Below are 263,169 nucleotides of genomic sequence, written 5' to 3'. Positions count from 1 at the left end.
GGTGGGGAGCAGAGGGACAGTTGAGAAGACATGTGTCAAGACTTGCCCATGGAAGCAGGAATCCAAGGAACCCAATACAGGAGCATGCTCCTGACATTTACTGCTAGATGTCAGTGCCCCCTCCTCGTTCTCCTTCACGGGTGATTGAGCCTCAGGGAAAGGCTTGAGCATTCACATTGGCTCCCTGTGCCTGACACGGCACAAGTGGTGGTTGCATGAATGAATGAATGAATGAATGAATGAATGAATGGTGTACTACTAGGGACACTTAGTACATGTGTAATACGCAGCTGTCACCACCCTCTAGCTCCAGAACATTTTCGTCACCCCAGAAGGAAGCCCCATATTCCCTGGCAACCACCGATCGGCTTTCTGTCTCTAGGGATTTGCCTCTTCTGGACATTTCATGTAAATGAAACCATACAATATGTAACCTTCTGTGTCTGGCTTCTTTTGCTGAGCATCGTGTTTCCAAGGTTCGCCCATGTAGGATGTATCAGAACTTCATTCCTTTTTAAGGCTAAATACTATTCCATTGTATGGATGGACCCCGGTTTATTTACCCATTCACCCGTTGATGGCCCTTTAGGTCCTTCCTATCTGTTGGCAACAGTTTTGTTTACTAAACATTTCCTGCACACCTCCTGTGACCCAGGCCCCATGCTGGGCACTTGCTCACTATCTCTCTTGAACCCGCAGAACTGCTCTCAGCTGGGTGGAAATTATCTCCCCATTCCACAGATAAAGGCTCTGAGGCTCAGCACAGTTTAAGGAACTTGCTGAGATAGAAAGTAATAGAAATAGTTGAGCCCAACAAACGTTGGCTGTGTGCCTGCCATGTGCCAGACCCCATGCAGAGCTGCAGGGGAGAGAATTGCAAGCACAGTCCCCGTCTGCGTGGGGACAGACATCCCATGTCAGACTTTTCAGGGCAGGCTCAGCATTACTCATTTTTATACTTTCCAATACCCAATACAAGAAATTCATTGACGATTCTGATGCGACTTACTTTGTAACCATCTGTACCTAAAAATTCGCAATCAGGGAAAAATAAAACCCACCATCAATACCCTGTGTCTGTGTCAGTCCCTCCCTGCCTATGACGGATGGGAATGTTCAGATTCCCAAGTGGCTGGGGCCTCCCTGGCTCAAGTGTAACTCACCAGTTCCTTTCCGCCCTTGACAGTGCTAAGTTGTTCAGTCTGCATCTGCAGCAACAGCTTCCCCGAGGGAGCTTTATAGGTCTCCTCGTGAGGTCCAGGACCGACCCTGCCGTGCACTTTATCTCAGACACAGAAGCAGAGGGACCAGACCACAGGCCTGTGGTGGGCTCAATGATTTCTCAGCATTGCCCCTAGAGAGGCCTATGGTCATGTGGCTGTGGGAACAGTGTGGAGTCCTGAGGACATGAGCAGGAGAGGGCTCATGCAGGGCCCTGCCAACACTTTAGTCACTGAACCTCCCGGGCAGGATCCAGCAGAGAGGCATAAAGTGGTAGGACCTGGAGGGCTCAGAGCCCATCCCCTTGTGTCTTTTCTCAGATGCTTCAGGAGGTTCAGTGCCTGTCCTGGGAGCTGCCCACAGAGTCCTGGCGGTGACCTCCTGGAGTGTACACTGAAGTGGAATTTAAGTGAGATTGGGCATTTTTTTCCCAAATAGACAGAGGTGCCACCATCTTTGCAAACATCAGCATCTGTGTGTAGCCTGGAGGACAAGAGTGTGTAATCTGGAGCCAGCCTGCCTGTTCTCAAGTCCTGGCTCCTCCCACATCCATGCTGTGTGACCTTGGGCAAGGCATTGAACCTAACTGTGCCGCAGCTTCCTCATCTGTAAAATGGAGATAGAGATGGTATCTACCTCAGGGGGTTACTGTAAGGATTAAGTCAAGTAATATATGTAAGAGGCCAGGCACATGGTAAGTGCTCATAAATGTTAGCTATTATGTTAGGAGCCTGGTCAGAGGTGGTAATAAAGAGAATAAAATAGACTTCTGATGAATTTTCTTTCCAAAGATGACGAGAGTGTGTCCATGAACATTTCAAGCAAGTGAACATTCGTATTGTTTCTCACTCAAAATACCTCCCTTGAAGCCCTCCAGATACAACTGAGTGAGAATCGTAATGATGAAGATCTGTTGAGCACATACTCTCTGCTAGTCCTGTGCCCAGTGCCTCTCATGCATGATCTCACTGGATGGTCCTCCCAATGTGTGACACAGGCACATGGTTATCACCCGTTTTACCACTGAGGGAACTGAGACTTGCAGAGGTGAAACGAGAACACATCCAGGTTGCAGACCCAGGTCTTGCTGCCTCCAGAGTTCGACCTCAGAATAGCTGTGCCAGACCACTGTGGGGACATCTGTGAGCTCCGGGACTTTGGCACCCTCGTCCCTCTCCTTGGTGACAGGACAAACAAAAGGCACTTATTCATTGGCCTGGTGGTCTGGGATCTTGGGCAATAGCTGCAGATGTTGTCTGCCTCTGCGAACAGTGCTCCTGGGATCCTGACCCAGACAAGAAAGAGGCAGTGGGACCAGAGACTCTCTTTAGAACTTGGCTTTCGATGACAGTGGTGTGGAGCTAAGGCAGGGAAACATCACGCGCAGGGCTCCTGGAGGAAAGGTCACCTGTTGCCCTCAAGACACGTACCCATAATGAACATAGGAATAAAGCTCAAACTCAGCAGAGAGCCAAGAAATGTGAACCAAAACAACAAAGACCTCTTAAATTGGCAACAAAGTTTTTTAAAATAGTAAACCCCCCTGCTGGCGAAGGTGTGGAGAAACATCCTTTCATCTTATGGGCGAACCAAGGTGGAAAGTTTTGTGGTATGTATCAAACACTAACATTTTTTTTCATACATTTTCACCCAGCAAACCCAGTACAGGAGTTTATCCTAAGGAAATAACTGTGGCTGATGCTAAGATTTAATGTTGATGAACTTGAATGTTGCTTATAATAGTGAAAAAGCAGAAAACCACTTAAGTGTTGAATAATAGAGAACTGGGAACATAAATTGTGGTTACACATATAATGGGATTCTCTGAAGCCATTAAAATGATCATGCAGAAGACTTTTTTAATGACAAAGATGTTTAGGACAATTACATGACAAAAGTAATCTATAAAACAGCAAGTACCATATGACTTGGTTTACAGAAAATATTCTCTGTACTGTGAATACATTTGCAAAGAGAAATGATTGGAAACACATAAGCCAAACTGTTGACAGTAAATTACTTATCTGAGCCTTCAACAATTTCTTTAACAAATATGTATTCCTTGCATCTGTCACTTGGCATTTAAGAGTGTAGCCTGTGGAGTCAGGCTCCCTGAGTTCAAATCCTAATTTTTTTTTTAAGATCTATTTATTTATTTTAGAGAGAGAGTGAACAGGGAGAGGGGCAGAGAATCTCAAGCAGACTCCCTGCTGAGCAGGGAGCTGACTCGGGACTTGATCCCATGACCCTGAGACCATGACTTCAGCCGAAATCTAGAGTGAGACGCTTAACCGACAGAGCTACCCACGCACCCCATCAAATCCCAGTTCTACCTCTGGTTCATGGAGACATCTCTGAGTTTCCATATTCAAGTACAAGTGGGGATAATAATAGTCATGCCAAAGCACCTGCTCAGGGGGTGTTGGGAAGCTCTAAGTGAGACGGTATGTGTGAAGTCCCTAGGACAACGTCTCGCAGTGATTTGTCATCACCATTACTATGATTACCATGACTAATTACTGTTCTAATTATCAGTATAACTCTTGCAATTAGGAAGGAGAAAAGCCTGAGTGTTTGCCTGCTTCCTCTGCCCACCTAGCCAGAAAGCCATCCCCACCAGCTCATCCCCACCCCCCTAAGGCTGGCCGTTGCTCTCTGACCTCCCGCTAGGCCTTCCGCTCATACTCTCCAGGACAGGACTCCAATGTTCCATCCTCCTTGCCCCTGGCCACAGAGAGGGCTTGGAAGAAACAGCCCAACAAACATTGCTCTGCTAGTCCCAGAGTGAGACGTGGAAGCTTACAAAAATGCATAAGCAAATGTTTGATTTGGGAGGAGAGAAGGAGCAAGAAAGGAGAGTTTTCAGTAAGGCCTAGGAAGAGACTGTCATCCATCGCTGGAGGCTCCTTGTTTGTCCTGCTTGTTTCTTCACTCCATCCTGACCACATCATTTGCTGGGAAGCATCTGGCTCCAATATGGGGCTGATTTTAATAAACCCAAGACATCTCCCCTAGCCCAGCAGACTTGGAAGAAGCCACAGAGAAACCCCACCGTGTTGCCAGCAGGAGCCCTGAAAGGGGAGATGGATAGGAATGAGGAGGATGGTTCACAGCCTCAGCGAGGACCAGGATGCTTCTGGAGGGAGGCATACCCACGTGACCGGTGTATTTAGAAATCAGGAGGGACAGGCCAAAGAGAGACATGCGCACTGGAGCCGACAGCGGCCTGTGGCAAGCCTCCACCTGCCCTTGGTTTCTATCCGCTTCTGTGGCCCCTCACGAGGCAGCAGCTGGCTCATATGGTCACAGATTTCTCCAGACATGAGAGAAGAATAGGATCATGGGACATTTGTAGTTGTTCCCCAACACACACACACACACACACACACACACACACACACACACACACACACACCTCCTTCTTGATGGGGTAGGCAAAAAGGTTATGGGGTTTTCCAGCCAGATTCCATCTTCCAGTTGGCTTAACCTGGAAGGATGCTGCAGTGTTCCGCGTTTAACCTGGAAGGACGCGGGTGCTCATTCTGTTGGGCCAGGACAAAGCAGAGTACCTGTCGTTGCTGGGTACAGCATCGGGAAGGGCGAACAGAAGCATTAGGTTGAAAATGAGAGAAAGTGCATTAAAAAAGCTGTGATTCCTAGAAATTCCCACTCCACCCACTTCCCACAACTATTCTATTACTCCAAAATGAGAAATTAATTCCTCCAGGATTAGGATTGTGAAGGATGTGCCAAAACACAAGAAAAAGGCCTTATGTTCACAGGGCATAAAGTTGGCTCAATGGAGCTCATGCAGAAGCAGCTAAGGGAGCCAGTGCTTGACTTCTTTGCATATCAGTAAAGTCTCAAAATACTGTTGGTCAAGGATGTCCTGAACAGGTTTGGGGCCTGTTAGTAATAAGACGATTGGGCAGGAATATTAATTGTGACAGTAAGTTTTGCCTTGTTCGCCCTCGTGTGTAGAAGATGTTCAAAGAATGGGCAGGTCACCTTCCCTTCCCCGTCTGGGGAGTAGAGACCAGATGCCTTCATCCTGAACTCTAGGGCTCAGCAGGGAAGAGATAAGCCACTGTCGGAAGAAGCCACTCAAATCAACACTCACCCTTTTACTACTTTTTAACAACAAGAAAAATAGAGCTCCCTAAACTAACCCAGTGGTTTTCAACGCTGGACACACATTAAAATCACCCACTGGTTCTCAGGGCGCCTAGGTGGCTCAGTCAGTTAAGTGTCCGACTCTCAATTTCAGCTCAGTTCATGGTCTCAAGGTTGTGAGATGGAGCCCTGTGTCAGGCTCCACCCTGGGCATGGAGCCTGCTTAAGATTCTCTCTCCTCTGTCCCTCCCCCACGTTCTCTCTCTCTCTTTAAAAAAAAAAACAAAACACCCACTTGTTCTCAAACTTTCCTATGCATCAGAATCTCCTGGAGGACCTGCTAAAACACAGATTTCTGGCCCTAACCTCAGAGTTTCTGACTCAGTGGGTCAGGGTGTGCCGACTGAAAAAAAAAAAAAAGCCAACCTTAAAATAAGTTAGTAATGCCTTATCTGTGGTCTTACTGAGGTTCTATGTGCTTGCAAGCAATTCTCCAGGTGTCATTGTGCATCACAAGGTATAATTTGTTCAGGTGTAAAAACTAAGTTTTACTGATTTCCATATAGTCACATAGATTTTCCATATATATCTTAATACGTTATGTTTCTATCATACCTGATTGTTAAAACATGTTGCCTGCATGCCTCTGCTAAAGTGGTTTTCTGGCTCTTCTTGGCCTGCCTTCTCCTTGAGGTCACCTGAGACGGTCACAGAAGGTTGACATCAGTCGCCTGTCTTAATACACTGCAGTTTTAGTGCACAGGTAGGGCCTGAGAAGGGCTGCTAGTCCCTGGGCCACACTTTGAGAACAACTGCCCTCCCGCTGTCCTCAGAGACTGATGCAACTGGTCTGGAGCGGGGTCTGGACATGTGTTATTTAAAAGTGCCTGGAGTGGGGCACCTGGCTGGCTCAGTCGGTAGAGCATGCAACTCTTGATCTCGGGGTAGTGAGCTTGAGCCCCACACTGGGTATAGGATTTACTTAAAAATAAATAAATAAATAAATAAATAAATAAATAAATAAATAAATAAATTAAATAATAAAAGTGCCCAGAGGATCCCAAGAGAACCTCCTTCACCTCCAGGGCCAATTAAGGTGAGCTGTACTACAAGAGCACATTATAAAAATAAGTACAAACATCCAGTTATCAGTTAAGGACTAATGACAATCCAGCGGTTCTCAATCATGGCCTTATCTCACTCCTGTTCCTTTTTTTTTTTTTTACATCAAAGAGAAATCTTGCCATCTTTCTCTGACTTGGCCCTTCTGCAGCTTCCCAGAGGCCATTTCTGCCTTGTCTCTGATTTGCTCCGGATTCTGGCTGAGTGCTGGCATCAGCACTTGCAAACTTTGCTCTCAGTTTGCAGGTTCCTTGGTGTCTTCATGCTCTCCCTCTTTGCTTCGTTCCAAGAGAAACGTTCCTCTCTTTGCATCTGGTGCAGAGATCCCCTTCTGATAAGGAAAGCTGACTTGCCTTGATCAGTGGAAGAGCCTAGGTTCCATGAGCCCACATCCTCGGCCTGGGAGGCCCAGCTGTGGGAAGGCAGCAGCTGAGCATGCAGCTGACAGTCTGATCCCTGGTCTGGAAGGGCATAAATCCCCATCTGAGGCCAGGTAGGAGGGGAGCTGTGGGTCTCCAGCCCCGCTGTGGGAAGATTTACAAAACAAAGAGCAGATGCTTTGAACAATGACTTCACTGAAGAATGGAGCCCAGTAATCCTCACATCAGGAAGGGAAGGGTCAGTGGATGCTGGCCTATTCCTGCTCTAGGAGCCTCAAAGAGATACAGCCAGGCCAGCAGATTGACCCAGGCAGCCCGGAAGAACAGAGGGAGGAGAATGAACACACTCCGCTTCCCCTGGGCTAAGCGCTTACAAGGAGTATCTTATTTAATCTTACCACTATCCCCACGGAAGATGCTGTCATTGCTCCTATTTCGGAGATGAGGAAACAGAGGCTCAGGGATGTCAAGCATCTGCCTAAAGTCACACAGCTAGTGTGCTGGCTAACATTTATTGAGTCATTACTGTATGCCAGCCACTGCTTTACACAGTTGTCTTACACATATTGACCTATTCAATCCCCTCAGCGATCCTAGAGGTAGGCAGCACAGGCTAGGTGGTGCTGTGGCAGTCCCCAGAGTCTCAGGGACTGACACGACAGAGGCTTATTTCCCACTTCCACAAAGCCTGCTATGAGTCCACGTGACTCTCCAGGGCAACTTTCCTTCACTCGGTGACCAAGCAGGCCAGGTAGTCTTGATCTTGTGGCTTGGCCAACTGAATAGGAGTCCACCTTGGTGCTGAGGCAGAGGAAAAGAGGGTGGGAGGGTCACGTGTTGGCCTTGCTGTGACTCTTGTCACTTCAGCTCACAGGCCATTGGCAAGTGCTAGTCACATGGCACCTACCAGATTGCAGGGGGCTTGGAAATGCAGGGGAACACATACAATGTGTAGTGACCGTCTCTATCGCTGCCACAGGGAGGTATCATCATCATCATCATCATCATTGTTATTATTCCCATTTTACTGACAAGAAAAGGAAGATGAAGAGGTGAGGTCACTTGCTGTATTAGTTTGCTGGGTCTGCCACAACAAAGCCTCACTGACTGGAAGGTTCAAACGACAGAAGCTTGTTGTCCCATGGTTTTGGAGGCCAGAAGCCTGAGGTCAAGGTGTCGGCAGGGCTGGTTCCTTCCGCAGACTCTGAGGGAGAATCTGTTCCCTGCCTCTCTCCTCGGTTCTGGCAGTTTGCCGGCATCCTTGGTGTTCTTTGGCTGGTAGAATTATCACCCCACTCTCTGCCTTCATCTTTACACGGCCTTTTTCCTGTATGTGTCTGCCTCCAAATGTCTCCTGTTTATAAGGACACCAGTCCATATTGCATTACAGGCCCACCCTACTCCAGTATTCATTCATTTCATCTGCGACAACCCAACTTCCAAATAAGATCTCAATTCATTTCATCTGTAACAACCCAACTTCCAGATAAGATCTCATGCTGACGTCCTGGAAGTTAGGAGTTACACATGTGAATTTTTGGGGACACGAGTCAACCCACACTCCTTGCTCAAGATCACATGTGGCCAATAAGTGAAATCATGCGAATCCCCGTCTGCCTCATTTAACTCTCCATCCGAGGTAATAATGACTTCCTTTGAGGTGGAAGGCTGTAAAACGTTTGGAGCCACGTTGGTGATGAGAATGAATCATGTTATTCTTGTCAGTCCCCAGAGGCAGGGATCAGACCTCATAAAACCACTCTTACACTTGTCCTGACTCTATAAACACGAAATCCATTTAAACTCTTCAACAGGGATGTTGAAAACCTCCAAGAAATTAAAATTCCTCTCCCTTCTTACTCCCTCCGCACAAATGAGGCGCGGTGTTCTCCTTAGGACAAACAGCTGTAGGGGCTCTTTTTTTTTTTTTTTTAAAGATTTTATCCATTTATTCATGAGAGACAGAGGGAGAGAGAGAGAGAGAGAGAGAAGCAGAGGGAGAAGCAGGCTCCCAAGGAGCAGGGAGCCCGATGCGGGACTCGATCCCAGGACCCTGGGATCATGACCCGAGCCGAAGGCAGACGCCCAACTATCTGAGCCACCCAGGCGCCCCTGTAGGGGCTCTTTCGCCGCCCCACCCACAGGCCTGGTCTAGAGGGTGCCCTCTGCCTTTCCCATCTTTACCAACCGGGATGGTGATGTGGCCCGGACAGAACGCCTGGGCGTCACAGCCCACCTAATTTACGTAACTTCCTGCGCACTCTCCTGGGTTCCGAACCATTATTCCTCCCGGGCCCACAGCACACAGACCCCATCTTTACTTTTGTAAGTCTCCATCTTTGCCCATAGCCGTCCTCAGGGGGGTCTCCTGTTGGATTGATGAAGGATTCACCTTAGCCCAGATGGGAAGGAAACAATCCAAAGGTTCTACAGTTTGGGTGTCCATAGTCATATGTGTCATTTAATAACCAGGCCCTTAGAGCCCCCTCCCCCCTTGCCTCTCTGAATCTCAGTTTTACCATATATAAAATGCAGGCAGTGAGGGCGGCGTGAAGTCTTCTTCTGGTCAAGTTAGCTGTACATTCATGCTTTGAGGCCCCATGGTTCCAGAAATATAGTAATAATAAGCAAAATAGATTTGTAAAGATTAAAAGGCTCCCCCTCCCCCCAAAAGACAAAGTCACAGTCAAAAACATGATAAACATTTTTGTGGTGCATAAATGAAAACCTCAAGCTGTGAGAGAGGCAGAAGCCAGCAAAGCTGGTGAGAAGCTGCCCCTTGGGGACAGCATGCAGCAGGACACAGGTATGGGTTCCCCACCGAGACTCACAGCTGGCCCCTCTCTGCTCAGGAACCCGCGTCTGATCTCCCCAGTATGAATGCATAGCGGGCCCCCCAAGATGCCCAGGTCCATTCCAGACTGTGGGCTCTGAGAACAAAGCCTGAGACAGGCGCGGGGAACAGGAAAAAGACAGAAAACAAAAACAGGAACCAACTTTCCACTTGCCATTGACCTCGAAACTAACATTCCAAATCACACGGAGAAATTTAATGCTAAGAAAACGGACAGACTCAACAATAAGAAGTAAACTCATTGCAGATGAATTTGAAAAGGTCCTTTAGAAGAAGTAGCTTTGAGCTCCTTAGAGATCAATGCAGGAATCAACTCTTAAAAAAGAATGAGCCATTATGAAGCCTAAGTAGGAAGAAATGAAATAAGAACAGTGAATGTAAAAATATTTATTTGTAAAAAATCAACAAGTAGAATTACATCAAACTAAAAATCTGCACAGCAAGGAAAAAAAATCAACAAAATGAAAAGGCGACCTATGAAATGGGAGACAATATTTGCACACCATATATCGGGTAAGGGGTTAACATTCAAAATATGTAAAGAACTCCTACAACTCAATAGTAAAAACTCAAACAATCCAATTAAAAAGTGGACAGAAGAAGTAAATAGATACTTCTCCAAAGAAGACATTCAGATGGCCAACAGGTACAGGAAAAGGCGCTCGCTGTCACGGATCAGTCAGTGCTCAGTGAGGTAAGTCTGACAGAGAGAGACAAATCTGTATGATATCACTTATATGTGGAATGTAAAAAAGCCAAAATTATAAAAACAGAGAGTAGAATGGTAGTTGCCAGGGGCTGGAGGGTGGGAATTGGTGAGTTATTGGTTAAGGGCACAAACTTGCAACCTGTAGATAAATAAGTCCTAGAGATCTAATGAACACCATAGTGATGGTAGTCAATAACACATTATAAACTTCAAAGTTGCTAAGAGACTAGATCAGAATTGTTCTCACCACAGAAAAGAAATGATAATTATGTGACATGAGAGAAGTGTTAGCTAACACTGCAGTGGTAGGGGCGCCTGGGTGGCTCAGTTGGTTAAGCAGCTGGCTCTTGATCTCAGTGTTGTGAGTTCAAGCCCTGCACTGCGTTCCACACTGAGCATAGAGCCTACTTAAAAAAATAAAAAAAATTAAAAAAATAAAAACACTATAGTGGTAATCATATGCAGTATATAAATATATCACATCAGCACATTGTAAACCTTAAGCTTATATGTTATATGTCAATTATATCTCAATAAATTCTTAAAATATCTTTAAAGTAAAAAATATGTCATTGAACTCAATGGATACACTCCTTTGGGACGCAGCTGTTTAGCTCAGAGAAATTCACACTGAATGGAGCAGAGAGATAGGTAATATAAACATCAACTTAATGGCTGCATAATATTCCATCACATGTGAGTTCAGCGAGTTTGTGGGATATAAGATCAACCTACAAAAATCAATAACATTTCTATGTACTAACAATAAACACGCAGGAACTGAAATTTTAAAAATCCAATACAATTCACAGGAGCTTTGAGAAAATAAAATACTTAGGTTTTCACTTAACAAAACATATGTAGGATTTTTATTAAAAATTACAAAATCCTGGGGCATCTGGGTGGCTCAGTCGTCAAGCATCTGCCTTTGGCTCAGGTCATGATCCCAGGCTCCTGGGTTCCAGCCCCATGTCAGGATCCCTGCTCAGTGGGGAGCCTGCTTCTCCCTCTCCCTCTGCTGCTCCCCCTGCTTGTGCTCTCTCTCTCTGTCTCTCTGTGTCAAATAAATAAATAAATAATCTCTCTAAAAAAAAAAAGGAAAGAAAATTACAAAATCCTGATGAAAGAAACAAAAGATCTAAGTAAATGAAGAAACATACCATGTTCATGAATTGGAAGACTCACATAGTGAAAATGTCAATTCTCCCCAAACTGACCTATAGGTTTACATTTCCTATCAAAATCCCAAATAAGATCTTTATAGACATAGACAAACTTATTCTAAAGTTTATATGCAAAGACACAGGTCCCAGAATAACTAAAACAATCTTGACAAAGAAAAATTAAGTGGAAAGAATTACTCTCTCCAATATTCGGTCTTCCTCTATAGCTTCAGCAATAAAGACTATATGGTATTGGTGGAGGGAGAGATTCACAGATCAGTGGAACAGAATAGACGACCCAGAAACAGACCTACACAGATACATCCAACTGATTTTTTTCACAAAGGCATGGAAGCAATTTGATGGAGGAAAGAAACTTTTCAACAAGCAGTGCTGGAGCAGTTGGACATCCATATAGGAAAAATTTGAACATTGAACTAAACCTTGTACCTTACACAAAAATTAACTCAAAATGGATCATAAACTTCAATTTAAAACATAAAACTCTAAAACTCTTGGAAAAACTTCAGGATCTATAAGTAAGCAAGAAGTTCTTAATCTTGACACCAAAATCATGAGCCATAAAAGGAACAATTGATAAATTGGACCTCATCAAAATGAACTGTATGGACCTCAGTTGGCTCTTGATTTGAACTAACAGTCAACGATTATGAGAGAATGGAGAAATTTGAACACTGGTTTGATATTCGATGATATTAAGACATAGTTAAAAGGATATTCAGGATTTAGTTAAAATTCTAGGTGGGATATTGGTATTACGATTTTTTGAAAAAGAGTTCTGATCTTTTCAAGATACATGATAAAATACTTGCAGATGAAATGATGTAAAGTCTGGGATTTTCTTCTAAATAATTGGGGGAATGGAAGGGGGGCAAATTGAATGAGATTGGTCATGAGTTGATAATTTTTGAGACTGAGTAATAGGTAGAAGGTAGTTCTGTATATCATTCATATATACATTAGTAATTTTCCATATTAAAAAGCTGAAATATATTTATTTTTTTAAAAGATTTTATTTATTTATTTGACAGAGAGAGACAGAGCAAGAAAGGGAACACAAGCAGGGGGAGAGGGAGAGGGAGAAGCAGGCTTCCCGCTGAGCGGCGAGCCTGATGTGGGGCTCGATCCCAGGACCCTGGGATCATGACCTGAGCTGAAGGCAGACGCTTAATGCCTGAGCCACCCAGGGCACCCCAAGCTGAACTATATTTAAAAAGCCATTATATAAATGTTGTGGTGATAACCTTTCTCCCCCGCTTTCCTTGTAGCATAATTCCAAAGTTTTTAAGGGACACATGGCGTCCCAGAGATAAAGATTTCTCTTGTCTTTCTGGGAATCTCTTATAGCTGGGAATAGCTATATGGTTAAGCTCTAGCCAATGGAAGGTAAGTGGAAATGTCAGGTGTAAATTCACAGTGCACCTTTTTTGCTTCTTCTTCCTTCGTGGTAGCTAAAATGCAGACATGATGGCTAGGGTCGAGCAGCCATATTGGAGCATGAGGTGAAAGCTACTCACTGAGGATAGCAGAATTGGATAAAAGTAGCCTGAATTCCTGCTAATCACAGAGGTGTCACACTAGCCTAGACAATTTGCCTCTGGACTTTTATTATTATTATTATTATTAATTATTATTATTTTAGAGGGGGAGGGGGGAAGGGGCAGAGGAAGAGGGAGAGAGAGAGGATCTTAAGCAGGCTCCATGCCCAGTGCAGAGCCCCATGCGGGGCTCAGCGTGGGGCTGGATCTCACATCCCTGAAATCATGACCTGAGCCAAAATCAAGAGACTGGCGCTTAACCAACTGAGCCACCCAGGCGCCCCACCCTGGACTTTATATGGAGTTTAAGTCTAAATCTTCTATCTTGTTGATAGCAGATAATTTTTGTTTCTGTCACTCAAGGTTGAATCCGATCCTAACTGAATCAGAGGTGTCACATCTACTTAACTATTCATGAAGCTGGGACATTCAGATTAACTTTCAAGTTTTTGTTAGGCGAAATAGTGTAATGTGAACCTCTTTCTGCAAAAAAAATCCATCTAAATCTCTGTGTGTGGGGGGGCGTGCTCATATATTTTATTATTTTCCTGGGATAGATTTCTGGTGTTGGAATTGCAGGGTCAAAGCATAATCAACATTTTAATATCCCTCAATACACCCTGCCAAGTCACTTTCTGAAATTTTATTCCTGCCAGTTGAGTATATGAATGCCCATTTCATGGTCTCTGCATTTTCTCCAAAGCCCTCAAACAGGTGAGGTATGGCAGGGAGTTAATGCTTCAAGGTGGTGGGAGATGGTGAAATATGTCTGGATTTTTTTTTAAGGCACTTTATTTATTTATTTTTAAAGATTTTATTTATTTATTTGTCAGAGAGAGAGAGCACAAGCAGGGGGAGCAGCAGAGGGAGAGGGAGAAGCAGGCTCCCCGCTGGGCAGGGAGCCTGATGCAAACTCCATCCCCGGGACCCTGGGGTCATGACCTGAGCTGAAGGCGGATGCTTCACCGACTGAGCCACCCAGGCGTCCCTGGATGTTTTTTATTTGTTTATTGTTTAGGGTAAGAATTTATAAAAGAAGAAAAACTGAGTCAACAGGAGAACATTTTTTTTGAGGATAGGGATGAGAGCCAAATAATGATACTAGCCATCATTTATTTAACACCTACTAGGTACCAGGTCCTGTTTGGGCCTTGGCATAAAACAATCTCAAATCAGCTGTGCAAGGCAGAGATTTATTATTCCCATTTCACAGATGAAGCAACCGAGGCTTGGAGCACTTGATCAAGGTCTTGCAGCTATTAAGCAGAAGGGCAGGATTTGAACAAAGCCTGTGCCCTGCCTCCTCCAAGGCACCAGGGTGTGGCAGATGAGGCTCTGGTCTCAGGAGCGAGGGAAGGGCTGAGGTTCAGAAGCTAAGCCCAGTTGCCCTCTGCAAAATATGAGAACCACCGGAGCACAACCCTGTTCCGGCCGGTTCTCCTTGTCCCGCCCACCCCAACGCGCCTGCGCACCCCCCTCTCCCACGCTATCCCCTGCCATGACTCTCCCGGGGCGAGGAGGGCAGGGGTAAGGGGTTGAGGTGTCGCAGGAACCAAGCGAGTGAGTGGCGTTAAGCAAATTACCCAGGCTCTCTCAGCCTGGCCTTGTCGCAGGAGGATTGAGCCGCTGTCCTTGGAGGGGGTTGGGAAGTGCGTTTGCATCCGGAAGCTCAGGGTACCAGCTGACAGTTATTCAGCACTTAGCAAGTGCCTGGCACTTCAGCTAACCGCAGATTTTTTGCCTGAAAGGCCAGCAAAGGTGCAGAGAACTCCCTCTGTCACCAAGGTGCATGGGCCACCTGGGACGACCCCAATTAAGAACATAGTTTTGACCTCCCCTGAGCTGCACCCCAAGTGCACCCCATAGTTCACTGGTTGGGCCACCTGGGCTGGTGACTGTCCCTGTCTTAGCCTCAATGTCCTCATCTGTCACGAGGCTTGGGGCTGCGCGGATGCTGTGACAGTTAATGACAGTTAATGAGATAGTGCGGGCAAAGGACCGGGGAGAGAGCTGGGCACATAGAAAGCCTGAAAAGGGCTGGCTGGGGTGCACAGAGACAACTAGATGACACCCCTGCCCCCAAGTCCCATAGGTCCCCAGGCCCGAGCTCCCAGGCAGATGGAGTCTCTGAGCCCGTGGGGGACCCCAGTGTGGGACCCTCATTCCAGGCCCCACCGCCAGCCTTGTCTGGCCCCTGGACACCGTGCCCTGTGGTGAGGCAGGAGGCTGCCCACCCTGAACAGCCTCAGTGTGACCTGACCCAGAGAGAGGCTGGAGGTGGGGGGCTGGGGGGGTGGGAAGGCCAGGAACCCAGGCACCTGTCACCCTCAAAGACATAGAAACAACTCCTCGCTGTTTTGATTGAAAAGAAAAAAAATTCCTCCTTGTCCAAAGCCACCCGCAGAGGGCACCAGCCACAGACCCAGGGCCGGTCACTTCCCTCCGGGGCTCTTGAGAACCTGTCCTGAGGAATGACCCTTGCCCCAGCCCTACATCTCCCTTGAGGGCACTTTCCATCCCTCCCTTCCTTCTGCAGTGATGGCCCCCCACCCCCACCCCAGGCTTTAACCGACTGAAAAAACAGCAAAAATAAACCCAAAACTAAAAGCACAACTGTTATGCTTTTAGCCTTATGCTCTGATCTAGCTTCACATAATAGTAATATCATTTATTGTGCTTGCTTGGAAGGACATTCGACTAAATTCAATACTCACAACCTCGGGGGTTGGTCATATCATTACCCCCACTTCACGGATGGAAAAGCTGAGTCACAGAGAAGTGAAGCCACTTGCCCAAGGTGACAGATCCGAGTGAGGATTGTATAAAGTCCTCTCTCCCCCACCCCCAGCAGATCCCTCAGGATTTCTGAGGTTCTCTGTGCTCTCTGTCCTCAGGGACTTGTGAGGCCACCTTCGTGCCCACCCCTTGCCGAGGTGTCTCCAATCTCTGGAGTGGGCTCTGGGAACCTTCCAGCTGGCAAGAGGAAGCGGCGTTCTGAGGGCAATGCCGTGCCTGACTTAGAAAACCCTGCCCCGCCTTTCAAATACACATGGTGTATATTGTTCTTCTGGGACTATTTCAGCGGTGTAAATAATAAATACTTTTCCTTAAAACAGACACACACACACACACACACACACGCACACACACACGCACACACACACAAAGAAAATCCTGGCCAGACAGTGAGCCTGAGCATCTGCCGCTGGTTGCCTTCCTGTATTTACTGTGAGGCCTCCATATCCAGCAAAGGCTCCTTATGTGGGTCTGGAGGTGGCAGGTTTTTAAGGACACGGTTAGCACCAGGGCTGTGTATCCCAGCACCGGGCTTCCTCTCCCGGAGGTGAACGAGTTGCTCTCACAGACCGTGGGGAAACAGCCACCGTCCCCACGGTCTCTTCCTCTGCTCGCTGGCCCCGCTCCCCACCGGCCACCCAGTTACACCTGACCAACTTGCCACACACACACACTCATGCACACACACACCTGCAAATACACACACAGACGCATGCACAGCCTTCCAAAAAGCAGAGGAATCTTTGAAGAGCCTCATGGGATTCCTGCACATCTTGTCGTTTGCAAAATTGTAGTGTGTGTGTACGGGGCGGGCACAATCAAGGCATAATTTGTGGGGCCCAGTGCAAAAGGAAAATGTAGGACTCTGTTCAAAATGTTTTAAGAATTTCATGATGGCAACAGCAAAACGTTCAACCAAGCACAGTTCCTTCTGAACCCAGGCCCCGTGTCACTACACAGGCCACACACCCAGGAAATGGGCCCTGTGCACATGGGGGCGGGAGTTGCCTGTTTATACTGCAGGCACTTTTGTCCATCGACAGATAAATGGATAAAGAAGATGTGGTATATATACACAATGGAATATTAGGCAGCCATCAAAAGGAATGAGATCTTGCCATTTGCAACGACGTGGCTGGAACTGGAGGGTGTTATGCTGAGTGAAATAAGTCAATCAGAGAAAGACATGTATCATATGACCTCACTGATATGAGGAATTCTTAATCTCAGGAAACAAACTGAGGGTTGCTGGAGTGGTGGGGGGTGGGAGGGATGGGGTGGCTGGGTGATAGACATTGGGGAGGGTATGTGCTATGGTGAGCGCTGTGAATTGTGCAAGACTGTTGAATCACAGATCTGTACTTCTGAAACAAATAATGCAATATATGTTAAGAAAAAAAAAGAGGAAGAAGATAGCAGAAGGGGAAGAATGAAGGGGGATAAGTCGGAGGGGGAGACGAACCATGAGAGACGATGGACTCTGAAAAACAAACTGAGGGTTCTAGAGGGGAGGGGGGTGGGGGGATGGGTTAGCCTGGTGATGGGTATTAAAGAGGGCACGTTCTGCGTGGAGCACTGGGTGTTACGCACAAACAATGAATCATGGAACACTACATCCAAAACTAATGATGTCATGTATGGTGATTAACATAACAATAAAAAATTATTTAATAAAATAAAATAAAATTATACTGCAGGCACTTTTCTGATTAGAAAGCTCAGGGCTTTCATTAGAATCTCGAAGGGGTCCGTGACTCTGTAACGGTGAAGAACCATTTGGTAGCAGAATGCGAGTTAGGCAGGCCCGGGTTTGAGTCCCGGGTGCCTCATTTACTAGCTGTGGGACCTGGACCAAGTTTCTTACCCTCTCTGGGCCTGTTTCCCCATCTGTAAAAAAAGGAATCTTCACAGGTTCCTGGGTGCACAGGGTTATTGGGAGGCTAGGAGAAAACAGGACAAAGAAATTGGGATAGAGCCTGGCAGGTTAGCACCCGGGACATGGTTGATGAACCGCTAATTCATTCTACTCTGGTTGTGTTCAATGTCACGTCCTTCTGCCGGCCTGACCTTAGTAGGCTGCGCCTTCCTGGGAAATAAATGGCGGTCAGTCATATTATGAACGCTGTCCAACTGTTCTCAAAAGCTAAGTGGGTTGACAATGATAGGTGTGCGGGATGTATTTTTAAGTGAAAAATGTACATCGCAAGATAATACATACAGTGTAAATCATTTATGTGAACAGAAAGTATACATTCTCTAAACATATGTATGTACAGGGGAAGGTCTAGAAAGATAGACTTCAAATGATTCATAAAGGCTGTCTTTGAAGAGAGAGGCAATTGAAGGGGTGCTCAAGAAGGACTTACACTCCACCCCGCTGGAACCCTGGCCCCCTCGTTCCGGCAAGCCTGTTCCCGCGGCCAGCCTTCCCCAGATAGGATGGAATTTCGACTCCCGGGGCCAAGGCCATGCTGCGCTGCTGGCATCCTGGGTGGGAATTCTGAGTAGCTGGTGAGTAACCAACTTCCCACCATTGTTTCAACCACCGTTTATTAACTCGCCACCAAGGGCCAGGCACAGCCTGCACCCACCCCCCAGCAACTGGGTGGGCATCAGAGCCAGGCAACGGACTGCCAAGAACCGTGATGGGTCTGAGATTTGACTCTGCTTGCAAGCTAGCAGTCTGCCTGCCAGTTCCATGAATGCTGGCGGAAGACACAAGACTTCCAGGACCAAGACAAAGGACTTAAAACTGCAGACAAAACGGGTGACAGGAGCTCTGTTCCCGTTGGTTCGCTTTGCACTCTTGTGTCAAGGGTCAACTGGGAGGTGAGCCCAGGTGGATGCTGCACCCACAGTGGGGTTGGGTCGCAGTGGAGGAACCCTGAGTTAGGAAACCCCCAATCTTAGAAGGGGGCTTCTAGCAAAACCACCCAATCTTTGCCCTGGAGGGAGATGTGGTTTTTATTATCCTGGACAACAAACCAATCTACCCTCTGCCCTAGAGGGAGACACGATGTTTATCTTCCCAAGCTACTTGCTAAAAAAATATCCTTGAAAAGATAGTCTAGGACATATGCCATCACAGGACCCCCAGAAGTTGCAGAGGCCCTCTGGAGAACTGGCTCCCAACATGGACAGATGGGGGAAGAGAGGCTCAGAGAAGGTGAGTTGCTCCCCCAGGGTCACACAGCTAGGAGGTAGCAGAGTGTGGGTTACACCAGGTAAACTGACTCCAAAGCCCTTGCTTTTTTCCTCCCTGCCTCCAAAATGGGCTGCTGGTCTAGGCTGGGAACCAAAGAACCACAGACAATGTTGCTTCAGAGGGAAAATCCACTCTGAGCTCCCAACAAATATCTCTAGGAGAATTGTGGGAACAGAGCCTGTCTGTGGCTTGGGGACCAAGCATTGCCCAAAGGCGCCCGACCTGACTCCCCCAGGGGATGAGAAGAGAAAATTCCTCCCATGCTGCCCCTGGGTGATGTCAGAGAGGAGCTGGAAATAAGGAATGAGCTTCTGGAGACGGGATAAATGCTCTTTTCTTTTGCAGAAGGGAAAAAATGTCATGTCATTACCATTTACTTAAATGCGAAATTTATTTATGGAGCAAAAAGCGTTGCTGTTGGCTTTCAGTGCCCAATCAGGAAATGGCCTGGGCTTGTTTTTGTCTCCTCCAGCACCCTGTCCCCCCATGACCCAGTCTGATTTTCAGAATTGAAGGCTGGTCCTGTTCCTGGTTCTCAGGCCTCCCCTGACCCACCTTCGAGTCTCTGGAGCCCGCTCTTCCCTGCCAGGAGAATGGGCAGAGAGAAGCCGTTTGTCGCTGCGTTCCAATATCGCCTATGTTCCTCATCTGTAAAATGGGGACATGGATGCCTGCCCACATCTTCCCCATCCATAAAAAGGAACTAATAGTAATAATTAATAATAGTTTCTGGAGGTACCCGGGTGGTGCAGCCAGTTAGGCATCTGACTTGGTTTCAGCTCAGATCATGATTTCGGGGTGGTGAGATCGAGCCCCACATCAGGCTCTGCGCTCAGCACCTGAGACTGCTTGGGTTTCTCTCTCCCTCTGCCCCTCCCACCCTCCACCATGTGCGCACACGCTCTCTCTCTTTCTCAAATAAGTAAATAAATCTTTAAAAATAATAATAATAATCATTTCTAACTTGGTGAGTTTCTCTTACGCGCATCTCTGAGGTATTGGGATTCTCATTTACAGATAGGGAAACTGGGGTTCAAGGACATTGGCAAAGCCAGCCACCGTCACACAAACACCCTTGAAGAATGTCTGCCTCCTTTCACATTGCCCCTCCTGAATTCCCCCTGGCCACCAAGAAAGACACATGTCCAACATCTGCTCCTTCAAGTTCTGTCTGAAGTTGCATGGGGTTTGTAAAGTGAGGGGCTTGGACAGGGCTGAGGTTGGGGTCTCGTCCTACAGATAGCAAACCCCCTTCCCCAGGAGCTGCTCTATATGAGGCCCTTTATCTCTGTTTACCTCATTTTAAGCTCATGGTACCCATGAGGGAACAAGAGCTTTGTCTCCGTTTTATAGCTGGGGACACTGAGGTGTAGAGTCATGCATAGCAGGGCCTCGTGGCTGGTGGGAGTCAGAGATGGCCCTAGGAGACAGGTTCCACTCTAGGCCTGGTTTCTTGTCCCCACACCATAAAGCCTCTGACCCAGCACATTGTGATTCGGCCTCCATTTCCCCCTCTGCAGCAGCAGGACAATACCAGGCTCCTTGTCATCCGAGATTCTTACGGGTTTCTAAGTTCCCTTCAATGGAACTCTGTGCTATTGGTTTGGAAAGGCCCAGAGAGGACCAATGATGTGTTGGGGTCACCAGGGAGCTTCCGAAGGCCAGTGCTCTGTCACCAACCCCTTACGGCACCGGCCTCTGCAGGGAGATGGTAGTGGTGGGTAGGCTGAGGCCCTGTTCTCAGGGAGGGGGCTGAGGACCGTGTTCTCCACCTGAGCAAAACCAGTCCCCAGTAAGTCCCAAAAAAGCTCCTATGGCAGACAGGGTAATTACAGGGTGGGGTGGTGGTGGGGAGGTCAGGGCGGGGCTGGAGGGCAGAAGAACAGGGAGGAGCAGGCCTGACACCCACCCTTTCCTGCTTGGGGACAGCTGGAGCTACAGAGACAAAGACGGGCCAGCAAGGTGTGTCTGGGGGACCTCAGGGAGGGCAGGGCCCCCACCCCAGGAAAATTCTACCTCAGCTGAGGCTGGTGAGCAGTGAGATGAGATGCCCCTCGCCGCCCCCCACCCCCACCAGGCAGGGTGATGAGCCGTTGTCTCCTCTTTCTACAACTCTTCCTGCCCCTTTACCCTTTGGGTCTCGTGGAGAGTCACCTTCCCAGGAAGGCCTCCTCGACCTGCCTGTGTAAAGCAGCCCCCTCCCCTCCTGTCTGCTGGGTGTTCCTCATGCCCAGTGACTAGAGGTTATCTGCTTTGTTTCGGATTCATCGTCCCGAAACACCAACCCGTGAGCCCCATAGAGTCTAGGCCCTGCCTGGTTCTGCTCCAGGTCTGCCCCCCAGCACACAGCTCAGGTTGGCACGCAGCAGGTGCTCGGTCTCTGTTGAGTGGGGCCCGGAATCATCATCAGGGTTCGCTTGCTCATTCAGTGACATAACAGGTAGGTGGGGCTTTGTTTTGTGTTTCCAAAAGGCCACAGAGAAGCAAAGCACAGTACCTCCAAACTGGGATCCAGGTCTTAAGAGAGCCCAGCTGGGACCAGACACCTCCCCTCCAGAGGCCACCAGGCTGGCCAAGCCAAGCCTACCCCAGCAGCCGCCCCCCCATCAATCACATGCAGAGCATGGAGAGAGTCCCCTGTGGGGAAAGCACGCGGTGAGGAGCAGCTAGTCCCATCTCCTGGTAGGAAGTGGCTCACCCTGGCCCCGGCCCCAGCCCCAGCCAAGTGTTGGGGGACTCTCGGAATCCCACCTGGAGACTGGGGGTTCCTGTGAGGAGGAGGGGCTGCCATCTGGTGACCCAGGAGCCTAGGCAGAGTGCTCGGGAGAGCTTGGACCGTGTCCCTCTCAGTCTGAGGTGCTGGAGAATGGAGAAGCTGATTCCTGAAGGCAGGTCCTGAAGGATGCGCCTGTTAGAGGCAGGGCCCGGTGCCACATGAAAACGCCTTCTTCAGAGATTACTAAGGAGGTTAGCATCAACAGGGCTGAGTCGTGTTACCATGTCCCCTTGATAGGGTGTGATGGGAAGGGTATTTCCTGCTACAGGCTGTCCCCACTCCACGCGGGACAGCCTCCCCGGAGGCATCTGTGAGGCAGGAATTGGGAAGAGAGAAGCCAGTGGCCCATAGAAATTGGAAAAGATGCTCGGCTTCATCAGAGTTCAGAATAATGCAAATTAAAACAATCATGAGAGCACTATTTTTTGCCCACAAATGGAGCAGGATTTAAAACAAAGCCACAAGAGCAGTGGTACTGGGGTGTCTGGGACTCGGCAGCAGGACTTCATCATGAGTGTGCTGTGTCACCTTTTTGGGAAATAATCTGCCATTTTCTTCTAAAATAGGAAAAACACACATATTTTAGCCCAGCAGTGCCAACAATGACAGGTTTCCTCTGGGAATAAAAGCACTCACCAAGGGCGCCTGGGTGCCTCAGTCGGTTAAGCGTCTGCCTTCGGCTCAGGTCATGATCTCAGGGTCCTGGGATTGAGCCCCGCATCGGGCTCCCTGCTCCGTGGGGAGCCTGCTTCTTCCTCTGTCTGCCGCTCCCCCTGCTTGTGCTCTCTCTCTCTGACAAATAAATAAATAAAATATTTAAAAAAAATTTTTTAAAGAAAGCACTCACAAAAAGGACACATAAGAATGAGTGGGTTTTACAATATTGTTTGAAACTGTGAAACCACCCCCACCCCAGGTGTCCGAGGTAGAGTCCTCCTATGGCGGATGACGCAGGTGTTACAGACAGCGGATTGCTTCAGCTCTATCTGAAGGCCTGGGTGCCTATTGCTAAATTTAGAAAGCATGTTGCAAAGCTGGGATACTGGGCCCTGCAGGCAGGACAATTCAATGTGCACAACTGTCCCACACATTCTGGATATGTGGCATCCCTGGTCCCTTCGTGACGCACCAAGATTGCTGCCTCTGTGTTAATAGAACAAAAAAGCCTTAACATAGTTCCCAATACTCCAAGCTGTGCAATGGGGAGGTCTGGTATGGTTTTGTCTTGTGGGTGTTTTTGTTTTTGTTTTTTTAACAAACAATAGCAAGGCCCTCGCTGTGTAGATGTAAGGTCCTGGGGAGGTGTGGGAGGGCCCTGGGGTTAAGTGTGGGAATTGGGGGTGGGGGGTAGGGAGATTCTTATGCTCTTTTTCCATCTTTGCATGGATTCACCACATAAATGAGCATATCACTCTTGTAATGACCAAAATTAATAAAGAGAGAAATCTTTTAACAGAAGAATGATTTTAAAAAAAGAAGAAGAAGGGAGGAAGACTCTGGAGACCCACCCCGCCCGGTGCCACATATCAGGCAAGCTGGGAGCAGCACCTGCCGGCCACCTCCGCGGGCCACACAGCGCTGGCCTCCTCCCTCCAGCCCGGCAGCCATTGCCCGCTAGCCACAAAGGCCCCTTTCTCTCCTGGCTGTTTGTGTTGGTCCCTGCCCGCCCCCGTGGGCAGCCTCTGGCCGGGGCTGGCCCACAGCTGAAGGCTTGCTTTATGGACATGAAGAGCCGCCGGCCTGTGTACCAGGCCCCTGGAAGCCAGCTACTGCCACCCTCCCGCCACATTCCCGCCGCGTCCCCACACCCCGCCCCGCCCCGACTCCAGGAGGGAACACACGGCCCCTGTTCTTCCTTGGCCAGTGACATAAATCACCGCTCCACAGGCTGGGCAAACGAGGCCAGGTCCCCAGCAGCCTGCAGCACAGGAGTCCCTGACACTCTGCTCGCTGGCAACCACACCCGCACCTCCCCTCCACTTGGCCCTCTGCGCCCCGAGTGAGGTTGGGCTGCACCCCAGGCCAACTCATGGATTTCTCCTTTTGCAGACACTGCATGTTTACACATGCCCGGCCTTGTCCCAGAGAAGGTATAAAATAGCCACAAAAATGCCTGAGACACATCCAGCATAAATTAAGACTGGCAAGATGCTCCTCATTCTTTTGCTACAGAGATTTTCAGAGTAGTTTAGAACATGAGAAGACACCTACACATCCAACAATAGGGGGTTAGTTAAATAAATTATAACCACACAGCTATAATTTAAAATTTTAAATTACAGCTATAAAACCTAATTTACTTATAAATAGTTTATTTATCTATAGAACCTAATGCCAAATTCGTAAGTATCTGCCCAATGGTATTTTTTTAGGAAGGGGACTAGAAGTCTCATGAGCTTCTTGAAATGACTGTGGGCCCCAAGAAATGAAGAGTCCCTGTCCTACAGAAGGTATATAATGCCATGACGAGATATTTCTGTTGTATATAAACTGTACGTTAGTGATAAAGTTCCACTTTTATGTTTGTGTGTAGTGTGGGAAACTATCCCACAAAAGCCAGTTTCCTTATCCCTGGGTAATAGAGTTGTAACCAACTTTTTTTCTCCTTTGTTTTTTCACCAGCCTGATCTATACACTTGTCATGGTGAACCACAGCTTTGACCATCACATTTTCTAACAACCAAAGCAAAAACAGCAACGTGGCCAGTTACTAATTGCTAGTGTCCATAGAAGAAAGTTAAGTGAGTGCTTTTGGCCTTATAAAGGGTAGCGAGTTCTCTGGAGAGGTGGGGTGGGTATGGGAGGGACGTTGCTTTATAAAGAGTGTGTGATGTGTCCCCTCCTGCCCCCTGAGAACAGGGTGCAGGTCAGCCTTGACATGGGGCTACGGGTCTGCAGGCACCAGATGGTCTGTCCAGGAAAACGCCCTGCAGCCCTGCTCTGTTGCGCTCCCCCCCCACCTCAGGAAGGGAGCCGATTCTTTCCTTCACAGAGCAAGATGGTGAGATGGGGTCAGAAGATCTCTCTGTTCACCTCTCACAAGGAGAGCCAGTGACCCATCCCAAAGAGTCAGTGTTGGCAAACTTTCTGGCACAGAATGCGTAGGGGTTGCTGAGATCAGAATGCATGGAAAGCTCTTCCATCCACCCAAGTCTAGGTCTTACTACCCACCCCGGGGGAGCAGGGGGTGCGCTGCCAAGGGGAGCAGGTATCACTAACAGACAGCTGTTTAACATCCAGCTGTTGATGTTAAATAAATATTTTAACAGTGAGTAGTTCCTGACAGGCACTCTGAGGTTCCCAGCACATCCAGAGGTGGCGTCTGGCAGAGAGAGGGAGACAGGCAAGTGGCCAGCTCCCACTGAGGTTCTCCAGCAGGCAAGTGATAATAATGAATAACAACAGCAACAACACAACAGTAACAAAAATAATATGCTATGACAATCGTCACAAAACCAACAACATGGTTGTCTGTTGCTGAGTAACAAATCACCCCAGAACTGGGTGGCCTAAAGCAACAACAACCATTGTATTATCTGTCACGATTTCTGTGGGCCAGAAAATCAAGGAAGGCTCAGCTGGGTGGTGCTGGCTCAGGCTCTTAGGAGGCTGTGGTCAGATGGAGGCCAGTATTGGAACAGCGTGAGACCGCAACAGCCCAGGGATGGCCAAGCAGCTCTGGTCATGTGGTCTTGGGCATCTCCACGCCATCTCTTCGAGTGCGATAGCTTGAGCTTCCTAACGGCATGGCAGCCTCAGGATGGTGAGCCTCCTTACCTGGCAGCTCAGGGCTTCTTGCCCGAGTGTTCTGGCTAGCCAGGTGGAAGCTGTATCTTTTGTTGTTGGTTTTATGGGCCAACGTTGGAACTCATTGGTATTACTTCTATGGCATTCTATTGGTTTTGAGCAAGTCAGACGCCCATTGGATTCAAGGGGAGAGAACACAGACTTTATCTCTCAATGGGGGCAATGTCAATGTCACTCAATAGTGTGTAGATTGGGAGATGTTGTTACAACTATCTTGGGAAGATATAATCTTTCATACAGAGCCGTCACCAGTTTCTGGGGCAGGCAAGGACAAACTGAGGCAGATGGAAGCCCGGTGACTTTTGACCTTGATACATTTGACATTGATACTCCTAGACTACATTTCATCTACACAAAGTTCAGCCACTTCAGGCCTCAATTGACACACAAGCACTTTTAGTTGTGATGGCACAGGGCACTGAATGTCTGCCAAGAGATGGGTAATTATTTGAATACACTGTTGAGTTTTACACATACCTGATTTTTAAAAAATGAGTGGAAAACAGAAAAGGGAACCTGCCAATGGGAATGATGAAAAATGTGTGGGGTTCCACATTAGGACAGTTGAATCTTAGGGATGGAGTCAATAGGAGCTATCTATCATAGGCCTGAGTTGGATGGTGATCGGTCTTGAGCCAGCTGGCCCTGAGTTCTCTTGTGAAGAAAAAGAACAACAGAGGGGCGCCTGGGTGGCTCTGTAGGTTAAGCGTCTGCCTTCAGCCCAGGTCCTGATCCCAGGGTCCTGGGATTGAGCCCCTGCATCGGGCTCCCTGCTCAGTGCAGAGCCTGCTTATCTCTCTCCCTCTGCCCTTCCCTCCACTTATGCTCTCTGGCTCTCTCTATCTCTCTGTCAAATAAATAAAATAAATAAAATCTTAAAAAAAAAAGAACAACAGAAACAGAAGAACAAAATAAAAGAACGTGTAGTACTAAAGTGTTTTTGGATGGAATGACACAATGTCTGAGATTTGCTTTGAAATACTGCCGCAAACAAACAAAAAGTACATATGGCGATTGGGGGAAGATCAATCACGAGTTGCTAATTGTTGAAGCATGGAGGCTCATTATACCATTCCCTCCATTTTTGTGAATATTTGAACATTTCCATAATAGAAAGTAAAAATAAATGTATATTAAATATTGGAAATCTGTCATTACGTATTGCATCTAAAAGTCAAACTCTGATTCGGCGTAATTAAATTCCTGGAAATGCCCCTCCCCATAACTGTTATACAGTCACCTTGTGATTTTTATAAGGATTATCAGGGTCATATTTATAGACAAGTCAGTAGCCGTCTGGACTGATATACTTAATTCCATTGTGCCAACAATGCAGAATTGTCCTTTCAAGAAAAGTGTATTATATGTGTACAACCACAGAAGAAATCCTCGCACCTGAATTCAGAGCTCTGGAAGCAATGAGAAAGTGTTAACAGAGAGACAGCAGGGGTTGGCAGTGGGAGCAGGAATATTTTCTATGGTTTCGGATTTTTTTGTCGTGTGAATGTGTCAATTTTTTAAAGTTAATTGGTTTATTTAGAATAAAGAACAGCTGTTGAACATGTATTATTGGCTGTTTCTGTCTTCTTCCTAGAGTATATCTTTGCTCCCTTCGAACTTGTTTCGTCTGCCCAGAGAGCAAGGATCACTAACAAGCAAGAGGTAGCAGGCATCAAAGATTGAGATAATGACGGAAGAGTACGTTTGAAATGCAGGGAACTCCAATAGCCAAACTATGGAAAGAGCCCAGATGTCCATCAACAGATGACCAGATAAAGGGGCATTTATATTACAAAGGAATACTACCCAGCCATCAAAAAAATCTTGCCACTTGCGATGAAGTGGATGGAACTAGAGGGTATTATGCTAAGCAAAATAAGTCAATCAGAAAAAGACAATTACTGTATCACCTCACTCATATGTGAAATCTAAGAAACAAAACAGAGGATCATAGGGGAAGAGAGGAAAAAATAAAACAAGATGAAACCAGAGAGGGAGACAAACCATAAGAGACTCTTAATCATAGGAAACAAACTGAGGGTTGCTGGAGGGGAGGGGTGTGGAGGGACGGGGTAACTGGGTGATGGACATTAAGAAGGCCATGTGATGTACTGAGCACTGGGTATTATGTAAGACTGATGAATCACTGACCTCTAACTCTGAAACTAATAATACATTATATGTTAATTAACTGGATTTAAATTTTAAAAATATATTTTAAAAAAATGAAATGCAGTGAACTGGGGCCATTGGATTAATCTCACTCTCTCCCCTCAACCTCACCTCTCCCTCCCTCTACCACTCAATAAAGCCCCATTGTTGCATTTCAGCCCCTGGACGGCTCCCAGGCCTGGTTGGAAGAGGCCGGCCTAACGCAATGACTGGCGCGCCATCTGGTGGCTTCGGCAAGAAGTGCACTAGGCCCTCTTCGAGCTAGCTCACAGAAGCCAGGTTTGCGTTTCCACCAGAGGTCACAAACCGAGCCTGCAAAGACGGAACCTGACTTACAGATATGCTATCAATGTATAGATACACGGGTCACAATGCTTAAAGATGTTTTGAATATGTTGCCATCATTTTAAAATATGGATATTTTACATAAAAACCCAGATCTCCGGCTTCTTTTGAAAACTGGATCTGCCGATGGTTGGGGCTACAGCCCATGCTCTCCAGTCACCTGCCCAGCCTCTGCAGCAGCCACTTTGGTTTGTGTCCAGTTTGTCCTACACAGGACCCCTGTGTATGTTGAGTAGTGCCTCCCAAACATTCAGGACCTCAGCAAATGACCTTATTTGGAAATAGGCTCTTTGCGGAGGTCATGAGTTAGGGATCTTGAGATAAAATCACATTCTGGATTTAGAGTGGGCCCTAAATCTAATGATGGGTATCCTTATAAGAAGAAGAGAGGACACAGAGAGACCCAGAGGAGAATTCCATGTGAAGGCAGAGGTGGGGATTGGAGTGGAGTTGGGATAGCAGCTACCAACAGAAACTAGGAGAGAGGCATGGGCCAGATTCTCTGAGCTTCCAGAAGTAACTAACCCCACCAACACTTTCATTTTGGACTTCTGGTCTCCAGGACTGTAGGAGAATACATTTCTGTTGTTTTAAGCTACCCAGTTTATGGTAAGTTGTTACAGCAGCCCTCGGAGACTAATATACCACCCCCCCAAGTCCTCATCTTTGTCCAGGGTCCCCCCCAAACAGGCCTGTGCTCTAAAACTCCAGGATGGAGAGCTCACGACGTCCCATCTGTGTGATGGACTAGTTGTTGGAAACTTCTTTCTGCTAAACCAATAATACAAATAACACAAAATCAGGATACAGTTTATAAAGGGTGAGGGGAAACCAAGGCTTAAAAAGAAACAAATCCCTGCCACTTGTGGGATCGGGGAGGGCTTCATGGAAGTGGCAGCACCTGAACTGGGCCTTGAAGGGTGAAAGTGATCAAAACAAGGAAAAACAGGTATGGGGCACATGTTCCGGATGACAGGGCAGCGGAAGGCCATGTACAGAAACATTTATTCACCCCTTCTATGAATGTTTATTTGCTAAGCAGTGAGTAGTGGAATGAGGGTGTGTGGCTGGGCAGGGTCAGTAGGCTGGAATTAACAGTGAAGGATTAAAATCTTTAAAACTCCTGACTTCCCAAGCATGCTAAGTAGGGGACGGGGCATTTATCCACATCCCTGGGTTTTTCCTTCAAGCTAAACTACTCTTCTCTTGTGTAAATGACTAATGGATTTTGCATCTTTTCAGGAAGCTTCCTTGCGTCGCTTCCTCTGGTCACCGCCCCCCCCCCCCCATGAGCCAGCCACAGGGGCGGTCATGTGATCCAGGCCTGGCCAATCACAGCACTCCAGCCACCTGGCCGCCGTAATGGATCCAGTAGAAGTCCTTCGCTGGGACTGATACTGACTCCGGGAACCAGCTGCTCTCTCTCTGCTGGAGCAGCATGCTTCCTGCCACATGGAGAATGCCTATCAGGGCCCAGAGAGAATGAGGCCAACAGGCGAAAACAAACAGTAAAGTGGAGATGACAGATGGCCAGAGTCCGGCGGGCATTAACCTCACAGTTGCCATGCCGAGACCCTGGTTCCTACCTTTGTGCCTCCATTTCCAAGAGCTGTCCCGATAGCCACCCCCTTCACGAGGACCAATAAATTCCTTCTCTAAGTTAATCTGAGTTGGGTCTCTGTCCCTTGCAACCAAACAGTCCTGGGTGATACGGTCCTGTTTCCCAAACCCTCCCCCTGATGACCAAGCAGCCAATGAGAGCAAAGGAGGGCGAGGAAGCAGCCAATGAGAGCAAAGGAGGATGGTGCCTGGGCAGAGCGGCAGCCCCCACTGCCCTTCCGAGAGGTTGTCCCTGTGTGCTTTCTGGTGAGCCCGCGAGCAGTTGGTGCTGTTACAGTGAAACTGAAAAAGCACAGGGGGTGTGGATCCAAGTGAAATGCAGCTAAGGAATGGGAGCGTCTCTGATATTTCTGCCCTGAACACACGCACATTTGCCCCCTTAGAGATTCAATCCTTTGGTTTAGGGCTCCTTTGGAAATATAAGTATGAGCTGGGAGAGAAGTTTAGGAGGCAGAAAGTAGGCCAATTTGCCAAAAACTCGATATGCACCAAATTTACTAAATTAACAAAATCACCCCAAACTTGTTTCTTTTAACAATATAAAGTTTTCAGCAATTCATATAAAATGTTGACATTCTGGTTTCCAACAAGAAACAGTTGGGATACGTTGGTGTGGAATCAGTCTGCAGAAAGGTTCTACAGGAAAGGGTAAAATTGTTCAAGCAACCAAAGAGAAGTGAGTCTCTGATGGTGATAAGCAGCACCAGGAGTGATGATAACTATTATGGACAAGGGTGATGTCGGGGTTGAATGGGGACAAGATAATTCATCTCCGCATTCATTTATTTAACATATACATCCTAGTTACCTGCCCTGTGCCAGACCCAGGACTCAGGATACAGCTGTGACAAGAAATGATCTGTGCCCTCAAGGGAATCAGAAGGGGAAAACCTAGGGCATCATTAACAAGATGCAGCCCCATGATTCTAAGTCAAGATATAGACCTGCACAGGGCCACTGAGGAACAGAGGTGGCTTGGTCCTCTCTGCCTGAGGAGGTAGGAGGGAGACATGATGTTTGATCTGGGTTTTGAAGGATGTGTAGGGGTTTGCCAGGTAAAGAAGAGAACAGGGAACGTTTTCAGGCTGGAGTAAAGTCCACTCTAAGGTTCTGAGGCACAGGAGAGGGGGAGGAAGGAGAAGAAGATGCTAGTGAGGAGTGTGGAGGCCAAATCGCCAGGCTTCCAAAGAGCCAAAGAGAACTTTACTTTTACCCTGTGGCTAATCGGAAACCGCTGGGGGTTTTATCAGAGGAGGGAAGTGCCTGTCTCCATGGCAGCTCTGACAAAGATGGACCAGGAATGCTGGAAAGGAGGGGGCTAGAAGACAAGGTCAGAGGCTACAGGTGTCCAAGTGACAGGTGAACCGGGTGGAGTAGGAATTCACTCATTCAAAGATATTTATTGACCGCCACTGACTAGATATAGGCGCGAGCCCAGATGATCCCTGCCGGGGATTCAGTGGTGGGAAGAAAGTTGGGTGAACAAGAGCGAGGCGGGAGAAGAGCCTTCCAGACAGAGTGGACAGAATGTGGGGGTCCCGAAGTGGGAAAGATTTAAGCTCTTTTCAGGCATAGAAGGAAGACCAGCATGGCTAGGGCCTCAGGACTGTGAGGCTGGGAGAAGCTGAAACGGAGGCTGCAGTGGAGCTAGGGCCAGTCCTTCAAGGCCTGGTGGAAATGCCACCTCCACCAGGAAGCCTCTCCAGATCACTGCAGTCAGATTCGTCTCTCCGTCTCCCAGCTCCTTGCCACTTTTATGAGGACAATGCTGGATCATTTTCTGGCCCAATGTAGACACTCCATAAATGTTTGTTGAGTGAATGACTGTTTGGAAGCGGGGGAAAAGAGTGGTAGGAGGCAGGTGGTGCTGGGGGCGGGGTGGAGGGAGGCAGAGAAGCGGGAAAGCAGGTTGCTAAGGGGAGCAGGTCAGCCAGGACAATTGTCAGGATGGTGTTTTTTCAGACGTCCAGTCACAACGATTTAGTGAACACATACACAGCATTTTAAAGAAATGAAACAGACCTAAAACATGAGAATGCCAAGTGCAGAGTAAGGGTTCGTACCCCTTCATGAAGTCTTGTTCTAGTCACACACATGCCACAAGATGTGCTTCTTTCTGTGGTCATGGCAAAAAAGTTTGAAACCCTCAAAACTCAGATATAGATTTGGCTTTTGTATCAGAGACTAAAAATAACACTGGCTTCAACCAAATAAACAGTTTTGTCTCTCTCCGTAATGGTCAGGCCCTGGCAGTCCCAGGCTGGAATGTGACTCCAAGAGCCGGGGGGGGGGGGGGGGGGCGGGGGGGGCGGAAGGCCCAGGCTCCTTCCTCGTGGGTGCTGCACGGACAAGATGGGGCCACTGTGTCCATGCTCCAGCCAGCAGGGAAAGGCAGCAGGAGAGGGGAGGGCATGGCCTCTTCTCTTGAAGGCCACAACCAGGCTGGGGCTCCAATCACTTCTGCTCACACCCTGCTATTCACCATGGAGTCACACGGCCTTGTGGAGCTGCAGGGGAGCTGGGAAGTGTGGTCTTTGTCTGACAGCAGGGTGCCCAGCTAGAAGTGGAGGTTTCTGTTACTATAGAAGGGGAGAGTGGGCATGGGGTCATCTAGCAGCCTCTGCTCCAGCCTGGGTTTGAGGAACTGCTAAGGGTCGGTGGGGTTTGGGGTATGTTGCCTGGCCAGGGAGGCCCTCTTCCACTGGATCTCCATGCTCTTCAGACTGAATGAGAGGCCCTGACTTGGTGCCGAGCAAGCCCTGGGGGAACGAAGCCATCTGCATTATCATTTCCTCTCCAGACCTGCTCTTTCTCCCCGCTTAGCCCCGTTAACAGTGGCTCCAGCCCCAGGAGCCCAGGCTAGGAGTTCCTGCCACACGGTTTATAAATACTCTTCACCTAGCCCCCAAGGGACCTCTCTCTTCTGCAGGATCCTGAGAACGAAGACATCAAATGACACCGACTGTCCCAAGGAAGCCCCTGCGTCAGGGTCCCCAAGACCATTCCCAGTTCGGATGATTTGCTAGGACTCCCAGGAGCCCACAGTGAGCCACACTCAGGGCTAAGACCTGTGACAGTGCAAGGGTGAGCAAAGTCGGTGCGGGGGAAGGCTAGAGGAAACCAAGCAAAAGCTTCCAAGAGTCCTCACCCTGTAGAGTCACACAGGATACGCTTCACTCCAGCAATGTGTGGTGATGGTGCACGTGCAACGTTTTCTGCTAGAGAAGCTCATTAGAGATCCAGCGCCCCGAGTATTTACTGCAGGCAGGTCACATAGTTACCCTCGGCCTAGACGCACCAAAACTCCAGACTCCCCATAGGAGAGCAGGGCTTCAGCATAAGCCGTACTGTTGGCACAAATGATTTAGGCATCATGAGCCCTTCTTGGAAAATCATGGCAGAGCTCCCAAAATCCAAGTTCCCAGACTCCAGCCAAGGGCCAGGCTTGTGAGCAGGCCTCTCAAAGGTCGGCAGTCTCCGGCCTGCTGTGCTAACTCTGTTCTGCACTGTTGCCAAAGAAGGTGGCATTTGACATGGGAAAGTGAGGAACAATACCGACAGGATGAAACCCTGCCAGGTTGACCCCCAACTACCGCTCCAGCCTTCATCTGAAGCTTTTCCTGAGTCCCACTCATTATACACCCAGATCCGGGCAGTGGCGACCCCAATTGCACAGGGCACACCCCTGCCACAGTGTCGCAGAACCCAGTCCTTGGGCCCTGTCACCCTCTCACACTGAGTTTGCAACCCTGGGAGGGCATCTTCCTGCACCGCAAGAATCGCATCTGGACTGTGTTCTTCTGCACAAGACTGTCTTCTTGGTTGGTCTTTGGGGGTCCCCAAGGCAGGCTGGATCTTATTTCTCTCCGTTTCTTCCTTCCGCCACCACGCCCTCCATGCTCTGATAAACAGAGAGCTTTGCATACAACAGAGACACCATAAACTCAGCTGTGTGGAACTTCCTATCTCCATGGGTCAAGGATGGTGTGGCTCTGGGGAAGGAGTAGACCAGATGAGCTCCCACGTCCCTGGGATTGATGATTCCAGGATTTTCAGAGTTGGAGAAACTCAAATTCAACATGACTGCCTGAATCCTGAGCAAGGCAGGCTCTGGAGCCTGGCGTGTGGGCAGAGAGAACAGAAAAGGAGCAAAACCAAAGAGACCCAGTCAGGCGGAGTCTCGACCCTGCAGGGCGTCAGGCGCCAGGAGACGGCGAGGAAGGAGCCCAGCACCTTCCTGGGTGTCTGCTCACTGCTGAGGGGCAGGACCTCAGCTGGTCTGCACGTGAACAGGAGGAGCCCTGGCCCAGCAGTCTTGCCTCGGCTGATGCGGGGCCCCTCCTGGATGGTTCCGGGAGTTCTTGGGGAGACATACTTCATTGAGCAGATGCTCATGTAGATGCTGTCAGGCCCTGGGCTCCCCCCTCCCCTTACCCAGGGCAAGGTAAATGTTGGAGGGCCCGGCTGGGGCTGGCTGCCTGGCAAAGGTTAGGATTAGTGGGGAGCCAGGAGTGAGGGAAGGCTGCCCTGCTTGGGGCAGAGTTTCCGCTGGCGTCTCTCATTGACTATAAATGTGTTTGAGAGGAGTCAGTGGTCTCTTCCCCCACAGGGCCAGGGAAGCAAATGTTGAGGGAAGTCTGGAAGGAAGCCGCCCACCCTCTCGTTGCAAGGCAGGAATCAGGAAGGGATGGGAGGAGGGAGCAGAAGCCTGACTCCTTGGGTCAGTCCCGTCTTCTCTAGAGGCCAACCCTCTCAGAGGGAGAGTCATTGGGGCTGCCCAGCCTTCTAGAGAAGCTGCACAAAGAGTCACACCAGGTGGCGGCCTGGAGCATGGCCGGTGGTGCCAGGTGGCCCCAACTTGGTCACTCACTCGGCCACGTGTCCTTTGCTGCCTTTGCCTCAGCCGCACCATTCGTAAGGGGAGGGGGCAGTGAGAGGACTTGTCACAGATGGTTGTGTGACTGGTTTCCTCACCTATAAGATGATGAGGGATGTTGTAGGCTCAGATGAAATCACGTGTGTGGAGACTCTGGCCCAGGCAGGCCTGAGGTCAAGGTCTGCACCGGCCACCTGCTGGGGCAGTGTCAGCGACGGAACCCTGGCCTCAGCCTCCTGGGCTGTCTCAGGGCAGTGTGCTCAGGCTAAAGGGGACGGTGCTTGCCTTTTCCAGTTTGTTTCCCCAACTAGAGTAAATGCCATGGCCCAGAGTCTGGCCACCGCCTCCAAAAATTCCAAGCAGCATCCCCCTGCCTGGATATCAAGCACCTCCAAATATCACCAAGAGAAACACTAAGTCATTTGCGCCTCCAAAAAGATGGCTGCTATGACTTATATTCCGTCTGTAGCTTTCTTTTTAAAGCACAGTTAATTCTGCTTTGCAAACGTGTGAGCCCTTGGGATTAATTAGATCAACTGTGGAATGTTCCAGAGAGAGAGAAAGATAATCCTGAACCTTACAAGATACTGATTTCTGTATTCATTCCTTTGCATTCTTCCACAGAATCACAAAACTGGGCGATGGAGTCATCTTACAGATGGGGAAGCTGAGGCTCAAGGGAAGGTGCTGGGAGGCAGAGCCAGGCAACATCCAAGCATCCTCACTTCTTCGGGACTTCTTCCCCGACACTCATGCTGACACCCATATTCACCCAGGACTTGTCTAGGAAAACGCAGGGCTCCCTGCAAAACTCGTTACCTCCCTGTGAGGTATCACCAGGGGTGGCGATGCAGGAATGTAGGGGCTTGACCTTGGAGTTCAGCCAGGCCTGGGGTGACATCGTGGCCCCATGTGTATGACTACATACACCAAGGTCGGCCCCCAGAGGCACAGCTGTCTCCTGCATGAAACGGGGCTGGGTGCGTAATATCTGCCTCTCGGGAGTTGTGGGCAGGATTAGACATGACAGAAAAAGCACGTTGATGGGAACATAGAAACATTCGTGCTTGCCTCCTCTCCTTCACCTGTTTGGCTCTAAAAGAAAAATTTTTTAAAGATTTTATTTATTTATTTGAGAGAGAGAGAGAGAGAAACAGCATGAGAGGGGAGAGGGTCAGAGGGAGAGGCAGGCTCCCCGCCGAGCCGGGAGCCCGATGTGGGACTCGATCCCAGGACTCCGGGACCATGACCTGAGCTGAAGGCAGTCGCTTAACCAACTGAGCCACCCAGGCGCCCTCAAGAAGAAATTTTTAAAAATTGTTTTTTTTAAGGTTTTGGGGGGTTATTTTTTTTAAAGATTTTATTTATTTGACAGAGAGAGAGAAAGAGAGCACAAGCAGGGGGAGCGGGAGAGGGAGAAGCAGACTTCCCGCTGAGCAGGGAGCCCGATGCAGGGCTCGATCCCAGCACCCTGGGATCATGACCTGAGCCAAAGGCAGACACTTAACCGACTGAGCCACCCAGGCACCCCCCAAAAACTGTTTTTTCAAGGTTAGTTGTTTTTTTTTTTTTTAATTGTGTTTGTTTGCTCATTTGTTCTTGGTCTCCGAGCCCCCACAATGGTGTGAGACCAGCCACTGGCACGGGACCCGGGAGGCAGATGGGGGAGGTTTGTGTGCGGTTTGTCTTTCCTCTTTTAGATTTGTTCTCAGGCCCCGGTTATTCACCGGGGTTATTCACCAGAGAGCAGTAAATATACAGTCCCTGTCACCAGGAGGCTAAATACGAAGAAAAACAAGGTGCCAGAACGAGGCAGTGCCCACAGTTCAGGGAGAGGGTGGGAGGGCCAGTGCCGAGGACGGACCCCATCCAGGAGGAGTAGGGGGCAGTGGGCGCTTCCCGAGTGGCCATCCGCACTGGGGCCTGTCCCTGGCAGTACTGTCTGGGCCGCCTACCCTGGGAATCCAGGCTGCTGGGACATGGTTACGATGGATGTCAGAAGCTAGGGCGGGGCCTGGCCTCTCTTGCCCCATTGCCTGAACAAATGTGATCAGTGAGCGCAAACACCAATATTTCCCTGCAGGCTGAGGAGGCTCACTTGGAGGGTTCCCACGGGACGGATGCACTGAGCTGTTACCAAGGCGTGGCTTGGGGATTCACAAGATGTCAAAGAAAAACAATAAAACACAAGCTCTTCTGCCCTTGACCGGCCCATAGGCCTCACGCTGCCCCTACGCAGAGATGGGGGCGCCCGCGTCCTGGCTCCTCGCAGGCTTTTTTCTGCCCTGGCTGCCTGCACATCCTGTCTTCACCCAAGGGACTTGCTTCTGTCTGCTTAGCCATCTGGTTACACATCAGCATCACCTGGGACCCTTCTCAAATATACTGACACCCACACCCCAACACAGAACAACGACACCAGAATCTTTGCAGGTGGGATCTGGGAGCCTAGACTTCTCCAAATGATTCTGAAGTGCAGCCAGGAGTAAGCCACTAGACCATCGCTACCCGGGTAGGGGGCCAAGCTGAAGTCCCATTCCTCCAGGAAGTCTTCCTGAACTTACCCCGTGCAGGTGACTCTCCTTCTTTGAGCACCTTTGAGCCACGTGAGGAGCAGTCACCAGGCCCTGGTGGCAGCCTGCTTTGTGTCAGATGGTAGATGGCAAGAGGAATCCCAGCTTTGCCCCTCACTAGCTGTACATAACTTTGTTGCTACCAAACCTCTGAGACTTAGCTTCCCCGTCTACAAAATGGGCATTAACAACAGTATCTACGTCACAGGCTGATATAAGACACTCCCACTGATTGAGTCCACCCTCTAGCCCTCCCGCAGCCCATGAGTCCTCTGTTTCTAAAACTACAGGTTCCCACAAGCCCAGCAAGTGACCCAGTTCCCAGAGACCTCTGTCCCTGTCTCCACCCACGTTCTCCATCCTGCATGCTGGGAGCAGCCCCTTGGCGAGACACATCTTTCCTCATTCATCCTTCCAAGGGGACTCCTGAGCCTCCAAGTCTGCCCTTGCAGGTGGCTGTGGGAAACAAGGAGGGGCAGAAAGCCACCCCAGAAGGTAGGGATCCCTTTCCTTAGGATATGTTCTAGCCAGACGGGCAGAGCCGGCCCTGGCTATGAGCTGGCAAGGGCGGAGGGGGCGAACTTGACATCACACAGGGCTTTCACTATCTAGAAAGCACTTCCACAGGTTATAAAAAGTAATCCTTGTGAGGTGAGTTCTTCTCTCTCTCTGCCAGATGATTTGCCGAAGGTCATGATTCGCAAGTCCTAGGGCTAAAGTTGAGAGTGCTAAGAAATTGAGAGCAATATAAATGTCCAAAAACAGGAAAATTATTAAATTCACTAAGTACATCCACATCATGGAATACCATGCACCTATTAAAGTCATGTCTTCCAGTGATTTTAATAACGTGGGGAAAGGTTCATAGTAAGTTAAATGGGAAAAGCAGGACATAAACTGATCTCCGCTCCGCAGTATAGGTGTGTTCACTGGCGTATATACAAATACAGACTGCACGTAGATTGGTAATAATACCAAAAATCCTTCTAAGTTGCTCTTGGTTCTCCCCTCAGATCAGCCCCCCCAACCCCCCCCCGGGGCTCTCACATAAGAAGGTGCATAGGGGGAGAATGCTGACCATGTGTCTGTAGCTGGGAGCACATCTGAGGATGTCATTTTTGTAAAAGATGACACCAAGGGAAAGAGTATTCAGAACATCGCCAGGGGCTGGTGTTTATAAAGTTTTTATTTTCTGTTTTCTTAAAAATAACATTTGACTTCCTTTATGCATGTGTGGAGTGTACTTGTTTCCTTAGGCTGAGTAATAGGCAGATAAAGACAACACGAGGCAGGGTCCCCAAGTGGAGGGGGGGCTGGGGTGAGGGGCTGGGGGCACAAGGGAAAGGGAGAGGGTGGGGTGACTCACAGGACGCTTGAGTGCCCATCAATGCACATACACGGTCTAACACTTTGTTTTTCGATTTTTTTAAGACATCTAAAATTACTGAAAGATACGATTTCAGCACTGAAATATACAGACGGAAATCCAAGCACTTGAACACAATTCTTAACTCTAAGCTCAGTTATTGCACATCACACAATTTAAGTAGGCTTCAGGCTATAAAGCAGTTTGCTCTGCTTGGGACTTCCTCGGGATGTCTCGAGTCTCCTTTTGTACCCCCAGTGTCTCTTCCCTTTGACCCCCGCCAGCCCACAGCCTCACAATGATGGCGCCAGGTGTCAGCAGAATAGCCATTTGTCCTCCCCAAGGGCTGCGGTGAGGCTTTGGTGAAATGGAGGGTTCCCATGTGGGTCCCACCCACTCAGAGGTGAAGTTGGAAGCAGACAGAGCTCATGAAAGGCGCACAGGTGGCCACCAACCCCAGGTGGGCCGGTGTGGGGAAGGAAGTGTGACCACTGACCACCTGCAGTCACAGCACCAGTTGGACAAGAGGGGGCCGTCATGATGCCCCCTGATGCCCTCATCAACTTCACCTTCCTCTTCCTCCTTCCTGAGCTCGAATGCCGTGCCTCCTTCCCCATCACCCTGAACCCTCTGAGTGGTCTCTCAAGGCACATTTGTTCTCTCCAACTCCAACTCCGCCATCTTAGACATACCCATCTCTCCCAGCACCCGTGGGTGAGGAGGCCTGGCAGCTCCAGAGCCAGGCAAGAAACTGCTCTTCAAATTTGGTTGAGCTCTTTTCAACAGAGCCCTAATTCCACTGCCTGCCTAAACCAGGGGAGAGAGGATATCCATGTAGAGGGACATGGCAGGAGCTGGGTGGCAGGCAGCTTGGTCAAGGGCATGAATCCGATGAGCCAAGGAAGGCCCACCCTGCAACCCTGCTCACGAGAAAGCCTGCAGCTTGTCTGACAAGAAGTCACTTAGAGGCTGTCAGCCCCCTGGGAACAAGATGCTTTGTCCTAGCTCTGGGGGCGGGGGGCTCAGTCTCAGAGAGTGGGGTGAAAAGCAGGGTGGGGGCTTCAGAGACAGGGCAAGGCTGGACCCCTGAGTCCCACCAGGGTCTAATTCAACGCCTTTTGCTTTCTTTCTACAACATATTTACAAGGTCATAAGAAACGTGCACAACCAGAAGACCCAGAGACACAGAGAGAGCTTGTGCCCCCAGGAGGGGAGGGCAACGGTGAGAGAGGGGTGCCCCTTCCTCCCTGCCCCCTCCCCACCCTGGAACGCCCCAGCCTCCTCAACAGCTGCTCCCAGTGACAGTTCTAGAAGCCTCAGCTGGGGCAGAGGGAAGAGACAGACAGACTCCAATCCTAGCGAGAGCGGGAAGCTTCAAGTAGCTCAGAGGGGCGGCTGTTCAGGGAGCAGAGGGCGGTTCCCTGAACTGAGCCAGGGCCAGAGGGAGGAGGTGGGAGGGCAGGGAGGGCCGTGGGGGGGGGGGCGGGGAGACATGAGTGGGGGGTCTGGGACAGCGCGACACCCTAACCTGTGCTGCGGGATGAAAAGCAACACCCTAACCTGTGCTGCGGGATGAGAAGTGGCTCATGGGGCTAGCTGCGGTTTCGCTGTTTTCCCCAGGACAGGACTGGGAAGATGTTGACTCCGGGGTGCAGTCAAAGGGGCAGACAGGGTGAGGTTCTTCCATAAGGTCCAACAGACTTAGCGGATGCTGCAGAAGCCGGGGAGGGACAGGCTGGAGCCTTGTCCAGGGAGCCTCGCCCCGGGGGCCCCCACACAGCCACACTCCTCACACCCCAGGCCCCCGGGGCGGGGGGGTGGCCCCCAGGCTCTCACACACATTCACACACATACTGCCGCTCACACACACACACACACTGCACTCACCACACACAGAAGGGCAGCAGAGGCCCAGGTCCAGGTTAGAAATTCTTCACCCAAAGTGTTAAGGAATTTGCTTCAACAGGGAGAATGGGACAGATTAGGAAAGAAAACAAAAAGAAACCCAAAACATGTGGCCCGGTCTCATCCATCCTGGCTCCCAGCTGGTAAGGAGATTTGGGGGAACGGGGAGGTGTGGCCCCAGTCCTGTCTCCTCTGACTTCACAACTCCTGAACACTTCGGAGCCTGCAGAAGCCCCTCCACTAGAGCAGCCTCAGGGGACCCTCCGAGGGGTCAGAGGGAAGGTCCTGGCGCTGGCAGGGGAGGGGGATGGAAATGGGCCTGGTGTCGCCCTCTGGAAGAGAGATGGAGAAAGATCACGGGAGGTGGAGCTTTTCACTGCTTCTCCCTCCCCACATCTCAGGGACAAGCTTCCCATTGGTCTGGATGGGAGAGGAGGTGGATGCACACCCCCACCCCCACCCCCACCCACACCCACACCCACACACCTGGCTAAGACCCAGTGTCTTCACCTGCTGCCTCATCCTCAGGCTCCCAGGAGGGCCCGGGGGACAAGCGCAGTGCAGGAGCCCCACAAGGCCAGGCAGAACCCACCTGCATAACCACCGCCCACTGCCTCCAAGGGAACAGCTCAGACCAGGCCCCCACCTGAGGCCCACAGGAAGGGGACAGGCTGTTCAAGGGTCTGGCACTCTAGGGCTACCCAGCCTCCACTCCCAAGAGCTCCTGCCAGATCGGCACTCTTCTTCCTCCTCCCTCTGCTCCACCCCAGCAGCTTGGCGGCCAGGCCTTCCCCTCCCCCAGCCTCTCAGCTTCTGCCACCCTTGCTCACACGGGCTTGGGTTAGGAAAGCAGAGTTTCTCTGGTGCTGGGCAGTCCAGCACAGGGAAAGGGCTCACTGCAGTGGGTGTCCCAGCCCATGTCATCAGAGGCTGGTGAAGGTGTCCCAGCCACACTGGCCCGGCTCCAGGAGGACCCCAGCCAGCAGGCAGCTCCCTGCCTTCCCTCCTCTCTGCAATGGGGACACCTAAAAAGGGGGGTGGGAGAGGGCAGACAAAGGCAGTAGGAAGCAGGGCTGGAAGCAAGGAGGAGCAATCAAGACAAGAAACCCCAGTCAGGGCAACCCAAGGGTGTCGGGACAGGCTTGGAAGGGGCTTGGGGACATGGCGGGGGGCATCTCATTCCGTCAGTTTTGACCTTGTGGTGGGTGTATGTGTGTGGATGTGTGCACTTTAAAACCAACAATAAATGGAAAGCAAACAACAAGGAGGTCTTTGGAGCAGTGTGGACCAAGGACACATTTGTCAGCGCATGCCACACGCACACACGTTCACACGTCCTGGCCGTGGAGGCCGCACGCGTGCCACGCACACTCACACACCCAGTCCTCCCCGCTGGAGCCGGGGTCCTTCCAGCTGTATTTTCCGGACCCATGCGTAAGTTGGCTGCTTCTGTCCCGGTCTCTGCCGGCCCGTCCCCCCCGGCCACCGGCACCCTGGCCTGCCACGCCTCCCCGAGGGCCATCTACCAGATATAGCCTCCGTCGTCCGCCTCGCCTGCCTCGCCCTCCTCCTCCTCAGCCTCCTCGCCTGCTTCCTCTGTCTCCTTCTCCTCCTCATCCTCCCAGCCGACACCACTCCCAAAGTCCCCCGAGAAGCCCACGAGGTCGTCTGTGAGGGGAACAAGCCGAGGGGCAGGTTAGGACCCCGGGGGCTGCCTCTCCCCCCTGCCAGCAGGGAGCACCCAGCCAGGCCCCCCCCCACGAGCCCTCCCAGGGCTGGTCACGGGGTTGGGGGGGGGGGGCGCCCATGCTGCCGCCGGGCCCTTACCGCAGTCGGGGCTGCCGTGCGTGCGGGTGCCTGTCAGCTCCAGGCCCAGCTGGTCCACGCACCAGCAGTCACCCCGGCTCTGGTCACACTGCATCTTCCGGTAGTAGCCGTCCTCATCACAGCTCGGGATGAAGCTTCCTGAATGCGACAGGAACCAGCAGGGTCAAAGCAGGCGCCTTGCGGCGTGAGCTCTTCGGAGAGGTGGCCCTGGAGCCTGGGGCACGAGCAAGGGTCCAGACCCCACCAGAGCGCAGCCAGCCCAGGTACCAGCCACCCGACAAGCGCAGATGTCCAGGGCTGGGCGTGAGCATCTCCTCTGGCTCGACCGACTGGAGCCGGGAAAAGCCACCTCCCTGATGTCACAGTGCTCAACACCCTCGCTCCTGCAGCTGATCCTGTGGCCGGGCTGTTGGCTCTCAGCAATGCCCGGGCCTCTCCTCTCAGCCTCAGGGCCCGCCCGCTCTCCCTCAGGCCCTGGAACTGCGGCCCCTCTGCCCACCCGACAGACTTCTTCGGAGAGCAGACAGAGACTCTGCCCCTGCAGGGAGGCGGGTGAGACACACATCGAAATTGATAGTTCCGGGCACTACAGGATGGGCACCCTGAGGCCCAGTGAGCACGCTCAGGGAACACAGACCTGAGAGGACTGCCTCCAGGAGGGACGAGTGTGGCTTCCTGGTGGAAGGAGCACTAACACCCATCCCCGAAGGTCACCGGGCTCTCAGTCAACAAGGCTCTGTGGGGTGGTTCCGGCATTGTGTGGGCCCAGTTAAATACCAAGCTGTTCTCAAGTCACCACGAGGCCCCATGGGATCTGCCTTGTGGCCCTCTGCCCCCTCAGCCACCATGACCCAGCCATGTGGGCCCTTCCTTTCTGTTTCCCAAGAACCTTGAGCTTCCTCCCGCCCTTGGCGGGCTCCTTCTCATCTCTCAGGTCTTCCTTTGAACACCAGGTCCCCCAAGAGGCCTTCGCACACGTGCAGGCTAACTTCTACCCACGGTGTTCTCCCTCAGCACTATACGGACACAAGCCACCGTGGGTGGTTCTGTCTTTTTGGTGTGTCAACCTCTGTGTTGTGTTTTCCCAAGTAGCCTGTGTGCTTTCTGAGACCAGGGACCAGTCTGCCTTGCCCATCAGTTCCGACCTGGGCCGGGTCTACAGTTCCCTCTGGGGCTGACGCTCAAGTATTTACTGCAGACATGAACATCTGCTACGGAGGGCACTCACCTGACTTTTGCACGTACCTCCCTACTGAAGTGAATTGAATGGACGGTTCTAGGAACCTTCCGTTATCCCCTCCTCCAGCCGCAGAGTGGATGAGCACTTGAAACACACTTATTAAGCGGCTGCTTGGGAGATCCTGTCTTACCATGAGGATAAGAGCAGGAAGGGAGTTCCCTTTCCCGTCTTCCTAGGCCACAGCCCCCTCTGGGTTCAGCGTCTTCCATAATGCCCCGGGGTTGGAGTCTCCAGGCCTCAGGGGGACCCTGTGGCACCCCTCCCCTGCCTCCTCCAAGCCCAGCCCAGCCAGCCCCCTCACCTGGCTTCTTCTTGGAAGCCTCCTGGATCTGGATGCGCTCCAACTCCACCAGGCAGGGAGGCTCTGCGGGGAGAGAAGCAGCCTCTGATGGGGGCCATCCCATAGTGCTGGTCAGACTCACAGAGTGGCCCCCAAGGCTTGGAAGCCCAGGCAGGAGGCTCTGCAAGATGAAACACCCAGGCTTTGATTTGGGGAAGCCCCACAGTGGTAGTGGGATGCACGGATCCCTCCGAGTTCCCAAAAATTGACACAGGGGCTCTGCAAGATAAAAAAAAAAAAAAGCTCCAACTGGGGGAGGCCTTTCCATGGCTGTGGCATGGGCTGGGGTGCCCCAAGAAGCCCAGGGCTCCCTGAGATGTTGGGGATTCATGGGATGAGGGCCCAGGATCCAGAAGAGGAGGTGGAGTGCACAGATTCCCCAGCGGAGAGACCCAAGGGGAAACATAAGACCAGAGGGAAGGATAGACAGAAGCTCAAAAAGAGGGGCGCCTGGGTGGCTCCGCCGGTTAAACATCCAACTCTTGGTCTCAGCTCAGGTCTTGGTCTCAGGGTCATGAGTTCGCGCCCTGTGTTGGGCTCCACGCTGGGCATGGAGCCTACTTAAAAAAAAGAAAAAAAAAAAAGAAGCAGCCGCCCAGATGTAATTACAGTCAAATCTAACTAGCCTGTCGCCGTGAGAAGTCCCTAGCCCTTCCCAGCGAGAGGCCTGGCTGACGGTAAAATGAGATCAGTCCCCAGCCTCCTGCCCAAGTTGGCTGCTGTACAGAATGGACAGAATGAGCTCCAAAGACCTGGAAGGTGAAAGTGCCAGAAGGCGGGGCAGGCGGGGTCCCTAAAAGTGACCTAGACCCCACACACCGGCAGATGGATTTGTGGTTGACATGGTGCTCTGCACCCAGATTTTCTCCGTTCACCCTCACAACAGTCTCCCACACAGGTGGTATCTCCCAAATGGGATGAAGAAACCAAACTTGGAAAGATTCAGCGCCTTGCCCCATGTCCCGAACCAGCCTCTGGTGGAGGCCTTGTGGAAGGCTGGGCCTCAGGCCGCGGAGGCTGTGCCGCCTCCACCACACGACGGCGGCAGGAACCAGGCAGGACCCTACCTCCAGGCCGGCTGGCCAGCTGACCCCCGGGAACCTCAGTTTCCCCACTGACGATGGTTGCCGCCCGGCCCGGATGGTCTCCGAGCACGTACCCAGCTCTGGTTCAGGATATAGAAAGCTAGCAAATGATGTCCTATCTCTAAGGCTGATGATCACAGATTTGGGGTAAATCATGTGAGATGTGCCCAGAAGTGGAATCCTTGAGAAGCCAAGAGAGCTTCAGAGCTGTAGGACCCAGCAGCCCTCTCCAAGGCCCCAAGGGGCCCTAGAAATGTCACATGTATAGTTTTAACTTTCCCAACGTGCATATGCTTCAGGACCCACAAAATCTGGATCACTGAGGAGCTTGCCAAGGAATGGAGTTAAAGTGCTGGTTTTCCTAGGCTCCAACAGATGAAGCACTGGAGAGGGCAGGAAGCAGGTGAGCTGGGGGCGGGGGGGGGGGGGGCAAAGAGGGGGCGGGGCCGGTGATGGGTTGGGGCCAGCAAGGAGCAGGTGGTCTGCAGTGGGACCAGGGGCCAGCCAGGGGCCACACTCACTCTCCCTCCAGAAGCAGAAGCACCACTCAGCAGTGGAGACACGGCCGTCCTTGTAGGTGTCGCAGGAATTGAAGAAAGGGCGGATGCAGACCTCATATTTGTCCAGGTTGATGGCAGCCAGCTCGGTCTGGTCCAGGAAGAGGTCAGCACTGGTGTCCAGCTTGGAGAACATCCAGCCAATGGAGTCCTTGCAGCTGGCCCCCAGGCTCTTGTCCAGCCCTGAGGAGAAGGCCAGGTTCAGGCACACTCAAGGTAAACCACTCCATCCATCTGTCCACCCATCCCTCCACCTCTCTGTCTGTTCAGGGTCAGGGTCAGGGCAGCTCAGAATGTAACTCAAGAATGGCCGAAGGTTGGTCCCTCTGCCTCTACACAGGACTGCACCTAAGCCATTCAAAACCCTGTTTGGAAAGCCCTTTAGGGAAAATAATTTCTTGCCTTCTCTTGGCTACCCATTTTAGGGTTTAAGCTCCTTCCACCCACTTGTAGAAGTTCTTCCAATAGCTAACCCAAACCCCTCCTGTCTAGTTGAAGCCTTCTTGTTGTTCCAGGGTTTAGGCCCTTTTTGAGGCCCTGGATTCCTGGAGAGAGGGGAGGGAAATGAGACCTGCCAGGGTGTGGCAGGAGGGAACACAAGGCAGGCTGGCTCAGGGCACACCTGTCGCCCCATTGCCCTCCCTCCACCCAGGCAGAGCAAGCAGCTTCTGTACCACTGGCCAGGTTGGCCCCACCGCCGGCCGAGCCATTTTGCTTGGCGTTCTCATGAAGGAGTTGGAACCAGTCCCGCAGCCGGTCCCCCAGGTCAGCCAGGTCTTGACCTGTGCAGGTCTCTACAGTCGGCAGAATGGGGAGAAAGGGGTGTGGGTGAAGGTGGGGTTAAGCACAGCATGGTCTCAGCTTGGGATGCTGCCCTACAGGCCAGACCCTGGGCAGTGGTCAGGAGGGAAGGGGAATGAGAAATCAAAGGCCCCCTCCCATCCTCTCCCATCTTCCTCCCCCCGCAGTCCCTAGCACTAAAACCACACAGCGCATGCTCCCTATACCCCACGGGTCCTCAGGCCCGTCCTTATTTTTGCCACTTCTCCCTTCCTGCTCTGTGAACCTCTCTTAGCATCCCAGAGCCCTGAAGGAGGCACTCCAGGAGATGTTGGCAGGGAGGGCTCCCCCAGCCTGGCTGGGGCCCAGCACCAGCATTACCTGGCTTGCTGTCGGTGGTGGAGGGGGAGGCCTGCTCTGTGGGGCAGGGGCAGGGGCCCTCACATCTCACGGTCAGCTGCTTGCTGCTCAGGCAGGCCTGCTGCTCCAGCTTGCACTGCATGAGGAGAAAGTTTGGGTTGTGTGATTGGGGTGGGGCTCACCCATGGCTACTTGTAGCTGGGGTACTTCGAGCCTACCAGGCAGCCACATCTGACAGGAGGGACAGCAGGTACCTCTGGGGGGCCGAAGGTACATAGTGTTGGGGGGACAGCAGGCCTGGAAAGGGGTTCCCAGGGATACAGGGGCTCCCATGAACCCTGGTCTGCACCAGCTTAACATCTCTGCACATTTATCTTGCCCGGGACACCAGGCTCCCCCATGCCTTTACCCCCACCCACCCACCTCCCTATTGAGCTGCCTCCTGGCCCTCTGGCCTATCTTCCTTCTTACCACAGTCCCTCGGTCCCCAGGGAACTGGCTGCGGGCCCCTCCCTCCGTGGTCTTTCCACGGTTACCTCCAACGGGCTTCGCCCAGCTCTCTGGACAACAGCCGCTGGCTCTCTGCTCACGCCTGCTAACTCCCTGCCTTTACTAAAAACCCTCTGCCACAGCTGTTTGCAACAGCCGGCCTCGGAGAGGGTCTCATCCACTCCTTGCCCTTAAAGTGTCTTCCCTGGTCCTGTCTGGTTCATCCCCGTGGGATGACAGCTAATGAGAAGGGGTCGTAGTGTTTAATAGTATCTCCCTTGGTCCCCGGCAGCTCAGCAGAGAACACGGAAGCTCAGAGAGGCCCAGGGACTTGCCCAAGGCCAAGGGGCTGGGATGGAAGCCAGACCTCCTGATGACCTCTACCTCCCCGAAGGACAGCTCTGTGACCCTCAGAACACAGCTTCCTGCCCAAATCTTGCTCTGCCCTGGGGCTGTGTGACAGCCCTCTTCTCCTCCTCCCTCTCCCTCCTGCCTCCCCAGTGCAGCTGCTGCTGCTTCTTCTTCTTTTTTTTTTTTTAAAGATTTTATTTATTTATTTGACAGAGAAAGACAGAACGAGAGAGGGAACACAAGCAGGGGGAGTGGGAGAGCGAGAAGCAGACTCCCCACTGAGCAGGGAACCTGATGTGGGACTCGATCCCAGGACCCGGGGATCATGACCCGAGCCGAAGGCAGACTAACGACCGAGCCACACTGCGCCTCTGGCGCAGTCTCTCTCCCCTCCCGGTGAACTTTCCCCTTGCCCACAGCCTGTGAATCTGTGACTCATAAATCTGCATGTCACCCCGAAAGGGTTCCTAAGCCCTAGAAGCCAACCCTAGCTAACAGTGCCCTCCAAAAACCAAGCAACTCCCAACCCCTGGTGGCTAGCAGAAGCATTCACAATTAGCACCTGCATTTCTATGGTCCTTTAGAGTTTATAAAATGCTTTCCCGAATGTCTCACTTAACTTTCATAACAAGCCTATAAGGTAGGGATTCACTCCCCCGCCAACCACCATTCCCTCCCACATGGTTGTCTCATGAAGGATTATTTTCTCCTGCCCCAGAATGCCTGGTGCTTGCTGGTAAACACCATCCCCTCTGGGTGGAAATCTGCCTGTGGAAAGCTCCATCCATCAACCCCCAACCCCGACAACTGGATGACATGGCTCCTTCCTTCCAGAGCCCTGGGTACTTTCTTGACTTACCTCACTTGCTCTGACTCGCAGTTACCTGCCAACCTGTATCTTTCAAGACCCACTGCCCACCTGCACCTGTATCAGGCCAGGGGCAGGGTCTGGCTCCGACTCTCAGACAGCCCCAGCCCAGGGCTCAGGTATCCCTTCTATGGTCGGCCACACCGCATGCACTGACCGAGGACACCTGGCCTGTGTCAGCACTGGGAGACCCCTGGAGGCCCTGGTTCGTTGTCCTCTCTCCCCCGCCTGGCTTCGGGTGTCAACCCAGCCCCCCATCCCACCCCCCACCTGGGGCCAGAGCTCCTCACCACCGAGCTGTAAGTGTGGCCATCGGAGCCACAGACTGAGGCGAGCGGGGCCATGTGACAGGGCTTGCAGATGGTCTCTTTGTTTCCAGGGAGTTTCGGGGCAGGCTGCTTGATCCTACAGGAAGACAGGGATGGGGAGGGCATGGGGGGTGGAGGCAAAAATGAGAGAGGGAAACACAAAGGGAAGGTTCAAGAGACTGGCTCCAACAGGAAGCTGGCCCTGGTGATCTATAGCACCGGCAGCCTCCTCCCTGCCCCTGCCCACCCTCCCCATCAGCCCTAGCCAGACCCTCCTCCGGCTCCTAAGGGCGGATGGAGCCAACTGGGCAGGGTGCAGACCCCAGCTACCCCTCTCCTGTGGTTACCGAGTCCAGCAGGGCCTTCAGGCAGCAACTCCGGGTCTGACTGCAAGACTTAAAAAGGAGCCGCACCTTGCATAAGGGGTCACACCAAATCAGAGGTTGCAAACTGACGGCCCATGGGCTGTATCTGGCCCAGAGACTCATTCTGTTTGGCGGCCAAAGGTGTTTGGCTTTGAGTTATTCACCAAGAGTTCACATAGAAACCTGGATTCCTGGAGAGAGGGGAGGGAAATGAGACCTTTTCCAGGGGTCTGGATCCTGGCAGGTCTTGTCCTTTCCCTCCTCTGCAAGCCTCAGGAGCTACAACCTTAAATATTTCATTAAGTCGTTGCATGTCAGAGCTGGAGAGAATCTCAAACTATCTGGGCCAACCTATTTGACTTACGGATATGGACACTGAGTCCCAGAGAGGAGAGATGCCTTTCCCTGCGTCCCACACTGCTTGGTGATGGATCTCACATAGTGTGGTGGTCTTAGAATATGTCTACAGATTCTTTGACACTCCTCCCTTCAACAGATGGAGTGTAATTCCCTTCCCCTAGAGACTCGCTCCTAACAAAGAGAAGTGGCAGAAGTAATAACGTATGATTTCTGAGACTAGATCATAAGTGACATTGTGGCTTCCTCCTTGTTCTCTCTCTCCTTTGGATGCCTCACTGAGGGGAGGCCAGCTACCATGTTGTGAGGACACTCAAGCATCCCTATGGAGCGAGGTCTATGACTAGAACCAACAGCAATCCAGCCTTCAGGTGACGCAGCCCCGGACAGCACCTTGACTGTAACCTCATGGCAGACCCTGAGCCAGAACCATCCAACAGAACCACTTCTAGATTCCTGACCCTCAGAAACTGAGTGAGATAATACATCTGTTGTCTTAAGCACAAAGTTTCAGGGTAGGTCATTTTGCAGCAACAGGTCACTGCCACATAGGAGACGATCAGGCAAGCCCTTGCTATTTAAGCAATGCCCCCAGAACCCCCCACTCCCCAAGGCCCTCACCTGTGCTCCAGCTTCTTGCGGCTGATGCACATGGCCCGCTGGTAGCCCTGGGCGATGCACACCTTGTGACGGCTGCACTTCACCTTCTGGCAGGGGTCCTTGGTGGTGTCCAGGGCTGCTGGGACACAGGGCCAGAACACAGGTCACCTGAAAATCAGTGCCAGAGAGCCCAGGAAGCCCCCAGCCCCCCTTCTGAGCCGAGAAGCTCCTCTCTGCAGTAGCCCTGAGAACCAAAGCTCCTCGGCTCCAGAAGCCCCACTCCCATCAGGGCCCGGCTCCCACAGAGCCCCCAAGGCCATGGTTGGCACGTGCCCTTGGCGGGTCTCAAGGGTTCACGGGTGTCAGTCATAGTCCCTCACCTGGGAGGGGCACGTTACCTTCGTCTCCTTGCTGATTGTCCTCCCAGCTCTTGATGTAGTCATCCTAAGGAAGGACAGGGCGGCGAGGAAGAAGGGAAGGGCTGAGAGTTAGATCCTGGAGCCGAGGCTCAGCTCCAGGGCCAGGAGGGAGGAGGGCTGGACCTGCTCCCACGTGCTAACTGCCATCACCCCAGCCGCTGCCCAGATGACCCCTGGCCCCCCAAGCTCTGCCAGCAGCCCCCCCAGAACTCTATCCCCCTAAATCCTTATTCCAGCCTTGCCCACATGTTCCTTACCCCTCCATCCCATACTGAGTGCTGCAGGGAAGAAGTCAGGGAGAAGGAGAAGAGAGGAGGGTGGGGTGTGGGGCCCCCCCGGCAGTACTCACCTCCACCTCCTGAGGATCAGGCAGCAGCAGCAGGCCACAGGAAATGGAGCAGGAGGGGAGAAGGAGATGGGGATTTTAGTGTGACGCCCACCCTCAGCCCATGTGGTCCCAGCGCTCCGCAGGCCCCATCACGTGACCACAGGCACTGGGCAATGCTCTGTGATTGCTGTGGTCCTCTAAGCTCTATGGCCTCCCACTGGACGACAGTACTCCTGTGTCTTCACTACAGGGAGCTTAAGGCCTAGGCCCACTCAGGGCTGGCTCTAGGAGCACGGGAGGTGAGGCACATGACTTTGAGAGGGCGAGGTCCCATCTCTCCATTGCCCTGGCCCGACCATTAGGACAGATGTCTAAGGGACCCATGCTGCCTGGGAACAGTGGTTCTCACGCCTGGGCCTTAAGTGTCCCAGAAACGCCCCTCCCCCTCTGCCAGGGTGCCTCTCTTGGCAGTCCCCTCCCCCACCACCGGCCACCCTGTGAGTGCAGCGAGGGCGGGGGGCTCTCTTCCACTGGGGGAATGTCGTTCACTCAAGGTCTGACTTTGCTGTAGGGGCCGGACAGTGCACTGAGAGAAAGGGGGGCCGCGGTTCCTCCCAATGTCGCTGGTTTCCGCGGCTCCCATGGTCCAGCTGCAAATCCTCAGATTCAGAGGATCCCAGGAAAGCCCTCAGAGATCATCTGGCCCAGCCCCCTGTGTGTGCGGGAGAGGTCAGACAGCCCAGAGGCAGGAGGTGACCCACCCCAGATCCCAGTGTCTCAGAACCCCGGTCTCCAGACGCCCAGCACAGACCTCCCTTTTGGCCACAACACACAGTCTCCGAGACCTAAGTCACCCGGAGACACCTGCTTGCCCTGCTCCAGCCACAGGGGCCTCCCCGGGGCCCACGACCCCGCCGTCGCCAGAGGCAGAGCAGCTCACACCCAGCCTAGCTCCCTGGCACCAAATCCCCAGCCCCCTCTGGTTTCCCCACTAGCCCTCATGGGGCAGAGGCGGCTGCTGACAACCAGCATACAGCTCCCAGGGCGCTCCAGGTGGAAGCTCCACCAGGCAGGCTGGGGGATGGCCTCTCGGGACTGCAATCTGGCCGTGCCAAGGAGCCAGCTGCCGGCCTCCTCTGCATGGGGCTCCAGGAGCCGGGGGGTCAAGGGCCATGAGGAGCCCCGTGCAGCTGCGCCCTTCATCCTAAGTCCCAGCCACCCAAGGATCAGGGCTGTGCAAGGAAGGGAGGCAGAGGCCACACTGTGGAGTGGGGGTGGGAGTGGGAGGGGGCCAGACACAAAGGAGGGCATCGACAAGTGCTTTGAAAGCCCAAGGGCTACAGGGCCACTGACATCTCCCCTGGAAGTTGACAAGCATCAGAGGAACAGGCAGGGACAAGGGCCTTTATCAACACGGCCTCCTGGGCAAAGGCCAGGAAGGGGCCAGGAACAAGCAGGCAGTGGGCATCACACCCAGGTAGAGCACGCCGTGGCCACGAGTGTACCCTTGTGTGTGCATTCGTGAGGGCCCCAGGTGCACACATGCACACCCATGGGCACATGTTCTAAGGCACGTAGATGTGCAGGTGTGCAAGTCCCATCTGTGAGCACGTGTCCATATGCATGCACGTGTGTGAGGAACTGTACACACTGGGTGTGCGTAGGAAACAAGGACACTCGAGGCAGCTCACCCAATGCCAGATGGTTTTTATCCAGAAATGAGGTTAACAAAGCCCACTTCTGTGAGCAGCCCCCAGTTTTCACACTTGGGGGCCAAGGCCCTCCCTCAGGCTTGGTCTTCTTGTCTCTTCCACAGAGAGAGAGAGGGTGAGGCAGGGCTGGGGTGGAAGAGGAGGGCAGACAGAGCAGCAGACCTCTCCCCACAAGGGGCTCGCTGCACCAGCTCTGCCCTCCCTGTCTTGCTTTCGTGTGTGTTTCTGTGCATCTCTTCGTCCATCTCCTCTTTCTCTCTCTGCTAACCCTTCACTCTGCCCGGGCCTTCCCCCACCACCACCCCAGCCCCTGACGTGTCCGAGCAGCCCTTGCTCCCAGGAGAGTGGGAACAGCCAGCCAGAGAGGAGGGTAAGGAAAAGAGAGGGCCCGGGGTCACACAGTGCCCACACTCCCCTTCCCAGCACACCTTGGGCAAGCACCTTGACCTTTAGGAACTCAGCACCTATCTCCTGAAACTCCTCGGAGATTAAAGGTGCTGTCTCAGGGGTGCCTGGTGTCCAGAAAGCCCTCACCTAATAAAAGCTGTTATAGCAGAAGAAGAGACCAAGGACTCTTGGTGGAGGAGTAGGAAATGGGCAGGGAGAGGCCCCATGCAAAGCCCCTGCATGTGGAAAGGCAGAGCTCCCCGCTCCCCGCCCCAGGGACAGCAGAGACCAGCGCGGTGTGAGGAGAACCGCCCTTGAGGTGTCCCTCGGAGAAGGGTGACGAGGTCCTGTGGGCAGCATGGGGGCAGAGCCCAGGGACACATTTAGGAGCCCCTGAGGTCGGGTGTGGGCAGGCACCACCTATAAGCTGAAAAGGAGGTGTTCGTTGGCAAGTGTGAATAATGCCTTTCAATGCAATGGTGTCTATTTATGGCACCCGAGTGGGCTTATTAGCAGTTGTGACAAATGGTCCCATAAAGGCACTAGGGTCTTCTCAGGAAACAGGGGGCCTGGTTCTGTCCGCGCCCTGCTGGCCATCGATCATGTCCTCCCCTGAGAAACAAGGATTCGGAAAAGCCCACGTCCAGTGCTCTGGAGCGAGGGCCAGGCCAGAGGGAAGGTGGGTCCTGGGCTGAGAGCTACATTTCTGGGCAAAGAAAGAGCACATCTATTTTACCTGGTTGGTTTCAGCCGCCATGACCACCTCCTGTGCCCAGCGGTGCTCCACACAGTGGTCCTGCAGTGAAGCAGGCAGGACCAGTAGGATCAACCCCATAGAAAAGGAGGAAACTGAGGCCCAGAAAGGCAGAGCACCTGGCCAAGGGTCAGAAGACAGATGAAGAGCTGAGCCAGGATTCCTTGGCTGACCTGGCCTGCATAGCAGAGGACTCTCTCACTCAGAGAGGAACAGTGTTGCACTGAGAAGGGGGTGCAGAAGGGGTGGGGAGCAATCTGCACCCAGAGACCACTCTCAGCCTGGCTCACTCTGCATCCTCGGGCTGGAGAGCCCTCCTCTGTGCCATGTGGATCTCAGCAATCGCTGCACAGTAGAATCACCTGCAGAGCGTTTCAACTGCCTGTTGCCCAGAGCCACCTGAGCCCAATGGCACCTTCCGGGGATAGAGCTGCCAGAGCTCCCATGGGCCCCGGCCTGCTCTCAGGGGCGGGGTCCTGCCGGCTCTGCATCTTAGGTCTCAAATGCTCTCATCTCTTCTGGCATCGTCACCTCTACCATGGGGCCTCGGGGAGGAAAAAGAGCAGCTACTCCCTCCCTCTCACACAAAGCAGATGCTCAGTGTGCAAGCCACAGGCTGACTCACTGGAACCCGGGCTCCCGGCCTTCTCCCCTGGAGAGCTCATCACAGCACCCTCTCCAAGCTGACAAGAGTGAGGCCAAGGCTGCCCTTATCATCCCCACATCCTGTCCACCCCACCCGGCTCTCCCCGACCGGCCCTCCCCCCATCAGGTCCCCTCCCCCTCCCGCCTTACCAGCGAGGGCCTCAAGTCTGTGATGTCCCCGGGGGTCTCCCTGTCTTTTGTCCTCCACACCGCTGCAGCTGCAGGGATCCTTCCAGACACAATCCCGACCTTAAAACCCTTCACTGAATATACTTCACTCTCATTTTTGAAAAAAATCTTAAAGGTTAGTAGGTACAAAGGATTCATACCAAAATGTTAATGGTGATTTCCTCCGGGGGATAGAAACACAGAGAATTTTTACATCTTTCTGCCTTTTTCCAATTCTCCAAATTTTCTAAAGTGTGAACATGTTTTACTTTCTATTTTTTTTAAGATTTTATTTACTTATTTGAGAGAAAGAATGAGAGAGAGAGAGAGCCCATGAGAGGGGGGAGGGTCAGAGGGAGAGGCAGACTCCCTGCTGAGCAGGGAGCCCGATGCGGGACTCGATCCCGGGACTCCAGGATCATGACCTGAGCCGAAGGCAGTCGCTTAACCAACTGAGCCACTCAGGCACCCTACTTTCTTTTTTTTTTAATTTTTATATTTTTAAAAAAAATTTTAAGTAAGCTCTAGGCCCAACGCGGGGCTTGAACTCTCAACTCCAAGATCAAGAGTCACATGCTCTACCGACCAAGCCAGCCAGGTGCCCCAGTGAACACATTTTACTTTCTAATGAAGGGGAAAAACTACAATAAATGTTATATTTAAAAACCCTCACTGGCGCACCTGGGTGGCTCAATCGGTTAAGTGTCTGCCTTCAGCTCAGGTCATGATCCCAGGGTCCTGGGATTGAGTCCCGCATCGGGCTCCCTGCTCGGCGGGGAGCCTGCTTTTTCCTCTGTCTGCTGCTCCCCCTGCTTGTGCTCTCTATCTCTCTCTCTGTCAAATAAATAAATAAAATCTTAAAAAAAAAAAAAAACCCTCACTGGTACCCTGTCACCTACAGAAGAAAGTCCATCTTCTCCCGATCTGTTCCTGGCTATGCCAGCCCCATGTCCTTCCAGTAGAGGCTTCAGCATGGCCAGACCTCAGCACAGCCTTCTTCCTCATGCGGGATGTGTATCTGCATCCAGCTCCAGGACTTCTATTCATCTTTCAAAACCCAGCTCGGGCGTCATCTTCCCTAACGCAGCCCCAAGCCCAGCTTTCCTTCAGGCCGATTGTCCCACTTACGTCACGCAATGCTGCTGCTTCGCCCGATTGAGACAGCCAGTTCCTGGAGGGCAGACACCCTATAAAATTCATCCGTCTATTCCCAGCACCTAGGCCACAGTAAAAATACTGCTGATAACAGCCAACATCTTTTCAGCAATTACCATGTGGCAGGCATTGTGCTGAGCACTTTATATTCATTGGCTCCAGTACTCTCTACAACAAGCCCAAGAGAAAATTACTATTGTTATCCCCACTTCTCAGATGATAACACCGAGGCTTGGAGACGTGAAGTGACTTACGCAGGATCACATGTCATTTGCACAGCAGAAGAGTATCAGCACCCCCAGAACTGTGATTCCAGAATCTGTGTCCCTAACCAGGGCTCCGGGCTACTCCACAAACCCATAAACTTTAGTGGATGAGGAAAATCCCAGGCCAGGGGCTGGACCCAGAGGTCTGATCCCAGCTTGGGGTGGTTCTGCCCACCACACCAGCTCTGCTCCAAGCCCTTAGCAGGGTGTCCTGGAGCCAGAGGAGGGGCTGGCTATGGGGGGGGAAAGACACCTGGACACTGCCTTCTCCAGGCGCTTCCCAGAAACCCCTTCCTAAGCCCCTGGTTTGGCTGGTTTGGAGCTCACCCATCTCCTGCTTTGATCTCTGTGGCTCAGCACGGTTGCCATGGAGACGGGGCCCACTGTGCCAAGCTGGGGGAGAGATGGTGGCAAGTGCGCAGGCCTAGCAGGGCTTAGGGGGCACATGCTGGGTGTTTCCAAGCGCTGTTTACTTCCTGTCATTTTAATTAGCACCCAAATCACCGGCTCACTTCACAGCTTGAATTAACCCAATCTCTCCCAGCCTCTCCATCTGCTGAGGAGGATGGGACCCTGCAGTGATTGTAGCCAAAGAAGAGCAGCCCCTCAAGGCTCTGATTGATTGGACTAAGAGCACCTGGGCAAATCCCGCTGCCTCTTTGCATCACAGTGTGATGGGGAGACTCACTGTCCGGAATCAGGGCATGGGGTCCCCGTTTGGCTTTGCCTCTGCCAGCAAGTCTGCAGGCTCCAGTACTGCCCTGGCCGGACCCCCGGGCCCCACTTCCTCATCTATGAAACGGGCTGACTCCCTTGCCTTCCTCCCTGAGCTGTGGAGGTACCCAGCGCAATGTCTCAGAGGACTGGATGAACTATGAAGCTCTAGACTTTCAAAAGCCACAAAACTGGACCACTGAAGCCTGGGTTCTTTGGCACACACGGTGGGAGCCTCAGGGAGGGATGGGCCAGAGGCACTCTGGGGTCTCAGGGTCATCAGGGCCCTCCAGTATAGACTTCTGACATTGTCACCAAATGAGACAGAGGCACACCAACAGGACTAGATGTTCATCATGAGACTTTCAACAGAGCACAACTTTTGCAATCTTGCTATGGCATTTCTTCCTTTTTTACTAGATCAAGAACCTCTAACAATGGAAATGGGCCAGGCCTCTCTCAACCTCTGAAAGGCCCTGTGCCCGGCATTATTTTTGCCTCATTTCTCAGGCGAGGGAGCCTCCGATGGAGCCCAGGCCCCTGGAGAAGGACCAGGAGTGGGGGCACTTGTGGCTGGGGCCTCTCTCGTCCCTCCCTGCAAACAGCCAGAGGAGCATGGAGTGAGGAGCCCAGAAAGGAATGGGGAGGGGCCAAATGGGGGCCATCTAGGCTCCTTCTCCGCTGAGGACTGACACCTCCGTCACACACCCAGGCGGAAGGCACCTTGAGGAGGCAGTGGCTGCCGTGTGGAGGACGTGAAAACAGGGGCAGTCGTTAAATATTTGTCCCCCTCTGGGAGGGGGTGGCAGACGCTCTGGGTTAGGCCTGCACAAACAGAAGGAGACAGGCATCTGGGAGACTCTCAGTCTCCCCCCCCCCCACCCCTTGGAGGAATTTCCTTGGAGGGCAAAAATGTGCTTATCACTCCCAGCATGCCATTGGCTCCCCCTGGCCTCAGGTATGCAAGCAGCAATGCCCCCATTCCACGGGCTTGACTTCTCCACTACTCGGGGCATCTCAGCCACCCTCCTCCCCACCCTCCTTGGGTTTCTGGTTCTAAGCAGCAACCTCAGGGGGCCATAAAGGGCAGAGAACAGGGAGATGGGGCCTGAAATTCTATTCTGAGTTGCCTTAAGACCTTGTTTTCCCTTCTGGAACATGAGTGGGGAGGCAGGATTTAAAGCCCAGATTAAGGATTTAAACCTCTGCGGAAACACAGGCATGGTGCGGGGAAAGAATCCTGGGCTGAGAAGGGAGAAGGGTTCTCGGGTGCCTGCACTTCTCTGGGTCTGCATCTCCATCTGGAAAAGGTAGGGGCTTAGTGCTGCTGAGGCTGCACGGTTCTACTCCCCCAGCTCTTGCAAATCGAGAACTCTGAGGATAGGGGGGAAAGAACCTGAGTAAGTTCAGACTCTTCTATGTGCTCCAGCCTGTGCAAGGGAACACGAGCCAGGGGGTTGCATTCGGGCAGGGGTAAGACACTGGCCACGCCTGGCTTGGCCTTCCAGCTGAGTGAAGCCTTGACCTCTTTTCTGATGATGAAGGGAGTTGGAGGGGCAGGATGCCCTGCCTTGGGGAATCCGTTCTCCACCTGCGGGAGTCCTGTGCTTACCTATTCCCAGGCCTGATGGGTGGATGGATTGCTCCATAGGCACATTGAGGATGAGTGGGAGGCAGAAAGGGGGAAGCTGGCTGCAGCCAGGCCCAGGCCCACAGACACAGGGGCAGAAGGACAGCGAGGGGACAACCTTCCTTCAAGATGTCATTCACTCCCTTATCCTACAAATGAATCACTGGAGAGTCAGGGTGCCAGGGTTCTAGTTTGACTGTCTCCACATTTCAGCGTCCAGAAAGAGGAAGAGATCTCCCCAGATCACAGGACGAGTTAGTTGAGATCCCTTCTGGCACATTCCATAATGCATGCATTTTATCTTGAGTGCCTACAGTGTGCACACACAGCCTGTGCAATGCTCCAAGGACAGGGAGGTAAGGTACACAAGTAGTCTCTCCCCAGGTCCTGCCCTCAGGGGCTTAACTATGGGAGGAAAGTGATAAGCACACATTAAAATACCAGTCAGAGCACTCTTCAGATACAAGTACAAGTGTAAGTGAGGCCACGAGGCAGCACTAACGTGTGCCAAATGACTTTCTGACCAATATATACCGCAGGAACCCTGGGGAGGGGGTTATACCTGCAAATGAATGCTGGTTGAGCCCTTAGGAGCTAAGAGGCTGTCCCATTTCCAGAACCACATCACCCTACCTCCCGCAGCTGGGCCTAGTGAGCTACAGTGGTGCATCCACGCCCACAGAAGACCATGTTATACCTGCAGGGAAACCTATGCAGGGTAGGATAACGATCTCCTGGTGTTTGCCCCAAGATGCCATTGGACCCATTCCTCAGCATTCCCTGTCTCCGGCTAATATATACCCTATCCTGATTTGGTGCTGCCCGCTGCCCAGCTTGTGGAAGGGGTGGGGGGGGTATATCTGCGGGTGAAGAGGCTGTGGACCGGCTCTAGTACCATCTTCCTGCAGTCATAGAACGCTAAGGGCTCTGTAGAGGCTTCTGTTTAGCCAGCCGATTAAGCCCCTGGGTCAATCAAGGGCCAGAAACGTGAAGTGGCTCTCACAAGGTCACACAGCTAGTTCTGTCCTCTCATGAGGAAGACAAGCTGAGTGTTCTCCCAGGGCCCCTGGGGCATGGGGTAGGCTAGAGCTCTTGCAGTCTTCCAGGCAGCCTCTGACCTTCTGGAGAATGGGAGGGGGTGGTGTTGATCTTCCACCCTCTTCAGCCTGCCTGGAAGGTGAGAGGACCACACAACAGCCTCTCCAGGGAAAGAGTGCTCTTCCCTCCCTCTCTTCCCAAGGCTGGAGCCCTGCTGGGTGTTCAAGAGTCCCTCACCATGCTGACACGGCTCTGGGAGATGCCAGACCCTCCAAATGGGAGAGGATTCAAAATCAGAATGGAGGAGGATGCCAGGGGAGGACTCACCTTCCCATCCCCAAGCCCCAATTATGGAATTCATTCTGACCCAGTTTGGGGTTCTTCTCACGCATCCACACTTATAAACATCTGTGCTGCTCATTCCCACACTTGCGTTGGTTTGGGTGTGTGGTATGGGGACAGGGGAGGGGCAGGGAGAAGGGAGCCCCTTTGTGGCTAAACCTTGTTACTGGCTTACTTGGTGATCATAAAAATCTGAGAGTCATGAGTAGCCAGCAGGCACTACTCTCCCCGGCCAGCCCCCAGGATCAAGGTGAAGACCCTCGTGCAGGGGAGGTGCTCAAACCTGCAGGGAATGAGTGAACACACATCAATGTCTTTCTCATGGAGACTGAGGCGCAGTGGGGGCTAGCCCCAGAGATGATGGTCCATCGGGTAGCTTTCTGTGGGGGCTTGGGGCTGGGGAGTCCTGCCTGAAACGGATGCCCTCCAGCCCTGTGACAAAAGGCCTCCCATGCTGATGCATCGGTTTTGGTCTCCTTGCCCACCGGAGAGGGAAGGCGACGTACCTGGCATCATGTGGCCAGCCAGTGGCAGGGCCCAAACCCGCACCCAGGCCTTCCAGCTCCCAGGCCAGGGCTCTCCCAGCACACTGCACTCTTGCCTCTCCTGGGTAGAGAACTGCCTTCGGGGTGTCGCTAGGGCAAGGGGTGGGGAGCAGCCTGGTGGCGGGCTGCTGAAGACACTGAGGGCTTTGGCCCACCTTCCTAAGAGGTACTGCTCCAGCCCAGGGCAACCTTGAGGCTCCAAGGGCACAAGCTGGGGTAGACTTTGTTCTTCAGGGTAGACTCTTCCTTCCCATTTGTCCCTAAGGGTTAGGCCTCGAGTGCCCTGAAAAGCAGAGTTGAACCAGATGACCTGGATTCAAACCCCAGTTTGGCCACTTTCTAGCTATTCGGCCCTGCAGTATGTTACTTAACTTCCTTGTGCCTTCGTTTCTTCAACCGCAGAATGCATGGATCATGACAAAATGATAAATAGGGTGGTTGAGGGGCATGAGAGACGATGCATGTCACGTGTTTACTGCAGGGACCAGCAGCTGTAAGCCAGCGCTCACTGCAATCAGTGATTCAACGTACGTTAACTGCGTGCCTCCTGGGGGCCAGGCACCATGCGAGACGCCCGTCAATCTCATGAAAGTTTAATGGAAGTGGAGTACAAAGTAGGGAAGAAGAGCCAAGAAGAAAAAGAACATTCACTGCTGCCTCGCCCGGCTCTTTGGAGCCTGCCCGGAAGAATGCTGTGTAATGGGCCTGGCTCCTCTCACATGCCCGTCTTTATCTACGAGGCCCTGGATGCTCTGTTCTGAAGACCTGCAGTCAAGTCCCACCCGGTTCTGCAGGGAGTGAAGCCAGAGATAATAGCGCCGGGGAGCAGGCCTCTGAAAGGCCCAGGCCTGCCCAGGGGAGGGCACAGCTAGATCACAACCTCCCCCTCTCCTCTGGCATGAAATTCTCTCCTCCCTGGCATGAGGCACTGGCATTAGAGGAAATCTACCCCGGCACAGGATGCACAACCCTGCACCCACTGGAGGGGAGGATTACTCTGCTGGTAAATCCTGCCTCCCTATAATCCTAGTGCTCAGAGAAAGAATGCTAAACTCAACACCCCCTAACCAGCTCAGACCAATTCCAGGTTGGAGCACCTGCCCACGGTTTCTTCCTCTTCTTCGTCCTCCTGACTTCTTCCACATGATGCCCTCAATCTCCCCCCCTCAATTCAGTCTGCACCATTTAATGAGACATGCCCCTAACCTACAGTAGTGACTCCTCCATCCTATGCCCCAAGAACATTCCACTCCTCTTGCCTCCCTTCTACTCAGGCAAACTGGGGGCCTGTGCCATTTTGTGGTTATGAACAATGTTCTGGTGCAACCTGGCAGCACCTTAGAGGTTCAAAAGAACGTCCATCTCCCCTTTGAGGATCCAAGGAACATATTTTCAAGAAAGCTAGCCTGATGAAATGTATATAAAGCCCTATGCTACTGTGCCCAACTAGAGGGCCTTCGGGCTTTAGAGTAGTGAGTGGGGCGTCTACTAACAGAGGAGGGATGAGAAGTATTGGCAGAGTCCCTGTAGACAGTGTGAGCACCGCACAACTCCAGGGGGCACCATCACATTGTGGCACCTCTAGAGTTGTGCAATGCAGTGGCTCTGAGGTAGCAGCCTCCTGCCCTTCTGCCAAAGCTGCCAATGGATCCCCAGAGCCAGACCCTCCTGCCCAGCCTTCCCTGGCCTCCTCTCTCCCTGACTCTGTCTTCCTGCAGCCAAAGCTACCTTAAATGGGGTTTTAGAGGACATCTGCCCTATAAAAGCCTGAGGCCACCCAAATTAATACATGCCCTAAAGCTTTCCATGAATCCTGTGGGGTCAGGCCCTGCAGAATTTATAATCTGGTGCCTTTCTTCTGATAAACAATGGGAGGAAGGAGGAAATGACTGGCACCAATGCAGGGAGACAGGTGGGCAGCCTTGTTTGTGCCAGGGGGTCAAGCAGTCAGTTATTTATCCTCACCTACAGAGTTGGCTATTGGAAGCAGGTGGAGAAAGGGAGATGGGGAGGCATCTTTATTTTTAAACCTTTACCGTTCTGATAAGCATTTCTTTTCCCCCTGACCTTCACCAGTCTCACTTTGGAAGATCAAACAGCCAGTTAGTCAGAGGGAGGCCTGGACCGGTGACACATGGATTTGGGATGGACCAGCCTGCTGCCGCCCCCTCGCTGCTCTGGTCGGGCTGCTTCCCAGGCAGCGGCAGGAGACTGCAGCTAATCTGTGCTGGGCCTGCAGGGGCCTCGGAAAAGGCCTTACAGGGACTCCTGCCTCCCTCGGTGGACCAGCCGTGGGTGGGGCAAACTGCCTACTCTGGGGCCCAGGCCCCTCTGCCCCAGATGACTTGGCTGCATGCGATCCTTTCTGATGAATTACCACCTACCGGTTAGACTTTGAAGAGAAACTGTCACTTGTCTCACGATAACAAAAAGATCCATATCTCTGCCTTTTCCCATCATTTGGCTGGAGAGCATATGAAGTATGTGTGTTTTAAACACATTTCTAAGGAACTTCTGGATGCACACAATTTAGGACGTTCTTTTGAACCTCTAAGGTCACGGTGTGGCCAGTGTTGTACCAGGTGGGCCTGATGAGGGAACTTGGCAAATGAAAAGTGAGAACTGGAGTCCTATTAGAGGCTTTCTGGGAACTGGCAGGCATCTGAAAGCACTAGGTGGCCAGGACCAGCATTCTTCTCCTCCAGTGCATCCGCATCCGGGCCCATCCTCCACCTCACACCCGGCCCCCTTCTCTGGGTTCCAGCCACGCCCTCTGCTACCCGCCCCCCCGCCCCCAGCTCCTACTTCTCCCTTCTGGGAACGCAGCCTCCGGTTTCCCCTCTGATCTACAGGTGCTCGTAAACAAAGTGCTGCAGCAAGCCCGGCTAGTCCGCAGCCGCCTCCCCAACCCCCACTAGGCTAGGTTCGGCCCAAGGTTACGCCAGGGTTCGGGCAGGCGTCCCTGTCCCCAAAGGGACCGCAGACCCAGCTCCTGGGCTTTCCCTTCTGCTTTTCAAGCCCACCGGGCTGCGGAGTCTTTCCTCTGGATCGGAGCTTCTGCCTTCTCTGGGCCCGGCTCCCCGACGAAAGGTTGCTCTTGGAAAACCAACCTCCATGAGCTCGTGCCACTCTGCACGGGGACCCCAGATCTGGCTCTAGTGGACACCCGGAGGTGGCCTCGGCTATTTTCACTGCCGTCGCCTGCCCCCAATCATGGACACGCCTTTCACCATGTCGCCTAATGAGGACTGCTAGGACACCTCCCCCCATCCCCAACTCAAAGCTCCAGCCAAGGGCTCTGTCCCCTTCTGTCCTCCCTCCCCCAAAGCCCAAGGTGGGAATAGAGGGCACTCGCTCAAGACGATGCTACCTACCCGCGGGCCGCACCCAGACCTGCCCGTTCTGCAGTGCCCCGTATGTGGAGCCTGCAGCATCCACCCAGCTGGGGGCAGGCCTGGGGCCTCTTTTTTTTTTTCCACCAAAAAGGAGGGGAGCCGGTCGGGGGTTCAGCCGCAGCCAGGGCCCCCACCCCTCCCGCCCTGCACCCCCACTTGCATCCCGCGCCCCTCTCCGCGCCCGACCTGCAGTGGAGACCGCGTCTGGAGCGCGCGCCCCCGGAGCAACTCCTTGCCCGGGACTCGCCCGGGGCGGCTGTAGGGCTTGGGGTCCCGGGCCTGGGGGGGTGGTCTCGAGGAGGGGGCGCCGAGCTGGGCCGGCGACGGCAGGCGGGAGCGGGTAGGTGCGCGTTGTTTACTCTCGGTGCGGTCAGCCGGCTGGGCTGCGGGGCGGGTGGCTGCGACGTGCCGCCACCAGTCCCGGCGCCCGGGGCTCCGCTCCGAGCCTTCCTCCCCAAACCCGCGCCCCTGGCCCTCGCGGCCCTGCAGACTCACGTCTCGAAAGCGGTTCCAGTGCTTGATCTTGCCGCTGTACTGCGAGATGGACGACAGCCATTGCTCGTCCTCCATGAAATTGCCGGGGGTCTCGCCCTCCTTGAGCCCTTTGGCGTCGCCTTCGGCCAGGGCGGCCGCGGCGAAGAGCAGCAGGGGCAGCACCAGCCGCCCGCAGCCCGGGGCGCGCATCATGGTCAGGGTCCGACCTGGAGGTGGGTGGGGGGTGGTCTTGACTTCTGCAGGATTTTAATGTCCTTCTTCCCACCCCGCGGTTGGCGAAGCAAACGCCGTCGTCTTCCTCCGCCCTCCTGCGGTCTGACTCCGGTGACAGACGGATAGTGGGTCGCGGCTGAAATGTGACCTGGTTAGGAGATGCACTTGTCTGAAAAAGCCCAGCGCTGGACGCGGAGAGGGAGAGAGAATCAGAGAGGCTGCGCCAGCAGGGGCCGTGTCTGTAACTGTAGCATCAGCATCACGTTTGACATCATCATACCTGGTTTAAAAAAAAAAAAAAAAAGAAAAGAAAAGAAAAGGGGGGGGAGGAGGGGGCAGATTTCAAAGGGAAGCGCTAGATGAGAGCGCCAAACGCCAGCCAACCGCAGCAGAACCCAACCCAGCCTCGCACTTAGGGAGTTGCAAACCAAGGAATCCAAATCCTGAGATGTCCCTGCTGTCTCTACAAGGGTGGAGAGCCAGAGAAAGGGCCGGGGGTGTCTCCCCAGGGAAGATGGGAGTGGGGCGGACACAAATCTCTCCAGTTACAAAGCCAGTAGGCTCAGGTGTCTAAAAGGGAATTTGGCCACAGATACTCTGTCTCCCCTTGCCGGCCACCCAGAGGGGCCTGTGCCACAGCCCTGACAGCTGGCTTGCTGCGGGTTATGGCTCTGACAGTCACCGGCAGCTTCGTTAAGACAAAAGCCATAGTACAACTGGCTGCCTCCGAGAACTATTGCTTCCCAGCCCCACATGCTTTTTTCCAGGCAAGGCCACAGCACTGAATGGAGGGTGAGAGGGGCAGATGTCCTCCTTCCCAAGCAGCTGTTTCAGGGCTCACCCCTTTTGTTAACCCTTTCTAGGGGAACCCTAAAGGCAAACGTCTGACCATTTCATCTGCCTTGAAGCTGCACATTTGAAAAAGGCGCGTTTGTTCGTGCTTTTGACTTCAACTTGTTTCTAATAAGCCACTGGGGAAGGGGGTTGGAGGGGAGGCTGGTTTTGTCTGAGGTGTTTAGGTTTTTGTTAAAACTGTGACCCTTATCGGTGCCTGTAAAAATGTGTTGCCATCCCAGCTGGGAAGGCTGGAGGATGGGCAGTCCCAGGATCAGAGCAGAAACGGGGTGAGGTTTACATTACTAATAAATGGAAGAGGAAACATGGAGAATCTGACAGGACAAACATAATGAACTTTTGGGACCCAAGCCTTAGATTGTGTTTTAATAAAAAGACTTGGCTGCTGTGGTCTTAAAAAAAAAAAAAAATCAAATCAAAGGCAATGAGAAACATGATCTTAATCGGTAGGAAATAACACAGGTTACCCTGAATCTGGCCTGCCTGAGAATTCTGACTGCATTAATGGCTTGGGCTGGGGTACCCTTGGGAAAACAGAAAACAATAGCTCCTTTTCCATGTTTTCTTTTTCCTTTGCGGTTGGATTTAGAGGTGGTGCTGCAGGGCGGCTGTGGCTGTTAATGTCTCCCAGTAAATACAGCAGCCTTGCCGGGCTGTAAAACAAGACTGTATAGTGGGAGAACAGTTTGTCAGACTGGGGGTGGAAACCCACTTACTAGCTGTGTTAGTGGGCAGGTTCCCTAATCTATTTTCTATCTGTAATGATAATACCATCTATCTCAGAAGAATTCTGGGAAACTCGTGCAAAACTACATACTAAGTAGGACAGCGGATGTTTAAAAAATGTTACTTCTTTTCTCAGGTGGAGAAGAGAAGGCTCTGAGGCCCCATAGTTCTGAAGATGTCCTAAAATTTGCCATCTTTTTCCACCATCTCAATCCTAGTCTTAGCAAAGCTCACTGTGTTATCGCCAAGGCATTGAGGAAGATTCTAGACATAGTCCTCCGGTTCCAGTCCTATCTTATGAAGTCCCTGATCTTCTAAAATTACCGAAGTTGCAGGCGCCTGGGTGGCTCAGATGGTTAAGCGTCTGCCTTCGGCTCAGGTCATGATCCCAGGGTCCTGGGATCGAGTCCCGCATTGGGCTCCCTGCTCCTTGGGAGCCTGCTTCTCCCTCTGCTTCTCTCTCTCTCTCTGTCTCTCATGAATAAATAAATAAAATCTTTAAAAAAAAAAAAAGAAAAAAAAATAAAATTACCAAAGTTGCCCAATATGCCCAATCGTTTGGACAGGCACTGACAAGATGCCCATCAATAAAACAAGAGATGTTTCTAGACTTTTGAAGGTCAAAATGTTTCCCACACTCCTGGGCAGCCCCTTCAGTGGGACTGGTCTTCTGCAACACCTTCAAGCTGGGTCAGCTGATTGGCGCTGAAGGCAAATCAACAGGAGTCCAGGACTGTCATTAAGCCAACAGCAGAGCTAATTTAGGGGAGAGAATCCAATTTTCCAGATGACAGGTAAAAGAGTTGTAGAAAATGGACAATTATAATTTATAAAGAAGAAAAGGTTTTACTAACCTTTGAGAGAATTACTAGATTGGCCTTTTCAAACGAATGGGCCCAAAAGCTGCTGGGTGTATTTGTTAAATGGTACATGTTTTATGCATTTTTGTTTGTATTTAGCACCCAGCAATACAAAATGGAGGAACTTTAGTTTCTAAATAAGAAACTTACACTTAACCATATCTTTAAAACCATGTAATCTCATTTCTGGATGACCTCACAAGCATTAAAAAAATGCACAAAGATATTCAATCCAGAATTGGGTATAATAGCCAAACCTGGAAACCAGCTCATTGTCCATTAGTCAGGGACCAACTAGCTAAAGTATAAAACATACACACAATGAACTATTGCAAAGACATTAAAAATCATGTAGATCTGTATCTGTTGACAACTAAGGTGACCCACTACATATTGCTGGATGAGAAAAGCTTGTTAGAGAAGATCATGTGTAATATAATCCCATTTGGAAGAAGTATAGCATGGTATAGCAGCTGTCAAACTTTCTGGTTTCGGGGGTCCTTTATGCTAAAAAATTCTTGAGGACTCCTACAAAAGTTTGTTTATATGAGATATATAGACATAGATATTATCTATTGTACTTGAAAATAAAACTAAGCCTGCCTCTAAATTTTGCTGTGAACCTAAAACTGCTCTTAAATCTTTAAAGAAACTCCTAAGAAGTGAAAAAATGTTTATTTAAAAATAACAATAAGGAACCCATTACATATTAACAAAATCATGTATTTTATGAAACACAACTATATTCCGCCCCCCCCAAAAAAAACTAGCAAGAAGGGGGCATTGATTTACATTTAATGTCTGGTTCAAAAGAAGACTGGTAGATTAGCTTCTGCATTATAACAAGTATATTAGTTTGTTCGGACTGTCATAACAAAATACCACAAACTGGGGGTGGCTTCAACAACAGAAATTTATTTTCTCCAAGTCCTGGAGACTAGAAGTCCAAGATTAAAGTGTTGCTAGGTTTAGTTTCTCCTGAGGCCTTTCTCCCTGGCTTGCAGATGGCTGCCTTCTTGCTGGGTCGTACATGGTCATTCCTCTATGCACGCACATGTCTGAAGGTTTTTTTTTCCTTTGGTTATCGTAACAACCCTTTATTGAAGTATTTTCCTTTCTAGTCCTTAACTGGACATTTCACCACACCACTGTTGATGTCATGAAGGTAGCAGCCAGCCACACTGCAGCCCACGGATCAGGGCAGAGGCAGAAGGATCTAAATCTGTGCTTGTCTGTCCTGGATGGTCAGTTTCACCATAATCCTTAGACCCTTCCAATCACCATTTGGCTTGGTGATGTCATCACCAACCTTTTTTGAAGAAAGACCCAGGGGGGCTGATCTCGGAAGCCAGGGGTCTGATGTACCTATATTTCCTCTTCTTATAAAGACATCAGTCAGAATGGATTAGGGCCTACCCTAAAGGCCTCAGCCTTATTTTTACTTGATCACCCCTTTAAAGGCCCTGTCTCCAAATACAGTCACATTCTGAGCTGCTGGAGGGTTAGGGCTTCAACATATGAATTCCTAGGGATGTAATTCAGCCTGTAACAGCAGATAAAACTGAAAAGAGCTAGTAAAAGTACAGTAGAAATACTGAGAGCAAACTGAGTTAATGTCTAAAAACATATTACATTGGAGCACCTGGGTGGCTCAGTCGTTGAGAGTCTGCCTTCGGCTCAGGTCATGATCCCAGGGTCCTGGGATTGAGCCCCGCATTGGGCTCCCTGCTCAGCAGGAAGCCGGCTTCTCCCTCTCCCACTCCCCCTGCCTGTGTTCCCTCTCTCGCTGTGTCTCTGTCAAATAAACAAAATCTTTTAAAAAATAAATAACTAACATATTACATTATATATAAACCTGCCAACTTACAAAATTCTAGAAAACACAAAAACATATGAGCACATATTCCATTAACCATCAGAGTGATAATGTCACCATGTCACATAGCCTCTGGAAAACTCCACGGTATACTCACGAGAGAATGAGAGTGAAAAAAACAAGTAATATTTTTAAGAAAATAGTGTGGACCTCACACACAGCCCTAAAAGGTTCCCAGGGATTCCCAGGGGTCCAGAGACCACATTTTAAGAACTGGTGGTATAAGCTGTTACGACCTCAGGCAAATCTCTTAACCTCGTTAAGCCTCAGTCTGTAAAATGAGGGTAATAATAATACCAACTGAAGTAGGCTGTTGTAAAGATTAATGAGTTAATACTCGGGGCGCCTGGGTGGCTCAGTTGGTTAAGCAGCTGACTTCAGCTCAGATTATGATCTCAGAGTCCTGGGATTGAGCCCTGCATCAGGCCTGCTTGAGATTCTCTCTTTCCCTCTGCGCCCCCCCCTCCCCGCGCCACTTGTGTGTGAAATCTTTAAAAAAAAAAAGTTAATACGCAAATGAGAAATGTGAGCATCCCGCAAATATTAGCTGTTATTTGTGAAACATTATTTAACAATTTGATAATGATATGTGCTTAAAAGCATAGGGAGTAGTAACCTCTGGATGATGAAATTTGTTTTTAAATCAACATTTAGGGGTGCCCGGGTGGCTCAGTCATTGAGCGTCTGCCTTCGGCTCAGGTCATGATCCCGGGGTCCTGGGATCAAGCCCTGCATACAGGCTCCCTGCTCCGCGGGGAGCCTGCTTCTCCCTCTGCCTCTCCCTCTGCTTGTGTTCCTGCTCTCGCTGTCTCTCTGTCAAATAAATAAATAAAATCTTAAAAAAAATTTTTTTAAATAAATAAATCAACATTTAAACTGAAGTATAAAATACATGTTGAAAAGAGCATAAAGGCTACAGCTGGATGACTTGCCACAAGGTGAATGTATTTGATCTTTTGTTTAAAAGAGCATTTTAGGGGCCCCTGGGTGGCTCAGTGGGTTAAGCGTCTGCCTTCAGCTCGGGTCATGATCCCAGGGTCCTGGGACCGAGCCCCGCATCGGGCTCCTTGCTCCGCAGGGAGCCTGCTTCTCCCTCTCCCTCTGCCTGCCTGCTGCTCCCCATTCTTGTGCTCTCTCACTCTCTCTCTCTCTGTGTCAAATAAATAAATAATCTTAAAAAAAATAAAAAAATAAAAGAGCATTTTATTAACAACAACAAGAAAGCTATTAATAAAAACAGCCCCGATGGCAGCCCTTTCTCTCGCCTGTAGTGTCTTGGCACATCCATGTTCCCTGGAGGCATCAAGGGAGAATCTGAGAGGTCTTCCTCACTCAGTACACACCCCTGGTGCCATGGGGTTCCCTTCAGCTCCAGGGAGAGAGCGCGGCGCAGGAGTGAACCCGAACGAGCTTTGGGTCCTTACGAAGCTGGATTCTCAAGTGTCCACGGTAGTAAATTCTGAAGCTCACTTAAACATAACCACGACAAGAAGGGGCTTTTATCACGTTTCTACCATGGGTACGGAGTTTGTCTGGGACTAACTCCTTGTGTCCCCTCCCCAAAAATCAAGATGATTCTCCCGTGACGAAGTTTCTCATGTAACAACACAGATCTTGTGTGATAACTGCAGGGAGAGACCGTTTTTCCTCTTCCTCTGAGAGGAGCTGACGGTGAAGTCAGTGCCTCAAAAACCGGCTGGAGGGACGGGAGCTGCGATTTAACTCTATTCCTGGGCAGAATGAATTACTAAGTGATAACATTAAAGGAGATTTGATTATAATCACAAGTAGCAAATCTTCCAACATGTACCCCATTACAATTAGGTGGGAGGGGATCCCGAATCTTGGAAAATTCTTACAAATTTCTACAACTGACAAGGTTCTAGGAAACACAAAAACACACAAGTACATGCTCCATTAACCAACGGAGTGAAGTTGTCACTATGTCATGTAGCCTCTGGAAAAATCCACTGTAGAATCGTGAAAAGGAGAGTGAAAAAGGTAAATTACTTGTGAAAAATTACTTAATAATACAATAGGTCCTTAAATGCACAGTTACCTCTAAATTTTAAATAACAGCATCTCCAATTCTATTAAGAATTTAGGACTTGGGGGCGCCTGGCTGGTTCAGTTGGTAGAGCACGCAGCTCTTTTTTTTTTTTTTTAAGATTTTATTTATTTATTTGAGAGCAAGAGACAGAGATAGCGAGTGAGAATACTGAGCAGGGAGGAGAGGGAGAAGCAGGCTCCCCACTGAGCAGGGAGCCCGATGCAGGGCTCAATCCCAGGACCCTGGGATCATGACCCGAGCCGAAGGCAGACGCTCAACCGACTGAGCCACCCAGGTGCCCCGAGCACGCAGCTCTTGATCTCAGAGTTGTGAGTTCAAGTCCCACGTTGGGTGTAGAGATACTTAAAAAAAAAAAAATCTTTATGTTAAAAAAAAAAGAGGGGCGCCTGGGTGGCTCAGTCGTGAAGCGTCTGCCTTCGGCTCAGGTCATGATCCCGGGGTCCTGGGATCCAGCCCCGCTTCGGGCTCCCTGCTCCGCAGGAAGCCTGCTTCTCCCTCTCCCACTCCCCCTGCTTGTGTTCCCTCTCTCGCTGTCTCTCTCTCTCTGTCAAATAAATAAAAATCTTCCAAAAAAAAAAAAGAATTTAGGATTTGATAAAGTTACACTTTCCAAAGATAAAACTTAAAAAAAAAATTTACTGGAAACACAGGTCATAAATCTCTGACATTGAAAACAAGACATCTTTACTTCCTGGCCAAGGCTGCCGGGCGGCAGGTGTCAGAAAGAAACCAGTAAGAGAGAAGCGCTGGGATGAGATGAGGACACTGACCTCCGCTGCCAGCTCCGCTATTCAGTACGATCCCTTGGAGCACCCCTTCCCACGTGCCATCTAACCACTGATGGTAAACGAAGTAAAACCTCAACTTAAATAAATTAAAAAAAAAAAAATGAATGTTCCTAGTAGAAGGCATCTGGAGAAAAAACCACCTGCAGGCACTCATGTGTAAGTTCTGGATGAATGATACAGCTATGCTAGGGAGTCAGTGAGGGCAACACCATATCCCAACACACCCCGACGAAGGGGGTCAAGCTAAAACCGTACGATAATACTAGAGAAAAACACAGTGACTTTGGAAATTCATTTATTCACAGATGATCTGTGCAGTCACACTGATGAACCAATCTGAGTGGTACACACGGCCCTTACTGTGTAGCAGCATTAACGCACAGGGTTCAGAATGAGACTTTTCAAACAGAAAGAATCAAAATAAGAGTAAGGAATGAAGGGAAGAGAAAGAGGTGACATGGAGGGAGAGGGCTGTGAACAGAGGAGGTGAGGGTGAGGCTGGAGCTCGCCAGCAGAGCATGTGGCGGGGCGGATGGGTCGGGGAAGCCATGCCGGGAGCCCCCTCCGTCCACTGGTCTGTGGCAAGGAAGGAGCTTCCGCAGCTGCCCCTGCCCCAGGGAACTCTGCATCCTCCTGACAATATTGTCACTGTTTCCACTGCTGTCACCCTGAGGAGTAAATATAAAAGAGTTATGATGCCATAACTCCATCAGTGGCCTGGAAAGGCTGGAGGGAGGGTAAGGTAAGGAACGGTAACCTAACAAATACAAAAGAGTTCCAGCTTCAGAAGAAAGAGGACAGACCAAAGTAAAAGATAAAAACTTTAAGTTATTTTGCTAAAGATAAAATTCTGAGTAGTGAAGGAACTGAAAGCAGGATCGCGAAGAAATCCCTATACACCCATGTTCGTAGACCACTATATTCACAACAACCAAGAGGTCAAGGAACCCAAGTGTCCAGTGGTGGCTGAATGGATAAACAAAACGTGGTGTACAGGTACAAGGGAATATTATTCAGCCTTTTTTACAGGAAGGTAATTTTGACCAATGCTACAACATGGATGAACCCTGAGGATGTTTTGCTAAGTGCCAATAGGCCAGTCACAAAAAGACAAATACTGTATGATCCCACTTATATGAGGAATCTAAAGTAGACAAATTCACAGAAAGAAAGTAGAAGGGTGGTTGCCAGGGACCTGGGGGAGAGGGAAATGGAGAGTTGTTTACAGGTATAGTTTCAGATTTGCAAGAAGTTCTGGAGATGTTTCAGAACAATGTGAGTACACTTAACAATGCTGAACCGTACACTAACAAATGGTTAAACCTTCTGGGTAGTGATTAAAAGTTAAGGTACAGGGGCACCTGGGTGGCCCAATTGGTTGAGCATCTGCCTTCGGCTCAGTCGTGATCCCAGAGTCCTGGGATGGAGCCCTGCATCCAGCTCCTTGCTCAGCAGGGAGTCTGCTTCTCCCTCTCCCTCTGCCCTTCCTCTCAGCTCATGTGCTTTCTTGCCCGTGTGCTCTAGCTCTCTCTCACTCTCAAATAAATAAAATCTTAAAAAAAAAAAAAAGTTAAAGTACAGGGGCACCTGGGTAGCTCAGTGGGTTAAGCACCCGACTTCTGATTTCGGCTCAGGTCATGATCTCAGGGTCGTGAGACTGGGCTCCATGCTCAGCGCACAGCCTGCTCGAGCTTCTCTCTCTCCCTCTCCCTCTGCCCTCTCCCTGCTCTTTCTCTCTTTAAAATAAATAAATCTTCAAAAAAAAAAAAGGTTAAGGTATAAAGCGAAGTAAAAATCAAACCTTCTAAAAACTGTAGACATTTGATTTAGGTGGAGAGAGTAACAAAACCACATCTTTAATTCTCTTTTAAAGTATTAATATGAAACTTTAATGGCTGGAGCAAAATCAGTAGGTGTATAAGAAATAACGTGAATCTCAGCTCCAATGGGCTTGAGACGTACATTTCCAGAGAAGAACTTCAGCAAGAAAGGTAGACCCTGTGAAAGATGAACAAGCCAAGGGTTACACAACCACCCGGTGCCCACAACTCCCTTGGACGACAGACAGTTTGAGGACTGTGAACAACCATTAGAGACCATGGTTCGTGTGGGGAACCTCCCAGGAAAGTCACCATTCAAATTTCTACATCCCTCTTCAGTAATTCAAATGAGGATACTTTCCCTCTGCACCTTGTGAGGATGTTCAACTTCTAGCGCTTCCCAAGATCCACCTCAGGAGAAGTCAATTTGCCCACAGGAGGCGTAGTTTCCAAAGCTGTCTACTGTGAACCTCTGAGAGATGTGAATTGAATTAAGCTTCAGGGTACCAAAGGAGAAGTTCTCAAACAGCTGAAAAGAAAGAATACAAACCCAGAATGAATATCCAAAGATGAAAAGAGCAAACGTCAGATTCTCTTGTAAAAACACTACAACAATCCCAACAAACCTCTCATGCTTTTCCTTTTCAGTATTTATTCTGAAAAACGATCCCGGAGAGAAGGAATGGGAGTGGGAGTGAGAAGAGAACAGAAGCTCTTCTCTCTGTGAATTTTAAAGCCTCCTCTGATAAAAGACACTAAGGAAAGAGGGCTGAAAATTCAGTTCCAAAATTTATCTACTAAGCACACATGACCTAGAACTTCTAACAAACATCTGGGGCCACACTCTGACTCACAGCACCTAACAAAGCTGCTTGATAACTTTCAGTTCCTGACTCTATAGGACTGTCATTTTCTTACAGCCAGGATAAAATATGAGACAGTGCATTCCTCTACCTAGTCAACAACATTTAGTAGAAGCACCCACTAAAATAAATAGAAGATAAGGCTCCTAACCCACCAGTGATTCTGCCAACCCCGTGAGGAATACAGAACACTTAGGCATACCAAACAGCCTTCTACTGGATGATATCACACGTGCAAATGATATTTATCAAAAATCTTTTATTCAACTTGGATTGAAGCCAGCATCCCAAAGTAAACGCTCTTTACCACAATTCTTTACTATAAAACCTTTCAAGTGTGTCAGAGGGAGGGATGAGCTATACTCTGAGAGGGACCTGCCCCTGTGATTAGCACATTTATAAGGCAGAATCCAAAATGACATCAGAACTCATCTCAGATGGGCGCCTGGGTGGCTCAGTCGGTTAGGCGTCTGCCTTTGGCTTGGGTCATGGTCCCAGGGTCCTGGGATGGAGTCCTGCAGGGAGCCTGCATCTCCCTCTCCCTCTGCCTGCCGCTCCCCCTGCTTGTGCTCTCTATCAAATACATAAATAAAATCTTAAAAAAAAAAAAAACCTCATCTCAGAAAACTGCTTAGATAACGGTGTCAAAGTGTAAAGGGCTTACCTTCTTCTGTTAGGATGCAAAAGTTGCCTTTTCTTAAAATGTCAGTAAAATCTCAAGAAAGCCAGCCTTTCCAAACACATACCCAACAAATGCTTGGGTAGAACCTAGGGTGGGCCCCTTGCACGTAAGCAAGTGACTGTCTCTTCACTTATTTTTATACAACCTCCATAGCCATGGACTTCAGCCACTGTCGCCTTTCCTCTTCCTGCAATTAGCGGCCTAGCAAAATGCCTGGGGTTCATTAAGGCTAACTTCATAAAGCCCCGTAAATATTGATTCTTCCACATGACATCAACTTGACCCCAAAGATCTATTTAGAGGTTGTATGCTGCATTGTCTTGTCTTTCAGAAAGGTGATCAGCTCTTGCCTGCATTGATTTACACAATTAACTTCTCTTCCTGGCTTTGGCAGCCTGTTCAAACCATATCCACCCTTTTGTGTAAAGAAATACAGCCTGAAACTGTTATGCGCTAATCCCTTTGCTGAACCTTAATTCAAAGTGAAAGCCACGTCAACAAGACTGGCAGATTTATAGCTTTGCAAACCGAAGCCTTGTAGGTACAAAAAAAGATATTACCGAAGGGGCAATAAAAGACAAGACCAAACAAAACTGAAAGGGAACTCATAATACTTTCAACAAGTGACTTTTTCAGGATTAGCAGCCTAGGGGTCCTCCACCTTCCATCCCCTGTGCCTACGTTTCCCAGCAATATAGCCACAGCTAGGAGCTGGCAAGCGATCTGCCTGACTGCTCTTTGCCTTATGTGGATAACCTCTGGCTAGCGCGATTTGCCAGGGAGCTCCTCATGCTTCAGGTTTCAAGTAAACAGTAAATATGGTGATAAGGGCAGCCTGGGGAAGAGTACTGAAGTCAGTCTACACTCACACCAAGCACACGGGAGCTGCGTGACTATGCTTACGTGATACTGCCCTGTACGCACAGTCTGTGCAAGATCAGAGTGGCCAAGATCCGGGAGGATGAACAAGTCAAAGTCCCTTCCTTGTAAACTGGAAGGCACTGCTGAAAATTAAGTGTTTCCTATGATGTTTTTGACATCTCTCTGCTCTCCTTAAGCCTGGACTTATTTTACCCTTTTGAGTTGCCACCCCTTCTTTCGTACCTTTGATAATGCCACAAACGGATTTCTGACCCAGAAGTCCCTAGTGCAGGGCTGATCTTCCTTTAGCCCTTATCTCCATGCTCTTATTCTCTCTGTATGTTGATGAGGATTTCGGAACAATTTTTCACCATTCTCGTATTATTTAGGCCTTGTTGTGTATCTTTAGTCTTAAGCCTTTCTTTCAGTTCTATCAATTATTTCTAGTGACTCATTAAAATACAAGCTCTAGGGGCACCTGGGCGGCTCAGTCCTTAAGTGTCTGCCTCCGGCTCAGATCATGATCCCAGAGTCCTGGGATCGAGCCCCGCGTTGGGCTCCTGCTCGGCGGGAAGCCTGCTTCTTCCTCTCCCACTCCCCCTGCTTGTGTTCCCTCTCTTCGCTGTGTCTCTCTGCCAAATAAATAAATAAAATCTTTAAAAATAAATAAATAAATAAATAAATAAATAAATAAATAAATAAATAAATAAAATATAAGCTCTATAGAGGAAGGATCTTTTATGTTACTCACAGCGGAATACTACCATATGCTGGAACCGTACCTAGTAGACTGTATATGATCAATAAATATTTGCTGGAGAGAATGACAAGAAAAACTAATGTTATACATGTCTGCATGCCTTATCTGAAAAGAGAAAGCTTTGATATGGCCTTGTTCAGACTGGATTTAAAGGTCTTACTTACAGGTCACCACCTAGAAACCCTTGAACAGGACTCACCAAAATTATATTACCTCTAATCATATCTCAACTGTAACCAGTTGTCAAGAAAGAATTTGTAGTTAGTAATGGAAATTTCACACATTCCTTTAAATTTCTGTGTTTCTTATTTGTCAAAGCCTAGACCCCTTTCTTAGCTCAAATTCCTGATCCGGAATGTCACTGAGCACCTGATGTGATGCACTTGCACGTGAAGGCATACAATGTGGTTCTGTCTCTCAAGTGCTTACCAGCTAGTCAGGGAGATAGGGTATGAACCAGAAGACAGGCATGTCGGTGACATGGGTGTGTTCACCTTGTGAAAAGTTACTGATTTACTTTGTGATCTGTGCACCTCTGGATTACGTTCTACTTCAATGAGAAAGTTTACCTAAAACAACATAGGTGGCAAAGGTGAAACGTGAGAGGGGAGGTCCAGACAACCCATACATGCAGCGAGGTAAGAAAACAATGGGCGGCCATTGGGATGGAGGAGATGGAAGCAGAGCTGGGCAGCGTGAAGGCGGAAATGCGCACAGTGGGCCAGGCCAAGCCCGTCAGGTTAGGTGTTTAGAGGGTCCCGGAAGAGTCATAGTGAGAAAGACTAAGTAAGGCTAGAAGACATAAGGACAGTGAATCATATGAAGGGACCCTGAGGGTCGGGTTCAGAAGGCAGACTCCATTCTAGATCGTAGGGAACCACTGAAGGTTTCTGAGCAGGTTGGTGGCCCGACATGAAAACCCTGTTTTGGGGAAACTCATCTGGGCGTGGTATACCGTGGTGCCTGGAGGAGGGAACGAGAGAAAGTAAGGGAAACCAGGGCAGCAGTTCAGTCAGATATTGAGTGTCTTTTTGACTAAAATAGTAGTTGCAGGCCTGGAAAGATTGGAGCAGATGTGAACTACTCTGAATGAAAACCAGAAAAGACTCCGTGACTTTCTGGGTACGGGGGAACCAGGAAAAGGAAATGAGAAAATCATGGGTGACAGGGTAAATATGAGGGTACCGCTGACAGTAACAGAACATTTCTGAGAGGGAGCTACTTTATGGGGAAAAACAAAAGTTTCAGGTCTGTTTACACACTCATGGACATTTCTTTGGCTCTATGTGTCCCAAGCCCCCCTCCAACCTAGGGTTTTCCTGTTTTGCTCCGAGTATATGTATTCACATGATGGAAGAGTATCACCATAAAAAGGCTTACGAATGCCCATTTTTTTTATTGAGTAGTTCTTTATATATTAGGAAATGAACCCTTTGTGTACGTTATGAATTGCAAATATAGCCCCTGGCCCGTTTGTAATTTGACTTTGCTTACCGTGGTTTTTACCAAGTCAATTTAAATTTTTGTGAACCCAAATGTATTGTAACAGATTTTTTTTTTAAGATTTTATTTATTTGAGAGAGCGAGAATGAGAGAGAGAGAGAGAGCACATGAGAGGGGGGAGGGTCAGAGGGAGAAGCAGACTCCCTGCTGAGCAGGGAGCCCGATGCGGGACTCGATCCCGTGACTCCAGGATCATGACCTGAGCCGAAGGCAGTCGCTTAACCAACTGAGCCACCCAGGCACCCATGTAACAGATTTTTAACACAGCTCCTAATGCCAATAGTATTAAATGTATATTAAAAGAGCAGAGTGAGCGATTACATACATAAGTATTGACAACAACACTAATAAAATAAAGATTGTTACTGGCCCCCTTACTGGACAAGCATGTGTGCCAGGCATTATGCTGTGGGCTCCACGTACCTGACTGCATCCTCAAAACCCCAAAAAGCAGATACTAATTCTTAATTCCCATTTTATAGCTGAACCTTAAGTTTAAAAGGCTTAAGTGACTTGCCCATGGGTACACAGCAAATAAAGGGTGTGACATTGAGATTCATAAAGCTGGAAAAGAAAAGAAAGCGCAGATTTAAACCCGGGCAGCCTACCTGGAGTCTGGGCTCGTGAACGCCAGCACCCCTAGCCTCTTCCCGTGGGCGGTGCCCCTTCCAATATCCCTGCTTAAGCCACAGGGAGGACGCTCTGCCCAGCAACAACCTGAGACTGAAATGAACACATTCTTCCACTGGTCACTTCTATTTACCCTGCCAACTTTTATCTGGAACCTGGTATAAGAATTGGATGGCTCTAGTTCAGCTGGAAGAATTTTACTTGAATCCTGGATGCAAATGAGCATGAGAGGCTCTATTTAACTGGGTACCTGAAAGGCGAAAGAGGAAAAAGCTTAAACTATAAAAAGAAAAAAGAAACTTGGTTGCTCTCTCTAGCCTAAAGTAGCTCATGAAGAGCAAAGCGGTCTATTGTTTGGGAAATAAAAGACCTAACAGGAAAAATTTAAATTAAAAAAGAATCACGTCAAGGTATTTAAAATCATGCTGAGTTTATTCTCCTGTTGTTTTATAACAACTCTCTTGGGAATTTTGGAACCTAAACCATTTTCTTTCTGAAAACATTTCTCTCTCTCTCTCTCTCTCTCTCTCTCACACACACACACACACACACACACACACACACACACACACACACACACAGCCCTGTTGTGCTGGAAGCCAGCATTTTTTAAGAAGCCTGCTGTAAAGAAACCTAACAATGAACAGCTACACAAAACTACAAATATTTGATAAGGAAATAAAATTAGGATTTAAAACTTCAAATATTTGGGATACTACCTGCAAGCAATAAGTACCGATTTGGATGATTTAAAAAGAAAATTTTAAATCTAAGTATAAATATGATGTTTGAAAGGGGCACCTGGGTGGCTCAGTCAGTTAAGTGTCTGCCTTTGGTTCAAGTCATGATCTCAGGGTCCTGGGATCCAGCTCCGTGTCGGGCTCCCTGCTAGCCGGAAGCCTGCTTCTCCCTCTCCTCCCTGCTCGTGCTCTCTCTCGCTCTCTCAAATAAATAAAATCTTTTTTTTAAAAAAAGTATAAGTATGACGTTTGAAAACTGTTGTGCACACAGCTGCTGTTCTTTATTGAATACTCACAGTATCTTTAGAAAATGGAATAAACTTTCCCTTTCACCAAGTAAAGAGAGAAATCTGGACCATCAGGATGAAAGGTTTTGGTCTGTTAAAAATAAAAATAAAAAACAGGCCCCAAATGGAGTCACCTGTGCTAAGCCCCACAACAGCAAACCAAGACTTAATATCTAACCTAACTGGAGTTTCAGCCTCTCCCAGGAAAGTGACCTCTCCCCAGTCAATCGGGAATTCCCTGGTCAGCACTGGTGAGCTCATCTGCCTGACAGACCCCTGCCCTCCCCTAAAGGAAGGTGACCTTGCCTGAAACAAACCACTTCTTGCTGGAAATTTCCTTTTTCCATCCCCATTCTTCCTACAGAAGCCTTTCATTTGGGACAGCTCCTTGGAGCTCCTTTCCATCTGCTAAGGTGGGATGCTGCCGGATTCACGAATCATTAAATACAGTCAATCAGATCTTCAAATTTACTCAGTTGAATTTTGTGTTTTTAACAGGTCAAAACCAAGGCTTCCCTGACAGAGAAGTACAAGATAAAATCCAACCATCCTGTTGTCCGCTGTTCACAAGATCTGTGAAGCCTATCATTTCTTATTTTGTTCATGTTTGTTTCCTAGGGAGAACACAGAGGGAATTATTGATTTCTAGCAATGTCGTGGTGTACATTGAAAGAGAACAAATAGTGAGATTTAAGAGCTAACTGTGGTCATTTTTCCTTGCATTCATTTCAGACCTTCTACTTCTTCCTCCCAGGCCCTGTGACACAACCACCAAAGACCAGAAATAACTTCAGGTGTAACTAGGCTGCAAAGATGAGACAAAAATCTCAGACACAGGTGGGGAGAGGACGGAGAGGAGCCTTCTCGTATCTGTGACCTCAAGCCACAAAACTGAATGAACGGTCAATCCTCAACAGTATAATGACAAACCTGTTGGGAATCTCTGCGCAAGAGGCTTCCCAAATGAGGCTTGTTCTCTTTCTTCTTTCTTAGACAACATAGTGGCCCCTCTCTCCAAAGATCTCTCCTTTACAGAAATCTAATTCTTTTACTGGGAGGCCTCAGTGAATGATGGGCTATCCAACACAACTTTACCAGGAGGAAATTCATTTCAAACTCCAAAATAAAGATCCCAAGTATCTAAGTCCTGTGAAATATATAATCATTCCTGGTATATTTGAGTTAAACTAACCTGCAGAACATAAAGCAGTACAACTGAAAATAAGTACTGGTGTTCAATTAATGCAAGTATTTGGAAGGATGTACTGGGTCCCAATTCTCCAGAGGAAGGGATGCTTCCTATCGTTTTCATGTATGGCACTCAGACTTTTGAGACCCAAAGAGGAAGAAACAGGAATATCAAGTGCATGATACTTTGAGGTTTTCCCAGTGTTTTCCTTCTATAATCTGTTTTACCAAATTCTATTTCTTACAATTATCCACCAGGTTACAGATAAAAGTAACAGTAAATAACACTATTTTATACTTAATAACAATGCTTACCCACCTACCTCCCTATGGATTAAGGATGAATAGAAGAGAGTCTGACAAGCACTCAGAGCTCTGTAGGAAGGCATTCCCAGCGTGAAGCCTTGCTGTGGTTAAATAACACCTTTCCTCTAAGGACCTAAAAGTATCTCACAAAGCTCATTAACCCTTCAAAAAGTTGCTGTGATGTCCACCAGAGCTGAACTTTATTATTTAAAAGAAAAGAACCAGACAGGCTAGGACCACTAACATTGTGATACAAATTCAAGAGATCCCAGGCCCAGGCCCAGAACATAGGCCTGGAGAAGGCCACATCTACAAGGCAGTGTGTTACGTGCATCACAATTTGAATAACAAATCTGTGCCAAAGAACACCAAGAGGGGCAGTTCCATTCTTGGGCCATGTGTATGCAATGAGTCCACAAAGAAACGGTTCACTTGGTTCTGTGGCCAAGAATGAGAAACAAATAATGTGAAAAGCTATCATCACAGCCCTTGAGAGATCGTAACCGAAAAGCAACAAAACAAATAATGGTGTATTTCAGAAGCGTTCTTCATGAAATTGGCCTCCACGCACAAGATGAAGACTTTAGGCTGTAGACAGAAAGTAATGGACACCAGACTAAAACTGTAATAGGTTTTAACAATATCAGAGCTCTACATATGTCACAGTACTAATCTCACTTAGAATCAGGACCACAAATAAGGGTTTTTTTCCACAAATAAGTTTTGTCTCAAAGTTTTGTTAAAATTCCCCTAATCTAAAAAAATGATTCTGAATTTCTGCCAAGGTACCATGTAGTTCAAATTCTCAAGCCTTTCTATACCTTGCATGTTTCTTCTGGCTACATGTAACATCACTTCTGAAGAGAGTAAATGTGGAAGATATGAAGACAAGGAAAATGGAGATCCAACACATCCAGGGGTCAAAAAAAGCCTCCCATCTGCTTTTAAGATATTCATGAAGACTGTACTCATATGGATTCTTTCTAAAGATCACAAAAGAACACAACTGAGTCTATTCATATGAAGCCATGTTCCTGTACATATAGACAAAATACATACAACTTCGTCTGAAAACCAGAGACAGAAACTTCTTTTCCGTTGAGAGAGAGGTCAAAATGGTTCTTAGCGTGAACTAGACTTTCATGCTTTCCTGTCAATGACCACAGAGCCACTCTTTCCCCCCATTTCTCCATCTTTAAACAGGGACAAGGCTTTATAAGGATATGCTGCGCTGCAGCCAGATAAATTATAAGATGGAATTCTGAGCTCTGGTTATGATCGTCACTTATGGCCTATAACCATTAACCCATCATTAGAGGAACCAAAAAGCAGAGTTTCCTTTAAAGATAAAAAGGAAAAGGTTTAGTAGGAACTCTGACAGCTTCGAGCCTCTGCAATCGTCATCTGGTCTCACAGGGCTGTAGTATTTTTAAAGACTGGCATAGGAACATTGCCTTCAGAATAAAGACAGACTGGAATAAGGATACCTACTTCAGAATAAAAGACAATGTGGCTGGCAGGTACTTACTATCCTTGGATCGCCTCCAAATACAGCCCTAACTTTGCCCAAGATGCCACTTTTAATCTGAAACCTCAAGTTGCAGTGATCAAGTGGCGAGAGAGCCAATAATAATAGCTAATAATAGCCAATAAAAAGAGGACATAATGTACTTCCAGAAAGGCCTGCGGCACCGTGCATCCAAGGAGCAAGGTGAAGGCCTGACTGTGGGAGGAGTAGCCCCTGACGTCATCGGTTGCCTGCATCAGGAAAGCAGCAAGAAGGCTGGAAATCAGTGGACCAGCTGCAGTTCTTCAGCCCACCGGCATATCCCTCTTGCTTCGTGCGTCTCCATTAAAGGAATGCCAAAAGCCTGCCTGTCCCTGGGGCACAAGTCCCATCCCCAGTGCCTGAAATGGCACCGGGACACTATGAGGCTCCTTTCACGGAACGGGGACATGAACATGGAAGTCCTTCATTCATTCTGCTCTCCCAAACCACCTGCTTGTCTTAGCTGCAGTGAGCAGGAGGAATGCTAACAGCACGACCTAAGGAGACGCCAGGCAGAAGCCAAACGAACAAAGCCAGGGAATAAAGGCTTCAAAACTTCCCTCAAATAATCACTCAGGGTTGCACTTTTGAATGTTTGGCCTGAGCTCACTGCTGACATAAGGATTATCAAGTTTAGTTTAAGACTCTGCTGGTAAGGCCAAATGACCTATTAGAGAGTGAATTAAAACAGCTATATACAAACAGGATGCCAGGCAGTTCTGCTGAGCACCTCAATACTCAAAATGCCAAGGGACTTCCCCTCCCTGCAGAGCTGTTTAATTTTAAAAAGCAGCAAAAAAAAAAATGTGGGGTGGAGGCAGGAGGAAGGAAGAGGGAAGAGGCCATGCTGATGGGGCTGCTGAGCCTAGACCTGACCTTGGCACACAACAGCACGTTCTGCCCTGTTCCACAGCAGCAGGAAGAATTTGCGTCAGAGATGGGCAGCTGGGAGTTGGGTTTGCTACAAAATCCGTTCCAGTGAAAGCCTCGCCTCGGGGCATGGACACTGCTGCCTCAGCAGGGCAAAACTGCCCCTGGTGGCTCCGGGCTAGCGCAGACCCTTCAATGCCCCCAGTAGGTGTCTTCAGAATGAATCTAGGTAAGGTTTCTGCAGATAAATCCTTTCCCTCAAGAAGGCCTCCTCATGCTCATTCAAATAGGTCACCACTCTTTTATTTTCAGTCTGGTCATCTTCCCTCAGGTATTATTCAAATTGTCCCTCACACACATGCAACAGAAGATGTTTGATCTTGTATTATGTATCAAGCAGGAAGTACAAGTCAGCAGAAAGAAACCCCGGAAACGGAGCACTGGGGACAGGAGCAGAGACGGTTTCTTCTTGGCCTGGTGGTCTCTAGGCACGTGGCTTGAGGGAGGCTGGGCATAAAGGGGCTGAGTACTGTGCCAAGCAACAAATTCAGAAAGAGAACAAAGTGAGAGAGGAGAAAACAAGGCCATCAGGCCCGGCCCAGCTCCATTCCAACTTTTCCAACATGAGAACAGCATCCAGAAGTTAAAGAGCAAAGCAGATCAACATCAGACCATGGCAAGAGTATCCATACATACAGATAACAACTGTCCAAATAACAGGTGGGGTGGTGACGGCTCCCTGGAAGATGGGAGAGGGGGCCACATGTGATCGTGGATTCTCAATAAAGTCATCTTATTACAGAGAGAGCTAGGAGGTACTGCGTCCTCTGTCAGAACCCCAGGGAACCTCCCCCAGTAGCACCGCTGCAGCATTCCATATGAAGACCCGTACCCGGTTGTCTATAATTCAGTTCAGAGGGCCTCCTTCCCCTCTGCACGGGGCTTATGTCAAATAAGCAAAAGGCCTTGGAAGAGGGATATGATTATCATCCCCCTGCCACACCTGAGGAATTACAGGAACAAGACCCCTACAATTTAAGAAAGTGGTATCAACGTTCTAACCTACAAGTGAGAAAGTAAACTTTGAATTGGTGTTCTGGTTGACTTAAATCCTGTGTTTTCACTTTTAATTTGTAATAATAATGTTTGCATTTGAGCACGAATTGTAGAATTGTTTCATCACTGGGATAGAGGAAAAAGGACATTGTTTCTTAATTAGTCATCAACTGAGTAAGTCTCCTGGCATAGTGGACTTCACTCTTGTTTCTTTGATCTCTTCGCACCAATGTCCTCTAATAACACTCAGACATTGTTGGCACCAAGCCACCCAATCGAACATGGTTCCACTTGGTCTGGTCTCTCAACAACAGGCTGCTTTAAAGAAGACAGTGTCCTGTTACCATCTCTGGGTACAGATTTATAGTCAGCTACTGGTTTGTCTACACTGTAGTTAAAAACACACAATGGAGTATATATACACAATGGACTATTATTTAGTCTTAAAAAGAAACAAAATCCTGATACATGCTACAACACTGATGAACCTTGAAAACATGTAGCTGAGATAAGGCAGAAACAAAAGGACAAAATATTACACGATTCCACAGTATTGGTCAAATTCATAGAGCCAGAAAGCAGATCAGTGGGTGCCAGGGGCTGAGGGGAGAAGAGAATGAGTAGTCACTGTTTAATGCATGCAGGGTTTCAATTTGGGATGATAAAAAAGTTCTGGAAATAGACGCTGGTGATGGTTGCACAACAATGTGAATGCACTTAATGCCCCTGAATTACACACTTAAAATTGGTTAAAATGGGAAATCTTACGTATATTTTACTACAATTTAAAAAAAATACAATGGACCCCAAATGAACCATAACCCAACACACTTCATTTGTGAACTGTACCCCAAATGATATGACTGGATCCCTAGAAATGACTACCTAAGAGGGATGAATATTTCCCACAAGAGTAACAGGCACTCTGTTCAGAGTTCACAGGAATATAATCAGAGGGACCAAAGACAATGGAGTATTTATTCTCCCTCCCCCAAATACGCCAAGAGTCTAGCCTAGTGTTTTATATGCAGTAGATCTTCAAGGAAATATTTATTTTCTATTGTCACTGTCTTTGCCAAACCGTGGCCTCTATCTTGTCACTATGCAGGTTAGACCCTTCCTAAGCCATCATCCCCTGCCTCAGCTGAGACAACACATACACGTATTCCAGAACCACTACAAAGATGAATAACCAATAAACATAAATTCAAAAGAGAGTGAAGGGAGAAAAAAAATAACATCGTGTACAAACAGACAGCAACAGGCTAGAGAAGGAGCATCATTCTAGGATGAATGTTGGCTCTGTCAAAAATCAGCCAAGTGCTTGTTTTCCAGTTTCATGTTAATGATGGTTTCACCTCTCACTGACAGTCATGTCTTTGGTTGCCCTCATTAGTGTTTTAAGACTTCGCTTTCCAGGCAAAGTGACACGTAAAACAAAAGCAGAGGAAAGGTTTTGGTAAAATACTGCTTAGACATGAATCTTCCCCCTGGCTCCCACCCCGACCCAATAGCTCAAAATAAGACCCTATAAAACCAAACTAAAGCATTTCAAACTGCACTTTTATCTCTGATGCTTGAAAAAACTGTCCAATCACCTGGCAGAAGTATTTCACGTCTTTTCATATACAGTATGTTATTTCTATTACTAGCAAAATATGAAAAAGCCCCCAATGATTTCCTGACATCTCCCATTTTCATGAGTTTTGTTTTCCAACCATCAACAATGGAGGTAGAGCCATATTTTATCACTAGAGCAAAATAATAGTGGCCACATATTTTTTAAAGATTTTATTTGTTCATTCATGAGAGACAGAGGCGGAGGGGGGGGGAGAGAGAGAGGGAGAAGCAGGCTCCCAAGGAGCAGGGAGCCCGATGCAGGACTCGATCCCAGGACCCTGGGATCATGACCTGAGCGAAGGCAGACGCTTAACCATCTGAGCCCCCCAGGCACCCAGTAGTGCCCATATTTTGACAAGATGTCTTGTCCCAGGCTGTTCTCAAACTTCATGTTTTTCTGATATTCATGCTAATTATAAAATCTGCACAATTTATTTACAAGAGCAGTGTTATTTCTCATTCAATAATTTTTATTAATATATTCTGTAATAAGGCATAAATGAAATGGCAAAAGAAATCATTGTTCATCTTTCAAGTTAATGAATGTGTACCACAGATAAACATAAAATTAGTCTTGGATACATTCTGAAATAAAAGGACGTTAAGTGTAAATTCAAGTTCATTATGATCCATATCAGCTGAATCTTGCTATGTGGACTATTAAAGTTGCAATCAAATTTAACTAAAAAATGAACTTCACTTATTAACAGAGGATGGTGAGTTATGAGCTATAGGTATATTTAATTTGGGGCTCTCTTTTTCTTGAATTTAGTAAACTCATTTGAAAAAAGAAACAGGGGCGCCTGGGTGGCTCAGTTGTTGAGCGTCTGCCTTCGGCTCAGGTCATGGTTCCGGGGTCCTGGCATCAAGCCCCACATCAGGCTCCCTGCTCGGTGGGAGGCCTGCTTCTCCCTCTTCCACCCCCTCTGCTTGTGTTCCCTCTCTCGCTGTGTCTCTCTCTGTCAAATAAGTAAATAAACAAATCTTTTAAAAAAATAAAAGATAAAAAAAAAAATAAACAGGGGTGCCTGGGTGGCTCAGTTGATTAAACATCTGCCTCCGGCTCAGGTTTTGGGTCCGGGGATCGAGCCCTGCATGGGGCTCTCTGCTCAGTGGGGAGTCTCCTTTTTTTTTAAAGATTTTATTTTATTTATTTAAGAGAGAATGAGAGAGAGAGCACATGAAGGGGGGTAGGGTCAGAGGGAGAAGCAGACTCCCTGCTCAGCAGGGAGCCTGATGCGGGACTCGATCCCGGGACTCCAGGATCATGACCTGAGCCGAAGGCAGTCGCTTAACCAACTGAGCCACCCAGCCGTCCCTCAGTGGGGAGTCTCCTTGTCCCTCTTCCTCTGCCCTCCCCCCAGCTCGTGCTCTCTCTCTCGTTCATGCTCTCTCTCTCTCTCTCAAATAAATAAAATCTTTAAAAATAAAAATAAACATTTGCTAGAAAAGATTCAAGTAAATAGAAATTCAATAGGATTGACTGCTAACTGAATATTTATGACATAATTAGTGTAACTTGAGGGTCTATTAAATATGAGCATATCTAATCATAAAGAAGTTGTATTGGGTGAAATAAAAGAAAATTAAACTAAATTCTAACCATTTAGGTGTCAGCAAACTTTTCCCATAAAGGGCGAGGTGTCCATATGGTGTCTGTCACAACTTCTCAACTCTGGCCCTGTGGCACTAAAGCAGTCAGACGTGAATAACCACACGAGGGTGGCCGTGTTCCAATAAAACTTTATTTATGGACCAGGGCATTTGAATTTTACATGATTTTTACATGTCCTGAAATACTACTCTTCTTTTGATTTTTTTCAACCATTAAAAAACATAAAAAACATTCATAGTTTGAGGGTCATATGCAAAACAGGGGGCAGGACATAGCTGGCCCTCAGACTATAGTTTGCTGGACCCTGCTCTAAGAATCTATAATCTCAAGTATGGGGTTAAAAACTATCCCCTTTGGCAAACAGAAAATCTATCTTTTTCTTCTCCTCCTCCAAAATCTGATTTCTATAAAAAACAGTTTTAGTCAGTCAATCCGGAAAAGCTAGCTGAGTGCTTGCTAGGTGCAAGAAAACTGCTGAACACTGGGGAGCACGTCACAGGTCTCTGCAAGGTCAAGGTGAGGAGAGGAGGGAAGAGTGTCATGGAGGGGGATGGGCCTTACCAATTTAGATAGAGGGACTATCTGTATTTGAAGAATGAGTAGAATTTGCACGTAACAAGATTTCAGTAAAAGAGAAACAGAGAGATAAGGACAAAACCTTAGAAAGTAGCCCTACAAGGCAGTGAATTAAAAAAAAAAAAAAAGAAAGTAAGTAGATTCTGTGGCAGGGAAAAAAACCAGGAGAGCCAATGGCCACTGAAGCCAAGAGAAGAGAACATTTGAAGGAGAAAAGGGCTTAATACTCTCAGTGTGGTTACTGGGAAAAAGTAAAAGTAGGTCAAGGCACTAAACAAACAGGGGCCACCGGTGACCTTTTACAGTGTTGTTTCAGTTCAACAATAGAGGAGAGAACTAGGTTTCAGGGAATTAACTAGGGAATAGTCTGAAAAGGATGACAGCAGGAAGAATGGCTTTTTAGAGAAATGAACTCTCATTTCTTCAAACAAAAAACATCCTAACGAAAGATACTGCTACCAGGGTGCCTGGGTGGCTCAGTCATTAAGCGTCTGCCTTTGGCTCACATCATGATCCCAGGGTCCTGGGATCGAGCCCCGCATCGGGCTCCCTGCTCCGCGGGAAGCCTTGCTTCTCCCTCTCCCACTCCCCCTGCTTGTGTTCCCTCTCTCGCTGTGTCTCTCTCTGCCAAATAAATAAAATCTTTAAGAAAAAAAAAAGAAAGATACTGCTACCTTCCAAGTAGCTTACTCTAATATGAAACATTCTACTTAGAGAGTTGTTCCTTAAACTTTTATACCCTTTGAAATCAAATGGCCCAAATTTTGCGGTAAGATCAACAATTAATAAAAGCTGCATCTACCTTAAACACTGAAACAAAACACAGCCAAGACTTCAATAAACACTTCTGGAAGGTAGTTATCAAAAAAAAAAAAAGTATATACACACAGACACACGCAACAAATGGCTAGTGTCCTATCCCCCTCCTAAGTGCACGTCTGTCTTTCCTTCTTTTAGAAAATTTTATTTTGACAGTTTCATACTTACAGCAAAGTTCTAAGAATAAGAACAGCAAAAAGAATTCCTGGATACCTTTTATCCTTCTTTCTTATCACCTACTTTAAGAAACACATTTTTTTTTAAAGATTTTTTAATTTATTTATTTGAGAGAGAGAGAATGAGAGATAGAGAGCACGAGAGGGAAGAGGGTCAGAGGGAGAAGCAGACTCCCTGCTGAGCAGGGAGCCCGATGCGGAACTCGATCCCGGGACTCCAAGATCATGACCTGAGCCGAAGGCAGTCGCTTAACCAACTGAGCCACCCAGGCGCCCAAGAAACACATTCTTTAGCTGAATTTCCTGTTTCGTTTTTTGTTCTTTGTATTGTAGGTATTGCCAACAAATTTCAGCCATTCAGTTTATTTTTAAGATTTTTATTTATTTAGGGGCGCCTGGGTGGCACAGTAGGTTAAGTGTCTGCCTCTGGCTCATGTCATAATCCCAGGGTCCTGGGATGGAGCCCCGCGCATCGGGCTCCCTGCTCAGCAGGGAGTCTGGTTGTCCCTCTCCCACTCCCCGTTTGTATTCCCTCTCTCTCTGTCTCGTGTGCACACACTCTCTCTAACAAATAAATAAAATCTTTAAAATTTATTTAATTGAGAGAGAGTGAGAGTGAGAGAGATCACAGAGGAAGAAGAAGCAGACTCCCTGCTAAGGCAAGGGAGCCGAAGGCAGACATTAACCAACTGAGCCATCCAGTTACCCCAGTACAGTTTAAAAACTACTGGGGGCCAAGTAGTTTCATTAAGTTTCTGTGACGCAGTCACAAGTTGTAGGAAAGAAAAGTACAATATAAGCTCACTTCACAGAATTCCTGTTTGGGACTCCTGTGCTCCTCTATCAGTGAGGTGAGGTCTTTCATCAGCTCTGCCCTGGTCTCTCTCTCCTCTCCTTCTGGGACTCTGACTAAATGCAAGTTAGTTAGATATTCTCATTCTGTCCTGTATGTCTCTTATCCTCTCAGCTCCAATTTTTACCTTTCCCTCTGTCCATGCACAACGTTCTGGATGATTTCTTCTGACCTAACTTCCAGCCCACTCCATCTCTTTAGCTATGTCTACTTTGCTGCTAAACCTATCCACTGAGCTCCTAATTTCAGTTATTGCATTTTACAGTTCTAGCATTTCTATTTGATTTTTAAAACTGCTACGTCACTTTGCTTTTGTAACAGTTCCCAATTACCTGATAACAATTTTAAGCTTAGCTTTTAATTTCTCTGAACACAGTAAACATAGCTGTTGTCAGCCTAAGTCTCATCATGACTCCAGTATCTCGTGTCTTTGAGTTTTGGATGTCTGTTTGCTTATGGGGGGAGTGGTCTCCTCACAGGCCCCGTTACCTTTGTGTACTGGCCATTTTGGGGGGAAAAGTTCCTTGAAGGAATATTATTAGGCAGAGAGTGATGAAACTGTCTTCTGGAGAGGATTTTTCTTTGCAACTGCCAGGTGCCTGGGGGCACTCCCAGTCTAGAGCCTTCTTCATCCAAGTTCAAGAACTCATGCTCTCTCCACTTTCTCCTTGAGAATCTTTTTGTTTTTTTCACCTGTAATTCTCCTTTTAGAATTTTTTTCTTTTCCGTTTAGAATCTTTACAGTTAATTTTTACACTGCTTAAGGATCCTCTTTGTCATATTTTCCCTTATATTTTCCATGTCTTCACCTTTGCCAGAGATTTTAACTTTATCTTCCAACCCTTAATTGAATATATGTATGTTTGAATATATGTATTTATATATAAAACATATATATATACATAACATCTATATATACATATATACACGTATATATATAACATATATATAAAAATATATATGTAATTTCCATGGAGTCTCTTATTCTCTAATTGACCTTTTCCACAACATCTTAACTTGATGAGTGAAAATCTTCAGAAAGTTGTATGTTTGCCCCTGTAACACATTTCTTACTTCACATGATTATCAAGAATAACATGACTGCTTTCAATGCTATGGAGAAAAACTATTACAAAATACTAGAATGTCCAAGGGAACTGAACTTAGTGTTAACAGTGTATATGCATAAATAGCTTAGAGAGGAAGTGACATCTGTTTATTGATTTTACATAAAGATTAAAATTTCAAGTCACAGAAATATTGGGTAGTAAAAATGACACCATAGCTATGGTGGTAGTGAGAGACAATAATTTTATTCTACATTCGATTTGCTGTTGTTTATCCTGATATAATAGTGCAATGGAACATTTATTGATAGACTTTCAAAGAAAGCCTTTCTAAAAGAGTTGAGTTTTGGGGTGGGGGGTAAAGAATTCTAAAGAGCCATGTGACCAAGAAGTAATTTTCAATAACAGTATGTAATACAGCTGAAAACTGAATTGGATAATGGATAATGAAAGACACAATGTTTTCTTCCTTAGAAATAATAGTTTCTGGGGCGCCTGGGTGGCTCAGTTGGTTAAGCATCCAACTCTTGATTTCAGCTCAGGTCATAATCTCAAGGTAGTGAGACTGAGCCCCACATCAGGCTCTGCAGTCAGCGGGGGAGTCTGCTGGAGATTCTCTCTCTCTCCCTCTGCCCTTCCCCCACTCTCACATGTGCATGCTGGAGCACTCTCTAAAATAAATAAATATTTTTTAAAGAAGAAATAATACAGTTTCTAAACACTAGTCTCTCTTTGTAGTCATTAATGTTTGCTTTTTTTTTCTTTTAAGCTCCACACCCAACAGGGGGCTCAAACTCACAACCCCAAAATCAAGAGTCCCATGCTCTATTGACTGAACCAGCCAGGTGCTCCTAATATCCTTTTTAAAAAAATTCCTATATAGTTCTTAATCTCACTTCTCTTCCCTAGAAAAAAACAAAAATGAATTCAGCTTTTCAATACTCTTCTAATACTCCAAAACAAAGTAGTCATTCAAAACAAGCATCTTCACTGCAAGTGTTTTAAGAATTTAATTGTGACTTTGTTACCTTAGGACAAACAAACTGGAGTTGGCCAGGGGGGGACAAGGGAGGTATGGTCTACTTTTTGACCTTGGTAGTAGTTACACTGTTCACTTCCTGATTATTTGTTAAAGAGTATATATATATATATTTCATGCACTTTTCTATGTATATGTTTCACCAAAGAAGATAAAATAGTACATATTTTTAAATAGCTTCCTTAAGCAAATTAAATAAAGATCTCACTTAAATTTATTTATTCTACCTGTCCTTTTGTAAAGATGTTAAGGGGCAGAGATAGAACAAAAGCAAAAATGAATGCAATATTTGAGTTACTATCATTTACAGCTTTCGAGAAAAGTCACAATGTGGCTAGAATAAAACATATTTCCAAGTAAAGTATTAAAAATTAATACGATTTAGGGGCACCTGGGTGGCTCAGTCGGTTAAGCATCAGACTCTTGGTTTCAGCTCAGGGCATGATCTCAAGAGTCCTGGGATCAGGCTACGTTGGGGCTCCATACTCAGCAGGGAGTCTGCTTCTGCTCTCCCTCTCCCCCCACCAAAATGAATAAATAAATCTTTAAAAAAAACTTAATACAGTTTAATAGCACCCATTCCCTCTTTCTCTAAATTTAAAGATTCCTATATATAAAATAGAAAAGGCACAAATTCACCTCCCTTTTACTTGGTTTATATTTTCCAGGATTTTTAAGTGTCTAAAGAAATGGCACTTTCATGGTGTCCTTTGATTCTGGACCTACAGCACTTTCTTTCTATTCCTTCCCAAATACATCAACTGTGCCTTTGTTTGCATGATACCACCTCCTCTGGTGAGTACAAGCTAGACTCTGAAAACCCTTCTTCACTCTGCAGTTAGAAGCTATGCTTTTGAACAGTTAACACCATGCTCGTGTTCAATGTGCTGAGAGTACAGTTCTGGAACAGTGATTCTATGGCTTAAGGCCAGCTCAGAGGGCCCCCAAACAGACTGCCATTAAGACCACCTCTCTCTCCGAAGCTGGCAGGACTGAACTGTCCTACTTGCAAGGGGGCAGTTATTTCTAGCAGTGTGTCTTTAGGTTGGCATGGTTTCTCCAATTTCAAGTTTATCACTGCCTTACGGATAAACAAACAACATCTTTGCTCCTATTTCTTAGATCAGAAATAGAAACTCTCTGAGGGGACACTACCCTCTGAATTTGGCCTAGGTCTTCTTCCCTTGTACATTCTCCTTTCAGAGCTGTCAGTCTTCCCTCACAACCCACCATAACTAAATATGTTCCTTTTCTGGTTCAAAAAACACAGGACAGTGATTCTTTAGTTGTCAGTTCTTCCAAAGTCCTTCTTAAGGTAAGAAAATTCTTACTTTAGCTAGGAATAACCCAATGCTGGTCTATTACCGCTGCAACAACTCTCAAAAGAGCAGTACAAAAGAAAAATGTGGCTTCTACCTCCCAAAGTCATTAAAGACTTTTTCTCTTTCTTATTAAGGCACCCAGAACACATAATATTCCACCAAGCCAAAAGGACCGATTCTCTTCATGGAGTAGAATAGCAATTGGCTGTTACTTATTAAATTCCTACAGCAATGAGCAATGACTTGCTTCCTCGTTTTGTTTCTCTTTGAATAGTAGATGAAGTTGATTTTTTTCCAAGGCTGCTTCTCATCACCAGCATTCCTGATCCTTGACCTATGCAGCGGTTAATATGCTACCCACATATGCTTGGCCTCCTGAACAACCAGTGCAGTTAACCTTTCGGTCTTCTCCAAGTCAGTTCCTATCTTGTTAGTGAAATTGATGTTTTCTCCTTCTAAACATAATAATTTTATCTGGTATAAAACTACATATATGATTCATCGGTTTTTATGAATCTTTTTCTCCCCAAGGGTTTCTGGGCCCGTGGGTTCTCATGTTCTAATTGAGAAAGGCATGTTCACTCATGGTAATTCCAAAAGGTGGGCTACTATAGCTGCTTCACAAACGCAATTATCACCTCTTCTGCCTTTGGGCATGGCCAATTGTTGGAGGCCATGTTTTACCTTTATTCTCAAAGAAAAGTGAATTCCTTTGACCGAATGTAGGCGAAAGCTTACATTTTCTGCAGCTAATGATTAAAAAGTAAAATATTGGACACTGTATCAAAGCACACTTTGTTCTATCTGTGTTCAAAGGGACTTCTCTATATTCATAACTCACCCCCATCATTTTGTACTGTAATTGCCTATTAACCATCTGTACTCCTCAAAGACAGGAAGCTCCTGGAAGGCAGGGACTGTATCATAATGACTGTTTTATCTGCAGGGCACATGCTCTGGCAGATGGTATACACTCAATAAGTACTTCTGTTGGTGCGTTAGTATTGCATTCAATTCAAGTCTAATTCTTAATTAGCCACGGATTTAGACTAACTGGCACACACCATTGCCCCAACATTTACGAAATGACTTCTAATCAGACTTTATCACAGTTCAAACAGATATGCCCAACTTCAAATACCTAATGATCTCTACCTAAACACGAAGCATCTTTATGGGAGGCAACAGAAACAATGCTAACCCTGTGATCTGAATCTTTTTGTTGATTCAGACTCTGCCACTAACTAGCGGTAACCTTTGGCAAATCGCTTTAACCACACTGGATCTTGTGCCCTGAGAGACCAAAGCGGGAAAGTGGATTAAATGGTCTGGAAGTCCCTGGCTGAGCCCAGCTCTAGAACTCTGAGGAGGCATGAACCGGGAAGGGTGCTACTAACAGAGCAAGCCCTTGTTAACACTAGAGGGAGCTGCACCCATGTCATCACTGGGGTGGTGAGGAAGACTTCGAGGCAAAGCATCTTTAAATTGGAAGACTGGCTCTCCAGAGTGAGAGAAACGAAGTATCAGGCGAGAGACCCCTACCGTTCCTGCAGCCACGGCACACGCTCTCTGCCATCACCTCCCTCTTACAGATGGCCCGGCACCTCACACTTGACTTTCATCAGCACACCTTCAGAGCTTTAATTCTGATTCCAAAAGAATCAAGGTGGCTTGAGTCATTCCTACAGATTTCTCTCCCCATTTGGTCTACTTTCTTTCTTAATCAAATTAACAACAACAACAAAAAAGCAAAGTGATTAATGTTATTATTGGAAAAGCCCCAGGAAATGAGATGGAGGAGGAGAAAGATTCATATCACACTGAAGCTAGGGGCCTGGGAAAATCAGTAAACTACAGCTGAATACATTAGCAGCTTGCCACTCAAACCAAAGCTACCATAGCTACTTTGACAACAAGAGGAGCACTCAAAAAAGAGGAAAGATAGCAAGGAAAAGAAGAAATTGACATAGCTCGGCAGGGCAGGAGCCTGAATGCCTGCCTAAGAGGGAATCCGGTCACTGTGAGGCCGGGCTCTGCGGTAAGAAGTTTGCAGCTGCTGAAGTGATGTCATTAGAGGTAATGGGGTCACATTAGGCATTTTGCAAGAAAAATGCCAAGTGACCAGATAAGGCAATGGAGGATGGGGTGGAGAAGAAAAAACAAAAAGCATTTCTAAAGCTAAAGCTTATTCTGAAGTTATATACATACACTCTCCTCCCAGCTCCAAAAAATGTATGGCCTTGAAAAGGTATGACCTAGGGGCGCCTGGGTGGCTCAGTCGTTAAACGTCTGCCTTCGGCTCAGGTCATGATCTCAGGGTCCTGGGATCGAGCTCCGCATCGGGCTCCCTGCTCCGCGGGAAACCTGCTTCTCCCTCTCCCACTCCCCCTGCTTGTGTTCCTGCTCTCGCTGTGTCTCTCTGTCAAATAAATAAATAAAATCTTAAAAAAAAAAAAGGTATGACCTAAACCATTATAGAACGAGTGAAATGAAGAATCCAAAACCCCTCGGTTGTATCAACTTCTGTTTCCATTTGCCCAGAGGCACAATGACATGCTAACCTGACAGAGGCGGCATAAATCATGGATATTACAGAATGTAGTCTGTAGGAGAAACATAAATGCAATCCTGAAGAACCCTTTTTATGGAAATTTCATAGATTAATTTAACACTCAGGAAGCAAAGCCTCAACTGTCAGAAAGAGACCACCTACTTTTCAGAACATGGGCTATTCCTGAGTAAAAACAGATTACAAAGCAACTTTAGAGAGGGACTGTGGGTGAAGAAAAAAGTCTACTAGAACAAAACAAACAATTCTTTTTCACTTAAAAAAAAAATTGCAAACTCAGACCTCCAGAGGTAAAATAGAGAGTAAAACTCACCAGGTTAAAATCAACGTATTCCTGAGTCCGTGTACTCAGGGTACTTGTTTCTGAACTCACCAATTTTAAGTACTCTAAGAGATATCACAGCTTCAACAGATTCAAAAAGATTTCTCTTCCTTTAGGACATTAAAAAAAATATTTTTTTTTTTTTTGGCCAGACCTTTGAATCAATGATCCTCAGGAGAAGCATGAGAAAAATATACTTTATTGTTAAAAGGAGAACGACTTGTTTTCCTCTCTTATTTTCGGACACATGCCAAAGGATTTCCAATTCACCCTGCCACGTACTGACCTTTAAAATGTTTCGCCCATCAAATGATTCTCTTTCCTTGAAGATGTATTTGCCATCTGCTGTGTAGAGATTGTACCTGCCTTCAGCTGTAAATATTTCAAAGATAATGTTAGAAGAGAAGCTTGGGTTATTTACGTTTGTTTTCTTTTGGGTTTCTATAGTACAACTAGCAAAATCTGTACTATCTGGAACATGGCTTAATAGGAGGGAAAAACATCAGTCTGAGTCAAGAGGCCCAGAGTCCAGCCTCAGCTCTGTCATCAATTCAGTATACATTTATTCATTCAACACCGTCCAAGTACTCAAGGTACGTTACCTATGTAATTAACCATATTCTTTTTTTTAAAGTATAGTTGACATACAATGTTATAGTAATTTCAGGTGTACAACACAGTGATTTGACAATTCTATACATTACTCAGTGCTCACCACGCTAAGTGTAGCCACCATCTGCCACACACCATCTGTCATACAATGTTATTACAATATTATTGGCTGTCTTCCCCATGCTATACTTTTCACCTCTGTAACTTATTTATTTTATAACTGGAAGTTTGTACCTCTTAATCCCCTTTACCTATTTTGCCAATGCCACCCCAATCTCCCCTCTGGCAACCACCAGTTTGTTCTCTAATATTTATGCATCTGCTTTTGTTGTTTGTTTTTTAGATTCTACCTATAAGTAAAGGGGTGCCTGGGTGGCTCAGTCGGCTGAGCATCTGCCTTTGGCTCAGATCATGATCTCGGGGTCCTGGGATCGAGCCCCAAGTCAGGCTCTCTGTTCGGCAGGGAGTCTGCTTCTCTCTCTCTCCTCTCCCTCTGTGCACTCTCTTTCTCTCTCAAATAATAAATAATCTTTTAAAAAAATGTACAGATTCTATATATAAGTAAAATCATTTGGTATTTGTCTTTCTCTGATTTATTTCACTTTGCATACTGTGCTCTTGGTCCATCCATGTTGTCATAAATGGCAAAGTTCATTCTTTTTTATGGCTGAGTTGTATTCCGTTGTGTATGTATATATATGTACACACACACCCACACATCTTCTTTACCCATTCATCAAAAAGACAAGAAATGACAAGTGTTGGCAAGGACACAGAGCAAAAGGAACCTTCATGCACTGCTGATGGGAATGCAAACTAAAGCATGAGTATGAAGGTTCCTTAAAAAAAAGTAAAATAGAAATACCATACAATCCAGTAATTCCACTTCTACCTTCAAAGAAAATGAAAATACTAAATCAAAAAGATATATGTATGTCTATGTTTACTGCAGCATTATTTACAATAGCCAAGATATGGAAGCAGCCTAAATGTCCAACGACAGATGAATGGATAAAAGAAGATGGGGGAGGGGTGTTTGTATGTAAAATGAGCTATATTCTTAGGCAAATTATGTCTCCTCTATGGACCTCAGTTCATTTATACAGTTACAGGTTAAGACTAGGTGATCTCCAAAGGTCCCTGGTGGTCTAAAAACCCAAGATTTGTATAAGCTATATGCATTTTAAAATATGTAAAAATATACAAAAATTCACACCTTAAGTAGTCAAAATGCTGGTGACATTGATTTGGGTTGCAACCAACATGAAGTGGGTTGGTTTAAGGACCTCCCCCCAAATGAGAGAACCCCTTTCAGTTGCAATCAAAGGTATCTTTACAGACATTCTACACAGAAATGCAGCAAATCTATGACCTTGTATTAATTTAGCTTGCTTATCCCAAAAGACATCCTTCAAGTATAGCAGGAAAAAGGATTTCAAAGGAAAGGGATGACAGGTAAGAAAGAGTGAAACACCTTATTCTATGCCCTTTTCAAGTAAAAATTCAGCCAGAGAAGAATCCAAGGTATAGAAAATTCAAAGCATCCTTAAGAAATATTTAACCCTCAGAATATTTTCTAAAATATCAACCCTTTCTTGCCCACCAACAGACACTCAAAAATATTTGTATTTCCACTTCTGAATATGCTCTTTTATTATATATAGGTACGGAGACTACCAAGTCAGAATTGGTAAAGTATATCTAGGCTGCTAACTCCATGAGCACAATATATGTTAGCCAGCCCACTGGAATTACACTTCAGTAACTTCTAATGAGAGAGTATTCTCTTAATCAAAGAACCCAATACCATGTATATTTCACAAATTAAAAACAGGTCCCCTGTTAAGAGATGTGAAACTTTAAAGATTCATTTATTTATTTGAGAGAGAGAGAAAGAGAGCATGCACGTGCATGCACACTTGGGGGGGGGGCAGGGAGAGGGGCAGAGGGAGAGGGAGAGAGAATCCCAAGCAGACTCTGCACTGAGCACACAGCCCGAAGTGGGGCTCAATCTCACAACCCTGAGATCACGACCTGAGCCAAAACCGAAAGTCGGACACTCAACCAACTCCGCACCACCCAGGTGCCCCAAGAGGTGATGTGAAACTTTAAAGTAAATCCATACTAAACAAATATCAATTAAAAAGCAGTAATGAGGAGTGCCTGGGAGGCTCAGTCGGTTAAGCGCCCAACACTTGATCTCAGTTCAGGTCTTGATCTCAGGGTCCTGAGTTCAAGCCCCTCATTGGGCTCCATAAAAAAAAAAAAAAAAAAAAAAAAAAGCAGTCATGATACCTGAAGATTGAAATGTTTTTTTTGTGAGGGCGGAGGAAGAGATTATCTTAAGCAGGCTCCACATCCAATGCAGAGCCCCACGCAGGGCTTGATCTCACAAGCCTGAGATCATAACCTGAGCCAAAATCAAGTGCTGGATGCTTAACCAACTGAGCCACCCAGGTGCCCCTGAAGACTGAAATGCTTAATGACAGGTTCAAAACCTGTAAGTTGCATTAGCCATCAGGGAAAAGCAAATCAAAACTAAAATGAGATACTACCTCACATCTAAAATGATGGCAATAATCAAAAAGATAGATAAATAACGAGTGTTAGCAAAGATGTGGAGAAAATGGAACCCTGGTGCACTGCTGGTAGGAACGTAAAGTGGTACAGTCGCTTTGGAAAACAGTCTGGCAGTTCCTCAAAAAGTTAAACACTGGTTACCATAGGACCCAGAAATTTCACTCTTAAGTATATACCCAAGAGAAGTGAAAAGATATCCCCACACAAAAACTTGTACGTAATTGTTCATAGCAGCATTAACTGTAATAATCAAAAAGAAGGAACAATACAAATGTCCATTAACTGAGGAATGGATAAGATGTGGTACATCCACACAATGGAAGATTATTTAGCACTAAAAGGAAATGAGGTATAATACATGTTATGTTATCACATGGATGAACCCTGCAAACATTAGGCTAGGTGAAAGAAACCAGTCACAGAACATCACATATTGCATGATTCTATTTATACAAAATATCCAGAAAAGGCAAATTCATAGGACAGAAAGTAGACTGATGGTACCTAGGACTAAAACTTTAGGAGGAAATGAGGAGTCACACTGCCAATGGGGTTTCTGATGAAAATGTTCTAAAATTGATCATGGTAATGGTTGCATAACTCTGACTACACTAAAAATCACTGAATTATATATTTTTATTTTGTTATTTTTTTAAAGATTTATTTATTTGAGGGAGGGAGAGAGCATGTGTGCACGTGCGCACATGTGAGCAGGGAGAGGGGCAGAGGGAGGGGGAAAGAGAGAACCTCAAGAAGACTTCCCGTCAAGTGCATAGCGCGACATGGGGCTCAATCTCACGACCCTGAGATCATGACTTGAGCCAAAATTAAGAGTCGGATGCTCAACTGACTGAGCCACTCAGGCAACCCTGAATTACATATTTTAAATGAGTGAATCATATAGTATGTGGATTGTATCTCAATAAAGGTGTTATATTCAAACTACCTCTAAGTAGGAAAGAATAACTAGACTGTGTGAGGCGAACGTGATAACCACTACACTATGGAGGATAACTAGACGTGTACACAGAACATTTTCTTACATAGAGCTCTAGTGCTAAATGAATATAAATCTGGATCCACACAATTTAGAAGATACAGATTCCTGCATAATTCAACTCTTTTATGTCAAAAGGTTAGTTAATAATGGCATATCTTAAGAGCTCTGAAGTAAGATTTAAAGACTAGGACACTTTCAGAATGTACTGCTGATAGCATTAAATGTCTAATAAAACACTGTCTATACCTGCACTGTCCAAATTAGTAGCCTCTAGTCATACGTGATTATTTAAATTTAATTAATTTAAATTAATTAAAGTGAAAAGTTTACTTTCTCAGCCTCACCAGCCACTTCTAACTGCTCAGTAACTACTTATGGATAGTGGCTACCATATTGGACATCACAGGTACAGAATATTTCCATCATCACAGGGAGTTCTATTGGATGGTACTGGATACAATATATCTTCTGAACCGAAGAATTTAGAGTATACTCTAGAGCTCTAGAACTTTACATAGTGATGTTAAAATGTACATCACCTCAGAGGATCTATGTATATTTCCAAACTTAAAACTGACCATCCAGAACAAAATAAATACCACAAACTCCTTTAAATGTTCCCACTGGACAAGGTACATACATATATATGAAATAGTCCAGAAATTTTTCCCCAAAAATTCCAAATATTCTTCTGCAATACTACCACCCAAATGAAAAAAAAAAAGTATTCCATCAGAACAAGTATAGAGTTTTGGATTCTATTAAGTACCCAAACAAGAGTCTATAGGCTTTGACTTAGTCATTTGAACCATTTTTGATCTTAGTACTCCCAAAGGTAAAACAGTGATTTGTTTAGAAAAATCTTAAATAAAATACAATCTAACATCACAAAACATTAACACTAGAACCAAAATGTGGACAGTTACACAACTCTTAGTCCTACAATGGCTCTAAGAAAATCGGGTTGGGGTGCCTGAGTGGCTCAGTCGTTAAGCGTCTGCCTTCGGCTTGGGTCATGATCCCTGCATAGGGCTCCCTGCTCGGCGGGAAGCCTGCTTCTCCCTCTCCCACTCCGCCTGCTTGTGTTCCCTCTCTCGCTGTCTCTTTCTGTCAAACAAATAAATAAAGTCTTAAAAAAAAAAAAGAAAAGAAAAGAAAATCAGGTTAATATTAAATGACTTCCAGTTGGGATCTTTGGTATACATCCGAAAGAAATAAAAAGATGTACAGTTGACCCTTGAACAATGGGGATTAGGGGCACCAACCCCCATGTAGTTGAAAACTCGTGTGTATCTTTTGACCCCCCCTAAAACTAACTACTACTGTTGGCCAAAAGCCTTACTGATAATATAACCAGTCAATTAATACATATTTTGTATGTTATATGTATTATATACTGCATTCTTACAATAAAGTAAACAAGAAAAATAAAGTACTTTTTTCAAGATTTTATTTATTTGAGAGAGTGAAAGAGAGAGTATGAGAGGGGGGAGGGTCAGACTCCCTGCTGAGTGGGGAGCCCAATGCGGGGCTCGATCCTGGGACTCCAGGATCATGACCTGAGCCGAAGGCAGACGCTTAACCAACTGAGCCATCCAGGCACCCCAAGAAAAAAGAAAATATTAAGAAAATTTTAAGGAACAGAAAACACATTTACAGTACTATACTGTAGTTACTGAAAGAATTCCATGTAAAAGTGGACCAGCACAGTGCAAACTGTTGTTCAAGGGTCAACTGTACTTTGACAAAAAGGAACACACAAACTGTCCTAAAGTATAAATCTACAAATAGTTTATGGGTTCAAGTCCTGATGGAGTCCTCTTCCAACCTAAACTTTCTAAAACTAAGGTCAGGTCCTAAACAAAGAAAATAAAACCTGAATATGGGATTTTAGTGCTGATATATTTCAAACAAGTTTTAGAAGGAGAAGCTACATGTAATTTGAATTTGCGGCTCCTGGTCAGACAGATCCTAAATGTGCTAGAAAAGCTTTCACTTGGGGGTAGGGTGGAGAAGACAATGGAAGAAAAGAAAAATACTTTTTGAAATGTAGATAATTATCCCAAATCAAGGGTCAAAACAAGGTATTTTTATATAAAGGCTCAGATTCCATGAGAGGAAAAATTATTACTCTAACACCAGGTTTCTCAACCTTGGTGCTACTGACATTTCTAGATACTTCTTTGTTGAGGTGTGCTGTCCTGTCCATTGTAGAGAGTTAAGTAGCATCCCTGGCCTCTTCCCACTAGATGCCAGCAGCAATTGCACCCTCAACCCCTAAGTGTGACAACCGAATGTCCTGGGGCAGGGGAAGGGGTGACGTGCACAAAGTTGCCCCTAGTTGAGAACCACTGGCCTAACCTTTACTTTTATTAGCTAATCTTCCTTCCGTCTTTCTTCTTTTCAAAAAGCCACCAAGTATCGCCAAGAGACAGACTTATACTAAAATAATTATTCACTGTTTACCTAAAATTTACCTGGGCATTTTGTATTTCTTTTTGCTAAATCTGGAAACCCTATGTGCAACAGAAATCAAAGATCTGGAATGTCACGGTGCCACACTAGATATCTCCCTCACCACTTCCACCGTGCTCATCAAAACAAGTTAAAGATTCAAAGAAAGATTCCCAGAGATTCTTTGATAGCCCGTCTTGTTCAAACCCCAAGGATATCACAAGGCCTTGCTGATCCTAAACTATGCTACAGTTCTATGGGGGACTTACCATTGGGGTCCTTCCTGAATAGAGTGTTCATCACTGTCGCATGGAGTTTCACACTATTCCACTCTTTCACTATTAGTCCAGATGCCTGAAAACGTTCCAGCACTCGATCGACTAATTCCTGCAGCCTGAAGAAATCGAAGGAAGAAGTATAAAAATCTTAGTAAACTCTGAACTCCTGATTACCGATTCAATGTTGACAGAGTATCTGTTCTGGGCCAGTCACTGTACAAGACCCTGCAAAGGCTACAGTCCCCACCACCATGGTGTTCACAGCCTTGTGGAACAGATGGACATGGAAACCGTAACACTGAAATACATCATGAGGATTGTTAAGGGAGGGACCAACCATACATGGAGAGGGCAAGGTTCTTACAGGAGGTTTAAACATGATCTTGAAGGAATATGGAAGCTCAGCATCTCAGGATAGGGCTCAAGAAGCCAGACTCAACAGAGAGTTGCCTAAAAAGAAGTGCTTTATTGCTTCATCCAGTCAGAGACCCTAAAGCTCCCATGTGTTATGTTTCTGCCAGGATCAAAGGAGGTCTGGTACGATTTTAAGACATTTGCTCCCTGGGAAGGAGCCTGCACTCTGAAGATCCCAGTAGCCTTGGACACTGTCCCAGTGTTTCACCGAGACTGAAGTGTAGTACCGATAAAGACAACTATAGGAAAATCCATTGGCTGCATGACTCTTCCCCACGTGGGCTCCAGGTAGCTCTAAGCAGTAAGGGCTCTGCAGTGGCTGAGTTCTAGCTTGACGATGGCCATTCATTCTAATACCTCTCCCAGAAGCAATTCTTGCACAGAAGTTTTCATCCTGTTCCGGGGTTGTGCTCAATAGCCTGAAGAACTCCCTTTAGGGGCGCCTGGGTGGCTCAGTCATTGGGCGTCTGCCTTCGGCTCAGGTCATGGTCTCGGGGTCCTGGGATCGAGCCCCGCATCGCGCTCCCTGCTCGGCGGGGAGCCTGCTTCTCCCTCTCCCACTCCCCCTGCTTGTGTTCCCTCTCTGGCTCTCTCTCTCTCTGTCAAATAAATAAAATCTTAAAAAAAAAAGAGGAACTCCCTTTAACATTTCTTGTAAGGCCATTGTAGTGGTGATGAACTCCGTCACCTTTTGTTTGTCTGGAAAACTCATTTATCTCTCCTTCAGTTCTGAAGAACAACTTTGCTGGCTATGCCGACAAGAGGGGTCAGCGATCCAGCAGGTGTGTGGTGAGCAGACGATGGTCCGAGGCCTCAGGAAGCAGCCATCTTCTGTGACCACTCACTCATCTGATGGTAAAATGCAGCCTGTGGCTTCTACATATTGTGCCAGAATGTCTACTCTGAGACGGAAGCAGCTCATGCTGGATATGTGGCGGGTCCCCATGAAATGACAGGGCAGGGCGTCTGGGGGCAGTCACAGGGCGCAGCCTGCCCCTTACAACCTTCCCCTCACCCTTCTCTGAGATTTGTGCTGATGCTCATTGACTTCTCTGGCGCCAAATCATCCTCCGTGAGTCACGAGTGTACTAATGAACAACAGATTTCACATTTTTAGATGGACTAGTAATACTCTTTGTGTCAAACATCACCTCTTTCCTGGATACAGGTAGCCCTGAAAAATTTAGAGTTCATGAATCTTCCATCACTTCTTGGGCCATGGCCCACGTGTAATGGTCCACAGTGTAAGCACTGTGGCCAGTGAGCAGCTGCTTCTTGAGCAAGGCTAGACAGCTTTCCTTTATGTGAGATGGGGGCCAAGCCTAGCCTGTGCGGCCCATTTGTGGGAGCCTGCCTCAGGCAGAACACGCCGGCTGCAGCAACTCAGTTGCTTGATGTCTGTCTCCAAGTGGACAGCAGCCCCTAGTACCCCAACCCTCCAGGGATCTTCCCCCCATTTAGACATGAGCAAAACAACTCTTTTTGCTTGCACTGCGTGCACTGCAGCAAAAGAAAGTTATTGTCCCCCAGAAATTGACTCGGAAACACAATTATTTTCCTTTTCATGGTTTTTAGGCTCTAAAGTTCCAAATTAATCTTCTTAAAATCCTAATTTACTTTAATTGCTTTTTATGAAATACTGTCTACTAATCAAGAAACATGTATAACATGAGTAAGCCATAATTAAGAATAATAACAATAAAGTAAATACCCATGTCCCCTCTACTGAATTTCAGAACCAGAACACAGGGCTGGGACTGGGGCCGAAGTAAGTGAGGAAATGACCTCGGGCACAAAATTGAAGGGGGTGCCAAAAAATGCAGTAACCAAAATAAATGTTTTAATGCAATATTTTAAAAAATCAAAATGCCAAAAAAAAAGTCCATGATGAACAGAATATCAAAATTTTGAATGAAGATGAGATCAATGTTGCTGAGTTATCCCTTTGCGTCAGGCTCCAGGGTGGCCTGGCACAGGGTAGAACATTACAACACACCAGTCCCTCAAGATGCTCCGGGCTCTGGAGAGCCCCGTGATTCCACACAGCCTCGTGACCTCGGCACTCCTCAACACGCACCTTTTCTTATCAGGCTTCCTCCACTCAGCTTGACAGCTGCCACCTCTGTGCCTTTTGTTCCCTGAGCCACAGGATCCACCCCCTCCCTCCACCTATGCAGATCTTATCATCCTTCCAGGCCCAACTCAAATCTCACTCTTCCATGAAGCCTTTCTAAACACCCTAACACCCCATTCACTCCCCTGTACCTGTGAGCAGTGATTCTGCCCTTCTCTGAAATGCTGCTCTACTTACGTGTGCTCTACTTAGCACTCTCAGGGACAGTCCCTTGCTGTTTCAAGTCTCTCTGTCCTGTTCCCCTACTAGATTGCATGCTCCTCAAGAGCGTGTTATATTTTCTTGTATCTTCCAGAACACCATTATATTTGGCTTTCAGTAACTACTGGCTGTGATTGGTTAATTGATGGATGTGACTGGTTAAAAAGTGAGAAGTGAGGAGTGCCTGGATGGTTCAGTCAGTTGGGTGTCCGACTCATGGTTTTGGCTCAGGTCACAATCTCACAGGTTGTGAGATTGAGCCCCCGAGTCGTGCTGCATGCTTGGCAGGGAGTCTGCTTGAGGTTCTCTCCCTCTGCCATCCCCCCTACTCACACACACACACACACGCTCTCTCTCTCTCTTAAAAAAAAGTGGGAAGTGAATGTAAAAAATAAAATAAACATGGTCTTGAAGGATCGCTGAAGACTCGCAGATAAAACTGGTAAGGAAAAACACTTCAAGCAGAAGAAATAGTACAAAGATGCCAAAGCATGCGCGATCACATCTTATTTGGAAAACTGCTGATTACTGAATATAGCTGTAGCAGTGAGTGAAGGAAAAGGAACAATGGAGATGAACTGGATAGAAGTGGTGGTCAGACCATCAGAAGCCACAGAGATTTTAAAAAGAGAATGATGTGGTCAGATGTCCATTTCTGAAAGCTGATGCTGTAGCAGAGTAGAAAACATTTTAGAAGAACAGACCAGAGAGAGAGAGGGTGGCTAGAACAGTGTCAGGCATTATTTTAAACACTCGATATCTGTTAACACATTTCATCCTCACAACGTATTATTATCCCTATTTTACTAATGCGGGAACTGAGGCACAGAGAAGTTATAAAACTTGACCAAAGTCACATAACTAATACGTGACAGATCCAAAATCAGAACCCATGCCATCTGGTTTCAGAGCACGGGCTTTAAGGACTGTGCTATGAAGGGGGAAAAGGAGGAACATCTAAACTATGGCAGGGGCAATGAGAACCAAGACAAGAGATTGGCTTCACAAGAGCCGTGTGAGAGAGGCTGGTGCCCTCAGACATGGCGGCATTCAAGCACAGAGAGCAGCTGGGGTGACTCACAAGAGTCTGCCTTACATGACCAGGTGGGCCACTGACCAAGATGGGCAGCTGGGGAGAAGCAATTGCTACTGTTATGCTATGTCGTTCCAAGGAGAGAATTAATACTGTGTATGCTTTTGAATATGTGACATGGGACATCAAGTAGGACAGGTCCAGGAGAGGGATGGAAATACAAGCCTGAAACACAAGAGAAAAATCTGGACAAAAGATACAGATTTGAGGGGTGCCTTGGTGGCTCAGTCAGGTAAGCGTCCTCTTGATTTCAGCTCAGGTCATGATCTCAGGGTCATGAGATTGAGCCCCCTGTCAGGCTGTGCTCAGTGCAGTCTGCTTAAGATTTTCCCTCGCCCTCTCCCTCTGATCCTCCCCCCGCCCCGCCCCATGCACACACACACACTCTCTCTCTCTCTCAAATGAATAAAATCTTAAAAAAAAAAAATACAGATTTGGGAGTCGTGAGTGCAGAAACAGTAGATAAAAGCATGGGTGAGATGCAGTCACAGTGGGAAGGAGGATTCACAGTAAGCCACAGGGAGAGCGAAGGATGGAGCCCTAAGGGACACGCCTGTGGAAGGGGCAGAGAAGGAACCAGCAAAGATCATCAGTAAAGAGGAATAAGAAAAAACTTCAGAAGAGGACTTCAAAAAGGCTGAAAGGAGAATTATAGGAGGGAAAAAAAAATAATCAGCACGGTACAATGCCACAGAAAAGCAAGGTGAGAAAAGGAACCAAACAAGGCCTACTTCCTTGTCGCAGTCAGAGCGTACCGCAGAGCTCTGCAGAAGCAGGGTGCTAGCACACCAAGACGGAAGCCTTGTACAGAGGACCAAGGCAGAAACCAGAGAGAGGGGGACGGGGTAAGTGCACATCAACTCTTTCCAGAAACTCGCAAGGAAGCAGAGAAACTAATGCCTTGATAATTCAAATGTACAGAGTTGAGGGCAGGTTGTTTGTGTTTGTTTTTGATGAGGAGAAAGAACTGAAAATGCTTACTGACAACAAGAAATTATCCAATAGAGAAGAAAGATAAAACTTTAGGCAAAAGAGGGAACTGACAGAATAAGATCTCAAAGGACACAGGAAGGGCTGATGTGCTCCAGGTGACAGGAATACAGAGGTGAACAAGCCTCTGCCCGAGCAGCTTACACGCTAGTGGAAGGACACAGATGGCCAGCAGACACATACACGCATATACTACATCAGGTGGTGCTCTGTGCCATGAAGAAAATGGAACAGGAAAGAGGGATGAGAATACCACTGGGGGCACATGGGCCATTTTATACAGGGTGATCAGGGAAGGCCTCCCTTAGACAGTGACATGTGAGCAGAGACTCGAGGGATCAGCATTGCGTAGAAAAGTAACAGCACAGACAGACCTATGAGGCAGCATGTGTGTGGTACGACTGAGGAATAGGTAAAAGCCAATGTATGGAATGGAGCTGAGGCTGGAGAGGTGGGGAGGATCATGTCACATGGGGCTTACATAGGGCTCATAGGCCCCTGTAAAGACTAGTTTTTTGTTTGTTTGTTTTTTAAAGATTTTATTTATTTATTTGACAGAGAGAGACACAGTGAGAGAGGGAACGCAAGCAGGGGGAGTGGGAGAGGGAGAAGCAGACTCCCTGCTGAGCAGGGAGCCCGATGCGGGACTCCATCCCAGGACCCTGGGATCATGACCTGAGCCGAAGGCAGACGCTTAACCAAATGAGCCACCCAGGCGCCCCTGTTTGTTTGTTTTTAAAGATTTTATTTATTTATTTGACAGACAGAGAGAGACAGCAAAGGAGGGAACACAAGCAGAGGGAGTGGGAGAGGGAGAAGCAGGCTTCCCGCGGAGCAGGGAGCCCGATGCGGAGCTCGATCCCAGGACCCTGGGATCATGACCTGAGCCGAAGGCAGACGTTTAATGACTGAGCCACCCAGGCGCCCCTGAAAAGACTAGTTTTTATGGAGTAAGGCTGGAGCTTTTAGAGTGTTTTCAGCAGAAGAATGACATGATCTGACTGACATTTTAGAAAGAAACCTCTGGCTGCCATGCAGAGGACAGTGGTGGAGTGAGGATGAAGCAAGAAGGCGGTTAGGAGACCTTCGCGACAACCAGATGGCTGGGGTGGCAGCAATGGGGGTGGTGAGAAGTGGAAGCTTTTCTGATATACTATCGTCAAGAGTGGAAGGTAATTCTAGAAGCATTTTTGTCCCCAACATCTGAAAGACTGAATATCAAAGAGAACAATACGTCCAAGGATTCGCGAGACATCTGTAGAAAGGGAAGGGCAGTGATGAAATGGAAAAGCAGGCTGAGCAAAGCCAGGCTGTGGAGGCTCCTCGGGCCAGGGTGGGTTGGAATCTTACTGCGTAGGCTGCAGGAAACCAAGGAGGGCCAGTAAGAAGCAAGATACGCAGACAAAACCAAAGGCATGGGAAGCCAGTTAAGAGAGATATGCTTCCTGACATAGCGGTCTCAATTTTTTCTCTAATTACAAAATTATACTGAAAATGAAGAGAAGCATAAAAAGGAGATCATAACCTGGCCATCCACATAGAAACACTTAAGTTTTGTTATATAATTTTTAGTCTTTTCCTACAGATATATAATCAATTTTAAAAAGACAAAACATTTTTCTAAACTTGCTTATTTCACTTAATGTACCCCAAATATTTTTCTGTCATGGAGGATTTTTTAAAATATCATTTTAGATACCTTTCAGAGGAGCGATGAGAAAGGCTAACCAATAAAATATTGATAAGGATGGAAAAAGAGGACTGACTCATGGAAATGACTTAGTCCCTACTTTCCTAAGGGGAAAATGAAATATATTCATGCTGCACATAACCCTGATTTTATAGTTATTGATTTAATTAACTGTGCATGTGGACCTCCAAGCAAAGACCTACACTGTATTGGTTCTGAGGTTTCTAATTAACACTATGAGAGAACCACAAAGTTTTGAAACACTTTAAGCATTACAACCTAAGTCTGAACACAATCAAGCACTGCAAAATCCACCTCAATTACAAATCACAGCAGAGGGGCACCTGGGTGGCTCAGTCAGTTAAGCATCCAACTCTTGATTTTGGCTTAGGTAGTGGTCTCAGTGTCATGGGGTCCAGCCCCACATCAGGCTCAATGCAGTCAGCTTGTTCCTCTCCCTCTGCTCCTCCCCCCATTCGTGCTCTCTCTCTTTCTCAAATAAATAAATAAAATCTTAAAAAAAAACACATAAATCACAGCAGAATGATGCCTCTCTTTTCTTTCTCCTCTATTAAAGAAAAAGAAGTGATTAGGGAGTTCAGTTAGATAGAAACAGGGAATAGGAAATATTAGAGGAGGGAAATTAAACTAAATGAAAGAAACCAATTTCCAGCTCTGTCTTTCAGGAAAATTAAGATTTCTGTCCAATTCACAGACTTAAGACTCTGAAGAAACTAAAGTCCTTTAAAAAGTTCTAGTCTAACCTCTCATTTTACGCAAGAGGAAATGAAGCATAGACAGGATGAGTTGCTCAAAGTCAGGGCAAAGAGACCAGAATCCAAGTCAGTTTTGCTGTTACCAATTCACTGTGCATTCCACAAAGATTGGCTCTTTATCTTATTCACTGCTTTATCTTCGCACCTAAATTAATGCCTGACACATAATCAGTTCTCAATAGTTATTGCATGCATGCATGATTCACTGATGACAAATATTTTGGGGTTCTAGTAAAAGAACTTAAGGGTACTTGGGTACAGTCACTAAATTTCAGGTTGATGTCACAGATACTACATTTAACAATACGTCCGTATATTTCTAACAGTACAGTCTTTCAATTCTTACTTCACTGATCCTTTCCTGTTTGACTACGAGTCACAGAGCCTTTGGTTCCTCATAAGTGAATTAAAAATATAGGGCTGCTATGAGAAAAATTATGAATTATTCTTAAGCAACTTTATTATTTAGATAGTGCTTAGAGTATAGAAACAGAAGACAGTTATTTGTGCCTTAAATCTAAGAAGCTCTTAAAAACCTTAAGTGCTCCAAAGCTCAAGCATCCCAGAGCCATCTTTACAGATATGGATTTGTACTGCAGAAAGATCACCAACTCCCTAGAAAGTGCAAATTCCAGGCTTCTGTTTGGGAATTCTTTTTTTCCAGTTTAATTCAGTTCCATACTAAGTAGTATTTCCTGAGTGCTTACTGTATACAGTCATTATGCTAGTCACTACAAAAATTAACAACTAAGCAAATATAGTCCTTGTTATTAAGGAGCCTGCAATCAATTAAGGTAACTATAAAGGAAGACAATACAAGGTGCTTCAGGTAATTTAAATGTTGAACAGAGTATAGCTGGCTTGGAACCAGAACAGGCTATTAGGAGGATGGGCTTAGGACAAAAAGCTAACTGTACCCAATTCATTTTGTGTATCTGCAGAATGAGTGAATTAAGTACATAACAAACATTCACTGAACATCTATGAACCTGAGTTATAAAAGGCACTGGATATGCAATGCTGAAGAAGAGTACGCCCTGCCATGAAGAATCTTATAGTCTACTTAAGAAAAGGAAAAAGAAAGGATAGCAATAAGGAAAAACGGCGTATGAACACAAAAAGATGAAAAGTAACAGAAGAGAAGTTTTAGTCACAAGAAACAATATTAACAAAGACACAAAGAATCATCAATAAGTGGTGAAGCTGGCCTGGGCTTGGGCCAAGTACAAGGTAGTGGAAGATTAAATTGAAATATTAAGTTGGTCTTACCGTAAGATTATCTCATACCGGAAGACCTTAAATGCTAGACTGAGGAATATGAATTAATTCAAAAGATGATGTGAAAGGATGGGAGATTTTTTTCTCTAAGTTTTTATTTAAATTCCAGTTAATTAACATACAGAGCAATATTAGTGTAAATATAGTGATTCAACATTTCCATACGACACCTGGTGCTCATCACAAGTGCACTCATTAATCCCCATCACCTACTTTACCCACACACACCACATCTTCTTTATCTATTCATCAGTGGATACCTGAGCTGTTTCCATAATTTGGCTATTGTTGGGAATGCCGCTATAAACATCAGGGTGCATGCATCCCTCTGAATTAGTATTTTTGTATTCTTTGGGAAAAATACCTTTGTATTCTTTGGGAAAACAGTGCAATTGCTAGATCATAGGGTAGTTCTATTTTTAACTTTTTGAGGAACCTCCATACTGTTTTCCAGAGCGGCTGCACCAGTCTGCATTCCCACCAACAGTGCAAGAAGATTCCCCTTTCTCCACATGCTTGCCAACACCTGTTGTTTCTTGTGTTGTTGATTTTAGCCATTCTGACGGGTATGAGGTGATATCTCATTGTAGTTTGGATTTGCATTTCTGCTGGGAGATTTTTAAGCAAATAAGTCCTATTACAGGCTATGGCTTAGAAGGACAAATATGGTTGTATTTCATGAGATCTATACACACTGACGGAAAAGTAACTTCTAGGTTACGTGTGATAAGAATAAACTGTTAAGTCATGTGTGTAATGTCCTGTTTGTGTAAAATGATATGCACAGTAGACAATGACTCTCAGCATGTTTGTTCTGCTTACCGTCTACTGGGGAGGAACATGGAGAGGGGCAGGGCCGGGGGAAAGGGAGCCAGTTAATTTTCACTTTACCCATGCGTAAGCCTATACTTTAAAAGAAAACAATGCAAAAAGCAGCAGCTTTGGGGCGCCTGTCTGGCTCAGTCGGTAGAGCGTGCAACTCTTGATCTCGGGGTTGTGAGTTCGAGCCCTACATCGGGTATTGAGATAACTTAAAAATAAAATCTTAAAAAAAAAAAAAAAGGAAGCAGCAGCAGCAGCAGCTTGGGTGTGAAAGGAAGATGGCAAACTGAAAGATAGTACAGAGGTACACCAGGCTGCAGTGCTGTGGAATTTAACTCTAACTGCACACATACACGTACACTCTCATCTTCTTTTCACCAAACTTCTCAAAACAGTAGTCTGTTTCCAACTGTTCCTGATCCCCTCTTCTGCCCCAGCATGAGCACAGGCTTCACAGTTAGAGCGAGGTCAAACTGTAATTCTACCACTTCCAAATACACGCTAATTACTACTGACCCTGACCTGACCAAGTAAACCTGAACAAGTATAACACTTACCTGTTATACCAACATTATTGGGAAAAAAAAAAGAATCAGATAATCTAAAAAAAAAAAAAAAAAAATCACTTGCTATCCGGAAAGAACCATTGTTAAGATTTTTATGTATTGAGATTAACTGATTTATTTCTCTCTTGCCTCTTTTCCCACTTTTGAGGTGGGAAATGTAAATGTGTATCTACAAATTGTTTTGTAATCTGTTTCATCAGATAATACTCTATAGTGAATATTTTCCATTTTTCCAAGACATCATTTTTAGTTGATCCCTAGTATTCTCTATTCTATAGATGGTTCTATAGTTTATTTCCCACTCACCTGATTGTGATGTTTATTTAGATTGCTTCCAGTATATACTGCTACATGCAATAGATATTACACATACAGAGATCTCCCACATATAGAGATCTGTCCACATATCTGATTAATTCCACTAAAAAATTCCTGTGGGGAGAATTAGCAAATCCAGAAAGTATAAAATAAAAGTGTCAGTTTGCTTTCTGGAAAGTCCTTATTTATAGCTTTACCAGCAGGGACCTTCTCATGTCACTCATCAAACATCTACTTAGTTTTCTTCTATTTTTAAAATTTGTGTGTTTTCTTTTCACAGTTTAGTGCTTAGGCAGATTTAGGATCCTTCAGGTAAGGGTCATTTTACCCATCTGTGTATCTCTTATGGTGTCTATTTTGTTAGTACTATTTATTGTTGGGTATTTATCTTTTGTCCAACCACTTATTAGCACTTTTATTGCTCTCTTATCAATTTTAGCGCCTTTTTTTAGTAGACTGTAATGTTACCCTCAACAGCAATTTTTGTCTTCAACCATCCTCTGTTTTATAGTTTAGGATTTAGTGTGAACTTCCGGAACAATGTGTTTAAGAGTAATGGTTATTACAGACAATCATGCTTTATTTCTGATTATAATGGCAATAATAAGCCCAATAAACTACCATTCAATAGGATTGTTGGTTTCTGCTTTAAAATAGGTATTTATCATATTAGGCAATATCTATTTTCTGAAAGTTTTAAATGAAAAATAGGCTTAATTTCATCAAAAGTCTTTAAGGCGTGTATTTAGATACTATTTTTAAATTTGTTCTGCTGAGTTGGATGTTATTAGATTTCCTGGTCTTAATTCATCTTTGTATTCCTGAGATTAACCAGCTTAGTCATAACGGATCATATTCATCTGACTCCTACACTCCACCTTCAGAAAACTGCCCAATCAATCAGAGTTGACTTTTCTTGAATCTACATATCAATTCTCATCACTATTGTTCTAGTTCAGGCCTTGCTTCTCACCTGGATTCCTATAATGACTTTTAAATACTCCCCCTCCTGTTCCTGGCTCTTCTTTTCAATTACATATGTAGTCTTATAATTGCATTAAATTTATATAGAACCATTTGAGGAGAACTGATATCTTTTTTAAGATTTTATTTATTTATTTGTCAGAGAGAGAAAGAGAGAGCACAAGCAGGGGGAGCAGCAGGGAGAGCAAGCAGAGGGAGAAGCAGGCTCCCCGCCGAGCAAGGAGCCCCTTGCGGGACTTGATCCCAGGACCCTGGGATCATGACCCGAGCCGAAGGCAGACGCTTAACCGACTGAGCCACCCAGGCGTCCCTGAGGAGAACTGATGTCTTTATGAAACTAAGTCTATCAATGAACATGAATAATCTATTTATAATTTGTAATTTTCTGCAAAAAGGTCTTACACATACTTTGTTATAGTTATTTCCTAAGTACCTTACGGGCTTTGATGCTACTGTAAATGGATGGTATCGTTTTATTTTTTTTCTTCATTGTCATCACTCTAACCTGGCTACTTACTTTCAACTCTAGCCTGGATTGCAATATGACCTGATTTCTCCACTTGCATTCTTTCCCCCTCTAATCCATTCTACCACACATTACCTTTGTAAAATGATAGATCATGTCACCATATTGCTTAATACCCTTCGGTGTACCTAGCCAAACAATACAAATTCTTTACCAACTGTCTAGACTTTGTGTAATCAAATCTCTGCCTGCCTCTCTGGCCTCATCTCCCTGGTCTTCTTTAAGTGCGGAAACACACAAAGCTCTCTCTCGAGGTCTTTGCACTTGCTCTTTCCTGTCCAGTACACTTTGTGTCTTTTAAGTCTGAACTCAAATGTCAACTCCTTAGAGATGCCTCCACTGCCCGTTGCATCTGAAGTAGGTCCCCTATGTTATTCTTTTTATCCTCTTGTTTGTTTCTTTTATAGAATCTACTATAATTTATAACTATTTTATTTACTTGTTTTGGTCTGTTTCCTCTTTGGACAGCGAGGGTGGATCTGCAGGATCTAAAATGGTCCTACTCACATGACTGGAGCCTTGGTTTTCTGGCTGTCGACTGGGACACCTTAATTCTTTTCCTTGTGGTCTCTTTTTCCAGCTGGAAAGTTTGGACTTCCCTAAAGAGCAACCGTGTCCTAAGAGGTTAACTTTCAAAACAAAAGCTGCAAGATCTCTTAAGGCCTAGCATAGACAGTTTTACAAATCATTCCTGTCTCATTCTATTAGCCAAAGCAAGTCTCAGGGCTTGTGTCTTTTATAAAGTTTTTTTTTTTTTTTTGGACAGAGAGCAAGCGAGCGGCATAAGCAGGGGGAGCAGCAGGCAGAGGGAGAGGGAGAAGCAGGCTCCCCATGGAGCAGGGAGCCTGATGTGGGACTCAATCCCAGGACCCTGGGATCATGACCTGAGCCAAAGGCAGACGCTCAACCAACTAAGAGGCTGGTGTCTTTTAAATGATGTTTTCTGTTTGTTGCTGGTATATAGAAAAACAATTGATTTTATTATACGAATTTTATAGCCAATCACTTTGCTAAACTCTCTTATTATTTCTAATAACTTGGTAATCGTAGATAATCTTGCTTTATTTCTGGTCAGAAAACATGATATGTAAATATACCAACTAACTGAAATTTATTAAGCCTTACTTTATGATCTACTGTGTACTCCCACTTTTTTTCAACTGTTCAATATGACTGAAAAGAATATGAATTCTCTAACTGCTGGGTATATAATTCCAGAAATGACTATTACATCAAATCTGTTAATTGTCAAAATCTTCTGTATCTTTACTGATTTTACATCTGCTTGACCTATCAATAACTGGAAGATATGTCACAGATCATGGATTTCTCAATTTCTCCCCAATAAAAAAGTAATTATACAAATTTGGTTTAATCTACTTTGAGATGGTTCTAATGAGTTCATACAAGTTTAAAATCATATCATCTTGGTAAATTGTTTATCATTATATAACAGTCCTCTCTACTGCTAAGCCTACCATGTTTGATATTAATTCTGTTATGCCAACTTCCTTTTGGTATTTGCCTAGTGTATATTTTTCCTTTCTACTACTGCAACTTCATGGATGGATGTATCTCTGGTAAAGAGTACATAACTGAATTTTGTTTACTCTTATGTTTCTCAACCAGTGAGTTTATTCATTAACATCTATCATTAATATATATATCTCTGGACTTCTTATCATCTTATGTTTAAATATTCATCCCAGGGGCGCCTGGGTGGCTCAGTCATTAAGCGTCTGCCTACGGCTCAGGTCATGGTCCCAGGGTCCTGGGATCGAGCCCCACATCGGGCTCCCTGCTCCGCAGGAAGCCTGCTTCTCCCTCTCCCACTCCCCCTGCTTGTGTTCCTGCTCTCGCTATCTCTCTCTCTGTGTCAAATAAATAATCTTTAAAAATAAATAAAAAAATAAATGTTCATCCCACTTTTTCCTATGCTTCTTGCTCCTTTTTATAAATTTATATTTGCCCTTTTGTCCTTTTTCTCTCTACTTGTTATTTATATACTCTATCTTAGGTTTACTTTCAAATTTTTACTGTACGCATTTAGCTTAACAAAGTTAAAAAACATCTTAACATCCTCTCCCCAAATAATAATTTAAAAAAACTAGAATACCTCAACTCCAGATGCTCCTCAGTCTTGACTAACAGTGCTCTTAGCTGACAAATAGTTAACTGAACAATGTTAACTGAACAATGTTCTTTTTAATTTTTGTTTATTTTTAGCTCTATCTTTTTAAAAAACTCTCCCCACTACAAAATAATTATTTTATATAGACAATGTCTGCCATTTTATTTATTTACCATTCTTTTCTGCATCTCATACTAACCTTCCTGCACCTCAGACATCCTGGATTCATTTTCCTTTTCTTGAAATATATCCTTTATACATTATTCCTTTACTGCAGACATCTCACAGTGATAAATTCTCTAAGTTTTTGTTCATCTGTAACAGTCTTCATTTCACCTTTGTTCTTTTAAATTTATTTTTATTTATTTGACAGACAGAGACAGCAAGAGAGGGAACACAAGCAGAGGGAGTGGGAGAGGGAGAAGCAGGCTTCCCGCGGAGCAGGGAGCCCGATGTGGGGCTCGATCCCAGGACCCTGGGATCATGACCTGAGCCGAAGGCAGACACTTAACGACTGAGCCACCCAGGCGCCCCACCTTTGTTCATTTTTTAAAAGATTTATTCATTTGAGAGAGAAACAGCATGAGCGGGAGGGGATGAGGGAGAGGGAGAGAGAATCTCTAGCAGATCCCACACTGAGTGTGGAGCCTGATGCAGGGCTCAATCCCAGGACCCGGAGATTATGACCTGAGCCAAAACCAAAAGCTGGATGCTTAACTGACTGTGCCACCCAGGTGCCCCCATTTCACCTTTGTTCTTAAAGATTTTTTTTTTTCTGAGTACACAATTCCAGGTTCACCATTATTTTCTCTAGAAAATATTCTGCTAAAATATTCCACTATTGCTGCTGAGAGTTCCTTATAACTGTCACTCCTTTGTGGGTGACTTCTTTTAAGATCTTCTGTCTTTGGTGCTCTGCAGTTCCATTAAGATTTATCTTGACATGGATCTCTTTTTATTTATTCTGCTCATGTTTAATCTTCATTCTTTTATCTAGTGCCACTGTCAGTCCAAGCCCCTCTAATTTCTTCATGTGGCCATCTTCTTCCTCATTAAACCTCATCCATATCTGGATGGAATTCGTTAGACTTTTTTGCCTCAGGGTTTTTGCTCTGTATTTTCTTTTACCTAAAACAAGTGGGAAGAGCCTTCCCACCTCTCCTTTGCCTGCAAACTCTCACTTCTTCAGATCTCAATTCAATATCGATTTCTGAGAGAGGCTTTCCTTGATCCTGCCCTCCCCCCGGAGTCTACATTGCTATGATAGCTCCTCTAACAGAACACCATTTTCCGTCTGCCTCATCTTTACCACACTTCGCAATTACAGTTGACACTCAAACAATGCAGGGGTTAAGGGCACTGACCCCTGTGCAGTTGAAAATCCATGGCTAACTTCTGAGTCCTCTAAAGCTTAACTACTGGCAGACTACAGTTGATGGGAAGCCTTACTAAGAACGTAAGAGTCTATTAACACATATTTTGTACATTGTATGTATTATGTACTGTATTCTTACAATAAAGTAAGCTAGAGAAAAGAAAATGTTATTAAGAAAATCCTAAACAAAATAGATTTACAGTACTATACTGTATTTACTGGGGGAAAAATGTGCATATAAGTGGACTTGTGCAGTCCCAACCCATGTTGTTCAAGGGTCAACTATACATTTACGTGTTATTTGTTAGCATCTGTTTCCTCCATTAGTCTGTATATGATGTAGGGATAATGAATGTGCCTGGCTTTATTCACCATTCTATATTCACAGCCTAGCACAGTGCCTAGCAAACAACAGGTACTCAATAAATTTATGTTGAATAAACAAACGACCAAATGAAAATCCAACTTCCTTTACATGTCATATAACAGTGCTTCTAGATCTACACTTGCTACTTACTCCCTTTTCCTAAAATGTTACTCTCCTGGCCTGCAAACTCCTTATTCAGCAGAGAAACTCCTCTGTGAAGCGTTCCTTTATAAAACTTGCCCACACATGAGCAGAGTTTTTTGCTGCCTGTCTAGGTACCCCTAGAATCTCAACCATTGCCCTCACCCCAGTGTACTCTAATTACTGACATCTGCCTCCTCCTCAAGATGGAAGCCCTAGAGTCTACTGCACCTCACAGGCTGGGCATTCGAAAAATGCCTGAGGAAAAAGATGACTGGCAATGCACTGCAGGGGGGAATAGCTGATGGGGCCAGGTCTTTGAGCAAATAAGAAGGAATGACAGCAGAAGAGATTAGCCTCATCAGAGATAATGTATGCCATTCTTCAGAAAGAGAATGAAATCAAGTGGGGTAGGGTGATGAAAACAGGTAGACTGGTGAGAGGAAAAGGAAGTTGCCAAGTTGACTGTGTGTTCTCAGCAAAATGTGAGGAAGCCATTCTTCTTAGAGGGGCAAGGATGGAAGCTCATGTGACAGTACCAGACAGAACAGAATAGCCACTTCATTCAATGCTTAAGTCTTAGCAACAGCTGACTGCCACAAATTCCTTACCCAGTCATGCTTTACCAAACCCAAGGATGCATCAATAAGTGAACCTACACTGTCCCAGCTCAAAGTTTCCAGAGGAAAAATCTGATCTAAGTGGTTCCATCCTTTTAAAGGTCAGTCACTTCCCATTCAATCATGTTACGGGAAGGAATCTCTGATTTAAACTACATGAAATCATATAAAGAAAGCTGAATGTATTTTTAATACAACATGGTCTCTCTCCCATGCCTCCTGCATTGAGCAGTATCTCTTCATATAAACAAACAAAAAGATTTAATGTTCCTTTCTAGATCAACTTGCACAGCCTTCCAAAACACCTTGCACAAAGGAGGCATTCAAATTGTTTTAAAAATTGAATTAAATAGGAGGTGTTTAAGTCTCTTGGTAATTCCCACAAATTTGAGGAGGGAAATTTACAAATCTTTTAAAAATAACATAAACATGTCTCTCCTTGTGAAAGAGGAATGGGCAATAGAAAAAAAAATAGAGCAGTAAGAGAGATGGGAATTACTCAAAAATGTTTTGTTGATCACACTAGTGGATTCAGTGGATATCTCATCAGACCTTTCAATTTACAAAGCCTTGACAACAGTAAGTGTGCAAAATTTGGAAGGGCTGGATCTATGGGAAAATAATGGGTGTATTCACCTTTGAAGTACCCACTGTTCCATTCATGTGGGTACCAATTATGTCTAAGCACTGTCTTCAAAAGCCATCTAGCTTCTATAGCTCTTATTTTCTTCCAATCTCAAAAACCTATTATTCTTTATACTTGAAGACCTCCTATAGAACCAAGGGTCTAACCATTAAAGCAAAAGGTAAAGATATCCAATGGAAAAATTCGAAGTAATGATTTTATTATCTCTTCCCAGTCACCTCTCTTTTTCCCTCTAGGGGCCACCAAGAATAGAGCAAATAAAAACTGTAAAGTCCATGGCATATATATGTTAAAATACACGTGAAGCCGTAGATTAGGAAAAATTCACTATTTTATTTAATAAAATGCTGTAATCCCATCTAAGTTTTCCACACAGCTTCATGTTAACTGTATGTCTATAGGCTATCACATATTTCAGTTCTACAACAGTAAGGTTTAAACTAGTATGAACAAAAATTAAATAAATCCCGTAACAGATAATAAGGAAACAGAGGTCAGGCTGAATGATGCCCTATAAAACTACAAAATTAATCAAGGAAATAAAAACTTTAGTACATTTTAAAAGTGAGTCAGCCCTGGGGCGCCTAGGTGGCTCAGTTGTTAAGCCTCTGCTTTTGGCTCAGGTCATGATCCCGGGGATCCTGGGATCCAGCCCCACATCGGGCTCCCTGCTCGGCGGGAAGCCTGCTTCTCCCTCTCCCACTCCCCCTGCTTGTGTTCCCGCTCTCACTGTGTCTCTCTCTCTGTCAAATAAACAAGTAAAATCTTAAAAAAATAAAATAAAAATAAAATGGTCTGGAACTAAACAGTGGTAACGGTTGCATAACGTTGTTGACGTCCTTAATGCCACGGAATTATATACTTTAAGACAGTTGAAACAGTGATTTTTATGTTATGTGAATTTTACCACTTTCAAAAAAAAAAAAGTGGGTTACAACTTTCCATTTTACTCTAGAAATAAGAATGGGAACATAGTCTATCCTACTTAACCTAGCATACACACACTGAAAACCTTTATTGGCCTAGGTTTTCAGAGCATGGTTTTGATGTCTATGCATTCCTTAGCCAAACTACTTAAACTCTCTGAACCTCCCTATCTATAAAACAGGCATACTAAAAAAAACAAAAACAAACAAAAAAAAAAAAACAGGCATACTAATAGCATCTATCTTACACAGATGTTGCTAAGATAAAATGGAGATAATATAATCTAAGCACAGTGCCAGGTAAGAGTAACTGAAAAACAAGTTAGTTGTATTTTCCCCAGAAACTATGCAATCTTCAATGTTAGAAATAAAACCTTACCTAGATCAAAGATCGTTGCAGTATCATTTGTGGACCTTTGGAGGTCCCTGAGACTCTTTGAGGGGAGTCCATGAGGTGAAAACTATATTTATAATAATTGTAGGACATTATTTGTCTTTTTCACTGTAATGACATTTACATGGACAGTACAAAAGCAATGCTGGGTAAAACTGTTGGCACCTTAGCATGAATTAAGACAGCAGCATCAAATTGTACTAGCAATAGCATAGTCTTCACTATAAATCCACAGTTTAAAAAAAAAAAATCTAGTTTCATTTATCCTTGATGAAACAGTAAAAATGATCAATTTTATTAAATCTCAGGCCTTGAATAAATGCCTTTTTTTTTTAAAGATTTTATTTATTTATTTGAGAGAGAGAGAGAGAGCATGAGCAGAGGAGGGGCAGAGGGAGAAGCAGGCTCCTCTCTGACCCAGGAACCCAACAGGACCTGAGCCGAAGGCAGATGCTTAACCGACTGAGCCACCCAGGCGTCCCAAATACATGCCTTTTGAATATCCCTGTGGGATAAACTGGCAGTATGTATAAAGCAGCTGGGCTGTGTATCGAAGTAGATGGCTGTTGGGAGGAAAAGCACTTGTGAGGCTGTCAGAGCTGGAGCTGAACTAGCCTCTTTATCCATGAAGACCATTTGTATCTGAAAGAACGACTGACAAATTAGTTATTCAGACGTGGTTATTTGACAGACATTATCTCAAGAAAGAACTTCAAGGAAAACAGTATTTTTGGCCAATAATAAAATTCAAGCTCTCAAGTGAAAATTAGAATTTTAGAAAATGTGTATCTGCTACCATGAGCTTGACAGCAGCTTCCTAATACTTAAAGACTGTGATAAAATTAGTAGCATAATACATTTTTTTTAAAGATTTTTTTTTTAATTTTTATTCATGAGAGACAGAGAGAGAGAGAGAGAGAGAGAGGCAGAGGGAGAAGCAGGCTCCCAAGGAGCAGGGAGCCCGATGCAGGACTCAATCCCAGGACCCCGGGATCACGATCTGAGCCGAAAGCAGACACTTAACCATCTGAGCCACCCAGGCGCCCTCAATTAATACATTTTTATAATTGCATAGTGAAATTTGTCAACATTTGGAAGATCTGCAAAACTCAGTGAACCAGTATTTTCTAAATGACCAATACAAAACTGTACATAGGTTAAAGATCCAGTCAAAATGCAAAAGAGACCAACGGATTTTAATTTAAGAGTATGAAATGTTCACTGATCTCGTTTCTGATTTCACATTGCAAATGACCTTTTCGAAACTATAACTTGTCAAGTTTTAGTGTAGTACCAAATATCCAGAATTATCCGAAAAGACTATTAAAGTACTCTTCATTTTCCCAAAACCATTTTTGTGTGAGTCCAGATTTTCTTATATACTTCAGTCAAAACAACATAATGCATAGACTGAACACAGAAGCAGTTTTAAGAACCCACCTGTCTTCTATTAAGGAAACTTACAAAAATGTAAAACAATGTCTATCTTCTCACTAAATATTTTTGGTTTGGGAAATAGATTTCTCATGAAAAATATGTTATTTATGTAAACAAAAAAATATATTACTATTTTTAATGAACTATCAAATGTTAAATTTTGCAATCTTAACTTCCAATAAGGTAAATATTAATAACTATAACCCATATAGAAAAAGGCTCTTTGGTGTCCTCAATAATTTTTAAGAAATTAAAGTGATTATGTAAATAAAAAGTTTGAGAACTGCTACCTTATCATTCACTGTTTTTGTTCACAAAACTGAAAAGTAATCTACCCCATACACAGCAGCCGTACAACATGGTGAAGACATTTGGACAGCTACAGTTTACAATACAAAGTAAATGATCCATACCAGATACCAAATTCCAACCTGGTAGAAATGTTTTGGGAACAAAGGACAATGTGCCCCTAATTTCTAAGGCAAGGTCATTAGTATGCTATTTAAGCACATGCCAGGTATCTAAGAAAAGACAAATCTGGTCCAAAACACACACAACGCCTGATTCTGTATCGTCTTTTCCTACCTTCCTCCCAAAATTCACTTCCAATTGAATTGAGATAGGAGATAATTGAGATTATCAATTTGAATTGAGATAAGAGAAACTTTACAAGGGATCCTCTACAAAAGCAAATCAATTTGGGGGCCTGCCTAGAGACTTTGATTTTCTCTAGAGGGTTTCTGGTTCAGTGTGAGCTCTGTTCTAACCTGCCTTAATAAAAAGACCACAAAAACAAACTTCCAATTCAAGTTTGGCTCCTCTGCTCACTGAAGACCTTGACTAGACTACTAAATAGTGTTAACATTGGAAATGGCTCTGGATGTCTAGGCTAGCCTCAGAAATAGCCTGGGTTGCAGAGAATCTCTACAAGTGATCTAAGTGTGATAATAACACTTGTAAAAAACAGTAAACATTTGTTGATGTGTGTTTCAAAACACATGTTTGCATGCGCTAAGCATCGTTCTAAGCATTCATGTAAATTAATTTAATCCTAATAATCTTACAGAGTTACAAAATTAACTTAATCCTAATAATCTTACAGAGTTATCCCCATTTTGTCCTGGTATTCACTAGATCTGCATTATGTCACTTTTCCAACTACCATACTAAAATGCCATCCTTCCTGCCTCCTATAACCCTGAAAAACATGAAGAAAGCTTGTTGAGCTTATAAAACTAGATTGCTATAATCAATATCTACCACCCAAGTAACTCGATCATTATCAGATTAAAATCTGATACTTTTTCCTACAACAAATTCCTCTCTTAAGATATTAGCTTCCTATTTTAAGAAAAGAAAGAATTGACACTCTGTACAATAATAAGGTCTCAAAGAAAAGGAATCAAAACTTGTTGAACTTCTAGGAATACTTTTAGGAACTTCTTGATGAAAGCAAAGAAGCATTCCAGAAACATACCTGTTGGAGCCATCTTTCATATGGACTTTGGCATAAAGAACATCCACCATGCCAGGATCATCGTTCATGTATTCTATGCCTGCCATCTCTACTTCTAGGGGTTTCCCCCCAGAAATGCCACTGCAAAGGAAAAAACATTAGATCTTTATAAATGTTTAAGCTGAGTGCTCGCTTCGGCAGCACATACACTAAAATACTAAGCTGAAAGGGCCATTATATTTTAAACATGGTTATTATACAGTCAAATATTACAAAAATGAAATTGCTGGGTTTTTTTTTTTTACTAACAGTATTATCTAATCATCCTTCTAATTTCAAAATTAACATGTTCTATGCACACCGACTAGAAACACAATTATTTCCAAAGTCACACTATAGTTATCTCAATACCAGTGTATTAGTACTCAGAGGAAAAAAGCCAAGGAATGACAGTTCTGGTTGACAAAGACATTCACTCTGTTGCTCATCTCTTGGGTTTTACTTCATTATTTCTACAACCTGCAAACACCATTTTACTCATCTAACAATGGTGGAGGCATAAAGTAGTATCACATCTTTAACAGCAATTTGGCAATATTTATAAAAAGCCTTCAAGAACAGAAACCCTTTCTTGTGCAAGCAATTCGATTTCTAGGAGCCAAACCTAAGGAAATAATTATGAATTCAGCTACATATCCAATCACAGCTGATAAAGGAAAGCTCTTTACAGAAGAATTCCAACTGATAAATACAGAATTCCAACTGATAAATGCAGAAGTAATGACGAAATTAAAATATCACCATTTTGCAACCCCTGACGAAATAATGGATGAAGACAATGATTAGTGATGGCTACTGAAACTTAACAGCAAAAGATTGGAGAAATATAAAGATCCCTATAGAGGGCTGACCACACCTGAGCCCACTGATCAGGCTTACCACACAACACAAAAAAGAACAGCCAGACAGTACATACTTTCTGATATGATGTAATAGGTTATACTCATACTCATGAAAAATAATTTATGCATAGGGTTTGACTGAGGCATTGTTTGGAGCAACCAAAGATTGGCAACAGATTAAATAAATACTCATTAGGGTTTTAAGAAAAGGTGCACAACAATGTGCATGCCATATATTACTATTTGTGCAAAAGATGGGGTAAGAAATATATATATATGTACTCATATGTGTATACATTTCCTTGTACATAAAATCTCTGGAAGGATACAAAAAACTGCTAAAATTTGTTGCCTTTAGAGAGGAGAGCAGGGTGCTTGGTGGGAATGGCAGTAGGAAGGAAACTCTTCACTGCATATCCTTTGTATCTTTAAAATTTTGAACCATACAAATATATCATCCATTAAAAAGTTAATAAAAATATAGAAGCAAAAGAAGCCAAACACAAGTTTATCTACTGCACATATATGCAAAAGAAGCCAAACACAAAAATGTATATATTGAATGATTTTATTTATATGACATTCAAGAACAAGTTAAATTAATCTATGGAAACAGAAATCAGAACAGTTATTTCTGGAAGAAGTGAATTTACCAGAAAAGGTCATGAGGGAATTTCACAGTGATGACAATGTACTACATCTTGATTTGGATGAAGTTACATGAGTGCATACATTTGTTAAAATTCATCAACTACACTTAAGATCTGTGCATTTTACTATAAGTCAATTACACCTCAAAGAAAAAATACACACATACATATAAAAGAGTGTGAGAGCCTTAATAGTAATTATCTTTAAGTAGTAAGATTAAAAGTGGTATTTTTTTATGTCTGCAACTTTGACTTTTCCAAAACTCGTATGTATTACTTTATTTTAATTGAAGTATAACTGAGATACATTATATTAGTTTCACGTGTGCATGTTATTACTTTTCTGTTACATAAAGCCTCACCATCCTTCTTCTTCCCAGACCCCTTACACAGACTTATACTTCAACCAGAAATGGTCTTGCAGTGCCAAGCTGAAACCCAGTTAAAAATCAGCTCACCACCACAGTCTTCTGCAAGCCCCACGAGGCCAGGAAGTCTATCCATCTTGTCTACTCCTATATCCCCAGCACCTGGCACAGTACCTTCTATAAAATAGGTACTCCATAAATCTCTGTTAAACACTGATCAGATGTTCTACTCTAAAGAGAGAAACTTTTCTGGACAATTTTGAGAAGAATGTGGACACATCCCTATATGTCATTGAAAACCATGTGGTACTACTCAAAGACAAAAGGATATTAGGACCCACCAAAAGGCAATTCTCAAAAAAGCAAAGCAAAAAAGTTCTCTTGATACTGAACCAAGGCCATAGGGAGACCCTTTGTAGCCTAGGAATCTTCGTGGCAAAGATTCTCTTAGCGGCGCCTGGGTGGCTCAGTCAGTTAAGCGTCTGTCTGCCTTCAGCTCAGATCATGATCCCAGAATTATCGAACCCCACACTGGACTCCCTGCTCAGTGGGGAGTCTCCTTCTCCCTCTCCCTCTCCCTCTGCCTCCCCTCCTTCTCAAAGAAATAAAATCTTTTTATTCTTAAAGATTTTATTTATTTATTTGACAGAGAGACACAGCAAGAGAGGGAACACAAGCAGGGGGAGTGGGAGAGGGAGAAGCAGGCTTCCCGCGGAGCGGGGAGCCCGATGTGGGGCTCGATCCCAGGACCCCGGGATCATGACCTGAGCCAAAGGCAGATGCTCAATGACTGAGCCACCCAGGTGCCCTCAAATAAATAAATAAATCTTAAAAAAAAAAAAAAAAAAGGATTCCCTTAAAACTTCAAGACCATATTATTGCACAAGACCAGGATTTCTTTCAGTAAGAAACTAAATAACTATTTTGGACAAATATTCAAGAAAAATTATTGCCTTCATTGTAAATAGCCCTATTACCACCTCTAATAAGTGGGATATTCCAAAATACAAGCCAAGCTCTAAACTACTACCTGAGGCCTGTAGCTTCAACCAACAACACAGTGTATCTCAATCGAAGTAATAGCTAAAGAATTCAATATGAAAGACTGCCATTCAATCCTATCAAAGTGCAGCCAGCCAAACTTACATGAGAAAAACAGTTTAATACTAACTATACATTCCTCTACTGGCTTTAGCTCTAACCCTGCATAACCACACCATTGGTTTAGTTTACCACTAAAATGTTTTTACTGGGGGCGCCTGCGTGGCTCAGTCGTTGAGCATCTGCGTTCAGCTCAGGTCATGATCCCAGGGTCCTGGGATCGAGCCCCGCATCGGGCTCCCTGCTCAGCAGGAAGCCTGCTTCTCCCTCTCACACTCCCCCTGCTTGTGTTCCCTCTCTCGCTGTGTCTCTCTTTGTCAAATAAATAAATAAAATCTTTAAAAATAAATAAATTTAAAAAAATAAAATGTTTTTACTGGATTATGTCTAATGTTATACCCTCAAATTCTAGGGATCTATACAAAAGAGAACCATGTGAACAATGTTTTTTTATCTTCTGTAAAATTCCTGTTGAAGACACTGCTCATCATCATTTTAGGTTAATATTTACATGACAAGTTTTCCTCGGATTGAGAAAGAGCAAAGGATTCTCTCCTAAAAACTTATGTTCCTTTTTATCAGATAAGAACTAATAATAATCGATGTGTTTCTTTCTGGAAGGTAGTTCAAGTATACCAGGGCTTGAAAACTACTAAATTCTATTCCTCAAGTACAATTATAACCTTTCCTTGGTTTTCAGGTAAACATTTTCTCCCATTCCATCTTTATGGTTTCTGAGCTCCACGACTTTAACATTGCTTTTGCATTATGTCCTCACCCTGAACCACCTCAAATCTTTAGAATGAGATGCAGTACCAAGAACAACAAAAAATAAAAACAATGAAACAGATCTAAAGCCTGCCTTACGAGTAGGATCAGAAACTCTTCTTTCTGACCTTCCCTAGGATTTACCAAGAGGGAGAGAAATTCGGTGGTTTGCCTGGTAAATGCTCTTTGTCTAGGACACCAGTGAGCATACTTTTCAACTAAGTGACATCTGAGGCAATGATCAGGAGGCAACATTTGTCCATGGGTATTTTCCTTTTCTGTCCTTGCTCTTGTCCCTTTTTACCTTATTATTTGGTGTTACCTCAGGCCTACAGGGGACACTTAGGTACGAGAAAAGTGATACTGGAATTTAAAAGTACTGCATATTTGTCAGACTATATACTCAGAGCCATTGCACTGTTTGTGCTCTACATTACACAAAGAAAAGTCACAAGGGAGACATTTAGAGCTTCAGCATTTACTGAACACTGAATAATTCATTTGAAATCGATAGAGCTACATGAGCCGTTAGCTTAAGAACTGAAATCAAAGTTCTGTTTCTGGTAGGTAACATTCCTTAAACTCAAAAAACATCCCAAAATTTAAAACAAATATTCAACTACCCATTTCTTTAAAATATCTATATAGCAGCACAGTTTTAATTCAATCTGAGTCTAGCCCCATTTATTTAACACCTCAATTTAAAAAGCCATCTAACTGTAGCCAACTACAGCATGTTATATATTAGTCTGTTCAATTTCAGTGTTTTCCTTTCTTATATTTTAATTTGGAATCTTTACATCATAAAAGGTTCAGATTAGAAAGGCCATTATTTACTCACAGTCTAAGTATACCAAGTACAAAGGCTGAGATCAAAGAGTAAGAATAAGGAAGGGAAAAAAGTTAAATGACACATTTCACTCACCAGGGCTATTACATAAGTGTGTGCATGTGTGTGTTCGCGTGCACAAGTGTGTGTGTGTACATGTACTTTTCTTTAGGAAACATTTTTTCCTTTTACGGAAACAAGGCACTTCTAACCAATCTCAACAGCCAATTCTGATTCTCATTCTAATAAATTAATTTTGCACTATGTACTTTTTAAACAAGTTTACACGGCAGAGGAGGTGGGAGAAGAGGCCTGGAGAGGCTTACGTTACTTGCTGGTTTCAAATCTTTCCAGCTTTTTGAAAAAAGCATCTTCAAAAAAATTTCTGCCTGCACTGCAGATTTCTGGCAGTGTAACTTTGTCCTATTTCAAAAGCTTTGCTGAATTTGAGAAACTACAATTACTGTTTTCATCCTGTCATGTCAAAAATTCTTAGGAACTATTAAGGCTGCTCTTCATTTCCTATGCACACCAACCCTGACATGCTTAAAGGGCTCAGATTTGGCATTTAGTCACAAAAGGCACCAAAAGACATAAAACGGAGGAACTCAGCTAAATCCTCCCATAGCTCAGGATAAAGCTTCAGTGATTAAAAACCTGTGACCTGATTTTCATAGGTAAAAAAACAAATACTTCCCTAAACCAATATTTTATCTACCTTTAAATTTCTTCTTAGCAAGATTATCCTAATGGCAGCCAAGAAAATGCAGCTGCTTTCAGTTACATTTAGCCAAAAAGTGATCTGGAAATAAGGTATCAAGACTAACTCTTAAACCAGGTAACATTGCTCCACTTTGTGAGGTAAAGCATAAAGTTTTATCTTAGGCAAGGAAGTTGTAAATACTTAATTGCAAACACCCAATTATTCTGAATTTTAGGTTAAGATGGAGAGAAACAGTTATGTCCATCAGTGAGCAAAGATCAGGACAAAGAAGTATTCTTTGCAGACTGCAAACCCAATCAGCTTATGATTTTGCTCAAGAAAAATATCTTGCCTTCAAAACAACTGGGAAAGGAGAACTGGCCCACGTATAAGTCATTATGTTACACAGTTTCATACACAACATATACATGAAAAAATTTCTAATCCTTTTACCTTGTCTTTTTTTTTTTAAAGATCTTATTTACTTATTTGACAGAGAGAGACACAACAAGAGAGGGAACACAAGCAGGGGGAGTGGAAGAGGGAGAAGCAGACTTCCCGCCGAGCAGGGAGCCTCATGTGGGGCTCTATCCCAGGAGCCTGGGATCATGACCTGAGCTGAAAGCAGACACCCAACAACTGAGCCACCCAGGCACCCCAATCCTTTTACCTTGTCTTATGCAATGAACTAGGGAACCCATTTCTACAAGGTCATATTAAAATAGCATGAGACCTGAATATTATAACTGAATTAAAAAAAACCACTTCAACTGAGTCGGTTTTCCAATTTCTCTTATTCTTCATCAATCTTAAGAAAAAGAAGCAAAGGGTAGGGAAGGGATGATTCTTTAAAATAAAGCTGTTAGGTCAGATATACATGTAAATTAAAATTTTATAGTAAAAAGAGTAACAACTCTGACCCCAGAAGAGCAATGTTTTTCCTGAGCTAAAACAGACTGCTTAGACAGTTTTTGGCATTCTTAGAAAACTACCTGTACTTAAGAAAGAAAATTAAAGTGCATTTCTTGAAATACAATGAAGACCTTTGTAAGGAATCATGTTATATAATATTTGAGTTACTCTGGTAACAGAATAATGGCTCTCAGAGAGCCTCACATCTTATTCTCTGGAATTTGTAAATATGCTACCCTACATGGCAGACAGACTTTTACAGATGTGATTAAGGTTAAGGACTTTGAGATGGAACGATTATCCTGGATTATCTGGGTGGGCTCAATCAAATCACGAGTCCTTAAAGGCAGTGAACCCTCCCTGCAATGGCCAGAGATAAAGATGGGATAACAGAAGGGTCAGAGAGAAGGAATTCCAGCTTCTATTGCTGAAGACGGAGGAAGGGGGTCACTAGCCAAAGAATGTGGGTGTGGCCTCTAGAAGATGGGCTTTAAAAGCAAGGAAATGAACTCTTTCTTTGAGCCCCGAGAAAGGAACACAACCCTGCTGACACTATGATTTTAGCCCATATCAACTACCCCACAGAACTATAAGATAATAAATTTTCACTGTTCTAAGCCACCAAGCTTGTAGTAATGTGTTCGCCAGCATAAAAAACTAGTACAGTATCCTATACCCTATAATGGGATGTCCTGTTAACAAAATTTGTCAACTGAACTAGTATAATTTAAGGCAGAGTCTTTCCATAAAAATTTGTAAATATATGCTTTAAATCCATTTTAACCCTTTCAGACAATGGTCCAATATTAAGTGTTACAAGTGGGTGAGTCAAAAGACCTTGTTGCCATGTGACAAAAACAAGTTTGCCTAAGTGCAAAAACAAGTCTGTGATACCAAAGAGAAGCCAGTACAAGGTGACCACCCTTCCCCATTCCTGTAGATTACTCACTCAATGAATTCCTCTTTACACTGCTGTAGCATCTCACATGTCTGCTGGATCTCTTGCTCACTCAAAAGCACCAACATTCCAATGGTTAGGTGAAGCTTTTTGGGATTCTGGAAAATGGTGCTATCAACCCCATGATCCTGTTATCAAAGAGAGAAAAACAAAAAACTCAGCCCACATTAAAGTAAATGGCAGGAATAGAATTTAGAGTCCAAAGGTAAGCCCACATATCTATGACCAATTGATTTTCAACCAGATGACAAGACAATTTAATGGAGAAAGAAGAGTCTCCTCAACAAACGGTGCTGGGACAACTGAATAACCACTTGCAAAAGAATGAAACTGGACCCATACCTCATACCATATGCAAAAATTACATCAAAATGGATTAGTGACCTAAATACAAGAGCTAAAACCATAAAACTCTTAGAAGAAAGAGTTTTCTTAGGGGAAAATCTTTATGACCTTGGACTTGGCCATGGATTCTTAGATAGGAATTCAACAGTCTGGGCAACAGAAGACAAAAACAGATAAATGAAACTTCACCTAAATTAAAAACCTTTGTATATCAAATGACACTATTAAGAAAGTAAAAACACAACCTACAGAATGACAGAAATATTTGCAAATCATATATCTGATAAAGGTGTATATCCATAATATATAAAGAACACAACTGCACAACTAGAAAATAAAGAACCCAATTTTTAAAATAGAAAATGAACTCGAGGGGTGCCTGGGTGGCTCAGTCAGTTAAGCATTTGACTCTTGATTCTGGCTCAGGTCATGATCTCAGGGTCATGAGATCGAGTCCCACCTTGGGCTTCACCCTGAGCATGGAGCCTCAAGATTCTCTCTCTCCCTCTGCCTCCCCACACTCAAAAAAGAAAGAAAGAAAGAAAGAAAATGAACTTGAGTAGACATTTTTCCAAAGAAGACATACAAATGGCCAATAAGCACATGAAGATGTTCAACTTCGTTAGTCGTTAGGAGAATGCAAATCGAAACCACAAAAAGGTACCATTTCATATCCACTAGGCTGGCTATAATCAAAAAAGCAGAAAATAACAAATGCTGGCAAGGATATGCTTAATGGGTACAGAATTTCCTTTTGGGGTGATGAAAATGTTTCAGAATAATACACAGCTGGTAGTTGCACAACTCTGTAAATGCACAAAAGGCCACTTTAAAATGGTTAGTTTTGTGTTACATGAAATTTACCTCAATAAAAAAATTTTTTAAAAAAGTAACTGGTAGCCTGAAAGAATGGCATGCCCAAGAGAAACAGAATGCCATCTAAATGTAGGCTCTAAGAATATCTTTTGCTCCTTTATCAACTTTGCTGGCCCAGAGCAACTGGGCCTCTTACACGATTCCCTAAAGAACGATATACTCTATAAAAAACACCATTTCTATCTTAGCAGACACTGCAGGTAAAATATTATGTGTTAAGAATAAATTCTCCCAAGCAGAGAAATGAGTGAAAAATGACTTTGGAGAGATATCCAGACATTGGAGTTGCCATATCAAATACAGTCATCCTTTTTTGTCATTCATTATTCCTTGCACTTTAAAACATTTGTCTCTGGGTAGCAAAAATAGTAAATATATGGGAGCCTCGGTGGCTCAGTTGGTTAAGCAGCTGCCTTTGGTTCAGATCATGATCCCAGAGTCCTGGGATCGAGCCCCGCATTGGGCTCCCTGCTCTGTGGGGAGCCTGCTTGTCTGTGGGGAGCCTGCTTCTCCCTCTCCCTCTGCCTGCTGCTCTGCCTACTTGTGCTCCTTCTCTCTCTCTGTCAAATAAATAAAATCTTTTAAAAAAAAATAGTAAATATACTCATAAATCTCCCTTTTTAAAAAAACTGAATGAAATTCACTTAAAAATTAACCATTTTAAAGTGTACAATTTAGTGGTATTTATTGTATTCACAATATTGTGCAACCATCAGTCCTCCTTAGTTTCAAAACCTTTGCATCCCATAAAAACACTCCATAATCATTAAATAATCATTCCCCATTCCCTATCACTCATCCCCTGGTAACCTCTAATTTGCTTTTTGTCTCTTTGGATTTGCCTATTCTGGATATAGCATATAAAAGGAATCATAGCGGCGGCTGAGTGGCTCAGTTGGTTAAGTGACTGCCTTCGGCTCAGGTCATGATCCTGGAGTCCCGGGATCGAGTCCCACATCGGGCTCCCTGCTCAGCAGGGAGTCTGCTTCTCCCTCTGACCCTCCCCCCTCTCATGCTCTCTCTATCTCATTCTCTCTCTCAAATAAATAAAATAAAATAAAATCTTTTAAAAAAATAAAAAAAATAAAAGGAATCATAAAATATATGACTGCTGTGTCTGGCTTTTTTCACTCAGTATGTATTCAAAGTTCATCCAAACTGTACCATGTATTGGTACTTCATTACTTTTTATGGCTGAATTATATTCCATTGTTTATATATAACATATAACATACAAACTTGTTTATTCATTCATCCCTTAATGGCCATTTGTGTTGTTTCCATCTTATGGCTATTATGAATAATGCTGCTATAACCATTCATGTACAAGTTTCTGTGTTACCATGTTTTCAGTTCTTTTCAGTATAAACCTAAAAGTGGAACAGCTTGGTTAATATAATAATTCTAATGCTGGGTTAATATAGTAATTCTAATGCTTAAATTTTTGAGGAACCACCAAACTGTTTTCCACAACAGCTGAATCATTTTACATTCTTAGCAGCACTGTACAAGGGTTCCTATTTCTCTCCACCTTTGTCAACACTTACTACTTTCCTTTTAAAATTTTATTATAGCCATCCTAGTGGGCATGAAATGGTATTTCATTGTATTTTGATTTGCATTTCCCTGTTGACCTATGATGTTGAATATCTTCTCATGTCCTAGCTGGACACCTCCTCTGGAGAAATGTCTATGCAAATTATTTGCCCATTTTCTATCTTTTTATTGTTGAGTTGTATAAATTCTTTAAATATCCTGACACTAGGGCGCCTGGGTGGCTCAGTTGGTTAAGCGACTGCTTTCGGCTCAGGTCATGATCCTGGAGTCCCGGGATCGAGTCCCACATCAGGCTTCCTGCTCAGCAGGGAGTCTGCTTCTCCCTCTGACCCTCTTCCCTCTCGTGCTCTCTATCTCTCATTCTCTCTCTCTCAAATAAATAAAATCTTTAAAAAATAAAATAAAATAAAAAAATAAATATCCTGATACTAGCCCCATGTCAGATCATGAATCCCTTTTGAAGGAAGTAGGTCTCAAGTTTCATTATATTCATCCTGCAAATGAAGACAAGAAAAAGAGTTGAGAATCTTCTCCTCCAACAAGAGCAAAGCAGGAATTTTATCTCTGAATTGCAAGTTTTGGTCCCATAATCTGATTCTTGGGCTAATAAACCACCCCAAAGGCAGAGAAATATATCTATCAAACACAGATAGCTTACGTTCTGTTCTTGGCTTGCCTAAGACTGCCTAATTTTTGCCTTGGCAACGGGAGTTAATAGATTATTCATTTTCTAAGTGTTAATGGAGCTTGAGCTATTTTTATATCTGATGAAGAGTTTTGTGATTCTACACATCAACCCAAATTGCCTCACTTAATGAAAGTGATTTTAAGGAACAATCAGCTTTAAATGTTTCAAGGAAGGCTAAGTGCAATGTTTATCACCCCAGTTGCTCTAACCCATGACAGAACCTGTCACTTTAGAAAGGCATGCGAAGTGTTAAAAAGTCCCTCAAATGATTCCAATATGCACAACTCCATCCCAAACTACAGTTGAGAATTGCTCCCCTAGTAATAAGAGCTAATATTTTTTTAGTCCTTATTCTGTTCCAGGCATTTCCTATGCACTTTACATAGACAAACAGCCTATGAGGAAAGATGTATTATCCCCATTTTACAGATGAGGAAACTGAGCTGAGGCACAGAGAAATAAAGTCACTTTCCCAAATAACACTGCTAGTAAGGGATGAAGCCAAAATTCAAACCCAAGCAGTCAGGCCACAAGCCTACACTTTTGATCAATATTATATTGCCTCACTAGTAACAGCCGCCTAGAGGAGGATGGAATAAATGTGATCGTCACCCAGAGGCACGTCCTCACACATTTCAACAAAGCTCACACAATAAATGGATCTGATCACTAGATGGAGAATAAAGCAAATCTCATAATTCTCTGAAAAGTGATATTTGCCTTCCCTTGATGTGACACCACAAAAGCATGATCTATAAAAGAAAAAAAAAGGGATGAATTCAACTTGATCAAAATTAAAAACTTGTACTTCAAAAGACTCCATTAAGAAAATGAAAAGACAAGCCACAGAGAAAACTATCTGGGAGAAAAATACTTACAAATCATCTATCTAGTAAATATAAATACATAAAAATTCTTAAAATTCAATAATAAAAAGATATATGATTCCATTTAAAAATGAGCAAAGAACCTGAATAGGCATTTCACCAAAGAAGATATACTAATGACTAAGAAACATGTGAAAAGATGCTCAATATCATTAGTCATCAAGGAAATGCACATCAAAACCAAAAATGAGGGCACCTGGGTGGCTCAGTTGGTTAAGTGACTGCCTTCGGCTCAGGTCATGATCCTGGAGTCCCTGGATCGAGTCCCGCATCGGGCTCCCTGCTCAGCAGGGAGTCTGCTTCTCCCTCTGACCCTCCCCCCTCTCATGTGCTCTCTCTCTCTCTCTCTCTCATTCTTTCTCTCAAATAAATAAATAAATAATCTTTAAAAAAAAAAACAAAAATGAGATATTGCTTCATGCCCCATCAGAATGACTATAATCAAAAAGACAGTAAGGACATGGGGAAACTGAACTGCTCCCACATCGCTGGAGTAAAAGGCCATGACATACAGGACGCATTCTAAAGTGGTTCAGAAAGAAAGAAAAACAAGAGGAAGAATGATAAAACAGAGTAAAATACTAACAATAGGTGAGTATGACTAAAGGGTACTATCCTTAGTCTTACAACCTTTCTGTGAGTTTAAAATTATTAGTATCCTATTGCTGCTATAACAAATTACCACAAATTTAGTGGTTTAAAACAACACAAATTTAGGGCGCCTGGGTGGCTCAGTCGTTAAGCATCTGCCTTCAGCTCATGTCATGATCCCGGGGTCGTGGGATCGAGCCCCGTATCGGGTTCCCTGCTCGGCAGGAAGCCTTCTTCTCCCTCTCTCACTCCCTCTGCTTGTGTTCCTGCTCTCGCTACCTCTCTCTGTCAAATAAATAAAATCTTAAAAAAACACAAAAATCCACAAATTTACTGTCTTACTACCTAGCAAAAGAAAGCTCTAGAGCTTTTCCTTCCTTACCTTATTCTTTGAGAGCCTATCACTTCAGTAAACCTGATTTCACTTGCCAAGAAAACACTGAATACTGGGAAACAACACAGAGAACAAAAAAGAGCAGGAAAAAGAACAGACGGGATACCTTTAAAGGCTACACAATCTGAATTCTTTTGGAGAACCTTGAGTCATAAGCCTTCAGTCTTTAATTGTATTGGAAGTCATATAATTTATACATAATCTTACTGGACAGTCTTTTAATAAATGGAGAAACACCCTGAATTTTAGCAATACCATCTATGAAGAAAGCTTTTTCTTTGACTAAATTATCTAAATTTACTGTGGAACCAAACAATCTTCAAGGCAATGGCATAAATCTCTAGAGCCACAATTTTTCTTTGCTCGGAATATATTATATTCCCACCCACAAGCCTCTTGACTGAAATGAATAAAGACCAACAGCAAATTCTTTACTCCGGGGTTTTAATTACACTGGGCCCAGCTCCAAGTTCACCATTACTCGGAACTAGAACTATTTCACTCCATTAGGTTGGACAACCAGGCTGGTGCCTGAAAATTCAAATGGTGGTGACTTTCCACCCAAAAAGAAGCAGCAAAGGGTGAAATAACAGAATTCCCTAGGGCAGTTTGGTCTAGATGAAGAAAAAAAAAAGAAAGTGTTTCTTCATGGCTAAGTCATCTCTAAGGTGTTTCTTTATTTGTTAAATAAGGTCTCATCCAAGGAGAAAACGATGCACAAGATACCTCCCCAGAAAGCTTGTGTGCAGGCTTAAGCCACAGTTCAGAGTTCCAAGTCGCATCCGAACTCAGCAGTCCCAGGTGCAAAATCTTACCCCTGTCATTCAAACGGCAGCTCCATGATCTACCACTGGCAATTACCACAACCTCACAGGCCCTTCATTGATTGCACTTTTAATCCGGCACTTGGGCTCCACCGGGCCAGAACTGCTATCTATCAGCATGAACAATTAACAAGGAATAGCGAAATCTAAAAATGCCAAACTTGGGGAAAAGGCCAGGAGAGAGAAGTATGGATTAGCCCACCATGGAGCATTCATTCATTCTCTCTGCTTCCTTAAAGCCCCAGGTAGAACTCAATCATCCTCTCCGCACAGATGGGCTGTAACACAGGTGCACCCGCCAGAGCTGTCAGCTAGCAGAAGGGAAGCCTCTGTGCCATTACACAGGAGTTAACGAGAATATCTAGGCATCTAACCCAGACCTGTACCACCCAGAAGCACTCTGACTTGACAGGACATGCTGACAGCCAGAGACAAAACAAAACAAAACCAAAACTTCCTCAAATTATATTCACAATTATCATCTTCTAGGAGCTCCAGGCATAACAAAGGTTTGTGATTTAGCTATAAAAGGCCTTTAAACCGGGAATACAGGGTCTAAGGTTTTAATTCCAACTCTGTTACAAACCAGCTGTAATTAGGCAAGCCATTTCGCTTCTCACGACCTTGGTTTCCTCCTCTGTGACATAAGGGAAATGGCCTAGTTTACCTCCAAGTCAAAGGTCCTATAAATTTTTTACATGCTCCCACAAAACCTATAATTTAAGTATGAAATAGGTATTTGTGAGGGATCCACCAATTCACTTCCTGATCTTCCACACAAAGAAAGAGAGGAAATAAACTTGGGAGCCTTCCCTATGCTCATTATATTTTCTTTCCTTTTTTATGGTCAAATCCCACGAAATCACTTCTGGGCAAGTGACATAAATCTCATTCACATAGGTAACCTATTCGAACAAGGCAGACTGGTGAGAAGAGCATTTGACTTTGCAACCAGACAGGCCTATGTTCAAATTCTAATTCTGCCACCTATCAGCAGGGTGACCCGAAGTGAGTTACTCAATTGTTCAGGAACTTCAATTTCATTATCTATAAAAAGGACATTTCCCTCTAGAAGTTGTTCTGATGATTAAAAGAGACATGTGTGATGCCTCTGGTACAGAGCAGTATGGAATAAATACAGGCTTCCCCAGCTTCCTGCTTCTTACATGACCATGAACCACTCTAAGCAAATACTATCTTTGCTCGCCTTTATAAAGCTCCATCAAGAGCTAAATTAGGCTCTGCTGAGTCATTTCTATTATTCCTTAATGTTCACAAAAGCTGACTTTGAGTCTCTATATGTTATTAATAAAATATCTTAAGTTGAATAAGCTTCAGAAAACAGAGTTTGGATTCTTCTGGCTTATAAATTCTATACAGACATAATTACAGCAAAGTGGAAGTTCTTAAAAACAAAGGACAAATATTCAAACATCAGATTTTACACTGACCAGAAAAAAAGAATGCACTGTCTAAATATCCATACCCATGAAAAAGGAGCAAAGAGCATCTCCCCTTCACTAAAGGATGCATTCCTCTTATCTTTGATGAGAACAAGGAAGAGTTAAACCAACTTTTCTAAAAACTTAACTATTCCTCTGTAAGTTTAGTTGTAAGCACTAACTAACAATCCATCTATCAACCTACATTTATTCCCAAAGACAGACACTGATCACTCGATCATTAGTAATGGGTTAACAGTACACCACCTCCTCAAGCCAAACCCTTAACTTCTTCTGGATGCCATGCTTTCCCTCATTTCCCATACTGTAATCTGTGGTGTTACTACAGAAACAGCTAACACATATACAGCACTAGCTATGTGCCATGCTCCGAACATAGCTTAAACACCTTAATTTATTAACTCACTCTTTGTATCAACAGTAAAGATGAGTACTATTATTATTCCCACCTTAGAGAAGACCTCTGAAATATTTCTGGAGTACATCCCCTCCTGAATACACCACAGATCTAGCCTTTTTTTTTTTTAAGATTTTATTTATTTATTTGAGAGAGAGCGCAGGAGCAGGGGGAGGGAGAAGCAGGCTCCCCACTGGGCAGGGAGCCTGATGAGGGGCTCAATCCCAGGATGCTGGGATCATGACCTGAGCTGAAGGCAGCCACTTAACCGACTAAGCCACCCAGGCATCCCTAGTCTTTATTTTCAACAGACTCTATCTAGTCTCTAACTGCTATCTGCCTCTGGTACCCCACTCCTTAACTCTCAATCCATTCTCCACGCTGCCTTCAGAATTATTTTTCCACAATGCTAAGTTAACCACACGAGTCCATACTTAAATTCTTTACTAGTTCTTGACTATAAGATACACCCAAAATCCGTAACGCATACAAGACCTTTTACCACCTGAATTCCATTCACCTTGCCACTCTCTTCCCTACATTACCCACTCTAGCCTCCAATCTTAACCTCCTCACTCTTTCCTGAACACAGCAGACTAGAACACTGCCATACCTTGCAAGTGCGATCTCCCCCACATAGAATGCTCATCCCCCACTTGCAAACTTGGCACAAGCTTTTGTTCTTCCATTAAGACTGCTCCGGGCGCCTGGGTGGCTCAGTCGTTAAGCATCTGCCTTCGGCTCAGGTCATAATCCCAGGGTCCTGGGATCGAGCCCCGCATTGGGCTCCCTGCTCAGCAGGAAGCCTGCTTCTCCCTCTCCCACTCCCCCTGCTTGTGTTCCCTCTCTCGCTGTGTCTCTCTCTGTCAAATAAATAAATAAAATCTTAAAAAAAAAAGAGACTCTGCTCAAATGTCACCTCCCTTATTTAAGCCTTTTCCAGCCACTGGAGAACCTCTCCTGTGAGTTCCCACTGCAGTAGCTGCTAATGGCACCTCTAATCTCACAGTACTGTAACTGTATTCATAAGAACACTATTTCCCCCTTAGAGTACGATATCCATAAGAGTAGAGTCCATTGTTAGTACATAATACATAGCCTGGCAAATGGCAGACATTTAATAGTGAATGAATGAATAAAACATAAACATTTGTTAATAACAATGGTCTCCATCTAAATGGTGCAATATATGAATCTTGTAAACATTTCTTACTTTCCTAACCAAAAGCAGAACTCAGGAATTTACAACTTTTCTTACAACCAAAGACAACTATTCCATCTCCATCCTAAATTAATTCATAAGATAATTACAAATCCCACAACTCCCTTATATATGAAGAATCCTAAGTTATACACCAAAGGTTTTACATATAAATTTTCTTCTTCAGTGAATAATACTAAATGGAAAAATAATCCCAACTGGGGAGGAGCGGAAACCCAGATCCATTAGTCATTTCTGCCCACTACAATGTGAGCAGAATTATGTAGTTTCTGGAGCTATAACCTATTCAGGTTCTCCAGGCAGCCTGAGCAATCCCCTATTGCTATAAGCCCTCAGAATGCTCCAAACACAGTTTTGAATTACTGTTTTTCATTACCGATGTGCTTTCTACTGGACCCTGCTGTGAGATAAAATGGAATTATAGCAGCATTACCAGCTATAGAATGACTGAGAGATATACAGGGTTTTAATATACTTCTTGAACTCACAGGCAGTGAGACATCTTTGGATCTTAATGTAAGAGAGAAAAGAGTGGAAAAAATAAGGCGCAGTTAGTTTATCTGCAGATCACAAAGATGGAAAATACCTTTCCAATGTCAGTGAGCAGCTAAATCCTACATTACATACTCGGACTTAGAGAGCTGAAGCACAGGGATCATAGTGATAATGTCTGGAGTGAAATGACATTTCTTATAAAACTAATCAGCACAAAGGAAGGTGATTTCAGAAAACGCTCTTCTAAAAGGTAAATTCACAACTTCCTTGGAGAGTCAAGGGTGAGGTCAAGGACAAGCATGCTACCAAATAAAGAGAGAAAAGAGGCCAACTATTTTAAAGGAATAAAAGAAAAGTTCAAGGACGGGTGCGGGAAAGATAGGATGTGACCTGGGAGTAGAAAGGTCATCTGCTGTATCAAAAATGTGACCTTCACAACAATGTTTAAAAATGAAAATTAGGGGCGCCTGGGTGGCTTAGACGGTTAAGCATTTGTCTTCAGCTTAGGTCATGATCCTAGAGTCCTGGGATCGAGCCCCGTGTCGTCAGGCCCCCTGCTCAGCAGAGTCTGCTTCTCCCTCTGCCCCTCACCCCACTAGTGCTCGCTCGCTCTCTCTCTCTCACACTCTCTCAAATAAATAAAATCTTTAAAAAATAAACAAATAAAAATGAAAATTAAGGGGGGTGCGTGTGTGGCTCAGTTAAGTGTCAAACTTTTTTTAAGATTTTATTTATTTATTTGAGAGAGAGAGAAAGCCCATGAGAGAGAGAGAGAGAGCACGAGCTAGGGGAGCGGCAGAGAGAGAGAAAGAGAGAAGCAGACTCCCCACTGACCAGGGAGCCCAATGTGGGGTTCAATCCCAGAGCCCTGGGATCATGACCTAAGGCAAAGGCAGACACTTAACCGACTGAGCCACCCAGGTGCCCCTAAGCATCTGACTCTTGATTTGGGCTCAGGTCATCTCAGGGTTGTGAGATGGAGCCCTGGATCGGGCTCTACCCTCAGCAGGAAGATTGCTTGGGATTCTCATTCTCCCTCTCCCTTTGCCCCTCCCCCGTCTGCACGTGTGCAGACACTCTCTAATAAATAAATCTTTTTAAAAAAATGAAAATTAAGGGGCACCTCGGTGGCACAGTCAGTTAAGCATCCAACTCTCAGTTTTGGCTCAGGTTGTGATCTCGAGTGGTGGGATGGAGCCCTGTGTTGGGCTCCACGCTCAGCATGGAGTCTGCCTGGGTTCTCTCTCCCCTCTCTCTCTGCCTCCAGCCCCCTGCTCTCTCTCTCTCTCAAATAAACAAATAAAATCTTCTAAATATCTGTGGTAGGCAGAATTCTAAAAATAACCTTCAATGATCCTCACCCTCATATAATCCCTTCTCCTTTACAATATTACAAATTATAATGGGGTAGAACCTGTGAATGTAATGAGACATCACTGCTATAATTATACTATGTTACATGGCACAGTTGCCCTTAAGATAGGGAGATTATCGCAAATGAGCCTGATCTATACATATGAGCTCTTTAAAAAAGCAGTTTTCTCCGGCTGATGGCAGAAGTCAGAGATTTGAAGCATAAAAGAAATTTAATAGAAGCTAGAGGGGATACATTTCAAGGAAATGGGGACTTCAGGCCTACAGCCACAAGGAACTGAATTCTGCCAATAATCTAAATGAACTTGGAAGCAGACTCTTCCCCAGGGCCTACAGATAAAAGACCATTTTGGCCAACACTTTGATCTCAGTCTGTGAGACCCTAAGCAAGGAACCCAACTGAGCCCACCAAGTTTTCTAACCTACAGAACTACCAGTACTGTGAGATGATAAATGGATATTGTTTTAAGCTATCAAGATCGAGGTAATTTACAATGCAGCAACAGAAAACTAATATAATAGGGTAGGGTACAAATGTAAACTAACAAATTAATATTTCAATAGTACCTTTCATCCCAGAGATCCCTAAAGAGCTTGATATGTTTGACATAGGCCATACAGGAGGATAAATACATCTTTTAAAAATAATATTATTTATGGGGGGGGAGAGGGGCATCTGGCTGGCTCAAATGATGGAGCATGTAATTCTTGATCTCAGGGTCATGAGTTCGATCCCCACGTTGGGCATGGAGCCTACTTAAAAAATAAAATAAAATAAAATCTTTAAAAATATTATTTAATATTTAACAATTTAATATTAATGAATTGTTTTAAGAAGATAAAGAGTCTCACTTCCTTCAGTCTTGACTCAGGACTAAAGATGGACATCCCTAATGAACAAAAGTCCTTCTTAGATAGTATCTGATCCATATGATATCTTCTTTTTAACAATTAGGGAATAAGATAAGATTTGGAGTTGAAAAAACCCAAGCACAACAGGGAAGGCTTTGCTGTTCTTTTTTTAAATCTTCAAATACTGTGCAAATTACTACCTAATTTTAGTAAAGGCAGGTCCCAATGAAACACTTGCTGGGGGTGCCTGGCTGGCTTAGTCAATACAGCATGCAACTCTTGATCTCAGGGTTGTAGGTTTGAGGCCCATGTTGAGTGTAGAGATTACTTAAAATCTTAGGGGTGCCTGGATGGCTCAGTCATTAAGCATCTGCCTTCGGCTCAGGTCATGATTGCAGGGTCCTGGGATCGAGCCCCGCATCGGGCTCCCTGCTCAGTGGAGAGTCTGTTTCTCCCTCTCTCTCTGCCTGCCACTCCCACTGCTTGTGCTCTCTCTTTATCAAATAAATAAATAAAAATCTTTAAAAAATAAGTAAAACCTTAAAAAAAACACTTGTTGAAAGACAGGTGAAACTGGTTAACAAACAACCATCAAAATATCTTCAATTTCTTTTTTTTTTTTAATATATACATTTTTAAAGTAATCTCTATGCCCAACATGGGACTCGAACTCATGACCCTGAGATCAAGAGTTGCACATTCCACCAACTGAACCAGCCAGGCATCCCCCAAAATCTTCAATTTCAACAGGATTCTTTTCCATTCAAATAATTTCCCACAGTGACTACCACGACTAACCTCATATATTTGTTATATTAGATTGTATGAATTAGAGCAGTTACTAGGTCATAAACAAAGTTGTATCATCCACTCTACCTAGCACAGTCGCACCCACTAACTGTAGTACCTTGGGCAAGTTACCCTCCCTAAATTTCCATTTCTTCATCAGGAAAATGGAATATTAATACCTACCACATAGGGATGGACTGAAGACTAAACAAAATAAACACATGAAGCACTCAGACCACCGTCTAGCACAATGCAAGAGCTCAACAAGTACTTGCTACTTTACATATCACTCAATGTTGAATAAGTGAATAAAAATAGGTAGGTAGGTAAACCTAGCCTTATTTACAATATTACAAATTATAAGAAGCACTGTTCATAATGGCCCAAAAGTGGAAACAACCCAAATGTTCATCAAGTGATTAATGTGTAAACAAAATGTGGTATATCCATACAATGGAATATTATTCAGCCATAAAAAGAAGTGAAGTAGTGTTACATGATGAACCCTGGATAAACCTTGAAAACACTGTAAGTGAAAGATGGCAAAGACAAAAGGCTACATATAATATGATTCCATTTACAATATTCAAAATAGGCAAATCCACTGTGAAAGTAAATGAGTGGTTGTCAGGGGTTGAGGAAAGGGGGCAATGGGGAGTAACAGCTTAGTGGGTATGGGGTTTACTTTTGGGGGCAATGGAAATATTCTAGAATTAGATAAGAGCAATGGTTGTACAATGTAGTGAATATACTAAATTATCACTATACACTTTAAAAATGGGAATTTTATGTTATATAAATTATACCTCAATTTAAAAATATATGAGAATATCTCCTTTTGCCCATGGAAAATTAGCTCCTATAGCAGTTGTCCTCCTATCAATAACTAGAAAACTAGGTAAGATATATAAAACAAATGTTTCTAGACATTAGATAAACAGATGGTCCTGAACAGTGATCCTTAAGTTAGGAGGAAAAAGCAAACCGAGCCCCATCCTGGCTTTCTGAATGGAGACAATTTCCAGATGGTGGCACAGAGTGGGGAACCCACAGCCCAGTGATCCTAGTGAGTTTAGGTGACAAAAAGTGGAATTCAGGAATGAATGCCAAGGCAAATAAAATCTGCAGGGTCAAGCACTAAAGAGGAGGAAGCTAAGTAAAAAAAGGGGGGAAGGGACTCAAGAAATCTGCATAAAGTCTCTTTGAGACTTTGGCTGAACAACAATCTGCACATGTAGAGGGTGAAATACACAAACCAGGTAAGAAACAGCAGGTAAACACTCAAGTTCTCACCAGCCAGAGTGGAGAGACCATTCTTGAACACAGAGCAATGAACAGAAATACCAGAAAGGATACACCTTAGTAGTGAAGCTAAATTTTACCTACAGCAAAAAATACTCTACATCTGTCCTTAGGGGGCTTAAAAACAACCTTTGGAATGATTATGCTGATCCACAAATAACTGTCTTCCAGGACAACTTTTTAAAACTCTCTAAGGAGAAAAAAATTTGCTCTCAATGAAGTAAATTCACAATATTCAGCATCCAGTGAAAAATTACCATACATGCAAGACACAGAAAAATGTGACCCATAAGTACGTAAAAAATCAAACTACAGAAATAGAACGCTATCACACTAGTGAAATTAGCAGACACTTAGCTTAAAAGAGCTATTATAAATTTGCTCAATATTTTAAGGAAAACATAGAGATACTAAGGAGACAAAAGGGTGATGTAAAAAAAAAATAAATAAATAGAACTTCGAGAGATAAAAAATAAGAGCAAAAATGAAAATTCCATTGAATGGGATTAACAACAGATAGCAACTTAAAAAAAAAGAAATCAGTGAACTTAAAGATATAACTACAGAAACTACCCAAAGTAAAGCAGACAGAAAAAAAAAAGTATGGAAGCAAAATGAACAGAACTTCAGCAACCTGTGTACAGTATCAACTGGTCTAATATATGTGTAGAGTTCCAGGAGAAGAGAAAAATAAATAATAATGCCTGAAAATTATCCAAACTTGGAGCAACATCAGCAAAATGGCTGACTAATAAAATCAAGGCCCTCATTCCCCCATAGAAATACCAAATAAACAACACTCAAACCAAAGTAGCTTTGGGGGAACTCTAAAAACTAGTTAAGAAGCTGTAACAACCAAGCAAATGCCTAACCTTAACCAAGAGAAGCTGCTCAAAACAGTTTTCAAGATTTCTCTCTATCTGTTGCCTGACCCCTTCCCCAAAGCAGCACAACAGGTCAGGAGGAAGCCACTCAATTTCCACTTCTTCACGAGGGCTGAAGAGAGTGAAAGTAGCTTACAGTGTTCTGGCTTATTAGGAGGCTGCTGTAGGAACTGGTTTCTGTCTTGCCTGACTTGGAGCACTGCTGGGAACAGTGGCATAGTCTGGATATCAGGTTGGAGGCCACCACAAGTAATGTGAGTTCTTGCTCATGAAGCAAGAGAGCTGCAGGGGAAGGCAGACTTATATGTATGTGGCGGCAAGAGACTATGGGCAGAGAAATAGAACAGCTAAGGCTCCAAAAGGAAGCAAGAGTGAGATCGTAGAGAAATTAAAGCCCTCAAAAGCAGCCATATATAGGGCTTGGCACACACACAGGCCAAGGAAGACACCTCCCCAGAAAAAGTTTGACAGGACCCTTAACCAAACGTGAGACAATTTAAGCAGCCAAATAATTAAGCACAATAGTAAATTATAAGCACTTGGAAAAAATTTAAATTCATTAAACCATACCAATAATAAATAAAAGTAAAGGGAGAGGGGTACCTGGGTGGCTCAGTCAGTTAAGCATCCGACTCTTGACTTCGGCTCAGGTCATGATCTCAGGGTTGCGAGATCAAGCCCCAAGTTGGAGCCTGTTTAGGATTCTCTTCTCTCCCAATCCTTCTGCCCTTCCCCCCCTTTCTCTCTGTGCCCCCCAAAAAAGGAAAGGGAGAAGTAAGGTCTCCTGCTTACATGAGAATGTGGAAAGCTGAATACCAAATGTGGAGCAAGTGCTAGAGTTGGAAAATGACCATTTTGCAACCAACATGGTAAAGACTGGATCAAGTAAGAATCATCAATGGCTGCTAGGTCTGGGGGAAATGTTGATGACGAGCAGGATATCTGCATGATCTTAGAATATCTCCCTGCAGACTTTTTATTAGTTGCAAGATATAAAATAATTATACTTAGGAGAAATCGGGCAACATCTTGACTGAATGTAACAACACTTAGGAAAAACAGATCAACATTTTATGCCCCAGATGTGATATACTCATAAGGACACAATATCATCTACGCAATACTCTGAGAAAGTATAACGTCAAGCTAACCACAAACATAAGACAAATGCAAAAAGGAATGCTCTGTTTTTAAAAGAACGTTGGAAGGGACTGTATTCTTCAAGTATGTCAATAACATAAAAGTCATGGGAGGGCACCTGGGTGGCTCAGACTTAGGTTAAGTGTCTGCCTTCAGCTCAGGTCTTGATCCCAGAGTCCTGGGATCGAGCCCTGCATTGGGCTCCCTGCTGAGGAGGGAGCCTGCTTGTCCCTCTGCCTCTGCTTCCCCTGCTTGTGTTCTCTCTGTCAAAGAAAAAAACAAAAAACCATAAAAGTCAAAAAGGCTATGAAAAGTTCAGCTAAAAGAAGTTAAACATAAAAATTAAATGCAATTCCTGACTTTACCCTGGAACTTGGATTGGAAATGTTATAAGGGATAGGTCACATAGCATTAGAGCATATCGGTATTTTTTATACGATTTCTTTTTATAATTTTTGTAAATTTTAAATTATTTCCAACTAAAAAAAAAAAAGCAGCCAAACATCTTACACACAGAAAAACAAAGAATTACAACAGATTCCTTATCAGAATCTATGTAAACCAGAAGACTATGGAATATCTTTATGACGCTGAGAAAAAAACTTATCAACTTAGAATCCTATAACCAGTAAAAATAACCTTTCAAAAAAGAAAATGAACTAAGTATTTTTTCAGACAAATAAGAGCTGAGAGAAAGTGTTTCTAAAAGACCCGAATTATAAGAAATCTTACAGGAAGTTGTTTACTTAGAGAAGCAAAATTAATGACAATGAGACAAAGGACAGAAGGGAAAAAACAGATGATATATAGTAAGGTTCTTCATTATACATAAAGTAGTACGATATTATTTGGAGATGATGAATTAAGGACATATATTGTAAACCTTACAGCATTTACTTAAAAAATAAACAGGTGTAGCTAATAAGCCAACAGTGCTGATAAAATTAACATTTTTAAATACCTGGGGCTCCTGGATGGCTCAGTCAGAAGAGCCTGAAATTCTTGATCTCAGGGTCATGTGTCTGAGCCCCACACTGAGTGCAGATTACTAAAAAATAAATAAACTTTAAAAGAAAAAAAGTAGCTAAAAAAATATGTATATATATAAATAAAATAAAAATTTTCAACACCCTCAATCCAAAAATGGTAGGAAAAAAAATGACCAATGAAAAGGTGGAACAAAAAAAATTGCAAAATGGTAGATTTAAACCCACCCATATCTATAATTACATTAAAAGTAAACGGTCCAAGGGCACCTGGGTGGCTCAGTCATTAAGCTTCTGCCTTCGGCTCGGGTCATGATCCCAGGGTCCTGGGATCAAGCCCCGAATTGGGCTCCCTGCTCAGTGGGAAGCCTGCTTCTCCCTCTCCCACTCCCCCTGCTTATGTTCCCTCTCTCGCTGTGTCTCTCTGTGTCAAATAAATAAACTCTTACAAAAAAAGTAAACGGTCTAATCATTCTAGTTAATGATTAGGCAAAGATTTAAAACACAAAAACAATTCTAACCATATGCTGCCTTTAAGAAAACTATTTTTAAGGGACGCCTGGGTGGCTCAGTTGTTAAGTGTCTGCCTTTGGCTCAGGTCATAATCCCAGGGTATTGGGATCGAGCCCCGAGTCAGGCTCCCTACTCATGGGGAGCCTGCTGCTCCCTCTCCTTCCCACTTGTGCTCTCTCTCACTTTCTCTCTCTCAAATACTTTTTAAAAAACTATTTTTAATATAAAAATAAAATATGCAGGGCACTTGGGTGGCTCAGGCGGTTAAGCGACTGCCTTTCGCTGGGGTCAGGGTCCTGGGATCAAGCCCCACAACAGGCTCCCTGTTCGGCAGGGGACCTGCTTCTCCCTTTCCCCATGCTTGTGCTCTCCTGCTCTCTCTCTCTCTCTGTCAAATAAATAAACAAAATCTTTAAAAAAAAATACAAATATACTAAAAGTAAAAGAATGGAAATAGATATACAATGTAAATACTAATCAAAAGCTAGAACGGCTATACTGACATCAGAAAAAGTAAATCTCAGAACAGGGAATACTGTCAGGGATATAAAGGGATATTTCGTAATTATAACAGGATCAACACATCAAGAAGATATGAAAAAAATTAACAGAACCGAAAGGAGAAATAGATGAATCCATAATCATAGTTGGAGATTTCAACAGTCCTCATTCAGTAATTAACAGGATAGAAGATGACTAAGGATACAGAAGACATAAAGATCACTAACAACATATGATATATATAATGTTTATAAAACAATCAACCCCAAAACATCAGAATACACATCTTTTCAAATGTACACGTAACATTTATCAAGACAGACTATATTCTGGAACAGAAAACAGATATAAATGCATTTAAAAGAACAGAATCAGAGTATGTTATCTCATCAAGAGAATTAAATTAGAAATCAGTAACAAAAAAGGTATCTGGAAAATCCCCAAATGTAGAAAACTAAACAACATACTTGTAAGTAACACAGGGGTCAAGTAAGGCTTACAATTTATGTGAATTTATAATTATCTCAAAATAAAAATTTTAACTAAAATACTATAAAAAAACACACGGGAAATTAGAAAATACTTTGAACTAAATGAAAATGAAAGTACACATATCAAATTTGAGGAGTTGCAGCTAGAGTAATGTGTAGAGGGAAATTAACATTTTTTTTTTTTAAGATTTTATTTACTTATTTGACAGAGAGACAGCGAGAGAGGGAACACAAGGCAGGGAGAGTAGGAGAAGGAGAAGCAGGCTTCCCCCCAAGCAGGGAGCCCAATGCGGGGCCCGATCCCAGGACCCTGGGATCATGACCTGAGCCAAAGGCAGACGCTTAACGACTGAGCCACCCAGGCACCCCAGAAATTAACATATTTAAGTGCTTATACTAGAAAAGAAAAAAGTTTTCTATTAACAATTTAAGTTTCTACATTAAGAAACCAAAAAAAAAAGCAAATTAAACCCAAAGCTATGCGTAAGAAATGTAATAAAAAAGATAAAATTAGGGGAGGGCGCCTGGGTGGCTCAGTTGGTTAAGTGACTGCCTTCGGCTCAGGTCATGATCCTGGAGTCCCGGGATCGAGTCCCACATCAGGCTCCCTGCTCGGCAGGGAGTCTGCTTCTCCCTCTGACCCTCTTCCCATTCATGCTCTCTATCTCTCATTCTCTCTCTCTCAAATAAATAAATAAAATCTTTAAAAAAAAAAAAGATAAAATTAGGGGAAGTGCCTGGGTGGCTCAGTTGTTGGGCGTCTACCTTTGGCTCAGGTCATGGTCCCAGTGTCCTGGATCAAGCTCTGCATCGGGGTCCCCGCTCAGCGGGAAGCCTGCTTCTCCCTCTCCCACTCCCCCTGCTTGTGTTCCCTCTCTTGCTCTCTCTCTGTCAAATAAATAAAATCTTAAAAAAAAAAAAGATAAAATTAGAAACCAATGAAATAGAAAATGGATAAACAATAGAGAAAAATCAGTAGAACCAAAAGTTATTTTTTTTCAAGGACCAATACAGTTGACAGACCTCTAGCCAGACAGATCAGAAACAAAAGAGAGATGACATAAATTCCTAATATTAGGGGCGCCTGGGTGGCTCAGTTGTTTGGGCGGCTGCCTTCGGCTCGGGTCATGATCCTGGAGTCCCAGGATCGAGTCCCACATCGGGCTCCCTGCTCAGCGGGGAGTCTGCTTCTCCCTCTGACCCTCTTCCCTCTCGTGCTCTCTATCTCTCATTCTCTCTCTCTCTCAAATAAATAAATAAAATCTTAAAAAAAAATCCTAATATTAGCTTTAAAGAGGGAATATTACTACAGAGATTATACACATCAAAGAGATAATAAAATATTATGGGCATCTTTATTCCAGTAAAATTCAAAAACAAGATGAAAATGGACAAATTCCTTGAAAGACACAAACTGACAAAGCACACTCAAGAAGAAGTAGATGATCTGAATAGTCCTAATCAGACCAAAGAAACTGAATTCATAATTTAAAATCATCTCAGAGGAGTGCCTGGTTGGCTCAGTCCGTTAAGCATCTGCCTTTGGCTCAGGTCATGATCCCAGGGTTCTGGGACTGAGCCCGATGTGGGGCTCCCTGCTCACCTGGGAGCCTGCTTCTCCCTTTCCCTCTGCCTCTCCCCTCTGCTCGTGCTCTCTCTCTCTCAAATAAATAAAATCTTTAAATAAAAAAACAAACAAAACAAAACCACCTCAGAAAACTCCAGATCTAAGTGGCTTCACTGGTGAATTCTATTAAACACCTAAGGAACAAATAATACCTACACCAACCTATACAAACTCAGAAAATAAAGAAGGAATGCTTCCCAACTCATTTTAGTCATCTGGCTTTGAATCACACAATTTACAATGACATCAAAACCAAATGAAGACATCACAAAAAAATAAATAAACAAAACACTTCTCATGAACACAGATATAAAACTCCTTAACAAAGTTCTAGTAAATCAAATCCAGCAATACATAAAAATGATAATACATCAAAACCAAATACGGTGGGGCACCTGGCTGGCTCAGTCGGTAGAGCCTGCAACTCTTGATCTCAGGGTTGTAAGTTTGAGCCCCACACTGGGTATAGAGACTACTTAAAAATAAAATCTTAAAAGAAAAAAAGACCAATTAAGGTAATCTAAGGAGCAAGATTGGTTTAACAATAAAAAACCAATTAATGTAAGCATATTTACACTATGAAAAATTATAAATCTCATAATATTGAAAAAGCAATTGACTAAGTTTAACATCCAGGCATGATTTTTTTTAATTCTCAGAAAACTAGGAACAGAATGGAATTTCCTCAACCACATAAAAGGCATCTGTGAAAAACCACAGCTTATATTAAACTTAATAATAAAAGACTGAATAATTCCCCCCATGATCAAGAACAAGGAAAGAATGTCCCCTCTCACCTTTTCTATTCAGCACAATACTAGAGGTCCTGACCAACGTAGTAAGTCAAGAAAAAGAAATAATTGGCACACAGATTAAAATGGAAGAAGTAAAACTATCTTTATTCATAGATGATATGATTATTTACATTGAAAATTCTAAGGAGGGGTGCCTGGGTGTCTCAGTCGGTCAAGCATCTGCCTTCGGCTCAGGTCATGATCTCAGGATCCTGGAACCGAGCCCCATGTCAGGCTCTCTGCTCATCAAGGAGTCTGCTTCTCCTCCCCCCTCTCTCTCGTCTCTGTCTAATTAATTAATTAATTTAAAAAAAGAAAATTCTAAGTACACAACAAAATAATTTGTTATGGGTTGAATTATGTCTCCCTAAAATTCATATGTTCAAGTCCTGACTCCCAGTAACTCAGAATGTGACTACATTTGTACATAGGGCCTTTAAAGTGGTTAAGTAAGGTAAAATGAGGTCTTACAGGTGGGCCCTAATCCAATATGATGAGTGTCCTTATAAAAAGAGGAGAGTAGGACACAGACACACACACCATGAAGACTATGAGAAGACACCAGAAGAGAGCCATCTATAAGCTAAGCAGAGAAGACTCAGAAGAAACCAGCCCTTCCAATACCTTGATCTCAGACTTCTAGCTTCCACTGTGGGAAAATAAATTTTTATTGCTTAAGCTATCCAGTCTGTGGTACTATGTAATAGTAGCCCTAACAAACTAATATACAATTACTAGAACTAATAAGTGAATTTAGCAAGGTCACAGGATACATGGTTCAACTTAGAAAAATCAATTGTATTTTTATGCAGTAACAATACACAAGTCAAACTGAAATTAAAAGATACATTTACAAAAAAAGATACCATTTACAATAGCATCACAAAGCATGAAAAACTTAGGACAATTTTAATACAAGTAGCATTAAAATTAGAAAATAAAATTAAAAAGCAGTTTCACTTATGATAGCATCAAAAAACATAAAAATTAGAAATAAAATTTAACAAGATACATGTGCAACCTGTACAATGAAAACTATAAAAATTACTAAGAGAAATTAAAGAAGATGTAAACAGTAAATATATACCATGCTTATGGACTAGAAGACTCAATACTCTTAAAATATTTATTCTCCCCTAATTGATCTATAGATTCGACACAATTCCAATCAAAATCCCAACAGGCATTTTTGTAGCAATTAACAAGAGGATTCTAAAATTTATATGGAGGGGCGCATGAGTGGCACAGTCAGTTCAGAATCCCATTCTTTGTTTCAGCTCAGGTCATGATCTCAGGGTCCTGAGATCAAGTCCAGTGTCGGACTATGTGCTCAGCGTGAAGTTGGCTTAAGAATCTCTCTACCTCTCCCTCTGCCCCTCCCCCATGCATGTGCAAGCATGCTCTCTCTAATAAATAAATAAATCTTTTAAAACATAAATAAATAAGATAAAATTTATATGGAAATTGAGGGTGCCTGGCTGACTCAGTTGGTAGAGCAACTGACTCTTGATCTTGGGCTTTTGAGTTTGAGCCCCATGTTGGGGGTAGAAATAACTCAAAAAACTAAAATTAAGATTAAAAAATAAATAAATGAATAATATAATTTATATGGAAATCCAAAGATTGTGACTAGAAAAAACAATCTTGAAAAAGAACAAAATTGGCAAAGTTACACTAATTAGAAGACTTGTTACAAAGCTATAGTAATCAAGACTGTATAGTATTGGTGCAAAGATACACATGATTTTCAACGAAGATATCAAGGCCATTCTACAGGGAAAGGATAGTCTTTTCAATAAATGGTATTTAAACTAGACATCTACATGGGGAAAAAAATGAACCTCAACCCTTACCTCACACCACACACAAAAATTAACTTAATATGAACTATTGACTTAAACATAAAAGCTAAAACATAAAACATAGTTTTATACTTTGTTGTTTATGGAAGAAAACTTTGACATCATAGCAAACAGAGGGATTTTTTTTTTTTTAAGATTTTATTTATTTGACAGAGAGAGAGCACACAGGCGGGGAACAGAGGAGAAGCAGGCTCCCCGCTGAGCAAGGAGCCCGATGTAGGGCTCGATCCCAGTACCCCAAGATCATGACTTAAGCCAAAGGCAGACACTTAAGTGACTGAGACATCCAGGTGCCCCAGCAGGGATTTTTTTTTAAAGATTTATTTATTTGTCAGAGAGAGAGAGAGCAAGTGTGCACAAGCAAGGGGAGTGGCAGGAAGAGGGAGAAGCGGGTTCCCTGTTGAGCAAGGAGCCTGATGCAGGACTTAATCCCAGGACCCTGGGATCATGACCCAAGCTGAAGGCAGACACTTAACCAACTGAGCCACCCAGGCATCCCCAAAAAGGCAGATATTTTTCAGAGGCAATACAAAAAGTATAGACCATAAAAAAACTGGACTCCATCAAATTAAAAATTTCTGCTCTTCAAAAAACACTGAGAAAATGAAAATATAAACCAAAGACTGAGAAAAAAAAATAGATGTAAAACATGTATCTGATAAAGGACATGCATCTACAAATATAAGAACTCTTACAACTCAACAATAAGAAAACAAAAAACACTTAAAAATAGACAAAAGTATATACACTTAAAAAGGGTTAAAATGGGGGCGCCTGGGTGGCTCAGTCCATTAAACATCTGCCTTTGGCTCAGGTCATGATCTCAGGGTCCTGGGAGCAAGCCCCGCATCAGGCTCTCTGCTCAGCCAGGATTCTGCCTCTCCTCCAGCTCATGCTCCCTCCCGCGCGCTCTCTCTCTCTCTCTCTCAAATAAATAAATAAAATCTTAAAAAAAAAAGGGAGGGGTAAAATCGTAAATTTTATGTTATGTACATCTTACCACAATTTAAGAAAAAAAGAGAGAAAAGCTAAAGCACCACCACCAACAAAAATGGGTAAAAATTTGAAGACACTTAACAAAGACAGATATAAAAATGGCCAGTAAAGCAAATGAAAAGATACTTGGCAACATCAGGCATCAGGAAAATGTATATTGAAATCACAAAAGGAAAAGCTACTAAATGGGAGAAGATATTTGCAAATGACGGATCTGATAAAGGGTATCAAAAATTATATAAAGAGGGACGCCTAGGTGGCTCCATCTGTTAAGTGTTCAACTCTTGATTTCGGCTCAGGTCATGGTCTCAGGGTCATGGGATGAAGCCCCATGTCAGGCTCCACACTCAATGGGGAGTCCACTTGAGATCCTCTGTTTCCCTCTCGCTCCTCTTCTCCTCCCTTCCCCACAAATTAAATCTTTTTTAAAAATTATATAAAGAACTTACACAACTCAACACCAAAAAAAATAATCCCATTAAAAATGAGCAGAAAACATGAACAGACATATCTCCAAAGAAGACATATGGTTAGCCAACAGATATAAGAAAAGATGCTCAACAGCACTCATCATCAAGGAAATGCAAATCAAAACCACAATGAGTTATCACCTCACACTTGTTGGACTGGCTAAACTCAAACACACAAAAAACAACAAGTGTTAGGAAGGATGTAGAGAAAGAGGAACCCTTGTGCATGGCTGGTGGGAATGCAAACTGGTGCAGCCACTGTGGAAAACAGCATGAAGGTTCCTCAAAAAATAAAACAGAACTACCATATGATCTAGTAATTCCAATACTGGGAATTTACCCAAAGAATACAGAAACACTAATTCGAAAAGATACATGCACACCTATGTTTATTGCAGTATTATTTACAAAAGCTGAAATACCGAAGCAGCCCCAGGGTCCATCAACAGATAAATGGATAAAGAAGATGTGATATGTATATACAATGGAATTATTACTCAGCTCTAAAAAAAAAAAAGAAATCTCGCCATTTGCAACAACATGGGTGGATCTAGAGAGTATAATGCTAAGGGAAATAAGCCAGAGAAATACAAATACCATATGGTTTCACTCTTATATGCAATTTAGGGAACAAAAGAAAGAAAAAAAAGAGACAAAACAAAAAACAGACTCTAACCTATAGAGAACAAACAGATGGTTACCGGAGGGGAGGTGGTGGTAGGATAGGTGAAACAGGTGAAGGGGATTAAGAGTACATTTATTGTGATGAGCACTGAGTAACATACAGAATGGTTGAATTACTATACTGTACACCTGAAACTAATGTAACACTGTATGTTAACTTTACTTGATTAAAAAACAAAAACAAAACAAAAAAAACCCCACAGGTCCAAAACATGCCCACCAGAGTGGCCAAAATCAAAAGACAGATACCACCAAATGCTGACAAGAGTGGGGAGCAACCTGAACTCCCACACATTATTTGTGGTGGAAGAGACACAATTTCTCATACTCTCAATTATACCCCTAAGTATTTGCCCAAGAGGAATAAAAACAAATACCTAACAAAAAGGTTTCTACACAAATGACTGTAATAGCTTTGTTTATTACAGCCAAAGACTAGAAACCACCCAAATGATCATCAACAGTTGAATGGATGAACCAATTTTGGTACACACATGCAGAGGAATACTACTCAGCAATAAAAAGAAATCAACTACTGTAACACACACACACCAACATGAATGACTCTCAAAACTATTATGGGACTGCAGAGAAGTACAAGGGAACATTTTGGGGTGATGGAAATGTTCTGCATCTTGTTTTTAATGGCTGTTACAATGCTATATAATGTTTGTCAAAACTCATCAAAAATGGGGCATTATATTGTATGTAAGTCATAGCTCAAAAAAGTTTATTTTTAAAATAGAATAAAAAATTTAAAGTTTACATTCCTTTAACCCACATATTCTACTTCTAAGAATTTACCCCAAAATGTATCCCAAAAAATGATCAGCCAAGGACATAAAGATGCACAAAAAAAAATGTTCATTGCAGCATTATTAATAGAAGTAATTTCCTTTAATAGCCCATTGATAGAGGACTGATTAAATAAGTCAGTGTACTGGGCCACCTGGGGGGTGCAGTTGGTTGAGCATCCAACTCTTGGATTTGGCTCAGGTGGTGATCTCAGGGTTGTGAGATCAAGCTCTGTGTCCAGCTTGCCCTCAGTGCAGAATCTGCTTGAGATTCTCTCACCCTCTCCCTCTGCCCCTCCCACTCGTGCATTCTCTCCCTCTCTAAAAATAAACTATAAATCTTTTTTAAAAATGTTAGGGTATGGGGCACCTGGGTGGCTCAGTCATTAAGCAGCTGCCTTCGGCTCAGGTCATGATCCCAGGGTCCTGGGATCGAGCCCCACATCAGGCTTCCTGCTCAGTAGGAAGCCTGCTTCTCCCTCTCCCACTCCCCCTGCTTGTGTTCCCTCTCTCGCTGTGTCTCTGTCAAATAAATAAATAAAATATTTAAAAAAATAAAATAAAATAGTAATTAGGGCACCTGGGTGGCTCAGTCAGTTGTGGAACCAATTCTTGTTTCAGCTGGGGTTGCGATCTAAAGGTTGTGGGATGGAACCCTGAGTTGCGATCTGCGCTCAGTGCAGAATCTGCCTGAAATTCTTTCCCCCCCCACTCTGCCCCTCTGCCCTCCTCCTCCCCCTGCTTGTGCTTGCTCCCTCTCAAATAAATAAAATCTTCAAAACAGTAATTAGATTTATATGTATTTACCTGAAACATGTTGTTAAAAAAAAACTGTTACAAAACACTGTGTATGACAAACTTTATTTTATTTTTTAAAGATTTTTATTTATTTATTTGAGAGAGAGGGAGAGAGAGAGAGCATGAGATGAGGGAGGGTTAGAGGGAGAAGCAGACTCCCCACCAAGGAGGGAGCCCGATGTGGGACTCGATCCCGGGACTCCAGGATCATGACCTGAGGTGAAGGTAGTCGCTTAACCAACTGAGTCACCCAGGCGTCCCAACAAACTTTATTTTAATAAATGTATATAACAAATACACATGTAAACTCAAAATTTATAAGCCAACTCTATAGCAACAGGTATCTTTTTCTTATAAACAGGAGAATGTTGAGCCCATTCTTATTTTAGAGATGAAGAAATGATCAGAGATATCAAATGAGCATCAGAGGAACCAAAACAAGACTGAATGTCACAGTCTTTCATGAAACAACTCTTATCTCAATGAACAGGTATATGCTCTTCAAAGCTACTAGAAGTGGGGCTGGGGTGCAGCACCTGCCTGGCTCAGTCGTAGAGCATGCAACTCCCGAGACCTGGAGTTGTAAATTCAAGCCCCATGTTGGATGCAGAGATTATTTAAAAATACAATCTTTAAAAAAAGCTACTATAAGGGAACTCATCTAAGTAGGGGTAATAAATGCAGAGTACTACTGTAAAATGCCTAAAGGCTTTAATGGTCTCTTACAACTTACTTACTCTTTTATGCTGTGCTTATTCCCCTGCTGTTATCAGAATGCGGGAAAGCAATGTCACTATGGAATTGCCCTGAAAATGGAAGGAAGTACTCTGGACTGATTAAGACCAGCATGACATTCACAGTGGCCAATCTCATTCCAGTTGAGTTAAAGTAATCATTCTCTAATATTTGTTCCCTGTCAGCTCAAGTCAGGAGCGAAAGAAAAGTGAGAAAGTGTACACACACACACACACACACACACAGAAAAAAAGGCTAACTTATTACAAACTGCTTGTCACATACCAAATATTTGTAACATTTCAAATAATATATAACTACAGAGCTTCAATAAGTTGGTATTTACAAGGTAAAATAATTTCAAAACTTACCAGCACCGCAGCCCCAAATTTACCAGCCCATATTGAAACTTCACTGTTCCTAATCTTCTCCTACCCTACCCTCCACTGAGAACAAAATCATCTTGCTATGAAATGCTAAGAGAAAAAAAAATATTCTGATGGCTTCCTAATTTTATATATATATATATATATATAGTATTTGTCTTATTATATGTCTTTGTTCAAGCACATAAATGCCAAGTTAATCACTTAAAAATGGGTTATATAATTCTATATTGTCTACCCGTATTTTCCAGTCTAAACTTACCTTTATAGCCTCCTTTTAAAAAAGTTGTTTTGAGTAGAGTTGACACATAATGTTACATTAGTCTCAGGTGTATAACACAATGATTCAACTTCTCTATACCTTATGCCATGCTGTAGTCTCCTTCTTAAATAATCAATTTTATCAATTCTCATTCCTGGTTCCACACAAGTACTTGGGATTCTAATACTTATATATCTGTGTATATATATTTCACTATATTCTAACACATAAGACCCAGCTTGAGGGGCACCTGGGTGGCTCAGCTGGTTAAGTGTCCGACTCTTGATCTCAGCTCAGGTCTTGATCTCAGGGTTGTGAGTTCAAGCCTCATGTTAGGCTCCACCATACTTAAAAAAAAGAGAGAGAAAAAAAGATCTAGAGAGGGGTTCACTTGCCCAAGTCTACACAGATTGAGGAACCCACAATCACACCCAGGTTCATCTGTTTTAAGAACCAAAGATATTAACCACTGTTCTATTTCATTCCATATGCTTTTATTCCTCTCTTCATTACATGATTGGGAAAACACAGCATGGACGGACATCCATATGCACAAAAATGAAGAGCTGCAGGCAGAGGGAGAGGGAGAAGCAGACTCACCACCGAGCAGGGAGCCCGATGCAGGGCTCGATCCCAGGACCCTGGGATCATGACCTGAGCCGAAGGCAGACGCTTAACCGGCTGAGCCACCCAGGCACCCCCTGGGTATTTACTTTAAAGAAGGGAAGTTAAGCGACTGCCTTTGGCTCAGGTCATGATCCCAGGGTCCTAGGATCGAGTCCCACATCGGGCTCCCTGCTCGGCAGGGAGTCTGCTTCTCCCTCTGACCCTCCCCCCTCTCATGTGCTCTCTCTCTCTCTCATTCTCTCTCTCAAATAAATAAATAAAATCTTTAAAAAAAAAAAGGGAAAATTATGTTCACATAAAAACCTATACATAAATGTTTACAGCAATTCCATTCATAATTGCCCCAAACTGGAAACAACCCAAATGTCCTCCACTGGGTGGATGCCCAAGCAAACTGAGGTGCATCCAAACAGTGATACTACTCAGAAACAAAAAGGAACACACTACTGATATATACAACAGCTTGGCTGAATCTCACAGGCATGATACTGAATGAAAGAAGCCAGTTTCAAAAGATTACATACTACATGATTCCATTTATAGGACATTCTCAGAAAGACCAAACTGTAGTGACCGAAGGAGATCAGTGATTGCCAGGGTTTGGGGTAGGGAAGAGGTTACTATAAAGGGACAGTATGAGGGAGTTTTGTGGGGTAGTCAAACTGTTCTGTATCCTGACAGTAATAGTTGGTTACAAAAATCTATACACATCCCATGTGGCACCTGGCTGGCTCAGTTGGTATAGCATGCAACTCTTGATCTCAAGGTTATGAGTTTGAGCCCCACATTGGGTGGAGATCACTTAAAAATAAAACATTAAAAGAAAAATCTAAACACATCCCCCAAAAGTCCATTTTAGTGCATGATAATTTTTAAGGTAAAATAAAAGATTCTTTAATTCTTCTGCAGATAACTGGTTAATTAAATAGGGGCTAAAAAAGTTACAACCTTACCTCTTATTATATATCAAAATACATTCCAGAAAAACTAAAAAGTTAAATGTAAATTATGAATACTGATCTTCTTAATATACATGAAGCTCTTACAAATAAATAAAAAAATGAACACTTTCAGAGAAAAATGCACCAAGACATGAAGAAACAAGAATTAAATATATGAAAACGTCTTAATCTCACCAATAATCAAATAAATGAACAATCAAGCAATGAGCTAATATTTTTTGTCAACTGCATTACAAAAACACAAAACCTTAAAAGAATGATAACACCAATACTGGCAAGGGTGGGAAAAGGAACCGAAAGAAAACTACAGTTTGACATGTTAAGTGTTATTACACTTCCTGAAGGTAATTTGGAATATATGTCAAAACCCTCAGCTCACACACACAGTCTTTTTCCATTTTCAGGAATTTACTAAGAAACTAATTAGACTAGTACAGAAAAATGTATGCAGAGGAAGAGTCATAACATCATTATTTATAATAATGAAAACAAATAATTTAAAAAGATAAAATAAATTATCATCCTATGACGTGGGAAACAAAGACAAAAGAAAAACTAAATTTCCTTACTACTTACAGTCCATTGACAAACCCTTCAAACAAGCAGAGTGACATTCCTTTAGGAACTCAGCTACCTTGATTTGATACTTCGCTAAGGGCAAAAGGCAATCTTAGCTTAACATTATCCCAACCCCCCAGGGTCCTGTAAATCTCCTTTAACACATAAAATTCCTTTAGAAACTTCCTTTATCTCTATCCCCCAAGATATATGTTAGCAATCAACCCCCAAGCATACAGCCCACCAATGTACTTCCAAAGGGTCTCATGACTAGGGTTTTTACTAGACAGTAATAAATGGCCTTTTCCTAGTAACAGCTCGCCTTTGAGGTCCTGGAAACCTTGCTCCCAAAATTTCTTAGAGACTTACGCTATTCCTAACCCCCTCCCAGCTTTAAAGTATATAATCAGCCACTCCTCATGACCCCGGTACAGCTCCTTCTGCCCACGGGTCCTGTCCCCATGCTGTAATAAAACCACCCTTTTGCACCTAAGATGTCTCAAGAGTACTTTCTTGGGGGGAGCCTGGGTGGCTCAGCTGGTTAAGTGACTGCCTTCGGCTCAGGTCATGATCCTGGAGTCCCCGGGATCAAGTCCCGAAGCGGGCTCCCTGCTCAGCAGGGAGTGTGCTTCTCCCTCTGACCCTCCTCCTTCTCATGCACTCTGTCTCTCATTCTCTCTCTCTCAAATCAATAAATATCTTTAAAAAAAAAAAAGAATACTTTCTTGGCTGTTGGCTCCAAACCCTACCACTTCAAACCACATCCTTATATATCCATATAATAGAATATTAAGCAGTCATTAAAAATCAAGTTAACTGAACTGTTAATTGAAATAAGATTATGTTATTTTAGTCATGACTGCTTTAACTTCTTTCCAGTCTCCAAAGCAAAAGGAAAGATTTTTGTTCAATGACAAAACAATGATCATGGTATAATGCAAAATTTCAAAGAAAGCAGGATATAAAAGCATATACGAGCCAAATTCTATTTTTTTAAACATCTGTGCATGTGCCACAATATTATCTCTCAGTGGTGAGATTATGGGTGACTTTTTATTCATCTTTTCTTTATTTTCTAAACTTTCTATAAAAAACATATATTAAAAGAAGAAAAAAACAAAAGAACATATATTATGTTCATAATTTTTTTAAAATCAGTGTTTCTTTAAATCGCCCAAAATTACATCCAAAAGGAGTTTTCAAACTTGTTTTCTAAGGGGTGTCTGGGTGGCTCAGTTGGTTAGGCATCTGACTTCAGCTTAGGATACGATCTCAGGCTCCTGGGATCCAGCCCCACATCGGGCTCCCTGCTCAACAGAGTCTGCTTCTCCCTCTCCCTCTGCCCCTACCCCTGCTCAAGTTCTCTCTCTCTCACATAAATAAATCTTTAAAAAAACAAACAAAAAAAACTTGTTTTCTAATCTAGATTATCTGCTGTTATCCTGGTCACAAGCATTTCACTGTTACATAAGAATGACAATTCCATGTGCAAATTTCTTCTAGTTACTAATCCCAAATAAGCCATTACCATCCAGGGCAGAAGATCTACAGATAATGGCATCTCATTAACACTGCCACCCACAAGGTGCAGAATAGTATGTGTATCAGGATAATACTTGTATGTCTTAAAATTTTTAAAGAATATTTCAGTAATATATAGAGGCTTATGTGCCAATATGTCTATACTTCTTTTTTCAGTTCAGAAGCATAAGAAAGCATCAGAAATGGTTACCTTTTTTGGTGGGAGAAGAAATGTATATCTTTCTACTGTTTGAATTATGAACCACCATTTTTGTACTTTTTCTTTACTTTTTAACTTTTTGTTTTGTTTTGTTTGCTGCTTACCATGGAGCACTTCTCCAGTACTTCCTCCTGGAACTTCAGGAATCGCTCCTGAACCTCAACTTCATTGAGGAAAAAGGCAAGGAAGTGAGTGAAAGGTTGCTTTCTTCTAAAAGTGAGCAAAAGAACATCAATCCGAGTTCGAGCTGAAATTACACCACTTCGATGCTGGCCAGTGATTACTGCAAGCAAAAAAAAAAAAAAAAAGGGGAGGGATGTTTAACACAAACATCCAGGGCTTGTAAGGTAAGTGGCCTTAATACTATCATCTCTGCAGACCTCGAACAATCCTGAATGAGTACATAATGTCTGAACAAGGGACAGTACCAAGGGTAAGAAAATTACTAATGAATTCAATCTAAGCAGAATGAGGTTTAAAAACAGAATATCCTTGGGCTGCCTGGGTGGCTTAGTCAGTTAATCGTCCAACCCTAGATTTCCATTTAGATCTCAGGATTGTGAGATCGAGCCCCTCCCCCCCCTCCGCCCCCCGGGTCGGGCTGGTGCTGGGCGTGGAGGCTGCTTAAGAATCTCTCTCCCTCTGCTGCTCCCCCTGCTTGTGCGTGTGCTCTCTCTCCCTCTCTCTGTCAAATAAACAAATCAATCAATCTTAAAAAAAAAAAAAAAGACCACTTCATGAAGTAGAAAAATGAGTTAAAAAAAGCTATATAGCTTCATAGCAAACCCTCATACCTTGCAGGTGGGAACGTAAAATGGTGCAGCAGCTATGGAAAAGTATGGCTGTTCCTTAAAAATTTACAAAGAGAACTACCATATGTAAAAAGTTACAACGAGAACTACCATCTGACCAGCAATTCCACTCCTAGATAGAAATCCAAAAGAAGTAAAAGCAGGGTGCCTGGGTGGCTCAGTCATTAAGCGTCTGCCTTCGGCTCAGGTCATGATCCCAGGGTCCTGGGATCAAGCCCTCCATCGGGCTCCCTGCTCGGCAGGAAGCCTGCCTCTCCCTCTCCCACTCCCCCTGCTTGTGTTCCTGCTCTCGCGCGCTCTCTGTCAAAAAAAAAAAGTAAAAGCAGGTATTCAAGGGGCACCTGGTGGCTCAGTCAGTCAGATCACACTCTTGATTTGGGGGTCATAAGTTTGAGCCCCACATTAGGGGTAGAGTTTACTTAAAAGAAAAAAAAAGAATAGATTTTAAAAAATAATATGAAATAGGGCGCCTGGGTGGCTCAGTTGTTAAGCGTCTGCCTTCGGCTCAGGTCATGATCCCAGGGTCCTGGGATTGAGCCCTGCATCAGGCTCCCTGCTTGGCGGGGAGCCTGCTTCTCCCTCTCCCACTCCCCCTGTTTGTGTTCCTCTCTCGCTCTCTCTCTTTCTGTCAAATAAACAAATACAATCTTTAAAAATAGTAATATGAAATATAAGAAAAAATCCTGAAAAAATTTTTTTAAAAAACAAAAACCCAAGTGTCCAAAAAAAACTCGTACACAAAGGTTCAGAGCAGCTCTAGTCACAATACCAAAAGGTGGAAACAACGCAGGTGTCCAACTGATAAATGGATAAACAAAACGTCCTATCTCCATACAATGGAATATTATTCAACCCCCCAAAAAGAGAATGAAGTACAGATAATGCAAAAATATCAATGAATCTTGAAAACATCACACTAAGTGGAAGACACCAGATAGAAAATGCCACTATATGCTTCCATTTACAGAAAGTAGCCAGAACAGGCAAATGCAGAGGGACAGAAAGCAGATTAGTGGTAGCCAAGGACTGGAGGTACGGAGGAATGGGAAGTGACTGCTTAATAGGTAAGAGGTATCCTCCCTTTTGGGAGGATAAAAACGTTCTGAAACTAGATAGTGGTGATGGTTACACAACACTGTATATGTACTAAAGGCCACTCAATTCAACATTTTAAAATGGCCCAAATGGGAGGTCCCAGGCTGGCTCAGTCGGTAGAGCATGTATGTGACTCTTGATCTGGAGGTCATGAGTTTGAGCTTCACATTAGGTGTAGAGCTCACATAAAGTAAAAATTGTCAAAATGGTAAACTTTATGTTGTGTATATATTAACCACACACAAAAAAAGTATGAACACTACATCACATAGAAATTCAAGTAACAATAAAAAGTTAAGAGCAATAAATGGAACTTTCTGTCATGTCAATTTTACCTCAATTTAGAAGAAGACTGTGGCAGGGCACCTGGGTGGCTCAGTCGTTAGGCATCTGCCTTCAGCTCAGGTCATACTCCCTGCTCTGCCAGAAGCCTGCTTCTCCCCCTCCCACTCCCCCTGCTTGTGTTCCTGCTCTCACTATCTCTGTCAAATAAATAAATAAACTCTTCAAAAAAAAGAAGACTACTGTGGCAGCATTAGAGATTGACTACAGTGAAAAAGCAAAGGCGAATCTACTACAATATATATAATCCTATCATGTATGTATGAAAACAGAAAATTAAAGTAAAATGCTTATCTATACATTATATGGATGGATACCAAATGTCCATGTTTTGGCATTAATTTGGCCTCCTCTGATCTGGGCTATGCCTTTATGTATAAATGAAAGGGGGGACGGCACAAAGCATAGCCCACTGTCTGCAAAGAAACAAAATCATTTAGGGATTACAGAACCTCAGTGTAAGCAGAGATTAAATCTCTAGGTCGTAGAACGGACAGGGCTTGGTTCAAAACAGCAACTAAGGAAAGGTGCAAAAGATATGAACAATGAACAAAATTGGCATTTCAACAGACTATTAAAACTGTGAAAGACAGACTTATGAATATGATATAAAATATTGAAGTATTAACTGTAATAGTAGCAAAATCGGCTCTGTGCTTTAAAGACCACAAAGTTTGTCCTTCCATGCAACTACAGAGATTAAATAATTCTATTTATTTATCCTAATACTCTCCATTAAAGCACGTGAAATTTTCTGTAAGAATAACCTTTCTATTCCTCGGTAAGAATGAAAATATCATACCCATTTTACTACAAGGAAACAAGATAGACATTTCTAGGAAAAGAAGTAGATTCTGAATGAATGGATTAACAGAAAGCCTGAGAACCATTTGCCTAAGTTAAAAATTGATAAAAGTGATAGCCAAAAAATGTAAGTGGACATATGGTGTTCTGTAATGGCATCATTTATATTATCAGACAGAATACTCAGAGAATCCAAAAGACTCAATGCTCAGAGAAGGGAAGTATCCATAACAGGTACTCAAATACTGTGCTAGAGAAATGCTGATAAAGGAGGGTTTGAAGGCAAACTGGGACAAAATTAAAGGAAAGTAAAAATTATCTCTGCCAAAGAACAAAAATTTGGTGAAAAACTAAATGGAAAAGGAGCAGAAGGGAAGGAAGCTTAAAACTCTTGTTTGGGGCAGTCGTTAGGCGTCTGCCTTCGGCTCAGGTCATGATCCCAGGGTCCTGGGATCGAGCCTCACATCGGGCTCCCTGCTCGGCGGGAAGCCTGCTTCTCCCTCTCCCACTCCCCCTGCTTGTGTTCCCTCTCTCGCTGTCTCTCTCTGTCAATTAAATAAATAAAATCTTAAAAAAAAAACAAAACTCATGTTTATGTTTTATTTCTGTAAAAGTCTTGTACAAAATGCTTAATCTATTCTTTTTCATTAAGAAGGTGGTTTCATCTTTGTAACACAGTGAACTGAAAAGGGCACCCACTGAAAGGTGCTCAGCCTGATTTCCAGAAAAGATTCAAAGTAATCAATTAATGACTAAAGAGCAAATACAATGACGTTAGAAATATTCTACAAACACTAATATCTGAGAAGACCAGAATTTGCATGGCAAGGGTCTAGGGACTGTAACAAGGGACAGATAGGAAAAAGAGAATTAAAGGCACTGACATTAAACTTTTAAAACCCAATTCTCGGGCGCCCGGGGGGCTCAGATGGTTAGGCGTCTGCCTTCGGCTCAGGTCATGGTCCCAGCGTCCTGGGATCAAGTCCCGCATCGGGCTCCCTACTCCTTGGGAGCCTGCTTCTCCCTCTGCCTCTTTCTCTCTCTCTCTCTCTCTCTCATGAATAAATAAATAAAAATCTTTTAAAAAATAAATAAATAAAAACCAATTCTCTAACTATAATAACAATATCATTTTGAAAGCATCTTCCAAAATCCCATTACCTGAGTCTTCAAAACAGACTAGATGACCAGATCCTTGTTGAGAGGACAAATTAAAACCTACTACATCATTTCCTTCTTTAGTAGCTCTAATTTGGGAGAAGCAAAAGAAAATGAATAAATGACAGCAAATACCACAACCTGTCTTAGTCTCACATGACAACTCAATTCACTCTAACCAATAAATTTGATTTTGCTGTACTTTACTTCCCTACAAGACCAATAGGCCCATTTATCGTCTTGTTTTTCAATTAAATTAGTTCCACTGAATTCTTTTAACGATTTGACACACTGGGTTTCACACTGAAATATTTGTACTTTCTAAGTCAAAATGGAATCTTTACAACCCACCTACCCTTTTCTGGATATGTTTTAGAATGACTCCAGCATCTTAAAATGGCCAAGATCTCCACATTTATAGCATGTTACAATTTTTACTGCAATAAAAATTATTATAGGGACACCTGGTTATAAGCCTGGGTGGCTCAGTTGTTGGGCGTCTGCCTTTGGCTCAGGTCGTGATCCCGGGGTCCTGGGATCAAGCCCCGCATCGGGCTCCCTGCTCCGCAGGAAGCCTGCTTCTCCCTCTCCCACTCGCCCCTGCTTGTGTTCCCTCTCTCGGTCAAATAAATAAAATCTTTTAAAAAAAATTTAAAAATAAATAAAAAATTATTGGGGCGCCTGAGTGGCTCAGTCGTTAAGCATCTGCCTTCGGCTCAGGTCATGATCCCAGGGTCCTGGGATCGAGCCCTGCATCGGGCTCCATGCTCCGCGGGAAGCCTGCTTCTCCCTCTCCCACTCCCTCTGCTTGTGTTCCCTCTTTCGCTGTGTCTCTGTCAAATAAATAAATAAAATCTTTAATAAAATAAAATAAAAATTATTATAGTTACTATATGGATAGAAAAAATGAGGAAGATATTCAACTGTTAATAGTGATTATGTCTACAGTTCGTATTACAAGACTTCCCTTTATACCTCACATATAATTTCTGTAAGCTTTTATGTTTTTTTGAAAGCATCTATTAATTTATAATCAGGAAAAAACTAGATAATGAAATAAACTTTACTGCAATTATAAAATTACTTCAATATTTGTACCTTAAACTTTTTTTTTTTTAAGATTTTATTTATTCATTTGAGAGAGAGACAGAGAGCAGAAGGAGAGGGAGAAGCAGACTCTCCACTGAGCCAGAAGCCCAACATGGGGCTCAATCCCAGGACCCTGAGATCATGACCTGAGCCAAAGGCAGACGCTTAACTGACTGAGGCACCCAGGTATCCTATAGCTTGAACTTTAAAACTTAAGGAAAGACCTGGGTTTTTCTATCTGTAATTCTAAAGAGCTGAATATTTTATTGAAATTCCTTAAAAAATGTCATTAAAGTTCTCATATTAGTGTCTGCTGATGCTACCAAAGGGCTGGGGAAAACTCTAGCATTTGCTGCCCAACACAGGAGTCCACATGCAACCAGTTAAATGAATTAGAAAGAAATGGAATTAAAAGTTCAGTTCCCCAGTCACACTAGCCACATTTCCAGTACTCACGATCACACGTGCTAGTGACTCCCGCACTGGACAGTGGAAGTAGAGAACATTCCCATCATCACAGGAAGTCCTTTTGGGCAGTACTGCTCTACACTCACCTGCATTGTATCTGTCGTGATGATTGTTCTTACAGAGCACAAAATGAGAAGAACACTAGTAATTTTTTTCCCCTAAAACTTAATAAAACCTATGGGTGTTTATAAAAAATGTATTATTGGAGGCTGCTGCACTTACTTGACTTTGAAAAAGTCCTACAGTTTTAGAATGAGTTGCCTTTTTTGTTGTTGTTGTTAAATTTTGTCCCTGCAGTGCCCTTCACTCAAAGCCATTTTACAACACAAGCCTGTGCCCTGGGTTCACAATGATGCTTGGTACAGACCCTTTCTGACTTGATTTATACTGCACTATTTTTCCTCACTTGAGCAGTTACTTGATTCAGGTTGTTATTTTAATTGGTACTTTTATAATATCCTTCCCAGTCTACAAAGCAAGGTAAAAACAAGAGAACCCTCTGGAAAGGGCTGAACTTTATTGCAAATTTGCTGCTGGTTTTCTCTAATTCTAACTTGAAACAATTCACAAACTCCATTTCAAGCTAGTAAAGCATGAAATTATTCTCCTAATACACAACAAAATCTGGAAGCTTTATAACATCAGTACACAGTAAAGTAAAAAAGTGAAGGCCCAGATACTCAAACAAGACAAGGTTGTATAACTACATCTTTCTTCATCTGGGAGACTGATACTGATATATCATAAAAAGGCCAACTGCTACAGAACCCCACAAAGAATACAGTCACTCTTCAATCCCACCCAGGGACACTAAAAAAAAAAAAAAAAAAAAAGACTACAGTCACTAAATACCTCCACTGGGTCACACTATTCCATACTCATGCAAAAGTGATTGCAAATATAACTTATATATACCAAGTCTCACCAATTTCTCCTTCTTGTCCAGGCTTAGGAATGCTAATAGAGGTCTTGGTTTCCACTTCTAGTTTCTTCCTAGTGTCCCCTCTTTTGCCAACTATGTGCCTATAATATAAAGAAAAATTAATTAATGGAAGGACATTAAGTCAAATGTACCAGAATAAAAAATTCCATCATGTTTAAATCATATGTGGCCACAGATACTCCCTTATAGAAAAGTGCTTCAGTAAGGCTTAATATTTGTAGAGAAACTACAAGCTGTATAGCTTTACAGAATGTGCTGCATTGCACTCATGGGCAAAATGACACCCTACGGTCAATTTAATGAATAAACAGAAATAACCATCCCATGCCCAACACCTGTTTGCTCTTCAATATTAGATTCAAAACATGGGTCTGCAGTTCATTGAAAAGAAAGCTGGCATCGTCTCAAAAGGCACTTCTAGCAACCAGTTTGGAGAAAACGTTGTCCTTTAGAGAGCAAATTAACTATATTAGGAGTTCATTGTAAAAGAATTATCCTTGATTAATAAAATAAGGGTAAAAAGCTTAGCAAAGAGAAGGATCCACCATTTAGGAGAGATTATCCAGAATAGCTTCAAAAGCAAAAAGAGAAGACAGGTAACCCTCAAGCTGAATTCAGCACATACATGTTTTGTTCAGGAGATTTCACCTAAAAATTGGGAAATTTCACCTAAAAATATAGATTTCCAGGTTCTTTGGAAAAATTAGAAGATCTGACAACCCATGGCAATAAGGGACTGGAGCTTACTCTTCATCCCTAAAAATGGAACATGAGCTTATCACAATCCCTATCATTCCCTGAAATATAGATTTCCAGGTTCTTTGGAAAAAATTAGAAGATCTGACAACCCATGGCAATAATGGGCTGGAGCTTACTCTCGTCCCTAAAAATGGAACATGAGCTTATCACAATCCCTATCACTCCCTACTCCGTTTCATCTACTCTGCTTCAACCATCTAGTGACTCCTTTACATTCATTGCCTGGGCCTCCTGGAATAAATAATTCTGACAATCCAAGGTTATCTTCTGGAACCCACAGTAACAATATGTGTTAAAGTAAATGAGACTACTAGAACCAGGAGAAAAGTTTCAGAGTCTATAAAGCACTAAAGTCTCAAAGACAGGATTATAAAGAGAAAAAACTTCCCTATCAACAGTATTTCAGCTTCTATAATTTCAATTACAGTGCCCAACAATATGGGTGACTAGGTCTAAAACTGCATTTGTTTTTACCTGGAATAACCAGCCCAATTATTTCCATTAAGATCTACTGCAGTAAGGCAGGTTAAAAAAAAAAAAAAACAGAAAACAAGATGTTTAGAAGAGGAATGAAACGCCACAACTTCCCTGTAGTTTTTCCCTGTGTTGCACTCTGTGCTGGCACCCACTTTGTCAGGCTTTTGTCTTTCCAGGCCGTATCAATAAGGGCTACTTTCACTCAGGCTACTGTTGGTTAGCATATGGCTAATAGAGAAGCCTCTTACAAAAAGCAGCTGGCTTGGAGTGTCCCGCTGGCTCAGTCCGTACAGCATGCAACTCTTGATCTGAGGGTTGTGAACTCAAGCCCCACGTTGGAGTGTACAGATTACTTAAAAATAAGATCTTTAAAAACACACACAAACAAATGTAGCTGGCTCAATGTGTTATTAATAGTCTAGGCATTTTAAAAAGGAAGTGGTTGAGGTTAAAGAAGTTTTAGACTCAAGTCTTGGGCAAGTCTAACCACTAATCTAACCACTCTAAACCTATTTCTTCACTTTCAAAAATGGAGTGAATAATACCTAAGTATAATAAAGTTGTGAGGATTAAAGGTGATCATATATAAAAGGGCTTTCCAGTGACTGGCACGTAGATCAGTACGGTCCATACCATCCTCATTAAGCCCATAATGGCATCCTTCCAATTTAGAGCATAGCCAGATTCAAAAGAGGTTTACATGGGGAGTCTAAAACATTCCCTACAATAATAAGAGACACACCGTGAAAAGGTGACTCCTTTATTAAACATATAAGTAGAAATTCCTACCAGATCGAGTAGTTCTCAATCTTGGCTACCCACTTGAATCACCTGGGGGGCTTCAAAGACTAATGATGCCTCAGTCCAGCTCCCAGAGATTCTGATTTAATTGGTCTGGGGTGCATCCAAGCATAGGGAGTTTTAAAAGTTCCCCAGGTGATTCTAATGTGCACCTGATGTCGAGAACTAATGTATAACGTCTAGCACATGGACAGGTATTACAACCATTAGGATTTCATTATAAATTAGTTTGGTCAAGTAATTTCTTCCCTGATCCAAATGAACCTAGAAAAATGATTAATAAGAAAGAAATCTTCCTGGGGCACCTGGGAGGCTCAGTCATTAAGCGTCTGCCTTCGGCTCAGGTCATGATCCCAGGGTCCTGGGATCGAGCCCGACATCCGGCTCCCTGCTCCGCAGGAAGCCTGCTTCTCCCTCTCCCACTCCCCCTGCTTGTGTTCCCTCTCTCGCTGTGTCTCTCTCTGTCAAATAAATAAATAAAATCTTAAAAAAAAAAAGAAGGAAATCTTCCTAGTAAATACTGTCTATTAATTACAATTGAACAGAACCAATACCTAATTTAACATGCAAGTCATCTAGAATACAATGAATACTTAAAATATATAGAATTCAGAAGATCAAGTTGGAATCAAACATCTAAGGAATTTTTACACAACTTAGTGGTGGCAAATATACACATTAAGGAAAACGGTTACACGGATTTCATCAGGAAACGGAACCATGACTTTCTAAAATCTTGTTTCTTAGAAGAAAATGTCACTGGAACCTTAAAGGAAAATGAGCTGTCAGATTTAGCATTTGGTTTCCCATCTGGCCACATTCCAAGAGAAGAATTTCATCCTTAATAGGTGTTTCAGAATATTTTCAAGATTGGTGAAAATAAAATTATTTGCTTCGTGGAGCTTAAAGGTATATAATTTTATATTTGTAGATCTCCTTTCACAGAGGAGCTTGAACACTTAATTAACCTGGTACAACACAGAAAAACAATTTACACAATTCCTAGACCAGCCTATCTCCAGAGGTGTAAACCTAAAAGAAGCCAGTTAGCCACATAAACTAACTATGTTTGGTTTTTTTTAAAGATTTTATTACTCATTTGAGACAGAGAGATAAAGAAAGAGAGCATGATCGGGGTAGAGGAAGACTTGGGGCCTCACCCCAGGACCTGGAGATCATGACCTGAGTCGAAGGCAGACGGTAAACTAACCGTGTTAGTGGTGAGACAGAATGTGAGCAAGCAAGCAAGCAAGCACCGACTGAAGTGAGCAAAAAGTTTCCAAGCAAATTCATAATGACAACCTTGGAGAAAGCATACCAGTTTTTGACAAACATTGGAGATTAATGGAACACATTCCTGCCTTCCAGAAGTCTCCCATCTTGTGAAGAAGACATCCAATAATATGCAAATAAGTGTAAATACATGGCCGAAAAATTGTACAAAGGAAAGGTAGAGGATGTTATGAAAACATATGGTAGTCAGTGTGGTTGGAAGGGATGATGGTGTCAAAGCAAGTTTCCCTAAGAAAGAAGAATATAACTAGGTAAGGAAGAGAGATTATAAGGCAAAGGAAACAGCGTATGCCAAAGCTCTATGGCAGGAAGGAACAAAGCACACTTCAGGAACTGAAGAAAACTAGCTAGGCTTAAGTGCAAAATCAGAAAAAGAGTGGTATGAGTTGTGACTGAAAAATGCAGGGCTGCCTAAGTCACATTCAAGATTCCATCATTCCAATGGAACAGAATTCCATCTTCAATGGAAAGATGTTGACAGATTGAAGCAGAGGAAATAATCACATTTGCCTTTTAGAAAGATCATTCCACCCTCAATGTGAAGAACTGATTGGGAGGAGAACAATAATCAATGTGGCCTAGTAAGGAGGCTATTTGAAGCAATCCACAGAAGATGCAGCAGGGTGCTGGTCTTTCAGTAAAGAATAAGACCAATGGTAGATTCAAAAGATATTTAAGAGGCAAAATCAACAGGACTTGGTGATACATTTGGAATGGTGAAATTGATCCATAATCAGTCCTTAGAAATTCTAGGACATAAAACACTAAATTGTTTTGTCATTAGTAATCAAGCACTCAGTAAGTATGGAAAAGAGTCAGCTTCCTGCTGAGTTTCCTGGAAGTGTGTCCCATGAGGCTGGGCAGTGGGGAGCCTCACTTACTTGTAGAGCAAACTGGGGGCCTTCACGGTACACCGGAAACCTTGCTGGGTCGGCACCACCTCGTAGGCATCACAGGGCTCCTCTGCACACTCCACAAAGCCTGCAGAGAAACCATAACACCTCCTCACATCTGCTGCTCTGTGGACAACAGTCTTCTCCCCATCGGCCAATCACGCTCAAGGTTTAAAAAAATACACACACACACACACAGAACAGCCCAACACTTTATATTGCAGAATACTGCTCTGACAGTCCTTCCAACCTGCTCTTAGAAGAAAATTAAAAAACACATGACTAGGGGCGCCTGGGTGGCTCAGTCGTTAGGTGTCTGCCTTCAGCTCAGGTCATGATCCCGGAGTCCTGGGTTTGAGCCCCGCATCGGGCTCCCTGCTCAGCGGGAAGCCTGTTTCTCCCTCTCCTACTCCCCTTGCTTGTGTTCCCTCTCTCGCTGTGTCTCTCTCTGTCAAATAAATGAATAAAACCTTAAAAAAAAAAAAAGAACTTTGGAAAGATAGTATATACATACCACTATTTAACTGTTTTCTCCCAAAACGCTAAGACACAATAAAAATTTTTTTCTATTTTTTTATAAGGATGTAATTCACATAACATCCTCTTACAGTGTGCAAGTAAGCAGTTTTTAGTATTAAGACACAAAATTACTTCAATGAATGAGACAGGAATGGTAGCAGGAGAACTTACTCCATTCCACCAGGCAAAGAGACAGGAGGGTCAAGTAAAGAAGGTCAAGTCCCCAAGGATGAAGGGAAACAATGGGGAAAACCAGAAGGAAGACAAACCCCAAGGCTTAGGGCATGATGGAAGAACTTATAAACCAAAAGGAAAAGGAAGCAGAGAACCTGAAAGGACTTATTTATGCATTAAACCCAAGCCCAAGTTAATCAGCTTGAAAATATTCATAATCCATCCCCACTGTTTAGCTTACTTCTTAAAATTATCCCTATGTAATAATAAAGTTATGTTAGTTGTCTATTTGGAACTGCCTATATGAGTGCAAAGCAGAGACAAATAACATTAACAGTATTAACAGTTAATATCTTGGGGCACTGGACAAAATACATATTTCATTTATTTCAACAATTTATATATATTATTTCACAACTTTACAGATAAAGGAACTTAATTTTGTCACAGAATATTCATGGTTAACATTGTTTACTAAAATTACCCCGTGTTACATTTAAGCCTCTGCACAAAGATGAAACATGATTTAGGAAGTGCAAATGAGAATGCCTCGTCAAAATGAAAATCACCAGTCCCCTTAGACATCAACACAAATGGAGCTAGATAGAGGCCAAACATCTCAAATTTCAGTGCTCACACAGAAACACTATGAAACAAAACAAAGCAATGCTTCTATAATGCGAGAGAACATTGTACTGGTATCTGACCAAAGAGCAACTAGGATTACCTTGATAGAAGTCTTCATCAACTTCTTCATGTTGATAAGTCTGTTCTTGGATGGGATTTTTTCTGTAAATCCGTCCACCAATTCTTACAAGCTGTGGGCGCAGAACTTCCATGATACTTTCTCCAAACAATATTCTAGTGAAATCCTGAAAAATAAATGATCACCTTACCTTGTTTTAATCAGAAATGAAAACCGTATCTCTATTTTATGCATCATTATGTAATCGGGACATCAGTTCACAGCACATCCTAAACAAAAGCAGCACTGTTTTCATTGGATTTCCCTATCTGCAAGCTGTTTTAAGTCAACTGCTGTATCTTCCACGACAGCACTCTATTCCTGGCTCACTCTAGACAATAATTTGTTTTTGTTTCCAAAGGTTTTATTTTTTTTTAAGATTTTATTTATGTATTTGATAGAGACACAGCAAGAGAGGGAACACAAGCAGGGGGAGTGGGAGAGGGAGAAGCAGGCTTCCCGTGGAGCAGAAGGCCCGACGCAGGGCTCGATCCCAGAACCCTGGGATCAGGACCTGAGCCGAAGGCAGACGCCCAACGACAGCCACCCAGGCACCCCACAAAAGTTTTATTTTTAAGTAATCTCTACAACCAACATCAAGTTCGAACTCACCACCCCAAGATCAAGAGTTGCCTGCGCCACTGACTGAGCCAGCCAGGTGCCCCTAGACAGTAATTTGTAAACTATTTCAGCACTCTAAGAAAAGGTGATTAAAAGAAACTCAGCCCTCTCTATACAGCCTGTCCATGACTTGAAAGCACAGATGTCTCTTTATTATTTTAACCTCAAAGTTAAACCTTCTGTGTTTAACTAACCATTTGCTAAGGGTCTCACCCTTTTAATCCAGCATGATAATTCAGAGGATTAGGAATGTTTAGCACACTTATCCTTGAGGGCGGGAGGGAATAACCCCTAAGTACTTTTAGAGGTGCTAGAAATATATACCTCAAAATTAGATCCAGCTGCCCATCAAAACAGTTAAAATATGACATAACCAAATGGTTCTTCAAACCAACACACTGCTGAGAGGAGGAATCCATTTCTATAGGCCACTACTCAAAAAATGTACATCATGGGATGCCTGGGTGGCTCAAGTCATGATCCCAGACTCCTGGGATGGAGTCTGGCATCTGGCTCCTTGCTCAGCGGAGAGCCTGCTTCTCCCTCTGCTGCTGCTCCCCCTGCTTGTGCTCGCTCTCTCTCAAATAAATAAATAAAATCTAAAAAAAAAAAAATGTACATCATTCACTGAAAAGCCAACCTTCTAGTCACCACTTAATGAATCGAGAATTAAGGACACAAAGGTTCCTTATGGGCTAGCTGTGGTTAAGTTCAACCAATCTTCCTACTACATAGGTAACACAGTCTTGGAAGCCCAAAATTAGAGTTCCTCCCAAAAACCTGACCAATCTTTATTAAATACACTAAGGCCCAATCCAACCCTCAGCAAGTAAGTCACTTTAATTTGCAATTTGCTTACAGAACCAAGAGGAGATTTTGCATTGTGAGAAATAACAACACAGAAAGTAACAGACTTGAATGATGCCGGGCATAATTAGCAACAATTTAATGACATTACACTCTAGTGGCCTATTCCCCCAGGACCTCACAAAAGAAAAAAGGCCCTTCACAAAATCAGATTTTAATGTTTAGGTCGGACCCTCAGACAGCGAACTTCACCTGCCGAATTCCCCATAAGACACCCAGCTATGAAGCTGTCTGAAAAAAGGGGGAATAACCAATTTAAACCTGCTTCGTGGTAGTCTGGGGAGAGAGCGGAGCAGAAAGCCTGCAATGCCGTGGGGAAGGTGAAGCCCTGAATCATAAAAGCAAGCAAAAAAGCGAGCACACCAAGTCGAGTTGTTAAGAAAGAGGAACTCCGGGGCGGAAAGCAAACCGCGGTAAGGCCGGGTGAGCGCATGACCCGGAAGTCCTCTGTCGGAGCGCGTCCTCCATCCTTCTCCGCCCTGGCCACGCCCACCAGCGCGCGGGAGCCCGCACGCCGCGGGCGCAGGTTCCCTCCGCGCGGGCATGCGCACGCCGCCGTCCTCGTCGTGGTAAACGCGGCCGTTCTGGCTGGCCCTGGGGGCGGGGCCGTAGGGGAAAGTGCCAAATCCACTGAGGTAAGTGGCCGAGGGCTCAGGGACCCCCGGGAGCTTAGTGGAAGGGAGTTGATCCCTGGAAACCTACCTGCAGGGACTAGTAAAATGGAGAAGATAAGAGGAGAAACTGGAGCCTGCTGCAGAGGGAGTGTAAGGAAATTTCCTCAGGCCGCGCCGAAGAGGGTGCGCATGCGGGTCGAGGGCTGGAGCCTGCGCAGTACGGTGGCGCCAGGCGTCGCCCCCTTGGGTCCAAGCGGGGAAAGGGGAGGAAGTGTACCTTGGAGTTAGTTTGGAAACCTCTGGCGTTCTTCCCCTCTCCTTTCCAGCCCCTTTCTAGCCACCCCACCTGGTTTTAGCTGCCGCTTCCGTTTGGGTGGTAGTCCAGCTGTTTAACTGCAACGATTTGTTGATGATAGAATTAAATGATTGCTTGTAATTGCCATTACACCAGGGTACTTCCTTCAGTGTCTTTTTCATAAGGAGACTTCTAAAGGGAGGATTCTTTTTAAGAAAATAGGCATATATCCGGTAAGAAGTAGTGTTTATGAATACAAGGTCATCCCTGTCGTACATGAAGGAAATGTTTTTCATCCTGTCACTGTGGAGACAGCCATGCTGTGTCCCCCAAAGTAGCATTGCTTTCCTGTGGGGATCTCAACTGCCAATAGACTCGGCTTCCCTTAGAGGCCCAAACCCCAGACTACTTCACCATGAATATGTATTCATTAAGCAGCCTAGTGGGTGAGAGAGTTGTGTTAATACTGTAAATCTGCAGAATGAGGAAGAAAAAAAAACAATGGACCAATCCTCATGACACCCCGCTTCTCTGTCTCACGCATATAACCTTTGCTGAGCCACTAGCCCTGTGTTCTATCATTTGTTCCGCATTCATTCAGAAAACGTTCTAATCCAGGTTCTGTGCTAGGCCCCAAGGGTAGAAAGACAACTTGTTCCCCCTTTCCTAGATCAAAGAATTCTTCCTAAACTCGTGAACCTGAAAATGAATGTGACAAGTGCATTAATGGAGGGCATCTTCCCTCTTCCTGAGCAGATCCTTTTCCCTCTAGGAGCTTGCTGATTCTGTCAAATGGAGAGAATTAAAACTTTTCCCATGAGTGTGTTGGGACATACTATTGATGAAAAACTGGGATCTGCGTAGGGGAAAAAAAAGATTGAGGAGTAAATATCCATTACTAATTTTGGATAGCTGATATTGTTTACTATGCCTGTAACTATTCTAAATGCTTTAGTTATATTAACCTTTGTGATACCTTTATGAGGTAGATACTATTATTATCCCCATTTTAGAGATGAGGCAACAGAGGAACAGAGAGGTTAAGTAATTTGTCCAGAGTCATACAGCAAGCTAAATAGCAAGACCAGGACATCAACCCAGACCAAGAAACTTCAGAATCTGAACTTTAACCACTATGCTGTTTTACCTCTCACATGGCACATGATATGCCCATAAGACCATTGCTTGAAGAATGTCACAGCATGTATGCTAACGTTTCTATAGCTCAGTTTTGTTTGGTCGTCTATAACATGAGGGATTGGGTTAGATGACCTTTAAGGAATTTTGTAGCAAACATTTATTTAAATCAACAACTATTTAGTATAGGTCAAGCATTATGTTTGGTTCTCATGATCAGAGTGCCTGCCTTCATAAAGCAGTGTTTATTGTTAGTTTCACTTTACCTCCTGTTACCATCTGCTGATAGCATGCAAAATTCAACCTAAATCTTTAAAGCTAGAAATTACTGAAGTGTATTATTCTACCTCAGCAGTAAACTGCTTATTTATGTAAAAGTAGCTTTGTGCTAATTATGCACTCCAGTTTCCAACCCTGGCTGTTTTGTGTATTGAATGATAGTAGTTCTGAGTTTGAAAGAAAATGGGATGAAAGGGAATTCCTTTGATTATACCCAGTTTAGAAGTCACACTGTATCTAGCCTTTGAAGCTGTCCTCACTCTGGCAGTCCCTAGGGAGCTCCGCTGAGCAACTGATTTCAAAATATAAAAGTATGCCTTGCATTTGCAACTGAATAGAGCATTTATCAAGGTGTAGGAAAAAGATTAGAGTTTAAAGTCTTAGGTGAGATATATAAACAGTTCACAGTATGTTCTGCTCTGAACTAATGGGAAATAAGACTGAGTACCTGTCCAAAAGATGGCTAAATCATCTGTATACTTTGAATCCCAACAAGAATCCACTTAGAAATTTAGACCAGGTCCATTACTGCTTAAGTTCTGTTTAAAAGAGCATTTAGGAACCTGTCAAGGTATATTTTAAGCTAGTGTTGCCCAGAGGATTGGCTATAAATCTGCCTTGAAAAGTTGTCTCTATGAATATGAATACAATTTGGAAGTTATAGAGCTCAGAAAAAAAGAAAAGGTGATCTAATAGCAAGATTGACAGTGTCCTTAATCAATTTCTATTTTTAAATAGGCTGAAATTCTAATTATAGCAGTTGCCTTACTGTTCCCATATCCCACTTCAGTTTTAATCATATTACTTATGGACATATAATGAAATCGGAAACTAAACTCTGCTTCCCCGACAGGCTTAAATCATCATCACAAAATTAAGGAAACAGAACAGCCGGCATTTCAGAAATACACAGTATATCATTTTTCTTGCTAGGAAACTGGATTATGTATATGTAGGATTTGTATCTGCATTGCATTCCCTCATTTTTTCTATTTTTTCAAAAATAAGTTCCAACTTTTGTAACAAATGTCTTTATTTTGCAACTAGCAAAAGGAGAAAAAAAATCAGCTAAAATTCTCGGTGGCCATTAAAGAGGGAAATTCATTTTTTAAATCCTTTTAAAGTCATTTTTTTCTTTTTCTTTTTTTTTTTTTTAAGATTTTATTTATTTGACAGAGAGAGCACAAGCAGAGGGAGAGAGAGGGAGAAGCAGGCTCCCTGCTGAGCAAGGAGCCCGATGTGGGACTCGATCCCAGGACCCTGGGATTATGACGTGGGCCGAAGGCAGCCACTTAACTGACTGAGCCACCCAGGCGTCCCTCTTTTTTTTTTTTTTAATTGAGCTAAAATTCGCATAACATAAAATTAACTATTAGCCATCTTAAAGCATACAATTCGATACAAAGTCATTTTTTAGTCTAAATATTAGAGCTGTACTATCCAGTACAGTAACCACTGGTCATATGTAGCTATTTCAATTTCAGTTAATATTAAATAAAATTTAAAATATAGTTCTTCAAGGGCACCTGGCCGGTTCAGTTGGTGGAGCATGCGACTCCTGATCTCGGGGTTGTGAGTTCAAGCCCCACATAGATGTAGAATTAAAAAATTCTATTTAATTAAAACACAGTTCTTCAGTCACACTAATAGCCACATGAGCTTAATGGCTACCATATTGGACAGCACAGAAATAGAATGTTAGAACATCTCCATCATGGCAGAAAGTTCTGTTAGCACAGTGCTAGACCATTCTTTTTATTTTTTTTTTATTTTTTTTAAGATATTTATTTATTTATTTGTCAGAGAGAGGGAGAGAGAGCACAAGCAGGGGGAGCAGTAGAGGGAGAGGGAGAAGCAGGCTCCCCACTGAGCAAGAAGCCCGATGTGGGACTCAATCCCAGGACCCTGGGATCATGACCCGAGCCGAAGGCAGACGCTTAACGACTGAGCCAGCCAGGCGCCCCTAGACCATTCTTTTTGGAAAATATAAACGTCTTAGAATGTTATGTAAGTGTGTAATATAAGCTTCAGTGGCCAAGGTAGTATTTTTGTTTTGAACTTCTGTAAGGAATCGTGTATTCAGTACAGATCTTCTCATTTGCATTTGGGCTTTTTGATTTTTTGATATGACATAGGATTAAACACAGCTGCTATATTCGTAATAAACCATGAATTCGAAGATCATTTCGTGAGCCATTTTCTTCTGGTTTGGAGGTGCCACCAAGTGATCAATTTGGGTATTACAGTTGGATGAAAAAGTTTTTAAAACATTTTTAATGAAAGGACAAATATGTATTTCCTAACTAAATTCTCTTTCCTTGGGAACAGAACACAGTGTTATTCTGGAATTTTATTTGGAAAATTTTATAAGTGAATTTTTTGGTGTGGCTTTGTCAGGATATAGCCAAGACAAACTGTCCTATGAGACATGTTGTTTTATCCTCATATAATTTATTTCCTCAGTCAAATTGCTGCCTTGGCACTGCCGTATCACCCCTTCATAACCCATAAATCACCCACAGCCGATCCCAAGCGATATAAACAGTTTGCTAATGATAGGAAGTAGTGTTTAAGTAGAAAAACATAATAAACATATTTTCACTTAAAATCCTGAGAAACATTTTTGTCTGAGGCATCAGTAAAAGATTGTGGGAACAGAGAGGGTAGAAAAAGGGGGACCTAATTCTTTACTAAACTGTATGCTGGTTTTTATGGCAGCTAGAATGAAATGTTGTCAATCTCACTTCCATAAACTTGCCAATTGCTGTTTTTTTTTCTCTGTAGTGAAGTGAGAATTCTGCTAGAGAGGAAATGGCTGCCTCTTCATCATCCTCCTCAGCTGGTGGGGTCAGTGGAAGTTCTGTCACTGGATCTGGTTTCAGTGTCTCAGACCTTGCCCCACCACGGAAAGCCCTTTTCACCTACCCCAAAGGAGCTGGAGAGATGTTAGAAGGTGATCTCATGCTGCTTTTTGCTGAATAATTGGATTCTGACCTGCAATGAATATTAATTGTAAAGAAGCTATCAAGTGGATTAGAGATGAGTTTGCCCTGATTTCAGCTCCACATTTCATCTCTTGTCCCCATTTCAAATATTATGTTCAAAACACAAATCTTTCTCCAGAATCAAAATTTTGGAGCTGAAAAAGGCTTTGGAAATCAAGGAAGTCATCTAGACTTACTTAGACCCAGAAAAGTTAAAGTGATTTGACCATGTTAAAGACAAAGTCAGCACTAGAACCAGGAATTCTCTTGACTTCCTGCTCCAGTTTGCTTTATCCTGGCACCAGTCTGCCTCCCTATGATGCATAGGTTTGATGTATTTTTTCTAATGTAACTAATCTACTGATAGATTAACCTCATCAAATAGGTTCTAAGAGGAAATAAAAACTATTATACCACTCTTGTATGTGAAGATGGCTCCCCTGGCCCACTACAGGACAGTGCTGTGTGGTTTTTCTAGCACTGGAGCTGGATTTGCATCAGATCATCCACCATCTTACTCAGCATACATTTGCAAACTGGCTGGCCAAGATCAGAGCACAGGCTGTAAGCATGACACTACATTGATACCCGAAATTCATTGGATACATGTCACTATAGGAGCTAGACCAATAAACTCTTAATAGGGAGCATAAAAGTCATCTGAGAAGCTTATTTAAAATGCACATTTCTGACCCATCTTAGAGTTGCTGAATTGGTCTAGGGTGCAGCACAGAATGTTTTGACTAACATTCACGGGATGCTCGTGAAAGATTGGTCCATAATCATTAAACTGTCATGCTTTGAAAAAAGTCAGCAAAGAACCTATTAAGGATTCAAAATCTACCTGATTCTAGCACTTTTGTGCTTAGTTGTATATTGATCTTCTTTGCTTTAACTTGCAAATTTTGGTAAGTATATTTAATCTGGAAATCTCTGAAAAAAGTACAAATTATAGTTAGGTGTCAGCTTTTTGGGGTGAACTTTATTCATTTATATCAGGTGAAAAGAGTTTTGGGTTAAGCCGGGACAAACAGAAGAATCGTTTGTGACAGGGACACATGGGAAGACTGGGACCACAAGCCTCTCTAGAATTGGTTCAGATCACAATTGGTGAAGTAGATAATCAGGTAGTGTAGTTAGTGGTACATCTGAGATGTACATACTTCTGTCTTTGCCTCTTCATTTTCTTCAGTTGTGTTAGCTGAATACTTGAGTTAGTACCACTGACTCGACGTAGTGAACAATTGGGGCCTTGTTTACCATATATGGCACTAAAAATATGACTTCAGTTATATGCAGCAGAGACCTGGTATTAAGGAAGTTGCCCGCAAAAATCAAAAGTTGGAGGTACTTAGATTGCTTAATGAGTCTTAGCAGCAGTAGAGGAATCAATGTTTAACAATGGACTCTAAGATTGAAGTCATTTAAATTCTAGCTACAGGAGAAATTTAATACAGGAGGTACCTCCTTAGTCTCAAAACTATAAGCATTCTGTATCAGTGTACACCAGATTACTTGGAAACATTAAAGAAGAAAGGCTACTGAGATTAGTCTGAATGTTGATATTATAACAAGTTTTACTTCTGTCCATTTTTATTCCATCCCAGTATGCTTCATGGAGGAATGTGTTAGCTTTCTGTTGTAGGATGAGTTTATATTAGGTTTAAATTCAAAATGCAGAGTTTTAGGTTTAAGGTGTTAGCTATATTTTAAAGCTACTTACACTTAAGGACAGACTATGAAAAATTAGAGATGGTAATCCCTGAACTATCCTAGTCAAACCAAGAATGTTAAATAAGGATGTTAGATTTGGAAGCATCTTCTACCATGTTTATAGGTGATGCTATTATACAGTTAATCTAATGCACATGTACCTGACCATTTTTCTTATAGTAGTTTAATCAGATATGAAAACAGAGTAGGAAAAGTTGCCTTTTCAGAGTAAGGAAGAAAAGCAATCAGGAGCCAAGGTTGGATACTGTTTATAATCTTAACAGGTTCAACTTGATCTTGCATCCTCGTAAGTCTAAGGATAAGAAACCCAAATAATGTACTTACCATTATGATTTAACTTCCTCATGCATCCAGTCTCTAACAGACACCTCACATAAGCAATGTATACACAGTCCCCAGCTCTCCGGTGGTTTGACTTGGGATTTTTTGACTTTACCATGGTGCAAAAGCCATATGTATTTAGTAGAAAGCATACTTCGAGTTTTGAATTTTTATCTTTTCCTGAGCTAGCGATATTTGGTACAGTACTCTCTCGGGATGCGGGGCAGGGGCAGGGAGCCACAGTTCTTAGCCGCACAATCACCAAAGTAAACAACTGATAACACAACCATTCTGTACCCATACAACCATTCCTGGTTTTCACTTTCAGTACAGTATTCAATAATTTACATAAGATATTTGATACTTTATTATAAGATAGGCTTTGTGTTAGATGATTTTTCCCAACTGTAGGCTAATGTAAGTGTTCCAAGCACATTTAAGGTAGGCTGGGCTAAGTTATGATCTTCAGGAGATTAGGTGTATTAAATGCATTTTCGACTTGGCATTTTTAGCTTAGGATGGGTTTATCAGGATATAAGCCCATCATAAACCGAAGATCTGTACAGCAGTTTTCAGCATTCTTCCTGCCCTGAGCTAAGATTGTCCTTACCCAGTTTAGTGAGCAAATTAGAGACTGCCTTCCAGACCAGAAGTAGCTGAATTTTAGTGATATCATAGGCTACTAAAGTATAAATTATCTGGTATTGTCTAATTTCCTGCTGTGAAGTAATATTCTCTTAAATGAATTTGATTGCATCCTATTTATTGGAGTTGGCATGATGTTAGATTTGGGCAATTTACTGAACTTTTCACTACTTAATAACCTTTGCTTGTCCCTTAAGAGGAAAGCTGCTTGGTGTGTTACAAAGGGTTTGATTACAATTTCGAAATAGAAGATAGATTGCCCCAGGCTGACTCCTCTCTAGAGAAATTCCAGGCTTTAGACTGGTGCAGATACCACATCTAATAGGATGTGACTAAGAAGCAGTGGACTCTGTGGTTAATACAGAGCTGCACATCAGCAAAAGTGTGTTCCATAGGCATACAGAGTGGTAAAGTGATACGCAGGTACCTTTATGAAAGACTAGCTTACATCTCTTTGCTTTGAAGTTCATTGCCAAGGGAAATATGCAAATGTTATAACTTAAGCATTTTATCCTAATATAACACCTGTGATTAAATGTAAATGGGTGGTAAGACTTATATAGGAGCTTCCAGATACATCTTGGCCTGATCCTTATAGCCCATAATCCCTACTGCCTTGTGTGAGATCCTAAAGTTCGGGATCAAACTACCTGAGAGGTGGGCTCTAATGCTTTATGCTTTATTCTTTCTAAAATAAAACTTTAGTTATAATTTGACTCTTTAAGCAAGGGTATGAATAGGATAATGAACACTGGCATATTTACATAAGAAACTGGACAGTCAGTATAATATTGAGTTAATTGAAAATAAAAATTTTTTGCTCAGTTTAGATGATCTGCTCACAAATGACTTCCATTCAAGCCAGAGGAATAGGGGAGGGAGGAGGAGATAGGATCATATACCATATAGTACAATATACAGAAAAGAGGTTGAATTTAAAGAATATAACAACACTCTTCCTAAGGTGTATAACACTTTGTGAAATAACATTTTGAAATAATACGTAACATACGATGTATACATTAATACACAATATATATGAAAATAATTACATTTTCATTTCTTTTTTACATCAATTTTGAATATAATATTGGACAGAAACAGGACGCCTGGGTGGCTCAGTCGGTTAAGTGTCTGCCTTTGGCTCGGGTCATGATCCCAGGGTCCTGGGATCGAGTCCCATGTTGGGCTCCTTGCTCAGCAGGGAGCCTGCTTCTCCCTCTGCCTGCCACTACCCCTGCTGTGTTCACTCTCTCTCTGTTTTTCTCTATCTCTCTCTCTAAAATAAAAAAATAATGTTTCCAAAAAAAATATTGGGCAGAAGCTCTCTTAGTTGTATATTCAAGCCATTTGGATACAACATCTATGGTTTTATTGTTCACCATGTCAGTCTTTTTTTTTTTTTTTTTAAGATTTTATTTATTTAGGGGCACCTGTGGCTCAGTTGTTGAGCGTCTGCCTTCGGCTCGGATCATGATCCCAGGGTCCTGGGATCGAGCCCCACGTGGGGCTCCCTGCTCTGTGGGAGGCCTGCTTCTCCCTCTCCCACTCCCCCTGCTTGTGTTCCCTCTCTCGCTGTGTCTCTCTCTGTCAAATAAAATCTTAGAAAAAAAAAAGATTTTATTTATTTGTATGTCAGAGAGCACAAGCAGGGAGATTGGCAGGCAGAGGGAGAAGCAGGCTCCCCTGCTGAGCAAGGAGCCCAATGCGGGACTCTATTCCAGGACCCTGGGATCGTGACCTGAGCCAAAGGCAGATGCTTAACCGACTGAGCCATCTAGGTACCCCTCTTTTTTTTAAGGTTTTTTATTTTTAAGTAATCTGTACACCCAAGGTAGAGCTTGAACTCACAACCCCAAGATCAAGAGTTGCATGCTGCATGCTCCACCAATTGAGCCAGCCATGCACACCAGTCTTTTTTGTTTTTTTCTTTTAAGTAGGCTCCACGCCCAGCATGGAGCCCAACGCAGGGCTTGAACTCAAAACGCTGAGATCAAGAGTCGAACACTTAACCAACTGAGCTCCCCAGGCACACCACCATTCTTTTTTTTTTTTTAAGTAAGCTTTAGGCCCAGTATCAATTTGAACTCAGGACCCCAAGATCAAGAGTCACATGCTCTACCAACTGATCCAGCCAGGCACCCCTCACCATGTTAATCCTAAAAATAACTCACGTTATTTTACCAGCAAAAATGGGTTTATTCAGGAATAGCAAGGAATTGCAACTGGGAACAGGCAAGCAATGGCAAAACCACAGGCAAGTCTAGAGAACAAAGGAGAGGAAAGTGGGGAGTTGGGAGAGACTATATTATAAACAAAAAGTCCATTGGCACAAACTAGGCATTTGTGAAGTGTAACGGCTTTTCATTGGCTGAGTTGTGACAGTTTCTCATTGGCTGGGCTATTGTCTGGCAAGGAGAAAAAACTTTCTTCATCATGCTAGGGTAGCAAAATAATAGACTTCTTCCTGCTGGGAAAGCAAAATTTGCCTCTACCTGTTAGAGTCTACAATTGACCAGAAGTGTTAGGGTGTGAGTGCTCCCCCTTCTGGCCTCCTGACTCCATTTCAAATGAGGTTTCCTTTATTTCTACAACCAGGACTTCAGAAACAAGGTCATCCTTGTGTGAAACTCAGCATGAAGCCAGAATGTGTTAGTCCTAGCTCCTTGTCACTTAATAGCTGGCTGACACGCCAACGCATGATTGATGGGTGAGTGCTTGACACCTAGTAGTGCTGGCATAAACTACCATGTAAAAAAAGACAGCTGTGTCCTCTCCCTCCATTTGTTTTAGGATTTTTGCAATAAGACACCTTCCCCAAATGGTGTCTGCTACTCTTCTAAAAGTCACATTTTCCTATATGAGCTCTATGTCTTTTGGGGTATGTTTTGCCATATCAGCCCTTGTCTGACAAGAACATGAACTAGCTTATGTTTCACAATCAACTTCCCAGTGTTATTGTGACTGAATTAGCTATCTTCTTATTGCCAGTTCTTGGCACCAATACAATGCTAGGTTCTGAAATTGCACCATACTCTTATCGCCATGCAAATTGCAGTGTTTTGGTTCAGTTGGAAAATCAAGGTTACAATTTGCGTTTACAGAATAAGATTTCCCAGCAGTGCTTTGCAATGGTCATAGTGATGTAATTTGATATATTAAAAATCAACAACAGCTATTTCCCCCTCAGCTTTACTTTTTAGAGTTTTGATGGGCCTTTGTTTTGTGATACCACGGGGGCCACGTGGCCAGATATGTCTGATGTCAGTGTTCGCCTGACATGCGGAATGAGAGAACATTAAGAAACTGTCAGGTTGGGAGGGGAGAAATGTTGACCAGGACATCACACTGAGGTTTCTTATTTTTGTTTTCTTAAACATTATTTTTAAACTGAGACAAGTAGAGGGACTGTTGTAATTTTCTAGGTATATAAGAAGTAGTTTTTAAAGCAGACAGAGCACTGTTCGTTCTCAATGAAACAGAAGCCCTCTTCGTAAACACTGAAAACCAGACCCTGAATGTGAAAGCAGGGAAAAGAATAGGCACATTTACATGGTTTATCAGAAGCCATAAAACCCTTAGAGCCCATTAAAACTTTTCCTCTTCTGTTTGTAGATGGCTCTGAGAGATTCCTCTGCGAATCTGTTTTCAGTTATCAAGTGGCATCTACACTTAAACAGGTGAAACATGGTAAGCACATGAGTGTTTTGTACTAACTGTGAGAATAAGTTGGGGGGGGAGGATTCAGAAAGATCAGTGTACTTTGTGACAAAAACTCCTGAATCTCAACAAAGCTGTTTAAGTGAACTTTCTAAGTTACCTGCAGACAGGGGCGCCTGGGTAGCTCAGTCCTTAAGCGTCTGCCTTCGGCTTGGGTCATGATCCTGGGGTTTTGGGATCGAGCCCCGCATCGGGCTCGTTGCTCGGCGGGAAGCCTGCTTCTCCCTCTCCCACTCCCCCTGCTTGTGTTCCCTCTCTCGCTGTGTCTCTCTCTGCCAAATAAATAAAATCTTTAAAAATTAATTAATTAATTAATTACCTGCAGACAAAAACATCCTATGGTCTTAAGCCAGACAAAATGTCCACATTGAGGCTCAAAGCTGAAGTCAAGAAGGTTTAGTTTTCTAGAGGAGTCAATGCTCCCTACTCCTCTTGTGTTGCTTTTTCCTCCCCTTTCTGAAAGCTTTTGTTGTCCTCTACTGGTTACCATCATCATCTTCATTCTTCAAGTATTTATGTAATACCTTATGGTCTGTCTGCACTCTCAGATCCTGGTAGCACCTTTTCTGTGGCCTTCATTTATGCATCAGGGCACTATGTACCCCCACAGACCATTTCTCCATTGATGGCATAATGTGGGAGGAAAAGCTGCAATTACCTGGAACTCTAGGATATTAATACACAAATCCCTATGACATGGAGGATAACATACTCTTTTTTTTTAAGATTTAATCTTTTGACTAACATAGAATAAGACCCTAACACTTGAATATTGAAGGAAAAAATCCTTCTAGAAATTTTTTTTAGATGTTTATCTTTTTTTTTAAGATTTTTTTTTATATATTTATTTTAGAGAGAGATCACAAGCAGGGGGACGGGCAGAGGGAGAGGGAAAGAATCTCAAGCAGACTCTGTGCTGAGCACAGAGCTCAATGTGAGGCTCGATCTCATGACCCTGAGATCATGACCTGAGCCAAAACCAAGAGTTGGACACTCAACCCACTGAGCCAGCCAGGCACCCCCTTCTAGAAATTATTTTTAAACCAATGATCACGTTGGTGGTTGGTGACTGTCTCATGGGAAATATGTTGTATTATATATTGCCTCCTTGACTCTTTACAGATCAGCAAGTTGCTCGGATGGAAAAACTAGCCGGTTTGGTAGAAGAGCTAGAGGCAGATGAGTGGCGGTTTAAACCCATCGAGCAGCTGCTGGGGTTCACACCCTCTTCGGGTTGACCTTGCCAGGATGGTCAGCTCTGGTGCACAGCAAGTGCAGGGCCAGCGAGGGACTTTTCTTGCAGCATACGCAGCCATCCAGAGATTCACAGCTCCATTGCTGAATTGTTAATTCACATCCATACTTGGTTTCTCTGTATCTATCCACAAGCAACAAATACTTAAATGTGTGATCTTGCAGGGAAAATTTTTGTTTATTTGTTTAAAAAAGTATTGAGAATCAGATTAAGACAGTTGGCATCAGAGAACCAGAGGTTTGGGTTTAAGAGATATTTATAAACCTTTACAAGCCAGGTAGGACACATACCAGAATTGGCCCACTGAATGACGTCTCTCCTGTCATTCATGCAGTGCCTGGAGTCCTCACCAGTCAAATCCAAGATCAGGATCGGGAGTTACAAAACACAGTGTTTCTGACCTAAAACAATTCTTGCAGATGAATGTGATTTCAACTCAGGACCTGTCCAAATGAGGAATTTTAAAATGTTTGGGTTTTTTTCTATTTTTGGACATCTAATTCTATAGATTCTAACTTTTTCTAACCTCTTCTAGACATGCCAAATACTGGCAAAAAGAATTCTTTTTGAATGTTGAAGCACTTGTAAAAATAAATCGGTGAGCAAAATCCTTTTAAACACAGAAATCCTGAGTTCATCTTGTTGGTGGGCCCAAGCAATTCTGTAGCAAATAAATCCTTTGAAAAAGCTCCAGATTGGTTCCTTTATCCTTTCAAAGTCTCAGGGATTTGGGATGGGGGAAGAGGTCAAATTACTTTTTATAAAAAGGGAATCTAGGGCGCTTGGGTGGCTCAGATGGTTAAGCGTCTGCCTTCAGCTCAGGTCATGATCCCGGAGTCCTGGGATCGGGTCCCGCATCGGGCTCCCTGCTCCTTGGGAGCCTGCTTCTCCCTCTGCCTCTCTCTCTCTCTGTCTGTCATGAATAAATAAATAAAATCTTTAAAAAAAAAAAGGAATCTAAAAACATTTCTCTTGAGCAAGTGATAGATTTCCTTTATCTCAGGGGTATTTGTCTTTACAGAACTCTATGAATTTAGTAGGTTTTCACACCATGATATGAAAAACCTGGAAAGCTAAGGGATGGCCTTTGTTCTCCCTCACAGGACCCCCCGGGGTCCACACTGTACACTTAGGAAAATGATTTATTTTAGATTGTATGCTAATTTTGCCTTGATAACATTTGTCTTTCTCCTCCTTGATCACTTGCACCTGACCTACTTAGAGTTGCTTAGTTATGAATAAATACAATCCCAGTAGCAATTGGCCCTGATCTCAGGAGTTCAAAATGTTTAACACATAACTACCTGATAAGGAGGTGGTGACCATTGAGTCAGTAACCTGACTCAAAGAATCTGAGTATGGGGATGTTGAAGACCTACTCATGGTCACATAGCCCAGGCAGAAGGAAATCTTGGAACTTGGAGATTTCAGTTGATTGATAATTCAGCCCACTGCTCTCATCTCTAAAGCAATTCAGAGCACAAAATGACCAGCCTGCAAACTCACCTATTTCCATAATAATACGTCTCAACCCAAGCAGGTTCCTTATTTGGAAGCCATTGAGTTTCCTAATGTACTTTTTAGCACCCACCATCTTGATAATTACCAAAGGAAAAATAAAACATACCTAGACTGCAGTAAGCCTATAGTGATACTTATAGTGACAGTTGAGAAGCGATTGCTCACTTGCTCTCATTTGTTTCATTTGCATAACTGCAGCACAGACACTTCATTACCTCATCTTAGCCTTGGGTATTGGGACTTAGAGAATTTTTTTCTCTTTAGGTTGGCCATTTCTTTTTTATGACTTTAGAAACTGAAGAGATCCTAGGGTTGAACAGAAATGCTTTCTGAAGCCCCTTTCACAGTGATCCTTCAGCAGCTGCTTGAGTAAGGCCAGAACACAACCCGCACTATCTTTTGAAGATGCCCCCCGTCCCCTGCACCTTTCTGTTGGCCGTCCTGTGTCAGCGTCCACAACTCCTATTACCATGCTTGGAGCTTGAAGACGGTCCTTGCTGCATATCTGTCATCTCCTCTGCACTCACTATGTGCCAGTCACTCACAGGCATTCATAATCTTTTCAATATCGCTGCAAGATATATGTAAGGCCCCCAATACAGAAGAGGAACTTAAAGCTCAGAGTGAGCGTTAACTTGCCAAGTCTGCATAGCTAAGTAAATGGCCAAGCCTGGATTTGAACTCAAAGTCTGTCAGCTTCCAAAGCTGAGATTATTTTAGATGCACCATGCTGCATCCCACTGAGCCTGACCCGGTGCTTTGAACAAAGAAAAATCCTAAGACCCTTTTTTTTAATGATAAAATGAATTAACTACCAGGAGGAAATAAGCTTTGTCACTACTGTCCCTTCTTCCTCCCAGTGCTTGGTGATAAGGGGTCTCAAGCAAAATGAAGAAACAGCCTCTTCCTTTAGGAGCTGAGAGAATTGGCTATGTGTTCATGTCTACATAACTTTTTAAGCTTCAGTATGGTGCAAAGGTAGATGCTTGAGAGACACCCCCATGAGCAAGGAGGAAGGCCAAGGGCAGATGGCAGCTAATGACCAGGACGACACACAGCCATCCTAAGAAAGCTGATGGTAAGGGTGTCTCCTCAATAAAACGTTTTGCTGTTCTCAAAGCATTTTCACATATGTTGTGTGTTGATTCTCACATCAACCCTGTGAGATAAATGAGGCGAGTATTATCTTACAGTTGAGGAAAGAGGCACCGGAAGGTGAGGTACCATGATTATTAACTAAAATTAGAGTTAATAAGCAAGGGAGCTAGCCTTTCAAATCTTTGTCTCTGTGGCTTCTAGCTCATCGGATACTAGCAAATCTGAAGACAGAATTTGCTGTTAATAAAGTGATTCAAGGGGCGCCTGGGTGGCTCAGTTGGTTAAGCGACTGCCTTCGGCTCAGGTCATGATCCTGGAGTCCCGGGATGGAGTCCCGCATCGGGCTCCCTGCTCAGCAGGGAGTCTGCTTCTCCCTCTGACCACCCCCCCATGTGCTCTCTCTCTCTCTCATTCTCTCTCTCAAATAAATAAATATCTTCTTAAAAAAAAAGGTGCTGCCTTAAAAAAAAATAAAGTGATTCAAGTCAGTCTCATACATAATTCCATATAAGTGTCTTATCTCATGGTTATGAGATATAAATCGTAAACTTAAACTTGGTTTTTTTACTCTTACGTTGCTGAACAAAAATTTTACTTTTTAACTTCACATTACCCAGGATCAGCATGATAGTCCTGACTTTTCACTGATCTGCTTAAATGTGTTATTAGTGCCATCCCATACCTGATACTAACGACCGTGTTGTGGAACTCGATTAATCAAGTTCCTCACCGAAGGACTTCTCTTTGCTCTGTCCATTTATTTGCAGACTATGGCCTCCTTTTCCCCACACGGTTGGGAGTGCTTCAATCCCTTGCTTCCAGTCACAACACCAGGTACTAAGGGGTTAGAAACTTTGGACCTTAAGGCCAAGTCAGAACTAGAAGAAAAGAGATAGGAGCAAGAGAGGTCTATCATCCAGAAGAAAGAGGAGGAACCTGCCAAGGATGTGGCACCCTTTCAGGCAAACCCAAGAGATACCACACTTGAAGGAGGAGGCCATCCTACCTCTCCCTGTCCTTTTGCCAAAGCATCTAATTGTGCCTAAAATATCTTGCCAGGTCTTGTAATTGCCAGAAGTTCCAACCATGACAATCCTTTCCACAAAAGAGAGAAAAGGCTTAAATAACATACTTCAGAAAGTCGAATCTTGGGTTGCGGGCAGAGTGCAAACGATACCAGATCTTTTCCTGTTTGCCACAGCTGACTTTGGGATGGAGATGGCACCATGGGTGAAGAATGGGGGAAGGAAGGCAGGAGCATGATACTTTGCCACCAGCCTGCCTTGTTTGTTTGCATATGGTCAGGGAGGGAGTCTCGGAATTTTAGGAGCTGAAAGAGACTTTGAAGACCATCTAGTTCATCCCCCTGGTTTACAGCTGGGATGTTGAGATCTTGTCTGGCTCATTCACTGCTATATACTCAGTACCTAGAATACTACCTGGCATGTAGTAGCTGCATTACAGGTATTGAATGAATGAATGAATGCATGAATATGCTGTATGTCTGCCCTGATGTAGAAGCTACAGTAGCTTTTGGCACTATCCATAGTGGAGTAATGCCTAAGGTTATTGAGATGAAGTAGTGGGCAGAGCCCAGATCTCAGCCCACAGCTCTCTATAATGCTACACTGACAGGTGGAAGCTGTGGGAAATGGAGACTGTATGCCAAAGCAGCCATGTCTCACATGATCCCATCCCTGTGAGGAGCCAAGGTAAAGGAGGCTGGTGCCTCCCTGTCCTCCTCATGGGCTCCTGTCCTGCACATGGGCCCGGTAGTAGTACCACCATGAGCTGGCCTCCATGTCTCCAGATACTTTAATTTCTCCAGTCTGTCAAGTTTCCATAAAGGACTTATTTTCCAGAATCAGCTTATTTCGTTTTTATAATACAAGCTCTTCAAGACAAGTAATGAAACAACATACAATTTATTACCAGCAGTAGCAGAGGGGATGTTCCTTTCCAAATGTCTTTTATTATTCAACACACATTTATTGAGCACTTACTATAGGTCTAGCATCTGCTACTTGCTGAGGATGTCAAACAAGACACAATTACCAACCTTGAGGTTATAAATACATTAAGAGAGACAGAAGACTGATTTTAAGTGTAAAACTTGCCTGATAGGGGAAAGCATGAGACGTTATAAAATCAAAGAGAGCTAATCCAGCTGAGCAAGGTGTCAGAGATTTCCCAGGATGATGTTTTTAGACTGAGACCTGAAGAACAAGTCAGTGGGATGGGAAGGAAGGATGTTCTGGGTGGAGGGAATAAAATATGCAAAGGCCCAAGGAGCGGGAAAGGCATCATGCTGTTAAGGGGCTGCAGGTGTCTGTTACGGTTGGTTCATAGTGTATCGGACCAGATGGACTTTGCTAAGGAATTTGAACTTCAAGCAGAGGACACTGGGGAATCCTTACAGGGTTTGAATGACAAGATCTAGTTTCACTTCAGAAGTTTAGTTGGAGGGAATGGTGGCACATCATTGGAGGTAAGATCCAGATCCTTTAGGAAGCTGTTGTGGAGATCCAGATGAGATGACTGCAACCTATTGAAGACGGGAGATGGAAGGGTAGATTTGGTTTGAGAGTTACTCAAGAAGTATCCTATGGGCGCCTGGGTGGCTCAGTTGGTTAAGCGACTGCCTTCGGCTCAGGTCATGATCCTGGAGTCCCGGGATGGAGTCCCGCATCGGGCTCCCTGCTCAGTGGGGAGTCTGCTTCTCCCTCTGACCCTCTTCCCTCTCGTGCGCTCTCTCTCATTCTCTCTCTCTCAAATAAATAAATAAAATCTTTAAAAAAAAAAAAAAGAAGTATCCTATATAGGACTTGGTGACTGGTCAAACTTGGAGAACTCCAAGAGGACACACAGGTTTCTTGTGTGGGTGGCTGGGGGATCAGGGGTTACTATTTACTGAGATAAGGGTATGGAAAGAAGAGCAGATTCAAGATGTCCAATAGGCAGGTGACTATGGGTCGACAGTGTGGGAGAGTGAGCTGGGTTGGAGTTAGATTTGAGACTGACCAGCCTAGAGGTATTTATGAAACCAAAGGTGGGGATGGTGGATGGAATCGCCCAGGAAGAGAGCCCATGGAGCAAGAAGAGAATCGGACCAAGGAGAGATCCCTGAGGAACCCTTACACATAAGGGACAGACAGCAGAACAGAAACCCAGGAAAGCACCCGGCAGGAAGTCACCAGAGAGAGACAGAAAGCCAAGAGTGTGGCATCATGGAAACCGAGGGGAGGGGACATTCTGAGGAGACTGCAAATAGCAATATTGGTGTAGCCAAGCAATTAAGTGATATAAGGGATGGATTTTACCAAGAAGATCATTGGTGACTTTGTCTCAAGAGCAGTGTGGTACAGTGGAGGCCAAGCCAGACAGCTGTGGGTGGGAGAGTGAGCAGAAGGGGAAAACATAGGGCCACATCTAAGCAACACTTTTAAGAAGTTCAACAGGGGGCGCCTGCGTGGCTCAGCTGGTTAAGGCTCTGACTCTTGATTTCGGCTCAGGTAGTGATCTCAGGGTCATGAAACTGAGCCTCATGTCAAGCCCCATGTTGAGCCCCATGTGGGGCTCCGCGCTCGGCGGGGAGTCTGCTGGAGATTCTCTCCCTCTTCCCTTCCCCCCTTCAAATAAATAAATAAACACTAAAAAAAGGGAAGAAGAAGAAGTTCAAGGGGAAAGGGAGACAAAATGAAGGACAGAGAGGGTGACAGTTAAAGGAAGACACACAGGCAAGACATTTGTTTTTTCTTTTCCAGTGGGAGAGGTCAAAGAGAAAGAGGGGTTAATTGAGGGTATAAGGTCCCTGGGGAAGTGGGAGGGGATGGGATCCAGAGCCCAGTTGGAGTGATTACTCTTGGAGGGAGGGCAGGTGAAAAGGATAGTGCTGATGTGGGTTAAATACGTAGGTGAGGTGGCAGGAAGCTGAGGGAGTTGTCATCAGATGGCTTCTATTTTCTCTGTGGAGGAGGAGGTGAGTTGGTCTACTGCCTGTGCTAAGGGGCGGGAAGAAGTGGGAACAGTGGGGTTGGGAATAGTCCCTGTAAAGAACGGGAGAGGGGCGCCTGGGTGGCTCAGTCGTTAAGCGTCTGCTTTCGGCTCAGGTCATGATCCCAGGCTCCTGGGATCGAGCCCCGCATCGGGCTCCCTGCTCTGCGGGGAGCCTGCTTCTCCCCCTCCCACTCCCCCTGCTTGTGTTCCCTCTCTTGCTGTGTCTTTCTCTATCAAGTAAATAAAATCTTAAAACAAACAAACAAACAAACAAACAAAAACCAGAAAAAAAAAAGAACGGGAGAGAGCTGACCAGGGCCAGCGGCAGTTAGAGTCCCTGAATTTGCAATGGCACCAATCTTTGGGGAAGTGTACGAGCAGCCCGTAGCAGCCCCGCGGTAGAAATGGAAAAAATGAAGAATTAGTGGTTATCGTTTTGCATGGTAAGGGCAAGAGGGTAAGCAAATTGTCAGTCTAGGGCTAGCAAGGAAAGGAAGTAAAATCAAAAAGAGGTTACCAGAGAGAAACTAGAAGGGTCAAACATTTACTGAGGGCCTACTGTGTCTTTGGTAATATATATAGGAAAAAAGAAATACAAAGACAGGGCAATAGTCCTAAACTCGGCGGTGCCCCAGAATCAAGCATAATAAAAATGCAGGCTCCCTGGCCTCATTCCTGGGGTCTGAAAGGTCTAAGGTTGGGGGTTCCATGTGACTCTTCTGCGTTCGGGTTTGGGAACCACTTGGACCAATAGGAAAAACTGACAAGCGAATAGATATATGGGATACGTACGGTGCCATAACCCCGTGACTCCGGTCCCTTTGGGGTACTGTGGAAGCCAAGAGGGCTTGGAGAGGGAATGACAAGGAGATTTTCCTAGAGAAGGTAAGCCTGTGCCTGAGCATGACTGGTGAGCTGGAGTTAGCTGAGCAAAGTGGGGAAGACGCCAAATAAAAGCATTCCAAGTACAGGGAACAGCGTGTGCAAAGGCAGGGCAGCGTGAAATCACCCACCGCACTGGTGGAGCTCCTAGTCATTTGGTGTGGCTGGAGGAAAGGCTGTAAACAGGGGAGTGGTGAGATCTCTCAGGAGAAGGAAGCAAGGACCAGATTGTTTGGAGCCTCGTTTGCCGTGCTCCATTGTCCATCAAAAGAGCGTTTCTCTAACACAGCAAGGGTGCACTTAAGAAAGAGGCCAAGAATCCTGGCTTTCAGAATAAATAACTTAGAAAGCAGGCTCCTTGGTCCTGGAAGGGTTAAATGAGCTGGTATAATGCATCAGATGGGATCTTTGCAGGCCACTAGGTGGGGAATGGTATTTTTGCTCTGTCTAGAAACTAAGCATTTTCAGATTTGTATTTACTTACTTGTCGGGAAAGGCAGATGTCCTAAGCTCAGTGAGAATTATTCAAGGAGCCTCCCTTCTGGGCTCTGAGCCAAAAGCCAGAATAAGCAGCAGCCTGAAGTGATCAAATTTAAAGTATATGGACATTGTGGAGAGATGTTTTCCCCCCAAATGTTTCCTCCTCCTGCTTTCCTTGACCCTGAAAGCCTGAAGTAAACTCACACACCCTCTTCCCATCGCTTCCCACTCCTGATTCTCAGAAATCTCCAGGCATATATTTGAAGGTAAACCACAGAAGCACAGGCATTTCATTTGTGTAGCAAACCCAAAGGTTATGTTTAGGGCCTGTTGAAGTCGGATTCTACCCACTGAACTTTCTGCAGAGTCTCCAAAATATAGTGACTCTGGAATATTCTATGGAGTCGGCGCAACATGGCTCTCTACACATACTCCCTGAAAGACAACCTGAGACTTTGCTATCCTGGACCAGTGTCTGCCAACAGAAGACTCAAGGATCATTCTGTGATCCCATTTCAACATTCAAGCTTACAATGTTTTTTGAAAGCACTCCTGATAATGAAAAGGCAAATCAGACTCTCCCAGCCAGCCTGTGTTTGCAGCTGGAGTACCAGGAGCTGAGGCCTCCAGAGACCTATGGACTCAGGAGTCAGGAAGAAAGCAGGACATCATCCCCTTGCCATCTCTCAAAACAGACAGTATTCATTCTGAGAGCTAGAAAATAAGCAAGAGGGGTGCCTGGGTGGCTCAGTCTGTTAAGTGTCTGCCTTCAGCTCAGGTCATGATCCCAGGGTCCTTGGATGGAGCCCCGCATCGGGCTCCCTGCTCCGCAGGGAACCTGCTTCTCCCTCTCCCAGTCCCCCTGCTTGTGCTCTCTCTTGCTGTCTCTCTCTCTCTCTCTCAAATAAATAAACAAAATCTTAAAACAAAAAAACAAAAAAAACAAAACAGAGGGTCTGGAAGTTACCAGTTTAATACTCTTAGATTTAAAAGCTGCTGAGGGGGATGGGAAAGGTTTCCATACTGAAAGTGCCAGTGACCATGAGGCCCCGAGCTCAGAAGGAGGAGGACCTCAGGGTAGGTACAAGTAGTGTGCGGGCACCGAGACCCCTGAGAGTAGTCATCATGGTTAATATGTAGTGAGCATTACTGGATGGGGGACACTGGGCTAAGCACTCTCACACGTGACACCTTCTACTCACCGGGAGAGGGTAAGAGAAAGGCCAGGTGGGGCCAAGGAATCCACCAAGGGGTGGCAGGAAAGAGCACCGTAGCCCAAGAGCTGATGGATGGGCCTTAGCAACTGCATTCATTCAGGCTACAGCTGCCGCCAACAGCCTACTGGATCTGCGAGAACAGAGTACCATAAACTGAAAGGTGTAAACAACAGAAACTTCATCGTATCCAGTTGTGGAAGCTAGAGGTCCAAGATTAAGATGTCAGCATGGTTTGTTCCTTCTGGAGGCCGTGAGGGAAGGGATCTGTTCCCGGCCTCTCACCTTGGCTTGCAGATGACGGTCGTCTCCCTGTGCTTTTACTCACTTCCCTCTATGCGTATCTGTGTCCAAATTTCCCCTTTTTATAAGAACACCAGTCATTTTGGTTTAGGGCCCACCCTACTGACCTCATTTTAACTCGATGACCCCTGTCAAGATCTCCTCCAAATAAGATCACATTCTAAGGTACTGAGGTTAGAACTTCAACATATGAATTTTGGGGAGGGACATAATTCTACCTGTAAAGTGACATCTAACCAGACCTTCTCCTTTTGTAAATGAGGCTAATGAAGGCTCCCGTGGGAAAGCAACTTGCACAGGGTCACACAACAAATTGAAAAAGCTAAGACTACGGGCACCTGGCTGGTTCAGTCGGTGGAGCGTGCAACTCCTGATCTTGGGTTTGTGAGTGTGAGCCCCACATTGGGTGCTGAGATCACTTAAAAACTTTAAAAATCTAAAAAAAAAAAACCAACCCCAAAAAACAGAAAAGAAAAAGAACTAAGACTGGAACCCAGGTGTTTTGGGGTTCTGAGCCTTGAGCAGCCTTCCCCAGGAGGAGCAGGATTACCTGCTTTTGGAAGCCCCTTCTCCAAGAAGACAATCCCTGAGGCTGGACAAGTCTGGGAGGCACCCAGTGAAATCTTTACAGGCCTGGGGTGAGGACCCCCTAAAACTCTCTTATGAAACAATACTTGGAAAAAGACTGAAATGCCAGAGTGGAAGAAGGCCTATGACCGGAGCTCAGTATAAGCACTGGGGGTTATTTTTAATGGCGAGGGCCCTTGTTAAGGAGGCAGACGCGTAGCGTGTCACCCAGAACTTTGCTCCCTATCTGCAGCCCCCACAGCCTCGTTAGCCAGAATATGCTGGGTGGTACTGGCTTCTAACACGCTCGCGCTCTGGGCCTGCCTCTGTCTAGAGGCTGGCATCTGGCCTCCATACCTGCCAGGAGGCTGGAACGCTTCCATTTTGCAATCTGTTGTGGGAATTCACCAAGACATTTTGAAAGTCTCATGCAACCTACAGGAGGTGCATGGGTTTAGGAGGCTTGCTCTTGTGGCTTCCAAAACAAGGAGGCAAAAATTGAGATTGAATATAGCCCAGCAGTGTGGGTGACACCAAACCACAGATGAACCGATAGGCTGCAGGGAAGGAAGTGAAAAGTTCACCTTGTCCTTCCATGTAACAGAGGGCTGTTGGTTTTGCAGAGGTTTGCTTTTTTAAACAATTTTCATTCAATAGAAATAGCCCGACGGGACAGCATATTCTAGCATTCGTGGAAATAAAAACGAGGAACCACATCACAGACTGTTCTGCTCCGAACTTGGCCCTGCTTCCCTGGGCAGCTCCCAGTTCCTCCTGATGTAGGCAGCAGCCCCGGTGGCCCTCGCCCCGTCCCAGGTGGGGTCTGGCCTTTGGGGAGGAAGGGAGGAGGTGGCTCAGAGGCATCAGCTGTTTCCCTGCATCAGAGCCAAGACCCTGGCCTCAGCTAGAAACTCAGCTTTGTCCCCCGCTTCTGTCTTCCGCACTGTGAAAAGTTTCCATCACAAAGGGTCGATTCAGGAAACCAAGGTTAGAGGCAAACGGTCTTATTTGAAAATGGTGAAGGCCAGCAAGGCCCTGGGCTTCCTGCATTGATTGCTCTCCTGGGGCCTGGGACCAGCCCAGCAGGGTGGGGCGGGCAGCTCGGCAGGTTGCAGGATGTGAAAGTGGGGGCTGAGGTTAGGAAAAAGAATCAAAGGCTGGGACCAGAACACACCCAGCAGAGGGCCATGTGCAGCTCTCCTCTTCAGGGTTTCCTGTGGGTACACTGAGAACATTGTGTTCTGGCTGTGAATTCACCCGGCTGAGCCGGCTCCACACTCAGCCCCTGGGTCTTAGTGCTGCCCCGCGGCCACGCTCAGCATTAGCTACCAGTACCTGCATGGGGGGCACTGTAGGGCCCCTGGGAGGGCATTTCCACTGTGTCCTCCACTGTGAGCACTTAATTTCCCATTCAGCCTGCATTTCCAAAGCATCCCCAATTAGCCTCTCCTGTTCCCCAGGACAAAAACGTGAGGGACATTCAGATGACAAACTTGAGGCTCCAGGAAACTGGTAGGAACAACCGTGGTCGCGTTCAAGGTTTTTGCATCCAGGCCTCCTGACACTTTAGGGATATCTGATTTGGAGACATCACTTCAAACCCTTGAACTGAATGTGAACCTTTGCCTTCAACGTTTCTGCCCAGATGAATTTAGGAATAAGGTGCTTCCTTGATAAATTCTCTGAAACGGCTAAAAGCTCATGCAGGGGTGCAAAGCTATCCAGAGAAGCCGCAGCCTGACCTCTGCTCTGCCCAGAGCCTGTGCATGAGCTGCGTTGTGCATGAGCTCCCTGGACCTGCTGCCCTGAGCCTCTGGGCAGCACCACACAAGGCCCCAGACCCCAGGTCAGTCTGTGTCTGTGTGTCTCTTGCAACCCAGAGGCACACGCTGGGCCCCAGGCCAAGTAGCCAAGTACCAACAGGCCAGCAGAGAGGGAGAGGGAACTCGGGAGGGGTTGGGGGGCTTTCTGGCGGTTTTTAAAAGGGGTTCTGGATTATAAATTCTTCTACTAGATTTTTTTTTAAAGATTTTATTTATTTATTTGAGAGAGAGAGAGAATGAGAGATAGAGAGCACGAGAGGGAAGAGGGTCGGAGGGAGAAGCAGACTCCCTGCCGAGCAGGGATCCCGATGCGGGACTCGATCCCGGGACTCCAGGATCATGACCTGAGCCGAAGGCAGTCGCTTAACCAACTGAGCCACCCAGGCGCCCTCTTCTACTAGATTTTAAGTCTCTTTTTCCAAGCCATCTTTATACCCTGTGTGTGTGCTGGTCCTAGCCACACAGTTGTCGAATGACCCGAATGAAAGTCCACTTGCTGGAAAGCCTTGCCTTTAGCTGCGGGTCACAGTCATTCAACTGCACGTTGAGCACTTACTGTGTACCAAGCATGGACTGAGACAATCGGCATACAATTGCTAAAAACAAATATACAAACAAAGGAAAGGCAGCGGTGGTGTCTGCCCACCCTAGAGACCATGGTTCAGTGGAAAGAAAAGCGTTCAGTTAGCAAGAATGATCCCAAGGGTCCCTGGTTATCCTGGGGCAAGTCCAGCCTCCTGTGGGTGAGCACAGAGCAGGGAGACCTACCTTGGCTGGGGGCCCAGCAAAATCCTCGAGGAAGGGATCTTTCAGCTGAAACCCAGAGGGAAGTAGGAGTTAGTCAGACGAAGGAGGTTGGGAAAGAGGGGTTCGCACAGAGGTAATAGTGCCTGCGAAGACCTGGAATGTCAAGAGCAGGTGGTTCAGGAAAGAACTGAGCAAAGTCTTCCAAGACTTCTGAACTCCCCCAACGGGCAGGCTAGCCCCTCGGGAGAGAGCCCGGGCATTGTTCTTGTCCATGAGGAAGGAATCCCACCACTTCTCCGTGGCCTTCCCCCAGGCCCCAGACTCCACTCCTGGGGAAACCAGAGGAATCCTCCAAGATGGCTGGGACCATCTTGAGGTGGGGAGGCCATGGGTGGGGCCGGAAGGGGCAGGTCCCGGTCCAGGCACAGGGGCCCTGGACGGAGATACTGGGCAAATCACTTCCCACCTCTTTCCCTGGACCTCCATTTTCAGGCTTTGAGTCTTCTCAGTATTTAGCCTGACACTCAGACCTTCCTGAATTAAGGAAGGACGGCAGTCTCCATCTATAAAAACGAATTCCTTCGAATGCTAAGATTCTGGGCCTGAGACCCACAGGCAGTCCCCCCCCGGGATCCTTTGGGCCACAGAAGTACCGTGAAAGGAAGGGGCACAGCATCCAGCACACCCACAGCAAATGTCTGTCAAATGAATGAGCGAACAAGCGAATGAATGAATGAGCGGATGATCTCCCTGAAGTCACTCTCAGAGCTCTGGTGGGGTCTCCCTTCTCTCAGCAGCAGCTGTTTTGATCTCCATCACTCCTGACCCTGTGCACGCACCTGCCTACTTCACAGGCAGGCACCAGACTGAATGGGGAAAATGAGCCCTAGATCTTGCTTCTAAGGCCCCATCATCCTAGGTGTAAGATGACCACACGAAGTGGAGAGGCAGTGTGAGGAAGAAAGAGAAAGGACTCAGATGTGCAGAGACTGAAGACAGAATGCACATCCTTCCGTAGCACTCCCTGTGTTATAAACCCCAAACCTGACAAAGGCTCTGTGAGCAGCTAGAACTCACCAGGGATTGCTGGCAGAGTTCTGGATATGAACAAGTGCTCTCTGAGCCACCATATTTCCTGCCTGCCCTGAACCAAGCGCTATCATAAGGGCAAGAGTTCCCAGCTGGGCACACCCTCAGAGGCATTTTCCCTCTCCAGTGGGTTTCCAGGCTAGCCCGCAGAAGCCTGATTCATCCACAACCACACTGAAACATAGAATTAATTCCGGCTATACCCTGGGTGAGCTAGGCCATTATGGCAACCAAACCACCACTTACAGCATTATTTTGATGGGAAAATGTGTTCTAAGCTCCAAGCAACCAAATTATAAGTGGGACACAGACACACCCAGGTTCAAATCCCAGTTTTAACACTTCCTAACTGTGTGGTCGGGGACACAGCACCATCCTCCCAGCCCATTTTCTGGCTTGTCGAAGAATACCTCCTTTAGAAGGTTGTTGTTGGGCAGAGTAAATAGACACCTGTGACAGTGCCTCACGGCACACGGCAGACATCTCCCTCCTTCCTTTCAGGGGGCCCTTTGCAGAGGAGACCTAGAAACAAGCCTTCCAACGCAGGCCCTCCCAGGAGGGCTCTTATCCAGCTTGCATGGGGGCAGTATTACCCCTGGACTCAGGCTGAGAGCAAGTGTTTATGAGATAAATGAGCTGCTGTCTTAGAAATCACAGAACATTCCTCATCTTTGACCTTCTCCAGGCTTTTACTGGCTTATCTGAGCCAAGAAACTTCTCCTGCCCCTACTTAGCTCCCTCTCCCCCAATCTCCATGAACAGCATTGTTCTGGCTTCCTTTGCTCCTGGTCCTGGGAAGGGGCTTCGTCTCCGGAAGGGGCCAGAAGTCCTGTGCTTTCACCCGGGGCCTGGCCGTCAGCCCACGAGAGCGAGCCGGAGGAGGGCGGGGACCCGGGCGGCACACCACACAGCGCCCGCCCCCGGAAGGCAGACCTCCGCCAGCCCAGCCGGCCTGGGCTCCGGCCCCTCCTCGCTCTGTTTGTTTCCACACGGCAGCCAGAACGGTTTGTACCCTAAGGATGGTGAAACGGCCAAGGAATCCATAGGGTCCTAAAGGTCGACCTTCTCCCTTTTCTTGCCCTTGTTCCCAAAAGTCAAGCTTTCCAGGACTTGTGCTCCATGTCCCCCGCCCAGGGTCACCAGCACTGTGGGGGTCAGTCACCTTGAAGGAGACCCTCGTGCCCTGCACTGTGCTTCTCGCATTCCATCTCCACTTGGTGCCCCCTCTCCACAGTCATCCCCACTTTTTCCCCCCATTTGGAGCCACACGGCCTTCTCAGAGCCAGCCTCCACCTTCCTAGGTCCTGTCAGCGTCCCCTCACTCTACAGGACCTACCACCACATCTCCACTGCTCCAGCCCTAAGCCACCACTCACCCACACCCACCCCCGCCCCCCAGTCCCACAACAGCAAAACACAAAAACAAGAAACTCTTGTGAAAGTACTATGAGCTCATGGTCAAAATCCAACAGTGCAGAAGGTGTAAAGTGAAAAAGTAAAACCTTGCCCTCCCCATCATCCCTCAGAGATAACATCTGTGAACAGTTTTCCCAGTATCCTTCTAGATGTTTTCTCCACACAGTTGAACGTGTGTCTGCAGGGGAGTGTTTTTGCTTCAGAATGAGAGGATAGTACACAAATTGTGCTGTCACGTGTTCTCTTTACTGAACAATATATCTTGGACATCTTTCCAAAATCTACCTCATTCCTACGCACACCCACAAAACACTCTGTGGCACGGCCACCATACTACAGTTTATTTAACCACGCTCCTGCCATGGGCCCTTAGGCGGTTTTCAGGTTTTGCAATCGCTACCTGGTTCCCTGCCCTGGGTCTCAGACCCCCAGTCTGCCCTCTGCACCGCCACTTGCCTCCAGCACCCAGTCTGATGGTCATTCCCGACTCAAGTGACGTTATTCACTAGGTCTCTCAGCTCCCCTCCTAGACCTTAAGACCCGAGCTCCTGGCAGGGGGCACCCTAGGCCTGTCAACTCTCCAGTTTTTTATCCCATCTCAGTGCTGCCTTAGGAAATATGAGAAGGTTCTCAGGCCACATGGATCCTTATTTTTTCTGCTCATATATATGTACTGGGAACTCGGTGGGGCTGGCTTTGTGCAGGGCACTAGAGCTCCGGATGAAACAGATACAGCCCCCGGCCTCCTGGAGCTTGCAGTTTTCGTTGGAAAGACAGGCACTGGACGCCTGCACAGATCCATACACGTATAATTCCACCCGGAATGAGTGCCTTGAAAGGAAACCACAGAGGAGAAAAAGGGCTGGGGCCACCAAGGAAGGCCTCTCTGTAGAGAAGATAAGGTGAAGGGAGAGAGGGCCAGGGCAGTCTAGCAGACCATGGGATCTGGCTCCCACTCTGGGCTGCCTTGGCCACTTCCCCTTCAGTCTTCTCATCTGACAAGAAGGGAAATTCCCCTTTCAGCTTTAACTTTCTGTGACGATAATAAATGCTATCAGAGTTCACAGGAAGCAAACTCCCCACTGTCTGGGAGGGGGCCGGGGAGACTTCTCACTGATTTCACATTGACCCTGAGTCAGATGTAGGCTCTAGTTCCATTCAATTCTGGGCCAAATACTTGCTGAGCATATACCATATGTATCTAACATACACATACAGAGGGGTGTGTTTGTGTGTGTGTGTGTGTGTGTGTGTGTGTGTGTGTGTGTGTGTGTGTGTGTGTGTGATGGTGGCAGCCATGTTGGTGGGTGTTTAAAGATTTTAAAATACATGAAGGAGTTTACAATGGGATGTGGCATCAGACCCAGGGTGGGATCATTTCAACATATGACGTCAAGTGAGAAGTGAGCAACTCACCCCTGGCCCAGGCAGCTTTGGCCTGGACCCCCTGCTCTTACACCCCAAGAGGGGAACATGGAGCTTCCCACGGGTGTTCAAAGAAGGCTCCTCAATGGCCCTGAACTTGAGACCAGCTTGTAGTCAGAGCTAGAAGCTGCTAGAAAGGCATCTGGAAAGAGTGATCAGTGTGAAGACAGGAGCAGGCTGGAAGGGAAGACACTTGACAGCACAGAGGAAAGACTTTGCACACAGCACAGGGCAAAGTCAATTACACTGGCATTGAAAGAAAACCCCAGCAAAAAAGAGTAGTAGTAGGCCAAAGATTTCATACTCGAGAGGCACAGGGTAGAAGACAGAAATCTGCTGTTACCTCTGCCAGTCTCACTTCCAGGTCTATGGGTCTGTTTCTCTTTAGTGTGATTGAAAATACTGTAAATTATATGCTTATACTCTGATGCCCTCCTTTAGGGTCTGCTGTACACTGCTCTATATATTTTGCACATCTACACACATATTACTGTGCAAAGTTGTGTACACAAAGCCATGCGTACTGTACCTTATGGAAAATTTAAGAGCGTTTCAGAGGTCATTAGAACCAGATGTGATTTTTCTCCTCCTGGGCTGTGGGAGGAAGATGAATCTAGAGATAGCAAGGGGCTGCCCTAGAGGCTTGTGAGACCAAGGTAAGGAGCCAAACTTGCTCTAAAGGCAATGCGGAAGTGTTAAAAGATTCGAGAGAGAGGGAGGCCTTAGTGAGGCTGAACAAAGGTAAAATCAAGGGAAAGCAGCAGGCTCTCCTCGTTTCTTTTTTTTTTTTTTAAGATTTTATTTATTTGTTTGAGAGAGAGAGAGAGAATGAGAGGGAAGAGAGTCAGAGGGTCAGAGGGAGAAGCAGACTCCCTGCTGAGCAAGGAGCCGGATGTGGGACTCGATCCCCGGACTCCAGGATCATGACCTGAGCTGAAGGCAGTCGCTTAACCAACTGAGCCACCCAGGCGCCCTCTCCTCATTTCTACTTAAGAAAACAGAGTTGCCTCCAAATTGGAGCAGTAAATCCCAAGCCAGTTCTGTCATAACTCAGCTCTGTGCCTCATTTTCTCTATCTGTAAAGGAAAACCTCACCCACCATAATGTGGGGCTGCGGGACCACAGGATCAGCTTTGGCAGTAACGGAGGCCCAGAGGCTGAGGGGGCTTTTAGGCCAGCCTCAGCAAAACCCAGTGACATCGCCCGTCAGACCTGAAGGTCATTTCTTGCCTCCAGGGCTGACCAGCTGAAGGTCATTTCTTGCCTCCAGGGCTGACCAGCTCTGAAGTCGGTGCTTCAGGATTAGGATCCTGTTCTCTGGGGAAAGAGCTTGGTGAAGCTTCTACAAGCCTATTGATGTCCTTCTTTCCAGGATCAGAGACTCTTAAAACTTCCTGGGAGTGTGAGGCAACACGCCTCATTGAGCAGCCCTCAGCAAATGCAGCAGCTGCACCAAGTGCTAAAGAAAAGCTCCCATAATAACCATGTGTGATAATAAAAAGATAAAGAGGCAAATAGGTATGTAGGTCAGCTCAAAAATAGCCACCCACCCATTTGGTCTGGGTAACCATTTATGCCAGGTGGGTACAAAGGGTTTCCTTCCTTCCCCTCCCAGGCTGATCATTCCCTGCTCTTTTCAAGGTTGCCTTAAATAAAAGTCCCTTCCTAGGCCAGCTGGAGGTGGCCTGGGCGGTTCTGGCCGGCAAACTCACAGGGGCAGGCACTGCTCCCTGCACTCCCTCCACCAAACAAATCCCGGGGTCAGAGGGCACAAAGGCTTGGCCTCTCTGACGCGGGTTCTTGGGGCTAAGTCAGGGTTTGGGGTGATGACTCACAGACACTCCCCCGCCCGCCCCCCTAAGGTTTTGCGTGCACTCAGGAGGCCTCCCCTAACCCAACAGAGAACGCTTTGTTAGCGGACCCGGTCGGAGGAGAGTTACAGCCTCAGGGTTGTGAGGCCCTCCTCAGCCTCTCCCTCCCTCCCCTCCTCCTCTACTTCCCCCTCTTTTGCCCTCAACAGAAAGGCGCCGGCCCCTCCGCCCTGCCCCCACCCAGCAGCCGGGCGACCCGAGCGGAGCGCTGAGCTCAGCATCTGCGGCCAGGCAGCTTTCCTCCCGGGCGGTGGGAGGAGTCGCTTTCCTCCCGGGAGGCGGGACCGGGGCCAGCCCCGCCCTCCTCCCCAGTCCCATTCTCATCTGCCACCGGTCCCCCAGACGCACGTTCTCCAAGTCACGTCCCCCGCTTTGCCCCCGTAGAGTGTCCGCGGAGACAAGACCCCCCCCGCACCCCCATTCAGCTGCTCTGCATCTGTCACCTCCGCGGCCGGGCTCCCCTGAGGGCGCACCTCTGCGGGGGGTGGCGGGTGGGAGGAGGGAACAGCAGGAGGGATCTTCCCTTCCCCCATCCCGGCTGGCCCCACGGCCGACTGCCACTATGGCTCTCTGGCAAGTGGGTTCAGCTCTTGTGTGCCCCTCTTCACAGAGCAGAACCTAAAAGTCTAGAATTTTTTTGTGTTTCTCTGCGTTTGTTTTTTAAGTACAGAAAGATTCAGCATTGGCTGCTGGATTCCTGTGCCACAGTCTGTCCTTTGTGGCTTAAAAGGGGCCACTGGGAAGGGAGAGGCCCCACTTTTGGCGCACCGCTTCCCAAATTGGCCTTTCTAGATGAGGCCGGAGCTCTGCGGAAGGATACCTGAAGTGGGGGCTGTGGTGACAGAATTCTGTCACTTCTGGGTCTGAGGGTATCTAGCTAAAGGGAAACCCCTTAGGTGGCAGTCTGCTTTCCTACTGAGTCAGCACCGCTGGGCCCTGCTGAATTCTGCAGGGGGAGGAAGAACCTGATCAGATCAAACAAGGACCAACCCAGGAGAGAAAGTTTTTTGGTTGATAACTCTCTAGAAACTCCAGGCGTTCACTCTATCTGTTGTGTGCCATCACTCCCCAATATATACAAATGTCCCCCACATTTCCAGCCTTACCGTCCCCTTTGGCTCACAACTACGCCTGTCCGTGGCATGGAATCATGGAAAATGAGCCTAGATCTAGAGTCATGGCTCCATCCTGCCGATGACTGTAGGACCTTAGGCAAGTCACGGCATCTATCCAAACCTCAGTTTTCTTATCTGTAAAATGACACTGGTGAGCCCTGTCTTGCCTACACTATACAAATATTCGTTATTTTTATTGACGGTGTTAGGAAAATACTAAAGAACATGGAAGTGTTTTTCATATCATAAAGAGCTCCAGAAAGGTCACAGATCTTTGTGAGCAGGTGGCAAAGTTGCCAGGTAGAACTGGCAGTTCCCAATCACTGCCAGCCAAGGAATTCCAGAAAAAGGCCTAGTAGACCCTGGGCAGCTGCCTTCTGCATAGACCTGAATTTCCCAAGCCTTTGGCTACTAAGGCCATGGGAAATAAAACACTTCTGAGTGAGATTACAGGCTTGGCAGAGGGGTGGTGAAGGGTGCAAGCCTGAGAAAAGAAAGTTCCTGAATACTAAGTGAGGCCTAACTGCCAGAACAGTAGGAGATGGTGGGCACCTCATTAAGGTTCCTCACCCTCCAGCTCAGTTTCTTGTCCATAAAGTGGACAGGTGGGCAGGCTGAAAGAGGTGCTCTTCTGGGGACTGCTGGCCCTAACATTCAAGGATTTTTTTTTTTTTTAAGATTTTATTTATCTGGGGGCGCCTGGGTGGCTCAGATGGTTAAGTGTCTGCCTTCAGCTCAGGTCATGATCCCAGGGTCCTGGGACTGAGTCCCGCATCGGGCTCCCTGCCCCTTGGGGAGCCTGCTTCTCCCTCTGCCTCTCTCTCTCTCTCTCTCTGTCTCTCATGAATAAATAAATAAAATCTTTTTAAAAAAAAGATTTTATTTATCTGGGGCGCCTGGGTGGCTCAGTCATTAAGCGTCTACCTTTGGCTCAGGTCATGATCCCAGGGTCCTGGGATCGAGCCCCACATTGGGCTCCCTGCTTGGGGGGAAGCCTGCTTCTCCCTCTCCCACTCCCCCTGCTTGTGTTCCCTCTCTCGCTGTGTCTCTCTGTCAAATAAATAAATAAAATCTTAAAAAAAAAAAGATTTTATTTATCTATTTAAGAGAGAGAGTGTTTGCAGGAGTGGGGGGGGCGGTGGGAGAGGGAGAAGCAGACTCCCTGCTGAGCAGGGTGCCCCACGTGGGGCTCCATCCCAAGACCCTGGGATCATGACCTGAGCCAAAGGCAGAAACTTAACTGACTAAGCCACCCAGGCGCCCCAACATTTAAGGATTTTAAGGTTCATTCCACACACAGAATAATTCTGACAGCGTGAGGGCCGACTCCCCCTCTCTGCTGAGCACTCTAATCCAGCCTTACTCACCCCAGCCTCTTGGAGTACCCAGAGGCTAGACAGCCCTTCTGGTCTCTTCTCTCTGGAAAAGCAAAATAAATGAGCTCATTTTGCTGCTCGGGCAGGTTGTGAGCCTGGATTCAGGCTGTGCCCACTGTGGCATCTCCTGATCATCCTTGTCACCCCCACCCCAGCCCCAGCTGGATGAACAAACCCATGCTGACCCCTCCCTCCCTTTTGATATATGGCAATTGGAAACCCTCAGAAGGCAAGAACACTGCAAGGGCTGGACCTGGAACGTCTGTTTCTACCTTCCTAGGCAGGCCTTTTCCAGATGGTCCATCCTCGTACAGGCCAGGCCTGGGATTTTTAGAAAAGCAGCTCCATGGAACTCACATGATTTTTCCTTCACTATAATCCTTGTGGAAGTTGAAGAGGACTTTGAGATTCTCTAGTTCTGGGTTTTCAAAACTGGGGTATGAAAATCCCAACACTACATGAAGCCAGAGGATAATCACAGTGTCTTTTTTTTTTAATTAAAAGCGTTTTTTGGGGGTTTTTTGTTTGTTTGTTTGTTTGTTTGTTTTAGGGAGGGGAAGGGAGAAATGAAGTCATTTAACTAGTGTTTAAAAGTTTGCTAGTACGAGCACCTGGCTGGCTCAGTTGGTAGTACGTGCGACTCTTGATCTTAGGGTCATGAGTTTGAGTCCCACATTGGAGGTAGAGGTTACTTAAAATATAAATAGGAGTGGGGCTCCTGGGTGGCTCAGTCGGTTAAGCGGCTGCCTCCAGCTTGGGTCATGATCCTGTGGTCCTGGGATCAAGCCCCGCGTCGGGCTCCCTGCTCGGCGGAGAGCCTGCTTCTCCCTCTCTGCCTGCCTCTCTGCTTACTTGTGCTCTCTATCTCTCTGTCAAATAAATAAAATAAAATCTTTAAAAATAAATAAATAAATAAATAAATAAATAAATAGGAGTGCCTGGGTGGCTCAGTCAGTTAAGCATCTGACTCTTGATTTTGGCTCAGGTCAGGATCTCAGGGTTGTGGGGGTGCCCCCTGCCTTTGCCCTGTTCCCTGAGGAAATGACTTGTGAAACATAGGATTCCCAGAAGTGGCTGGCTGTGAGCTCACTATGATCACGTATGGGCCTAGTCTCTGCAGCTGCATGCCACCTCACCTGCCCCTAACCCACGCCCACCCCACAGGCAGGCCCTTTGATAAGCTGGGGAGCCAACCCAGGTTCCTTGGAGGACCTACCTTTCTTTCTGAGAGGTCAGCAGACATCCCAACTAAAACGTAGCGTGAGGGGGCACCTGGCTGGCTCAGTCAGTAGAGCATGTAGCTCCTGATCTCGCAGTTGTGGGTTTGAGCCCCACGTTGGGTGTAGAGATTGCTTAAAAAATAAAATCTTTTTTTTTTAAGATTTTATTTATTTATTTGAGAGAGAGAATGAAAGAGAGAGAGCACAAGGGGGGGAGGGTCAGAGGGAGAAGCAGACTCCCTGCCGAGCAGGGAGCCCGATGCGGGGCTCGATACTGGGACTCCAGGATCATGACCTGAGCCGAAGGCAACCGCCCAACCAACTGAACCACCCAGGTGCCCCTAAAAAATAAAATCTTAAAAAAAAAAAAAGGATCGCTTAGACAGTTGCACAAAAGGGCCCCATGCAGACCTACCAGATTAAAAAGGGGGGGGTTGGGGAGATGGGAATCTATGGTTACAAACTCTTCAGATGATTCTAATTGTCAGTTGGGCTCCAAAGCCATTGGTTGAAATGGCTGGACTCTCACTCTGGGCCTCAATTTCCTCATCTGTAGAATGGCACTATATTCATTCCTCAGGGTGTAAGTAGATAATACCTTTTAAAAACATTTTCTTTGATAGCCTACACAATACAATGTATTGTTAGTATTTCCATTTTACAGGTAGCTTAATTTGCAAAAAGACTCCCCACTGAGTTTTTCGGTCTTCCTTCTAGAGCACAATCAGAAGCCTATCTGCAGCTCTGGGCTGTCAACAGCTTTGCACAACCCTCCTAGTAAACCAGGTGCATTTATGATCTTGCTATTTTGACAAAGTTGTTTGTTGTTTTTCAAGTAAAAAAGCCACAGAAGTCCTGGGAACACTTTTGCTGGCTTCATTGTCCCCACCTTCTACCACACCACTCCACCCTCTCCCCACCGCCCTGACCAGCTGGCTCCGCCTGCCACCTCCACTCCCCTCAATGAGAGGTTTCCAAAGACCTGCGAAGGTGCCCAAGCGGAGCCTTGCAGGCAAGCTGGCTGGCCTTCAGGGATTCCCATCTTGAATATTAGGGTTCCCACCCCAAGATCTGGTTTAACTCCCCAAACTCGACTGGGGCGATTTGCCAGACTGAGGCCCTGGGAACCGGTGCACTGGACAAAACCCGCCTGAACAGGGAGAGGCAGAAGGCCAGGAGTGAGTGCTCATTGACTTTCCATGGCAGACTGTGGCAGGCCCCTCGGGAATAGAGAGCAGAGCCCAGGAAGAGGCAGTGTCTGCGTGGTCAGGGCCCTGGCCACAGAGACTGGGACATGGGGCCTGGTTACTAGCTCCAGAGGCCTGAGTCAGCCAGGACGTGACACTAGGCCACTCCTGCTCAGAGTTCCGCCGGTCTCCCCACCAGGGTTGTCTTGAGGCCAAGTCCATGTTGCACATTGTGTCTACGGGACCAGTACTCCCTAGAGCACAATTCCCCAGAAGACACATAGAATGCACAGACTCAAATGGGAATGGTGCCCTCTGGAATTGTGCAAAGGAGCAGCCCTGCTCCAACAAGGGAATAGAAACTTCAAAAGTATTTTGAGGACAATGACCCCGTGCTTGTGTCTGGGGTCTTCTTTGGGATGATAAAGATGTTTTGGCATTAGAGGTGGTGGCTGCACAACATTGGGGCTCTATTTAATGCCACTGAATTGTTCGCTTTATCATTAACTTTATATGTGAATTTTATCTCAATGTTTTTAAAAGTGTTTTGAGGCACTTGAGGGTAAAGTACTAAGTGTTTTAAAAGATTCCCCATGTTAGCCCTCTATACAATGTCAGCCTCTCTCCCCAGCTTCCTGGGGTTGCATACTATATTCCTTATTTTTTTTTAAGATTTTATTTATTTATTTGACAGAGAGAGACACAGCGAGAGAGGGAACACAAGCAGGGGGAGTGGGAGAGGGAGAAGCAGGCTTCCCGCTGAGCAGGGACCCCCGATGTAGGGCTTGATCCCAGGACCCCGGGATCATGACCCGAGACCCTAGCTGAAGGTAAATGCTTAACAACTGAGCCACCTAGGCACCCCACGTACTATATTCCAATTGGAGAACTAAACTGCCTTAGAAGCCCCACTCCCAGACCTGAGCTGAGGAGGGATGAAAAGGTTCAGATACATCTAAGGCTCTTGGCAGCACTTGTCAGAAGGGGGATAGAAAGGTGGCATCCAGGTCTTCTGAAGAGCTCCCCGATCCCCAGCCCCCCCCCCCCCCCCCGCACCGGCGCAAAAGGCCAACCTAGATCCTGGGAATCCAGATGTAGGTCTATAATTCTGGGGAAATTCACCTTCTTGCTTTATCCAGCCTCCCATTTATTTATTTATTTTTTTTAAGATTTTATTTATTTATTTGACAGAGACACACAGTGAGGGAGGGAACACAAGCAGGGGGAGCGGGAGAGGGAGAAGCAGGCTTCCCGCGGAGCAGGGAGCCTGATGCGGGGCTTGAACCCAGGACCATGGGATCATGACCTGAGCCGAAGGCAGACGCTTAATGACTGAGACACCCAGACGCCCCAGCCTCCCATTTATTCATTCATCTCTTCATCCAAGGAATATTCACTGAGCCTTTACTATGTGCTGTACACTTGAAGTTAAGAAGCTCATAGTCCAATGGGAAGACTAAAGTGGAAACAGTTACTAACAGAGATATTCACAGGGTATAAGGATGACATGAGGAGGGGCACCTAAGGGATGGGAAGGTTGGGGTGGACATGCTGGGGAAGGCTTCTTGGCAGCAGAGATGCCAGAGCTGGGTCTCCAAGACTGCGGGCAGGAGCATGTTCAGGCACATCTGACCTGCAGCCAGCTTAGGCCCAAGGAGAATAGTAGGGAAAGAGAAGCACACCAAATGCAGGGTTTATAGGATCTTTGAGGTTTCTGAAGAGGCCTGGCTCAGAGGCTAAGAGAGAGAGCTGCCTCCTCCCCAGGAGTTTCCCCAATTTTAGATGTTTCCCACCTCCCCCATCTGCTTCAGTGTGGGAGGGGTGTGTGAGTTGGCAATGAAGTCTTTCCAGCCCCAGCCAGGTGGAAGGGATCCCATCCTTCACCTCACGCAATGAACCATTGCCCTCACCCCCACCCTGACTCTACAGAGGGGCTAACAGTTAAAAAATCCCTTGTCTAGGTCCAAAGGTTCTCCTGGCAGACAATGGTTTGGGGCTTTGCCCGCTCCTTCACAGGGGTGAAAAGTGTAAGCGCAGAAAGCCATTTGGAGCCTCCCCAGCCAGACCTCAGCCAGGCCTCCTAGCAAGGTGATTGTTTACCTTTATCCCAGAGCCCACTCCCTCTTACTCTGGGAAAAACCTCCAGGGTTAAGACTGCTGGTCCTTTTTTCATCACTTTAAAAAAACAAAATGAGACAACATTAATGGATTTCTCTTGAAAAGAAACAAAATTACTCAGTGCCCATTAACACAGCCCTTCCCATTTGGGAAAAACTTTTTTATTAACAGAATGAGACAGTGAATTAAAAAAAGGTGTTTAGCACACCACTTCATGATGGTGTTTATTGAATATGAGTGATCCCTAATGAACTGACCTCTCCAAACTGGCTCTGGAGTCTTTTGCTTATGGATATCCACTTTTTAAAAAACTTCTATTTTTCTTAGTGTTTCACATTTTTTCTGAAATATTTCCTTTTTAAATTTCTGCCAGAGAGAGAGAGAGAAAGAAAAACATCCCAAATCTATCTCCTTCTGTCTCAAGTGTCCCCAGCCCAGTCTCCCTGGCGGGAAGGGCAAGTGGTACTCTGGCGGATTCATTCTCTGATCTCCGTCTGGGGGACAAAAAGATGCATCCATACGGGGGATCACCCCACCTCAGTGAAGCGTGATTTCAAAAGAATGTCATCTACCACCAGCCCTCCAAGCACTTCCCCTAACGGCCATGACCCTGGGGTCTTTAAGGCTCCCAGCAAGTGATCAGAGCTCCGAGGACAGGAAGAAAGGGCCCGGGTGTTCAGGTCTTCAGCGCCCCAGAGGCTAAGAGACTATTATTATACTGTGCAGCAGTCTTAACGCTATCTTCTAATCTGATTCCCCTAATTTATTTTTTATCTATAAATCTGTCTCCAGAGGCGGTTCTTCCATCTGGAAAATGGGGATGTTGGTGCAGAGCTGGAATTCCGGTCCTTTCCAGCTCAGGTCTCAGTCTGCCCGAAAAGACCCACGGGTCAGCTTTTTTTTTTTTTTTTTAATTAGGTGGGGGTGGGGATGGCAGGGGCCCGACCTCCGGCAAGTGTCATCTGTCACGCGCAAGCCCGCCCCCGAGGCGAGGCCTGCCGGTCAGATCTGGTTAGGCTCTCGGAGTGGGAGCGTCTGATGTAAATTTGGTTTCCTCTTCCTTCGGATCCTGGTGTCCAAGGTTGATAAGCCTTTAAAGACGAAAATGTCGAGTCCATTCGAACCTCCTCCCATCCTCAGCACCCCGTATGGATGTATTTGTTTCCGAGCACCGCAGTCAGGCCAGATTTCCTGTGGCCCCGCCTGAATGATGAAACAGGGGATGGCCATTGCACTCCCGGACTTTTCCGGAGATCTAGGTCCTTGGTCCTGATGCAACTCTCCGGGTCTTTTACACAAAGCGCATTGAGAGGAGGGGCGCTAGGACCCGGCAGACACCCGGGGACTCTTGGGCACGGCGGGCGGGAGAGACATCACCGCGCGGCGGTCGGTTTTGTGAGACCCTCTGAGGGTCCGTGTGTCTTTCTGATACGGGTCCCCGTTCTCAGCCCTAAGTCCAGGCGCTAGGAATCCTAGCCCAACAAGACTTTTCTAGCTACCCTCCCCAAACCCTCTCCTTGGAAGCAGTTGGGGGTGGGAGCGGACACTATTTGGGGACGGAGATTCTGCGGGGCATGTCCCCCCCCCCAGAGTTATCAGGCGGGTGGGGCTGCAAGGAAGACAGAGCTCGGTGCCTCGAGCTGCCCAGTCTGGACCCCACCCCCATATTCCGATCCTTTGCAAGGCAGGCTTAGCGTGGGGTACGTGCGCGAGGGCCTGCCGGGTTAACGTCTGCTCCCCGCGCCGCCGTCCCACAGGCATCCACCCGAGCGTCTACTTGTGCCTGTAGTCGCAGGCTCCCAGACGCTGGGGGCAACCGTTTTCCCGGCCCGCCGCCCCCTCAAGTTCCCCTGGCTTTCTCCCCGCGCGGTCACGGCTACCCCCTCCCCCAGCAACAGGACCCTATAATAAACAAGTCTTTCCTTGATCCTCCCCTGCCGCGAGCGCCCTCGGGGACCTTGGCAGCTGCAGCCGCCGCGGATCCCTTCCAGAAAGGGGGCGTGGCCACGGCTCGGGGTTCGGCTGGGAGAGTTCTGGGGCTCGACGGGGGCGGGGCCAGGCCTCTGTCACTGGGCAGGAGAGAACGTTGCGAACGTGCGCCCCGAGCACATTGGCTGAGGGGAGCCACACTCCCGGATCTGGATTGGGCCGCGGCGCCGAGGGGGGGCGTGGCCTCTCCGCACTAGTCCTTATAGGCCTCTCGGTCCTGGTGCTAGGGACCGCGGCAGGCCAAGGGGGAGGTGCGGGTGGGTAGAAGGGACAGGTCTGGGCAGCGCTCGGGGGTTGGTACCAGTTCGCGGACCCATTCAAGCGGCAGTAGGCACTTGTCCTAACAGTTCTCGCCGACGGAGCCAGCTGGTAAGTGTCCCTTCTGTGTGTGTGCTGATCCTTGCGTGGGAAGGCCTCAGTACTGCGGGTTCCTAGCGCTCAGTCTGGTCCAGCCCCCAGACTGACGCCGGGTCCGTGCCCCTCATGTCTTACAGCGTTTTCTGCGGTCCCGCATCCAGAGGTCCTCTGCAAACGTCCTGGCGTTCGTCCTCATCATGCCTAGCCTTTGGGATCGCTTCTCGTCGTCGTCCTCCTCTTCATCTTCGTCCTTGTCCCGAACTCCCACCCCAGATCAGCCGCCCCGTTCAGCCTGGGGGTCGGCGGCCCGAGAAGAGGGGCTTGGCCGCTGCGCGAGCCTGGAGAGCTCGGACTGTGAGTCCCTGGACAGCAGCAACAGTGGCTTTGGGCCGGAGGAAGGTAAGCCGTGGGCGGAGACTCGACTCGTCGACTTTTGCGGGGCCGGGGAGGTGGGAAAACGCAGCTCTGCAAGGAGTCAGCGCCGCCTTGGCTTCCTATCCCATCGGAACCCCGGTTTCGGATGGGGCGGCGGGATGGAGGAACAGGGATTGGAGTATAGGGTTCGAGCGCGGCGCAGAAACTGAGGCACGGAGGGGGAAGGCAGTGTGTTGGTTTCTTAAAGAAACAGCACCTCCCCTTTTCGGAGCTGCTCTTACACCCTTTTCCTGTGTGCTCTCCCGGCCAGACTCGGCATACCTGGATGGGGTGTCCCTGCCCGACTTCGAGCTGCTCAGCGACCCTGAGGATGAGCACTTGTGTGCCACCCTGATGCAGCTGCTGCAGGAGAGCCTGTCCCAGGCGCGGCTGGGCTCGCGGCGCCCCGCGCGCCTGCTGATGCCGGGCCAGCTGGTGAGCCAGGTGGGCAAGGAACTCCTGCGCCTGGCCTACAGCGAGCCGTGCGGCCTGCGGGGGGCGCTGCTGGACGTCTGCGTGGAGCAAGGCAGGAGCTGCCACCGCGTCGGCCAGCTGGCCCTCGATCCAAGCCTGGTGCCCACCTTCCAGCTGACCCTCGTGCTGCGCCTGGACTCACGCCTCTGGCCTAAGATCCAGGGGCTGTTCAGCTCCGCCAACTCTACCTTCGTGCCGGGCTTCAGCCAGTCCCTGACGCTGAGCACGGGCTTCCGAGTCATCAAGAAAAAGCTGTACAGCTCGGAGCAGCTGCTCATTGAGGAGTGTTGAACTTGGGCCTTGGGGGGGCGGTGGGGGGCGACCCTGATCCCATGGCAGAGACAACTGAACTTCTGAGGTGATCATTGGCAGGCAGGAGTTGAGGGACTGAGGCCTGTCGTTAGAAAACTGACAACAGCCACCTAAGGAAAGGTTGAGGTGGTGGGGAACACTGTGTTTCCATGGAAGCTCGCTGAGGTGTGCAGGTGGCTCCCGGCTGGGGGTGTATGCCCCTCAGTGCTGTAGCATGAAACAAAGGCTTAGGGGCCGACCGGGCTTCTGGCTGGATGTGTATGTAGCATGTACCTTATTATTTTTATCGTTACTGACAGTTATGATGACAGTGGTGTGACAGAGCCAGGTGAGCAGCTGGGCTGCACTGGCCTCCGCAAGGGGTGTGTGCTCCCGGCAGCGGCCCTGGTGGGAGGGGGGAGGTCAAGGTGGTTTGTGTATCTCACGGTCTAAAGGGGCCAAATGTGTTCTTTGTTTTTGTAGCTTTTGTGTGGTTTTTTTTTTTTTTTTTTGATCAGAGCTTCACTACTGACCTGTCCTAGGCAGCTATCTTACAGACTCATGAATGTAAGGAGGAAGGGGTGGTGTGGGGATCACTTGGGGATCTTTGACACCTGAAGAAAAACTACACCTGGGAGCTGCGTTTGCCCATCCCCCGCTGTGTACTGAGGAATGGAGCTGTGAGGGGATGGGGTGGGATTGGGGTGGGGGCTGGAACCCCGCCCCCCCCACAGGAGTGTCATCTGGGTCTTCCATCTAGAACTGTTTACATGAAGAAACTCGTTGTTCATGAATACACTTGATGTTCAAGTATTAAGACCTATGCAATATTTTTTACTTTTCTAATAAAAATGTTTGTTAAAATGGTTGAGTCTCCTTGGGGCTGTGAAATAAAAGGAGGGGGAGGAGGGCCGGTAAGAGGCAAGTTTCAGCAGACTCGGGTCCACCTGTGTGTTTCTCTGTCCTTTTCCGGGGCTGCCTGCCAGCCTGGTAATGGAGGTATGTGGATTGTGTGCCATCTGTGCCAAGAACCCTGGCTGCCTTGGCTCTGTGCGGGCTGATGCTACCAGGGGAAATCGCTGGAAAGCCCTGGAAGGCGAGGAGTGAGTGAGACCTCCCACTGAGCCAGAGTCTCAGTAGGGAGAGCTCACCTGGTTGCCCTGGGTTAGAAGGCCCAGGTACAGGGCTCCCTGAGCCCAAGGCACTTAAGAGGAACTAGAAGGACTATAAAAAATGTTTTTCTTTCTGTGAAAAAGTCACAGTCCATTTGTTACATGGTCATGAAAATTACAAAATTGATCTCTGAATGTAAAAGGCTAGGGAGCAGGAGTACCAAGAAACGGAGTTAGTCCCAGCCTCTTATTAGACAAGAAACCTGGGGCTCTGAGGGGCATGACCTGCAACTGGGAGGTGTGGCCCTGGCAGGTGCAGAATGAAACACACACACACACACAGGGGAAGCAGGGAGGGAGTAGTGAGGGGACTACCGGCCTTTCTGCATGAATTCCTTGGGTGACTTGGACTCATTGTGCTCTCTGGGCCCCAGTTTCCTTATCAGTGAAGTTGGGGTTGGGCCAGATGAAGGCCAAGGCCCTTCCACTTCTCCCTCCCTGTGCCAGTCAAGGAGGGAGGAGGAGGAGGGGCAGACCTCTAACTCTGGCCTTTGGAGAGCTGTTACCTCCCTTTTTTCTCTTCCTGGTCCCAGGCCAGCCTTGTTTGCCCAACGTTAAATCAGTAGTTCTCCCACTTGAGCGTATGGGGCCCAGGTTAAAACATAGATCCCTGGGCTCTGGTGGAGATTCTGGCCGAGTCCCTCCTGGGGCCCTCCTTGCATTTTCATCAGTGATTCTAACACAGGGTCCTAACCTTGGATGGTTTAGAAGATTCACATCTCTTTGGTAGAACTGAGTGACTTGTTCCCCAAAATGAATGCACTTGGGTTAGAACTAGATCTGAAAATGCTGATAACAATGAGAAGGTGCCCAGAGTAGTTTTAGGGGAGCCCTCACCCTCATTTTCTTAGCATATCCTCCTGATAGCCACCCTGTGAGGACTGGGTGGGACATGGGTTAGTAATGTTTCACAGACTAGTAAACACAGGCCCCAGCCCTTGAATGACCATCTTCTGACTGTGCCTGACCTTGTCCACTTTCAGTCCCTCAGGGTGGAAGCCGGGAGTGAAGGGCGCTCCACCTCTGGGTAGTGTCTGGGCATACTTCCTGGGAATCAAGATCAGCTCCAATGTTCACAGCTGTATGTCCCTCGCCCCAAAAGAGGAGCAGGGAAAACAACGTGTCTGGCTCCAAGACAGTCTTGTTGGTATTTAGAGGCAAGAACTGGATGCCATGGTCAGCGTTAACTTCTCTCCAAGACCAGGAGGCAGTGAGCACACAGGGCTCCTTTTCTTAGATGGTCAGACTGAGGCCAGAGGAAAGCCTGGACTCCCAAGAAAGCCCCGCTGAGTCACCATCTCCTGAAACCAGACTGGCTTTCCTCATCACAAAACTTGAAACCCGCCCCCCCCCAAGCCGGACAGAAGGGTCCCCGGGTGGGACCTGGCAGGCCTCTTAAGATGCAGCAGGGAGTCTCTTGCTGCAGCAACGCGAGTGGGAGCACCAGGCACCGGGCTCGGAGCCGAACTCCACGGATCACTTTAAGAAAATGGCAGACAAGCCGGACATGGGGGAAATCGCCAGCTTCGATAAGGCCAAGCTGAAGGAAACGGAGACGCGGGAGAAGAACACCCTGCCGACCAAAGAGACCATTGAGCAGGAGAAGCAGAGTGAAATTTCCTAAGAACCTAGAGGATTCCCCACCCCCGTCATCTTCGAGACACCCCAGTCGTGATGTGGAGGAAGAAGAGCCACCTGCAAGATGGACACGAGCGACAAGCTGCACTGTGAACCGGGCACTCCGTGCCGACGCCACCAGCCTGCGGGTCTCTGAGGGGACCCCCCCCAACTGGACTGCCACATTCTCCGGTTTGCCCTGGGATATTATAGCAAATTATTTGTATGTTTAATGAAAATAAAACATACCTCGTGGCAAAAAAAAAAAAAAAAAAAAAAAAATGCAGCAGGGAGCTCTGTCCCAGGTTTTGGGCTCTCGAAGAGAAGACGGGAAAGGCTCCTTTGTTGCTAAGACTGAACGCTAATAAAGCTTATAGACTTACAAATAAAATCCAACTTTAGAAAATGCTTCCAGAAATTGTTCTGTTTGGCTTACAAAGTTTGTACTGACTGCCTCTTTTATTTCTATTTCCCAACTCATCGGGATACTACTCTAGAACCTATAATAGCTCCCTATTGCCAGATTCCACTGTCTGCCTTTTAAGACCTTTGCTAATGGGCCCTACTTGCCCTATCCAGCCTGACGGCCCACCACGCCCCCTACAACTCCCCTTCTTTATGTACAGGTCAATACGGCCTGCCCCCTTCTCTCATCCCAGATTTTGCTCTTTCCAGTGCCCTTCACCAGGGATGTCATTCCTCTGTCCTGTCTGCAAACCCTTCCCATCCCTTAAGACCCAGAGTGAGTTCCAGCCCTTTTATGACTCTCCCTGCCTTCTCCTGCCTCATCCTTCACAATCACAGTGTTGAAAACTTAGCACTTTTCTGATCTCACTGTATGCACTTGTTCCCTTGCTACCCCTGGGCTCCCCTCAGACCCTCGCTGTCTGATTGCTTGATCATGCCCCTCTCCCTTGGCTCAAACCACACAAGATTTCCCCACCAGCCTCAGACTCTCAGGCTAAGGAGAGAGGAGAAGAAACTCTTCATTGTTTTACTATGCCTGCCGCCCAGGTTAGAGGAATAGTAAAGGCTAAGGTCCTGGGAGGGAAGTCATGTCCTTAGTGGTTAAGGCCACCATGCTGTGGTGAAATCTGGGTTTGAATCCTGACTCAGACCTTTGTTAGCCAATAACCTTGAGCAAGTCACTTTGAGTTACCTCATCTGTAAAATGGGGATAATAGTGAAGAAACATGTATATAAAGTCGTAACTGGGGTCCACTGTTGGCAGAGGAAGCCAGTGGTTGGGCAAGAGATGGGGGCCCGAGCTGTGGCAGAGCCAGCTGCAGAGTAGGCACCCCGCAGTAGGGATCACCTTTGACCTCCTTCCTCTCTGGTCCTGCTTTCTTCTAACATCTTTTCAAAAGTCACCGTCTTAACAAGAGTCATGTCAACATACAACACACTGTAAAAAACATCATTTGGGGGGCATCTGGCTGGCTCAGTCAGTAGAGCATGTGACTCTTGAGCTCAGGGTTGTGAGTTCAAGCCCCACATTGGGTGTGGAGATTACTTAAAAATAAAATCTTGGGGCGCCTGGGTGGCTCAGTTGGTTAAGCGTCTGACTCTTGATTTCGGCTCAAGTCATGATCTCAGGGTCGTGGGATGGAGCCCCACATTGGGCTCCACGCTGGGTGTGGAGTCTGCTTAAGATTCTCTCTCTACCTCCTTCTGCCCTTCCACCCCACTCGTGTGCACTCTCTTTCTCAAAAAAAATTTTTTTTAATCTTAAAACAAACAAACAAGTCATTTGGGGGTAATGTGCTTAGAGAGCCACACCCCTATATTAGGTTCCTTTATTTCCACCTCATGGTTCCGAAGGAAATGCAAAGGCCCAGAGTGGCTCAGTGAGCAAGGCTGCGGGGCTGAGATGGGAACTGTGGCCTCCTACCTCCAGGGCCTTCCACTCATTCCCCTGAGCCCTCCCTGGCTCCCAGCTGGAGGGTGTCTGGGTTCAGCCACATCTGCTTTGTTTGGCTGCTGGAGGGGGCCAAGTACCGCTGGGCCAGCCCAGGGGAAGGCTGAGGAAACAGGAGGCACAGAAACCAGGCCCAATTAATAGATTGTTACAGGACTCTGTAATTATCCTTAAAGGGGGGCTCTTTATGAACGAATCACAAATTAGAAAGCAGTCTATTAAACTCAGCCACATCCATTCAAGGAGTCTCCATCTTGATCTCATGCATGGGCAGTGCACAGAAACATCTGTGGCCATGTGATCCTAAGGGCTCTGAAGGAAGACCCTGAGGGGCTGTCATCTGATTACTGCATTCATTCATTCAACCTGTCTATAACTACGTGGCTCTGTGGGGCTGCAAGAGAAAGCCACAATAAATGGGAACTCCTAAGGAGCAGACATCTCTCTCTCTCTCTCTCTCTCTCTCTCTCTCTCACACACACACACACACACACACACACACACTCCCACATAATCACACACACATTTACAGGGAAAACTACTGTGGGGCATAAAGAGAAGAGAAAATAGGCACACACTCAATTTTGCCCACCCCCTCACTTCCCAGGAAAAAATATCCGGCAATATAGAATCATTGAACCATATAAGATGAAACTAATTAAACTGTATACTTAAAACTGGTGAATTGTATTGAATGTAAATTATAACTTAATACCTGCACTTAAAAAAAAAAATATATATATATATATATACACAAGAATTAACTCAAAGTGAATCATAGACCTAAATGGAAGAACTAAACTATAAGGTTTTTAGAAGAAAATGTAGGAGTAAGTCTTCTATGATCTTGGATTAGGCAATGATTTCTTAGCTAGGGCACCAAAGTTACAAGGGATAGGAAAGAAGGTCAGCAAGTTGGACTTTATAAACATTAAAAACATTTGTGCTTCAAAGGACACAATCAAGAAAGTAAAAAAGACGACACTGGTGGGGCGTGGGGGGCGCCTGGGTGGCTCAGTCATTAAGCGTCCGCCTTCAGCTCAGGTCATGATACCCTGAGTCCTGGGATCGAGCCCCACTTTGGGCTCCCTGCTCTGCAGGGAGTCTGCTTCTCCTTCTGCTGCTCCCCCTGCTCTTTCCCTCTCTCTCAAATAAATAAATAAAATCTTAAAAAAAAAAGACAATACTGAGAGAAAATATTTTGGAAATCATATATATGATAAGTGATTTACAGGTAGAATATACAAAGAACTCTTTTTTTAAGAGGGGGGAGGGGCAGAGGAAGAGGGAGAGAGAGAATCTTAAGCAGGCTCCACGCCCAGCTTGGAGCCCTACGAAGGGCTCCATCTCACAACCCTGAGATCATGACCCGAGCCGAAATCAAGAGTCGGCTGCTCAACCAGCTGAGCCACCCAGGCGTCCCTATAAAGAACTCTTGCAACTCAACTAAGAACCAAGCAAAGAACCTGAATGACATTTCTCCAAAGAAGATGTCCAAATGATCTATAAGCTATTTATGGAAAGATGTTTAACATTCTTGGTCGTTCCGGAAATGTAAGTCAGCGCTACAGCAGGTTGCTATTTCACACCACCAGAGCGGCTATCATCAAAGAGATGGAAAACCACAGGGAGTGGCAAGGATGTGGAGAGAAGGGGACCCTCATACGTTGCTGCAGGGATTGTAAAATGGTGCAGCCACTTTGGAAGAGTTTGGCAGCTCCTCATAGGGTTAAACATACAGCTACCATATGACCCAGCGATTCTACTTCTGGGCATACACTCTGGAGAGATGAAAACACGTCCACACAAAAACTTATATGTGAATGTTTGTAACAGCATTATTCATAAAATCAAAGTGGAAACAACCCAAATGTCCATCCACAGATGAATGGATAAACAATATGTTGTCTCTCCATGCAATGGAATATTGTTCATTAGTAAAAAGAAATGAAGTACTGATATTTGCCACAACTTGGTTGAGTCTCAGAAATGTGATGCTAAGTGAGAGAAGTCACAACCGACCACATATTATACAATTCCATTTATACAAAATGTCCAGAAGAGGCAAATCATTGAGATAAAAGTAGATTAGTGGTTGATTAGTAGGGGTGACTGCTCATAGGTAGTTTCTTTGGGGGGTGATGAAAATATTATAAAATTAATTGTGGTGATAGTTGCATTACTCTGTGAATATAAGAAAAACCATTGCAGGGGCGCCTGGGTGGCTCAGTCGGTTAAGCGACTGCCTTCGGCTCGGGTCATGATCCTGGAGTCCCGGGATCGAGTCCCGCATCGGGCTCCCCCGCTCAGCGGGGAGTCTGCTTCTCCCCCTGACCCTCTTCCCTCTCGTGCTCTCTATCTCGCATTCTCTCTCTCTCTCTCAAATGAATAAATAAAATCTTAAAAAAAAAAGAAAAGAAAAACCATTGCATTGTACACTTTTTTTTAAAGATTTTATTTATTCATTTGAGAGAGAGAATGAGAGAGAGAGAGCGTGCACAAGAGGGGGGAACAGGAGAGGGAGAAGCAGGCCTCCCTCCCACCGAGCGCGGAGCCCGACGCAGTACTCGATCCCGGGACTCCAGGATCATGACCCGAGCCAAAGGCAGTCGCCCAACCAACTGAGCCACCCAGGCGCCCTGCATTGTACACTTTTAAGAGGTGAGATTTGGAGTATGTAAATGATATCTGTAGAGTTGTTTTTTTAGTACACATTTTTCAAAGTATATACAATTAAACACCTAAAAAAGGGTGTATATTTTACTGCATGCCAATTATACCTCAACTTAAAAAATTTTCCAACACACACTAAAAAGTATATAAAATGAGCTCTAGAAGTTTTAAAACATAAATTATGGCTCCATAATTATGATTCCACTTAGTGTAAATATGGTACATTTTTCACTAAGAAAAGGAAAGCATAAAGAAGCCATGAACATTTTGGTTCAAATTTTATTTATTGTCTGACTGCCATAGAATGTTTTTTTTTAAAAGATTTTATTTATTTATTTGAGAGAGAGAATGAGATAGAGAGAGCATGAGAGTGGGGAGGGTCAGAGGGAGACGCAGACTCCCCACTGAGCAGGGAGCCCGATGCGGGACTCGATCCCAGGACTCCAGGATCATGACCTGAGCCGAAGGCAGTTGCTTAACCAACTGAGCCACCCAGGTGCCCCTCTGCCATAGAATGTTAACCCACATTTTTTGTGTGCCTAAAACAGTGCCTGGCTCATTGAAAGTGCTCTATGAACATGTGTGGAAGAGCGGAAAGATGGAAAGGACCATGACATCTCAAATCTGCCATCTCCTGAGAGGCCCACCAGGGCCAATCCCCAACACTTCTTTTTTTTAAATTGTGGTAAAATACATGTAACAGAAAATTTGCCATTTGAACCATTTTTTAAAATTTTAAGTACGATCTACCCCACCCCAATGTGGGGTCAAACTCACGACCCCGAGATCAAGAGTTGCATGCTCTACCGACTGAGCCAGCCAGGCGCCCCCCATTTGAACCATTTTAAAGTGTACAGTTTGGTAGTGTTAAAAATATATCCACATTGTCATGCAAATGCTCTCCAGAAGTCTTTTATCTTGCATAACAGAAATTTTATACCCACTAAATAACAACACCACGTGTCCCCCTCCTAGCCCCTGGGAGTCACCATTCTACCTTGTGTCTCTATGAATTTGACTTCTCTGGACATGTCATCTAAGTGGAATCACAGTATTTGTCTTATTGGGCCTGGCTTACTTCACTTAACACAATGTGTTCAAGGTTCACTCATGTTGTAGCAAATTTCCTATAGCCCAAATTTTCTTCCTTTTTAAGGCTCAATACTATTCCATTGTATGGACATACTACACTTGCTTATCCTTTCATCCACTGATGGACACTTGGGTTGCTTCCATCTTTTTTTTTTTTTTTAAGATTTTATTTATTTGTTTGAGAGAGAGAGAATGAGAGAGAGAGAGCACGAGAGGGATGAGGGTCAGAGGGAGAAGCAGACTCCCTGCTGAGCAGGGAGCCCGATGCGGGACTCGATCCCGGGACTCCAGGATCATGACCTGAGCGGAAGGCAGTCGTTTAACCAACTGAGCCACCCAGGCGCCCGGGTTGCTCCCATCTTTTAGCTACTGTGAATCATGCTGCTATGAACGTGGGTGTACAAATATCACTTGGAGACCCTGCTTTCACTTCTTTGGGGTATATACCTAGAAGTGGAATTGCTGGATCAGATGGTAACTCTGTTTTTAATTGTTGAGGAATCGCCATATTGTTTGCAGCCTTGGCTGCACCATGCTACATTCCCACCAACAGTACGCACACCTCCCAGCACTTGTATGCCTCTCCACATCCCAGTCCAAACCCCAGTGACCCCCACAGTCAAGTCCCACTGCACCCAGGCCTCCAAGGTGGTAAGTGGCAAAGGGCCGGAGGCGGGCTAGGAATCTGCCGTATTCTATGTTCTGGCACGCGGGAGGAGAGAGGGATGAGACTTCCTGAGGACGTGAGAGTAGCCTTCTCCGTTCTCCCGCATGGGCTTTTCTGCCACACACTCAGATTCCTGTTAGAGCCCCTCTGGGGATAGTCTGGGGACCAGGGACAGAGTAGTGGAGCTGATGTGGGTTGGTACATTCTCAGGGGACAGGGGAGAAGGGCTGAGATTGGGGCGCCTGTCCCAATGGCCCCCAACCCATTATGAGACTCCAGAAATTTTAGTTGACTTTTGCTATCACTGGTTGAGTGAATATATGACAAACCTGTGACTTCACTACCACTGTTAGGTGAATTTGTATCTTATTCACCAAAAATTGCATCTTCATACATTTAAAAAGCAGCAGGGCGCCTGGGTGGGTCAGTCGTTAAGGATCTGCCTTCAGCTCAAGTCGTGATCCCAGGGTCCTGGGATCGAGCCCCGCATCGGGCTCCCTGCTCCGCGGGAAGTCTGCTTCTCCCTCTCCCACTCCCTCTGCTTGTGTTCCCTCTCTTGGTGTGTCTCTGTCAAATAAATAAATAAATAAAATCCTAAAAAAATAAAAGGCAGCAGGGACGCCTGGGTGGCTCAGTTGGTTAAGCGACTGCCTTCGGCTCGGGTCATGATCCTGGAGTCCCGGGATCGAGTCCCACATCGGGCTCCCTGCTCAGCAGGGAGTCTGCTTCTCCCTCTGACCCTCTTCCCTCTCATGCTCTCTATCTCTCATTCTCTCTCTCAAATAAATAAATAAAATCTTAAAAAAAAAAAATAAAAGGCAGCAGGACAAATACAGGCAAGACACGCTGTGGACACAGTCTATAGACAATACGGGACCAGGCCTCATTGGAACCCGCTAGCCCCTGGTGATAACTTCAAGGCCTCATTTAAGCCCCCAGGGGTCGGCCACTGGCACAATGGGAAGGACACCCTCCCCTATTGGGGCTCTGAGGAAGAGCAGGCTCAGGGTTGGAGAGGATACATAGCACATATTCATAGCATGCTCTACATCTTGAACTCACGTCACATATTACCAATCCTAGCAAGTAGGGACTATTACTCTAATGCCCATTTTACAGATGAGGAAGCAGGAATGTGGGGCACTGGAGGAGCTTGAACTGGGAGTGAAGACATCCACAGCCTTGTATCATTTTGCCACTGACCCTTGTTTCTTCATCTTTGAACTAAGGGGGTGAGACTAGGGATATCACCTGCCCTTCTCTGAGGCTGAGCTCAGCGGCCAGCTGCCGCTTCTCCCAGCCCCATCACTGCTCCCTGGGTTCACGCCCAGGGTTGGGGTGGGAGTGGGGGTGGGGGCGAGAGGAAGAGCGGAGCGGCCTTGCAGGTCACTGGGCAAATGCTTGACTGCTTCCTGGGGCAAGTCCAAGTCTGGAAAGAACGTTAAGAAGAAATTTCCACAGCCCTTCCCCCTGCCAGGGATTTTCCACTGTGCCTGGGCAGACACGCCCCTCGGTTTCTCCAGTGAGGGGCTCTGGCAATCCACAGGTCTTACTGAAAGGCTCAGCCCAGTGCTAGGAGGTGGGTAAGAGCTGGTTCTGGTTTGTGCCCTAAGAAAGGGGCAAGTTTGCTGGGGGGGCACGACTGCCCCAGGGAAATGAAGACAGGGGGTGGGAACCAGGATGGTGTAGAATGGAGTAGTCTGTCTAGAAGAATCACAGCGGGGGGTGGGGGGCTGGGCAGGAACCATCAGGGGACACCTCGAAGCACAGGGGCCCCGAGCTGGAACGGCAAAGGAGGGAGGGGGTTCCCACAGGCAGGCAGGAGAGCACAGAACAGATGAGAAGGGGAGTGATGTGGGCCAGCCTTGCGAGGGTGGCGGTGAACACGGGGACAGTGCCGGAGCCAGGAGGGTGCTGGATGCAAGAAATGGAAAATTTGGTGAAGCAGATGGCGCAGTCCGGGAGCGGACAGCCGCCGCGGGCGCTCGTGCTGTAGCTGTTCCCTCAGCCTCTGCTCGTCACTCAGGTTTAGCTCCGACGTCCCCCGCTCCCCAGGGAAGCCTTCCCGGGCCACTCCTGCAGAAGCAGCTGGAGTCCCCCTAGCGCGGCTCCGTGTGGCATTTGCTCCCACACTTTCGCCACCTGCCCTTACCCCGCTTCCTCCAGGAGCAGCCACCCTGGGGGTGGAACCCCACCCAGGGTTCCAGGGCTTGCGCTCCAGGGGAGCCCCAGGGCCTGGTGCCTAGCAGGCGCTCCATAAATATTGCTGAGTTTCACTGAACTGCACTTGGAGTGTTAGGGTAAAAGGGAAGTCTGTAATGTCCCCCTCCCAAACTACTATATGCCAGGCAGTGGGCTAAGTGCTTTACAAACATTATCTCCTTTATTCCTCTGAACAACTCTGGTACTATTACCCCCACTGATATGAGGAACTGAGGCCCAGAGAGTCTGGTTAAGTTGCTCAAGGACACACACTGCCAGGATTTGAACCCACACATTTTAACCTCTAGCCTAGCACCGTCTGATAGAAATAGAATATGAGACACATAAATAATCAAAAAACTTTCTAGTAGTTAACATTAAAAAAATAAGCGGGTGAAATCAATCTTAATAATATATTTTATTTAATATGACATACAAAAAATAGCATTTCAACATGTAATCAATGTAAAAAATATTAATGAGATATTTTTGCATTTTCTATTACTAAGCGTTCAAAACCTGGTGCTTGGTTTATACTTCTGCTGCTTGCTAAATTTTCTTTTTTTTTTAGATTTTATTTATTTATTTGAGATTTATTTATTTATTTATTTATTTATTTATTTATTTATTTATTTTGAGAGAGAGAGCACGAGAGGGAAGAGGGTCGGAGGGAGAAGCAGACTCCCTGCCGAGCAGGGAGCCCGATGCGGGACTCGATCCCGGGACTCCAGGATCATGACCTGAGCCAAAGGCTGTCGCTTAACCAACTGAGCCACCCAGGCGCCCCTGCTACTTGCTGAATTTTCATCAGAAAATGATCTGTGTTTAGATTTCATAAAATTTGCGGTTGCATAAGTAGATTCACATACCCAACGTGTTCCATACATACTTAAATGTTTTCCAATAACTACATTATCTATTTTTTATAAGATTTTATTTTTAAGCAATCTCTACACCCAGTGTGGGGCTCAAATTTACAACCCCGAGATCAAGGGTCGCATGCTCTACCAACTGAGCCAGCCAGGCGTCCCAACTACATTATCAAGTTTAAAATGTAAATGTAACTTGATTAAAATTAAATACAATTTAAAATTCAGTTCCTTGGCAGCACTAGTCCCATTTCAAGTGCTCAACAACCACAAGGGGCTAGTGGCCACCGTACTGGTTAGCACAGCTCTGGGCTACACAGCCTTATCTGGTGTGAAGGTAGGGTGGGGAGGGGAGGTCCAGCGGGAGGGGTGCCAACTGGGGACAAGCTGTGGGAGGGGAGGAGGGGGTTTGCTGCCGTGGCACGCCTGGGCCCATCTAAAATGAGGAGGGATGACTGGCCATGACTCCCACCGAGCAGCACAGACCTGGCCCATTCATTTGGGGAGCACCTCCTATGGGCTTCTCCCCATGGGGGAAGTAATGGCCCTCAGATCCCTGGGTTGAGCAAATGGTGGCTCCTCTCAGAGTTTCTATCCCCCCAGCGCCACCACAAAAGGATCCTGGGGGTGCATGAGGTTGGATCTGGGCAGGCTCAGGCTTGGCAGGTGGAATGAGCCCTAACTTCCCTCTCCTACCTGTGGGCAGCTGGAGTGGGGGTCAGGTGTGTGTCCCTGGTGAAACCACTCGGAAGTCTAGAATCCCTGGGTTTCAATCCCACTTCAGCCAATTCCTTGCTGTGTGACCTGAGACAAGACGGGTCCCTTCTCTGAGCTTCAGTTTTTTCCATCAGGAAAATAATAACCAATAATGGAATGTTGTAAGAAGTACCCAGCTTCTAGTAAATGATCAAATAATATTAGCTATTCTTCCTAGATGATGTCCTTTTCCTGTTAAGAACAGGAAGAACAAGGGCGCCTGGGTGGCTCAGTCATTAAGTGTCTGCCTTTAGCTTGGGTCATGGTCCCAGGGTCTTGGGGTCGAGCCCCACATCGGGCTCCTTGCTCCACGGGAAGCCTGCTTCTCCCTCTCCCACTGCCCACCCCCCCGGCCCCGTTTGTTTTCCCTCTCTCACTGTCTCTCTCTCTATCAAATGAATAAATAAAAATCTTAAAAAAAAAAAAAAGAACAGGAAGAACATTGGTGATCACTGGAAAGGAGATGTCCAAAGTGGGCTGTAGGGCGCCTGGGTGTCTCGGTTGGTTAAGCGACTGCTTTCGGCTCAGGTCATGATCCTGGAGTCCCGGGATCGAGTCCCGCATCGGGCTTCCTGCTCAGCGGGGAGTCTGCTTCTCTCTCTGACCCTCTTCCCTCTCATGCTCTCTCTCATTCTCTCTCTCAAATAAATAAATAAAATCTTAAAAAAAAAAAAAAAAAACACAACAAAGTGGGCTGTAGAGGGAGGAAGTTAATCCTGGGTGGATGAGGTTTCCCTCCTCAGGGCTCCTCTACTTCCCCTGCATGACACCAACCAGTTTAACCTTCAAGAGTGGGAAGGAGGATCTGCTGCTCCCATGAGCCCTAGGTGCCCAAGCACGAGGTAAGAACAGCCAAGAGCCAACTTCCAGAACTGGGGAGGGTGAGTCAAACTGAATCAGGAGCAACTGAGGGCACCTGGGTTTCTGGAATTACTCAGAGTGACACTAGGCACCAGATACATGCCTGGCAGGAGTGTTAGATGAACTGGACTCCAGGAAAGCAGGTGGGGCTGGAAAGCACCCCAGACAAGGAAACCGTTGGGGTGGAAACTCCAGGCAGGCAGTGCAAGGCCTGAGAGGTGTCTGGTTATTTTGGGGTGGGGCAGCTCCAACTCCTCCTCCCAGTTAACACCCTACTTGAGCCAAGACTACTGATCCTAGACCCCAGCCTTTCCCACTTCAGCTCCTCAGCCCCCCAAACTTTCACGCTACTGGGTCCTCCCAAATGTGGGAGTTGAGATGGCCCCAGGTCCTTTGCCCTGCCAAAAGCCTCTTAGCTCTTGTCATCCTGTCCTGCCAACACTTCCAATATTTCCTCTCGTCTGTCAGCCCTACTGAAATGGACTCTCCTGGAGGTAGGACAAGCCTCCCTTGCTCACTGCTGTATCTCCTGGACATAGCTCAGATGCCGGCATTCAGTTGAGTGCTTAGTAGACACTTGTTGGGGCAGCAGATTAAAAACCTGGGTGGGTTCTCATTGCATTTCTAACAATCATTGTGGGTGTGGGTCAGCCTCTTGGAGCCTCGTTTCCGTACCTGTAAAATGGGAAATATAATCCCTATGAAGAACCTGGAAGGACCCAGTGAGAAAGCAAGGAGCTTCCCCAACCAGCTGGATCAAGGAAGCTTCTGGTGGGTGATACTTCAGACGCAGCCTGTGAGCAAAATCAATTTATAGGAGAGGAAACCAAGGCACAAGGACTTCATGCTGAAAGGCTGCCCAGGGAGAGCGGGAGAGAGGTCTCCTTCCAGAACCTCTGGTTAGATCACGTTCATTCCATTTCCCTGCAGGTTTCCATTCAGAGATCTTGGGGTGCCAGCCTATCCTTTCCTTGGGAGATGGCCTTTCCCCACTCCACTCCTGTTTGGGGTGGGGCCTGGCCGCTGGTGGGAAGGAGGGTGCTGGAGACAGCAGAAATGGCTTCCTCTGGTGCTGGCTGTTGGAGTCACAGAGCCAGGGTTGTTCGTGTGTGCACTCCTCACTCTAAGTATCCACTGGATCCTCACTGCACCCCAAGACGGGGGCAGTCCAGTCTAGGGGTGCGATGCTGGGACTCTGGAGTCAGTCTGGAGTCATTAAATGAGATAATGCCTGTAGCTCTTCCTAAGTGCCAGTCTCCCACCTGAGAAAGTGGGCTCTGGGGATGATGCATGTTTTCAGTACCTAGCTCAGGGCGCTGCTCAGCATAAACACTCAAGAAATAGCAAGTGTTTTTTGTTTTATTGATTGATTGATTGGTGGGTTGATTTTTAGTACTCTCTACACCCAACATGGGGCTCGAACTCACGACCCCGAGATCAAGAGTCACATGTTCCACCAACTGAGCCAACCAGGCGCCCCTGTTTGTTTGTTTTTTAGACTATCAACCCTGTGAGAGCACAAGGGACCCTTGTTTTGGTCATTGCTTAGCCGTAGCCCTCACCCCTAGGAGGTGTGTGGGCGGCTGCATGGATGAGTGGGAGGAAGGAGGGGAGAAAGAAGGAGAAGAAGGAAGGGGGGAGGGAGAAGAGGAAGAAGGGAAGAAGGAGCAGGTTTGTTCTGGCAGCTCCCAGCTTCCATGCCCCCCACACTCTCCCTCTGTTCCCAGGACACCAGGGAGCTGACCCAAGGCTCCTCTCGCTGGGTGCTGTGTGAAGAACAGATCTCAGAACTGTTCTCAGGGAGAAGAACTGATCTCAGAACACTGAAAAGTGTTAGGAATTATCTCAGTGAAGTAATGGAGAGTGTGGGCTTTGGAACCAGACTTCATGTGTTCAAATCCCTGTTCCACTGCTTGCAGACCTTGGGCATGATCATTAACCTCTCTGGGCCTCAGTATCCTCATCTGTAAAACAGGGTCACCAGTAGTATCCACTACACAGAGTTGTGAGGATTAAATGAGCTAATGCATGAGATGCTCTTGAAGCAGTGGAAAGCACATAGTAGGCACTCAATCAGTGGTGGCCAAGATGGAAAAGCTTGCCCTCAGGAAAGATTCTGTGAGCTACTTCTCACTACAGTGTGAATGAATGTTAAGACCTACTACACTGCCTCTCTCAGGGGAATTTGAATCTTAAGGGGAATTGAAGGAGTGAAATCCTGTCTAATGATGGAATTTTTTTATAGTAAAGGAGGTACAAAAGGGGTAGAAAAGGGCCTTCTTAGGGCCTCTCAAAATCACCGTTGCTGCCTACTGCACAAATTTGGCCTGGTCCCAGAGAGGGACCACATACAGGAGAAGGGAGAACATAGTTCTAGTCCCCGAAGAATCTCCCCTGTGCTTGGAGAAACGGGAAGCAACGAGACCCCAGGACAGTGCATAACTCGAGCTGATGTGGGAGGCCTTCCACAACATGGTAGGCAAGAGCCCAGGCCCAGCTATCAGAGAGGCTCCCAGCACCCTCCAGGGATAGCAGCCAGGGTGGGAGGTGGTGATGGGTACCAGATGTGATAAGGAGTGACCTGGGACCAATGAAGAAGGCCTGGGCTCTCTCCCAGGGCAAGGGCCTCACCTTCCACATCCACACTTTCTCTACTAGGTGCTTTGTACCAGGCTGGTACGCAAAGTGGAAGATGTAGAGGAGTTAGGGTTGTGGGTTCTGGAGTCTGACGGCCAGGGCTCAATCCCCGCCCCAACTCCTCTGAACCGTGTCACCTTATGACCTCAGTGTGGAAGACACAGGTCAAGTTAGCCGCTAGCACCCATTCCCCATCTTTTCTGTTCCTCCTTGGGAGAAACATTCCTCACTCCTTCCCTTTCAGCCCCTTGGTACCCACGAGGCTGCATGTGACCAGGCCGCCAATCAGTGCTGAATCTTCCCCAGCAGTGTCTTATGTAAGTGTGGTCACATGACCCCCAAACCAGCGTCTGCCGTGTGTAATTAGAGTAAATCCTGGAACTCGTGTTGTAATTACCAAGACCCTCTTTTATACAGAACTAGGCCTCAGGATGATAGGAACCTGGAGCTGCTCGTAGAAGACCACTCGTGGAGCCCAAGCGTGGCGCCAAGATGGTGAAGGCAGAGTGGAGAGATTCAGTCTTTATGACATTTTGGAGTCTCCAGATTAAGTCATGCCTGGATTTTTCAGTTTCCTGAGCCAACAAATTCCCTTTTTAGCATAAACCAGTTTGATTCAGGTTTTCTGTCATTTGCATCAGAAAGAGTCTGAAATTCACGTGGTGAACTTTCTTTCCTTTTTTTAAATAAAGATTTTATTTATTTATTTGAGAGAGAGAGAGAGCATGAGCAGGGTGAGGGGCAGAGGAAGAAGCCGACTCCCTGCTCAGCAGGAAGCCTGACGTGGTGCTCAATTTGGGGACTCCAGGATCATGACCTGAGCCAAAGGCAGATGCTTAACCGACTGAGCCACCCAGGGGCCCCCATGGTGAATTTTCTTAACTTCTCTACAAACTTCATTTTGCTCCTCTACAAAATGGGGATAACACCCCACAGTTTTTTTCAGGAGAGAAGAAGGGTTGTTCTGGGATGCTTAAAAGGGTTGATCAGGGTTCAACACTTAATATAGAGCCTGACTATTGTTAGGCACTCAAAAACCATCAATTTTTAGGTGCTCCAGAAGTGTTTGTTACTGATTTTGATTCTGGCCCCCGGGAGTGAACTGCAAGGGCATCTGGGCAAAAGCTTCTCCCTGAGTGTGCGTTGCGGTCCTTGGAAACTTTGGTGTTTTTGTGTTGGGGTGTGTGTTTGTGGGGGGCACTCTGGAGGGAGAGCTGCCTGACCCAGCCGGAGCACAGGTAGCACCAGGAAAGGTTCTAGTGGGTGTCATGATTATTTTTCCGAATCCTCACACACTAATCAAGCCCATTTTACAGATGAAGAATGTCTGGCTCAGAGATTGGGTCCCGCCTAATGCTACATCCAGGGCCCATTCTGCTAACTCAGCCCCTCCCTTGGAGCACGGGGTAGTGTTGTCTGTCGCATCAGGTCCCTCTTTGCTGGGGCTCAGCCCCAATCAGGCCTAGTTAAATGGTTCTGTTATTGTTAAGCGGAGGCTTCCAGAGGTAATTTTGGGCGGTTTTGAGAGAGCAAACGTAGTTACAAACACTCTCTCCCTCCTTCTCGTGAGGGCGGGCTCTATCTTCTTTAATCTGTTGTCTCCTGAAAGGGAACTTTCCGGAGAAGGCGGAGAAGGCGGGGAAGGCTCGGTTTCCCCTTTCTGATCTGTTGTAATCAAGGCTCTGTCACCAGCTAGTGGCGGTTTACCCCCAGACGGAGTCTGACGCAGTTTTGCTAAAGGAAACCACGCAAGTCTCCCAGCTTGGCACGACCCTTCCTTCCGGGCAGGCCAGGATGCCTGGGGCGGGGGTGGGAACGCACCTCCCACTTTGCCCCAGGCAACCACCAACCCGGCCAGAGCCTTCTCGCGCCTGGGCATTGGGCTCACCCGAGGCCTCTGGCGACCCGAATTGCTGGGAAGAAAAACGGCTTCCTCCCCAGTCCAACAATCCAGCTCTGCGGCTACCCAGCCCCGCCCGAGGAAACCTCCTGCGAGAGGCTCCCCACCTCCCCCTACCCGCCACCCCGACTCTCGGGACACAGCTCCATCGAAGCCACGACGGCCATGAGAAGTGGGATCAAGCGCCGGGGGGTTTCCCCGCGGGCAGAATAGGAAGTGAGACGTGTCACCCCCACTAATCCAACAGGGTCCCATCAGCCGGCCTCCAGTTGGTCCCTTCTGGTGGTGGAGGCGGGATCTCGAGCTTAGTGGCCAATGAAGAGGCTCACGGGGGTGCTTTTTGGTTGCCATGGCAACAGGGCGCCGCTTCCATCTTCCCCACTGGGTGGAGCCCGCTTTTCCAAGAACCACACTCTATGGTCCCAGTTCTACTTCAGGATAGAGGGGGGGTCGGAAGTTGGGGGACAGCCAGGACACGGGCCCTTCACGGATGCCAGGAGTGCAGAGGAGCCCGCCGTGCCCAAGGATAAGAAGAGAAGGCTGCCTAGAGGAGGGGCAGGATGAGCAGAGTTCGGTGAGAAGGGACAAAGAGACCCAATTTCCTGCAATGGACTGGACACAGCCCTGAAGGGGCAAGGCACAGGGCTGGACAAATGTAGGTTGAAATAAATGGGGTTGGTGCTTGGCAAGCAGATTAGGGCTTCCAAGCCAAGACCCACCCAGGGAAGGGTGGGGGACCAAGATGAGCAGCTACAGCTGAATTGTGGGTCTCGCACTGTCCTTCAGTCCCAGGCAGGAGGAGAGGACCTGGGGTCACCTAGGCCATTCCCTTGCCTCCAGGCAGCTTGCACTAGGTCTTAGGTATAGTCACATCCGGTCTTGGGCATTCATTAACTTCATACTCTTCCCAGGACAGAGGAAGGTGACCAGGTTCCTTTTTCCCATTTCACAGATGAGGAAACTGATGGCTGTCCGGTAAAGTATCTCACCGTTGGGCCCTAGGGCCTGGCATTGGCCCAAGCAGGGCTCTCCAGGCCTTTAATTCTCTGGTGTGGTGGCTTGGCCAAGGACTCCCATGCCATAGTCCTAAAGGTGCCCACCCTTGCTGATGATGCAGATATTGGGAGCCAACCGAACCCCATGTTTAATGGGGTAGGTGAGCCAGGACAGAGAATCTGGCTCCTGCCTCTGATGGCCCTGGGAAGTGGGGGTGCAGCAAGACTCCCAAGTCGGTCACTCTGGGAGGGAATCCAGTGTCGCCCCACACTCCAGGTCTCAAAGCCCACAGTCCAGTGGGGAGAAAGACCTGCAGTGACCACACGATATGATAACTGCTGCAGGGGTAACATGGATAAAGTACAAGAAAAGGGGTGCCTGAGTCTGCCCAGAGGAGCCAGGGGAGACCTCACAGAGGAGGCAGTCTTTCCGGTGACACAAACAACACGTAAGACTTTGCTAGGCAGACGAACAAGGGGAGGGCATCCCAGGCAGAAGGAGCAGCATTTGCAAAGACCTGGCGGCCTGGACGAGCAGGGCGCACTGGAGAAGCTGCAGTCTGGGAGTCAGGAGTGGGACTGTGGCCGGCTCTAGGTCGTAGAGTGAAGGCCCAGGGCAGGACTGTGTGCCCTGCGGTGGGATGCTTTTGACCCCTTTCTGAGCCATCAGGCACCCCACATTTGCTTTCCTCTAGCTGGTAGATTAATGGAACCCTAAGAATGACTTGTGAGGATCCTACTTTGAGAAGCACTGGATGAGAAGCTAACATGCCAACAGCATGGATGAATCTCATGGGCATTATGTTGAGAGAAAGAAGCCAGGGACCAAAGAGTCATTCTGTATGGCCCACTTATATATCAAGTTCAAAAATGGGAAAAACCGATCTGTGATATGAAGAATAGTGGTTCTCACTGAGGGGTGTAGGAGTTCTTGAGGAGGGTCTCCAGGGAGGCAGTAATAAGATTATGTTTCCTGTTGGGTTTCACAGATGTGTTCTCTTTGTGAAAATTCATCCATCTATATACTTAAGGTTTGTGTATTTTTCCTTATGTAGCATCTACTTAAAAATAAAAAACAAGGGCACCTGGGTGGCTCAGTCGTTAAGCGTCTGCCTTCGGCTCAGGTCATGATCCCAGGGTCCTGCGATCGAGCCCCGCATCGGGCTCCCCGCTCAGCAGGAAGCCTGCTTCTCCCTCTCCCACTCCCCCTGCTTGGGTTCCCTCTCTCGCTGTGTCTCTCTCTGTCAAATAAATAAAATCTTAAAAAAATAAAATAAAATAAAAATAAAAAACAAAACTCAAGGGGCGCCTGGATGGCTCAGTCGGTTAAGTGTCTGCCTTTGGCTCAGGTCATGATCCTGGGGTCCTAGGATTGAGCCCCACATCGGGCTCCCTGCTCAGAGGGGAGCCTCCTTTCCCTCTCCCTCTGCTGCTCTCTCTCTCACTCTCTCAAATAAACAAAATCTTAAAAAAAAAAACAACAAAACTCAAGTTGACTGCTTTCCATAGACATTAGTGCAAATGTAGACACTAAAATTTTGTGATCACATAATCGGCATAAGCCAAGCATCCAGATGATGGTAGAATCTGTTTGTACTGATTTTTTAAAGATAATTCCAAAATGAAAACATAGGCATCTTAAGTCTCATAGAGACGTCTCAGACTCCAGAGAACCCGTTTACAGACACCAGGGTTTGAGAAACTCTAGCTCAAGAGGAGGCATGACAATGCTCACTGCTGGGGATGCCTGGGTGGCTCAGTTGCTTAAGTGTCTGCCTTCGGCTCAGATCATGATCTCAGGGATCTTGGATCGAGTCCCGTATTGGGCTCCTTGCTCAGCCGGGAGGCTGCTTCTCCCTCTTCCTCTGCCGCTCCCCCTGCTTGTGCTCTCTCTCTCTTTCTCTCTGATAAATAAATAATATTTGGGGAAAAAATGCTCACTATGGGGTTTGGGCATAAAGGGTAAATGAGGGACCTGGAGACTCTTCCTGGAGCACAGAGGGGTAATGTCCTTTTCCAATAAGACGCCTGGTCCCAGGAGGCCAAGGACCCTCAGGCAGAGGGGACCATTTCCCCCACTGCTGGAGTGGCAGCAGACACAGCTCTATCATAGCTGCGATGGCCGTGAGAGGCAGGTTTCCCTGGCGCTGCTGTGAGCTCCTGGAGAGCAGGGGCCTCTTTCACTCACTCTGTGTCCTGGTGCCCAGCAAGGGGCCTGGCACACAGAGGGTCTCAGAGGACCTTTCCTGCCAGGCCTCGTGTCCAATCCCATGTAGAGAGTGGAGGAGGGGGACCTGTTTGGGAAGTTGTGAGTCCCACAGCACAAGCTAACTAACCATAGCTGGGCGATGTTGCAGGAGTGATTCAAGATGGGGTTCGGGTTGTCTGATTCCCCCTAGCAGGGGAGAGCTAGATGAAAGGGGGTTCTGAGCCCTGGGGACCGCAAGACAGACATGCAATCCCAGTCCTGCCTGCCCACCTGCCTTGCTGGAGCTGGTAACAGCCCAGCTCTGGGGGGACACTGTTCCAGAACCCAGAGAGGGCTACATCTGGGGGCAGGACGCTCAACAGTTGTCACCCACCCCATCCCACCTCCGTCCTCTGGGACTTCACATCTCATATTTGGTTCGCCATGGCCAGCTCCACGTAGCTGGCATTTCTCGAGGCACCCTCACAATTTCCGCCCTAGCCTCATGCTACCTGGAGTATCATTTACTCGATATTTTTTCTGTGAAACAACGCTAAGTTTTGTTGCTGTTGTTGTCTTAACATGCCCCTGTTCTAAGCAATAATGCTTATAAAATCCTGGATTTGATGTGCTAGGTTTTTTTTTTTTTCTAACACACATGAAATTTTCTTGTTTTCTTTTTTTTTTTGTAAGATTTTATTTATTTATTTGAGAGAGAGAGAATGAGAGATAGAGAGCACGAGAGGGAAGAGGGTCAGAGGGAGAAGCAGACTCCCTGCCGAGCAGGGAGCTGGATGCGGGACTCGATCCCGGGACTCCAGGATCATGACCTGAGCCGAAGGCAGTCGCTTAACCGACTGAGCCACCCAGGCGCCCATAACACACATGAAATTTTAATTTAAAATACTTGAGTATGTGTTATGGTGAGCACTGTGTATTGTGTAAGACTGATGAATCATAGACCTGTACCCCTGAAACAAATAATACATTATATGTTAAGGGGCACCTGGGTGGCTCAGTTGGTTAAGCGACTGCCTTCGGCTCAGGTCATGATCCTGGAGTCCCGGGATCGAGTCCCACATCGGGCTTCCTGCTCAGCAAGGAGTCTGCTTTTCCCTCTGACCCTCTTCCCTCTCGTGCTTTCTATCTCTCATTCTCTCTCTCTCAAATAAATAAATAAAATCTTAAAAAAAAATACATTATATGTTAATAATAAAAATAAATAAATAAATAAAATACTTGCTCTTGGGGCATCTGGGTGGCTCAGTCAGTTAAGCATCTGCCTTTGGCTCAGGTCATGATCCCAGAGTCCTGGGATCGAGCCTCCATGTCAGGGCTCCCTGCTCAGCGGGGAGCCTGCTTCTCCTGCTCCCTCTGCTGCTCCTCCTGCTTGTGCTCGCTCTCTCTCTGTCGAATAAATAAATAAAATCTTAAAAAAAAATTACTTGTTCTTGTATCAGCTAAAATTGTCTTGTGTGCCACCCCACTGGAAACCATTTTCACACAGTGGTTCAGCAGGGATGGGTGGTTGTTATTTATTAATGATAATTACAGCCTCAACGTTGCTAGTGAGTTTTATGCCTCATCCACATACTCATATCTCATTTGACCCTCAGTTGCTGCACTGTGGATGTCATCAGCCTCATTTGACAGATGAGGAAACTGAAGCTCAAAGAGTAGTAGTGACTTGCCTGGGGTTCACCTCGACTGAGGACTTTGGTCCTGATTCAAGGCTCTAGGAGCTCCCGACCTAGGATGAAGGCAGGGAAGCAAGGACCATTTCCCTGTCTGCAACCACAAGAGCCACAGGATGGAAACTCTTAGCATAGAAAGTTTGGAATAGACATGAGGAAGGACTTCCTGACTAGAAATGTTTAGACATGAGAATGGCTGACCAAGGAAGGGTGTGGAATGCCCAGCTTCCGAAGTCCTCAAAACAAGATAAAGGCTTGGCCAGCTGGGATAATTCCAGTGCTGCCTGGAGACAGGGGAATGGACTGAATAACCTCTCCAGGCCCCGACCAGCCTCAAAGATTGGGTGTGCCCTGCATCAAGGTGGCCATCCCTGTCATTTCCCCAAAGGAGCTGTTGGAAAGGCACCCTGCACACAGCCCCCATGGAAAAGAACTGGGAAAACCCACGTCTTGGCCCCGACCCCTGGAGGGAGGGGTCAGCAACAGCTGGCCAGGGGGCAGGAGCCCCCTTTTCCTCCCCCCGCCCCCAGGGAGCTCTACCCGCCCTCTTGGGGGGGGGGTCTCCAAGACCTGGCCGCCTTAAGAATCACTGGAGCTGCTCCTCCTGGGCCAGGGAACCTGCATGTCTTTATTCCTCCCTGGGGGAGTCTTTTCAAAATTCCCTCATCTGGGAAGTTAGACATATCCCGATTTCAGGTGTTGCTTCCCCATGAGCCAAATTTTATATATATATAAATATAAATATATATATATACAATTTTTTCAAATTATATATATTTTGAAAGTCAAAGTGTTTATTTCTCAAAGCAGAAAGGACATTATCTTGCTACTACATGCCCAATTGCTTACTACAATCGCCCAATTGTAATATATGCCCAACTGCTCAAGAAAAAGCAAATATAGGAAAGTATAAAAACAAAAATGAAGTTACCCAAATTTCTATCATCTAGAAAAATAATGCTGTTGACATTTTGACATAAAACAATGCATGTCCTTCCAAAATGTTTGTTTTCATGGTAAAATACACATAACATAAAATTTATCATTTTAACCATTTTTAAGTGCACACGAATCATTTACTTTATTTTCATTCCAGTATAGTTAACATACAGTGTTATGTTAGTTTCAGGGGTACCACATAGTGCTTTTTTTTTAAGATTTTATTTATTTATCTGACAGAGAGACACAGCAAGAGAAGGAACACAAGCAGGGGGAGTGGGAGAGGGAGAAGCAGACTCCCTGCCGAGCAGGGAGCCCGATGCGGGGCTCGATCCCAGGACCCTGGGATCATGACCTGAGATGAAGACTGAGCCACCCAGGTGCCCCCACATAGTGCTTTAACCATGAATCAGATTTTTATAAGGCCTCCTGAGGCTAGGGCTAAGAGCCCAACTCCAGACACCTCAGTGGGCCAGGGGGAAGGTGTTTTGGGTGAGGGTCCTTCGGACATCACTCACATGGAAACACAGAGGCAGTCAGCCACTGTGTGGGGTGGTCAGGTGGGTCCTGTTAAAATGTGACAGCTGGGAAGAATTCTATTTAAGTGTCTGAAGGAAAGTGGGTTTGTCTTCTGGCGGGGCCTCATGAGAAGCAAGGGCTGTGGTTTTACCGAACTTTTTTTTTTCTTTAAGATTTTTTAAATTTTTGTTTATTTGACAGAGAGAGATAGCGAGAGAGGGAACACAAGCAGGGGGAGAGGGAGAGGGAGAAACAGGCTCTCTGCTGAGCAGTGAGTCCAATGCGGGGCTTGATCCAGAACCCCGGGACCATGACCTGAACCGAAGGCAGACACTTAACGACTGAGCCACCCAGGCACCCTTGCCGAACTGTCTGCAAGACATCAGTCGGAGCCAAAGAAGGGGAGAGGCCAGCCCTGCCCAGGGGATGTGTCTGTGCTTACCCAGCAGGAGCCTCGGTCCAAGGTGTTTTCCCCTGGCCCTGGCCTGTGGGGTGAGCAGGAGCTGTGAACCCTGGCGGACAAGAAGGGACAGGCCACAGCAGCAAGTCGGGCACTGGGTAACCACCCAGGGCCAATGGCAGGCTGTTGGCAGGAAGGCGGCAGCAGGCTGAACAGGGGGCGGCAGGACCAACCTGCCCCGCCGGCACCAAGGCTTCCTGCCGCCAACCCCACGGAGGGCAGAGGGCAGGAGGGCCAGGGAGCCTCCAGGTCCCAAGCAAGGGTTTCAGAGGGTGTTTGGGAGACTTTCAATCAGGAGACCAGAGGCATTGATTTAGCAGATACCACGTGCTGGCTTCAAAAGATCCCTGAACTTGAGCTGAAACGAACTGGCCAGGGCCACCCCTTGCTCCCATGTGCTAACTGTCCCCTGGCCTCCAACTCAGGAGTGAGGCCTCTCCTTGTTGATCTCCCACCACATTTCTTCTTTTTTTTAAAGATTTAATTTATTTACTTGAGAGAGAGAGCATGAGCAGGGGAGAGGGGCAAAGGGAGAGGGAGAAGCAGACTCCCCACTGAGCAAGGAGCCTATAGGTAAAGGGCTCCATCCCAGGGCCCTGGGATCATGACCTGAGCGGAAGGCAGAGGCTTGACTGAGCCACCCAGGCGCCCCTCCCACCACATTCCTTACTCAGCCTCTATCACACCCCCATTTGTGTATTTGCCCTCTGTGCACCCCACCTGAGCTGTAAGATCCTGAGGCTCACCCACTTCAGGACCCTGCACAGAGCACATGTTCCGGCTACATCCATGTGGGGAGGCCGGTGGAGGGGTCCTGGCAACACGGACAGTTGGGGTTCTGGGGGAAGCAGTTCTAAGCTTGGAACAGGCTTGGAAGGCTTCCAGGAGGAGGTGCGGGATCCACAGGGTCTTGGGTGTAGCATAGAGCTCAGCTAGAGGAGAGGGAGCAGGTGGAGGGGCATTCCGAGGGGAGGGCCTGTGGGGGAGAGCTGGGGTGGGGCCTACGCCCCGGAAAGTCACTCATGTGGTGACTTCTAGGTTGAGATGCCCTTGCAGACTTGCACCTGTGTCTGCCAGGAGGCGAGGGCGAGATTCGGGGGCTCCAATTACAGTCATGAGCAGGGTTGGTCTCAGGGGTGCCGCCTCTTCCAAGAAGCCGACTTTTGAGGAATCCCCTCGGTCACGGGAATCACGATGTGCTTGCACTGGCTGCAGCTGTTGATTAAACCTCCATCCGAGCGACTAGCAGCTCAGGAAGAACACTCTCTTCCTCACAGTGTGTCCCTGCTCCTGTTTTCGTGTTTATGGGCATCAGGTGGTTTGCAGAGGGATCCACACCCAGCCCTTCGCACCCAGTGAGCTCAGCTGGGAAAACAGCTACTGCCAGCCTGCTGCCCCTTGTTCTGGAAGCTGCAGGCTCAGGCCACCATCAACCCTGGGCTCGCCACCACCACCTTCCCCCCGCCCCCGCCTCCACCTGCCCCCAGTGCTCCTCTTCTGTCCCTGCTCCAGCCTCATGCCTGCCCAAACAATTGTTTATCAACACAGACCAGAACATTCTGCCAGCAGAAACACACATGGTGATGGCACTGCCACCCCACGCCCTGCTGTCAACACACTCCCACGCACTGTTTGCCGCTGTCAAAGCTGTGCTCACACACACCTTCTCACCCCCTCCCGCCAACACAGCCGTTCCCTGCTGCTTGGAAGCGGGCCCTCCGTCTCACACAACACACGTGGGCTCCGTGGGGTTTTCTCATGTGGACTCAACCGTGGAGGTTCACCGGCCTGTACCAGGCCAGCACACACTCTGTGCCCTGACTTGGGCCGTCAACCTCTTCACTTGCTACTGTGTGACTTCGGGCCATTGACTTGGCTTCTCTGGGCATCAGATGCCTCAGCTGCAGAATGGGGGTAATTACCACCTCGGGCTCTCTCCAAACGCTTGGGATCAGGAGAGGGAGGAGGCATCCAGTAAGTGCACCATCCGTGGGAGCTCTGGCGGTGGTGAGGACAAGTGGTGCATCCTTTCTGGCATCTGGCCATTGGTTTTCCTTTCCCGCGCCTGTCTGTCGGCTTCACCTCATGTTCACGCCTTCCTGGCCGTGACCCTGAGGGAGGCACGCCACCTGTCCACTTCTCAGGCCCTTGCTGGTGAAATGGGGGGGGTCACGATGGCCTGGCCACACCCACAGGTCTGCTGTGATGGGCTGGCGGGGAGGGCTGCCATCAGTCTGGGTCACAGCTGCAGGGCATTGTGGAAGAAAGGGATCTGAATGGGGCAGCAGCCAAACTTGGACATTTTAAGCCGTTTTCCACCATCCTATGTCTCCTCGGTCAATCCTCAAGCCAGAGTCAGTGGTCCCAGTTGGGCTTTGTGGGGCTGCCCTCTGCCCCAGAGGCCGCGCTGGCCCATCTCTGCCTCAGCTGGGGGCCTCACCCGAGCCTCCACCGACCCTCATCACCACGGCCTCCCTCGGGCACAGCGGCTCTTCCCGGCACCACCACTCTGCGGGCTGAGCCCACTGGCTTGCCCATCTCCCACTCCCTACTTCCCCCCAGAGCCTAAGGGACCCCCACGCCCTTCACCCTGTACTCCCCTCCACCCTGTCACTTTCGCCAGGACCCTTTCGGCCTTGTCCCTTCAGCCCTGTCTTTCCTTCTCCGTGGTCAGCACAGCCACTCCAGCCTTTCCTATTCTGGAAAATGGACGTGTAGGCAGAAGGGTAGAAAACAAATGTGATTTGCGGATTAAGGAGAATCTGTGCTGAGCGGGTGGATGCACGTTACAGGGATGCAGGTTCTGCGGTGGGTTGAGCATCACATGGAGCCACGTAGGAGATCTGGACTTCTCCCCACACTGTAGCAACTAACTTCCTGACCCTTCATGAAATTAGGTGAAATTGCTAGAGGGCAGCTTCTGGCCTGGTCTCTGCTCAGAGCTTGTGGCTTCTCTCTGTCACTCTGAGGGACTTCCCCGCTTTGACCACCACTGGGGGGCCGTAGGAGAACCATGGTAAGCAGGGCACAGGGCAAGAGCGCAAATGGAAACCTATACACCACATGTCTAAATATTCAACATGTACAAGTCAAGCTAATAAGCTGTCAAGTCAAATGTATTTTCTACCTCCATAAACACACTGTCACAATGACCTGGAAAGTCAAGCTTGAATTTAGAATTCTTGGACTCTTCCGAGTTCCTCCCCTGAACGTGCGGCTATATGAGAGAGCCGGGCTGGAGGTGTGACCCCATGTGCATTGGGGGCTCTAGGGCAGTTGGCTGATTCGGCACAAACGCAAGCTAAGTTTTAATCTCATCAATCACCTTTTGCTTTTTATTTTCCCCAGGCCTTGAGAAAATAAAAAGTGTGCACAGTGGTTAAGACCTGCCTCCAAATCCCAGGGCTGCCAAAACTGAGCACTTAATCTCTTTGAGGCTCAATTTTCCCTTTTTATAAAATTTATAAAATGGGACTAATGATACCTTCCTGATAAAGATATTGGGATTATTGGGGCGCCTGGGTGGCTCAGTTGGTTAAGCGTCTGCCTTCGGCTCAGGTCATGATCTCAGGGTCCTGGGATCGAGCCCCGCATCGGGCTCCCTGCTCGGCGGGGGGCCTGCTTCTCCCTCTCCCACTTCCCCTGCTTGTGTTCCTGCTCTCGCTGTGTCTCTCTCTGTCAAATAAATAAATAAAATCTTAAAAAAAAAGTTATCGTGATTATTAAAAGAGATAATCCTTGTAAAGCCCTTAGCATGGTCCTGCAACATAATGATTGCCCAATAAATTGTGAGCTATTATCGCTTTTTATAATTTCTCCACGCATGGGCAATGATACATGCATCAGAGCAGGACATTGTCTGCCCTGTATTTTCTTTGCACATGTGGTAAGACAGGTCACTCAGCTAAAAAGAAGCAGGTATGTATCCAACCCTCCCACAGTCTTAGGTTTTGCCCTAGTGAAAAATAAAAAATGGTGGCACATCAGTGTGAATGCACTTAATAGCAATGAACTGTACACTTTTCAGATGGTCGAAGTAGTAAATTTGGTGGCATGTTTACCACTTAGTTCACTAGGGTTACCAGAATAAATGACCACTGACTGGGTGGCCTAAACAACAGACACTTATTGCCTCCCAGTTCTGGAGGCAAGAAGTCCAAAATCAAGGTATCAGTGGCATTGGCTCCTGCTGAGGGCTGTGAAGGAGAGTCTGTCCCATGCTGCACTCCTAGCTTCTGGTGGTTTGCAGGTGATCTTTGGTGCTCCTTGGCTTATGGGAGCATCAGTTCAATCTCTGCTTCCATCTTCACATGGTGGTCTTCCTGTGTGTGTGTGTGTGTGTGTGTGTGTGTGTGTGTGTGTGTGTCTCTGTGCCCAAATTTCCCATTTTCATAAGGTCACCAGATTAGATTGGGGTCCACCCTATTGACCTCACTTTAACAAATGCCATCTGCAATGGCCCTATTCCCAAATAAGGTCACAAGGAGGATTAGGACTTCAACATATGAGTTTCAGGAGACACAATTCAACTTATAACAAACACAATAAAAAAAATTGAGGCGGCTTTGTACTCAATATCAGATTACAGACAGAGGGGAAAATACCTTTTGTGAAGTTTCAGGGCTTTGCTCATAGAAGGTCTTCAAAATGTGCTTCCTGACTGGTGTTAATTCTGGTGCCAAGCAGCTAAAAGGGCTGGAATCTCCCAGTTTTCAAGATGAGTCCTCTCCTCGCCATGAACTAAAAGGATTTTTAATGATCAGTACTGTTTCCAAACAAGTACTTAGTAAACTCTTTAAAAAGAATTGTTTCTCAGGACACCTGGGTGGCTCGGAGGGTTAAGTGTCTGCCTTCAGCTCAGGTCATGATCTCAAGGTCCTGGGATTGAGTCCTGCTTCTCCCTCTGCTTGTGTGCTCTCTCTCTCTCTCTCTGACAAATAAATAAAAATAATTGGTTCTCTTTGGTTGGCTCAACTCCACAATCTTGGACGCCATCTTGTTTCTACTATTTCTATCCTCAGAGAAGAGGTGAAATTCATCTAGTGCAAGATGAATTCTGTATTGTCTTGTTTTGCATGTGAATAAGCCTATTTTATTTGTGTTTCCCCTTAAACTTTTACTAAAGGTTGCAAGAATGACCCAATAAACATGTAGATACTCTGGCTAGATTGAACTATTGTTAACTTTTTGACATATTTGCTTTCTCTGTACCATTTTTTTGGTGAACCATTTGAAAAGAAGTTGCTGGCATCATGATAGTTCACCCCCAAATACTTCGATATGAATTTCTTAGGGATAGGCTCTTCTCCTAGATGATCACATTTTTTTTTTTTTTTTAGTAATTTTATTTCATTTAAGAAATTCCAGGAGCACCTGGGTGGCTCAGTCGTTAAGTGTCTGCCTTCAGCTCAGGTCATGATCTCAGGGTCCTGGGATCGAGCCCCGCATCAGGCTCCCTGCTTGGCGGGAAGCCTGCTTCTCCCTCTCCCACTCCCCCTGCTTGTGTTCCCTCTCTCGCTGTGTCTCTTTCTGTCAAATAAATAAATAAATAAAATCTTAAAAAAAAAATTCCAGTATAATTAACATATTAACATATAACATGCTATATTAGTCTCAGGTATAGAGTATAGTGATTCAACAATTCTATACATTATTCAGTGCTCATCACAATAAGTGTATTCTTAATCCCCTTCACCTATTTTACCCATTCCCCCTCTCCCCCTCACTGACCTCCCCTCTGGTGACCACCAGTTTGTTCTCTATACTTAAGAGTCTGTTTTTTTGGTCTATTTTTGTGATTGTTTTGTTTCTTAAATTCCACATATGAAAACAAAAATTCCACATATGAGTGAAATCATATGGTATTTGTCTTTCTCTGATTTATTTCACTTAGCATAATACACTCTAGCTCCATCCATGTTGTTGAAAATGGCAAGATTTCATTCTTTTTTATGGCTGAGTAATATTCCATTATATAGATATACCACATCTTTTTTTTTTTTAAGATTTATTTATTAGAGAGAGAGTGTGCGAGCAGTGGAGGGGCAGAGGACGAGAGAGAGAGAAGCAGACTCTCCGCTGAGCACGGACCCAGATGCAGGGCTTGATCCCAGGACCCCAAGGTCACGACCCGAGCCAAAATCAAGAGTCAGACCCTTAACTGACTGAGCCACCCAGGCGCCCCTATACCACATCTTATTTATCCATTTATCTATGGATGGACCCTGGGTCTGCTTCCATATCTTGGCTATTGTAAATAATTGTTCAATAAACAGAGGTGCATATATCTTTTTGAATTAGTGTTTTCCCATTCTTTGGGTAAACACCCAGTAGTGGAATTACTGGATCATATGGTAATTCTATTTTTAATTTCTTGAGGAATGTTCATACTGTTTTCCACAGTGGCTGCACCAGTTTGCTTTCCCACCCACAGTGCATGAGGGTTCCTTTTTCTCCACATCCTCACCAACACCTGTTGCTTCTTGTGTTTTTGATTTTTGCCGTTCTAACAGATATCTCATTGTGGTTTCGACTAAATGATCACATTTTGATTCTCTCATCTGAGAAAACTAGCAATAGTTCCATAATATGATCTCATAGTCAGTCCATACTCAAATTGATCAGGCCAATTTTCCCAAAATTCTGAATCTAGTGAATTCGCCATCTGTGAGGCTTAAGGTCTTGACAATATCACCCGTGTAATGAGACATTTTGGAGCTCTCGAATTTGTAACGGAATGTCCAAAACTTTGTCCGGGCAACACATCTAACATTTTTTTTTTCTCTTTCACTGACAAGCCTGCTCTATTGAATGTTCAAAGGCACTTGGGGTGGGGCACTCCTGGAATTCCTTTTATTCCAAGACAATGGCCTTTCGAGGAGTACCTGCATTAAGACCTGTTTGGCCAGGGACCTCCCTGGGGGCGTGGCCTCAGGGAGCAGACCTGGAGGGAGGTTCACCCTTGACTGGGGTGGAGACCCTGGGGCTGAGCTCTGCAGCCTCCAAAGCTGGCCAGGTTCCAATCTGGCATGGTTGCCCCTGCTGCCTTTCTGTGGGGCCCTTTCTGGGGAGTTCCCGATGGTGGCACAGAGGATTGTCCTGGCCTCCAAAAAGACGGCTGCGCATCAACATTGAGGGAAGAGAAAGTCTCCTTTCTCTGTAAATCCAGAGCTCAGGTTTCAGCCTTAGGTTTCAAAAACTCTTTCATAGTAAGGAACGGCGTCAATAGAACGATGCAAATAAGAAGGGGTCCAACAAAGATAGAGGCGGGGGGTTGGAATATCTGGTCCGTGATTCCTGGCTGCCTTCCTCCTCCAGCCTCCAGGCTTGCTCAAGCTTGGCCACGAGTTCCAGCCAATGTATTTCTGGTTGGGCGGGAGCCAGGGGTCAGATAAAGTTCCAATGTATTTTGCAGCAGGCCTGACACTTTGCCCAGTACTCTGGGCCTGTGACAGCTGCCAGGATGGTATGTTGGGAAAGCCAGACCAGATGGAGCTGGTTTAAATGGGTTTGAAGGAGCAGGCGGTTGACTAACCAGATAGCTCAGCAACAGCGGGCTTGGTAACACCGTTGAACCAGCATGGCTGCGTGGGCCGCGGAGCGCCAAGCGTTCTATTCCCAGGAAGCCCCCAGCAGCCGCCCTCCTGATCCCCTGGCATCTCAGCGACTGAGATCTGTACTCTCATCTTACTGTCTTTAGTGAGACAAGTAGACACTTAACACAGCCAAGCACTTGACACGCATTATCTAATTTAATCCTCACAATAGCTCAATGAAATAAGTACTGTTACTATCCTAGCCACACGGCTAATAGCTAATTCATACAGGTAACAGATACACTTATGAGTTTTGGGCCTACTTCTAAACATTTGCTGTCCAACTGAGGTTTCTTTATGGGGCGCCTGGGTGGCTCAGTCAGTTAAGCGTCCGCCTTTGGCTCAGGTCATGATCCCAGGGCCCTGGGATCGAGTCCAGGGAGTCCCTGGGCTCCCTGCTCCAGGGGAAGCCTGCTTCTCCCTCTCCCTCTCCCTCTGTGTTCTCCCTCTCTCTCTCTCAAATAAATAAATAAATAAAATCTCTAAATAAATAAATAAACACTTGCCATGCATTAACGGGTTTACTAGGGAAACTGAGGCACAGAGGGGCAAAGCCAGTAGTCCAGGGACCCACGGCTGATACGCGTGGACCTGAAACTACTGGACACTGAGTGACTCCAGATGGAGGGTACATCCCTGCACGAACCCAGGATTTTCCAGACAGGGAACCGGTTTTGAGGCAGGCAGGGGAAGAGAGGCCGGTTGAGATGGGAAACTGAAAATGAAGGCAAAGGGCCATATTCTTTTCTACTTCCTGACAAGCCTAAGGAGAGGCCCCCGTGGGAACAGAAGCTCAGACATCTGACCCTGAGCCCTTTGCCGCTCTTCCTTCCTCCCTCCTGGCCCAGTTGGGCTGAATCGTGTGGCCTCGGATCCCCCAGGAGCCACTGGGGCACAGACGGCGGGCAAGTGGGCAGGCAGGAGGCCGCTGGTTCATGCCAAGTGAGTCTGACACTTCTCAACTCCGGGCGCCCTGAGGGCAGTGGGACTGTGCCCTGTGTCCTCCCACAGCTGGGACCGAGGGTCCTGAATCGGGAAGGGAGCCGACTGAGCCCTGCTCGCGCTAAGGCCAGGCTTCCCATCACGGTTTGGCTCTGCCTGATGGCCCAGGGCAACCTGTAATGATGTCACCTGGCAGGTGGAGGTAGGCCGCCCGGTGTCAGTCCTGCCGCCGTCGCCGTCACCGTCCTCACCAGCTCTGCTTTCTCATCTGTCCAGCTGCCTGCATACTCATCGCCTCTGGGCTGGACTCCGAGGAAGGAGGCCGGGCCTTGCTCTGCAGCAGCGGGCTGCATGCTCGAGGCAGCTCCTGTAACACAAGGGCAGGAGCAGAGAAGACTTCCAGACGAGAAGAGGTCCAAGCAAGGTTTAGATGCGTGATATATTGAACCACGATAATGTCTGTATCCTACTTCTCAGGGGTATTTAGTCTGGCCTATACCATCTTGATTTATGTTTACAGACATCTCTATGGCATTAGATACGTGCTCCCCATCCACCACCACCCTCTTTCCTTGTTCATTAGAAAGGGACTCTCTCTTTTTTTTTTTAATATTTTATTTATTTATTTGACACGGAGAGACAGCGAGAGAGGGAACACAAGCAGGGGGAGTGGGAGAGGGAGAAGCAGGCTTCCTGCTGAGCAGGGAGCCCGATGCGGGGCTCGATCCCAGGACCCCGGGACCATGACCTGAGCCGAAGGCAGACGCTTAATGACGGAGCCACCCAGGCGCCCAGAAAGGGACTTTCTTTTGGGGCACCTGGGTGGCTTAGTCATTTGAGTGTCCAACTCTTTTTTTTTTTTTAAGATGTATTTATTTATGTTAGAGAGAGAGAGGGAGAGAATGTGTGGGAGGAGCAGAGGGAGAGGGGAGAGATCTCAAGCAGACTCCCTGCTGAGTGCGGTGCCTGACATGGGGCCCGATCTTGATCTCACAACCCTGAGATCATGACCCTGAGATCACCACCTGAGCTGAAACCAAGGGTCAGACACTCAACCGACTGGCCCCTCAGACACCGCATGTATCCAACTTTTGATTTCGGCTAAGGTTGTGAGATTGAGCCCGGCGTCGGGCTTTGTGCTGGGCATGAAGCCTGCTTAAGATTCTCTCTCTCCCTCTCCCTCTGCCCCTCCCTAACCCCCCCCCCAAAAGAAAGAAAGAGTTTATTTCTCACAGTATCAGGAACTCTCTTCTATGGAAGTCTGTACCTGCTTAAGGCTGCCTAGTACCCCGTCCAGCTGTACATCATCTTACAACACTGGCCTTCTACTGGAGGGCATTTTGGCTATTCTCGGTGTTTTTGCTAATCAACCATCCATCCTTTCTTCCTTTCCACAAACATTTATTAAGCTCTTACTGTGTGCCAGGCTCCTGGGGTAAGTGCTGGGTATATGGCGATGAAGAAATGGACACGATCTCTCCCTCATAGACCTTTCAGTCCAGTGGAGAAACAAATTTCTAATCCCAAGGGACAGTTAGAGCCGAGGAGGGAAGGAACAGGAAGCTCTGAGAGGGAATAACAGGGCCCCTGCTCTAGACCAGGTACACAGGAAAGTAGGTAGGGTGGTAACATTTATAGTGGAGATGTATTTCAGGAGCCAGTCATTGAGGAGTGCAGGGAAGAGCATTCTGGGGGGAGGGAACAGCATGAGAAAGGGCATAGTAGTACGAACATTAGTGGTGTGTATGTGGGGGAGTCTGAGATTCCCCCTAAGGGTACAGTGTAGGGATGTAGTTGGTACCTTAGACTCAATGTCAGAAAGCCTCAAGTGCCAAGTCAAGAAATTTGGACTTGATCTGACAGGCAACAAACAGCCACTCACCCCTGACGTTCAGAGTGGACACAGAATACTGTGCCTCCAGCCAGGAGTAGGAGGAGAAGGAGTGTTCAAGAGGAAGTCTCTACTTTCAATGGAAGTTTCTTTCTCCTGCTTGCTAGGAACTCAAAGCCTGTGCTGAGTCTTAGGGCCAGGCAAGTTACCTTATTACTGATTCCACCGGAAGAAATGCAGCCCAGAGAGGTCAAGGGACTTGCCCAGGTGAAACAGCAAACCCATGCTAAAGGCAGAACTTTGGCCCCAAACGTCAGGCTTCAGTTCCAGCCCTAAACCCCTCCCCTTTCACCTGACAGCCACTCAAAGCAGGAGGACGGTGAGGAAATGCATTTTAATTTAATTTAATTTAATTTAATTTAATATTTTATTTATTTACTTGACAGAGAGACAGCAAGAGAGGGAACACAAGCAGGGGGAGTGGGAGAGGGCTTCCCGCTGAGCGGGGCTCGATCCCAGGACCCCAGGATCATGACCTGAGCGGAAGGCAGAAGCTTCACAACTGAGCCACCCAGGCGCCCCCCAGGAAATGCATTTTCAAGAATCTGAGGAGCACCTAGGACCTAGGAGTGTCAAGTACTGTGCCTGGCCTGGGAGGCAGAGCCCAGTAAGACCAGCCTGGAGCGTGCTCACAGCCCTGGAGGGCTGCGTTTGTCCCCGGTCTCCTTAACTCCAGAAATTCTCCCAGGAGTCACCCCCTCCCCCGCCTCCCCCCAAAAACGCTGATGTAAAATCGTGAGTAACAAAGCGGCCAGGAGTTTCCTGCCTTGCTGAGCTGGGTTACTCAATTTCCCTCATTTGTCCCCTCAGAGCAGACAGAGCAAAGGGCAGCCATCAGAGGTGTCTGGGACGAGGCTGCGACGGCCTCCGAGTGATTGGGCCGCTGGGGACCCCGTCTGGCTGGACCCGCCCCCGCCGCAGGGGAAGGGGCCGGGAGGGGGGGCGGCGGGCGGGGCGGCTGGGGTGCGCTCTGTGCACAACGTGCGGGACGGGCCCGCGCAGCGGCCGGATGGCGCAATCGCCGGCAGCGTGCTGCGCGGCCCATCCGCAGGCGCTGGGCCAGCTCGGGGAGAAGGGCGCCGGCGGGGCCGCCGCAGCCGTTCACCCCCCCCCACCACCCCGGCCGGGGTTTCCGGGGAGGGCACCGCGCCGGAGGCTCACTGTGCCCGGGCAGGCTTGCGGCAAGTCGCCCTGCCGCCCAGGCGCCGCGGCTCATTGTCCCCGGGACATGGGCGTTCTGTTCTGAGCTTGTCCCTCCACGCTTGCACTGACCTGACAGACACCCGAGTTCCTGGCGCCGACCCGCAGGCACACCTGGGCAGCCCCAAGTGGGAGCCGCGGGAGCCGCAGACACAGGGGCCCCTCTCCCAGTTGGATGTGGAGAGCTCTTCTAAGTCAGCCCTGGCCTTTGTTGTCCCATACGTGTTGGGACAAGGGCTGAGCTGTGTGTCCTGGGGGAACTTGCTTAACCTCTCTGAGCCCCAGATAAGTCATCTGCCAAATGGGAATGATGATAGTACATACCAACCTCATTGAGTTGAAGGAGGAATTAGATAAGAAGGTGGCTGTAAGGTGTTAAGCCCCCGTGGTCATTAGGACTCACCCAGGAAAGGATAGCCGTGATGATGCTCAGAGATGGGAGAGCCATGAGGACAAGCCCCAGCTGGGCTGGCGGAGCCTGTGACTGGGGCAAGACTGGGCTTCTGGGATGGGTTTTTGTTTGTTTGTTTGTTTCCCCCTCTATATCATATTCATCCTTTCCGCAATATCACCGCTCATCTCTCCACCCAGGGCCTGCAACCTTCATCCATTCATTCAACACAAATCTGTTGATATTTGTGCCTACTATATGGTGGCCACTCTTCTACTGAGTGTGTGGCACTCCAGGCGCATTACCCAGGCCGTGAAGTCCCACCTGTGGCCTCCTGGCCTCAGCTGCTCCTGGCTCTGACCCCTGACTCATTGGCAGAGGTCACTTCCTGCCTTGGTGTCTCCATCTGTACTGTAGGGATAAGAGGCTGCCTCTCCCCAGTCTCCTGGGACCAGCAGACAATGAGTCAGATAACGGTGGGGGAAGCCCAGAGAAGCAGAAAGAGGCTCTTACCAGAGCCAGGGCCCATCTGGCTGACGCAAGGTTTGGGTTTTGCGGGTAATCCAGCAAGATGCTTCAGGGAAAGTGTGATCAGGCAGGGAGAGCACAGGGTTCCCACCCAGCCCACCAGATAGCTGGGCTGTGGGGAACAGGCCTCAGCTTAGGAGCCCTGGGGGACCGGGGTTTGGTCCAGGATCTGCTTTCTCTAGCCCTGTGGCCACCAGCACATTCATGATCCCTTTGATCTGCCTGCCTTTTCTGTCAAGTGGGAGTTGTGCCATTTCCCTCACTGGGCTGTTGAAAGGATTAGAGGTGGTGACCCCAAGAGAGGGCTTAGCACATTCTGTGTTTGTGGGAGGGACCCTGGGGGCTGGTGGGGGCTCAGGGTGAGGGAGGTGAGACAGAAGGAAAGTGGCCAGCCCCCCAGTCAAAGGCTTGGCACTGCTAGTCACCCGGGGCTGGTGTCCGAGGGCCCTCCCAGAAGAGTCCGAGATCAGCATACCCTCAACTAAATCCAGACTTTAACAGGCCCCCACCTGCACCCCATAATGCACGTGAGTTTGCCTCAGATTTGGGTCCAAATCCAGTCTCTTCGATCGGCTAGCTGTATGATCTTGAGCAAGTTACTTAATGTCTTTGGGCCTCCATTTTTCCACTGCTTTATTAGGCTGCTGCAAGAATAGCAGAGAACAAGGTAAATATGACACTCTCACCATAGCGGCCATTGCTGTTACTCAGTGCGGCTCCTCACGCCACTGGCCCTCACAGGCCGGGCAAGGAGAGTGTTCGTGACCGGTCTCAGCTCCCATGGCCCAAAAGTGGCTGCGCCGGGACTTAACCCTGAGCTGCCCTGACTGCAGATTGTCCCAGCGCACAGGGTCTTCCCTGCCTCTTGTGTTTCTGCCCTGGGTGCTGGCCTGCCCGTGCCTTGGGGGGCCTCTTAAGACATCCCCAAGGAAAGTCATGAGCCTCGTCTCCTGGCCTTCCAGGGCGTGACCCCAGCACACAGTAGGTCCTCAGTCTATGCTGGTGATGAGGGAAATGGAGTCCTCTTAGAAGGAAATGACTCACAGGCCGGCTGAGTGTGGGGCCATGTCTGCGTGTCCCTGTGTGTGTCCCTGTGTGTGGGTAGGGAGGGGAGCAAAGGTGGCTCCGTGGAGATGATGTGGGAGGTGATCAGTCCCTGCTGACTCTGCCAGTCTCCACCCGAATCACATACCACGCATCCTTCCACCCCTCCCCGGGCTCTGTCTGCTTTAAGCTCCTCCCCCACCCAGCACTGCTCCTGTGTCTCACCTTCAGGATGCCCCCTCCACACCTCAGCACCCTCTGCTGAGCCTGGGAAGGGGAGTCTAGGGGATCTCGGGCCGTCCTGCTCCCGGCCCTAATGCAGGCACCGGCGGGGGACCACGGCTGGCGTCAGCTCGGAGGAGAAGCTGGCTCCTCCCTTGCCCAAGCAGAAGCTCTTTGGGTGTCTGCGCGGTGGAGGCCCTGCTATTTTTAGATGCCGCCCCCTCCCTTCCCCTCCCAGCCTCATAACCAGCTGAGGGAGGAAATGACTCACCTGGAAGTCAGGTAGAGGCAGCCTCACTGAGCCCTGGGCAGACCCTGGCTGGCTCCAGCCCTAGGGTTGCCCTACCTGGGGTCATCAGAGTGGTGTGCCCCGCGCCCCCCCAGGATAAAGTTGGATTGGGATCGAGGCCCAGGATCCCACTAGGCCTTTCTCGGGTTTTCTCTGCTATTTATCTCACAGGGCCTAGGGCAGACTCTAGGCCTCTGACCCTACTGTGGGCCTATGGTAGTCCCCAGCTCAGTCTGAGGGGGCCAGACAGGTTGAAGGGACTGACTGTGGTCCTCTCCATTAGCCTTGGCAGAGACTAGAGTTCCAGAAAGAAGAAAGACCCTGTTCAGTGGGGAGAAGTGGGAGGAGTGATGACCCTGGTTTTTTGTACGCTGAGTAGGGGGCCGGTTTGCCCTGGCTGCCCAAGTCTGAGGGATCTCTCGGAGCCTGGGACTTTCCGTGCTAACTGGGAGAATCCTGAGCTGCCTGGGCACCCTGGTGCTGAGTTGTAGGCCACCTATCTTAGGGAAGGGGCAGGTGTGAGGAGCCTATTGGGATTTGCTGGCCCAGTCCCACCTAGGCAGTGTGGGAGGACCAAGTCCCCGGCTTGTGCTCTCTCCGCAGCTGGGGGATGGTTCTGTTTACCTCCACAGGAGAGGGGCTAGGCCAAGAGCTCTGGGCCTGCTGAGAGACCCGAGAAGCACTTCGGTTGTCCTTGCTAAAGCAAGTGAGGGGCAGCACGGGCCAGTCAGCACAGGGCTGGGTGCAGGGGCAAGCAGAGCGGCTCTGTGAGGAGGAGGGCAAGTCCCTGGCATGGACAGGGGCCGGGGAGAGATACCAGAGGAGCAGGCAATGATGACGAGAGCACAGGGTTTGCGTCAGGGAGGCGCGGTGCCAGGCCCGCTTACTGCCGGTGCCTCAGTGTCCCCACCTGTAAAGGCGCAGGGGGGTACGTGCCTGCCTGCCTCCAGTACCTGCAGTGAGGAATCTGAGGTGATTCTGGGGTGCTGGGCAGCAAAGTGGAGAGCAGGGGCTGGGGTCACTGTTAGCCGGAGAGGCCTTGCCAGGGCTGACGACTCGCAAAGCTCTCCGTTGCTCGGGAGGTGAGGGCGGAGGAGGACTCTGCCCTCCTGTCATCCCAGATCAGTCTCCGGGCGGCCTGCCTTGGGAGAACATGGCTCCTGGCCTTTGAGGCCTCACCTCGTCAGGTGAGCTGAGACCTAGGCCCAGACCTTGCTGGGGACATCCCCCTCCACACACACTTGGCAATTGTCCTCTTCTTCCTCAGGGCGAAGGCTCTTTGTCCCTGGACCAGGGGTGAGTGGCCCAGGCAGCAGCCCTGGTGCAACTGAGCTGAGTGAACTTAAGCCAGCCATTTCTCTTTCCTGGACCTCGGTTTCCTTTTTGGTGAAATGGTGGAGTTGGATTAGTTCTCTGTTTTTTAAATATTTACTTCAGTGGTGGAGCCTCTTCTCCAATCCAAGTTCCAACTGCACTCAGTGAAAGAGATAATGGGTGACTGAAACACAGGTGGGGCTGGAACACCATGCTCCCCTCCCCCACTGCACCCCTGGTGGCCCAAGGGCTTGAGGGGACACGGTTTGAGAACCCCTCTGCAGGGTGCCTGCCATCTCTAACACTCTTTTATTTGTGGCTCAAGGCGAGGATGTCTCCCCGGGCTTGCCCAGCAATTAGATCACAAGCCCAGTCCTTTCTGGCACCTTCTATCAAGTGTAGAAACCCTCATGTTCTCTAACTCCTGGCTCCTGCTGACACTGAGGTCTGTCTCAGCCTTTGTTACCAAGTTCAGTGGGGCCAGAGGCCCCTTGTCCCTTCTTAGGGAAGTTACAGAAACAGAACATTATATGCCACAGATAAGCTTTTGGCAGCCGTTCTGGGCTCCTGAAGGATGTCCCCATACCTCTTCTCCTGTGCCCCCGGTCTCCAGCCTGCGGGACAAGTCTGAAATTCCCATTTGACAGATGATGGAAAGGCCTTAGGGATCTTATGAGAGGGGCTCAAGGTTCCATCGCTTGGAGGTGCAGAGTCAGGTGCCGGGCCAGGAACCCCGGTCCTCTCCCTAGGCCTTCCCTGGGTTATGCCTGGGATGCTGGCACCTGCAGGTACCAACGACAGAAAAAGGAGGTAGGAACCTATCAGGGAGCCAGGAAAGAGGGAACACTTCCTCAAACCGTGGAGCAGGCATTTTTCCCAGCGAACCCCCCTCGCCCCCCATGCCAGCCCACTGTCTTCCCTGCTTCAGAGAGGGGCAGGGAGGGCAGCAGGAGGGAGAGGCTAGGTATCACAAGCTGAGAGTGCATAAACAGATATGGGACAATGCCAGCCGCCAGGCAGCTGACGCGGGGTCGCCCAGGAGCCCTCTGGGCAGGGGGTGCCCACCTTGACATCAGCAGCACCCTGGAGGGACATGCAGTCTTCTCTGGCTCTCCTGACAGCAGGCGGGGGGTGGGGTGGGGGAGCAGCCAGAGGCCCCTCTGCCCCCCACTCCATGTGTCCCTCCAACCAACTGGGCTGGAAACACGAGCCCAGGCAACAGTTCCCTGAATGGAGTGACAGCCTCGGCCAGCCGGCTTCGGTGCTAATGATATAAACAGACGTGGGTCATGCCACTCCATCCCATGGCCCGAGTCCAGGCCTGCCACGAGCACCCTAGGCTGCCCGTGAGCTGGGCTCAAGTTCTGGGGTCCTGGGGTGAAGCTGGGTCCAGGGGGGGACCCCAGCCCCTGGGTTGGCCTGTTTGTACAAAGCCCACCCCAGGGAGCCCAGCAGCCCTGACCCCACAGTTAACAGAGGCTGACATTAAGGACGAAACTGGTGAGGTCCATGGGAGGGTGATGATAATCAGACCGCATACTTTTAAACGATACAAGTGAAAAGCGCTTCTTTATGTATTTCAAAATTATAACAAGAAATTTTAAGTGCTACAAGTGAAACATGATACAAATGTCCTTTACAGCTGAGGCTTGAAACCTGATCTCTAGACTTTGTGCCCAGTGGCTTCAGTGCTGAGAAGGGCCGGGAGGGAGACTGAGGCCTGTAGCCATCTGGACAGAAGCAGCCTGAGCACTTGCCTATGTGCCATTTACAGCCTGGGGCTCACAGCCTGAACACCACCGAAACGGTTTCTGCCCACGTAGCCATGGGCTGGCGGTCAGCAGGTAGCAGAGTGGTGACCCCAAGGCCCGTGGCCAGGGCAGTACGGGGGCAGCTGAGGGCCGGAAGTGGGTCTGAGCCCCGGAATGGCTGGTGCCACTGGCACAGTCCCGAGTGCTGGAGAGAGCATCCTCTACGGCCCAGGGGCTGGGAGCTGCTTCAGACAGGCCCAGGGGTCCCTGCAGGGATGAGCCCTGTTTGTGATTCGCGCGCCCCCGCCCCGCCAGCCCCTGGTGCGCCCATCCTCACTGAAGGAGAGCAGACATGGGGCATTTTCAGCAGGACTCTGCTTCCCCCAGGAAGTGAATAAAAGGCCCTCCTCAGGGAGCGCCTGGGTGGCCCAGTCGGTTAAGTGTCTGACTCTTGGTTTGGGCTCAGGTCATGATCTCAGGGTCTTGGGATTGAGCCCTGCATTGGGCTCCACACTCAGCACGGAGTCTGCTTGAGATTCTCTCTCCCCCTCTCTCTGCCCCTCCTGCTTGTGCCCTCTCTCGCGCTCTCTAAAATGGATAAATAAATCTTTAAAAAAAAAAAAAAGGTCCTACTCAGTGCTTATCCCCCAAGACTGGTCATCTTCCAGCACCGGCCAACAGCATGCGGGTGGCACACCTCACGTGAGCCCTCTCGGGTCTCGGGGAGGTGCCCCTAGTTCTGTATGCAGCTTTATGGCTGCAAAGGTCCCTACAGGGTGACCGTGGGCAGTGCTGGCTGGCTGGAGAAAGCAGTGGAAGGATAGCCCCGAGTGGCCATCAGAAAGGCGTGTGGACGCTGAGAGGCCCCCTTCTTCCTTCAGCTGTGTTCATTGGAGGCCCCACTATGCCCAGGGCTATAGCACCGAAGAAGATGCACAGGCCCCAGACAGGCCCTTGCCTCTCCAGGGTGCGAAGCCTTCATCTAAGAACTGCACAAACACCTCCGGACTTACAGCGTGAGAGGGCGGGGCTGGGCCAAGGCTGTGGGAACATGGCAGGCCTCCCAGAGGAGGTGGGGTGCAGGAGCAACGGGGAGGTTGCTGGCAGAAGGAACTGGCGCAGCATGTCAGGGAACGGTGGGTGGAGGAGGCTCCAGCGAGCAGCCGGGTTAGAGCGTGAGGGCCATGGGCATGAA

General features: G+C 46.1%; 4 protein-coding genes and 1 pseudogene across 9 annotated transcripts; 3 read left to right on the top strand and 2 right to left on the bottom strand.

The window, feature by feature from the left end:
- Positions 1–41,811: 41,811 nt before the first annotated feature.
- On the bottom strand, positions 41,812–64,550 carry SPOCK2 (SPARC (osteonectin), cwcv and kazal like domains proteoglycan 2). Its single transcript, XM_028109456.2, has 11 exons — positions 64,083–64,550; positions 50,858–50,866; positions 50,488–50,533; positions 50,111–50,225; positions 48,750–48,864; positions 46,773–46,887; positions 46,286–46,405; positions 45,576–45,794; positions 43,931–43,993; positions 42,390–42,527; positions 41,812–42,230 (listed from the first exon to the last, which is right to left on the bottom strand). Exons 1-11 carry the CDS (start codon positions 64,272–64,274, stop codon positions 42,085–42,087), a joined length of 1,278 nt encoding a protein of 425 aa, XP_027965257.1. The 5' UTR covers positions 64,275–64,550; the 3' UTR covers positions 41,812–42,084.
- Positions 64,551–73,322: 8,772 nt separating this feature from the next.
- ASCC1 (activating signal cointegrator 1 complex subunit 1) lies at positions 73,323–178,510 on the bottom strand. 5 transcript variants are annotated; one of them, XM_028109590.2, is made up of 11 exons: positions 178,394–178,510; positions 176,186–176,330; positions 174,754–174,853; positions 170,525–170,622; positions 163,936–164,114; positions 131,956–132,092; positions 124,795–124,914; positions 103,480–103,604; positions 96,851–96,936; positions 73,662–73,820; positions 73,323–73,469 (listed from the first exon to the last, which is right to left on the bottom strand). In XM_028109590.2, exons 2-10 carry the CDS (start codon positions 176,295–176,297, stop codon positions 73,704–73,706), a joined length of 1,074 nt encoding a protein of 357 aa, XP_027965391.1. In that variant the 5' UTR covers positions 176,298–176,330; positions 178,394–178,510; the 3' UTR covers positions 73,323–73,469; positions 73,662–73,703. The 5 variants fall into 5 exon arrangements, with proteins under 5 accessions (XP_027965391.1, XP_027965393.1, XP_027965392.1 ...); XM_028109592.2 differs by lacking the exon at positions 178,394–178,510 and adding an exon at positions 178,055–178,151; XM_028109591.2 differs by lacking the exon at positions 178,394–178,510 and adding an exon at positions 177,953–178,048.
- ANAPC16 (anaphase promoting complex subunit 16) lies at positions 178,205–191,368 on the top strand. 2 transcript variants are annotated; one of them, XM_028109595.2, is made up of 4 exons: positions 178,205–178,326; positions 182,801–182,969; positions 189,316–189,390; positions 190,543–191,368. In XM_028109595.2, exons 2-4 carry the CDS (start codon positions 182,828–182,830, stop codon positions 190,656–190,658), a joined length of 333 nt encoding a protein of 110 aa, XP_027965396.1. In that variant the 5' UTR covers positions 178,205–178,326; positions 182,801–182,827; the 3' UTR covers positions 190,659–191,368. The 2 variants fall into 2 exon arrangements, with proteins under 2 accessions (XP_027965396.1, XP_027965397.1); XM_028109596.2 differs by lacking the exon at positions 189,316–189,390.
- Positions 191,369–218,333: 26,965 nt separating this feature from the next.
- On the top strand, positions 218,334–220,512 carry DDIT4 (DNA damage inducible transcript 4). The gene is made up of 3 exons (XM_028109569.2): positions 218,334–218,481; positions 218,607–218,868; positions 219,155–220,512. Exons 2-3 carry the CDS (start codon positions 218,667–218,669, stop codon positions 219,646–219,648), a joined length of 696 nt encoding a protein of 231 aa, XP_027965370.1. The 5' UTR covers positions 218,334–218,481; positions 218,607–218,666; the 3' UTR covers positions 219,649–220,512.
- Positions 220,513–222,298: 1,786 nt separating this feature from the next.
- Positions 222,299–222,583, top strand: LOC114214131 (thymosin beta-10 pseudogene; annotated as a pseudogene).
- Positions 222,584–263,169: the final 40,586 nt, after the last annotated feature.

This window comes from Eumetopias jubatus, unplaced genomic scaffold (assembly GCF_037043125.1).
Source record: "Eumetopias jubatus isolate StellerSeaLion01/CBP00866 unplaced genomic scaffold, mEumJub1_p1.0 scaffold_17, whole genome shotgun sequence".
Lineage (NCBI taxonomy): Eukaryota > Metazoa > Chordata > Mammalia > Carnivora > Otariidae > Eumetopias > Eumetopias jubatus.
The sequence above is the reverse complement of the archived record's forward strand: the minus strand, read 5'-3'. Positions and strand labels throughout refer to the sequence as shown.

Coding starts and splice junctions, on each gene's coding strand:
- DDIT4 (XM_028109569.2), top strand. CDS start 218,667: ATGCCTAGCCTTTGGGATCGCTTCTCGTCGTCGTCCTCCTCTTCATCT. Junction 218,869..219,154: donor TGGCTTTGGGCCGGAGGAAG/GTAAGCCGTGGG, acceptor TCTCCCGGCCAG/ACTCGGCATACCTGGATGGG.
- SPOCK2 (XM_028109456.2), bottom strand. CDS start 64,274: ATGATGCGCGCCCCGGGCTGCGGGCGGCTGGTGCTGCCCCTGCTGCTC. Junction 48,865..50,110: donor CGCAAGAAGCTGGAGCACAG/GTGAGGGCCTTG, acceptor GTCTTCCTGTAG/GATCAAGCAGCCTGCCCCGA. Junction 42,528..43,930: donor GGCTTCCAAGAAGAAGCCAG/GTGAGGGGGCTG, acceptor TGTCGCATTCAG/GAAGCTTCATCCCGAGCTGT.
- ANAPC16 (XM_028109595.2), top strand. CDS start 182,828: ATGGCTGCCTCTTCATCATCCTCCTCAGCTGGTGGGGTCAGTGGAAGT. Junction 182,970..189,315: donor AGCTGGAGAGATGTTAGAAG/GTGATCTCATGC, acceptor TTCTGTTTGTAG/ATGGCTCTGAGAGATTCCTC. Junction 189,391..190,542: donor ACTTAAACAGGTGAAACATG/GTAAGCACATGA, acceptor GACTCTTTACAG/ATCAGCAAGTTGCTCGGATG.
- ASCC1 (XM_028109590.2), bottom strand. CDS start 176,297: ATGGAAGTTCTGCGCCCACAGCTTGTAAGAATTGGTGGACGGATTTAC. Junction 132,093..163,935: donor TACTGGAGAAGTGCTCCATG/GTAAGCAGCAAA, acceptor CTTTGATAACAG/GATCATGGGGTTGATAGCAC. Junction 96,937..103,479: donor ATTCAGGAAGGACCCCAATG/GTAAGTCCCCCA, acceptor AAATATTTACAG/CTGAAGGCAGGTACAATCTC.